At 38.8% G+C, this 243,793-nt stretch overlaps 2 protein-coding genes across 8 annotated transcripts; one reads left to right on the top strand and one right to left on the bottom strand.

Annotated features, from left to right (window-relative positions):
- The first annotated feature begins 1,209 nt into the window (after positions 1 to 1,209).
- On the top strand, positions 1,210 to 140,140 carry RIC1 (RIC1 homolog, RAB6A GEF complex partner 1). 6 transcript variants are annotated; one of them, XM_019934812.3, is made up of 26 exons: positions 1,210 to 1,585; positions 38,892 to 38,999; positions 61,892 to 61,971; positions 82,876 to 82,983; positions 87,543 to 87,685; positions 87,999 to 88,132; positions 93,196 to 93,287; positions 100,804 to 100,892; positions 106,028 to 106,172; positions 106,855 to 106,903; positions 108,534 to 108,686; positions 110,361 to 110,564; positions 115,458 to 115,496; positions 115,816 to 115,926; positions 116,773 to 116,862; positions 117,484 to 117,644; positions 118,598 to 118,733; positions 123,146 to 123,262; positions 123,754 to 124,482; positions 130,232 to 130,390; positions 130,473 to 130,609; positions 132,418 to 132,704; positions 133,571 to 133,762; positions 136,166 to 136,343; positions 136,498 to 136,686; positions 137,526 to 140,140. In XM_019934812.3, the coding sequence occupies exons 1-26, from the start codon at positions 1,442 to 1,444 to the stop codon at positions 137,812 to 137,814; spliced, it is 4,263 nt and encodes a 1,420-aa protein (XP_019790371.2). In that variant the 5' UTR covers positions 1,210 to 1,441; the 3' UTR covers positions 137,815 to 140,140. The 6 variants fall into 6 exon arrangements, with proteins under 6 accessions (XP_019790371.2, XP_019790372.2, XP_019790370.2 ...); XM_019934813.3 differs by having other exon boundaries at positions 87,996 to 88,132; positions 93,199 to 93,287; XM_019934811.3 differs by having other exon boundaries at positions 87,996 to 88,132.
- A 3,361-nt stretch (positions 140,141 to 143,501) lies between these two features.
- On the bottom strand, positions 143,502 to 195,889 carry ERMP1 (endoplasmic reticulum metallopeptidase 1). 2 transcript variants are annotated; one of them, XR_012332504.1, is made up of 16 exons: positions 195,486 to 195,889; positions 193,845 to 194,146; positions 189,921 to 190,048; positions 189,174 to 189,279; positions 177,969 to 178,115; positions 177,213 to 177,305; positions 174,579 to 174,791; positions 173,511 to 173,731; positions 170,354 to 170,528; positions 169,758 to 169,948; positions 165,825 to 165,977; positions 163,521 to 163,723; positions 162,827 to 162,942; positions 146,200 to 146,363; positions 143,950 to 146,073; positions 143,502 to 143,893 (listed from the first exon to the last, which is right to left on the bottom strand). XR_012332504.1 is itself a non-coding variant. In XM_019934817.3 (15 exons), the coding sequence occupies exons 1-15, from the start codon at positions 195,827 to 195,829 to the stop codon at positions 145,909 to 145,911; spliced, it is 2,721 nt and encodes a 906-aa protein (XP_019790376.1). In that variant the 5' UTR covers positions 195,830 to 195,889; the 3' UTR covers positions 143,502 to 145,908. The 2 variants fall into 2 exon arrangements, 1 of the variants encoding a protein (XP_019790376.1); XM_019934817.3 differs by having other exon boundaries at positions 143,502 to 146,073.
- Between the last annotated feature and the right edge of the window lie 47,904 nt (positions 195,890 to 243,793).

Raw genomic sequence — 243,793 nt, 5'->3', positions numbered from 1 at the left:
GATTAAGTTACTTTGTTTCCTCTTTTGCTGTTTATCTTGCTACTTTTTCATGTGAGCTAACATTTTTTTTTAAAACCTGGGCTAACTTAAAAATCCTTTAATTGAAAAAGTAATAGAAACACGTGGAAAAATTCAGACGGTACAAAAAAGTAGATAATGAGAAGCAAGTCTTTTAATCCAGACGCCCCCCCCCTTCCCCTACTCCGCATTCCCTCGCCACTCCTGCCATCCTATTCAGAGGTAGAGTCAACACTTAAGAAAACCCTCTTATTGTTAAGGTGATCCCTGGGTCCAAAAAGTTAAACATTGAACTACAGAATCTCTAAAGTCTGTTCCAGCTCTAAAATTAAATCTTATACCCTACTGAGAGTGCAAAAGAGAAAGCCTCGCCTTGTTTAACATTATGGTTGGTAAAGGGACAGAAAAATGCAAACTGAATTCAAAAATATACACTACATTTAGAATTCCTGAACGACAGAGAACAGGATTCAGGCACTTCCATGGTGGTTTATTTACGAATTGAAATAAAGGGCTCCTCTAGGGTGTAAACTCCATGAGGGCAGGAAGTTCACCAGCAGGTTTCACCGCAGACCTTGTCACACAAGAAAGGCTCACTGGGCGAGGGACACGACAACCCAGCACAGAGATCACGGCCCAGAAGCCAGGACCGGAACTAGAGCACGGAGCGTCACGTGACTCGTCCTCCTCTGCAATTTCCCCCACCCCCACCCCCGCTCGGCGATGCAGCTCCGGGACCGCCTCCATCAGAGGCCGCACCAATCCGCGAGGGAAGTCAAATTTGGCTAGGCCAGGCAACGGGCGGCTCCAGCTCGTAGTCGCCTTGTAGCTGCGTCTCGCTGGCTCGGCCCACTTGTCGCCGAGTCTCAGGCGGTAGTCCCGCCTTCCAGCCCAGACTACACGCTCTACATTGCAAGTGGGAGGTGCAAAGGAGCAAGGGGAGGGTGGGGGGGCACAGGCGCATGCGTGTTGAAATGAAGCCCAAGGCGAAGCTTCAGAAAGCAGAGGGAGGGGGAGGGGAGAAGTCTCCAGTACGCGCGCGTGCTCAGCAGCCCTCCCTGGCCAGACACACGCGGCGCGGCGTGGTGACGCCAGGGCGGCCCGAGGAAGGGGCGGGGCCGGGGCGGGCCTTCCCAGCTTTTCCAGCTCCTCCAGCTCCTCCCGCCCCCTCCCGGCCCCGACTCGCTCTCCCCCTCCCTACCCTACACTGGGCCCCGTCTGCGCCGGGGTGCCTTAGTCGCTTAGCTTCGCGTCGGCCCGGCCCGGCCCGGCCAACGGGCAAATGCCCTGAGCTGCCACCCCCGCCGCCGCCGACTCGGCCGGTGGCGGTGTGGGAGACGGGCGTCCGGCCCCGGGCCGCTGAGTGTGACGGACGGGGCCGGGGGCCGCCGGGCGCCGCGGCGTCGGCGGCTCCGCGCGGACCATGTATTTCCTGAGCGGCTGGCCCAAGAGGCTGCTCTGCCCTTTGGGGAGCCCGGCCGAGGCGCCTTTCCACGTTCAGTCCGACCCCCAGAGGACTTTCTTCGCCGTGCTGGCCCCGGCCCGCCTCAGCATCTGGTACAGCCGAGTAAGTAGAGCCGCCCGCCGTCTCTCGCCTCTCCCTCCCCGGCGTCCCGGCACCGTCTCGCCCCCAACTTCCCCCCAGAGTCTGGGACCCCTGCCCCTTCGCGCCGGACCCACTCGTCTTCGCCGTCGGCGTCCCTGTTCCACCTACTCGGCCACACGAACCCCCGGGTCCTAACACGTCCTCCGGCCAGGGCTCCAGGGTGGATGTCGTCGCTGCTGCCCCAAATCCCAGCGCCTCCCTGCGTTGGACCGACTGCCGCGCACAGTGCGGACCCCAAGCGCTCCGTCGGCAGAGCCCAGACTTTCCCTCCTCTCCTTTCCCCCATTCGCTGAGGAACAAATTTGTTTAAACTTTCCACAGTTAGGAATCTGGCCGCTGTTTTGTTCCTAGCCCTTCCTTGCCCTAAAGGCCATTGTTTTGAAGTTAGGGAAAGCCTGTTGGGCTTTACCCAGTGTCAGACTTTACATGCTGTGATAACTTATTTCTGGCAACTACAGCCAGAGTTATTTTTTACTGAAGTTTTGATAATCCAACTCCTCGCCTCACCCCAACATCTCCTTTTCACTTTCAGGCCAGTTCTTTTTTCTGCTGCTCTTGGACTCTTCTGTAGAGAATTGTAGGGGGTTAGTAGGAGCGGAAGTAGAGCTCAAATCTGTTCGCGCTGCTCCTGGTATTCACACCTGGAAGTAATAAGATTTGGGAAGAGCGTGAACCGGCGTTCTGTTTTTGCTTTCTGTGAATCTTGCTTTTTTATTTCTTGTATCTAATTACTGAGTAGATAACTTCAAAAATAAGTGGTGGATAGGATACTCCTTATTTTCCGTAACGGTTCTGTTTATAAAGCAACAAAATAGAGTATAAAAATGCCCCCCCCGAAGGCCGTACTAATCGATGTCAGAGTAAAGTCGTTCTCTTTTCAAAGCTAATTTTACCAAGTGGAAATAGGTCGTGACCTTAGCTTTGTTAGATCTGTGTGAAATACTGGCTTTAGTTAAATTAGCTAAAACTGTCACATCTGTGTATCTGACCATTTGAATGCCTGTGAGGCCCTTAACTACCCTCACACACAACCCTGGTAAAAGTGATGATGAGATTTAGATATTTCTGGTATCTCTTATGACTATCATAGTTAGTGTTTAAATCAGACTATTTGCCATTAAGTTTTAGCTGATTTAATTTTTATATATCAGAACAAAATAGGCTGTTATAAAACAACAGTGTGACTCTTCTGTCTGGTGCTTGATGGCATTTTTTGAATATATGTATTGCATATCATTTGGTTCTTAAATGAGATACTAATTCATTTACAGCGTGTATGCCAATTGAATAATATTTTATTTGGTTGTATATAGCTATTATACTTAAAGCATATAAAGAAAAAAATAATTAGAACTTGAATTTCAAATTGCCTTCTGAATTTAGTACATAATTTCACTCTAATTTAACAAATTGTTTGTAAAGCCTAAAATTTAACTTTCCTTATCTCTATAAAGGGCAGACCTGACTTAATTTTAGGCGGAACTAAACTTAATTTGTAGGAGGAAGAGACCAGAAGCCTGTAGGCTACTATTCCTCTGTAGAAGAAACAAAAATGCACCTTGACAGGGATATTGTGACTATTAAGAATATCAGTTTTTTTTTTTGCTTTTGGACTTAGATACTAAGTAAATCAAAGGCAGTCCTGGAATGTAAAACTACTCATACTTCTTTCCTTCAGATTCCTACCGTGCACACAGATAGCTACTTCCTACAGAAGTGCTGGGGCCACTACCATTAAGATCCACTGTGCAAAAAGTTAGTTTGTACAGAATCTGTGGGCTCAGAAGTATGTGAAATGAGATGCAGGAAAACCTTAGAGGAGGCTCCATGGTACTGTAGGTTTACGAATGATTAACTTTGATCTCTGGCATCACTGTCACTTTAAAGATCAAGTATTGGACCAGGTGAATTTAAGGTCTATAACTGGGTGAATGGGGGAACAGGTGCCAGACCCCAGTTTCTATTTTGATTTTTTAATTTCTAAACTTAAATTTATTTTAACTTACATAATTTAGGTCAACAGACTTCTTTTAGAAGTGAAAACACCTCTAGCTAAATTGAGTAGCTATCAGTTATTTCTATATAATTTAGAGTGAATTGGTTTAAAATGTTTGCGTGAGAACATGAAAGCTTTGATTTTGGAGACATTGTATATGCAAGTAATTTTACAGAATAAAGTGAATTTTGAAGATCTGAAGAAGGGTTTTATGGAGTTTGAGGTCTTAAAAGCAGCTTGAGGGCATTTGGAGACAGGGAGAAACATGCTCAAAGAGAGAGGATATAACACGATTGGCTTACTTGAAATTTTGTTAGGGCTCTCTTAGTAAGTTAAACTCACTTAGGAGGAATGCATTTTTAAAAAGAAAAAAACTAGCTTTGTGGGAGGATCGCGCATTTGATAGTCTAGCTGTTTTTTGTTTTTTAATGTCTAAAAGAATTGCTGTCTGGAAAATGTTGATTAGACATGAGACAATGGAAACATTAAAATAAAATCTCTAAGGATAACTTGGGTACATTTTATTGGTCTTCTAGTGAGCTTGTATTTATCAATACCTCTTATAGCTACTATTATAAACTCTAAGTAGCTATTTGGAATCCCAGTGTTATAGAATCGTATCTCTTCAAAATTCTTTCCTGACTCCAAGTTTGAGAAATGTAGTATAGTGCTTTTCAGATGTGTTAATAAACAAAAGAGTTTCTGTAGATACTCACTTTGCTTTTTGATTTCATTTTTAGTGTGAGGATGTGACTTGTTTTCATTGTAACATGTTGATGTAAATTGCTTTCTCTACTTTGTGATTCTACTTAGGAGTTTTAAAAACTACTTGAGCTTACAACAGGGATCATCCATATATTTTGGAACCCAAAAAAGGTTTGGTATGTATGTTAGATTGGGATGCTAGAGGTGGGACTTACTTGATGGAGCAGTTGCTGATGTATTTCTGCCAAGGGTATTGTAAAAGGACTAGTTTCAGCTTTGAGGATGAAGCTGCTGTTTAAAGCACATTATGATTTATGATTAACATGTGTGTTGTGTGAGATGAATTGTGTTTTGTATTGTATCAGAGAGCCTAGAATTATTCCTTTAATATACTGCTTAACTGTGAGTACAGAAAGTCTACATATGTGAACCACAAAATGATACCTTAGAATGCTCTAATTCTAAATTAGTCTTATCTCAGTTTTCAGGTCATTGATTATTTCAAATACATGAACACCTCCTGTGAAAAAGGTAGTATAAATAGGCAGTATATGAAAGGGATTAAGAGGCACATTGTATGAAAAAAACATTCTATCCAAAGATATTAGTGTGTTAATATAAATGAAAATTTTGTGAGTTATCACTACTAATAAAAAGCTGAAATAGATAAATAATTACTGGCCTTATGAAATAAATTGTCTTTGAGTAACCCTGAATAGAAACTTATCCTCTTGTTGCTGTATACTAATAATGGAAAACAATGAGATAGACGTTCAAAGAATCAGGTGTATGGTTAAATGTGTGACCTTAGGAAAGTAACTTAATTGGGATGGTACCTGTATTTTTCCAGCTCTCCCATTTCTCACCTTTTAAACCCTATTCTGTTAATGCCTCCAAAGAGCCTTCCTTATAAACTCACTGGTTGGAAGTCATTTAGGGTTCACTGTTGGTTAAAGAATGAAGTTCAAACTCCTTAGTTTGATAACAGAGACACTCCCCACTTGGAGTGCTCTCTTGCCCCATCTCTGCCTATCAGAATATTATTCAAACTTTAGCTACTGTTGAAATCCTGCTCTGAGTCATTCTTTATTTACTGTAATTAGAAGTGTTCGTTTTTTTGATGAACTACTGTTTGTACTGTAGTTTTGCACACATGCTTTATTTCTCCAACTACATTGTAAGTTTCTGGAGTGCAGAAGTGGTCTTATTTATTTATTTAATTGAAGTGTAATTGAGTTACAACATTGTGTTATTTTAGAAGTGATCTTATTTTGTATTATCCATAACACTTTGCACAAAGCACATGCTTAATAAGTATTTAAAATAAATTAATGAATTTAGGGTATCTGTCCTATGCGTAGCACAGAATTTTTTCAAGTTTTAATAATTGGAAGATTTTTAAATGTTGACATGTAACTTAAAAAATGTGGTAATACTAAATTACAACTTAAAATCAGAAAAATTTGATTAGGGAGGGTTATATAAGTGAAGGTGAATTAAATACTTTTTTATTACACACAGTCCAAATTATATTAGAAAAGTGGTACATGTTATTCACAATAGCCAAGATGTGGAAGTAACCTAAGTATCTGTCAATGCATGAATGGATAAAGGAGATGTGGTACATATACACAGTGGAATATTATTCAGCCATGAGAAGGAAGGACATCTTAAACCATTTGCGGCGACATGGCAGGACCTTGAGGGCATTATGCTAAGTGGAATAAGTCAGAGACAATTCATGTATGATATCATTTACATATATGGAATCTGAAAAAGCTGAATGCATAGAAACATTCTAGAATGGTGGATATGAGGGGCTGGGAAGGGTGGAAAAAGGGAGATGTTGGTCCAAGAGCATAGACTTCCAGCTGTAAGGTGAGTAAATTCATGTACAGCATGGTGATTATAGTTGATAATACTGTATTATATACTTGAAAGTTGCTTAGATGAGAGTAGATTTTCAATGTGTTCACGACAAAAAAGAAATGGTAATTATGTGACATGATGCAAGTGTTAGCTAAGACTATGGTGGTAATCATTTTGCAATATATAAGTGTATCAAATCAACATGTACATCTTATACAGTGTTATATGTCAGTCATATCTCATTAAAGCTGTGGGAAAAAGTGGTACGTGATAAAGGGTCCTTCTTTAATTATTAGATAATCTGCTGTTTGCCAAAACTTAAACTACTGTGTAGTATTACAGCTAGTTGAAATCCTGGTTCCTAGTATGTGTTTATATTGATGTGATCTATGGAAAAAGAAGGTCACACACACAAAAGAAGCAGAATAAGAACATTAAAGACATTTTGCTTATCTTCAGGTGCTTGTGAATTATCGAAGTGATCCATTTTACTCATGAACATTCATTCTGAGTTTACTGCGGACTGTGTGCTTTACAACATGGGAATCAAAGTTTCCTGAATTTAGGTTCTTAACATACCTCACTCATGATTTTTGCTCTGTCCTCATAGTACCTATCCAGTCTAACTTTTAGACTTGAAGTTCTCTTTCAAAATAAATTTATATCTTTATTACAAATGGAAAACTATCACCACTTGTATGAATAGAGGGTTACTGCATGAGGGAATACAATGAAAAGAATGTTATGAAAATCTAGTTTCCTGCCAAAGGCTGTTACCTTTTTCTTTAAAAGGGCAGTTTGCAGATTACATGAGAGGTATTTAGAAGTAAACTGGCCCCTCATGCAGATTTCCTCTGTACCTAAATCAAAAGGATTGAAGACTTGAAAAAAATTATTTTCTCACATATGATTAAATATTTAATACAGAGTTTATATGTTACCTAAAATAGTATAGAAAATATTGCCTTAAAGCATTCTATTTACTGCTAAATAAAGCATTTATTATGCAGTTTCAGGTTAGAAAAGATAAATTTACAATTTAAGCATTTAAAAATGTTCTAGAATTCAGACTTGCTACAGAGTGAGACAATTGCTTAATTTTCTTGTTTTTTTAAAAAACTGACCAGCAAACATCAATTGTTTGAAATCAAGGTATCTTACTTTTCTTTTAAGTTCATTATAATTGCTTTGCTTTGAGTTGCTATCACAAACCTGTCTCCCCAAGTGATTGCCTTATTTCAATCATAAATCATACCTAAATTTTCATACGAAATTTTGGATATTATTGTAAATATACAGTAGAATTTGCTGTGGTTTAATTTTCAAACAGCTTTATTGAGGTGTATAAAATACATCTATTGTAAGTGTATAGTGATTTTTAGTAAATTAATAGCATTGTGAAGTCATCATTACAGTCTAGTTTTAGAACATTGATAGCAACCTCAAAAGTATTATGCCCATTTGCAGTCAACCTCTGCTCCCACTCCGGCCCCAGGAAATCATTGGCTGGCTTTTTGTCCCTTTGGATTTGGCGGTACTCCTTTTTATTGCTGAATATTATTCCATTATATGGATATACCATATATTTTTTTTAGTTCATTCACCAGTTGATGGGTATTTCGATTGTTTCTAATTTCGGACCATTATGAATAATGCTACTGTAGACATCTGTGTATACTTTTTTGTGTGTGAGATTATATATTATCATTTCTCTTGGGGAGATACCTAAGAATGGAAGTGCTAGGTAGTATGGTAAGTTTGTTTTTAGCTTTTTAGGAAACTGCCAAAATGTTCAAAGTAGCTGTCACATTTTGCATCCGCACCAGCAGTGTATGAAGGTTTCTGTTTCTCCACATCCTGTTAACACTTGTTGTTGTCAAGCTTCTGTCAATCTTCTTTATTATAGCCATTTAGTGGGTTTTTAGTGGTATCTCATTGTAGCTTTAATTTGTATATTCCTAATGACTAAACATGTTTAACATCTTTTCATGTGCTTATTAGCCATTTGTGTACCTTATTTGGTGAAATATCTATTCAAATCCTTTGCCCCCTTTTTTTTTAAAATTGGAGTGTTTGTCTCATTGAGTTGTAAGAGTTCTTTATATATTCTAGATACAAATTCTTTATCAGATATATGACTTGCATATGTTTTATCAGTCTTTGGTTTGTCTTTTCAGTTTCTTAATGTGACCTTTTGAAGAACAAAAGTTTAGTTTTGATGAAGTCTGGATTATCATTTCTTTCTTTTATGAATCATGCTTTTTGGGTCTTATCTAAGGAACCTTTGGCTGGTCCAAGGTCACAGACATGTTCTGTATTTTCTTTTGTAAGTTTTATCATCTGAACTCTTATACATAGGTCTGTCACATGTTTTGAGTTGATTTTTATGCATGGTTTGAGGTAAAGGTCTAAGTTCGGTTTGTTTTTTACATGTAGATCCAGTTGTTTTAGCATTATTTGTTGGAAAGACTCTTTTCACTATTGAATTGCATTGGTACCTTTGTCAAAAATCAGTTGACCATAAATGTAAGGGTTTATTTCTGTATTTTCTATTCTGTTCTGTTAATCAATATGTCTATCATCAGGCAGACATCACACTATAGCTTTTATGGCAAGGTGGTGAAACTCCTACTTTTTGATTTCAAAATTATTTTGCTATTCTAGATCCTTTGCATTTCTATATCAATTTTTAAGATCATCTTGTCAATTTCTACCAAAAAGAAAAAAGAAAAAAAAAAAAAACCTTGCTGGTATTTTCAGGAAATGGCACTAAATCAGACACACATAAACATGAGTGTTTCTCCTTTTATTTAGACTGTAAAAAGTTTCTGTTGTTAATCGGCTATACTTCAGTATAAAATAAACAAAACCAAAGTTTCTGTTGACAGTATTTTTTCGTTTTCAGTGTACAGGTCTCTCACTTTTGTTAAACTTATTTCTAAGTATCTTATTTATCTTTTATGATGCTGTTTTGAATGTAATTTCATTTTCAGATTGTTACTGGTATATAGATATAAAATTGATTTTTGTATATTGTTCTGCAACCTTGCCAAAGCTTGTTTACTTCACTAGTTTTTTTTGTAGTTAGAACTAATAAATTCAGCAAAATTACAGGACATAAAATCAAGACGCAAAATTCGGTTGCATTTTTATACAAAAACTATGAGCATCCAGAAATGAAATTAAGAAAAAAGTTCCATTTACAGTAACATCAAAAAGAATAAAATACAGGCTGTGGGGGGAGTTTGAGGTTAACATATACACACTACTATGTATAAAGTAGATAAAAAACAAGGATCTACTCTGTAGCAAAGGGAACTATATTCAATGTCTTGTAATAACCTATAATGGAAAAGAATCTGAAAAAAAAGTGTGTGTGTGTATCTGATATAACTGAGTCACTTTTCTGTATACCTGAAGCTAACACAACATTGTCAATTAACTAAAAATGGTTAATTTAAAAAATGGTTGTTGGGAAAAAAAAGAGTAAAATACTTAGGATTAAACTTAACTAAGGAGGCGAAAGACATAGTCTAACAACTACAAAGCATTGCTGAAAGAAAGAAGATGGAAATAAGTGGAAAGACGTCTCATCTTTACAGGTTGGAAAACAATATTGTTAAGATGCCAGTAGTACACAAAGCAGTCTACAGATTCAGTGCAATCCCAACAGTGTTTTTTTGCAGAAATACGAAAATCACTCTAAAATTGACACGGAATCACAAGGGACTCCCCACATCAGTCTAGCTAAAATTTTATCAATTTTTTAGATCTTTACAGAGAACCAGCGTTTGGATTTACTGATCTTAGTCTATTAATTTTGTTTTCTATTTTATTGATTTCTGCATTGAATTTTCTTAAAAAATTATTTTCTTCAGCTTGCTTTGGGTTTAATTGTATAAAGCAAATTAAAAGTAAAGTAGGGCTTCCCTGGTGGCGCAGTGGTTGAGAGTCCGCCTGCCGATGCAGGGGACACGGGTTCGTGCCCCGGACCGGGAAGATCCCACGTGCCGCAGAGCGGCTAGGCCCGTGAGCCATGGCCACTGAGCCTGCGCGTCCGGAGCCTGTGCTCCGCAACGGGAGAGGCCATAACAGTGAGAGGCCCGCGTACCCCCCCCCCCCACACACACACACAAAAGTAAAGTAAATTTTGCTAGGTTGAAAACAGGTTATTAATTAGAGGCATTTCTTTTTTTAAAATAGGCATTTTAAGCTCTAAGTTTTCTTCTAAGTACTGTATTAGCTGTATTCCATAACTTTTTTCTTGTTTTTGAGCAGTTTCAGGTTTACAGTAAAATTGAGAGGAAGGTACATAGATTTCCCATATCCCCCCTCTTTACACATGCACAGCCTCCCCCATTATCAACATCAGTCATCAGAATGGTACATTTTTTTTTTAAACCAAGGATAAACCTACAATGACACATCGTGCTTACCCAAAGTTCATAGTTTACCTAAGAGTTTACTCTTGGTATGTGTGTTCATTTTGGTTGGACAGATGTCTGATGACATATCCATCGTTGTAATATCATACAGAGTATTTTTCCCTCCCTAAAAATTCTGTGTTCTGCCCATTCATCGCCTGCCCCACCATAACTTTGATACGTTCCAATTTTGTTTTCATTTAGTTCAGTTTTAAAAATTTAACCAATTTCTGTGAATCATGGATTATTTAGAAGTGTTGTGGTTTAATTTCTAAATATTTGAGGATTTCCCAAATTCTTTCTGTTATGATTTCTAACGTAATTCCATTGTGGTTAGGGAATATATATTTTGGGTGATTTTATTCTTTTAAGGTTATTAAGACTTGTTTTATGGGTTAACATATGGTTTGTGTAAGTGAATGTTCAGTGTGCACTTGTAAAGAATGTGTTCTGCTGTTGGCAGAGTGTTCTCTAAATATTAGGTTAAATTGGTTGACATGGTTGTTAAGTGTTCTGTAGCCTTGCTAATGTTAAGTCTAGTTCTGTCAGTTATTGAAAGTGAAGATTGAAGGCTCCAGCTCTGTTGTTGAATTGCCGGTTTCTTCTTTGAGTTCTGTCAGTTTTTGCTTCATGTGTTTTTGGGCTGTGTTGTTAGATTTGTATACATTTATAATTGTTTTATCTTCCCTTTGTATTAACTGATTTATCATTATGAAATTCCTTCTCTCTACTAATGTTCCCTTTCTTGAAGTGTATTTTGTTTTGCCTTAACATTGCCACTACAGTTCTCTTAATATTACCACTTGTGTGACATATCTTTTTCCACCCTTTTACTTTCAAACTGCTTATGTCCTTCAGTCTGAATGGTGTCTTGTATAGGTATCACATACTTAGATCTTGCTTTTTTGCTATTGTTTCAAAAATCCAGTCTGATAATTCCTGCATTTTGATTGGACTGTTCAGTCCGTTCACATATAATGTGATTACTGATGTGGTTGGATTTACATTACCTATTTTGCTATTGCTTTTCTACACCTCACATGTTTTTTGTTTACCCGTTATTCCTTTAATTGCTTTGATTTCTTAATCATATTTTCTGAGTTATATTAATGGTTGCTCTAGCAATTAAAAAATGAATCTTATTACAGTATACTTCAAGTTAATACTGAATTAATTCCAGTAAAATATAGCAAATTTTTCATCCCTTCTTTTTACTTTTATGTTTTTAAAGTGATGAAATGTACATAAAATTTACCGTTTTAATAATTTTTAAATATACAGTTTTGTGACGTTAAGTGCGTTCACATTTGTGCAGCCATCACCACCATCCATTTTCAGAACTTTTTTCATCTTCCCATATTGAAACTCCCTTCCTGGTAAACAGTAACTCCCCATTTCCCCTCCTCCCAGCCCCTGACAACCACTACTTTACTTTCTTTCCTTATGAATTTCCACTAGTGTGGAAACACAATATTTGATCTTAAGTGATAGACTTAATTCACTTAGAATGTCTTCAGGGTTCTTCCATGTTATAGCATGTACCAAAATTTGCTTTTTAAGGCTGAATAATATTTCATTGTAGGTGTATATTATAGTTTGTTTATCCATTCATATGTTCGTGGACACTTGGGTTGCATCCACTCTTTGGGTTGCTTTCACTTACTGTGAATGGTCCTGCTGTGAACATTAGTGTGCAAATATCTGTTTGTGTCCCTACTTTTGATTCTTTTGCATATATACCCCAAAGTGGAATCGCTGGATCATATGGTAGTTCTGTGTTTAATATTTTGAGAAATTGCTTTTTTTTTGATTGCTGTACTGTTTTTCACAGTAGCTGCACCATTTTACATTCCCATCAGCAATGTACAGGGATTTCGATTTTCCCACATCTGTGCCAACACTTTCTTTTTTTTGTTTGTTTTTTGATTATAGCCATCCTGAAACGTGCAAAGTGGTATCTCGTGGTGGTTTTTTTTTTAACATCTTTATTGGAGTATAATTGCTTTACAGTGTTGTGTTTCTGCTGTATAACTAAGTGAATCAGCTATATGCATATGTATATGCCCATATCCCCTCCCTCTTGCATCTCCATCCCACCCTCCTTATCCCAGTCCTCTAAGTGGTTGCAAGGCACCCACCTGATCTCCCTGTTCCAAGCAGCTGCTTCCCTCTAGCTATCTGTTTTACATTTGGTAGTGTGTATATGTCAGTGTTACTCTCTCATTTCGTCCCAGCTTACCCTTCCCCCTCCCCGTGTACTCAAGCCCATTCTCCATATCTTTGTCTTTACTCCTGTCCAGCGCCTAGGTTCATCAGGACCTTTTTTTTTTTTTTTGATTCCATATATATGTGTTAGCATACAGTATTTGGTTTTCTCTTTCTGATTTACTTCACTCTGTGTGACAGACTCTTGATCCATCCACCTCACTACAAATAACTCAATTTCATTTCTTTTTATGGCTGAGTAATATTCCATCGTATATATGCGCCACATCTTCTTTATCCGTTCATCTGTCAGTGGACACTTAGGTTGCTTCCAAGTCCTGGTTATTGTAAATAGTGCTGCTATGAACATTGTAGTACATGCCTCTTTTTGAATTATGGTTTTCTCAGGGTATATGCCCAGTAGTGGGATTGCTAGGTTGTATGGTAGTTCTATTTTTAGTTTTTTAAGGAACCTCCATACTGTTCTCCATAGTGGCTGTATCAGTTTACATTCCCACCAACAGTGCAAGAGGTTTCCCTTTTCTCCACATCCTCTCGAGCATTTATTGTTTGTAGATTTTTTCATGATGGCCATTCTGACCTGTGTGAGGTGATACCTCATTGTAGTTTTGATTCACATTTCTCTAATGATTAGTGATTTTGAGCATCTTTTCATGTGTTTCTTGGCAATTTGTGTATCTTCTTTGGAGAGATGTCTCTTTAGGTCTTCTGCCCATTTTTGGATTGGGTTGTTTGTTTTTTTGATACTGAGCTGCTTGTAAATTTTGGAGATTAATCCTTTGTCAGTTGCTTCGTTTGCAAATATTCTCTCCCATTCTGAGGGTTGTATTTTCGTCTTGTTTATGGTTTCCTTTGCTGTGCAAAAGCTTTTAAGTTTCATTAGGTCCCATTTGTTTATTTTTGTTTTTATTTCCATTTCTCTAGAAGGTGGGTCAAAAAGGATCTTCCTGTGATTGATGTCATAGAGTGTTCTGCCTATGTTTTCCTCTAAGAGTTTTATAGTGTCTGGCCTTACATTTAGGTCTTTAATCCATTTTGAGGTTATTTTTGTATATGGTGTTGGGAAGAGTTCTAGTTTCATTCTTTTACATGTAGCTGTCCAGTTTTCCCAGCACCACTTATTGAAGAGGCTGTCTTTTTTCATTGTATACTCTTGCCTCCTTTATCAAAGGTGACCATATGTGTGTGGGTTTATCTTTGGGGCTTTCTAACCTGTTCCATTGATCTGTATTTGTGTTTTTGTGTCAGTACCATACTGTCTTGATTACTGTAGGTTTGTACTGTAGTCTGAAGTTGGAAGCCTGATTCCTCCAGCTCCGTTTTTCTTCCCTCAAGACTGCTTTGGCTGTTTGGGGTCTTTTGTGTTTTCATACAAATTGTTAAATATTTTGTTCTAGTTCTGTGAAAAATGCCAGTGGTAGTTTGATAGGGATTGCATTGAATCTGTAGATTGCTTTGGGTAGTATAGTCATTTTCCCAATGTTGATTTTTCCAATCCAAGAACATGGTATATCTATCCATCTGTTTTTATTGTCTTTAATGTCTTTCATCAGTGTGATAGTTTTCTGCATACAGGTTTTTTGTTTCCTTAGGTAGGTTTATTTCTAAGTATTTTATTTTTTCTGTTGTGGTGGTGAATGGGAGTGTTTCCTTAATTTCTCTTTCAAATTTTTCATCGTTAGTGTATAGGAATGCAAGAGATTTCTGTGCATTAATTTTGTATCCTGCTACTCTACCAAATCCATTGATTAGCTCTAGTAGTTTTCTGGTAGCATCTTTAGGATTCTCTGTAGTATCATGTAATCTGCAAGCAGTGACTGTTACTTCCTTTCCGATTTTATTGGATTTTTAAAATTTCTTTTTCTTCTCTGATTGCTGTGGCTAAAACTTCCAAAACTATGTTGAATAATAGTGGTGAGAGTAGGCAACCTTGTCTTGTTCCTGATCTCACAGGAAATGGTTTCAGTTTTTCACCATTGAGAAGGATGTTGGCTGTGGTTTTGTCATATATGGCCTTTATTATGTTGAGGTAGGTTCCCTCTACGCCTACTTTCTGGAGAGCTTTTTATCATAAATGGGTGTTGAATTTTGTCAAAAGCTTTTTCTGAAGCTATTGAGATGATCATATGGTTTTTCTCCTTCAATTTGTTAATATGGTGTATCACATTCTTTTGTGTATATTGAAGAATCCTTGCATTCCTGGGATAAACCCCACTTGATCATGGTGTATGATCCTTTTAATGTGCTGTTGGATTCTGTTTGCTAGTATTTTGTTGAGGGTTTTTGCATCTCTGTTCATCAGTAGTTTTCTCTTTTTGTGACATCTTTGTCTGGTTTTGGTATCAGGGTGATGGTGGCCTCGTAGAATGAGTTTGGGAGTGTTCTTCCCTCTGCTGTATTTTGGAAGAGTTTAAGAAGGATAGGTGTTAGCTCTTTTCTAAATGTTTGATAGAATTCGCCTGTGAAGCTGTCTGGTCCTGGGCTTTTTTTTGTTGGAAGATTTTAAATCACAGTTTCAATTGCAGTGCTTGTGATTGGTCTGTTCATATTTGCTCTTTGTTCCTCGTTCAGTCTCAGAAAGTTGTGCATTTCTAAGAATTTGTCCATTTCTACCAGGTTGCCCATTTTATTGGCATATAGTTGCTTGTAGTAATCTCATGATTCTTTGTATTTCTGCAGTGTCAGTTGTTACGTCTCCTTTTTCATTTCTAATTCTGTTGGTTTGAGTCTTCTCCCTTTTTTCTTGATGAGTCTGGCTATTGGTTTGTCAATTTTGTATATATTCTCAAAGAACCAGCTTTTGGTTTTATTGATCTTTGCGGTCGTTTCCTTCAGTTCTTTTTCATTTATTTCTGATCTGATCTTTATGATTTCTTTCTTTGTGCTAACTTCGGGGGTTTTTTTGTTCTTCTTTCTCTAATTGCTTTAGGTGTAAGGTTAGGTTGTTCATTTGAGATTTTTCTTGTTTCTTGAGGTAGGATTGTATTGCTATAAACTTCCCTCTTAGGGCTTCCCTGGTGGCGCAGAGGTTGAGAGTCCGCCTGCCGATGCAGGGGACACGGATTCGTGCCCCGGTCCGGGAAGATCCCACATGCCACGGAGTGGCTGGGCCCGTGAGCCATGGCTGCTGAGCCTGCGCGTCCGGAGCCTGTGCTCTGCAACGGGAGAGGCCACAACAGTGAGAGGCCCACGTACCGCAAAACAAAAAACAAAAACCAAACTTCCCTCTTAGAAACGCTTTTGCTGCATCCCATAGGCTTTGGGTCATCGTATTTTCATTGTCATTTATTTCTAGCTGTTTTTTTGATTTCCTCTTTGATTTTTTTCAGTGATCTCTTGGTTATTTAGTAGTGTATTGTTTAGTCTCCATGTGTTTGTATTTTTTATAGTTGTTTTTCCTGGGATTGATATCTAGCCTCATAGCATTGTGGTTGGCAAAGATACTTGATACAATTTCAATTTTCTTAAATTTACAAAAGCTTAATTTGTGACCCAGGATCTGATCTATCCTGGAGAATGTCCCATGAGTATTTGAGAAGTGTATACTGTTGTTTTGGGATGGAATGTCCTATAAATATCAGTTGAGTCCATGTAGTCTAATGTATCATTTAAAGCTTCTGTGTCCTTATTTATTTTCATTTTGGATCATCTGTCTGTTGGTGAAAGTGAGGTGTTAAAGTCCCCTATTATTATTATTATTATTATTTTTTTGTGGTACGTGGGCCTCTCACTGTTGTGGCCTCTGCCGTTGCGGAGCACAGGCTCCGGACGCGCAGGCTCAGCGGCCATGCCTCACGGGCCCAGCTGCTCCGTGGCATGTGGGATCTTCCCGGACCAGGGCACGAACCCACATCCCCTGCATTGGCAGGCGGATTCTCAACCACTGCACCACCAGGGAAGCCCAAAGTCCCCTATTATTATTGTGTTGCTGTTGCTTTCCTCTCTTATGGCTGTCAGTATTTGTGTTATGTATTGAGGAGCTCCTGTGTTGGGTGCATAAATATTTACAATTGTTATATCTTCTTCTTGGATTGATTCCTTAATCATTCTGTAGTGTCATTCTTTGTGTCTTGTGATAGTCTTTATTTTAAAGTCTATTTTGTTGGATATGAGAATTGCTACTCCATCTTTCTTTTGATTTCCATTTGCATGGAATACCTTTTTCCATCCCTTCACTTTCAGTCTGTATGTGTCCCTAGGTCTGAAGTGGGTCTCCTGTAGACAGCATATATATGGGTCTTGTTTTTGTATCCATTCAGCTGGTCTGTGCCTTTTGGTTGGAGTAATTAATCCATTTACGTTTAAGGAAATTATCGATATGTATGTTCCTATTACCATTTTCTTAATTGTTTGGAGTTTGTTATCGTAGGTCTTTTCCTTTTGGTGTGTGTTTTGCCTAGAGAAGTTTCTTTAGCGTTTGTTGTAAAGCTGGTTTGGTGGTGCTGAATTCTCTTAGCTTTTGCTTGTAAGTAAAGGTTTTCATTGCTCTGTCCAATGTGAATGAGATCCTTGCTGGGTAATCTTGGTTGTAAGTTTTTTCTTTTTATCACTTTAAATATGTCCTGCCACTTCCTTCTAGCTTGCAGAGTTTCTGCTGAAAGGTCAGCTGTTGACCTTATGGGGATTCCCTTGTATGTTATTTGTTGCGTTTCCCTTGCAGTTTTTAATATTTTTTCTTTGTATTTAATTTTTGATAGTTTGATATATGTCTTGGCGTGTTTGTCTTTGGGTTTATCCTTTATGGGATTCTCTGCGCTTCCTGGATTTCATTGACTCTTTCCTTTCCCATCTTAGGGAAGTTTTAAACTATAATTTCTTCATACATTTTCTCAGACCCTTTCTTTTTCTCTTTTTTCTTCCGGGACCCCTATAATTCGAATGATCATGCGTTTAATATCCCAGAGGTCTCTGAGACTGTCCTCAATTCTTTTCATTCTTTTTTCTTTATTCTCCCTGCCAGTTATTTCCACCATTTTATCTTCTAGGTCACTTACCCGTTCTTCTGTCTCAGTTATTCTGCTATTGATTCTTTCTAGAGTATTTTTAATTTCAGTAATTGTGTTGTTCATCACTGTTTGTTTGCTCTTTAGTTCTTCTAGATCCTTGTTAAATGTTTCTTCATTTTGCTTTGAGATTTTGGGTCATCTTTACTATCATTACTCTGAATTCTTTTTCAGGTAGGTTCCCTATCTTGTCTTCATTTATTTGGTCTTACAGGTTTTTACTGTGCTCCTTCATCTGTAACATATTTTTTTGTTGTTTCATTTTTCTTTTTTTTGATGGGTGGTACTGTATTCCTGTCTTACCGGTTGTTTGGTCTGAAACGTCCAGCAGTGGAGTTTGCAGGCAGTTGTATAGAGCCTTGGTGCTGAGATGAGTACCTCTGGGAGGCCTCACTCCGATTGATATTCCTTGGGGTCTGAGGTTCTCTGTTAGTCCAGTGTTTTGGACTTGGAGCTCCCCCCACAGGAGCTTGGGCCCAACCTCTGGCCTGGGAACCAAGGTCCCACAAGCTTTGTGGCATGGTGTTTAAAAAAAAAGAAAGGAGCAGTATGATATCAAAGAATAAAAAAGAAAATAAAATTAGAAAGATAAAAAATATATTAGGAAAAATTAAACTATAATTGAAACAATTGCAATTAGCTAAAATAAAGCTGCAACAGGAAAAAGAATGGAAAAAAAATGGGGGGTGGGAGAAGCCAAAAGGAAAGAATAATAACAAAGTATAAAGAATAAAATGAAATTAGAAAAATGAAAGATTTATTAGGAAAAATAAGAATATAAAAGAATCAACAACTGTGAACCAAAAAGGTAAAACAGAACCCCAATCTAAAGGAAGAAAAAGGAAAAAAAAAATGCCTTGGCTATAGGAGCAGAGTTTAGGCAGGGGTGGAACTTAGGCAGGGGAGGGGTTTAGCATGGGGTGGGACCTAGGCGGGTGGGGGGTGACGTTTGAGTGTGGGGCGGGGCCTCTGCTTAGGACCTGTGTGGAAGGGAAGAGGCAGCCTTCCACGAAAGAAGGGCCTCTGGAGTGTGGAGTTACAGTGTTTAGAAGTAGGGCCCTGAGTGAGGGTGCGTGGGTGGGGTTTAGGCCCATTGCGTTGGAGGGGGTCTCTGAGTGTAGAGGTAGGGCCCTGGGTGGGGGTATAGTGGCGGGGTTTGTGTTCTGCACAACAGGGGGGAGGCTCTGAGGGCAGAGGATTAGGCCTGGGAGTCTAACAGGCTCCCCAGTGCCTAAGTGGACAGGAAAGCACTGGCCGTGTTCCCTTCTGTTCCTTCGTGCCCCTCCCCCACCATCTCCCCCAGGGTCTCCCCCATCGCCGCTGGACCCCTTACAGTGGTTGGGTCCCTCTGGGTGTAGGAACTCCTCCCCTCCCCTCCCTCAGCTACCCCTCAGGGGTGCTGGTTCCGGAGGTCTGGCCTTTGTTTTTGCTCCACTTCCCTCCCTCCCACACCCTCAGGACCCGCACGGCTGGAGGGGACCTAGGTGGGCAGAGGATCTGTCCTGGGATCTCAGCAGGTTCCTGGGGGCCCATGTGAGCAGGGGAAACCTGGCCACACTCCCTTTTGATCCGCTGTCCCCAGTGGTTCCCCTTTTCCCCCTTTGGGCATGGGAACTCTTCCCCTCCCCCAGCCACCTCTCAGGGGTGCCAGTCCTGTCTTGCCTCCACTTCTTCTCCCCCTTCACTCCCCTCCAACACCCCACGTCCTACCCAGTCGCTGGGGGTTCCTCCCGTCTCCTTAGGTGTCCGTGGTCCCCCACCAGTGCCTGGTAGGTGCCCTAGTTGTGAGGAGACACAAATTCTGCATTCTCCTAGTACGCTGTCTTGACTCTGTCCTCCTCAGTGTGGTTTTGATTTGCATCTCTAATGACAAATGATGTTGAGTACCTTTTAATGTATTTATTGGCGGTTCATGTATCTTTTTTGGAGAAACATCTGTTCCAATTCTTTGCCCATTTTAAAATAGGGTCATTTTTCTTTTTGTTGTTGGCCTGTAGGAGTTCTGTATGTACAGTTGACCCTTGAACGTCACGGGTTTGACCTGCATGGATCCACTTACATGTGAACGTTTTTCAGTAGTAGATACTATAGTACTACATTCTATGTGGTTGCTTGAATTCTCAGATGTGGAGCTGCAGTTATGGAGGGCCAACTGTTAAGTTATACTCAGATTTTTGACAGATGGTCAATTCCTGCATTGCAAGGGTCAACTGTATTCTGAATATCAATTTCTTATCATATATATGATTTGCAAATATTTTCTCCTATCATGTGGGTTGCCATTGTACTCTGTTGATAGTGCCCTTTGATGTCCAAAAGCTTTTACTTTTGATGAAGTCCAACTTAACTAATTTTTCTTTTGTTGCCTGTGCTTTTGGTGTCATATGCAAGAAATCATTGCAAATCCAAAGTCATGAAGTTTTTGCCCTTTTTTTCTTTGATAAATTTATATTATTTTAGGCTGTGTTGGGTCTTCATTGCTACACGTGGGCTTTCTGTAGTTGCGGAGAGTGGGGGTTACTCTTCATTGTGGTGCGCGGGCTTCTCATTGCAGTGGCTTCTCTTGTTGTGGAGCATGGGCTGTAGGCGTGTGGGCTTCAGTAATTATGGCACGTGGGTATAGTTGTTCCGTGGCATGTGAGATCTTCCTGGATCAGGGCTCGAACCCGTGTCCCGTACTTTGGCAGATGGATTCTTAACCACTGTGCCACTAGGGAAGCCCCACCTTTTGTTTTTCTTCTAAGAATTTTATAGTTTTAGCTTATATGTAGGAATGTGATCCATTTTGAGTTGATTTTTGTATGTGTTGTGAGATAAGGATCAAATTTAATTTTTTTCCATGTGGGTTTTCATGTTTCCTGGTGCTGTTTGGTTATTTTTTTTTTTTTTTTTTTTGCGGTACGCGGGCCTCTCACTGTTGTGGCCTCTCCCGCTGCGGAGCACAGGCTCCGGACGCGCAGGCCCAGCGGCCATGGCTCACGGGCCCAGCCGCTCCGCGGCACGTAGGATCCTCCCGGACCGGGGCACGAACCCGCATCCCCTGGACCGGCAGGCGGACCCTCAACCACTGCGCCACCAGGGAAGCCCCCTGGTGCAGTTTGTTAAACACTGTCCTTTTCCCCCATTGAATGGTTTTGGCACCCTTGTTGAAAATCATTTAGCCATATATATGAGGGTTTATTCCTGGGCTCTGTTGTATTCTGTTGTTGGGTATGTCAGTCTTTATGCCAGTGTGGTACTATTTTGATTACCATAGCTTTGTAGTAAGTTTTGAAATCAGAAAGTGTGACACCTTCAACTTTCTTTTTTTTCAAGTTTTGGCTATTTGGGGTCCCTTGAGATTCCATATTTTAGGATGAATTTTCATATTTTTGCAAAAAACTGGTGTTGTGATTTTGATAGGGCCTGCATTGAATCTGTACATTGGTGGTTTGGGTAGTACCGACATCTTAGCATTAGTTTTTACCCCATGAACATGAGGTGTCTGTCTTTTTTTTTTTTTTTTTTGCGGTACACGGGCCTTTCACTGCTGTGGTCTCTCCTGTTGTGGAGCACAGGCTCCAGACGCGCAGGCCCAGCGGCCATGGCTCACGGGCCCAGCCGCTCCGCAGCATACGGGATCCTCCCAGACCGGGGCACAAACCCACGTCCCCTGAACTAGCAGGTGGGCTCTCAGCCACTGCACCACCAGGGAAGCCCATGAGGTGTCTTTTTATTTATATGCATCTTCTTTATTTCAGCAACATTTCCTAGATTTCAGCATACATGTCTCTCACTTCCTTGGTTAAGCTTAACTCTAAGTATTTTATTCTTTTCTATATTTACTTATTTATTTTCTGTATATTCTTTTTATTTTCCACTATAAATGGAGTGATTTTCTTAATTTTATTTTTAGATGTTCATTACATAAAAATGGAATTGATTTTTGTGTGTTGATATTGCATCCTGCAACTGTGCTAACTGCTTAATCAATTCTAACAGTTTTATGTGGAATCTATAGGGTTTTCTACATAAAAGATCATGTTTTCAGAGAACAGAGATAATTCTATTTCTCTTCTAGTTTAGATGCCTTTTATTTCATATTCTTGCTAATTGCCCTGGCCAGGACTTACAGTACTGTTTTGAAGGGAAGTAGTGAAAGTGAACATCCTTGTCTTATTCCTCACCTTAGGGAAAATGTTTTCAGTTTTTTACCATCAAGTATGATGTTGACTAATTTTTTTATGTATTGGTTTTACTACATTGAGGTAGTTCCCTCTATTCCTAATTTGTTGAATGTTCTTGTTATGAAAGGGTGTTGAGTTTTGTCAAATGCTTTTTTACTGAGATGGTCATGTGGTGTTTTTCTTTCATTCTGTTAATGTGGTGTACTACATTGATTTTTCTTGTGTTGAACCATCCTTGCATTCCAGGAATAAATCTCACTGGTTTATAATTCTTTTCATACTGCTGTTAAATTTGGTTCGCTAGTATCTTGTTGAGGATTTTTGCATATGTATTCTTCAGGGATATTGACCTGTAGTTTTCTTTTCTTGTGAGTCTTTGTCTGGCTTTAGTATCAGGGTAATGCTGGGCTCATAGGATGAGTTACTAAGTGGTCCTGTTTCAGTTTTTTTAAAGAGTTTGAGGAGAATTGGTGTTTATTTCAATTGTTTGATAGAATTCACTAGTGAAACCGTATGGACTTTTCTTTCTTTGATTACTGATTTAATCTTATACATGTATTCAGATTTTCTATTTCTTCAACATTCAGTTGTGGAATTTGTCCGTTTTATCTCAGTTTTCTGATTGGTCAGGATACAGTTCAGAGTACTCTCTTATATAATCATTTTTATTTTTGTAAAATCAGTAGTAATGTTTCCCCTTTCACTTCTGAGTTTAGTTAATTGAGTCTTTTTTTCCTTAGTCAGTCTACCTAAGGGTTTCTCAGTTTTGTTGATCTTTTAGAAGAACCAACTCCTGGTTTCTTTGATTTTTCTCTATTTTGCTCTTTTTCACTTTATTTCTGTCTGCTCTAATCTTTATTATTTCATTCTTCTAGGTTTGGGTTAATTCATTCTTCGTGTATTTCCATAAGATGTAAAGTAAAGTTGGTTTGAGATCTTTTTCTTTTAATGTAAGCATTAGTTGTAAGCTTCCCGCTTTGCACTGCTTTTGTTGCATCCCATGTGTTGTAGTGTGTTGTGTTTTCATTTTCATTTGTCTCAGGATATTTTCTGATTTCCTTTGTGATTTTTTCTTTTCCATGGATTGTTTAAGAGTGGGTTAATTCCCACGTTTGTGAGTTTTTTGTTTTTCCTTTTGCTGTTGATCTTCACTTTCATTCCACTGTGATCAGAAAAAAATACTTTGGATTGTTTCAGTCTTTTAAAGTTTATTAAGACTTGTTTTGTAGCCTAAGCTATAATCTGTCTTGGAGAATATTCCATGTGCATTTGACAAAAATGTGTGTTTTTCTGTTGTATGGAGTGATCTGTGTATTTCTTGTAAGTCAAATTAGTCTGTAGTGTTGTTCAAATTCTCTTTTTGATTTTTTTGGTCTGGTTCTGTTCTCAGGTGCTTTCTTTGAGGTATTACTGTCATGTATGTTGCATGTTATAAGCCCAATAGTGCAGTGTATTTTGTTTTTAAGTTATTGTCTTATAAAGGCTGATATATTTTAGAGAAATTAGAAGGAGGAAAGATAAAAATACATTTATTCAGTCTTTTACCTTTATCCATTTACCATATCTTGTGCTCTTTGTTTCTTCCTTTGGATTTGAGTTACCATCTTTCTCAGTAGTCCCCTAAATTACCCCCGGTTCAGTGATTTGCTAGGAAGACTCACAGTACACAGCATATAGTCACATTCATGACTGTGATTCATTACAACAAAAGGATACAAAGCAAATTTGCCAAAGGGAAAAAGTTTAGTGGGCAAAATCTGGAGGAACCAGCTGCCAGCTTCAAATAGTCCTCTTTCAGTGCACTCATATAGGATGTGCTTATTTTCTCCATTAAATTGTGACAACATTTGTACAATGTTGAATACCAGGGAAGCTTGTTATAGACCTAGTCCCCAAGGTTTTTTACTGGGGACTTTCTGCCTAGCACATACTGAATTTCACATTCTCTGAAAGAAAACAGGTGTTTCAGCATAAGCTGTTTGATTTGTATAAACAGTTTAGATACAGTCATCACTCTAATTAGTTTTGGAATGGTGGGAACCCTCCCAAAATCCAAGTTCCCAGATGCCAGCTCAGGACCAACCTTGCAGGCAGGCGGGTTTTTTTTTTGTTTGTTTTTTAGTACAGCAGTCTTAAGCCAGTTAACTCTTTTCTGCATACCTTTTGATGTCCTTTCCTTTTTTCCTGAGGGATTTCTTTTAGTATTTCTCATAAGGCAGGTTCAGTAAGAACAAATATTTTAATCTCTGTTTATCTGGGAATGTCTTTGTCTGTAGTTCCAAAAGATAGTTTTGCTGGATATAGAATTCATGGTTGACAGTTTTTCTGTTTCAGCATTTAAATATGTCCTTTCAGTGTCTTTTTGGTTTCCATTGTTTCTGACAAGAAGTGAGCCATTAATTGTATTTTTGTTGTCTTGTGTGCGATCACTTGTTTTACCTATATTCTTTTAACATTTTCTTTTTGTTGAGTTTAAGTAGTTTTGTGTATGATGTATGTGTGCATGTGTTTATCCCACTGGGATTTTGTCAAGCATTCTGAATCTGGGGCTTAATGTCTATCATAAAACTTGGGACATTTGCAGTCATTATTTATTCAAATTTTTTTTTATCCCATGTACTATCTCCTGGAACTTCCCATTATACGTGCGTTAGTGCACTTGATGTCTTAGGGGTCTCTGAGGCTCTCTTCACTTCAGTCTTTCTTTTCTGTTTTTTATATTACTTAATTTTATTGAAGTGTTTTCATGTTTTTTGATCTGCCATCTCAAATCTGCCGCTGAGTCTGTATATAATGTTTTCATTTCAGTTATTGTATTGGGTCGGCCAAAAAGTTTGTTCAGATTTTTCCATAAGATGTTATGGAAAAACCTGTGTGAACTTTTTGGCCAACCCAATACTTCTAAACTGTAGAGTTTCTAGAATTGGTTCTGTTTTATTGATTTTACTTCTTTTTCGAGATTCCCCACTTGTTTAGGTGTCATCATATTTTTTTTTCATTATTTAAACATACTTTCCTTTATTCTTTTAATATGTTTTTCATGACTGATTTGAATTATTTGCCTGCCATTCTGGGCCCGCTCACAGGTAGTTTCTTCTTCCTTCAGTCTGGGTCACTCATTGTATATCTTCAAACTTTTTTTGTTGATGATTGGACATTTTGGATAATTTATTATAATAACTCTAGAGTTTGTTTTTTTTTTGTTTTTTGTTTTGTTTGTTTCCTGAGGGTCATTGTTGCTGATACTTGTTTTAGTATTGTTTTTTAGTAAGTTTCCTGGACTTAATCTGCAAAATTGATCTCCCCTGCAATGTGCAGCTACTGACTAATGTCTCTGCTTATTTTTTCTTATTTTTATTTTTACAATGGCTTTCTAGGGGTTGCCTCCATATCTGCATAGTGTTTAGATGTTCAAACATCTTGAGCCAGTAAGGCATCTGTTCTCTGTTGATTGTGGGATGATGTGTGGGTTTGGGAGTACAGGCAAAGTTCAGGATGTTTTAATGTCTGCCCCAGCTTTTACTTCCTGCCAGGCCTTTCTGGAACTTCCTTGCAAACAGCTTCCCAGTGAGCTAGTGATGTGTGGGGAGCTTGGCCTTTCAAGTGCCCTTAGCTTTGCATGTACACAGCCTCCCTGACAGATAGGGATGAGTGGAGAGCTTGGGTGCTTCAGCGTTTTTCCCTTTTATAAGTCTGCCTCCCGTTGAACCAAGGATGTGTGGCAAGCTTATCTGTCCCCTCTTTGACTCTCTGGTTTCCAGGATTTTCCTGTTAAATTTCTTGCTGGTTGAGGGATGTGCTGCTTGCCCAAAGCAGGTCTGCAAACTCTGGCTAGCAACACTGTTAGCTTTTTCTGTTTGTTCTCTAAGAATTTGCCACTTTAACAGTGCTGCAGGCTGTATTGCACTCTGCTCCCTGTCAAGGCAGCAGCAAAGCTGCTGGTTTTTCACCAACAGCCCTACCCTGGTGGCACTACTGCCTACCAGAGTTTGGTGAGGGGATGGGAACAGTCCTGGCAAGAACATCATTTATTGCCACTGTTCTTATCTGAGGTTCAGAAGTTTCCCATGCATAAAATGTTCTTAATTTGTATGCCATCACTTTTCAAATACAGTACAGTTGACCCTTGAATAACACAGGGGTTATGGGCCCTGACCCTCTGTGTGGTCAAAAATCTGCGTATAACTTTACAGTCAACCCACTGTTTCCCTAAGTCTTAATGGGGTAAAACTGAGCAAATTGGCTCTTTGTGTCATAATTCTCAGTCATTAGAAGAAATAATTCCTTAATTTTTCTCTTTAAGCACATGTAATTGTTGATGTAATTTCTGCTTTCTTCTTAAAGCAAGACTGAGCTGTTTTGAGTGTGTGTTTGTGTGTGTGTGTGTGAGAGAGAAGTGGTAGGAAGAGAATATGTTTGAAGCTTGGTTATTTACAGTACAGTATTCAGTAGCTTTGGGGTCTCATTTGTCTTACATTACCATTATTGTTATCACTTTCTTTAAAAACCAGATCCACTACCATCAGCTCTGCTGCCATCGTCAGTATCACTTGTTTTTGAAGCAGAAGAGTGATAGAATTTTTGTTAATTTTTTTTCGCTGTCAGTCACATGAAATATATATCCACTGACCTTAAAACTAAAAACCTAAAAGAGAACAAATATAAACTAACAAGTATTGAGTGCATATTGTATGTCAGTCTCTATTTAAGTTTATTATGTATATTATTTCATGAAATCCTTACAGTAATTTTGGGAGATTGGTCTTAGTTCTGTTTTCCAGATAGGGAAACTGAGGCTCAAATAAAGTAATTGTGTGACCTAGAGGAAATTATTTAATAAATGGCAGAGCTGAGATTCAAACCCACGCTTAATGCCAAAGCTGATTTCGTGGGGATTGTCCCGTGCTGCTTCTCCTATAAAGTAAGAACAATAACAGTTGAGACAATCTGTTTGAAAGATATCTTAGCAACAACTCAAGTAAAACCATATTCAAATAGTTCTGTTCAGACTTAAAGATTGTTTAATAAATGCCCACTAAATTTCAAGCACGGTGTCTAATAATCTTTTGGTATATTCTGTTTAAATGAAATGATACTGTGAAGTAGAATGGATTTCTTTCCATTTTAGGCCTTTTCGTAAGCCTGGGTTCCACCAATTCTGAGGTTGAACTAAAGGAAGATTATGAAACTCAGCTGGAAAGATGGCGTATAGGAAGAAGAAAAGTCTTAAAACATGGATGTATATTTCAAACCAGAAAACTATATTGTTTAGTGTATTTTAAAATGTTTACTATTTTTCTGGAATAGGGGAATTAGGTAGTCTCCCTAAGTCTATTTTCCAGATAACTGATTCTATTTCTTTAAGTCCAACTTATAAATCTTAGTTAATTATTTTTTCTAAACTCTTTCTGAAGTTCTGTTATTTGTTTTTTCTTTATCTGGCATGTAAGTAGTATGTAATAGTGAAGACTCTTAAGTCAAATAGTACATAAGACTTCTAGAGTCTCTGTTGTTGATATCATGGTGTGCTGTTGAGGTATGTTGGTCTGTGACCCACAGTTTGCTCTTAACTATATGCTAGGAAATGGAGATAAATTATACAGATTGCATACCTTCAGCTCTGTACAGTTTGTTTCTAGAAATTTCCACCTCTAATTATGTCCAATTGTGTATACACATAGGACTAAACTGGTGCTTCTTTAGAGGGACTAGTGTGGTTTCCTTAATTCATGAGATTTAAGTATTGTTTCCCAATTTAAGAATACAACCAACTCCTTATTTTCTTTATAAAGTTTTATAAAAGTTTTAAAACATACAGAACACCTGGATACTCACCACCTAGAATCAGCAATTGTCAACATTTTCTTTCTCATTTATTTGCTTGGGTGTATATATGTATATGTCTGTGCGTGAAGTTGGAGACATCAAGACACTACACTAATACCTAATTACTTGGTGTTCATCTTCTAAAAGTGACTTAAATATACATAGCCATAATATGAAAATTAATAATTCCCTAATCTGTTATGGAGTTTGACTTGAAAATTTCCCCAGTATTCCCCAAATTACTTGCATAGCCTTTTTCTTATTTTAAAACAGATCTACTCAAGGATCACACATTCCATTGGATTGTTGTATCTTAGAAATTGTTATCGCTTAACCTAGGATAGTCTTCCTTCCTTCTCTTACTTTCAGTTATTCAATATGTAGATTTATTTTGTTTTTAATAGATTAGGTCACTTTTCTTGAAAGATCACCCTCACACTCTGGATTTGCTTAGTTGTTAATGTTTTCCTTGAATCCGCTATATTTCTTGTAAACTGAAAGTTACGTTTAAAGGTTTGATTAGATTAAAGTTAAGCATATCTAGTGTGAATACTTTATGCGTGATTTTTGTATTCATGAAATTAATTTTAAAAGTGTTTCCATTCAAGAGTACTTGTTAATTGAGGTAATATTGCACAGGCTAAAGAATAGTAACATGGTAGGAGGTAAACAGTCTGGTTTCAGGAGCTTGAAAGTGGGAATCAGGTATTTCTCAAGTATTACTCATTTCGTAAAGGAAAGAAAGAAAATAACCAAAGTTTATTGGCTGTCCTTTTCCTGTACATGAAGGTGATCATCTCAGTTTAATGCCATGAGTATTGGTGTTGAGCTTGAGTCATCAGTCACAGTCATTAGCTGCTACCCTTAAGGAAAATTGCACTTTGGAATTCGAGGAATGTTTGAAGCATGGAGTTAATTACTTATCACTACTGACATGGTATCAGTAGAAGAAAGTGCATGTTACTGATAGAAGTGACCTGTGTACGCTGAAAATAATACCTAATGGACTGTCAACAATTAACCAGAAAACCTTTTTTGAAAATCATCTTAAACATATTAGTAATGTTTCCTGTGTTTGTAAATAGTATTCAGTATACTTAAATGATGGCTTATTTATTTATTTACTTTTAGACTTTTGTTTTTTAATGTACAGTGATGTGTTGTTCTTAAGTGGATATTGACAGGCGTATATACTAATGTAATGACTATTCCAATCAGGATTCAGAATATTTTCATCACTCCAGAAAGTTCCCTGTGTCTACTTCTGGTCAGCCTGGTTCTTCTCCCCATTCAGGTATCTGGTGGTCCAAGCCCTATACTGCCAGAGAGTTGGGCTGATCTTGTCATTGCTTAAGCTGTAGCAGAAAGCAATATGTTACTGGTGTCTTAAGTAGGAATTTCAAATACATTATCTCAAGGAAGCAGTTGGGAGTTTTGTTCTGTAGTATTTTTAATAATGTGATCCTGGGACATTAAAATAATAAAACAGCAACAAATAATATCTACAGCACTTGCTGAGCTCTAAGCACTCTGCCAAGTGCTGTTATTTATTTATTGAATTTTTGCAGAACCTACCAGTCAGGTAGGTTCTATTGTTAGATTTATTTTAAAGATGCAGAAACTGAAGCATAGGAGAAATTAGTTTGTTCAAGCTCACAAAGCTATTAAATGGCAGAGCAAGTATTTGAACCTTGCATTCAGACTTCAGAGCTTGTATTATTAATCACTGTATTATATTCCCTGTTAGTATATGTGGGCTTAGGAGACCTTCTTGAGCTGGTCAGGGAATCTAATCACCATTTATAGTGAATTTTCCTATATGAACAAAAGAACCCCAGTAATCAACTTAAAAAGACAGATATTGGAACAGTACCTCTTTGAAAGTTGGTGATCCCAGTTAAAAAAATAGGCAATGGATTTGAATAGGTATTTCTCCAGAGACGATGTAAGATAGCCACATGAAAAGATGCTCAACGTGATTTATTCATTAGGGAAATGTAAATAAACCGTAAGATACTACCACACTCACTAGAATGGCTACCATTAAAAAGACAGTAGCAAGTGTTGGCAAGGAGGTGAAAAAATTAGAACTCTCATGAACTGCTGGTGGGAATGTATAATAAAATAGTGCAGTCACTGTGGAAAACAGTTTGACAGTTCCTCAAAAAGTTAAACACAGAGTTATCATATGACCCAGCAATTCCATTCCTAGATATATAGCCAAAAGAATTGATAACAGGTGTTGCAACAGAAACTTGTGCATGAACATTCATAGCAGCATTTTTCACAATAGCCAAAAGGTGGAAACAACCCAAACATCCATCAACAGATGAATGGATAAACACAATGTTGTATATCGATACAAGGGAATATTATTCAGTCATAACAGGAATGAAGTATTGATACATACTACAACATGGATGAACCTTAAAAGATTATGCTAAGTGAAAGGCCACGTGTCATATGATTCCCTTTATATGAAATCTCCAGAATACGCAAATCCATAGAGTCAGAAAGTAGATTATTGGTTGCTAGGAGCTGGGGGTGGGGGCGGGGGGGAATGGAGAATGACTACTAATAGATACAGAGTGTCGTATTGGAGTGATTTAAAAAATGCTCTGAAATTATATAGGGGTGATGATTGCACAACTCTGAATACACTAAAGCACAGTAAATTAGACACTATAAAAAGTAAAAAGTAGACTTTAAAAGTTGATGACATTTAGTTTATCAGACATAATATACACATATAACTTACTTGAAAAGTGTAGAATAGAATTTCCTGGAGGCTGGTATACAGAACTCTTGATACTGTGTGGTAATCTAGGGAAAGACAAGTTGTTTAATCAAATAAACTTGGGAAATATACGTACTGTATCTATTGAAGATTTACAGTGTACATCAGCCCACTAAAGATTTGGTAAAGCTCTGTGGTAAAGAAACCTGTTCAGTGTTAACACAGGATTTTTGTAACTGAATTGGTCTTCAGCCCTTTAAATGAACAATCACCAGTTCTACAGAACCTACTTCATTATATCCAGCTTGGAAAGCACCGGTCACGTATTATTAAAAATTTTAGTTTATTAAGAATTCAGTAAAATAAAATCATTTCCTTAAACTAGCCACATTTCAAGTGCTCAGTAGTCACATGTGAGTAGTATATACTGTATTGGATAATGCATTTCTCTTGTTGCAGAAAGTTTGTACAGCCTTAGTAGACATACACAGTGAGACATACAGTCATAGGATGTTTTTATTTACTCTTAGTGCCCCACTTCTCAATTATTATAGAGCATTACAGAGAGAATGTTATGGGTTGAATCATGTCTCCCACCAAAAGATATACTGAAGTCCTAACCCCCAGTACCAGAAAGTACTTTTTATGCAGAAAAATTCATGCCTACTTGAATCTTTGTTACCATGTTACAAGTTACAAGGAAATATCTGATAGACTTCTTTAGTTATACATATATTTAGACACAGAGGTAGTTTTGTAAGGAGTAAAATTGCCTCGTAGAAAGTATTTTTTTTAATAGCGTCAACAATTAATTGGGGGCCTTTAAACACGTTGATTTCTGCTATTTACAGAGTCAAAGTAGTACTTATTAACATTTATGCAAAATGTAAGTTACTAGAAGAGAGGTGGGACTGAAGACTGCTGGTTGTCTGCTTTACATAAAAATGTAGCAGTTTCATAAGCCCACGTTATTGTACATTATTCTTTTGATATGGATGCAAGCAGAATAACAATATCAGGTTTGATATGCTTTCTGACTCCCAAATTAGGGAAGTCATTCATTTCGAGAAATGAAAAGTTTATAAGATATATAAATATTGAAATAGTTAGAAATAAGTAAATACTAAAGCATACTATGATTTTAAATTAGTGATTAAATATTGTCACTCTGATTGGCTCTTTTACCTTTATTAATCCAGTTGGCAAATTATCATCATTGCTGATTATAACAATAGAAACCTTTTTAAAAGCCCCTTTTTTGATGGGTTAAGGTTGTCTCCTTTGTCATTAACATTAAAAAACAACCTTTCAAATAGATAAGAGATCCCTAAATCATCAAAAATAAAGATGCAATTTACTGTAACTTGTATCTTGCATGTATGTATTGTAGTTGTGAAACAAATTACAATCAGTTTTTGTTGTTTTTGTCTTCTTTCTGTCCCTCCTACCTTCTGTCATAGTTCAGGTTTCTCTTTTAGGTTTTTGCAACAGATTCTGAGTAGGCCTCTGTAAGTATGTTTTTTTTCCCTTTAATTAGTTCTTCAAAAGACCATCTAAGATAACTTGTTTTTAACTTTTTAAACTTTTTTAGGATATACTTGACATAAATATAAATATAATTGACATACACATAAATTGTACATGTTTACAGTGTAAACTTGATTAAGTTTGATGTGTATGCACCCATTAAACCATCACTATAATCATGATAATGAACATATCCATTACGCCCAGTTGTTTATTCCTGTCTCTTTGTAGTGGCTTCCCACTGCCCTCCATCTCTGGGCACTCATCTGCTTACTTTCTCTCACTGTAGATTAGTTTTCATTTTCTAGAATTTTATATGAATGAAATCAGGCAGTATGTACTTGTTTATTGGTTGTTCTTTTGTGTCTTTCACTTAGCATAATTATAAAGAGGAAATTAACATTGGTACAGTATTATTAAAGTACAGATCTCATTGAAATTTTCCCTAATTTTTCTACTGATGTAGTTGTTATTTCTTAGTCTTTTCCATTCAGTAATAGTTGTTCAATTTTCCTTGTCTTTTATGACCTTGATCCTTTTGAAGAATACTGATCAGTTCATTTATAGAATCTATCAGCTTGGGTTTATTTGATTTTTCTCATGAATGGAATGCGCTTATGTGTTTTTGGCAGAAATTGTCACAAAAATGTCCTACTCAGTATTATATCAAGGAGTTCATGATGTTCATATATCTTACTATTGGTGACCTTTACCTTGATCACTTGGTGTCTGCCAGGTTTCTCTACTATAAACTTTCTTTTTGTAGTTAAAAAGGAACTGGGGGAAGATATTGTGCATATCTTATTTTTCCTGAAACTTGCTCACTGATTTTATGTCCATCACTGGATCTTGTCTGCAGCTAATTATGTGGTGTTTATCTAATGATGATTCTCTACATCCTTCTTCCTTCTCTATTAATTGGAATTCTATGTAAGAAAGAGCTGTCCCTTTGCTTTCATTTATTCAGTTACTTATATCAGTATGTTTTTGTATTTACGTGTTAAATACAATGCTGTAATTATTTTATTTAAATTTTTGCCTATTTTAAAAATTGGATTGTATATATATATATATTTACTGCATTTTAAGAATTCTTCATTTGTTTTGGATACAAGTCATTGATGCAGATACGTGATTTGCAGATATTTTTTTCCAGTTTGTAGCATGTCTTTTATTCTTTTTAGTAGTGTTTTTTGAAGAGAAATATTTGATTTTTATAAGGACCAGTCTGTCAGTTTTAATAATATTTATTTTGTGAGCCATGAAATAAATACTGTGTCTTATCTAAGAACTCTTTGCCTAACCCAGGACCACAAAAGATTTTCTATATTCCTGAACTTTGATGGATCAGGTTTTACATATAGGTCTCTAAATAGGTGAATTAATTAATTAATAGATATTATACATCTATTACTGTATTTATTAGGTTATTTTGATACTTTCGTCTTTTAACTTTTATACTAGGATTAAAAGGAATTTACTTATCATTATAGTATTCTGTATTTGTCTATATATTTACCTGTACCAGTCGGTTTTATACTTTTTTTTATGCTACAGTGTTGCTGTTCTGTGACCTTTCATTTTAACCTGAAGAATTTTAACCTTTAGCATTTCTGGTGAGTAGGTCTAGTGGTGATGAACTCCGTCAGGTTTTGTTTGTTTGGGAAAGTTTTTAATTTTCCTTCTTTTTTGAAGGATAAGTTGCCAGTTATAGTATTCTTGGTTGGTGGCTTTTTTCTTTTAGCACTTAGAATATATCATCCCACTCCTTTCTGGCCTGCAAGGTTTCTGCTGAGAAATTTGCTTATAGTTCTATGGGGGTTCCCTTGTACATGGCAAGTTGCCTTTTTCTTCTGCTTTCAAAATTCTCTCTTTGGTTTGACTTTTGACAATTTAATTTGTCTCATTGGGGATTTCTTTGAGTTCCTCTTTGGGGTTCTTTGGGCTTTTTGTATCAGGGCATCCATTTCCTTCCCCAGATTTGGGAAGTTTTCAGCCATTATTTCTTTGAAAAAGTTTTCTGGTCATTTCTCTTTCTCCTGAGCATACATTGATCTGCTTGTTGGTATCTCACAAGTTCCTTAGGTTGTTTTTTTACTCTTTTTTTCATTTTTTTTTTCTTTTTGTTATTGAATGATTCCTGATGACTTTTCTTAGACCTTTTTTCTTTCTGCCTGATCTAGTCTTCTCTGGAATCCCTCTAGTGAGTTTTTATTTCAGTTATTACATTCTTTAACTTTGTGATTTCTGTTTGGTAGTTTTATATTTATATATAACAAATTATATATATATAATATGTATATAAAATATGTTTATATATTTTTTTTAATTCATTTTATTTATTTTACTTTTGGCTGTGTTGGGTCTTTGCTGCTGCACACGGGCCCTCTCCAGTTGTGGCGAGCAGGGGCCACTCCTTGCTGCAGTGCACAGGCCTCTCACTGTGGTGACCTCTCCCACTGCAGAGCACGGGCTCTAGGCACGCAGGCCTCAGTAGTTGTCGCATGCGGCCTCAGTAGTTGTGGCTTGTGGGCTCTAGAGCACAGGCTCAGCAGCTGTAGCGCATGGGCCCAGCTGCTCCGTGGCATGGGAGATCCCCCTGGACCAGGGCTCGAACCTGTGTCCCCTGCATTGGCAGGCAGATTCCCAACCACTGCGCCACCAGGGAAGCCCCTATTTATGTATGTTTATTTAATAATTATTTATTTAGTATTTTGTCTTTGTTGAAATTCTTACTTTGTTCATGCATCGTTCTCCTGATCTCAGTGAACATCTTTATGATGGTTATTTTGAATTATCTGTCTAGTAAATCATATATCTCTATTTCATTAGGGTCTCTTTCTTTTTTTTTTAAAAATTAATTTATTTTATTTTTGGCTGCATTGGGTTTTTGTTGCTGTGTGCGAGCTTTCTCTAGTTGCGGTGAGCAGGGGCTACTCTTCGTTGCAGTGTGCAGGCTTCTCATTGCAGTGGCTTCTCTTGTTGCGGAGCACAGGCTCTAGGCACATGGGCTTCAGCAGTTGTGGCATGTGGGCTCAGTAGTTGTGGCTCTCGGGCTCCAGAGTGCAGGCTCAGTAGTTGTGGAGCACAGGCTTAGTTCTGCGGCATGTGGGATCTTCCCGGACCAGGGCTCGAACCTGTGTCCCCTTCATTGGCAGGCGGATTCTTAACCACTGTGCCACCAGGGAAGCCCCATTAGGATCTCTTTCTATAGATTTATCTTGTGTCCTTTGGAACATATTTGCCTGTTTCTTCGTCTTCCTTGACCCTCTTTTTTGGTGTTCGTGCATTAGGCAAAGCAGCCACCTCTCCAGTCTTTATGGATTGGCCTCATACAGAAGAAGATCCCTACCAGTCAGCCCAGCCAGAGATTCTGGTGGCATCTCAAAACTATATTCTAGTTCAGCATGCTTACTTTACTCTTTGCAGCCGCCTGGTGTCTAGGTTATTCTACATCCCCTCACAGCATCAAAACAAGTGAGAATGAAGCCATTTCTCAGGCAGCCTCTAAAAAAGTTGGATCATTTGATGGTTTAGCCAATTCTTTCCCTCCCTTGGGAGAAGCTGAGGGCTGCGTTTTTTCATCCACTTGCTCTGTGCTGAGCTGAGGGGAGGAGCTTTGGGAACTGGCAGCCCAAACCTCGGTCTCTATTCTCATTAGCATCTGGTGGCTAAATTATGCCAGGTCTCATTATTGCCCAGTGGAAGGGAAGACAGACCCCACCACCACCCCTTTTTTGGGCAGCCCCCAGAAAAGTTGGGGCATTGGAATTGTGGGCTAATCTTTAGCTCCCCAGGGAGAAGTTGGGGTTGGGTTTTTTATCCACTTGCTCTATACTTAGCCAGGGAGAGGGGCTATGGCAACTGCCTGCCCAAACCTCTGTCTCTGTGCTTACTAGCCCCCAGGCAGCTAGATTTTTCCAGATCCTGTCAGCACTCTGAGGCAGGTAAGTCAGAACCCATTCCTTTGAATAGGCCCCATAGAAACCGGGCTTTTGGACGTGTGGATCAACTCTTTTTTTCCCAGGGAAAAGCTGAGAGCTAGAATTATTTTCTCTGCTAACTCTGCTAAGCTGTGGAGAGGAGCTATTGGTGACTACCAGTCCATGCTGTTGTCTCTGTTCTCCCCCAGGTAGCTAGATTATGCCGGTTCTGACAGTGCTTCAAGACTGACAAGTTAGAAGCCTGTCCTCTGAGGATCCCTGTGGAAAGGTTGGGGCATCTGACACACAGACCACCCCTTTTCCTTTGTAGGGATTAGCTGGGAGTTGGAGGGTTTCATCCTGATTGTATGGCACTATGTTGGTGGTAGGAATTCTGGTGAGAAGGTGTCCTGAATTTCCCTACCAGCTTTGATGAGTGTGATCTCTCATTCATCCAGCATTCAGGTGCTTTTCAATTCATTTCTGTATTTCTCACAAAAGGGGATTTGTCTGCGAATTGTCGTGGGGGGGGTGGTGGAGAAGAGAATCTAGGACTTTTTACTCTGACATTTTGCTAATGTCACTGCCCCCAGGGTATTTGTTTTTAATGTTTAATTGATATTTGAAGTACAGACAACTAATGCCTAGCAGTTTTAATGTGTTTGGAGCTTTGTTAGCTTCTTAGAAACTTTTGTATTTCACTTTCAGAGATTAAAAAAACTTCTAAGGGGATGACCTATGTAACTTTGGAAAATGGCATTGTAACTCGTTATTCTAAGGCTAAAGTAGAAGTTATCCAAAAAAACTGTATTGTATTTGGTAAATTTGTTTTTTTATAGGGGTATAGTTAGCAATTGCAAAATACTATATACATATGGTAAGGTTGAACAAAGAACTAAATTAGTTGTATGAAATGATAGCCAGGTTCTCGCTGTCTGAAGAAAGTTCCAAATAAGTAAGGGAGAAGGCTAGAAAGAACCACATTGTGCTTGATTATAGTCACATATATTTTTGTTTATAAATATATGCATATATTGAAAGAAATATGTAGAGATACGTGTGTATATGTGGGTTATATAGGTTCATATACTTCCTACTGTGTTTGCTGAGAGGACCTACAAGTAATGACACCCCACTAACAGTAAGCATCTTGTTTTCAGGTCTTCTTTTCTAAATACTATCTCTAATAAAAGGGTCAGGAATCCCTGAAAAAATGGCTGATTTTAGGGCAAGGACAGACAGAGTACCAGATGACCTTGTGGAGCTTCTTGTAGTGCCAGAAACTGGATGTCCAGTTGTTCCAGCATCATTTGTTGAAAACTATCTGTTCTCCATTGTGTTGCCTTTGCTTCTTTGTCAAAGGTCAGTTGACTGTATTTATGTGTGTCTGTTTCTGGGCTATTCTTTCATTGATCTGTTTTCTATTCTTTTGCCAATACCACACTCTCTTCATGACTGTATCTTTATAGTAAGTCTTGAAGTTGGGTGGTGTCAGTCTTTCAACTTAGTTCGTTTCCTTCAATATTGTGTTGGTCGTTCTCGGTCTTTTGCCTCTCCATGTAAACCTTAGAACCAGTTTGTCAATATCTATAAAATAACTTGCTGTGATTTTGATTGGGATTGTATTGAATCTGTAGATCAAATTGGGAAGAACTGAACATCTTGACAATACTGGGCTTTTTAATCCATGAATTTGGGATATCTCTCCATTTATTTTTTATTTTATTTTGTTCATTGAAACTTTGTAGTTTTCCTCACATAGATCCTACACATATTTTGAATTTATATCTAAATATTTTTTGTTGAAAATTCCACTTGTTCATTGCTAGTATATAGGAAAGCAGTTGACTTGTATATAATAACATTGTATCCTGCAACCTTGCCATAGTTACTTATTATTTCCACAAGTTTTTTTGTTATTGTTGTTGTTCATTCTTTCTGATTTTCTATATGGGCAGTCATGTCATCTAAGAATAAGTTGTATTTCTTTCTTCTCCATCTGTATATCTTTCATTTCCTTTTCTTGTGTTCTCCCAGTATGATTTTGAAAAGGAAGGGTAAGAGGGAGTATCCTTACTTTGTTCCTGATCTTATCAGGAAAGCTAGTTTCTTCCAGTGAGTATGTTGTTAGCTATAGGTTTTTGTAGATGTTCTTTGTCGGGTTGAAGAAGTTCCCCTCTGTTTCTAGTTTGCTGAGAGTTTTTGTCATGAATGGGTGTTGGATTTTGTCAAATTCTTTCTCTGCATCTATTTATAAGATCATGTGTTTTTTTTCCTTTAGTCTGTTGATATGATGGTGGATTATATTAATTTTCAAATGTTGAACCAATCCTGCAGATCTATAGTAAATCCCACTTGATTATAGTATATGATTCTTTTTATACATTGTTGGATTTGATTTGCTAATATTGTGTTCAGAATTTTTGCATCTATGTGCATGAGAGCTCTTGGTTTGTCATTTTATTTTCTAATAATGTCTTTTCTGGTTTTAGTATTAGGGTAATACTGGCCTCATAGAAGGAGTTAGTATTCTCTGCTTTTATCTTGTGGAAGAGATTGTAGAAAATTTGTATAATTGCTTCCTTAAATGTTTGGTAGAATCCACCAGTGAACCCATCTGGGTTTGGTCCTTTCTGTTTTTGAAGATTATTAATTATCAATTCAATTTCTTTAATGGATATAGGCTTATTCAGATTGTTTGTCTTTATGGTTCTTTTTGATTTGCTTGGACTGTTTAAACTCATTTAATATTGGATTATGTTATCTTTTATTATACTTCTAGAATTATTAAAATACTGTCAGTGTACTTGATGATATCTTTTACTTTTTATGAGATATTAATAAAATAAAACTGTTTTCTTCCAGCCTAGTGTATTAATCATAACCTACAAGGAACCTGCAAAATCATCTTCTCAGTTTGGATCCTACACGCAAGCTGAATGGAGGCCAGATAGTACCATGATAGCTGTGTCAGTAAGTACATTTTTCAACTTTAATGCTGTTTTCTTATGAAATCATTACATCGCATTTAAATTTAATTCTCTTAGATGAGATCCTTTCACTTTTTCACACCCATTAGTATTTACCATCTGTGATAGGAATTGCTGTACCGATTCTTCTATTCAGGTTACTCCTACTATATCGTTTTTCTTGATTCTTCTACTTCCTCCCATCCCTAAACGGTGCCTATATCCTTTTCTTTTTATTCCTCTCACTTTGCTGTTTTGTCCTTGAAGTCTAATCTAGATTTTTTAAGCTTTCATCTGTATTTACATGGTATTCCCGAATTTATATTATAAATCCTGCCCTCTGTTCCCAAGGATGTCTCATAAAAATGATAAACTTTGTGTTTATGTCATACTACATTCTCATATCCATTTGGGTTTATTTCTGCATTTCTCCTCTATTCCATTAATGTGCTTAGGTCTGGTTAATTTTACCTTTTTATTGTCAGCTCTTGGGCTGTCATCATCACCTAATTCGAATTAGCAATAATTCATTTATTGAGAGCACCTTCCATGTAACTATTATTATAACCGCATTAGGTGTATCATGTCTTCTAAGCTTGACACTTCGAAGTAGATACAGTTGTCCTTCGTAGTAGATTAGTGTATTGAGGGTTTGAGAAAGTAAGTTTTATCCAAAGTTACACAGATAGTGTATATTGGAGAGAAGGACTTTAGAATTAGGTACTTAGATTCCATTTACTGTCAAGTACTACACTGATATCTCTCTGCTTTCGGTCCTTTTCCTGTTCATGCTATATAATGCTGACTGGGTTAATCATCTGAAAGTGGCTCCATAAAATAAAAAATATTGAGTAGTTCCTCACATCCTGCAGCAAGGGTTTGCAGACTACCAACCATGTGCCAAATTTACTCTGCTTCCTGTTGTGTGTGGACCATGAACTAAGAATAGTTTTATGTTTTTAAATTATTGGAAAAAATCAAAGAGGAATAGTATTTTTGACAGGTGAAAATTATATGAAATTTAAATTTTATTGTCCATCAATAATGTTGTTTTTGAGTATTAAAATGCTGATTTCTTTGCATGTTGTCTGGCCGCTTTCAAGGGACAACAGCTGAGTTGAGTAATCCTGACAGTGACCATACATGGTGCTTTATCTCTTCACTCTTCTGCTCAGTGCAGTATAAATTATAATAAAGCATTTATAAATTCATTGTTTCAAGTGCCACGCATATTGCTATATTGTGACATGTCATATTATTTTTATTACTAGTGTATACTGATCATGTCAAAGGAATAAAAAGAGAAAAATAGATTTTGAATTTCATGCTTTTAAAGCACATGTGTATTATTTTATTACCGAATTAGATGGCAAAATATTGTGTTTATTATGGAATGACACTATAGTGATGCCAGAAGAATACAGTATAAGTTGAAATTACCCAGCTACGTACTCATCACAGTATTCCCAGCTCACTGAAATTAGTAGTCAGGAAAAATCAGAAAATTTAAAATGGATTATCTCATCACATCAGATTTTTTTCACAAAAATAAAAAATTAAAATGAAGGTGCAATCAAAGTAAGTTTGCTTGGTTCTTATGATGAATTGACAAATGTTAATACTGCTCAGTTTATTTGAATATCAAGACAGAATGTGAAATGACTAAGAATTACTCCCCATGAATAGCATGTGTGGGACAACTTCAGGTGAAAAAAATTTTCAAAGTTGAGAAAACACTAATTCAATACAACCTGAAGTAGAATCCACTAAGGTGTCTTGATTGATGGTGGTAAAAACATGGAGCAGAAAAAGGCTTCAGTTGGACAAATTTACAAAGCTTATGAATATGTAAACATTTAAAACTGATGGTTATTTTAAGTTTTTGTCAGAAATAGAAGCTGAATATCCTGACTTGCCCAAGACCACAGTCTTTTGATGGCTTAGCAGTTAGTGGTAAACATTTATTGTGAATTTTTTGAGCTCATGTGTGAGGTTGAAATTTTTTGAACTTGAGGAACCACTCTTAATCACCTGTGGGGCATTGAATGGCTTTGGAAAATAGCTTTGCTGCAGACTTGATAATGTTTCCTAATGAATTTAAAACTATAAAGCAAAACAGCGCTTATATGTGAAACTTATATGTGGTTAAGCCATTTTGATGACAGCTAATGTTTGAATTACAAGTAAAGTCAGGCTGTCAAAAGTTAACAAGACCATGTCTATTTCCAAGAAAAATTAGCAATAGGTATTTTTTCTAAGGTCAAACCACAGTTCAAGTAGTATTTTTTGGATCTTGATGCAGTTGCAAAAGAAATTTCCATATTCATAATCCATTAATTGTGCAAATGAGGAGTGCTTCCACCTAACCTTCAGTTGGAAGTGATTACAATGTAATGACATGTTAATAGGCAAACATAGAAGAAATCTGGTAGACTTTATAATTGCCTACCAAGTGATGAATGTATTCAATTAAAATCATATGCTCATGGGTTGATATCAGTATTTGACAGTACTGGTTTGAAAACACATTTTCACATATAAATATGTAAAATCACATTACAGACTAGCATTAAGAGGAAACTTTGCAATTGATTTTGATCGTGGGAACACTAACTTTATTTTTAATTGAAATATAGTTGGTTTGCAATGTTGTGTTTCTGGTGTACAGCAAAGTGATTCAGTTATGTACATATATGTTTATATTTATTTATTTATTTTTCATATCATTTTCCATTATGGTTTGTTACAAGATATTGAATATAGTTTCCTGTGCTGTGCAGTAGGACCTTGGTTTTTTTTTTATATATATAGTAATTTGTATTGGCTAATTCCAAGCTCCTAATTTATCCCTCCTCCACCCCCATCCCCGTTTGGTAACCATAAGTTTGTTTTCTGTGTCTGTGACTCTGTTTCTGTTTTATACATAAGTTCATTTGTATCATATTTCAGATTCCACATGTAAGTGATATAATGTGGTATTTGTCTCTTTCTGTCTGCCTACTTCACTTAGTATGATTATCTCTAGGTCCATCCATGTTGCTGCAAATGGGCATTATTTCATTCTTTTTTATGGCTGAGTAGTATTTCGTATATATATACACAACATCTTTATCCATTCATCTGTTGATGGACACTTACGTTGCTTCCATGTCTTGGTGATTGTAAATAGTGCTGCTCTGAACATTGGGGTGTATGTATCTTTTCAAATTAGACTTTTTCTTTTTTCCAGACCATATGCTCAGGAGTGGGCTTGCTGGATCATATGGTAAACTCTGTTTTCCATAGTGGCTGCACCAGTTTACATTTCCACCAACAGTATAGAAGAGTTCCCTTTTCTCCACACCCTCTTTGGCATTTAATATTTGTAGACTTTTTGATAACGGCCATTCTGCCAGTGTGAGGTGATACCTCACTGTAGTTTTTTTTTTTTTTTTTTTTTTTTTTTTGCTGTACGCGGGCCTCTCACTGTTGTGGCCTCTCCCGTTGTGGAGCACAGGATCCGGACGCACAGGCTCAGCGGCCACGGCTCACGGGCCTAGCCGCTCCGTGGCATGTGGGATCTTCCCGGACCGGGGCACGAACCCATGTCCCCTTCATCGGCAGGCGGACTCTCAACCACTGCGCCACCAGGGAAGCCCCTCACTGTAGTTTTGATTTGCATTTCTCTGATCATTAGCGATGTGGAGCATCTTTTCATGTGCCTGTTGGCCATCTGTATGTCTTCTTTGGAGAAATGTCTGTTTAGGTCTTCTGCCCATTTTTTGATTGGGTTGTTTGATTTTTTGTTATTGAGTTGTATGAGCTGTTTGTATATTTTAGAAATTAAGCCCTTGTTGGTCACATCATTTGCAAATATTTTCTCCCATTCCATAGGTTTTCTTTTCATTTTGTTCATGGTTTCCTTTGCTGTGCCAAAGCTTATAAGTCTGAATAGGTCCCATTTTTTAATTTTTGTTTTTATTTCTATTGCCTTAGGAGACTGACCTAAGAAAACACTGCTACAGTTTATGTCAGAGAATGTTTCGCCTATGTTCTCTTCTAGGAGTTTTATGGTGTCCTGTCTTATATTTAAGTCTTTAAGCCACTTAGAGTTTGTTTTTGTGTGTGGCGTGAGAGTGTGTTCTAACTTCACTGATTTACATGCAGCTGTCCAGCTTTCCCAACACTACTTGCTGAAGAGACTTCTTCAGCAAGAAGTAGAAGAAGAAGAGACGACTTCTTGCCTCCTTTGTCAAAGATTGACTGAGTGTGGGTTTATTTCTGGGCTCTCTGTTCCATTTATGCATGTGTCTGTTTTTGTGCCAGTACCATGCCATGCTGTTTTGATTACTGTAGCTTTGTAGCATTTTCTGAAGTCTGGGAGAGTTATGCCTCCTGCTATGTTCTTTTTCCTCAGGATTGCTTTGACACTTCTGGGTCTTTTATGGTTCCATATAAATTTTAGGATTATTTGTTCTAGTTCTGTGAAAAAGGTCATGGGTAATTTTATGCTAGGGATTGCCTTAAATCTGTAGATGCTTTGAGTAGTATGGCCATTTTAACAATATTAATTTTTTCAGTCCAAAAGCATGAAATGTCTTTCCATTTCTTTGAGTTATCTTCAGTTTCCTTTATCAGTGTTTTATAATTCTCAGCATATAAGTCTTTAACCTCCTTGGTCAGTTTTATTCCTAAGTATTTTATTTCAGTTTTTGGATGCAGTTTTAAAGAGATCTTTTTTTTTTTTTAACTTTCTGATATTTCATTGGTAGGGTAAAGAGGTGCAACTGATTTCTGTATGTTAATCTTGTATCCTGCTACGTTGCTGAATTCGTTTATCAGTTCTAGTAGTTTTTGTGTGGAGTTTTTAGGGTTTTCAATATATAGTATCTTGTCATCTGTGTATTATGACAATTTTACCTCTTCCCTTCCAATTTGGCTACCTTTTATTTCCTTTTCTTGTCCGATTGCTTTGGCTAGGACTTCCAATATTATGTTGAATAGAAGTGGTGATAGTGGGCATCCTTGTCTTGTTCTAGATTTTAGCAGGAAGGCTTTCAGCTTCTCCCCATTGAGTATTATGTTGGCAGGGGAACATTAACTTTAAACCTCAATTAAGCAAAAAATATTATCCCCACAAAAAGAATTTCATTCTCTTTAGTGGATATATATTACAAAGAAAAATTGTACTAAATTTTCATCACTGTTATATTTAGAATTTTGTAACAGTAAAATTTATGAAAATTTGTTTTCTCTCTGTAATCTTGTGTTGTTGTTTTTCTGTATTTTGATGCTTTGACGCTGGCCCTGGAGAGACTGCCCCTCTCAGGGCTAGCCAATTTCTAGAGATAGTAAAGGATTACCTGCTAATGTTCCTTTCATGTGCAAACCAAACACTTCACAGCCTGTACCCTCAACCACATCCTTTATGGAGCTCTTTACCTAGGGCCACTATTCCCCACTCCTAATTACCCCAGAGCCAGTTACCAGATAAACTAGAAACAGCCTCTACAGAAACAATTTCACAATAATTTATTAACCTTTGCATATACTAAATATTAAGAAAACAAAGAAGTTAGGAATTATTTCTGTTCTCAAGTTGGGGGTGGGTAAAATACATATGTAAGAGAAGATAACAAACAATTTACTCTTTTTGGCTACTGAAAGTCCAGTTTTTATTTTACCTGGTTATTGCTTATAGTCTTTTTCTAGAAGATACATCTCCATACAACTGGAGATGTCATGATGAACATAAATTTAGCTGTTGTAGTCTGGTTTATGTTAAATAGGCTAAGTAAATGCTGACCTGATTCAAGTGATTTAAGTTAATTCATCTCCGTTTGTATAATTTAAAACATGAATTTATGGTTTAGCTTATATGAATTATAAGTTCATAAATGGACTTTATGAAAAATAGACTTTTTTAGAGCAATTTTAAGTTAACAGCAAAATTGAGAGGAAGGTATAGAGATTTCTTGCATTACTCCCTGCCCCAACACATGCATAGCCTCCCCCCATTATCCTCCACTAGAGTGATACATTTGTTACAATTGGTGAATCTACATTCACCATCATTATCACCCAGAGCCCATAGTTTGCATTACGATGCACTTTTGGTGTTGTACATTGTGTGGGTTTGGATGAATTTATAATGACATGTATCCACCATTATAGTATATAAAGAGTAGTTTCACTGCCCCTCAAACCCTCTGTGCTTTACCTATTTATCCCTTCATATCCCATAACCCCTGGCAGCCACTGATCTGTTTTATTGTCTTCATAGTTTTGCTTTTTCTAGAATGTCATATAATTGGAATCATACAGTATGTAGCCTTTTCAGATTAGCTTCTTTCACTTAGTAGTATGCATTTAACGTTCTTCCATGTCTTTTCATGACTTGATAGCTCATTACTTTTTAGCATGAATATTAAATCATGGGATGTATTACAGTTTACACATTCACCTACTGAAGGACATCTTGGTTGCTTCCAAATTTTAGCAGTTATGAATAAAGCTGGTATAAACATCTATGTGCAGGTTTTTGTATGGACATGTTTTCAACTCCTTTCATGCGCTGAGGTGCGCTTGCTGGGTTGTATGGTAAAACTATGTTTAGTTTTGTAAGAAACTGCCAAACTGTCTTCCAGAGTGGCTGTACCATTTTGTATTCCCATCAGCAATGAATGAGAGTTCCTGTTACTCCACATCTTTGACAGTGTTGTTAGTGTTTTGGATTATGATCATTCTAATAGGTGTATAGTGGTATCTCCTTGTTTTAGTTTGCATTTTTCTCACGACATATGCTCTGGAATATCTTTTCATATGCTTATTTGCCATCCATATATCTTTGGTGAGGTGCATGTTAAGGTCTTTGGCCCATTTTTTAGTTGGGTTGTTTGTTTTCTTATTTTTGAATTTTAAGAGTTTTTTGTTATTTTGGGTAACAGTCCTTTATCAGATATGTCTTTTGCAAATATTTTCTGCCAATCTGTGGCTTCTCTTTTCATTCTTTTGACAGATTTTTTGCAGAGCAGACGTTTGTAATTTTAATGATGTCAAGCTTATCAGTTTATTTCATCGATTGTGCCTCTGGTGTTGTATCTAAAAGTCATCACCAAACCGAGGTCATGTAGATTTTCTGTTATGTTATCTTTTAGGAGTTTTATAGTTTTGAGAATTGGATTTTTAAAAGTTTTAGTTTTTAATAAGGGGGATAAATGTTCGATGAAGAAAATCTGAGAATTGTAGAGATAAACAAGAAAAAATAACTTCACTACTCACAGATAATCATTAATTTTTACTTATGTTCCTATACCTTTTTAACGGTTGTTTGCAGATACACTTATATTTAATAGTACATAGAATTTGAAAGGCTACTGAAGTCTGTTTGTTTTTAAATCCAAAGTGATATTACTATAAGTCACTGTTAATGTCACCTGTTCATGAGGAGCACATTTGATAAATCTGTGAGTTTTCATAGGTAGAGGATTATTGAAAACATATTTTTTTCTTTATAGAAAGCTACTGTACAGCTTTTTTGACATGTTATATCATGAACATTGTCTCACTTCAACATTTTTCTGTAACTTGATTTTGAATGTTTGCATAGGATTCTAACTTACAGATGAGTAGATATTTAAATAGATAAATATAGAAATTTTCATTATTTTCACACAAAATTAACATCTTAATTTACACATTACTCTGCAATTTGATTTTTTTCACTTAGTATATTATGACTACCCTTCTAGATTAATACATACACTCTAACTTATTAGTTTTAGTATTTGTATAATATTCCATAGTGTGGAAGTTTCTTATACTCTTTGCTATTCTTCTCTTAATGGACCTTTGGCAACTATAAACAGTGCTACAGTAAACATCGTTATACATATACCCTTTTGTATTGGCGCATTTATTTCTTTAGGGCACTTTTCCCTATGTAGGATTGCTGGGTCAAAGTGTGTATGTATATTCTTTTTAATGAGTATTGCCAAATCATTTTTTCATAAAATTGTGTCAGTTTCCAGAGTCACTCCTATGTGTTCTTAAGATTCCTGTTTACCTACATTGTGCCTGCATTGGATTGGTGAAAAATGGTCTTGTCATTTTAATTTCCATTTGTTTAATTTCTGTTGCTAGTGAGGTTTGGCATCTTTTCCTATATTTATTGGCCCTTTGCAGTTCCTCTTCTGTAGGTTGCCTGTGTTTGTCCATTTTTCTTTTTTTCTTTAATTTATTTGGTTGCACCGGGTCTTAGTTGTGGCTCGCGGGCTCCTTAGTTGTGGCACACAGGCTCCTTAGTTGTGGCATGTGAACCCTTACTTGCGGCATGCGTGTGGGATTTAGTTCCCTGACCAGGGATCGAACCCAGACCCCCTGCATTGGGAGTGCGGAGTTTTATCCACTGTGCCACCAGGGAAGTCCCTGTCCATTTTTCAAACCCAGAATATTAGTTCCATATCTTTTTGCTTGTTATTTTCATTATAGCTTCAATGCCAAGAGCATTTTCTGCACACAGTGGGCATTCATATATTAAATAATATCTGAACGTACTGTTCTTTAAGCATGGTGAAGGCTATCCTGTCTAGGTACAGGATTCTTAGATTGAGATTCTTTTTTTTTTTTTTTTCCTAGCCATGAGGTAATGTTCTAGTGCCCTCTGGTTTCTAGGGTTATTAGTGAGAAGTCTAGTGTTAATCTGAGTCTTTTCCCTTTTCAGGAAACCTATTCTTTTTCTCTGAAAGATTTTTCTCTTTGTGATTGAAATTAAGTTATTTTTACTTACAAGATTGTATCTTTTTTTTTTTCATTAAATTGTCTCCCTCTGCCTGCCTCCCTCCTTCCCACCCCGGGCCAATCCACCCAAATTAAACCTGAGTCTTAGGCGTTTCAATCTGAAGACTTCAGTCTGTTTCTGCAGCTAGGGATTTTTTTTTCTCTTTTTCCTAAATAAGAGAAGAATAGAACAAGGTTTGTCTTGTTTTCTTCCCTTTTTTTTTTTATTGGAGTATAATTGCTTTACAATGGTGTGTTAGTTTCTGCTTTATAACAAAGTGAATCAGTTATACATATGTTCCCATATCTCTTCCCTCTTGCGTCTCCTTCCCTCCCACCCTCCCTATCCCACCCCTCCAGGCCGTCACAAAGCACCGAACTGATCTCCCTGTGCTATGCGGCTGCTTCCCACTAGCTATCTACCTTACGTTTGGTAGTGTATATATGTCCATGCCTCTCTCTTGCTTTGTCACAGCTTACCCTTCCCCTTCCCCATATCCTCAAGTCCATTCTCTAGTAAGTCTGTGTCTTTATTCCTGTATAACCCCTAGGTTCTTCATGAAATTTTTTTTCTTAAATTCCATATATATGTGTTAGCATACCTGTTTTCTTTCTTTAATTCATTATTTGCAGAGCTCCTGAATTTGTCTTCCAAGTCTCTTACCTTTCAGTAATGATTTTATCGAGAAGGGACAAGCTGTCAAGATGGCAGCATAGAAGGACGTGGAGCTCACCTCCTCCCACAGATACATACAATAATACATCTACAAGTGGAGTAGTTCTCACAGAATACACACTGAAAGCTGGCAGAAGATCTAATACAACCAAAGCTGCAAGAAAGATGCCCACGTAACTGGTTAGGATGAAAGGGGAAATAAAAAGGAATCAGGACAGGACCTGGACCCCTGGGAGGGACCTGTGAAAGAAGAAAGGTTTCCTCACCCTGGGAACCTCCTTCACCAGCTGGGAGGTCCACTGGGACAGATAGGGAGCTTCAGAGACGAATACAGGAGCCAGCTTATAGCCAGGTAGGGTAGAGGGAGACCAGCATAGACGGTCCTTGCACATTGGTGCACTTTCCAGCCCGACATGCAGGCCTGCCGGTATGTGCAGGGGCTGGATGCTGAAACTCGGGCTTCAGTGGACAGACCTGGTGAGGGGACTTGGTTTGGCTGTGCAGAGATAGCCTGAAGGGCCTGAAGTGTGGTCTGGGATGCAACTGGCACGGAGCGCAGGTCTGCCATAGGAGCCCCATTGTCAACACACGAAGGGAAGGGTGTGGGCCCACCATGGCAGCCTCATTGTCAGCATGCTCCCAGCGGGGCATGGCTGCAGCCACTGCGGACTTTAGAAATGTGCACCAGCAAGTTTTGGGAGCGTGCAAGCGCCACCAGAGTGGGTGTGCACATGCAAAGGCAGGGCTGAAATCTGAGCAGATTACCAGCACTCCGATAGTGGGTGCAGGAGTGACTTTGGTGGGTTTTCGCACCAGTGGCGTTGTGAGCATGCACATCCCTGAGAAATGTATGAGTCTGTTGTTTATTGATGCTCCTGTAGCGGAGGCTGATTTGAAGGCAGTGCCAGCAATATTGTACTTTGTGGGCGCACACACCGGGTGGCAGGTGATATCACGGAGTTGCACGTCCTGGTGGACAGCTCCTGGAGAAAAATACACAGAGGCCCCTTTCCTAGTGAGAGCTTTCCAGTCCTGCCTACCTCACACTGTAGCTTAGAACTGGATCTGGGGGCTTCTACTCCAACAATTGGGGAGCAGACCCTGCTCCCAACAGGGCTGTGACAACCACAGAGCAAAGAAGAGGCCCCGCCCAACATCCAGTGCAAGCTCTGGTCACCACAACACAACCCGTCTGTCAAGGGGATAACGGCCAGAACATGGCAGGCATCCATACCAAATACAGGCCTTGCACCAAAAACACTGGACTCACACAGGCTACACAGGGATGCTCCCAAATAAAAAACAGCCCTTTAAGACCACAGTAGATAACTGTTTCTCCTAAATTCAGAGAGAGAAATATGAGTAAAGTGAAAAATTGGAGGAACTACTCCCAATTAAAAGAACAAGAGAAATCCCCTGAAAGAACACAAAATGAAAGAAACCTCTCCATTCTACCAAACACTGAGTTCAAAAAGGAGGTAATAAAAATGCTAAAGAAATTAAGAAAGATTATTGATAGAAATGCAGGTCACTGTAGCAAGGAACTAGAAACTATAAAGAGGAGCCAGTCAAAATTAGTTCAATTGCCAAGATAAAAACTGAGCTAAAGGCAATGAACAGTGGACTAAATAAGGCAGAAGAATGAATAAGTGATCTGGATGATAGAATAACAGAAATCACCCAATCAGAACAGCAGACAGAAAGACAAGTGAAAAAAAAAATTGAAAGCAGCATACGAGATCTATGGGGTAATGTTAAGCCTTCCAATCTACGCATAATAGAGATCCCAGGAGAAGAAAGAGAAAAGAGGATTGAAAGTGTATTTGAAGAAATTATGGCTGAAAACTCCCCAAATCTAAAGAAGGAAACATATCTAGGTACAGGAAGCACAGAGGGTTGCAAACAAAATGAACTAAAACAGACCTACACTGAGACGTGTTATAATCAAAATGTCAGAATTTAAAGATGAAGAGAGGATTCTTAAGGCATCAAGAGAAAAACAGTCAGTTACAAGGGAACCCCCATACGGCTATCAGCTGATTTCTCTACAGAAACTTTGCAAGCCAGAAGGGAGTGGCAAGATATATTCAAAGTCATGAAAGGGAAAAATCTGCAACCTAGGATACTGTACCCAGCAAAATTATCATTTAGAGTAGAAGGGGAGATAAAGAATTTCCCAGACAAGCAAAAACTAAAAGAATACAGCAATACTAAACCTATCCTAAAAGAAATATTGAAAGGTCTTTTCTAAATAGAAAAGAAGCAAGACTCTATAAGAAAGAGAAATCACAATAGGAAAGGCAAGTACGTAAAGGGATTGTTTGATCACCTAAGGAAGCCAGTACATAGATTTTTTAAAAAATCAAAAAATTTTGTGAAAGTGATTATAATTACAATGAACAGCAAGAGGATAACATGAAGATGTAAAATAGGACATCAGAGTCACAAAATGTAGGGGAGGGGAGTAAGAAAATATAGATCTTTTAGAATGTGTTTGAACTTATATGACTACCTGTCTAAAGCAAGGTGATATAGTAATGGGTTAACATATTTGAAAATCAGGGTAACCACGAATCAAAAACACACAATAGATTACAAAAAATAAAAAGAAAAGAACTCAAGGATAATACAAAAGAAAACTGTCAACCCACAAAAGGAAAACAAAAAGAAGAAAGGAACAAAAGACAAATACAAAATCAACTGGAAAACAAGGTTTAAAATGGCAATAAAGACATACCTACTTATCAGTAATTACTTTAAATGTCAATGGACTAAATGCTCTGATCAAAAGACAGAGTGGCAGACTGGATAACAAAACAAGAACCTATAGCATGCTGCCTACAAGAGACCCACTTTAGGGTAAAAGGAACACATAGACTGAAAATGAGGGGATGGAAAAAGATACTTCATGCAAATCGACATGACAGGAAAGTGGGGGTAGCAATACTCGTATCAGACAAAATAGACTTCAAAGCAAAGGCCATAAAGAAAGACAGAAAAGGACACTATACAATGATAAAAGGATTAATATAAGAAGAGGATAGCATATGTTAACATGTATGCACCCATATAGGAACACCTGAATACATAAAACAAACACTCCTCTAAAGGTAGGTAATTTTATTGCTTCCACCATATAGTAGAGCTAACTATGGTAGACAGGTTAAAGCACCTGCCCCAGATTACATAAATACTATGTGCCTAAGATCACATCACTGATAATGGAATTCTAACCCATGAAGGCTGGTTCTAGAATTTGAAAGTCTTAATAATTTTGCCTTGCTGCCTTTCTCTGTTAGCATGGTTGTTTAATCTTACTAGCTATTATGGAATAAAGCTGAATCTAGGAGATGCTTTGAAATTTGCTTCTACAAAAAAAATCATTGATCGACTGTGTGAGAAGGATATACAGTTGTATGACCTATAGAGCAATACAGCATCACTCTCTGCACATTAAGTCAAAGCCAAAGCAGTCATCCCCATTTAATTTTCTTATGGCCTTCCTGCTGATCCCCAGGTATAGTCATTGTATGCTCTGACATGTCAGTTATATTAAAAATTCTAGTACGGTATCATCAACAGAACCACAGTCACCTCCTTATCAACTTGTACCTTAGAAAGAAATCTCACTGACACTGTTTTTTAATGGGGTGTGAGAAAGAAAATCCTTTACCATTTTAAGAATTGGCCCATAGCTTTTGGGAGTGTGCATTCTCTGAGCATCAGAAGTAGAATATCATTTTTGTAGACATGTTACCAGACCATAAATATCCTTACAGTTTTCCTCAGTTTTAGACAATTGATCTATATCCATGCGCAAGGAACATTAAAATGAATTTGAAGTACTGTCTCATTTCTAGGACTGTGTCTGGCAAATAGTAGCACCAGCATATTTAGGCATATGCGTAAGTATTTTTATTGAGGCTTTGCTTATAATAGGAAAAAACCTGGAGTCCCTTGGTTCTGTGTTCCCATCCAATCACCAGTATTTTGCTAAGTCCTGTCTCTAGTTTACTGCCATCCTCTTCTCTTTATTCTCATTGTCATTGCCTTAGCACAGGCTTTTAGTATCTTTTGTAGATTGCCTAGAACTCAAAACTTTCAGTTACATTTTTTTGTCTACTTGAAATGCATCTAAATTATGCATAGCTATTTCTGAATCACAGCTTTTATTTTTTAAAATATTTATTTATTTATTTGGCTGTGCCGGGTCTTAGTTGTGGCACGCGGGATATTGGTTGCAGCATGTGGGATCTTTAGTTGCAGCATGCGGGGTCTTTAGTTGAGGCATGCGAACTCTTAGTTGCGGCATGTGGAATCTAGTTCCCTGACCAGGGATCGAACCCGGGCCCTCTGCACTGGGAGCTTGGAGTCTTAGCCACTGGACCACCAAGGAAGCCCACTTATATTATTCTTACTTTAAACCTTTTGGTGGCTTCCCATTGCATTCAAAATGTGTTCCAAACTTCTTAGCCTAGTATTCAGAGCATCTTGTGATCTGGCCTCTACCTGCCATTCCAACTCTATTTCTCATTGCTACTCTTAATATTCTCTTTCACACCCAGCTAAATGGAAATGTAGATTGTTTTGCCACAACATGAGTTACTGTGACATGAATTAGAATATAACTTATTTATAAATAAGGGAAAGACATCAGTTTAATTTAGAATTCCTGTTGTTTCATTGTGATTTTTTTTCCCGTTCCCAGCATGTTAATGTATTGAGTCACCAAATAACAGCTGAAAGCAAAGTATTATAAGAGAGTGGAATACAGCAAATTGTAGAGGAGTACAGTGTTCTAAATAGTACCCATTCATCTCTCTTTTTTTTTTTTCTTTTTTTTTCCCATCTTGGTGTGACCAGACACTGTTTTGGAAGTGATTACTCTGCTATTCTCCTGGATCTCTTTGAATTTTGCTCTTGTCTCCATAACTTGGTGTCTTTAAATCATACTATTTATACTTCCTTAAATTATACTATTTTTGTTAGGGTTGTTATTTTTCACAGTTAACCATTATCTTCAAAATGGTGGCTCAAAACAGCCATTTGTTTACTCTCATTCTGTGATTTGCACTGGGTTTGGTCAAATGGTTCTCCTGATCTCACCTCTAGTACTGATGTGGCTACAGTCATTTGACAGCTCCACTGATGCTGGATAGCCCCTTAGTTACATATCTGGTAGTTGACTGTAGCTGTCTGTTCTGGTTTTCTTTGTGACCTCTTATTTTCCAGTAGGCTAGATAAGGCCTTTCTTGTGATGGTAGGAGCTTTTCAAGAAGCAGAAGTTTCTAAGTCGAACCATCACTTCCATTCCTCTTTTCTAAATAGCTTTATTGAAGTACTGTTGATATACAATAAATTGCACATGTTTGAAATGTACAATTAGATAAATTTTGAAACCATAACTACAGTCAAGATAGTGAACAGATCCATCACAGGTTTCCTTGTACCCTTTTGTAATTCCTCCATCCTGCCATGATTCACCTCCCTCTAAAACCAATTACTGATTTGCTTTCTGTCACTACAGATTACTAGAGTTTTAAACAAATGGAATCATACAGTATGTGCTATGACATTTTTCTAATTTCTTTTACTCAGCATAATTTTGAGATTCATGCATGTTGTCATGGATCAGTAGTTAATGCTGAGTATCTTATTGAATATAACACAGTTGGTTTATCCATTTATCTGTTGATGGGCATTTGAGTTGTTTATAGTTTTGGGCTATTTTAAATAAAAGTGCTATGAACATTCATGTACAAATCTTTATATGGGCATATATTTCCTTTTATCTTGGGTAAATAGCCATGAATGGAACAGCTAGATCGTAAGGTAGGTCCCTTATGTTTAACTTTTTAAGGACACGCTAAACTTTTTACGAAGCAGTTGTACCATTTTACATTCCTACCAGCAGGGTACAAGAGTTCTCATTCCTCTTTGCCAACCTAAGGTGTGCCTTTTTAATTTTAGCTATTCTAATGGCTGTGTGGTGGTATCCCATTATAGTTTTAATTTACATTTCTCTAATAACTAATGATGTTGAACATCTTTTCATTTGTTTATTTGCCATGTGTGTTTTCTGTGGTAAAGTGTCTTTTCAGATCATTCGCCCATTTTATCTATTGGGTTCTTTGCTTTCTTATTGTTGAGTTTCTAGAGTTCTTAGTGTATTTTGGATTCAAGTCCTTTATTACACATATGCTTTACGAAGAATTTCTCCTAGTATGTTACTTGTCTTTTCATTCTCTTAACACTATTTTTTGAATGCGTGAAGTACTTAATTTTGATGATGTCTGGTTCATTAGTTTATTTTTTAATGGCTCTTATCTTCTTCCTATGCTTTCTTCTAGAAGTCTTATGATTTAGGTTTTATATTTAGGTCTCTGATATATGTTGAGTTAATTTTTATATATGGTGCAGGATATGGATCTAAGTTAATTATTTGCATATTGATATTCAGTTGTTCCAGCACCGTTTGTTGAAAAGGTTATCCTTTCTATATTGCATTTCTTTTGCATCTGTGTCATAAATCTGTTGTCCACATGTATGTGGGGTTTTGTCTGTGTTCTCTATTCAGTTCCATGATATATTTGTCTGTGTTAATACAGTATTACTTTTGATTACTCTAGCTTTGTAATAATTTTTGAAATCACAGTGTGTTACTTTTTCAACTTTGTTTTCAAAGTTGTTTTCAGTGTTTTAGGACCTTTTGTTTCTGTATGAATTTTAGCATCAGCTTGTCGGTTTCTATGAAAATACCTGCTGAGATTTTGACTGGCATTGCATTGGATATGTGGATCCATTTGGGGGGAGTTGTCATCTTAGCAGTATTGAATCTTCTGACCTATGAACAACATATATCTCTTCCTTTATTTAGATATTTTTAACTTTGTCAATGTGTTTTGTTATCAGTGTACAAGTATTTCACATCTTTTGCCAGGTTTATCCCAAAGTATTTTATATTTTTTGATGTTTTTGAAAACAGTATTTTAATTTGCTGATTGTTCACTGATAGTATATAGAAATGCAGTTGATTTTTCTATTGATCTTGTATCTTGCAACCATGCTAAACTCAGTTATTCTAGTACTGTTTTTGTAGATTCCGCCAGATTTTCTGTATAGACAGTGACGTCAAAAAACAGTTTTACGTTTTTCCTTTCCAATCTGGATCCTTTTATTTCTTTTTCTTGCCTGATTTTATTGGTTAGACTGTCCAGTACAATTTTGAATAGGAGGAAAGCATTTAGTCTTTTACTATTAAGAATCATGTTATAGGGGCTTTCCTGGTGGCGCAGTGGTTAAGAATCCACCTGCCAATGCAGGGAGCACAGGTTCAAGCCCTGGCCCGGGAAGATCCCACATGCTGCAGAGCAACTGAGCCCGTGTGCCACAACTACTGAACCTGTGCTCTGGAGCCCACAAGCTACAGCGACTGAGCCCGCGTGCCACAACTACTGAAGCCCGCGTGCCTAGAACCTGTGCTCCTCAACAAGAGAAGCCACCGCAATGAGAAGCCTGCACACTGCAATGAAGAGAAGCCCCCGCTCGCCGCAACTGGAGAAAGCCCATGCACAGCAACAGAGACCCAGTGCAGCCAAAGATAAATAAATAAATAAATATTAAAAAAAGAAGAAGAATCATGTTATAGATATTTTGTAAATCCCCTTTATCAAGTTGTGGAAATTAACCCTCTCATTAATTTGCTGAAAATTTTTAATTAGTAATGTTATATTGGATTTTTTCTAATGTCTTTCCTGCATTTATTGAGACTATCATACTATTTTTCTTTTTTAGTTTGTTAATATGGTAACTTACATTTATAGATTCTTGAATGTTAAACCAACCCTGCATTCCTGGATAAACCCCATTTACTTATGATGTATTAATACATTGTTAGATTTAATTTGCTAAAACTGTTTATAAATTTTACATCTGTGTTAATAAGCGATATTGGCTGGTAGTTTCTTTTCCTCATAATGTCTTTGTCTTCTTTTAGTATGAGGGTAATGCTGGCCTCATAAAATGTGATCAAAGGTGTTCCCTCTTTGTTGGTTTTCTAGAAGAGTTTGTGTTGAATTGATATCTCTTTTCTAAGTATTTGATAGAATTCACCAGTGATAGCGTGTGGGCCTAGAGTTTTGTTCTGCTTTGTGGAAAGGATTTTAATTGAAATTTCAATTTCTTTAGTAGATATAAGCCTATGTAGGGTACCTCTTTCTTTTCAGTACGATTTAATAGTTTGTGTCTTAAAAGGAACCCATCCATTTCATCCAAGCTGGAAATTTACTGTCATAAAGTTATTCACAGTACTCCCTTGTTATTTTAATATCTGTAGAATATGTAGTGATGTCACCTCTCTCATTTCTGATAGTGGTTATTCTCTTTCTTTTTTTCCTGGACAGTATGACTAGAAGTATATCGATTTTAATGATCTTTAAAAAAAAAACAGATTTTAATTTCATTGATTTTATTTTTGTTTTCTACTTCACTGATTTCTATGCTGATCTGTATTATTTCCTCTATTTTTTTTTTAATTTGTTTACTTTGGGTTTCATTTGCTCATCTGTTTCTTGTTTAAAGTAGAACCCAAGGTCACCGATTTGGCATTTTTCTTTTTTTCTAATACAGGTATTTGAAGCTATAAAATTTCCCTTAAGTACTGCTGTAATAACACCCCACAAATTTTAGTATCCTGTATTTTTCTAAATTTCTGTCTTGATTTCTTCTTTTATTCATGAATTATTTACAAGCATATTATTATTATTTTTTTTTTTCGGTATGCGGGGCTCTCACTGTTGTGGCCTCTCCCGTTGCGGAGCACAGGCTCCGGACGCGCAGGCTCAGCGGCCATGGCTCACGGGCCCAGCCGCTCCGCGGCATGTGGGATCTTCCCGGACCGGGGCACAAACCCATGTCCCCTGCATCAGCAGGCGGACTCTCAACCACTGTGCCACCAGGGAAGCCCTACAAGCATATTATTTAGTTTCCAAATATTTGAGAGTTCTCCAGAAATCTTATGTCATCAATTTCTAGTTTAATTCTGTTGGGGTGAAGGAACATATATTATACATGTTTTATTTTTATATATGGTAAGACCCCACCGTAGATTGCTATTATTCTTGTTTAAAAAGTCAGTTTAGGGCTTCCCTGGTGGCACAGTGGTTGAGAGTCCGCCTGCTGATGCAGGGGACACGGGTTCGTGCCCCGGTCCGGGAAGATCCCACATGCCGCGGAGCGGCTGGGCCCGTGAGCCATGGCCGCTGAGCCTGCGTGTCCGGAGCCTGTGCTCCACAACGGGAGAGGCCACAACAGTGAGAGGCCTGCGTACCCCCCCAAAAAACCACAAAAAAAACCCCAAAAAACAACAAAAAAGTCAATTTACCACAGCCATACCTGAGGACTACCTTCCTGAGCATTCTAATCAATGCCCTGTGCGTTATGAGTTTCCTCAGTCTTGCTGGTGGGACAGGGACTGTTTTCTGGACTGTTGGAGCACCATGCACTGTTCCCTTTACTAATCCTTTTGGTTTCTCTCTGCCTTGGTAGTATCCTCACATGCATGTGCTTATTGGTGCTCTTTGATTCTTTCTCCATGCAGCTCTCTTGACTCTGGTACTCTGTCATATAAATTTTGTTAGTGCCTTGTTCTTCCTGGACTCTCAACATCGTCTTCTCAACTCAGGGAGTCTGCCAGGCTCTGTCTCTATTCCCCTTCTCAGTGCTGTGACCTGGAAACTCAAGAGAGTAAGCTGGAACAATCATAGAACTCACCTGAGTTGTTTTCCATGTGTCAGAGATCACTAGCCTTCATTGCTTGTCAGTGTTTTGAAAACCATTGTTTCATATATTTTGTTTGGTTTTTGGTTGTTCGTTTCAGATGGAAGCACAAATTGACTTCAGCTTAATCCATCTTTGTTGGAAGCAGAAGTGTTTTTTTTTTAAGTATTCTGATATAAAACAATGTGATAGAACTAGTAATAATATAATAATTTTTGATGACTATTTGTATCAAAAGATATTCTTCACCTATCTTTGAGAGAATGTGTTATTTATAACCATTTTTGTTATTTTTCATTTAACTATATTCATAGGTATGAATGTACAAAGTCTGAAAGAGTATACAAAAGTGTTAGATCATTATCTTATTATGCTTTGGGGTGAGTAATTTTATATACTTGAACATGTATAACAAAAAAATAAAGCTAAAAACAGAGAGCATCATTTATAAACCAGTGTAAAGAATTAAAAAATGCTAGTCTGTTATCAGCCTTATTTGAAACCTGATATGACAGTATGTTGGGATAGAAGATACATCTCTAAATCATCGAATCCTTCTCTCTTAAGTTATTACAGAAATCTCTGTGATGCCGTTATTCAAGTCATTGGAGCCAGATGCATAAATCTGTCCTATTCTTTATGGTAAAAATGGTATATGCTGAGGAAGAAATGCACTATGACTTGGAATTCTAAACTATCTGGTGAATTCATGTACAAAAAAGTATTTGGGTTGGTAGAGGAAAGTATTGGGATGCTGCCTACAGGTTAAGCATTAGTTATATATAGCAGTTGATTTGTCTCATGACACGGTTAGATTTAAATTACTCCTGTTTACAGAAGTTTACTATTTGTAATATATATGTCATGCATCAGTCATAAAATAATTTAAAAATACATTTAATTTGGGGTGGCAAGTGAAAACTTCCCAAATGCCCAAACAAAGCAGAATAGAAACAGGCAGTTAATAATAATAATAATAATGATAACCGTATCAACTACCACCACCACCTGTAGAATTCAATCTCTTCTTTTTAAAATGTGGAATTAGGTGAGGTAGTTTGCCTGGTTTTTTAAAAGCTCTGTTACTAGATTTGCAATTGAAATAAATGATGTGAAACTTTAATATTCATACCTCTCTGACTGATAATTTGTTGCATTATTAATATCCTTTTACATTATTGTTTCTAGTTCTTCTGAGTAGCATTAGTAGAGACAAGGCTGTCTCTTCCAGCCTCTATTTAAGTAGTGATTTTCTTTTATCCTCTCAATACCTTTATCCTTATGACCTTATGGCCCTAATTCATGGATAGACAAAAGAAGGGGACATAAAGACTTGTCATATAAGTTGCCTACAGATTGTTGGGCCTCTGTAATTAAAGGCACATAATCCAGTAATATACCTTGGAGAAAGAAAAAAATATTGTTAAGATAGGGATAACAGGAAAGAGAACTTCGAAGTTCTTTATATTGTCTTTTCATTAACTTAGAAAAATTAGTTTTGGGGTGTGTGCGTGTGTTTATGGATGTATACTCAAAGAAGGTATTGGTATTGTTGCCTACAGAGTAAGCAGTAGTTATATACTTTTTTGCAGTATTTTAGGGATAGGAAGAGAAGGGCCATCATAACACTGCATAAAAACAGTTTTGGTATAGATACACAAAGATGCTACTTTTTAAGGATGATCATGTTTTTGCTACCAAAACTTTTTAAGTTGTTCAAAGGCAGGACTGTTCATGAAATTATCACTGATGAATGTCATTGAGATCTGGAAATAAATAGCACTTAATATACATGCAAAGCCATAGAAACTTGGTAAAGATCATTGATACAGAATACCAAAATAGTAAATCAAGCCATTATTTGTAATTTGATCTAGTATACTGTCTATATAAAATTTCTAAATGCTGGTGCAAAGTGATGCTGTGTTTTTCCTGGCATTATAGTCTTCTAAGCACTTGTTAAAATTCTGAGTACATTATTAGCATTTGATATTCTGAAATGTTGAACTTTTGACCTTGAGTTACTGATATTCAGACAGTGGTTGTATGTTATTCATCTAAGTACTAGACCGTATTATTTTACTTTTCTAGCCCCTGTAACAGTAGAGTTTACACATTTTAAACAGTCACTAATCTATATAGGGGTCATGATGTCTGAAACTTTCAATATGGTTTGATTTGAATCCATTTTCTTTTTGATCCCATAGTTTTCACATTAGAAGAATAAAAAATTGCACATGAGTAATTAGAATGATGATCTTTTCTGAAGGATTTTAACCTTTTTTCTTTTGTATCCCAATATGTTGAATTAGAGTTTTGGAATACATTAAAATATTAAAGTTTATAGCTTAGAAACAAAACACCTGGCTTTGCTGAAGAAATTGAGTATTTCCTCTGGCATTCCTTTATGTGAAAAACAGAAAACCAGTACTGGAAAGAAACTTGAAACTTTGAATAATTTTTTCAGTTTCTTTAGTTCTACTTTGGGTAAAAGCCCTCCTGCCTCTAAAATGATAAGAATTCAATGTGAATATAAAGAAGTTTGGGTAAAACATTGCCACTTCACTCTGTTAATGCCTGAAAATGTTTGTTTAGAAAAAGCTAAATATTGTATTTATATAAATGTAAAATGGTTGTTTGAGCTTTACAAGTCAGATATGTGCCATGATCATATGATGGCACTGTTTGTTTTAATATAATTTATATATATATTTTAATTGAAATATAGTTGATTTACAATGTGTGTTAATTTCTGCTGTACAGAAAAGTGATTCTTATACCTATACATACGTTTTTTAATATTCTTTTCCATTATGGTTTATCACAAGATATTGACTATATTTCCCTGTGCTGTACGGTAGGACCTTGTTGTTCATCCATTCTATGCATATCATGTTTGCATCTGCTAATCCCAAACTCACAATCCATCCCCCCCACCCCCCCATCCCCCGGCAGCCACAAGTCTGTTCTCTATGTCTCTGAGTCTGTTTCTGTTTTGTAGATAAGTTCATTTGTGTCATATTTTAGATTACATATATAAGTGATATCATATGGTATTTGTCTTTCTCTTTCTGACTTACTTCACTTAATACAGTTTATATTTTTAAAACATTTTATTAACTTAGAAAAATTAGCTGATGTTCAAATTTTTTAAGTTGGAGGTTTGCTCTGTTTTTACTTCTGTCTTGATATATTTTGTAGTAAATCAGAGGCTAATTGATTGATTTTGAAATGTATAAAATATGTTATTCTGAAGTTACACTATATAAACTTTGAGTAGAGTCAAGAATTTCATCATACTTACTATTTGGTGACATAATTGCTTTAAAAACTCAGAAAAATTATTTGCCGTATTATTCCAGAGTTTAAAACGTTCTGTATATTTTGCAAAATAATCATCTATTATTGAATAATAAAGTTATTTTAGAATATTAATGTCTACAGCATGTTATGAACTATTGATTTCAATTACCTATGAAATATTTTGAAATCTGTAAATCCCTTTCATGAGTTACTTTAAACAAGATGGATTATATTGAAGCAAAGTGATTTTTTTATTTGCATAATTAAGCTATAGCTCTTCAAAAGGGGGTTCTTGAAGTGTTTTCAAAGTAACAATATATAAAATTAAAATTACAGTCATAGCCTTACCCTTTAATTCATGGTAAATAAAATTTATCTTTCAGACGGCAAATGGCTACATCTTGTTTTTTCATATAACATCTACAAGAGGGGACAAGTACCTTTATGAACCAGTGTATCCCAAGTAAGTTTGTTGTCTTTCATTTTTTAAATATTTGATTTGCATACTTTGTATTCACAAAACATTACAGTTTGGGGTTGTCTCAAGTGCTAAGCCAGCATTTCCAAAACACTGTTTTAAAGATTACCAGGTCTTTGAACTGCTGTCACTTGAATAAAGAATTCTATAATTAAATAAGTCTGAAAATCTTGGATGGATGTACTATCTCCAGAATTACTATTAAAATACTCCAGATCTAGCATCCTTTAGTCTTTATTGGGGATGTATGAGCTAAGATCATGAGGGGAAGAGGTGAAGTGTCAGTAAGCTATACGTACTTTTTCCTGTACATTTTAGTATATGCATAGAAAAAATATGTACCCCAAACAGTGGGTTACCTCTTGATTAGAATTTGAGGGAACTTGGACTTTTGATCTTTAATCTGTGTTCTGTATGTTTTGCATTGTTTTTTTTTCCTTTTTTGTTATTTTCCTTACTTGTGAAACAAGAGAACATTTTATTGAAAGACCTTTTGAAATAAAAGAACATGTAATGTAATTTTCAAGTATTTCACCTTTTTAAAAAACGATCAAGCCATTAAAACTGGATGAAAATATAAATGAATTATTTATCACATTTCTAGATGATAGAAGACAGAGGTTATTAGTTATATAAGTAATTAAAGGGAAAATAGATTACATTATATGAAAGTTTAAATTTCTGAAAATTAACAGAAAAAAAAAAGACCAACATTAAAAGGGCAGATAACAAACTGGGGGAAAATTTTGCAGTAAACAAGACCAAGGCTTACTGTTTTTTATATGAAAGGGTCATATAAATTGCTAAGAAACACAAAGATTTCAAAAGATAAATACGTAAAAGCAATCTCATAAGAGGAGATGTCATCCATTTTAATTCTCAATTTAGACATACTCTGAAAGATTTCAAAAGATAAATAGATAAAAGCAATCTCATGAGAGGAACTATCTCCATTTTAATTCTCAATTTAGACACTCTCCTGTAAATAAAAAGCAATAAACAGAATCACCTGTACTTAACTTGATTATTTTTTATACTATTATAGGTGGGCAGGGGACTATTATAGGTGGGCAGGGGAGGGAAATAACATCTCTTGAAACAGTGAAAAATACAATTTTCTTCCATTTGCCAACATGATTTACATATATTTAGAGTGTTTTGGAATAGTATTTTGAGACTCACTTTTTGTTTTCCAGAGGTTTTAAAAAGTTTCTTACCTTTTAATTCTAAGACTCCAGGGGACACTGCTTAACTAAGTAGTAGTCCCAACAATGCATGAGCTATGCTGTGTTTGACTGTATATGTTAAGCTAAAGAACTAAGTAAAGAGCATTATTGTTTTGTTTTGTTTTTAAACTTGGATGTTCTTCCACTGTGTTGAAGAGTTTGAGTTTCAATATGTGGGCTCAATAAAATGTGTATTGCCTTAGAGCAGCATAAATAGAAATTAAGGGGGGATATAGGCTTTGGTGTCAGATAGACCTGGAATTGAATGTCAGTTCTGCTGCTTTTCAGCTGTATGTCTCCTATCAAGTTAAAATACCTCTAAAAACCTGAGTTTCCTCATCTGTAGAATGAGATAACAGTAGTAATTATTTTATAGGATTAAATGAGACCATGCATATTAAATGTTTAGGTAAGTGCCTAGCTTGTGGAAAAATTAATAATGGACAGCTGCTATTATTATTAATATATTTTTTCCCTCATCAAATTTTTACTTTATTTCTAATGTTTTAAGTGATTATATATATAAAGTGATTTTATACATTACATAAATTGTATATATTATATATATTTTTTGTTTTTAACTTGATAATATACTTTTTTCAGAGTTTAACTTCTAGTAACTGTTACATAAAATCAAACAAAATCTCTTATATGGAAACAGTTTCGCAGAGCAGATTAGAATCAGCCTATTATGCATTTGTTTGCTAGACTACTTTCTAGTTCGGCTTTTTAGTCTAGTAAGTTTCTTAGTTTTTCTGTAGAACCTGTTTATAAAATGGGAATAAAAATATTTTCTTCAGTTGTTTGGAGGGTTATGTGAGCTTACGTTTTTAAAACCTGATTTGAGGAGAGTTTTTTTTAAAATTTAGTTTTTATTGGGTATAAGATAAGCTCAAGGATGTATTATACAATATACAATGTAGCCAATATTTTGTAATAACTGTAAATGGAAAGTAAATTGTATAAAAATTTTTAAAAACTAAAAAAATTTAGTTTTGAGAGTGTATCATCATCATCTGTGCCATTGTAAACACTTATGCAATTCAAGACACTATTCTAAGCACTTTTTCAAACTAACTTAATCCCTGTAGCAACCTGATGAGGTAGTTATGTACAGTAACTATACAAACTGCAGCACAGAGATGGCCAAGTAACTCACCCATAGTCATACACTAGTAAGTGACACAGTCAGGATCTAAACTTAAGTGTTGTAGCTTCAAAATCTGTGTATTTAAATTAACCACCAATACTACACTTCAACCCCGTGTGTCCATCTAGCCATCTACTACTTTGGGTTTTATTTGGGGAGTTAGGGAACCAAAAATGGATAAATGATCTGGAGTGGTTTATAGTAGTCCTGAAGAATAGAGACAGCATAGTTGAGGCCAGTGGTTAGTCATCCTCTTCACAGTTTTAGAAACGCTATTGTCTCTTGCTTCTCTTCTCTAAATCTTATAAGTTCCTCCCATGAGTTTTTCTATAGTATCTCAACTTCCTTGTATTATGTGACAGCATCTTAACCTCAGACTGCCTCTTTTCCCATAGTGCTTCATCTTAGAACAGGTCAGATGCCCCCATAATCTTTCAGAGTTTCCACATAGTGTTGTTTCCAACATCCTTCCTGTTGATGGTGGGAGTCAGGCTTCAGCAATGTTTACAGTCTTATATTAAATGACTCTTTATGCCTCAAAGGTCATTTAGGTCATTTATTGTTTGATTAATGAATTTTCCATTTCTTTCATCCTTTGCATCTTTATAAATTCCATTCTATATTAAAATATTCCTTCATATTGGTTACACAGGCCAATGGATGGACTTATCCATTGAAGGGGTCATCTTGATGGCTTTTTCTTTCATGTCTTGTAACTTACAGTGCAATTAATGAAGGAAACTCTGTCAGGGATAAATCAGAAATAATTTGTGTTAAGCTTTAGAATATGTTCATGTGTTTATTTTTAAGTATGAGTTTGGTAGATCTTGAAACTGCAAATCATATTTAATTTCATAATGAAAATAATTTCAACAAACATTTCATCATTATGTATACTACTTTGAGAGCAGAGATTTTTTTCTCCTTATTCTTTCTATCTTTCCACCTTATTGAGACCAGCCTTATTGAGGTTAGTGGTCTTTTAAAAAGAAAAGTTACTGTACTAAAATTCAGTATATTTAATTATCAACTATTAAAGATGAAGATATTATCTTCTTCACTGAAAAAAATCACTCCAAAACAACTATCAAAATTCAGACGTCCCACTCCCTCCCCAAGGCCAATATTTTTACCATCTGTTATGAATTAGTGCTAGGTGGGAAGCAAGAAGAGAATAATTAGTTGAAGTTAGCAATTTCTAACTTCAACACAACTTGCCTTTTCAAAAATCCTGCTTCTTGGGAACTATACTCAATATGTTACAATAACCTATAAGAGAAAAAAATCTGATAAATAACATATATATGATATATATATACACACATATATATTATATATACAACTGAATCACTGCTGTACACCTGAAACTAGCATAGCATTGTAAGTCAATTATACTTCAATAAAATAAAGCTTCTTGCAGGAGAAACCTGCAAGTAAGGGGATATAAACATTTACTCAGTTACATCAAAGAGAATAAAAGAGGTTTGAATTACTTACAGATGTGAAAGATTCCCCTCAACATTTGTTTTTTTCTTTTTGCTAGTAAGTTTTGAGTGTTAGTTTTCTGGAGAATAAACTTTAACTGCTTTTTTCCCCTTAAGCTTCTATAGATTTAGAAAGTTATTTCTAACAATATATCTTGGTCTAAGTTCAGTTTTTGAACTTGACAAAGTGTGTTAGTTATCCTAACATTTTTGATTCCCTTTGATCTTCTCAAAACGTTGCATGTGTAATTTGATATCAATATGTATGTATTCTGTAACAGTACATGTGTAACCTTTAGCTGTTCAACTTTGTGTCTTTTATGTATCCATTAGCTTACATTATAATTGCATGAGCATTTACTAATAAGATTAATTAGCAACGTTATTCTATAAATTCTGGACAGTGAAAACCACTCCCTGTTGGCCACACTTCTAAGACTGGCACCTGAATTCAAAGAATCACAGAATTGTTAAGAAATCTGCCTGATTCAAAGAGCCCTGTGCATTGTTCTTATCGGACTCAAAGCTGTCTGATTTTGTGATAATGTAAATAAAAAGCTTTTTTTTTCTTTTTAAGAAAAATGATATAAAATGCCTGGTGATAAAGAGTACTTATCTCTTTCAGAAAACTCTTCTGAAAAATTGTTGTCATCCATCTGTCCATTTAAGTATTAAATTTTGTCAGGCTCCAGGACCGTTTTAGATACTGGGATGCAGCAGAGGAAAAAGAAAAAAGAAGAAAAACAACAACAACAAGAAACTCTACTCATACAGCCTGCATTCTTGTAATAGATGGTGATAAATAAGTAAAATACATTACAAATTAGGTGATACATTCTATGGAGAAAAATAAAGCCGGGAAAGGGAATGGGAAGTGGGGAAACAACTTGAAATAGAGTGGTCAGGGTCTTTACTGAGAAGATGATGTTTTAAAAGTTCTCAATGAGATGAGGAAACAAAACATACACCCATGGCCAGAGCATTCTGGATTGGTGAGATTTAGAAGGTAAGAAAGTTAATAAGAAGAAATTACTGTGAATAAATCCTAGGTCTTATCTAATAACTTACAGTGAAAAAATCAGAAGGGAGAAATTTTTTATTAAATATAAAAAGAAAAATTACATTCTGCTTTTAAAATAACCTAATCCTGGGAAAGCCTACAGTTTATTCTCTTTTTTTGTAAATGGCACCATCATTTGAGCTTATTTATTCTTACGACTTAATAACTCCAATAGCCAGTCTATATCAAGTCCAGTATATTCTACCTTGTATCCCTCATGTCTTTCCCTTCTTCCTAATTCTCAGCAACACTACTTTAGCTTGGGTTCTGTCATTTTTCTCCTGGATTATTGTAATATCTTATTAATTAATCTTTTGTGGTTTACCCCTAAATGAATTTTTCTAACATAAAATTAACTTGCCATTTTTCTACAGTTTTTCAGTGGCTTTTCTTAGATTTCAGGATTAATCGTGTTGCTTACTTTTTTTGAGTTTTATTTTACAAATCTTAAGAATGGATTTAATATCCACTTCATGAAGATGTCATTAGGTTGTTTTTGTTTGTTTGTTTGTTTGTTTTTTGCGGTACGCGGCCCTCTCAGTGTTGTGGCCTCTCCTGTTGCGGGGCACAGGCTCCGGACACACAGGCTCAGCAGCCATGGCTCACGGGCCCAGCTGCTCCGCGGCATGTGGGATCTTCCCGGACTGGGGCACGAACCCGTGTCCCCTGCATAGGTAGGCGGACTCTCAACCACTGCGCCACCAGGGAAGCCCTGTCATTAGGTTTAAATCAACACCTTAAATTACTCTGTAGAGTACCTAAAATAATGCTTTACTGTTGCCCAGGATTTTGTTATGCGTTCTCTTGTATTCTACATGCTCTTACTGGCTTTAATTATCCAGTATATATGGATGAGGTTCAGACGTTTCTGTAATATAGTACCACTTTCTTAAGCTTCTGGCCCACCTTTCTGGAACAAATCTATTTAGGTGTCTCTAGGCAGCCTCAAACTCATCATGTGTAAACCTAACTCATTTCCTCTCTACCAAGCCAAACATGTTATTGCTTTTCTAAAATTTATTGCCATTACCATGATCTTTTATACAGTGTGTGATGTTGAAAACCTTGGAATCTTTATTTCTTCATTTCTCTTCTTTGTTTGGTAATCAGATTGTATTGATTGATTACAACTCTCTAGTGCCTCTAAAATTTGCTAGTATGTATTTTACTCTCACTTGTCATATTAAGGGCATTCATGGCCTCTCCTTGCCTATTGAAAAGCTTGTTTACTAACTCATTCTTGTCCTCTAGTCTCTTTCTCCTCCATACTGAAATCCATTCTTTGCACTGATAACCAGATTTATTCTTCAAAGCAGAAACTTGATGATGTGATTCTTGTCTCAGAAACTTTTTTTTAAAGTCTGGATTTACTTTGTTCTAAATAATTAACACCTGGATCTAAAGATACAAAAAAGCTAGCATTATACATCAGTACTTCCTGGAATATTATTTCAGAAAGATCATATCAGTAAATTTTTTTATTTCTAATTTTTTTATTGTGGTAAAATACACAATGTAACATTTATCATCATAATGTTTTAAAGTATAGTTATATAGTTGGCCCTTTAACAACACAGGTTTGAACTGTGCAGGTCCACTTATACATGGATTTTTTTCAGTAAATATGTGCTGCAGGATTCTTGGTTGGTTGAATCCAAGGATACAGAGCCACATATATGGAGGGCCAACTGTAAAGTTATGCACAGATTTTCAAGTGCATGGAGGTCTGCATCCCTAACCCACAGGTTGTTCAAGGTTTAACTGTACTTCATATAAGTGAAACCATATGGTATTTATCTTTTGTGACTGACTTATTTCACTTAGCATAATGTCCTCAAGTTTCATTCATTTTGTAGCATATGTTAGACTTTCCTTCCTTTTAAAGGTTGAATAATATTCCACTGTATGTATATACCACATTCTATTGTGAATAATGCTGCTATGAACATGGGTATTCAAATGTCTCTTTGAGACCCTGATTTCAGTTCCTTTGGGTATATACCCCAAAGTAGAATTGCTGTATGTTACGGTAATTCTCTTTTTAATTTTTTTGAGGAACTGCCATACTATTATCCTCAGGGACTGTACCATATTCTGTACTTAGTGCACAAGGACTCTAATTTCTCTACATTTTTGCCAACACTTATTGTTATATATGTATTTTTATAGTAACTTGTAGGTGTGAGGTGGTATCTCACTTTAGTTTTGATTTGTATTTCCCTAATGATTAGTGATGTTAGGTACTCTTCTAATGTGCTTATTGGCCGATTGTGTATCATTGGAGAAATGTCTGTTTTGAGTCCTCTGCCCCTTTTTGAATCAGGTTGTTTTGGTTTTTTGCTGTTGAGTTTTAGGAGTTCTGTATATATTCAGGGTATTAATTCCTTATCTCATAAACTTCTGTTGCTCTCCAGTCCCCACAAAATAAAGTCCAAGAGATCTGACTTGGCATTTAGAACTTACTTTTCCCCTATCTCTAGCACACTGAACCCACACTTCCTATGTATTTTAATTCTGTTCATTTGCTATTTGCTTTACTTAGTATGCCTTCACCGCTATCTTTTTTTATGTAAGAAAGCTATCTCACTTGGTTTTCAAGCTCAGGTCAAATGTTTATAAAGCTTGACCTCAACTCTCCTATCTTCCCTTGTACCCAAGAAATAGCTGATCCCTCATGTATAATCCCATGGCACTTAAAAAAATTTACACTGGTAGTCCATGAATTTATTCTTATAAAAACAAACAAGTACTATGTTGAGGTATGTTCCTGCTGTGCCTGCTTTCTGGAGAGTTTTTATTATAAATGGATGTTGAATTTTATCAAAAGCTTTTTCTGTATCTATTGACATGATCTGTGGTTTTTATTCTTCAGTTCATTAATGTGGTGTATCACATTGATTGATTTGTGGATATTGAAAAATCCTTGCATCTGTGGAATAAATCCCACTTGATCATGTTGTATGATCCTTTTAATGTATTGTTGGATTTGGTTTGCTAGTATTTTGTTGAGGATTTTTGCATCTGTGTTCATCAATGATATTGGCCTGTAATTTTCCTTTCGTGTGATGTCTTTGTCTGGTTTTGGTATCAGGGCGATGGTGGCCTCATAGAGTGCGTTTGGAAGTGTTCCTTCCTCTGCAATTTTTTGGAATAGTTTCAGAAGGATAGGTGTTAACTCTTCTCTAAATGTTTGGTAGAATTCACCTGTGAAGCCATCTGGTCCTGGAATTTCATTTTTGGGGAGTTTTTAAATTACTGATTCAGTTTCAGTACTGGTGATTGGTCTGTTCATATTTTCTATTTCTTCTTGATTCAGTCTTGAGTGATTACACCTTTCTAAGAATTTGGCCATTTTTTCTAGGTTGTCCATTTTATTGGCATATAGTTGTTTGTAGTAGTCTCTTATTATCCTTTGTATTTCTGTGGTGTTGGTTGTAACTTCTCCTTTTTCATTCCTGATTTTATTGATTTGGGACCTATATTACAAACCAACAGCTAATATCATCCTCACCAGTGAAAAAGCTGAAAGCATTTCCTCTAAGACCAGGAACAAGACAAGGGTGCCCACAATTGCCACTTTTATTCAACATAGTATTGGAAGTCCTAGCCACGTCAATCAGAGAGGAAAAAGAAATAAAAGGAATGCAAATTGGAAAAGAAGTAGAGCTGTCACTGTTGGCAGGTGATATGATGCTATACGTAGAAAATCCTAAAGATGCCACCAGAAGACTACCAGAGCTCATCAGTGAGTTTGGTAAGGTTGCAGGACAGAAAAGTAATATACAGAAATCTGTTGCATTTCTATACGCTAACAATGAACTATCAGAGAAATTAAGGAAACAATCTGATTTACTGTCACATCAAAATGAACAAAATACCTAGAAATAAACCTACCTAAGGAGGCAAAAGACCTGTAGTCAGAAAACTGTAAGATACTGATGAAAGAAATCGAAGATGACTCAGATGGAAAGATATACCATGTTCCTGGATTGGAATAATCAATATTGTTAAAATGACCATACTACCCAAGGCAATCTACAGATTCAGTTCAATCCCTATCAGAATACCAATGGCATTTTCCACAAAAGCAGAACAAATAATTTTAAAATTTGTATGGAAACGCAGAAGACTCCAAATAGCTAAAACAATCTAGAGAAGGAAGAACAAAGCTGGAAGAATCCCATTCCCTGTCTTCAGACTATACTACAAAGCTACAGTAATCAAAACAGTATGGTACTGGCACAAAAACAGACACATAGATCAATGGAACAGGATAGAGAGCCCAGAAATAAATCCACACACTTATACTCAATTAACCTGACAAAGGAGGCAAGAATATACAATGGAGAAAAGACATTCTCTTCAGTAAGTGGTGCTGGGTAAGCTGGACAGCTGCATGTTAAAGAATGAAATTAGAACATTCTCCAACACCATATATAAAAATAAACTCAAAATGGATCAAAGACCTAAATGTAAGACTGTATACTATAAAAGTCCTAGAGGAAAACGTAGGCAGAACACTCTGACATAAATCACAGCAATATTTTTTTGGATCCGTTTTCTAAAGCAAAGGAAACAAAAGCAAAAATAAACAAATGGGACCTAATTAAACCTAAAAGCTTCTGCACAGCAAGGTGCAGGAGTAAAGACGTAGACGTAAAGAATGGACTTGAGGACATGGGGAGGGAGAAGGGTAAGCTGGGACGAAGTGAGAGAGTGACATGGACATATATATACTACCAAATGTAAAATAGATAGCTAGTGGGAAGCAGCCACATAGCACAGGGAGATCAGCTCAGTACTTTGTGACCACCTAGACGGGTGGGATAGGGAGGGTGGGAGGGAGATGCAAGAGGGAGGAGATATGGGGATATATGTTTATGTATATCTGATTCACTTTGTTATAAAGCAGAAACTAACACACCGTTGTAAAGCAATTATACTCCAATAAGGATGTTAAAAAAAATAAAAGCTTTCTGCACAGCAAGGGAAACCATTGACAAAACAAAAAGACAACCTACTGAATGGGAGAAAATATTTGCAAGCAATATGACTGATAAGGGATTAATATTCAACATACATTAACAGCTCATATAACTCAACATCAATAAAACAAACAACCCAATTAAAAAATGGGCAGAAGATCTGAATAGACATTTTTCTGAAGAGGAAATGCAGATGGTCAATGGGCACATGTAAAGAGGCTCAACATTGCTAATTATCAGGGAAATGCAAATCAGAACCACAATGAGATATCACCTCACGCCTGTCAGAATGGCCATCCTAAAAAAGAACATGAATAACAAGTCTTGTCAAAGATGTGGAGAAAAGGGAAGTCTCGTGCACTGTTGGTGTGACTGTAAATCAGTGGAGTCACTGTGGAAAACCATATTTTTAGTCAAAAGACTAAAAATAGAACTACCATATGACTTAGCAATTCTACTCCTGGGTATATGTCAAAAAAACCCTAAAAACACTAATTTGAACAGATACATGCACCCCAGTATTCCTAGCAGCATTATTTGCAATTGTCAAGATATGGAAGCAATCTAAGTGTCTATCAACAGATGAATGGATAAAGAAGAAGTGGTGTATATATATATACAATGGAATACTACTCAGCCATAAAAAGGAATGAAATTTTGCCATTTGCAGCACCACGGATGGACTTGGAGGGCATTATGCTAAGTGAAATAAGCCAGACAGAGAAAGACAAATACTGTATATCACTTCTATGTGGAATCTAAAAAATATAACAAACGAGTGAATATAACAAAAGAGAAGTAGACTCACAGATACAGAGAACAAGCCAGTGGTTACCATTGAGGGGAGAGGCAATACAGGGGTGAGAGAGTAGTAGATACAAACTATTGAGTGTAAGATAGGCTGCAAGGATGTATTGTACAACACAGGGGATGTATCCAATATTTTGTAACAACTGTAAATAGAGTGTAACCTTTAAAAATTGTATTAAAAAGCACACAGATAATGAGAGACATACAAAAAGTAAAAAGTGAAATTGGGAACCTTGTCTGCTTTTTCAGATTCCAGTCTCATTTCACTCTCCAGTTAGCTTTATATCTTTTGAGTAAATAAATACCTAAGAGTTGAGTTGCTGGGGCATATCACATGTCTAGTGATTTTAGGTTGGATCATGGGCATTGTATTAGATATCAAATGTCTGATTTTCATTCTTTTGCTTTAAAGAATGTTGAGTTTTGTTTTGGATGGCAGTTAAGTTGGAGAGCTTCTTGATCCTTTTGAAGCTTGTTTATGTATTTTTAGGGTAGGTTCAACCTTTACTGTAGACTAGCTTAGCGCTTCTGAGCTCTCTGCTATTGTCCTGAGTCTTTAATGAGGTCTCTTTTATGTGGTCAGAACTGGAATGTCTCTCAGCCCTATATGAACGGTACAGCTGAAAACTCTGGTAGTTATTCTTTGGCTGACCTTGTGGGGTTTCACCATATATATGCATAGCTTAGTATTCAGCAAGACTTAAGGGGAATCCCTTAAGCTCTAGGTTTCTAGAGCTCTTTCTCTGTATCTCTCACCTGTCTTGTACTCTGTTCCACAAATAGCTGCTTCTGCTTCCCTGAACTTTAATCTTTTTCTCCTCAGCTTAACAAGACTGCCATATTATGCTTGTGTCTTCCCACCATACATGGTAGTCTAGAAAGTGATTTCTATCGGAAAACCTTGTTTGTCTCCCTTCACTCAGGATTATAGTGCTGTTCTGCCTGTTATGCAGTGTCTGAATATGGTTGTTTTATATATTTTGACCAGTTATTTTTTTTATTGTTTCTGGAGGGCTAATTTGGCACCAGTTTGCTGTTAGTATAATAATAACGTGACTGATGACCACCTATGTGTCCATCAGTCAGCTTGAACAATTTTCAGTCTTTTTTCACTGAGTATGTTTTAGCACATTCAAGATATCATCATTTTATTTCATGCCCAAGTACTTTCATTATTGATATTCTGGTAACAATTAGGTTAACTGAAAATGATGAAACAGGAGGTATGGAGTTTGATGAAAGAAACCATCCTGAGCCTTTCCAGAACTATGGTTGGAGAACCAAAGCCTTTTGGTCCAGAATTCACCTAGGATTGCCAGAACTTCCTGGATCAAGCCTAATACATTCCAGAATCATTTTAAAATTTGATAACCTGAGTTGTAAGAGAGTAGATCTTGAAAGTTCTTATCACAAGGGGAAAAAAATTGTAACTGTGAGGTGTTGGATGTTAACTAATCTTATTGTGGTAATCATTTTACAGTGTATACATATTGCAAATCATTTTGTTGTGCACCTTAAACTCATACAGTGTTCTATGTCAATTACACCTCAAGAAACTGGAAAAAAAATGTGAAAATCTGGAATGAGATTTTTTTCCATCATCATCAAACACTTATTGTATGCTTTGCTATCATTTGTAAGGCACTAGCTATTCTGTTGCTGAAAAGGTATAAGATGCTAATGAAGAGAGACATATTTAAAATTAATGGCAATATGCAATGGCAAATGCCAAGTGAATGAACATCCCTAAAGGTGTTAGTAGCATTTCAGGGGAAAATTCTTGAGTTGTCAGGGAAAGGTTTGTAGATAAGGAGATTTGAGCTATACTTGGAAGGAAAGATAGGCCTTAGGGTAAGTAATGTTGCTAGGAAAAACACTGTATAGTTAGCTGTACTTCTGAAATTCCTATCCGATGTCCCTGGGTTGTTTGCTGCCCACCCCACCCCCAGCACCACCAAATCCATCAGGTTATCTGCTATGTTACTGTTTTCTTTAGCTGGCACTTAAAGTATTTGAGATGTCCTGCACACTAGACTTTGTTGAAATCAATGCCTGTTGAATTTAATTGCATAGTGACAGTTTTCTGTATCATCTTGTTTAGCCCTCCAAAGCATACTTGACATATATATTAAAGGCAGTTTTTTCTCTCTCTTTTTTTTTTTTTTTTGCGGTACGCGGGCCTCTCACTGTTGTGGCCTCTCCCATTGCGGAGCCCAGGCTCCGGACGCGCAGGCTCGGCGCCCATGGCTCACGGGCCTAGCCGCTCCGCGACATGTGGGATCTTCCCAGACGGGCGCGAACCTGTGTCCCCTGCATCGGCAGGCGGACTTTCAACCACTGCGCCACCAGGGAAGCCCATTTTTTTCTCTTTTAAGACTTCTTTGTAATTTTTATGATACGTTTTTGAGTACTGTAGTTTGCTTTTTATTTTTATCAATTTAGTGGGAAACTGCTCCCTCCTCAAGGCTATGGGAAGTTTGACTAGTAGTTGACCTACCCCTCATTTCATTTTTCATTGCCCTTTGGGGGCTGTTCATTGACATGAATGCATTGCATTCATTAGAATGGAAAGCTAGGAAACTTTATTTAAAAAATAAATTTATTTTTATTTTTGGCTGTGTTGGGTCTTCATTGCTGTGCGTGGCTTTCTCTACTTAACGGCGAGCGGGGGCTACTACTCTTTGTTGCAGTGCACGGGCTTCTCATTGTGGTGTCTTCTCTTGTTGCAGAGCATGGGCTCTAGGCGCGTGGGCTTCAGTAGTTGTGGCATGCGGGCTCAGTAGTCATGGCTCTCGGGCTCTAGAGCGCAGGCTCAGTAATTGTGGCGCACAGGCTTAGTTGCTCTGCGGCATACGGGATCTTCCCAGACCAGGGCTTGAGCCCGTTCTCCCTCTGTTGGCAGGTGGATTTTTAACCACTGGCACCACCAGGGAAGCCTGGAAACTGCTTTTAATTCATGAAAAATACATCAGTAAAGCAAAACTCTTAAACTGGCTTAATTTCATTTTCCCTACTTTCTTACGATATTGGACTTAATATTACTACCTCTGATAAATATACAGCAGTTTAGAGATGTGGAGAAGAGAATTTGAAGAGCATTTGAAATTAGAGCCACGTGGGTTTCAGTCTGGGCTCTACATTTTATAGGCAATAACTTTGGAAAAGCTGCTTGTTCAGTTACTTTCTGTGTTTTTGTGCATCTATAAAATGAGAACAATGAGTTAGTACGTTCTTAGTAAGTTGCAGTTGTTGTTGTCTAGGTTGCCTTTTGAATTATTAAACATAATCTGCTTCCACTGGATATTTAAGACAATTTGTGTGTGTTCAGGAAAGAAGGAAATTCAAGTTCACTAAATATATGGATTCTCTTATAACCCATTTGTTTCTCTAAGGTCAGTAGTAATGTCCCCCCTTTCATTTCTGATTTTAGTGAGTTGAGTCTTCCTTTCTTTTTTCCTTAGGTTTTTCAATTTTGTTGTTGTTTTCAAAGAACTACCTTTGCTTTGCTTGATTTTCTCTATTGTTTTCCCATTCTCTGTTTTTTGTTCATATCTGCTCCAGTCTTCATTATATCCTTCCTTCTGCTAGTTTTGAGTTAAGTTTGCTCTTTTTCTAGATCCTTTTAAGGTGGAAAGTTAGGTTATGGATTTGAGATTTTTCTTCTTTTTTGGTGCAAGCATTTTAGCTGTAAATTTTCCTCTGATCACTGCATTCACTGCCTCCTATGGTGTTGTGTTTTCATTTTCATTAGTCTCAAAGTATTTTCTAATTTTCCTTTTGGTCTTTTCTTTGACCTATTGGCTGTCTCAGAGGTGTTGTTTAATTTCCACATATTTGTGAATTTTCTAGTTTTCCTTCTGTGATTGCTATCTAGTTTCATTGTGGTCAGAGAAGATAATTTCAATCTTTTTAAATTTATTGAGGCATTTTGGTGGCCTAACATGTTCTATCCTAGAGAATGTTTCATGTACATTTGCGAAGGAATGGGTATTCTGCTGTTACTGGGTAGAGTTTGGTATACATCTTAGGTCTGAGTGGTTTGTAATGTTCAGATTCTCTGTTTCCTTACTAATCTTCTGTGTAGTTGTTCTATGCATTATTGAAAGTGCGGTATTGTCCATTCGTTACTTTAGAACTATTGTCTAGTCGTTACTTTAGAACTTTTTCTCCCTTCAGTTGCTTCAGTATTTGCTTCATGTGTTTTGGGGCTCTGTTGTTACATGTGTTATCTGTTTATAATTGTTATATCTTCTTGCTGGATTGACACTTTCATCAATATATAATGTCCTTTATCTCTTTTAACAATTTTTGATTTAAAGTATTTTGTCAAATATTACTGTAACCACTAAGCTCTTAGTTATACAATTTGCATGGAGTATCATTTTTCATCCTTTCACTTTCAACTTATTTGTTTCTTTTGATCTAAATTGAGTTTCTTATAGAAAACTTAGAAATGGAATCATATGGTTTTTTAATCTATTCTGACAATGTGTCTTTTAATTGAAGTGTTTAATCTATTTACATTTAAAATAATTGCTGATAAGGAAGAACTTCTGCCATTTTGCTATTTGTTCTCTGTGTGTCCTATCTTTTTTGTTCCTCAGTTCCTTCATTACTGTCTTCTTTTGTGTTTAATTTTGATTCCTTTTTCATTTCCTTTTCTCTGTATATTTCAGGTTTCTTTAGTGGTTATCTTGGGATTACGTAGTATCTTACACTTACAACAACCTAGATTGAATTAATAACAACTTGGTTTCAGTAACGAAACTATATTCCTCTACATCTTCATCCTTCCCCTTTTATGTTCTTATTGTCACACATTACATCATTATACATTGTGTGCCCATAATGTAGATTTAGAATTATCTTTTCATTCATTAGTCTTTAAAATCATATAGTTAAAAAGGTGGATTTCCAAATCAAAAATACAATATTGCTGGCTTTATATTCACCTATGTAGTTACCTTTACTGATGTTCTTTATTTTTTTCATATGGCTCTGGATTACTGTATAGTGATCTCTCATTTCAGCCTGAAGGACTCCCTTTAGTGTTTCTTGTAGTTCAGATCTGCTTGTGACAAAATCCCTCAACTTTTGTTTATCTGAAAATCTCTTAATTTCTCCTTTATTTTTGAAGGATAGTTTTTCTAGTTAAAGAATTCTTAGTTAGCTTTGTTTTGTCTTCCAGCATTTGCATTGTCATCCCACTGCCCCTGTCCTCCATGGTTTCTGATGAGAAACTGGCTGCTAATGTTATTGAGGATCCCTTGTATATGATGCGTCACTTCTCTTGTTGCTTTCGAGGTTCTCTTTGTCTTTCAGTAGTTTGAATACGATGTATCTTGTATGGATCTTTTTGAATTTATCCTTCTTGGGAGTTTGCTAAGCTTCTTGGATGGTTAGATTGATGTTTCTGTTAGATTTGGGACATTTTCAACCATTATTTCTTCAAATATTCTTCCTGCCTCTTCCTCTTGCCTTGCCTTTGGGACTCCCATTATATTTATGTTGGTATGTATGGTGGTATCCCACAGTCTCTTAAGCTGTGTTCATTTTTCTTCATTGTTTTTTCTTCCTGCTCCTCAGACTACATAGTTAATAAAATCACTCATGAATAATAATCACAAACTATTAATTTGTTGGGTTTTACTGGACCACAGTCTAACAACTCTCAGTTATTTGATGTGGTATACAGTTGACCCTTGAACAACATGGGTTTGAACTGTGCAGCTCTGCTTATGCACGTTTTTTTTTTTTAGTAAATGCAAATAGTACAACATGATGCACGGTTGGTAGAATCTGAACGCAGAACCACAGATAAAGAGGACTGACTGTGGGACTTGAGCATCAGCGGATTTTGGTATGCATGGTGGGTCCTGAAAACAGTCCCCTGCACACACCAAGGGACAGCTGTACTGTGTAAGTCAGCATAGGCTAAGTCCCTGCGGTAGATAAAAGCAGAGCATTGTGTACCAAGTGTTGGCTCTTTAAAGTCTCTGCCCAGAGATGACCCAAGTCACTTCCCCTTGTGTTTTATAGGCCAAAGTAAGTCACATGGCCATACCTAATTTTAAGTGGTGAGGAAAGCACAGTTCTCTCTGTACCCCAGAATGAAGAATATATTATGTTTCAATAGCTTGAATGACAACCAGGTATGCATACAATGTGATTGTATGTGTCTGTTTCTGAGAAGTCTCTGTTAAGACCGGGAACTATAATTCTCAATATGCTTTTATCATATCCCTTCAGAAAAGATTATGATAAAATTGTCTGAAAAGACATTTCTACTGCCACTGCTAGTAGATGCCTTTGTGTACTCTTATTAACAGTCTCCTAATTAATTTACACACTACTCCCTCCCCACTCTATCACCAGTCCATTCTTTAGCATTCATTGTAATATTTCTTTGTGTACACAAAGGTTATTATTAGTCTCTTTAACTCTACTAGTTTTCAGTTTAACTCCTTCACCTTACTAGCTCTGTGACCATAAACAAAATTCTTAATAAACTGAAGCTTCAGTTTCTTTTCTGGAAAAACACAGATAATAACGCCTGACTCAAAGGATTGTAATCAATCAGTTGACATAATGTGTGCAGAACGTTTTGTACACTCATACTTGGTAACTGCTCAATTTATTGCTTTTTTTCCTCCTGGCATTCAGTTCTCTTCATAGTTTGGCTCTCCCTTCCAAAAATCTGATGCAATACTCTCAAATTACTGTTGAACTATAAGTAATAATATTTTTGATCAGAAAGTTAGATTTTTTTGTTAATGTAATTTTTAACAGTTTACTGCATTTTAGTATGTTTGGAGGAAGGGGTGGAAATTATACTGTGAAGTTTATCTCCTAATTTTATAATGGAAGTCATTGCGAAGTCAGGATTTACTTAAATTTGCTATAAAATTCTTATCATAATACTTTTAGCTCTAATAAATGGTAGTATTTATATAAAGGAAAATAGTTTCCAGTTTCAAGATGGGTAATGAGGTTTCCACCTTTTTCTTGAAAATCACCAACAGAACAAGAAGTTGAAATACTGTTTTCATCTTTAATGAGAGCTGGAGGTATCTCTAACCCATGACCTAAAAATTGGATGAGAAAAAATAAATGACTTAGGAAGAATATCAAACCTGAGAGCCTAACATTACATATATGATATTGATGAAAAGCAAAACCCTAGAACCCTAGAATGTTTGATCTGCAAAACCCTAGAATGGCTCAGGTACTAGTACCACAGAATATAGGAATGAACCAGGGGCCATAAATGGGGATTGTTTGAAAAATCTGAATAAGGAATAGGATTTCTATGTTCTCACCTCACAGGAGACAGGATGTCTGATTAAACCAGAGGGATTCCAGACACAGAGTAGGGCAAGGATGAGATGCTAAACTAAAGATGGGGATTAAGTGAAAGTTGTTGTACTGAACAGTAGGATGTCAAGCTTTCTTCCCCTGCTTGGCTCCAGACTTCTGGCTTCTGTACTTGATTGAGGGATTCTTCCTAGGGAAATTAAATCACTCCCGATGAATGACCCAACAGCCTCTCATATTGGAAGACCTCAAACAAAAATGCCTACCCTGAGGTCCACCAGTTGACAACCCAACTTGAACACATAGAACTTATAATTAGTTTTTTCTCATTAACCTCTTGAACATGAAGAAAGATGTTATCCATCTTAGGAAAGTTTCTAACGTAAAATAGAGACACACAACAGAAAAAAGGAAACTCAGAGGAAATAGGCAATATAGGGAACAAAAACACTTTGGTGAAATGAAAATTAACCACCTTAGACAGGTATTGCCTAATTAAAAAAAAAATTGATGCTATAAGAAAAAAGGGGAGGTGGGTGTGAGAAAGTTCCTGGAATGAAAAGTATGATAGCAGAAATTAAAAATTCAATAAAAGCATTAAAAAAAACATTTGACAGACCCTCCCAGGATATAGAACAGTGGCAGAAGAAATGTCTTCAGACAACTTTATCATAGTCTTTTTTGAAGGGACATTCATTCAAGTGTCATAATAAAATAGAGACATTTCAGACTTGAGAGTTCTAAGTTTACTTCTCATGCACCTTTCCAGAAAGCCCCAAGAATATGTGAACCGAGGAAGATACAGGATCTATAAAATAAAGAGTTCAACATAGGAAAGAAGCAAAGAAATCATAAGGATGATGACAAAGTAAATATCATGTTGATAGTTGTGCATTAGACTTAGTAGGGCAATGGGCATAAAGAGGGATGCCTCCAAGGGCGGGGGTGAAATGGAAATCATAAGCTATATAGCAGGTTTGACCACATAGAAGATTATATTGAGAATTGTTTTGTCAGACCTATTAAGGAGTATGAGATGACTTAGGTATAAGTTTAAAGAAAACCAAGCAGGGCTTCCCTGGTGGCGCAGTGGTTGAGAGTCCGCCTGCCGATGCAGGGGACGTGGGTTCGTGCCCCGGTCTGGGAAGATCCCACATGCCGCGGAGTGGCTAGGCCTGTGAGCCATGGCCGCTGAGCCTGCGCGTCCGGAGCCTGTGCTCCGCAACGGGAGAGGCCACAACAGTGAGAGGCCTGTGTACTGCAAAAAAAAAAAAAAAAGAAGAAGAAGAAAACCAAGCAAATGAAAGCATGTGGAAAATTACCAAGTTATTTAAGGAAAGATTACTGAACACTACTTGACCCAGAAGTGAAAAATATTTATGTAATCATCATAATGAAAACAGTTTGGTATAATTATGTTAGGAGGATGGGAAAAAATGGGTAAATGAGAATAAAAAGCTAATGTCTAAAATTAATGATGTTAAAGCAGTGTAAACACATGGTTTAAAAAATACGCAGGTAAATAGAAGAAGATAACAGCTCAAAGAATTCAAGCTGGTTGCCTCCTCACTGAAAGAAGACTACTTCAGTAGTTATTTTTGTTTGTCATAAGCCTTCTAGCACTGTTTGACTATTTATGTGTATGTATTACTTTGAATAATAACTTTAAAACTAGATGTACATGGAGAACATCTCAGAAAATTCATCACAGTGTCTTGTGTGGTTAGCAATTCAGATATGACTCCTGTAAACTAATAACTCATGATGTCCTTTTAAGGGCTGTCATATCAAACATACTAATTGAACATGAACATGTCTGGTTAAAAATTAGCCAATTTAGCCATTCAGGCACGTAGAAGGAATCAAATATTCCAGGTCATGGCAGTAGCAGAGCAGGATAGTAATAAAGCACCACCAGGTTTCTGTATGGAAAGTAATCTAAAACTAATAAGCATCTAAATAATTTTCTGAGCATCCAGATAATTTTCACAAAGCTAGGAACCTTAACTTGTTAGATTCTTTGCACTTAGTTTTAATAGTATTGACAAATTGGTTTCTAGGATTGTAGGTGATGAGAAGGAAAGATGATGTAGGCAGGCTAATTGTTGCCTAAAGTAAGTGATAGCTGATAGTAAGAGAAGAGACAGATAGCTGTTAAATTCTAGCACAGGCATTGAGAAAGAATGGTCCAATGCCATATGGATATAAAGATTCCAAAACAGCTTTATAGTCCTTTTGAGGGCTTGTATGTGACAGCTCAATTATGTTGGCATTGACCTAGCCACTCTAGTGCAGCCATTTAGTGCCAAGGAGTTTTCGAATTTACCCATTTTGCCACTTAATGTAAAACATCTCCTAATTGCATCCCTGAATCTAACCTTAAGTCTGATACATACCTAAAGGATAGGAATCAAGAATGAGGTGTGGAGCAAGGGAAGATGAAGTGACGATTTGATCGCTTCGGACATGCACTGTATAATAGAATGGTATATAAGTTTCGTAGTTGCTCAACTCAGAAAGGGCTGTCAGTCATTTTAAATGCCTGTTGGTTCCCTTGAGAATTAACTTCTATCTTTACTGTTTTTTTCCCTAAGATTCTTTGCTCCTCTCTCTCTTCTCCCTCCATTCCCATTCCCCCCAATATAAGTTACACTGGTCAGACACATTTATTTCTAATTGATAAATAGATATGTCTGCTATAGTGGAATTTAAGTATGTTTTTCATTTGAGAATCTAAAGGATGAACACCTGATTTTTACGTTTGATTGTGTTACTTTATTTGATTGGCTATTAGTCACAGAGTGGAGGAGAATTCAGTATCTTTCTCTTTAATCCTGTGTATTTGCTTTTTTTTTTTTAGAGGAAGTCCACAAGTGAAGGGGACACCCCATTTTAAGGAAGAACAGTGTGCTCCAGCATTAAATTTAGAGATGAGGAAAATATTGGATTTGCAAGCACCCATCATGAGGTACAGTACTTTGGTTAAATTTAGCATTTTGTGATGACAATATACGGTGTAGTTTGTTAATCGCATGAGCAGTAAGAAAGTTGATTTTATTTCTTTTCATTGAGGATCATTTTTTTTAGTCCTAAAAATTCTTGATTAGCCCTTATAAAAATGTAAAATTTTACAAATGGTACATTATTATACTTAAATTACTGTAATAAAGCCCACAATTTGGGTATACCAACTGTAATTTTATTTAGAAATTTATATTTTTTGATAAGATCTAGAATTGTTTGAATGGTATAACATAGTACATGTTACTTAAAAAGATACTCATATGCATTTGTAAAAACTTTGAGGGCACTTTCTCTTTTCTTTTCTTTTTTTTTTGCGGTACGCGGGCCTCTCACTGTTGTGGCCTCCCCCATTGCGGAGCACAGGCTCCGGACGCGCAGGCTCAGCGGCCATGGCTCATGGGCCTAGCCGCTCCGCCCCATGTGGGATCTTCCCGGACCGGGCACGAACCCGTCCCTTGCATTGACAGGCTGACTCTCAACCACTGGGCCAACATAGAAGCCCGAGGGCACTTTTTCTTGAAAAAACTCCCCAAATACGTTGTTGGGTTAAGAAAAGTGAGGTATACTGTACATAAAAATGCTACTATTTTATTTTAAAGCGAGCTGGTGGTGGTAGTTTATGTGTTGTTCTGGAAGAATACGTAAGAAACTGGGCATGAGAACTGAGTGGCTAGGGGGGACAGTTTTGGAAAAAAGACTTTTTACTATGTAGTCTTATTAAGTGTTGACCTATACAATACGGATACAATACGTGAATATATTAAACTATATGAATGTAATACATATGTTTCTTAAATTCTTCTGATTCACAGTTCTAACTAAAGGCTTCCTTCATCATTTCTCTTGTTAGAATACAGTACAGATACTAGAACATGTTAAATAGAATTGTATACAAGTGGCTGGCTATTGCCTTGTTTAATCTATCTTTTTTTTACTTTAAGTCTCCTCAGAGAAAAAGAATGCCTTTTTGTTGTTGTTTTTATTTGTTTAAATGTGATCAGGGCTACAGGAGATTGAGTTCAGGTTACTCTTTATCTCAGATTTTATTTCAGAATAGAGATCCTTTTCAAGAGTGTAACTTGTGTAAGGAATTTTGAATGTCTGGGTTCCAAGCTGGATGGAACTGTACAAGCATGGCTTTCTATCTCCACCTGGTGGCAAAAACTGTGTGGTTCATGAATATAGGATAGAAAAAGAGCCTTAAAAAAAAGAATTCCTGCTGTCTTGTACAAGTTTAACTTGTCAGGTGCTAGTTTTTAATCTACTAATTTAGATGATTGGAAATCTCTCATTTTCTCTCAGAACTTCAGTAAAATGATCGCATTTCAGAGCAGTGTTATTATTAGCACCTGTAACATGTACCTCCTGGAAATTTGATTGGAGAATTCCTATATACTTTTGAATTGAGTGAGGGGGCATGAAACTTGGCTTTTAAACCAACTGTTTTCCCTCCTACTACCAAAAATTAGTCAAATAAAGTTAGGGACAATGATTATGCTGTTGCTTATAGGCATAAGATTGCAAGAGTCTGCCATCTTTTAATTTTTGATTGAAGAAAGAATTGGATTAATGTTAAGCATCTACACCTTGTTATTAATTGAGGGTAGAGAATATATAGAAAGTTTAAAAGTACTGGGACTTCCTGGTGGTGCAGTGGTTAAGAATTTGCCTCCCAATGCGGAGGATGCAGTTTGATCCCTGGTCAGGGAACTAGGTCCCACGTGCATGCCACAACTAGGAGTTCTCATGCCACAACTAAGGAGCCCGCTGGCTGCAACTAAGACCTGGCACAACCAAAAATTAATTAATTAATTAATTAAAAATTTTTTAAAAAGAACTGATATAATTTATAATTAAAACTCTTAGTCTATTTCTAACTAATACTAATAAATACTACAGTTTATTATCTTCCTTCTTCCCAGGCACTTAGAAAGACCCATGTAGTATATATAGTATTTAATGTTAATTAGGTATTAAACATATTTACATATTTGAGAATCGGTAATTGTGAATTATTCATTTTATATTAAGAATATTTGATTAATCAGATTCCAAAATCCTATTATTCTCCTCCCCAAATCCTATTATTCTACTTCTAAGATCCTAAATTAAACAACAGCAATAACAAACACCTGTGGTATACCACATAGCTGTTAATAAAGCCCATAGAAGTCAGTGATTGTAGAGGGCATAACTATGCCATAACTAGAGGCATAGTTATGCCTCTCTAAGGGCATAACTTAGAGTATCTTTATGTGTATTTTGTGTGTACTTACACGTAGGGGTGATTTTCAATAAAAGTCAGTACAACATATGAAGACATAGGATATAAATTATTGGTACAGGGTCCTAACATCCCCCAGGTGGCAAGAATTAATCCTTTAGTTCTTAAGTCTTTGTGAGAATGGGAATCCGTGGGGAGAGACCCTTGGGTGACTTGAAACAAGGCCTATTTACTAAACTTCATGGAAATATTCAGTACTTTAACATCTGATATCAGCCTTTAATTGAAAGTTTGTTTACTTTCAATTAAACGGGGAGAATCTATCCTTTTTATAGATTGTTTATCATTTTTGTCACAGTTATTTGTTAATTCCAACATCAGAATTGTTTATGAGTCTGTTTACATTGATGGATTTTTCTCGACTCTGGGTCACATTTTCCTGTTTATTCAGACATCTGGTCATTTTTAATCACAGTACTGTGGATGATGATGATGTAGAGATTCTGAATTCTGTTAACTTTGTCAGAGAAGTGTTGAGTTTTGCCTAGAAGGCAATTAAATTACTGGAGGGTAACCTTGATCTTGTTCCTAATCGTCATATGCAGTGATTCTTCCAGGGAGATACAAGCTGGGGAGAGAGAGAATGTGGTTTGAAAAAACCGAGGCTGACTCCTGCTGAATGAAAACCACTGGTAAACCAGTGACTCCTCCACTAAATTGCCTATCTTATATCAGGTCTAAAACAAAGTTTTTATATTCTAGCCACCACATGCTACACATAAATTTTACCACTAAAATATAAATTTGAAATAAAAGAATATAATTTTAAAAGGTGAACTTTCATTAAACTGGGAATTGTAGTTGACTGCAAATGCTCTGAAGTTCAAGAGATGGAGCTCAGTAAGGGGACATGTTATTCTTATCTTTTTTAATATTTTTATAGTTGGGAAGAAAGTACAGTAAATTCTTCATCATCTGAAATATATGGTGGAATAAGTCATTGAACTTAACTTTCCAAAGAATTAAAAGTTAAAGAAAACATTAAAAACGTTCTTTTCACCACTATGGATTAAAATATTTCTGAAATAGACTCTTAACTTCTAAAGTATGAAAGGAAATTTAACAGTACATAATAGAGTATATAAATAGACATTACATTTTTCATTCTTTCTTATACTTAAATTTTCTTTTTTTACAGCATTTGATACTCTTTTGAGTACTCTTTCTTAAGTCCATCTTATTCCCTTGGCTTTCTTGATACCAGTTTCCACTGGTTCTCTTTCCTTCTCTCTGCCATTATCTTTGTAGCCTCACTTTTGGATTCCCCTTCCCTCTTGACCTTCCTCCCACAAACATTTGGTGCCATATGTAACTAACATTGCCCTAGGGACTTGGCATTATAGGAGTAAACAAGTCAGGCATTTATTGCCGTGCAGTTGTAATTGTTAAATCTCTTTGCAAGTATCAATAAGTGCTGAGATCATACTACATAATTACTTTTCACTACTTAGTCAGCTGAGAGGTCTTCTGCAGGGATAAACTGTATTTTATTCACCTCTGAATCTCCAGCCCAGCATAGTGCCTGTCACAGAGCTCAGGCTTAATTAAATGTTTTTTGAATGGATGCACAATGTGAGATTCTTTGATACCCTAGAAATACTGTGGTCTAGAACTATGCTCTCCACTACAGTAGCCATTAGTCAAATGAAGTGATTTAAATGTAAATTACAGATAAAATAAACAGAATTAAAAATTTAGGTCTTCTGTCACACTAGCCATGTTACAAGTGTATAATCACCACATGTGGCTAATGGCTACTGTGTTGGATAGTACAGATACAGAACATTTCCATTACTGGTGAAAATTCTGTTGGATAGGGTTAGAGGATTGTTACCTCTACACTCCGTGTCTCCGGATTGTCATTCTGTCATTAGTTCTTTTCATGGTTTCTCTGTCTCTTTCCTTTCTTGTCAGCTGTCACTTATCCTTCCATCTTCTAATTTGCTGTTTCAGTACGTCTAGTTTTTAAACATAATTCATCAGGTTTGTGGCTACAGCAACGCGTGGTCTTTCATTTTTTTCAGAATTTCTGATTCTAGATTGAATTATACATTGATAAAGCTGATATATAGCTAAATTGTAGATAAATGGCAGTTTTGTTAAGTGGTTTTATGATCTTTGCATGAATATTCTCCAGAGCAGTTATACTCATATTCATTGCTTACCCAATATGCTTTTCTTAAAAGGAAATTGATTCTAAATTGCTTACTTCTCTACAGTTTGCAGTCTGTGCTGGAAGATCTCCTGGTTGCTACTTCTGATGGACTTCTTCATCTTATTCACTGGGAAGGAATGACAAATGGGAGGAAAGCTATTAATCTTTGTACAGTACCCTTTTCAGTAGATCTCCAGTCATCTAGAGGTAGTTACACTTTTTTCATGAGACAGAACCAGATGTTTAATATTTTATATAAACTAGTTAGATATTTCTTATGGATGAACATTGGTTTATCTACTTTGGAATTAATTATGCAAGGGAGGAGGGTGTGTGTGTGTGTGTGTGTGTGTGTGAGAGAGAGAGAGAGAGTAGGAAAGAGTAGTTCAGTTGTTTAGTGTTGTTAGGTCATTATGTTTGCCCTTTTAACTGTCCTTATATGGTTTGCAAGCAAAAATACAAGAGAATTAATTTACTATATTTATATTCATATTTCATGTACTTTTTTTTTCATCAGCAGGTTCATTCCTGGGCTTTGAAGATGTGCACATTAGAGACATGGAATACTGTGCCACACTTGATGGGTTTGCTGTTGTGTTTAATGATGGTAAAGTTGGATTTATCACACCAGTGTCAAGTAGATTTACTGCAGAGGTATGACTTATTTACTTGGAATGTTTATTTTTTAATTTTGCATTTATTAATTTTAGTCTTTATTAAACCCCTCCCCTATTTTCCTTATTTAAGATTTTTTTAATCAAAACTATACATATAAATAGTGTAAGTAGACAATTCTATTGACATGTTAATGAAAAATGATAGTTCCTTTCCTCCTGCTTGTTCTCTTCATGCCGTTTTCATTCTCAGAGGCAACTACTTTTTATTCCTTCACTGGTGATTTTGCTATTTATCTCCACTACTCTGAGTATTTCCTGTAATTTTTAGTTTTTAGGCTGTGTTCATTGACTTCCCATTGTGGAAAATGACCATGTACTTCCCACTTCCCTGTTCCCCCACCCTCTCTGTAAGTTCTTCCCATCTTCCCAATATAGTTATTGTGATTTTGATTATGTTAGTATCCGTTTCATCTTGAATAAATTTCTCTTGGAGCCTTCTGGACGATTGCTTACTATACATACCTATTTAACACAGTTGCATTTTTAGGCTGTCCATCATTATCATCCTGTGGATTTCCTATATTCCTTTATTTTTAGATCCTTTCAGAGTTAATGGTTAATTAATATTTGATTCATTAATATATGAATTTGGTTGCTGTGACAGAGACCCAAAATAAGAATTTGGATTCACTGAAGGCTGTGTGGGCTTTGGTGGGTTTGGTTGACTGTGATCTTCATCATAGGGTGAGCTAACTGGGTTATTTCTTTTCCTCCCCACTCCGTATCCAGTGTCTGTTGGAGAAGAGTCCTGCAGTCTTTCTCAGAGAATATGTACCTGGCTGGCCCAGTATTTTGGGATTTGAGTTATGGAAGAGTTAGACTAGAGGGTCCAAATTCAGGATGTAAACTCCCATGTATCCCTATTTTTGGTGTGGTCTAGAGACCACTGAGATTTTTTTGTTTTTCTCTAAAGAAAAACTCCAGTTTTCTATTGGAGTGGAGGTGGGATATTTCTTAGCTGCTCAGACTGGGAGGTAGGCAGTGCCAGCTACTGATTAAACAGGCTTTAAACCAATCCTACTGCTTTTAGTTCAGCTTTTGAGAGACATTTAAATTCCAAGGCCTTTTGTGTACCTTACAATGTAAGTGTGGCTGTTTTTCAACATCATTACTGCTAGTTAAGGATTCTACTCATCCACTTGCTTCCCAGCATCCAGAATTTTCTGATACCACTTCCTCTCCCATTCTTTGTCCTTGCCAACATATGCATTTTGAAAAAAATCTTTTCTGTTATAAAAGTTGGGGTTTTAAGAGTCAGAGAAGCTAAATATTCATGTTCAGTGTGTTTAATGGAAAGGATTTTAAGTTTTCAAGGGCATATTTTTCTATATGGTATCAGCTTTCTGTCTGATTTATTTCACTCAGCATAATGCCCTCAAGGTCCATCCATGCTGTTGCAAAAGGCAAGATTTCATTCTTCTTTATGGCTAAATAATACAGTTGACCCTTGAACAACATAGGTTTGAACTGTGCAGGTCCACCTACACCTGGGTTTTTTTCAGTAAATACATGCCACAGTACTCTACGATCTGCGATTGATTGAATCCACAGATGCGGAACCAAGGATATGGAGGGACAACTGTAAAGTTGTATGTGCCGGGGGTAGATGCCCCTAACCCCCATGTTGTAAGGGTCACCTGTATATTCCTGTGTGTGTGTACCAAATTTTCTTTATCCATTCATCCATCAGTGGGCCCTTAGATGTTTCCATATTTGGCTATTGTAAATAATGCTGCATTGAACATGGGAGTACAGTTATCTTTTTAAGTTAGTGTTTTCTTCTTCTTCTTCTATTTTTTTTTTTTTTTTTTTGGATAAATACCCAGAAGTGGAATTGCTGGATTATACGGTTGTTCTAACTTTACTTTTTTTTTTTTTTTTTGAGGAAGTTCCATACTGTTTTCTCTAGTGGCATACCAATTTACATTCCCATCAACAGTGCACAAGGGTTCCCTTTTCTCCACATCCTCCCAACACTTATTATTTCTTGTCTTTTTGATAATAGCCATTCTGACAGGTACGAGGTGATACCTCATTGTGGTTTTGATTTGCATTTCCCTGGTGTTAGTGATGCTGAGCATCTTGTCAGGTGCTTTTTGGCTCTCTCTGTGTGTTCTTTGGAGAAATGTCTATGCAGATCATCTGCCCATTTTTTAATCAGAATTTTTTTGCTATTAAATGTGTGAGTTTTTAATATATTTTGGATACAGTCTTTTCTCACATATATGATTTGCAAATATTTTCTCCCATTCAGTAGATTGCCTCTTCATTTTGTTGACATATGTTTGGGATTTAAATGTTTTTACTGAAAACAAAAATATTAGAGCTGGAAAGTGAGTGACTGATTTCTGAATATCAGCTTGTATTAGTATTTGGTTAAAGAAAGTTTTCTAGTAAATTAAGGATTTAAAATAATGAAAAGTAGACGAAACATTATTAAATAAGTTATAAGTAGAAAATATAAATTACAAGAAAACAATACATATCTATTACTGGTAATTGGAAAATACACTAATGCCGTATTTATATCAGACATTATTTAAGTGCTTTATAAAAATCCTGTTTGGCACTGCCTTCTTTTTTTGTTTTTGGCTCTGCCGAGCGGTGATGCGGGATCTTAGTTCCCTGACCAGGGATCAAATCCACGCCCCCTGCAGTGGAAGCGTGGAGTCTTAACCACTGGACTGCCAAGGAAGTCCCCTATTTGGCACTGTTCAATACAGTTAGCAAATGTATTAAAATATGTCAGATTATGCCACTCCTCTGCTCAGAACCCTTCAGTAGGACAAGATATTTAGGACAAAACCTGCTGAGGACAGCTAAAAGAGCTGGAGAAAAAATATTTTTTGAATGTGCTTAACGGCTTTGGAGAGCTAAAAAGACAGTAAAGAGCTAACAAGACTGGTTAGGGGAGGCCAGAGGCCCAGTGAGCTAAAAGCCCAGTGTTTGACATGACAATGAGCATGAACAAACAAGGCTGTATGCAACAACATGGATGAATCTCACAAACATGTTTAGTGGAAGCGGCTAGACACAAAAGAGTACATGCTCTGATTCTATTTTATATAAAATTGAAGGAAAACAAAAAACATAGGCAGCTCTGAATCAGTTCTGTGTGGACGCATGTTTAAGTGTTAATGGTTTAAAGGAAAAGAAGGAAGTGATTACTATGTAAGTCTGGATATTGTTTCTTTTGTGGTAGAGGTGAGGATAATATTGATCAGGAGTGACACTGTTGGGGGACTTGTGGGTACTGGTAATTCCTAGCCTGAGTGGTAATTTCACAAGTGTTTACTTTGTGATATTATTGTGATGTACATTTTTGCTTTTGTATTTTTCTCTAATGTATTATAATTCATAATAGAAAGGGTTAAAAAGAACTAAAGACACTCCAAATGACTCCCCATATATGAATTGGAGAAAAAGCCAAAGTTCTTATGGTGACTTTCAAAGCCCTATAAATCTGGCCCCCTATTTCATCTGTTACCTCATTTATTCCTTCTCCTTCCCCCATTCCACTCCACTCCACTCCATCTGCACAGGCCTCTTTGATGTTCTTTAAACATGCCAGAAATGCTACTGTGACAGGGCCTTTCTACTGCTGTATCTCCGAAAGTACTTTCCTCAAGAGGCACCTTCATAGGGCAGACCTTTTAATATTACATCTTCACCCATATACTCTCTTCTCCTTAATTGTTTTATTATTTTTTTCTGTAACATTTACTAACCTCCCACGTGATACTGTACAGTTTTTTAAACTTGTCAGTCTCTTAACAAACGTAAAGCAGGGATATAGCTAGGGATTTTGGTATGTTTGAATATCTGCAGTATCCTTGGCACCTAGAGCAGTACCTGGTGAATAGTAGGCACCTGGAAAATTTTTGTTATAGGGATGAATAGACGAATTTCAGTCTAGGCAGCAGTCCAAAGAAATAATGCTCAATGCTGTCTTTGCCATTTTTGTTAACTAAAATAATGTCTAGTTTTATTATTAAAATTGAAGAATAAATAAAATTCCTACAAAAAAGCAAATATTCCATATTTAGATAGTAGATTCTATAGTTAGGAATTAAATAAAATCTATAGTATTATATTTCAAACAGTTTAATTATATTGGATCATCTAATTTTACTATCGTGATAATCCAGAAATAAAGTGCTGTATTGTAGTGTGCTGATTTTTTGTGCTTACTGAACAGTCATGATGACCTTTGCCTTAGAAATTTATGATCTAGGATGCCCTTGATTTGACAAATAAAAACAGACAAGGGAGCTGAATCTATTCTGTGTCTGTATTCAGAATTAAGTAGCGTATAAAGCTTAATAATAATGTCATTCATTTATTGAAGCTTAACTTGTTGAATTCCAGGCATTGTATTAAGTGGGTTACTTGTATGTAAGGTCTCATTTAATTTTCAAAACACTCTAAGAGGTAATTTACAGATAAGAAAACTGAAGCTTGGAAAGGTCAAATAATCATTTTAGCAAGTCGGGTAGATCTGAGATGTTATGTCAGGCTGCCAGATACCATGCTACTAACCACTGTACTATAAAGCAAAGGAGTAATAGAGAATAGTCAGCAATTGACAAATCATTAATCACTTCTAAAGGACAGATGAAATAAAATCGACCATTTTCGATTGATCAGAAAAGTTCAACACTATATGCTAGGTGACAAGAATAATAATAGTGAGCAAATTAGATGCAGTTTCTACCATTAAGAGGTTTACATTTTAATAGGAAAGTTGTCTTCATTTAATTTGAATTTACAGGTCAGATATCCATTTTTTAGTGTTTTATGAATAGATTAGCACTGGACTGAGCTCATTTGGGAATATGTATTGAACCAGTTAATGAAATTGAGGTTTTTAAGGGAGAAAATCCAGATGGTAGTTCTGATGGGATGTTTTCCTATCCAGATCAAACCATATAAAGAACCATATAAAGCCTTATAAAACTGTGTTCATTGAAGGAGAATTTTATTGATAAAAGTATATTTGGGGAACATGCTTTAAATCTTAACTATTTTTCTTAATTTTAGCAGCTTCATGGAGTTTGGCCACAAGATGTTGTTGATGGAACTTGTGTAGCAGTAAATAACAAGTATCGACTGATGGCGTTTGGTTGTGCGAGGTAATTGATACAGATGTCTGTATTTTAAGACTTACTGCCAAAAATAATGGGTTTTTTTTAAACCGTAAGATATTCTTAACACACTTATGAACTTTATTGTGCCTTTCATAATTTATGAATCAGCCTTAATATAAAATTTAAAAGCATTTTAATAGATTGAAGCAAACAAATCTAAAGGGCAGATTTTGGAGATTGGGTGTTTAAGTTTGTAAAAGTGAGCTTTTTTTCAGTGGTAGGAAATTGAGTCACAAGTTAAGAAGATTAAATCAGTTAAAATTTAGGTTCTTTATTGTTTAAAAGAAGATCAGGAAGAATGTTTTCCTTTTTTGGAAACAGTCCTTTCTTTTTAAGACATCAGTGTTGACTTGCCTTTGAATTAGTGGGTGTGCCTTAGTTAACAAGCAAATTAAAAGCTTATACATAAAATCAATTTCTTGCTTTAATTCAAATAATTCAAGTTTTAGAAGTAAAATTGAATACAAATTATTCATTCAACAAATATATTTGTGTCTGCCATGTGCCAGGCACAATTCTAAGCACTTGGGATACATTAGAAAACAACAAATATACCTGACTTTTTTGAGCTTTATGTTTTAGCTCAAATAAAAAGATTATATCAGATGCTGAGAGTAATGCCTTAAAATGTGTATAGTGCTTTTTAGTCTTCAAAACTCTTTGTTAAATATAAAATTCCATTTTGACCTCAAAATGTGACTTAGTGGTTCTGTAGAACATAACATCTAATATTGTTTCCAGCTACATCAAGGTAAGTATCAAAGTATTTCTATCAGTATAAGTAATACACTGATAGTGTTATAAATCACTGCCTTCATTATACTGTCAATAATCTGTTTGTGAAGTAGGAAATCCTTATCCTCAACACATTGCTTCTCACTGAGGAGATAAATGTAGAAAGTAAATTTAACTTAGTGTAAGGAGAAAAGGAAAGCGTATTTTTCTTCATCATTATGGATTTGATTTGGTCACATTTTGTTTAGAATTTTTAAATCTATGTTCATGAGTACAGTTTGCTATAGTTTTTTTTTTTTTTCTCTCTCCTGGTTAACCAAGGTTATGCTTGTCTCATAAGACAAGTTGAGGAAGGATTTCTCTCTTTCCCTTCTTTGTTCATCTTTGAATGTGTGGCTGAATTTGTCAGTGAAGCCACCTGAGCCTAGAATTTTCTTGATTACTAATTCAATTCAGTTTTAAAATAGACTGAAGAACATTTAGATTTTTTGTCTCTTAGTCATTTTGGCAGGTTGTGTTTTTCTAGGAATTGGTTTCTTTCATATACACTGTCAAACTTATTGGCATAGAGTTTATAATATCCTTTTTAACTTTCATATTGTAAAATAAAAACAAACAGGAAGGTGCATAATCCAGATATTCACAGTTTTACAAATAATTATAATACAAACATCCATCTTTTCACAACTCAGTCAAGAAATAGAACGTTGCCAGCCAATGTAAGTTTTACTCCTGCCACTTCCTAATCATGACTCCCATCCCCCCCTTAACACTTAAAGGTAACCAATTTTGTCTTTCATGATAATCATTTCCATTTTTTTTTTACAGTTTTACCACTCAAGTATGCATTCCTAAAAAGCATAATTTAGTTTTACCTAATTTTGAACTTTATATGAATAGAATCATATTCTGTGTTTTGTGTCTTGATTCTTTCAGTCAACGTTGTGAATTCGTCCAGCTTATTTGCCAGTAACTGAAATCATTTATTTGGGATTGATTTATAAGTAGTGTTTTGGTGTATGAATATATCATACTTTGTCTGATTTCCTGTTAAAGGACATTTACATTATTTCTTGGTTTCCAAAAAAGGAGACATTCTCTTACATAAATGCATCATCTTTAGTCAAACACATGGGAAAATTAATGATAAATCCCCAATAAGATCTAATATTGAATTCATATTCATACTAACCCAGTTGTCACCAAATTTCCTTCATCTCTTTTGTTTTAATCAGAATCATTCAAAATTCATGAATTATATTTGGTTATTATTTCTCTTTAGTTACCTTTTGCCTATGAAAATCCTTGTATCTTTTTTCTTATTTTTATGACATTAACTTTTTTTTGAGTCTAGGTCAGTTGTTTACAGAATATCCTACATTCTAAATGTGTCTCATCGTTTTCTCATATTGGCATTTAATTAGTTTCTGTAACACCTGTTTGAATCTTGAAGGTGGTTCTTATTGAGCCAGTATAGTCAAATGAGTAGGAAGCTCACATCAGCATTTAGAGGAAACTGACAGAGACGGGAACAGTGGTAGGTGTGCAGTTCTACGTCACCTACATTTAGGACTAGCACCCAGGGGTCTAGCAAGGCCAGATTTTAGAAGCCAGGATTCTAGCCCTTCTTCCAGGATAATGAAGGTGGAATCTTGGCCTTCAGCCTTTTAGTTACCTCAGTTTTCATGAGTTGGGAGAGGATCAGCCCTTCTTATGGCATGATCGTGGGTTGGGGTGAAAGTTTTGTGATTATAGCTATGTGACATAACTGACCTAGTGGCTTCTAGCCCTGATCTGCCAGCACTTACCAGGATTAATTGACTTGAACACCTCATTAGAGTTCTATAAGAAACCAGCTTTCTTTTAGGATGACAGTTTACAGCCTAATTCTTCCCCTTATATTTAAAGGTTTGATTAGATTCTGGTTAAACATTTTTGTCATAGGTGTTTTGTACTTCCTATGGCATCATGCAGCAATAACATTGAGTGGTCTCAGTATTGATGATGCTAAATTTGATTACTTACGGTGGTAATAGCCATATATATCTCTATTATAGAGAGATGTTTTTTGCTTTGAGATTAGTAAGTAGTGTCTTTTTAATGAAATATATTTTTCTTTTATGGTGGGCTTATGAGAAATGGAAAGAAAAATAATTTAAGTAATATAGGCACTATAAATACTTAAAACGTTAATTGTCAGTCTTTTGTAACTATTGACATAGCACCTACTTCTTATATTAGAAATATCTGGACTCCTCACTGACTTGTTAGAGTTCAGCAACCCAGAGTTAGCACTTGACAGTTGTTAGATGCAAAGCAAAAATAAGTAAATACCTGCTAGCCACTTAGTGCTGTCTTTCAGCAAGGTATCTAATTGGGCAGGTAGTCTGGATAGATATCTGTTCCAGGCATTTGGCTTCTAAGTTAGAGTAACAGATCAGATTTTTCTCTCCCACCTAAAATTGCCAAGAAAATGGACAAAAATATGAAACAAGTGTTTTGAATTCAAGACATAGGACAGGACCAGTCCCTCCCATCAAGCCTCTTAGATAGCCTCATCCACCAGAGGGCAGACAGCAGAAGCAAGAAGAACTACAATCCTGCAGCCTGTGGAACAAAAACCACATTCACAGAAAGATAGACAAGCTGAAAAGGCAGAGGGCTATGTACCAGATGAAGGAACAAGATAAAACCCCAGAAAAACAACTAAATGGAGTGGAGATAGGCAACCTTCCAGAAAAAGTATTCAGAATAATGATAGTGAAGATGATCCGGGACCTTGGAAAGAGAATGGAGGCAAAGATCGAGAAGATGCAAGAAATGTTTAACAAAGACCTAGAAGAATTAAAGAACAAACAAACAGAGATGAACAATACAATAACTGAAATGAAAACTACACTAGAAGGAATCAATAGCAGAATAACTGAGGCAGAAGAACAGATAAGTGACCTGGAAGACAGAATGGTGGAATTCACTGCTGAAGAACAGAATAAAGAAAAAAGATTGAAAAGAAATGAAGACAGCCTAAGAGGCCTCTGGGACGACATTAAACACAACAACATTTGCATTATAGGGGTCCCAGAAGGAGAAGAGAGAGAGAAAGGACCAGAGAAAATATTTGAAGAGATTATAGTTGAAAACTTCCCTAATATGGGAAAGGAAATAGTCACCCAAGTCCAGGAAGCACAGCGAGTCCCATACAGGATAAACACAAGGAGAAACATTCTGAGACACATAGTAATCAAATTGGCAAAAATTAAAGACAAAGAAAAATTATTGAAAGCAGCAAGGGAAAAACGACAAATAACATACAAGAGAACCTCCCATAAGGTTAACAGCTGATTTCTCAGCAGAAACTCTATAAGCCAGAAGGGAGTGGAATGATATACTTAAAGTGATGAAAGGGAAGAACCTACAACCAAGATTACTCTACCAAGGATCTCATTCAGATTCGATGGAGAAATCAAAAGCTTTACAGACAAGCAAAAGCTAAGAGAATTCAGCACCACCAAACCAGCTGTACAACAAATGCTAAAGGAACTTCTCTAAATGGGAAACACAAGAGAAGAAAAGGACCTACAAAAAAAAACCCAAACAATTAAGAAAATGCTTATAGGAACATACATATCAATAATTACCTTAAACATGAATGGATTAAATGCTCCAACCAAAAGACACAGGCTTGCTGAATGGATACAAAAACAAGACCCAAATATATGCTGTCTACAAGAGACCCACTTCAAACCTAGGGACACATACAGACTGAAAGTGAGGGGATGGAAAAAGATATTCCATGCAAATGGAAGTCAAACGAAAGCTGGAGCAGCAATACTCATATCAGATAAAATAGACTTTAAAATAAAGAATGTTACAAGAGACAATGAAGGACACTATATAATGATCAAGGGATCAATCCAAGAAGAAGACATAACAATTATAAATATATATATGCACCCAACATAGGAGCACCTCAATACATAAGGCAACTGCCAATAGGTATAAAAGAGGAAATCAACAGTAACACAATAACAGTGGGGGACTTTAACACCTCACTACACCAATGGAAAGATCATCCAAAATGAAAATAAATAAGGAAACAGAAGCTTTAAATAACACAACAGACCAGATAGATTTAATTGATATTTTTAGGACGTTGCATCCAAAAACAGCACATTACACTTCCTTCTCAACTGCGCATGGAACATTCTCCAGGATAGATCACACCTTGGGTCACACATCAAGTCTCAGTAAATTTAAGAAAACTGAAATCATATCAAGCACCTTTTCTGACCACAACGCTATGAGATTAGAAATGAATTACAGGGGAAAAAACGTAAAAAACAAGAACACATGGAGGCTAAGCAATACGTTACTAAATAACCAAGAGATCACTGAAGAAATCAAAGAGGAAATCAAAAAATACCTAGACACAAATGACAAAGAAAACACGATGATCCAAAAACTACGGGATGCAGCAAAAGCAGTTCTAAGAGGTAAGCTTATAGCTATACAAGCCTACCTCAAGAAACAAGAAAAATCTCAAACAATCTAACCTTACACCTAAAGGAACTAGAGAAAGAAGAACAAACAAAACCCAAAGTTAGCAGAAGGAAAGAAATCATAAAGATCAGAGCAGAAATAAATGAAATAGAAACAAAGAAAACAACAGCAACGATCAATAAAACTAAAAGCTGGTTCTTTGAGAGGATAAACAAAATTGATAAACTATTATCCAGACTCATCAAGAAAAAGAGGGAGAGGACTCAAATCAATAAAGTTAGAAATGAAAACGGAGAAGTTACAACAGACACCGCAGAAATACAAAGCATCCTAAGAGACTACTACAAGCAACTCTATGCCAATAAAATGGACAACCTGGAAGAAATGGACAAATTCTTTGAAAGGTATAACCTTGCAAGACTGAACCAGGAAGAAATAGAAAATATGAACAGGCCAACCACAAGTAGAAATTGAAACTGTGATTAAAAATCTTCCAACAAACAAAAGTCCAGGACCAGATGGCTTCACAGGTGAATTCTATCAAACATTTAGAGAAGAGCTAACACCCATCCTTCTCAAACTCTTCTCAAAAAGTACAGAGGAAAGAACACTCCCAAACTCATTCTATGAGGCCACCATCACCTTGATACCAAAACCAGACAAAGATACTACAAGAAAAGAAAATTACAGACCAATATCACTGATGAATATAGATGCAAAAAAAAAAAAAAAAAAAAAAGACATAGGACATAAGGCAACAAAGGATAGTGATCCCTGAAAGATGAGAAACTAAATAAGAAAACTCTTCAACTGCCCCAGCTTCAATTACTTTGAGAGAATCTCCAGCACAAGGAGAGAGAGACAGGGCCTGGCAGATTCCCTGGGTTGAGTGTGTGGAAAGGAAATGAGAGTCTGGGAGACCAAAGCAGCTGGGGCTCACAGGCCAGACATCAGAGGAGAGAGTGGCACAAAGAGAGAACTCCAGAGAGCTGTAGAGGGTTTCTTTTGAGTATTGAACTGAAACATGGAAGACAAAAGACCCAAATCAAACATTACAGAAGAAAAGATTAATAAGCTTGAAGAACACAGCAAGAGAAATGATGCAAAATGAAACACAGAGAGAAAAAAAGAATTTAGAAACAGAGCATCAGTGAGCTGTGGGATAACTTCAAGTGGCCTATTATTGCAGGTATTTTATTTAGTCCCCATCCTGATCCTTGAGAAGAGTGGGGCTGGAAACTGGAAACTGGAAACTGATCAAAGCCGCTGTGAGGAGATCATCTAACTTCTCCTACCTTGAAGGAGTACAGATAAGGGTCAGAACATTCTGGCAGTCATAAGCTAGTATCATCCTGATGTGTGCAAAAGCAGCCTTGGATTTAAATTATTTTTAAAACAACATTTATGTTAAATTTTCGATCTGAGAATGACTCTGTAAGCAGAAATGATATTTTTTGTGATTATTATAATTCAATTTTGAAATATAGCTTAGATGTAATATACAGATTCTTTGTTTTGGTTTCTGGCCCTTTGTAAGTTTGACCCTTGTAAAGATTTTTTAATGGAATAATGATACTTACCATATACATAAGAGTATGTATCATGTGTATACATACAAAAGATAATATAAGGTAAAAAATAACAAAATGAAGATTTCTGAAAGTTTCCAGTACTGCACTGATGTAACCCCCGTTTGTCTCTCTTCTTTAATATTCCCCTTTCTCCACCAGGGCAGTTACTAATCTGGAATCTGTGTACATTAGGTCCTTGTTGTATTTTTACTACAAATGTATTTAACTATGTTTTGAATGTTTTTCACAGTATAGAAACAGAATTATACTATTTATGTAGATATATAGATAGATGGGTGGGTAGATAGATATGCTGTCCATTTTAATGCACATGACAAAAATTCATTTTCAGTGCTATATGGTATACTACTATATAAATATACCACAGTTTCTCTTTCCTTTGTCTTATTGCTGGACATGCAGATTACTTCCATTTCTTTGCACTTATTCCCGGTCCTATAATGAACATTATACATGTCTCAAAGACAAGGATATTTCTGGGGTATATCTGTAGGTGAAATTGCTAGATTACAGAATATGCATTTGTTTAAATTTAAGAGATGACTGCAAATTATTTACAAAATGGTTTTATTCTAGTTTACACTCCTATCAGCAGAACATAATATTTCCCATAGTCATGTTTTTTTATATTTGTATTTGTCTCTTTACACTAAAAGTCTTTTTGATTTTTACAGTGGTTCTGTACAGGTTTATACAATAGATAACACCACTGGAGCCATGCTACTATCTCATAAACTAGAGTTAACAGCAAAACAATATCCTGGTGAGTCCTCTTCTTTTTTTTTTTTTTCCTTCTTAATTAAAGGTAATATGTATAGTGAGGTTTTAAATTAAATGATGGAGGCCAAAGGCCAAATATTGTTAAAATATGTAACAATGTTCTCTCTGACCCAAGGATTTCTGTGTCACTAGAGGCTCCTGGGATATCTCTTCATTTAGTTTTCTCTATCCTCACTTAGTTTTAGCCCCTATATTCCTTGTCTGGGTTTTGCTTTAGACTCTTGCCTGATTTCATCGCCTCTTATTTTATGCCTTCCAATTCCATTTGTTCATTCAATGAGTAATTATTGAGTACATACTGTAGGCCAGACACTGTTCTAAATGCTGGTTACACAGCAGTAAACAAACCAGAAAATCTCTTTCTGAACCCCCTTAGTGACTGTTGATTGAATCCTGTCCACAGATGTAAGTCTAAAGTCTGTATCATTGGAAATGTTTTTGAATGAAACTAACAGAAAACCCAACTTACTATTGCTTAAACAAATAGGATTTATTTTCTGTAATAGCAAGAAATCCAAAGGTAAGCTGCTGTTGGCATTCATTTGGCCTTTCTGTCATGATCACAGGGTAGCTTCTGAGCTCCAAGCATTACTGCTGCATTTGAGTCAAGAGGAAAGGAGGAAAGAAAGCATCTATATGCTTTTTGATCAGGAAAGCAAAAAAGCTAGATTGAATTTGAGTTCTTCCAGAGAAGATTTCTGTTTGTTTCTTCCAATCACCTGGGAAAACTACATCAGTCTGGAACCCTTTGCATTATATTCTCTGTTTGAGATTTTTTTGAATCATACAAGTTACACAAATTACAGATCAGACTGAGGACTGGTTTCTGGTTGCAGATTCTCAGGGGAACTTCTTTATTTTCCATTCAATACCATGGACAAAAACAGGGAAGTGTTCCTTGCTATTTTTTCACCTTCCACGTGGTAGAGTTGATTTCTCATTCTCCCTTGTTCATGGAATCTTTGTAGTCCCAGCTTTACGTGGGTATCTTCTATTAGATTCCCTGCCTTGGCCAAGCTCTGAGCTTTATCTCCTGTTCCTCACATGCTGTGAGTCGTCAGATGTAAAAGTCAGGTCTCTAGGGTTTGGCAGAAAAATTCAGGGCAAGAGCACTTGGTACACTCACTTACCTCCCAGTATTTTTGGATATTTTGATGTGTTTAAGTATTCTGTTTAACATTTTAGTTGTTTCAGTGTGGAGAGTCATTCAAGGTGTCATTTCGCTATACTGCCAGAAACAGAAATTTGCTCCTTAAGTTTTTATCATTCTTACTGCATAGCCTTTAAAGGCTTGCATATATTTTTTTCTAAGGACACTTTTTGCTGCAACTGACAAGAATAGGGTGTTGTGTATTTTGATTGTGTTTTCTAACCCTTTTATCTGTTTAATTTTCTATCCATACTAATGTTGTGATGTGCATTACAGTAGTTACCAGCCACATGTGGCTATTTAAATGAAACTAACTGACATTAAAGAAAATTAAAACTTTTCTCAGTTTCATAGTCATACCTAAATGTTGAATAGCCACATGTAGCTAGTGACTGTCTGTTAGACCAAGCAAATATAGAACATTTATCATCATTTCAGGAAGTTCTCCTCATTGCTTCTATCGATTGATTGACAGCACTGTATTGAATTTTTTAGATTGTTTCCTTTTCTCATGTTCTTGGAATGCCAGTTCTCCCTTTGGTTATCTGCTAACTCTCACTCTTGCAGTTTTTCTTATGGGAGAGTGCTGCCTTCTTGAGTTACATAACTTTAGACTATAAAAACTGCTTAAAATGTCGGGAGACTTGTGCTGTCCTGCATCTTGAACACAGACAAGCTTCTGTGTATTTTTCTGGCTCCACTGGCTGATTTTTACAGGTGGCAGCACTGCAGGAGTCCTTATGTGATAACAGCGGCTTCCATTCTGATTCCCAGACTCACGCCAGCCTGAAACCCCTTTCTTGTCTTTGTATAGGATGTGAGACCCCAACTCCCTAGTCATTGCTAGGTCCCATTCCAACCTTCTGTCCCTATATTTCTAACCTTTTTCACCTCACCACTCCCCACTCTTCACACCTCCGCCCCCTGGGCTGCCTTAATTCAAACACTAACCAAACTCACTTTCAGTTTTCTCCTTTCTTTCTTCAGAGTTCAGCTCTGTAACAGAAAGTCTGTGGATTACGTTTTACATTTTTCTCATGCAGGTTATCACAATCTATGTTTATGGTAGGTTACCAGCTAGATAAATTTTCCATATTCCTACCACTTGAAGATTAGGTTAACTGTCATTAACATTTTATTGTATATCTCTACAACTAGATTTTAATGTGTGTATAATACTTGGAAAATAGATATGCATATTATGTACATATGTATATATATGTTTACTTGGGATTAATAGGAATACTGTTTATAACCATTCTGTAAGCTTTGATTTGAGTTTGTATGTTTCTTCTTGGTTTGGTTTTAAATTTCGCTCTTAAATGTGTAAAGTATACTAATAAGATACGAGGTTTCTTATGCATGTTACCATTTATTTATTTGGTTATTTGTTTTAGTTTCGTCATTTGATATGGCTTTATTGGGCATTTTTTTTTCTATTTTGATAAGAATTTTTTTTTATTGGAGTAGAATTGCTTTACAATGTTGTGTTAGTTTCTCCTGTACAATGAAATGAATCAGCTATATGTATACATACATCCCCCCCACCTTGGTCCTCTCTCTCACCCCCCCATCCCACCCATCTTGGTTGTCACAGAGCACTGAGCTGAGCTCCCTGTGCTATACAGCAGGTTCCCACTAGCTATCTGTTTTACACATGGTAGTGTATTTATGTCAAACCTAATCTCCCAATTTGTCCCACCCTCCCTATCCCCTGCTGTGTCCACATGTCCGTTCTCTACGTCTCTGTCTCTATTCCTGCCCTGCAAATAGGTTCATCTGTACCATTTTTCTAGATTCCACATATATGCATTAATATACGATATTTGTTTTTCTCTCTCTGGTTTACTTCACTCTGTATGACAGACTCTAGGTCCATCCACATCTCTACAAATGATCCAATTTCGTTCCTTTTTATGGCTGAGTAATATGCCATTGTATGTATCTACCACATCTTCTTTATCCATTCATCTGTCATTAGACATTTAGGTTGTTTCCATATCCTGGCTATTGTAAATAGTACTGCAGTGAACATTGGGGTGCATGTGTCCTTTTGAATTATGATTTTCTCAGGGTATATGCCCAATAGTGGGATTGCTGGGTCATATAGTAGTTCTGTTTTTAATTTTTTAAGGAACCTCCATAGTGTTCTCCATAGTGGCTGTATCAATTTACATCCCACCAACAGTGCGAAAGGGTTCCCTTTTCTCCACACCCTCTCCAGCATTTGTTTGTAGATATTTTGATGTTGGCCATTCTGACAGGTGTGAGGTGATACCTCATTGTGGTTTTGATTTGCATTTCTCTAACGATTAGTGATGTTGAGCATCCTTTCATGTGTTTGTTGGCCATCTGTATATCTTCTTCGGAGAAATGTCTATTTAGAGCTTCTGCCCTTTTTTGGATTGGGTTGTTTGTTTTTTTGATATTGATCTGCATGAGCTGCTTATATATTTTGGAGATTAATCCTTTGTCAGTTGCTTGGTTTGCAAATATTTTCTCCCATTCTGAGGGTTGTCTTTTCATCTGGTTTATGGTTTCCTTTGGTGTGCAAAAGCTTTGAAGTTTCATTAGGTCCCATTTATTTATTTTTGTTTTTATTTTCATTACCCTAGGAGGTGGGTCAAAAAAGATCTTGTTGTGGTTTATGTCAAAGAGTATTTTTCCTGTGTTTTCCTCTAAGAGTTTTATAGTGTCTGGTCTTACATTTAGGTCTTTAATCCATTTTGAGTTTATTTTTGTGTATGGTGTTAAGGTAGTGTTCTAATTCCATTCTTTTGCATGTAGCTGTCCAGTTTCCCTGGCACCACTTATTGAAGAGGCTGTCTTTTCTCCATTGTATGTTCTTGCCGCCTTTGTCATAAATTAGGTGACAGTATGTGCATGGGTTTATCTCTGGGCTTTCTGTCCTGTACCATTGATCTATATTTCTGTTTTTGTGCCAGTACCATACTGTCTTGATTACTCTAGCTTTGTAATATAGTTTGAAGTCAGAGAACCTGATTCCTCCAGATCTGTTTTTCTTTCTCAAGATTGCTTTGGCTATTCGGGGTCTTTTGTGTTTCCATACTATTTTTTATATACATAAATAATACAGTTATTCATATATCTGAATTATGGTGGGAAATGCTAATGTGAGGATTCAAACATAGGCAGAGGAAAAAAGTTTTACTTACTCTATTAACAAAGGCTGTCTTCTGTAGGCTAAAATCTGTATACAAGCCCTTTGTGGCAAAGGTACTTATAACAAAAATTTATTAATACTGCAGATGTAAAGAATTTTAATTTTAAAGAGGTGAAAGCTATAGATCTTTTGAATTGCTGATGGGAAATGCTGCTATGTTTCATTTAACTCTGCAGTAAAGAAACTTGGATTTTACTACACAATGAAATTTTCTCCTTTACTAATTATATATGAAGAACTATTATTAGTTAAAAGAAGATATAAGCGCCTATGGTACTGAGGCTGGAGTTTACCTACTTAATCCTAATGTAAGGTTAAGCTTCGATTTATTTTAACTTGGATCTCTTTGATATTGCTGATGGAACATGGAGATCATGGTAAAATATTATTTTACGTTTTAAAACACCCTCATACTTTGCAGAGTAGTTTGACATTCAGTGTTGAATCATTCAAGGGAAATATTATTCCCATCTTACAGAAACTGATTTGCCCAAATCCAAAGCCTTTTTAAGACTACACAGTTATAGTTATTTAAGCTAATAGTGGCCAGAAACGGTTTTTGGTTCATATAAATCACTTGGATACTGACTTTGTTCTGTTTAGATCGGGTCAAGGCTAATGACCATACTGATTTTAAATAGCCCTAAACGAACAGAATTCATCTCATTATTTGAAGCAGGCATGCCTTTCTGCTTGTTTCAACTTGAAGGTATAGGCTGTAAAAAATACTAAGTATTTATGAAGCAATCATTTATTTTTAACTCTTCTCACAATTTCTTAACAGACATTTGGAACAAAACAGGAGCTGTTAAATTGGTCAGATGGTCTCCTGACAATAGTGTTGTAATAGTGACCTGGGAATATGGAGGCCTTTCTTTATGGAGTGTATTTGGAGCTCAGCTGATTTGTACACTTGGAGGAGATTTTGCGTGAGTCAATAAAGAAATTTTAGATGAAATAACTCCATTTTCTCCAAGACAATACACATACACAGAAACTTTGTTATACAGCTACCATTTTGCCTTGACTCTGAACCCAAAACAATTTGTAAGGTTCAGAATTAATGTATTCAGAATGTATTGTTTCCTCATACATCCATCCTCTTTCCATCCTCTTAAAACTGACCATTCAGTGAAAGTTCATTTATTTATTGAACCCCTATTGTGTATATGATAACATGTTAGATTCAAAGCTAAATCAGACATGAATCGGCCTTCAAGTAGCTTATTATCTAATAAGAGTGGTAAGCTATATGCATAAATAACTAGTAGGAAATGAAAAATTACATTATCTCATTGGGTTAATGTAGGTTAACTCAGTGGGTTGATAGAACTGGGTTAATATCTCTGTCCACTTCATATACTACCCTGAACTTCAGTCCTGATATAATGAACACACCTTCCCAAACTGCATGACCCTGTTAAGAAGTTATTTAGTAACCGGAAGACTGTATCTCAGTGATATACCTAGGTGTATTAACCAGGAGTCTCATATTTCATACAGTATTGTGTATTTCTCATTCTAAGGAACAAAATCAGTTTTTTAAAATTAAAGCTAAATATTACATGCAATTAGAAGACTCTTCTTAATTAAGTTTCTATTGTGTTTCAGTTATAGGTCTGATGGTACCAAAAAAGATCCCCTTAAGATCAACTCTATGGTAAGTTCTTTCTATAAAATATTGATACAGTGTGAAAAACTTGGTTTTTTCTTCTTCTTCTCTCATGTTGATCTGATAAAATTACAAAGCTATTCTAGTCTCAGCAGACTCTTATACAGTTCTTGCTTTGATAAAAGTATTATCTTTAAAAATCAGGAGGCTGCCCAGTTTTCAGTATTTGATTTTGGTTTTGTTTAGATGTGTCCAGCAAGCCCTGTCATCTCTGTGAACATAGTAACTGTTCAAATCAGGCCTTTGTTTTTCCAAAGCATACCTACATTTCTTATGTGACTCAATAGCACCCACTTCCCATGGCCTCCTTTCTTTTAACATAATGTGAAATGCTCATTGGGTCTTTTTCCTGGAAGACATGTGCTTGTACGTTATTTGAGCATATTTAAAATTTTTTCCATAGATGTATGTCAAAAGAATTGTAGTCCCTGTTGTAACAATATTTTTACTATCAATTTTCAAGAGTTTCTGTAGAAAGCAGTGAGGTGTAACCCCTGTCTTTACATACAAACATTTTCTTTCTATAGCCCTCTGTGTACCATCTTTGAGGAATTAGTGGCTGTGAGGCTTATCACTACCTTTCTCTGCTGCTCCACAGAGGAAGGCATTTTCTGATCATGGGTTTCTCGAAGAATTAAGACCACCATGGTTGCCTTCAGTAGGGGTTCCCAACCTTTCACCACCAAGGATCCCATTTGATGGCTCTCCTCACCTCCATATTTTAAAATAAGTTTTCAAACACCATTTCTCTGACTGCCAATCAGTGCTTATGAATGCCATGCAGCAACCAGTGTTACCTGCCTCACTAAGTTAATATTTTAATCACAACTAAGAATCTAAGCATTTTAGTTAACTTATGCAACCAAAACTTTTCATGGGAAAGCAAAAGTTCTATTCAACTTCTGAAATTTTGGAACAATTCATGGACCTCTTCTCCCCGCATTAGTATTTTCTTGGCCTTGCAGATTGGGAATTACTAATGTTAAAAAAAATTTTTTTTTTTTTAACTCTCATGGAATCTCGTTAATAGAATATTAAAATGAACTGGGCCTGGAGAATTTATTTGAACCCTCTCATTTTACAGAGGAAGAAACTTATACCCCAAGAAACCAAACAGCTTGGCCAAGGTTGTACAACAAAATGGTAGCCAAGCTGGAGTGCAAAACCCTAGTCTCATAGCCTCCAATCCAGTGTTCTTTGTTCTGTACAAAACTGCATCTGTTTGGGTGCTTCTTTGTAAAGCTTCAGCTATGTAACATGGGTCTTCTCTCTGTAAGGAATTTCTTTGTATTTGAGAGGCAGTTAAATTAATGGCGAAGTTACAGAGAGCAGTAGGCATTTCTTAGGTTTTGGAGCTAAGATTGGTGTGTAGTGTTTTCACTCTTCTAAGTGGAGAGCAGTGATGGTTTCTACTGGAGATCTAAGATGTAGTAGATGTAGGTATAATTCTTGTCTGTGTTGTTTGTCATGGTTTCTCCAGCCTTCAGAAGTCATTAATAATGCTGTTGTTGGTTATTTCAGAATTTGAATATTTCAAACCGGGAAAGAATAACAAACTTTTTATTGCTTTGATTTTCTTTCCCTGACCCCCTTCTTCTTTCCCCCTCCTCTCTCCAAGAGCTGGGGTGCCGAAGGCTATCACCTATGGGTAATCAGTGGATTTGGTTCTCAAAATACTGCAAATGAGTCTGACTCCAAGAGCATAGTTAAACAGCCTAGCATTCTACTGTTTCAGTTTCTCAAGAGTGCACTCACCGTAAACCCTTGTATGGTAAGTTTATTTAATTAAAACTCCGTTAGTTTTTTTTAGTGGCTTTCATATTTGAATATGACTCTTCCTTATGACAATTTTATTTCTGAGCAGGTTTTGCTTTTTTTTGGCCTTGTGGCATGCAGGATCTTAGTTCCCCAACTAGGAATTGAACCTGCGCCCCCTGCAGTGGGAGCGTGGAGTCTTAACCACTGGACCGCCGGGGGAGTCCCATGCTTTTTTTTTCTTTTTTTAATAGGATCACAAGCAATTTGAGGAAAAGCAGTGTTTACAGATTCATTTGAGTAACCTGAATAAAATTTAGTCTTTGTCTGAATAGCATTTCTCAAAGTATGTTCCACCAGGCACTACTTGTGAGAAATATCAAGAGCAATTACGTAGGACAAGAAGAATTTCTGTTGTCTTTTAAGTGTGGAATAAAGGAGTTAAACAAAGCTGTAGAGATTTCTTTAACATAGGACTCGAGTCTTTAATATGCTGATGTGCATCATGAAAGTCCAGGAGTTGGTATATAAAAAGCATTGTTTCCCAAGCTTATTTAACTATGAATTTTTAAGGAATGCCTAGAAGAAAATAAGCCTAGAATCCTGCTTTGGGAAACACTGCCCCAAATTATAACATAAACTCATGTTTTATCAGTCTGAAATAAGATATTAATATGATATATTGTTGATATATAGTAACAGTGATATGTTATATGATGGGGGTGCATATCTTAGTATCTACCACCAATGGGTTTTTAAATATTTGGTGCAACCAATTTCTAATTAAAATTTATAACACATTGAGGAAGAATGAAAATACCCTGGATCTCAGACCTCATTACTATAGCTGAATAATAAGAAAAACAAGAGTAGAGGATTTCTCCTCTGCTCGCACATCCCAAATAAATAATTTAAAAGCACTCCGAGTTTTATATCAAGACAACATTTGGACTACAATGGGAAGGTGAGTGGCTGGAGTGCTGATCTAATTTAAAGAGTGAGTGAATAATCTGCCCACATTTGAAAACACTCGTCTTTAATTAAAAACCAGGGCATAATCACAGAGAGTTGAAACTATATTTTTGTCTAAACATCCTCAGAACCTGGTACACTCCTTGGTACTAATCAGGCTGTCACCAAGCAATTATTGAATTGTTCTGAACCAGGACCACAGATGTAGGCTACTCTTCCTCCTCCCCATGATTTAAAAGGTCCTCCTGTATCCAGTTATCCCGGTTCGTAATCCACTCCCTCTTCTTACCATGTGGGCACACGGATGAGCGTATACACACAAACAGTTTGACCAGACATGTTTTCTTACTACCATTCATGAGGTATCTTATATGAAACTAGTTTGTAAACTGTAGACATTGAATAGTCTTATTCAGTTTTCAGGTGGAAAATCTCTCATAGCACTGCCCTGGGCATGTTTTGGAATCTGTATGATAAAACAGACTTTAAGAAAGATTTTATTTACACTGGGAAGTAATCATTAAAATGTTGTCTGTTAAATATAACAGTGTGTGAGATTATTAGGTAGTCTTGTCCTCTGTGAGGAAAATCAGCATTGAGATGTGTGGTACATTTCCAACAATAAAAGTAAATTAATGTATTACTTACTTTCCCCTACCTTATACTAACTTGTTTTTATTTGCTTCCCTCCCCTCTGCTTCCTTTTCCCCTCATCTAGAGTAACCAAGAGCAAGTGTTGCTTCAGGGGGAAGATCGTTTGTACTTGAACTGTGGAGAGGCCTCACAAACCCAGAATCCCAGGAGTACTTCGGCACACTCTGATCATAAGCCCAGTCAGGAAAAGAGCCCGTTTGCAGATGGCAGTTTAGAGTCTCAGAGTTTAAGCACTTTACTTGGTCATCGGCATTGGCATGTAGTGCAGGTAAGTCTTCAGATGCTGTTGACTGTGGACTTAGTCCTTGGTAAGATAGCACCCTGAAGCACATATTTAAGTATTTCATTTGTTGCTTTAGAAAACTGAGAAACTTTGTAAACTTTTTGACTGTCATGTCTCTCTTCTGCTGTTCTGTGCTCTTGTCCTCTTGTCTTCTCCTTTCTTTCCACCTGATGTAGATTGTATGCCCACCTGCTTTAAGTCCATTAGTAAGTGAATAGTTAAAAAAAACTAGAAGTTTATGCTTTGTCCTCTTATTGTGCAAGACTGTTTATTTTACTTCCAGCCTATTTTTGGTATAAATTTAGCTCTGGATTTGCATAGGCTAAAGTGTAGTAATTTAATGAAAAGTGACAATATTGATTAGTACCTTGTGCAGCTGACCTTGTAGTCCTAATGGGGACACATTGAGGTTAATTGCCTGACTTTGGACCCAAATTGCAGACTTCTGATTAGTCTAGAACCTTAGTGTTAATAATTTTATTATTACTCAATCTTGTACCAGATTATTATTAAATTAGCAGTTTCTTTTAGTAATTCTGATACATTGACATTTAATATAGAAATTAATTCTGAGTTTCGATACCAAATAAAATTAATTTGGGTAAATCAGTAAATTGAAGTTTCTTGAAAGAAACTTTCACACACATTTCAAAGTCCTGAGTGTTTTCTTCCCAGTTTTCATGCCAGAGTGTCTTAGGTACATCAGAGCCTACTCTTGGATTAGTTTCTTTTAGTCATTTTCTATTTCCACAATTCTTTGTCTTACTTCTACATTCTGTACTTTTACCTTACTAGCTTACTTCAGCTCCCATGTTATTTTCGGTTGACTTTGAGAGGAGATAATGAGAGACATAAGAATGGTCATTGTGTGAAAAATTGAAGGAGGAATATCTCCTACATTGACATGTGGTATACACTAAAAGAAAATGTATTTAACTTACATTAAGAAATTCATAAAATCAAAACAATGTGCATACCATTTTATAATTAGTAACAGTTATTAAATAAAACTGCATCAGCTACTTCCTTGACTAAAATTTTCCACTGCTCCCTTCTCTCCTATAGCCATTTCTCTGCTATTTTCATTTCCCCATACTTTGAACTATTCATTCTACACTGACCTAGCATCAATGCCAGTTCTGCCTAGCCAGGTCTGTGTTGCCAGAGAGCCAAGTAGAGCAGAGGATCAAAGAAGGTAGGTCTGGAACTCAAAAATCCATCAGGCAATAACAAAAATTGAATTTCCTTCCAGCTCAAAAATTCAGTGATTCTGTGATTCATAGCCATCTATAAAGTATCCCATATTAGAAGCATATAACACTGATTTTACAACTTCAGGCAAAGTAGATACTAGCAAGATTCTTCTGTCATCCTGTTCTTTAGGTATCTAAAATATTTAGAAAGATAAACTTGTTTAAGTCTAGCTTTACGTAATTTTTTCAGTTTCCTTAAAACTAATAAAAATAATGCTAGAGTTGTACTCCCCCCAAATTAAGTTATAATGGACTCATAGAATTTTTAGAGCTGGAAGGACCTTAGCAATCATGTAGTCCAACTAGGTTTTATACATGAGGAAATTGAGGCTCAGGGAAGTTAGGTGACTTGCCCAAGGTCACACAGCAGAATAGTGGCAGACTCTATCCTTACCATGATATAAATTAAAGTAATAATCAAACCTGTTTTAAAACCTAGGTACTAAATGTTGAAGCATATAATATACTGCTGACCTTGATCTAAAACTGAGAATGTGCCTATTTGACATTCTTTTTACTTGGAGTTGCCCTATGCTTTGTTTGCTGGCACTCCAGCCACAAGAGTCAGTGCAGCATTGTGGTGGTGTTCGTTTGGTAGTGTGGTTTACAGTGTCCATATAATGTTAATGCTTTTAACTTCCAGACATTTTAGCCATTAGTAAGTATTCCCTGAAGAAATGTGGGTGCCTGTTTAATTCCCCCTTCAACATATTCTCTTGTCTAGGATAAGTGCCCGCATCCTCCATCACAATGGCTTTGTTTGTGTGGTTTATACTTTGTATGCTTCTTGTACAGCTTAGAGTTCATCACATGAGCTCCAACTAATTCTGCTCTGTCTGTTCCTCATCTAGACTACTGGATTTTTTTTGTTTGTTTAAGCCTTCTACCTTACACTCGTTAGTTTCCTGGTCAGAAGATTCTGTGTTAACCATGTTTTCTCCTTTAACAAAAATAACACAAATACATACTTGTCGGAAGCAGGGTAATGTATCAGGCACTATGTTAGAGAGGTCAACAAAGAGGATTGTAAAGGCTATTTCATTTATAAATGATTTGCTCTCATTCCTACAACGTGTATCAAATGTTCTGGGTATTTGGCACAGATCATATCTCCTAGGGTGATGGCCCTCACAGTCTCACCAGTTACAGAAGAAAGTAGGCTAGGTAGGAGACATGGTTTTAGCAGAATGACTTCAAGGGAAAAAAGGTAGATTTAGGTTCTCCAAGAGACTGAAAAATCCTAAGATGTTCAGAGTAGAGATTCTGTACCTTAGCACTGAGTTTCCCAGTGGTATGACATGACTTTTGTGCCCTGACTATGCATTCCTAACCTGAGTTTCTTCATTATTCATTAGCCACCTCTTTTCTTACTTCTGCCATTTCCTGTTCTCAGTATTAGGAGTGGAACTCAAAGTTCAGGTAACATATACATCTCCTGGGGCAAAACCAAGTTTTTGTTCTTATTTCATAGCATCTTCAAGACACAAAACCATATGAGAAATAAAGCTTCATTTTAAGTTTTGAAAGTAAACCATTTGTGGCATCTCATATACTTTTGGAGGGTAAAAGAATTTCTTTTCTCCTAGAGATAGTCATCAGAATGTGATCGTATGATAAGTTAACCTTGGTTCCCATGATTAGAAACTCTTCATGTTGGAGTCCACTTTGGCAGTGAGATCTCACTTCCCACTTTACCTGCCCACACATCTCACAAATACTTATGAAACACTAAGGTTTGGGGAAAGTCGGGGGCGGGGTGTTTAGTGTCATGGATGGCTAGCTCAGTTGTGCTCCAGGAACATCCTTCTTCAAGTGACTATTTTTATTTTCTTCATCCAAAAAAAGAATTTCACTTACAGTGTCCTACAAAACTACTTTCAAATTTTACTTCGCCACCTGATCATTACCTCAGATTATCATTATTCTGAACTAATTCCACCCATGATAGTAAATTTTACTGGTTGGCCTGAATAGTACAGCATATCTGTTAAGATACAAGTTAAGCATTCTTCAAGCGTATCTATCCTGACACAGTTATTTTTAATTCTGTAAGGTAGGCTTCCACAAACCAGCACTGGGGTTAAGAACTTCCTAATGTTCTAAAAGCTGTTAATTTACTTAGATTTTAGGTTGACTTACTGGATAATAAGTGAAGTCTAACAAAAATAGTTTTATAAATAAATTTTATCAAGGTTAATACAGATGTTTTCACTTGATTTTTGCTTTGTCTTCACATTACACAAAGAATCTTATTGGATTTGATTGCATTTACTTGGCTTTTTAATTTGACTTTCTCTTTTTAAATATGTAATCATTTTTCTTTGAGTAAACGGAAACTAAATTAAATTGAAGGTTCTCTTATTCCAGGAACAGAAGATTTTTCCTTTATTCTGTTGTTCTGTTAATTTTCCCATTGCATTCACCATGTGCTCATGAAAACTATTTACTCAGCAGGCTAATAGATCACAGTCTCAGTAAAGCTAGACTTAAGCTACATTGATACCTCACAGAGGATTTTTTAAGTTTAAAATTCTCAGAGTGACACAAAGACACTGTGTACAAAGATGTAAGACAGACGACATGGAAAGATATATTTATTGCTTATGTTGCAGATAAAGAGTTAATATCTGTAATATATTAAAAGTACTTGTAGGTGAATAAGTTGAACGCCCCAGTAAAAAGCAGTAGCTTATACACACTTTTATATATATATGGCTGTTTGTTTAGAGATAGCAATGATATAACAGAAGAATTTCACTTTGTATTTTGTGTACTTTTATACTGTTTAAATTTTATAAGCATGCATTGCTTTTTTATTAGAAAATGTAAAAATAATAAAAGAGATTTCTACTAAAAAAACATAAACGAAACTCTTGCTGAGGCTCTGATTTTATTAGATAAGGGTTTTTTGGGATGGTTCATATCAGCGGACCCAAACTGTTCCACCTACACAATTCTTGGCTGCCTTAGTAGATGCTTCTCTAAATATCTTTTGTCATTCTGTATTTATTGAGTGTTCAATATTTAATTTAAATCAAATAAAAACAGTGTAGAGAAAAAAGAGGAAAGCCTGATGTCTAGAAACATATAATGAAATGGTTAAGACAGGAGTTGTGAAATATTGGCTGCTAGTGTAATACTCATTATTTGGGAGCACTTTTTAAAAAACAATTTATTTTATTTTTGGCTGTGTTGGGTCTTCGTTGCTGCGTGCGGGCTTTCTCTAGTTGCAGTGAGTGGGGGCTACTCTTCGTTGCGGTAGGCAGGCTTCTCATTGCGGTGACTTCTCTTGTTGTGGAGCACGGGCTCTAGGCGCGTGGTCTTCAGTAATTGCAGCACGTGGGCTCAGTAGTTGTGGCTCGCAGGCTCTAGAGCACAGGTTCAGTAGTTGTGGCGCACAGGCTTAGTTGTTCCGCGGCATGTGGGATCTTCCCAGACCAGGGCTCAAACCCGTGTCCCCTGCATTGGCAGGCAGATTCTTAACCACTGCGCCACCAGGGAAGCCCTATTTGGGAGCACGTTAAACATTACAAGAAAATTAATCTCATGATGTTAATGCTTTTACGTGCTTTACTTTAAAATATATTTCAGAAGTCTTACCAAACTGATGTGTTATTTTCTATAGATTTCCAGCACCTATCTAGAGAGCAATTGGCCTATACGGGTGAGTTATTTGTTACTTTGTTGGTGTTAACTTTCATTGGATAGCATTTGCTGCAAGAGGTATTCTGGGAATTGAGCCTTTCAGTGGGTGCACTGATAAAAGTAAAATTTCAGTACTTGCTTCCTTGTACATTGTTAGTGTAACTCTATAATTTGGTCAAATGTAACATGTATAAATGTTAAGATTTTTGAATTTAGCATTGTACATTTAATTCTCTTAGCAAATGTTTATTAATAGTCTGCTTGCCTGACATAATCCTCAGCTCTTTACGCCTAATTAAAAAACTCAAGGAAGAGCTCTTAATTTTTTTTTTAATCAGTTTTCAGCTATTGATAAGCTTGGACAGAATATTGCTGTGGTTGGCAAGTTTGGTTTTGCACATTACTCTTTACTCACCAAAAAATGGAAGCTTTTTGGAAACATTACCCAGGTTAGTCTTTTTGAAATTAAAAACCTATTTCTCAAAGTATGAGAGAACTACAATATGAAATAAGTATAAAGTAAACCACTGTTTACTTATTAAAAAGTAAAATCAAATATTAAAAAGTGATACTGGATTATACTAAGGGTCAGTTCTGATAAAGTACTTGATATTTGATAAAAGATTTTGTATTGAGATAGTTGGTTTGTTTTTAATTCTTGTTAAGATCAGACACTATAATCCTGTAACTTGAGGATTTACTCTTACATTCCAGGTAGAGTTCATCAGATATGATCGGAATAAATCTCCACAAAATTTGAGATCATTTCCTGCTTGTCTGTATATGACATAAATATTTGGGTAGCATACAAACATATGCAGTTGGATTTTGCAAGAATCAAATAGGAGGAAAAGAAGGAAGTTAACATTTAATAGGTGCCTACCGTGTACCAGGCACTTCCACATATGTTATCTCATTGTTCTTCATAACAACCCAATGAGAGCACTATTGTTACTCACCATTTTATAAAAGAGAAACTAGGATTCAGAGTCAAGCAGCTGATAAATGATAAACCCAGAATTTAAACCAAGGTCTGTTGAATGTGGAATAATGATGCTACATGGTACCCAGTTATTTTGAATGATGTATTTTATGTCTTACAGAAATATTCTTTCTTTCAAAGTAGGATGTGAATCATTATTAATAAAGGCCCTAGAGTAATACTTATTGTTGAGGGGGGCGGGAAGAGAGTAGAGCAGAAATAATTAGAGCTTTCATTGTCTGATTAGGAATATTTTACAAGTCTGTTACTGGCAGGAATAAATGTAAATATGTTTTTTATATTTTGTTTTAAGGAGCAAAATATGATTGTGACAGGTGGCTTAGCCTGGTGGAATGATTTTATTGTCCTTGCATGCTATAACATAAGTGATCATCAAGAGGAGGTATGTTTTTGTTTTCTCAGAAATAACAAGATTTTTACATTTTAAAGATATTAAGCACAGTTTGGTTTTTATATAAAAATAACCTATTGAAAATGAACAAAACGTTTTACTTTTTAATCAAGAATTTGGCATTTTTAACAAATGGGATTTTCATTTCAGGTTACTTAAAAATTTAAAGGGATAATCAGGATTTCTGTGATAACTTTTTCTAAGGATTTTAGCCATTAGACATTCTCTATAAAGTTTGTAAATAATAAAAAATAGTTAAAAGTTGAGAAGTTTATAAAGATAGCTGTCCTTAGAGATTTATTAACTTACTTATTTCTATATTTATTTTTTGAGAAACTACTGATCTCCCTGTATCAGGTCTAAATGCACAGGTCTAAAAGGAGTATCTCATAATAGTACATCACAGTTTTGATCACTTCATCTTTTAGTTATTTGTAGAATGAGCCTACCCTGTCAAAATATAAACATCCATTTTTTATTAATGCTCAGATTAGTCTTTAACTCCTCTTACTTGAAAAAATCAGTAGATAATAAAACAGCATGTCTAAGGTATTTAGTCATCCATGGTAGGTATCTTGTTTTTACAGTTTTCTTTATTTTTGTTTTCTATAGCTCAGAGTATACTTGAGAACGTCAAATCTGGACAATGCTTTTGCTCATGTCACCAAAACACAAGCAGAAACATTACTGCTTAGTGTCTTCCGGGACATGGTAATAGTATTTAGAGCAGACTGTTCAATATGCCTTTACAGTATTGAAAGGAAATCTGATGGGTAAGTATATAATGTATGACAGGTCACTTTTTGCTCCTATTTATCATGTTTCCTCTGTAGTTTTTATTTCTCAAAACAGTTATTCTAATTTTATATTTAGTTTCCTTTGTTTTAGGAGTTAAAAAAGCAAGGAATTTTAATTAGTGATATTCATATAGTAGTTATTTTTTAGCTACCAAAATAATTAAAGAGCCTGTACCAAGTTCTTCAGCTAATCTTACTGGACTCATTTGAGAAAAATCTAGTTCGGGATGGGGTAAAGCTTTAAATACTAATTTTTTTTTCACAATCTTGAAAACAAGTGGTTACTAACTATCCTGGTGTTCTAGAAACTTGAGGAAATTTGTAGGAGTTTACAGCTTTAAGGCCTTAGGAAGCATGACCTTAGAAGACTCATTAATATTTTAACTGAGCTAGATGGCTGTAGTCTGGGAAAGGAAAAACTGTCAGACCTGTTGGAGCTGCGTGTTGCCTATATTCTTGGCATCTGGCTGGCTTGCGGCATTTAGACCATTCTTCTTGAGTTTTATTTTGTTCTCAAATGGTTTTTGTTTCTTTTTTTAAACAGCTATGAAGTGCATATTTGCTGAAGTAGCTTATAATTGAGGAGTAATATAAAAATAAAAATTAACAAATCTACTAGCCTCGGAACGCATGTCTTTCTCAACCAACTATTTCTCAACTGACTAAGCTATTCCTATAGCTTCTTCCCAGTTTATTTCTTCCTTTCTACATCTTACTCCCTTTTTTTCCCCTCCCTCATTTCCAGATGTGTTCTTGGGTGCCACAACCTTGTTGGTCTGCTGTTTAAAGGATACTTGGGGAGGAGAAAATGATAGGTAGAAGGCATTTGGGCCCATAAACATAAAATCTCATACTATTAGTAGTGGAAAAGGAAAAAACCTCATTAGCATTGTTGTTGAGGTGTATGGGTTTCTTTCTCTTTTTTGCAGTCCAAATACTGCTGGTATTCAAGTTCTTCAGGAAGTCTCCATGTCACGCTACATTCCCCACCCTTTCCTGGTAGTATCTGTCACTCTGACATCAGTGAGTACAGAGAATGGAATCACCTTGAAAATGCCACAGCAGGTACCATTCTGTTATCAGAGCTCTTTAGAGTTTTCATTTCAGTTTTTTGTGTTTTAATTTGATTTTAGGAACTATTAATTGTTCAGCAAATACATACTAACTGTCTAGAATTTGCCTTGCATGAAGCTGCTGGGTTACAGTGGCAAACTAAACAAACATGGTTTCTGCTCATACTGTAAAGAAATAATTACATACATAATTAATTACAATTGTGATGTGTATACCAAAAAGTAATATGGCTTACTGTGTATAACAAAAACCTGGAGTAGTCTAAGCAATCACAGAAGATTTCTAGATCATTTAAATTGAAACCTGAAGAACAAGTGGCAGTTATCTAAGTAAAGAAGGGGAATTTCAGGCAGAGGGAACGGTATTCAAAGGCCCATAGATAAGAGAGAACATGACACCTTCAGGGAATTGGAAGAAATTTCAGAGTGACTGGAACATAGAGTATGAGAGGATGAGAGTCTTATTGATAATACGGACTTTGGAGTTTGTCTTAAAGTCTAAAGTGTTTTAAGCTGGATGTTATTAGATCTAAGCTTTATAATGTTAGAGAAAACATTACAAAGGAGGAAAATGAAACAGAGTGGGACACAACTGGATGTAGGGAGAGCAGCTGAAAGGCCATTGTAATGATCTAGGTGAATGGTGTCTGTGGCCCAAACTTGGGTAGGGAAAAGAAGATGGAAAGAAGTGGAAGGAATATGACATATAGAGGACTCCATGATTAGTTAATTATGAACAAAGAGAAGGGATAATCCCATAGCTTCTGGTTAAAGTAGCTGTGTAGGTAGCAGTGTCACCAGGACCCAGGTATTATAACTTTCTATTCCAAGCCGCCTTCCATTATACCACTGGTTTCCAAACTTCATGTCAATGTGGAACCCATTTTCAAAGGAAAGTTCTGTGTGGATTTATTTGTCATCCCTGTCTGCCCAGTCTGTCTTTTACTTCCTATTAAGGCACTTCCACTGAGTGCCTGTAAAATACAGGTCCCATTTTTCTCTGCAAACTCTATTTCATGTAACAAGATAGTCCTAGTTGATAAGGGGAAGTTATCTTTTACAGAAGAACTCTAGCTAAAAGATATGGAAGGAATGTAAGAATTTAAGAATCACGATTTTGCAGCCCGTGAAGAAATGAGTGATTCAGGCAGTGATCATTGGATGAAACCAATGAAAGGTTGATGGGAAGTTTACAATGAAGGTATCAAGTTGTCATGCCCAAGCCTTATTAATCAATTTTAGCATCACTAAAAGTGGGAGAACCAGATGTGGCATGCTTCCTGGGGTGAAGCAACCTGAAGTTCACGTGAAGAATTACTAGCAAAAACATTGAGCCTGATCTGAATCAAGCTTCTAGAGTCATCTTCTATTCACAGAAAATACAGGGAAAGAGGTTTAGTTTAATAATATTTTATAGGAAAGCTGCAGGTCAATAATGTGGGGGAAAAAAGAAAAGATTCTTCTAAATAAGACTTTCGAGCTATAACAACAAAATGCATGCGTAAGTTCATTTGTATCTTGATTCAAATAGGCTATATATAAAAAGACACTGTTGAAACAATTTGCAGTATTTAAATGTGAACTAAGGAATAGTTGTAAGTTTTATTACATTTAGATGTGATATTGGCGTTGTGATTATATAAGCAAATATCCATATATTTTAGAGATGCCTATTAAATGTATAGGGGTAAAATGGCATGGTATCTTTTAAAATGCTTTGGCAAAATAAGTAGAAAGAAAAGAGGGATAGGTGGAGCAAACCTTGATAGTTGTGAATCTGGATGATGGGAATAAGGGGGCGCTGTTTGTTGTACATTTTACATACTTTTGATCATGTTTGAAGTTGTCATATTAGAAAAAAAAGGACTCCTTGTATATCCTAGATACTACTATTAGGCAATCAGTGGCATCAGTAATACTGGGTGCCCCATTTTAAGAGGGCCCTTTACAAAGAGGAGATACTTAACTTGGTAAAGAGCACATTAAGAAGTAAGTTGAAATACAATAGGAAATAGACTGATTACATCTTGCACAGAGGGAAGACCAAGATTTAAAGCAAAGCAAGTCTTGATTTAACAACAAAAAACTAGCAGTAAGAACTGTTCAACAGTAAGGTGGCCTTCACTCAGGAGAGAGGTGAGCACCTTGTCTCTGAAGCTTCCAATGAAAATTATCTACCAGGGATTTTTCAGGGTAAGAGATGGTATGTTGGGTTCCTTCAAATATAGGATTTTGAGGATACATGTAGTCCCTGCTTGTATGTTACAGTCAGTTTCTGAAAAGTTCATTAAAGTTGCCTGAGAGGGCTGTCGTGGTCACCGGTTCTTACGTATTGTAATATTATCAGTAGAAAATGTTGACTGCATGTAGAGCTGAAGGAAAAAAAAGAATTTTGCTTTTTTAAAAAATGAAGTAGTATAAAATGTAATGGTGAATTTACCATCTTAAAACTTAAAAGTGGTCATTATGAACATTAATCAGATTTTAGTGAACTTCAGTAAATGCTTTTTAGGTCTTTTGAAGTGTTTGAGGAGTTTGTCCCTATGCCAGTCCCCAAGCAGTCATATTGTTTGATTCTTGGCATTGCATATTCATTTTCCTCTACTCTCTAGCGCTTATAATTCCCACATAGCTTTTAAATTCCATTTTTCCTTCTCTTACCTCCAAGTTATTTGCTTTTTCTCGTGTGTTAGGACAGATGTTCAATTTTTAGTTTTCATGTCATTATGTGCTAAGTGGGGAAATGAAGATTTCTTTCCAAATAAAATTCTTGAGTTTTGTGACAGTTGCTTGGAGATTTTGTAGGGTTATTTTTTAAATTCCTACTTTGTAAATTAACAGCAGTTCATATCATGCTTACTACCTACCTGGATATGATCTAAAGCAAAAAAGAATAACAAAGCCTGTGAGTATTCTGTACCCTTTTGCCATTTCTTTATACACAATCCCTTGTGTCTTAGAGCAGTGCAAAAGAGCATTTCATGTATCTGAATATTTTTTGCAAGTAGAATACATAGGGTGACGTTGTTTTCTTTACCAAACCCTAAATGATATCGGCAGCTTAAATTCATCCAGCCAGCAAGAGTCAAAGCTGGGACATAATCCATGTCTTCTGAATAATCATCCTTTCCTTCTTAAAACTCTTTCCTTCTCTGGTCTGTGACATCATGCTTGATTTCTCTTCTTGCCTTCAAAAGCTTAGACGGTGGCCCTCTGCTCTTTTGCCTCCCATATACTTTGCCTCAGAAAACTCATCTGTTTCCTTCAGCTTACCAGGTTTGCCTTTATGGTTATGATTCTGGTATTCATCTCCAGTTAAGTCATCTCTCACAACGTTTTTACTTGAAAGTCTTAAGATTCTTTCTAATTTAAAATGGGCAATAGAAGGAAACTCTTCAGTTTCCCTTCCCTAAACTATTTTCTCCTCCTAACTTGTATCAGTGACAACTGCAACTTCTCTAGCATCTCGCCAAGATTCAGTTCCCTGAAATCATCTTTGATTCAGCTTTCTTTTCCTACCCTTCATGTCTAGAATATAAGTAAGTTTTTGTTTTGTTTTGTTTTAATCAAAATGCTTTTTCCTCTTTACAAGTGAAAATGACTTGATGTCTGAGATTCATTTTAAAACAGTGCTCCTGAAACTTGAAGCTGGGTGATAGGGTTCAGTGAAAATCATTATACTAGGTTCTCTACTTTGGGGTTTGATTGAAATTTTCCTTAATAAAAAGGCAGACTATTTCCTTCATTCTTGAAGTCACCACCCATGATATCTTCCTCTCCTCAGTAATCCATCCTGAATAACTCAGAATTTTTAATAACTCCCTTATTCAAGGACCATACATGGTGGCTTTTTTCCTGCTATATTTTTACCTGACTTTCCAAGCCCTCTTTGAAGGTCTGTTACCATCAGCATTTTTTCTCATAACATCCCTAATTTAGCCAGATTGTTCTCACTTTCCCAGTAGAACTATTTTATCCTACCTCTGTGTCATTTATATTGCATTCTTCAACTAAAGTACCAACGCTTTTTCTCCCACCCGTGTAGGTTAACCTCACCTTTCAAGTCCCACCTCATCCTTTAAGCCCTGTCTAGCTGTGCCGGCCAGGTCACTGAAGCGATGTCTCATTTTTATGAACTTCTGAAGGTCTTTTAGTTTTTCCAGGATAATTCAGCTCTGCCCTCAATTTTATGTTCACTTGCATTGTTCATTAATTACATTGTGTTAAGCTTGTTCTACCCTAGCCAGACAGCTCGTTGTACTTCCGCAGAGCCTAGCAGAATGACTGTACATAGTACACACTCAATATTGTTGTTTGCTTAAACTGTAAACCTTATGCATTGGCGGGGGAAATGCTGAAAACATACCTATTAATTTTTATAAATACAATTTATTTTTCTTTCAGGCTCGTGATGCAGAGAGCATTATGCTAAATCTTGCAGGACAGCTCATCATGATGCAGAGGGACAGATCAGGCCCTCAGATCCGGGAGAAGGACAGTAACACTAACCAAAGGAAACTTGTGAGTAAAGTGCAAGTCATTTAAAACGTTAAGAATGTATGGGAGGAGGATGAAGGAATAAAAGAATTTAAGAGGAGAGTATTATCTTGTGATTTGGAAAGTGAGTAAGTACATAAAATAAGTCTTAAGCCTCTGGGTACAAGACTGTTTGTGAAGAGTGGAAGATGAGATCCTAAAATGATAATAAAATGCTCTGTATGCCGGATGTTACTGCTTAGGCATTATTATTTACAAATTCTAATGGGAAAACAGGATAAATTGGTGAAGTTCCTTGGGGTGGGGGGGTGTTCTTTTGGGGTATTTTTAGATTTAAATACACATACTTTGAAAGTCAGGGTACTGTTATTAACTCTGACTCTAAATAAATTCCCCTAATTTTCCCCAAAATTTATACTGTCATTTTGAAAGATTTGGGAAACTAGTACCTAGGAAAACTTAGGAATCTGCAAATTTAATAGGGGAAAAACTGATTTCTGTCTCTCCTTCTCCAGCTGCCATTCTGTCCTCCTGTTGTACTAGCCCAGTCTGTTGAAAATGTCTGGACCACGTGTCGAGCAAATAAACAAAAGCGTCACCTTTTGGAGGCCCTCTGGCTGAGCTGTGGAGGTTCAGGGATGAAAGTCTGGCTCCCTCTCTTCCCTAGGGATCACCGTAAGCCCCATTCCTTCTTGTCCCAGCGGATCATGCTGCCTTTCCACATAAATATCTACCCCCTGGCTGTTCTGTTTGAAGATGCATTAGTCCTTGGTGCTGTCAATGACACTGTACTGTATGATTCCTTGTATACTCGGAACAGTGCTAGGGAACAGCTGGAGGTGCTCTTCCCTTTCTGTGTTGTGGAGAGAACCTCTCAGATCTACCTCCACCACATTCTACGTCAGCTGCTGGTGAGGAACCTTGGGGAACAAGCCTTGCTCTTAGCCCAGTCCTGTGCCGCGTTACCTTACTTTCCTCACGTGCTGGAGCTCATGCTCCATGAAGTGCTGGAAGAAGAAGCTACCTCACGGGAGCCCATTCCCGACCCTCTGCTTCCCACTGTGGCAAAATTTATCACCGAGTTCCCACTCTTCCTGCAGACAGTTGTTCATTGTGCCAGGAAGACTGAATATGCCCTGTGGAATTACCTTTTTGCAGCTGTTGGAAACCCCAAGGACTTGTTTGAGGAATGTTTGATGGCTCAGGATTTGGATACTGCTGCCTCGTACCTTATTATTTTACAGGTAACAATTCTCTTCTTACAAAGGTATAAGAATTGTTGAGCGTAAACCTAGAGGAAAAGGAAGGCAAATGTCCTGTGTTGGCACTGTGATTGTGTTTAAAGAACTATTACAGTCATGTTTTCTGTTCTTTTTTTTTTTTCCGGTATGCGGGCCTGTCACTGCTGTGGCCTCTCCCGCTGCGGAGGACAGGCTCCGAATGCACAGGCTCAGTGGCCATGGCTCAAGGGCCCAGCCGCTCCGTGGCATGTGGGATCTTCCCGGACTGGGGCATGAACCCGTGTCCCCTGCGTCAGCAGGCGGACTCCCAACCACTGCACCAAGAGGGAAGCCCAACTTTGGGGTTTTTTTGTTCTTCTTTCTCTAATTGCTTGAGGTGCAAGGTTAGGTTGTTTATTTGAGATGTTTCCTGTTTCTTAAGGTAGGATTGTATTGCTATAAACTTCCCTCTTAGGACTGCTTTTGCTGCATCCCATAGGTTTTGGGTCGTCGTGTCTCCGTTGTCATTTGTTTCTAGGTATTTTTTGATTTCCTCTTTGATTTCTTCAGTGATCACTTCGTTCTTAAGTAGTGTATTATTTAGCCTCCATGTGTTTGTATTTTTTACAGATCTTTTCCTGTAATTGATATCTAGTCTCATGGCGTTGTGGTCGGAAAAGGTACTTGATACAATTTCAATTTTCTTAAATTTACCAAGGCTTGATTTGTGCCCCAAGATATGATCTATCCTGGAGAATGTTCCATGAGCACTTGAGAAAAATGTGTATTCTGTTGTTTTTGGATGGAATGTCCTATAAATATCAATTAAGTCCATCTTGTTTAATGTATCATTTAAAGCTTGTGTTTCCTTATTTATTTTCATTTTGGATGATCTGTCCATTGGTGAAAGTGGGGTGTTAAAGTCCCGTACTATGAATGTGTTACTGTCGATTTCCCCTTTTATGGCTGTTAGTATTTGCCTTATGTATTGAGGTGCTCCTATGTTGGGTGCATAAACATTTACAATTGTTATATCTTCTTCTTGGATCGATCTCTTGGTCATTATGTAGTGTCCTTATTTGTCTCTTGCAATAGTCTTTATTTTCAAGTCTATTTTGTCTGATATGAGAATTGCTACTCCAGCTTTCTTTTGGTTTCCACTTGCATGGAATATCTTTTTCCATCCCCTCACTTTTCAGTCTGTATGTGTCCCTACGTCTGAAGTGGGTCTCTTGTAGACAGCATATATATGGGTCTTGTTTTTGTATGCATTCAGCCAGTCTGTGTCTGTTGGTGGGAGCATTTAATCCATTTACATTTAAGGTAATTATCGATATGTATGTTCCTATTCCCATTTTCTTAATTGTTTTGGGTTTGTTATTGTAGGTCTTTTCCTTCTCTTGTGTTTCTTGCCTAGAGAAGTTCCTTTAGCATTTGTTGTAAAGCTGGTTTGGTGGTGCTGAACTCTCTCAGCTTTTGCTTGTCTGTAAAGGTTTTAATTTCTCCATCAAATCTGAATGAGATCCTTGCTGGGTAGAGTAATCTTGGTTGTAGGTTTTTCTCCTTCATCGCTTTAAATATGTCCTGACAGTCCCTTCTTGCTTGCAGAGTTTCTGCTGAAAGATCAGCTGTTAACCTTATGGGGATTCCCTTGTGTGTTATTTGTTGTTTTTCCCTTGCTGCTTTTAATATGTTTTCTTTGTATTTAATTTTTGACAGTTTGATTAATATGTGTCTTGGCATGTTTCTCCTTGGATTTATCCTGTATGGGACTCTCTGTGCTTCCCGGACTTGATTAACAATTTCCTTTCCCATATTAGGGAAGTTTTCAACTATAATCTCTTCAAATATTTTCTCAGTCCCTTTTTCTCTTCTTCTGGGACCCCTATAATTCGAATGTTGGTTCATTTAATGTTGTCCCAGAGGTCTCTGAGACTGTCCTCATTTCTTTTCATTCTTTTTTCTTTATTCTGCTCTGCAGTAGTTATTTCCACTGTTTTATCTTCCATGTCACTTATCCATTCTTGTGCCTCAGTTATTCTGCTATTGATCCCTTCTAGAGCATTTTTAATTTCATTTATTGTGTTGTTCATCGTTGCTTGTTTCCTCTTTAGTTCTTCGAGGTCGTTGTTGAATGTTTCTTGCATTTTCTCTATTCTCTTTCCAAGATTTGGGATCATCTTTACTATCATTATTCTGAATTCTTTTTCAGGTAGACTGCCTGTTTCCTCTTCATTTGTTAGGTCTGGTGGGTTTTTATCTTGCTCCTTCATCTGCTGTGTGTTCTTCTGTCTTCTCAGTTTGCTTATCTTAGTGTGTTTAGGATCTTTTTGCAGGCTGCAGGTTCGTAGTTCCCATTGTTTTTGGTGTCTGTCCCCAGTGGCTAAAGTTGGTTCAGTGGGTTGTGTAGGTTTCCTGGTGGAGGGGACTAGTGCCTGTGTTCTGGTGGATGAGGCTGGATCTTGTCTTTCTGGTGGGCAGGTCCACATCTGGTGGTGTGTTTTGGGGTGTCTGTGGCCTTATTATGATTTTAGGCAGCCTCTCTGCTAATGGGTGGGGTTGTGTTCCTGTCTTGCTAGTTGTTTGGCATAGGGTATCCAGCACTGTAGCTTGCTGGTCGTTGAGTGAAGCTGGGTGTTGGGGTTGAGATGGAGATTTCTGGGAGATTTTCGCCGTTTGATATTACATGGAGCTGGGAGGTCTCTTGTGGACCAGTGTCATGAAGTTGGCTCTCCCACCTCAGAGGCACAGCACTGACTCCTCGCTGCAGCACCAAGAGCCTTTCATCCACACGGCTCAGAATAAAAGGGAGAAAAAGTAGAAAGAAAGAAAGAAAGAAAGAGGATAAAATAAAATAAAGTGAGATAAAATAAATGTTATTAAAATAAAAAATAATTATTAAGAAAAATAATTTTTTTAAGTAGAAAACAAAAAAAACGGGCAGACAGAACCCTAGGACAAATGGTGAAAGCCAAGCTATACAGACAAAATCTCACACAGAAGCATACACATACACACTCACAAAAAGAGGAGAAGGGGAAAAAATAATATATCTTGCTCTCAAAGTCCACCTCCTCAATTTGGGATGATTCGTTGTCTATTCAGGTATTCCACTGATGCAGGGTACATCACGTTGACTGTGGAGATTTAATCTGCTGCCCCTGAAGCTGCTGGGAGAGATTTCCCTTTCTCTTCTTTGTTCGCACAGCTCCCGGGGCTCAACTTTGGATTTGGACCCGCCTCTGCGTGTTGGTCACCGGAGGGCGTCTGTTCTTCGCTCAGACAGGACGGGGTTAAAGAAGGAGCTGCTTCGGGGGCTCTGGCTCACTCAGGCCGGGGGAGGGGGGGAGGGAGGGGCACAGAGTGCAGGGCGAACCTGCGGTGGCAAAGGTCGGCGTGACGTTGCACCAGCCTGAGGCGCGCTGTGCGTTCTCCCGGGGGAGTTTTCCCTGTATCCCGGGACCCTGGCAGTGGCGGGCTGCACAGGCTCCCCGGAAGGGGGCGTGGAGAGTGACCTGTGCTCACACACGGGCTTCTTGGTGGCGGCAGCAGCTGCCTTAGTGTCTCATGCCCATCTCTGCGGTCTGGGCTGATAGCCGCGGCTCGTGCCCGTCTCTGGAGCTCCTTTAAGCAGCGCTCTTAATCCCCTCTCCTCGCACACCAGGAAACAGAGGGAAGAAAAAATTTTTTTCCTCTTTGGCAGCCCCAGACTTTTTCCCGGACTCCCTCCCGGCTAGCCGTGGCGCACTAGCCCCCTTCAGGCTGTGTTCACGCTGCCAACCCCAGTCCTCTCCCTGGGATCCGACCTCCGAAGCCCGAGCCTCAGCTCACAGCCCCGCCCGTCCTGGCGGGTGAGCAGACAATCCTCTCAGGCTGGTGAGTGCGGGTCGGCACCGATCCTCTGTGCGGGAATCGCTCCACTTTGCCCTCCACACCCCTGTTGCTGTGCTCTCCTCCGTGGCTCCAAAGCTTCCCACTTTGCCACCCGCAGTCTCCACCCGCGAAGGGGCTTCCTAGTGTGTGGAAACCTTTCCTCCTTCACAGCTCCCTCCCACTGGTGCAGGTCCCGTCCCTATTCTTTTGCCTCTGTTTTTTCTTTTTTCTTTTGCCCTACCCAGGTACGTGGGGGAGTTTCTTGCCTTTTGGGAGGTCTGAGGTCTTCTGCCAGCGTTCAGTAGGTGCTCTGTAGGAGTTGTTCCACGTGTAGATGTATTTCTGATGTATCTGTGGGGAAGAAGGTGATCTCTGTGTCTTATTCTTCACCATCTTCCCCCTCTCCTCCTCTGTTCAGTTTTTATCTTTCCTTTTGAAGAACTCAGTCTTACCATATGATGGCAGAAAATTTCTTTACTATCATAAAGTAACATTGCAGGGTTGTGTTTTTTTAATCCTGTTTGTCCATAAATAGGCCTAAAACAAATTAATGAGTTTACAGTATTATTTTGAGTAATACTGAAGAAGTGCATGTATACATATATGTATATACATATTATATATCATAGTACATATAATGATATGCACATATTACATAAGATTATTGAAATATGTAAGAAACATAATAATAAAGAATTATTTTGAATATCAGTGGGTTTGTCTGAGCTCTCCACAATAATCTCTTTCCTTATAGTGTGGAATTGCTGAGGGGACTCTGATTAGAATGTGGGTTACAACAGAGTACCTTACGTTAGGCTCCCCATAGCACACAGGGAAGATCCAAACCTGCCGCAGTAATTACACAATTTTTCTCAAAATAATGGGTTCTTTGAGACTCCTGAAAATTTGTTTCATTATACATTTGACAAAAGGGCTTGATAGTTTGCTTTCCTATTAGTCTGATGTGAATTTGATAGGTTACATTTAAAAGTTCTTTAAAATTACTGCAGAGTTGTTTTCATTGATTAAAGAAGCTAACCATAGACCTTGTTTGAAATTCTGCCTGAAGCAGTTTTCCTGTCAGTTTATTTGCTTCATGGCAACTGATTGAAACCAGAGGGGATATTCAGGCAGAAGCTAAGTGGCCCCGAGATTCTGTGATTCCTTGGGTATTCTTAAAAGGCCACACAGTCATAAAAACAAACAATAAATGCAGCTGTGTTTTGTTTTAGGTCACTCCTTAGACTTTCAGTGATCTCCCAAGCAATGGAATTAGAAACTTGATCTGAATTCCTAAGTTGCTGTGGATTGACAGATAATAATTACAGTTGAACTTGCCTGTTAGGCACCTTTCCATGAAGGCCAAGGCAAGCAGCAAGTTTAAATTTGTGAAAAAATTACAGAGAATGCTCTTTGTGTAGCAAGACTACATACTATTGCCTAAAGCAAAGGTTTTTTTTAGTCACATTTTCAGAAAACTCTCTGTCGCAGGAAATAGACCTGAGCTTTTTTGGAGTCAGGGAGACAAATTTATATTCTTTTCTGTTGATCTTTAACAGTTATTTAACTCAGTTTTCTCATCTGTAAAATGAGAATGAAATACATATTTTGAGAGTCACTAGGAGAAATGAAAGAATATGTAAGGTTTATGTAAGATATCTGGCAATAATGGGAGTTCAAGAAATCATAAATTATATTACACCAGCAGAGTATTTGCCTCACTTTTCCTTGTATGGTACTTTTTAATGCTTCTTTTAATTTTACTGTTAAACTATTCCCATTGTTGTAGCTGCATTACTTCTCTGGGTTTAGGGAACCGTGGATATAAAGAATTGCTTATATCTTCCCAAGTCATTTGTTGTATAAAAGGAATTCTTGTCTTCCTTGGTTGTTTTTCTAGAACATGGAAGTACCAGCAGTAAGTAGGCAGCATGCCACCCTTCTGTTCAACACAGCCCTGGAACAAAGCAAGTGGGACCTGTGTCGACACATGATTCGATTTCTTAAAGCCATTGGCTCTGGAGAATCTGAGACACCTCCATCCACACCTACAGCTCAGGTTAGTTGCAGAATTGCACAGCTTCTCTAGGCCATTACACCCACGTGGCATCTTCCTCTAACTGTACGGTGTGTAATCATAGGAACCCAGTTCAAGTGGTGGATTTGAGTTCTTCAGGAATCGAAGCATCAGTTTATCCCAGTCAGCTGAAAATGTACCTGCTAGTAAATTCAGCTTACAGAAAACACTAAGTATGCCGTCTGGCCCTTCTGGAAAAAGGTAAAAGAATGAAGAGCTGTTACTGGTTTTAGGGCATTCTGCGACACATTGCATTTCAGGGTATTTGTAGAATTGCATCTTGGGAAAACAACTATTTGATCCAATTGCAATTCCTTTTTACATTCCCAAAAGGCTTCCCTTTTTTCCTTCTCCAAAGTTCACTTCTTTATTCTTTGTACAGTTTCTGCCCTTTGTACTGGAGTAGATCTCGGTTTGCCCATGCTGAATGCCACTAACTGTAAATTACCTCTGATAATAGAGGACCAGAATAAAAAGGAAGACAGATAAATCTGCAGATAATTCAAAAGCCTTCTTACAGGGCTTCCCTGGTGGCGCAGTGGTTGAGAGTCCGCCTGCCGATGCAGGGCACACGGGTTCGTGCCCCGGTCCGGGAAGATCCCACATGCCGCGGAGTGGCTGGGCCCGTGAGCCGTGGCCGCTGAGCCTGCACGTCCGGAGCCTGTGCTCCGCAACGGGAGAGGCCACAACAGCGAGAGGCCCGCGTACCGCAAAAAAAAACAAAACAAAACAAAACAAAAGCCTTCTTACAGTCAGCAGTTTTACCCTTCTTTCCAACTATACCTCTTGACAAAAAGTAAAATTTAGTTCTCATGTACTTGACTCTCCTGTGACTCTTTTGAGTGGAGAAGTCATTAAACAGTGGAAGCCAAAAAGAAGTGTATCCTGGAGGCTGAAACCTACATTACACATAGATGGGTTATTTCTCCTGAGAGGTAACTATGAACTCATACTGAACATTATAAAATAGAATTTCCTCCGTTTTGTGAGGTCCTTGTATTCCTTCCTGTGTTATTTGGTTCTGTGTGTATTCTTACTACAGTGCCTGACACATAGTGAGAGCTTATTGAACATTTTTTATTGTGATGTTTTACTGCTTTTTCTTATCACAGCCATTAATACAGCCCCATTCCCAGTGTGCACGCACACACACACAAACACACACAGTCATGGACTATAAACAAGTTAAATGCAACCATGGAGGATTGTAAACAATTGCCAGGCAAACAGTAGCTTCTCAGCCATGCCCCTGAATTTAAAAGTGCTGGCTAATATATACTAAGCACTCACTATGTGCTAGGCATGGTTCTAAGCATTTCCATGTGTAGGTCTTTCAGTCCTTACAACAGCTCCATCTGGGTAGATACTGTTCCACATTACACAGGTGAAAAACAGAGGCCCAGAAAAATAAATTTGCTTTATGTTTGTACAACTAATGTGTGGCAGAGCCAAGATCTGAATCTAGGCAGTCCTGCTCCAATACTGCCTCTTGCTGAAAGCACCCCGTCACCCAGTGACCAGACCAGTTATACCATGTCAGTTCATGTGAATAAAGGACAATAGACTATATTTAGCAGTTAATTTTTAAAAATCCGTTTTGATGTGTCTGTAAAACTCACATTAAGAGACTTCATTTCACTGTGCTTCTCTCTCGTTAGTTCCTTTGATCTGATCTTCCCTCTTTTCATTGGTCTTTCCAAATACAGCATTTTTTTGCTCCCTTTCTTTCCTTTATCCAGCTACCATCCTCTTCGTGGTTTGACTTAGTCTCCTGTTCTTTCCTATTCTATATTTTCATTATACAAATATGTTTTAAGAGGCTACTATGATCGAGGTATTGTTTAATAGATTGTGGTATCACATGGAGAAGCCCTAATACTTTAGCTTCAATCAGAATTAGATCTTAGATGTCTTACCTCCTTGTCAGCGTTTTCAGTGTTACTTCATAAAAGTATTTGAAGTCCTCCAGTGAAGATTGTTCTGTAGCTTTCTTGTGTTCCCACTTACAGATGGAGCAAAGACAGTGACTGTGCTGAGAACATGTATATTGATATGATGCTCTGGAGACATGCCCGGCGTCTCTTAGAAGAAGTTCGGCTAAAGGATCTCGGCTGCTTTGCAGCCCAGCTGGGCTTTGAACTAATTAGTTGGCTATGCAAGGAACGTACCCGAGCTGCCCGAGTAGACAACTTTGTGTTAGCCCTGAAGGGACTCCACAAAGATTTCCTGTGGCCACTTCCCATCATCCCAGCTTCTTCTCTCAGTTCTCCTTTCAAAAATGGAAAATACCGAACAGGTAATGTAGGCTTTGTGTTCCTTGTACAGGGAGGATTGTATTTTGCTCCAAATATGTAGACATTTTGCTGTTAGTTGATATTCAAGGAAGTCTTTTCATTCCAAGGTCAGAACAGATAAAAGCTAACTTTTTGTGCATCACTTGGAACATCCACCATTTGACTCAGGATGTAAATAAAGTAGAACATATGTCTCTAGGTCTTATGACCTTTAAGTCTAATTTATGAATCCAACCAATTGTTGTATCAGATGATCAGCAGGTTGAGCATTGACTGAACATAGAAGCTCCCACATTTGTTTTTTGTAGGAAGGACTTATTAATCACAGACCTCAAAATAAGCTAAATTGTGACTTATCTGACAGGACTCATTCCAGAGAAATGGTAAAAATGCATCTTGAGAGCTTGGGCCATCTTCTAAATTAGGAGAGGACAAAGTGAAACTGTATTTTGATAAAAGAAAAAAGTTTTTTAGTTCAGGTCTTTTAAAGAAGACTGTTGTAATTATTATCACTTATGAAAATTCAAACAAAAACCTTTATGATGGCATTTGGAAACTTCATGTCATGTTAAAACCAAGGAAAATCATTTAAAGATGAATGAACAGAATGAAGTTTTGCCTAGTTCTAGTAAGATACATGATGATATAAGATGACTGCTGGGTGGCGTTATATAGTCAGTCCATTCTGTTACAGTCCCACATCCCTGGTTCAGTGGATGGATGATGCAGTGTAGGGACAGTAATTAGCTCTGAACTTTTAGTATTTGGCGTTGGTGAGGGAAGAGAAGCTGAAAGAACTGAATTGGAAATGGCAGTGTGTGCACCTTTGATTCCCATTTTTTTCTTTGTTTTTGGATCTACCTTGCAGTGGGAGAGCAGCTGTTAACATCCCAGTCAGCTGACCCTTTTTTGAACCTTGAGATAGACGCTGGCATCTCTAATGTCCAACGAAGTCGGAGCTGGCTTGGCAACATTGGCCCCACGCATCATGAAATAGACACAGCCTCATCCCATGGACCACAGATGCAAGATGCCTTCCTTTCACCTTTATCTAATAAAGGTAGATATCATTTTAAACCCTAGCTCCTCTTCAGTTCCTGTGGAGGAAAGTTTATATGCTATAGCACTTCAGAGAGAGAGCTTCACTCTTTTCTTTCAAGATATGTCCTTGAGGATTAGCCATTTGTATCTGCTGGAGAGGTGGATAGTTACTAGAACAAGGCCATATTGGCCTTGACTATACTTTGCCATGTTTATTTTAGATAAATGAAATAGGTAAATTCTCATTACAGCTCAGCACTAATAAATGAACCTTTGTAATCAACTTTGATGATACAGAAACACTAACTTGGAACCTCAAGTAAGCAAAATGTTATCCGTGTGTAAAGAATTCCATTCTTCTCATAGGTAGACCCGTATCATAAAATTGTACCCAGTTATCTTCTATTTTTTTATTTCACTGATACAAATTTATGGAAAAAATTTTTTCTCTTATAAATTCCTGCATGATATCCTTAATTTTGCCTCTTAGCCTTCAAAGCCTAAAATATTACTGTCTGACCCTTTATCAAAAAATGTGTGTCAGCTTCTGCAATTATAGTAATGGTTACATTACAGGTTGAAGAAGTTTTAAGGTGATTTATGTTGTTTAGGTTTATATAAGAACTTAAGTAGCAATTGGTCTGATTTTCTGGAGTTTTTTAATGGCCAGGCATTCACCTGATGTTTGATTTTCAGTGTGTCATCACTGTTACCGGAGCTTCTGCTATGTGGAGAGGCATATAGCTGCCATGACTTTCTTTTTAAATTTTGGTAGAATACATGTAAAATTTACTATCTTAACCATTTTAAAGTGTACAGTTCAGTGGTATTAACTACATTTTTATTGTTGTGCAACCAACCTGCAGAACTCTTAATTCTTTTCATCTTGCAAAACCAAAACTCTGTACTCTGAACAATAGCTCCCCATCCCTCTCTCCCCCAACTCCTAGCAACTACCATTCTATTTTCTGTCTCTGTATTTGTCTTTTTGTGTCTGGCTTCTTTCACTTAGCATAATGTTCTCAAAGTTCATCCCTATTGTAACATGCATGGAAATTTCCTTTCTTTTTAAGGCTGAATAATATTCCATTATGTGTTTATAACACATTTTATCCATCCATCAGGGGACATTTGCATTGCTTCCACCTTTTGGTTAATTGTGAGTTATGCTGTAATGAATGTGGGAGTACAGTGAACATGGGAGTTCTCTTCGAGACCCTACTTCCAGTTCTTTTGGGTATATACCCAGAAGTAGGATTGGCAGATCACATGGTAATTCTATTTTCAATTTTTTTCCCATAGCAGCTGCACCATTTTACATTCCTACCAACATTGGCAAGGATTCCAGGTTTGCCACATCCTCACCAACACTTACTCGCTGGTTTTGTTGATAGCAACATCCTAATGGACGTGAGGTGGCATCATTGCTTTTTTTTTTAGAAAACTTTCTAAAGAGGTCACTTCAAACATATTTAAAAAGGAGAAATAATAGTATAATGGACACCCTTCCCCTAGCCCCCACTCCAGTTATTACCAAGTCAGGAACAAATTTGTTTTATCCACTTTCCCCTTCCTGTATTATTGAACTAAATCCGAGACATGATATATTTTATCTGTGAACATTTCAGTATATATTTCTGAAGACTCTTCTTGAAGATAATGATAATTACACCATTAACATCTCTTTAAAAATTTAATAGTAATTCCTTAATACCATCAAATATCCAGTAAATATTCAAATTCCAACTGTTTTATAATGTCATAATTTTTTTATGGTTTGAATCAAGATCCAAATAAGATTCACACACTGTGATTATGTTTTTTAATTTTCTTTTTAGTGATTGTTCCCCCTCCCCATTTCTCTTTTTTTTCCACTTGCAGTTTATTCATTGAATAAACTTGATTCTGTGGATTTTCTCATGATGTGGATTTTAGGTTATTGCATCTTCATGGTTTAGACAGTTTCCTCTGTATTGTAAATTGGTAATTGAATCTAAAAACGTGATCGAGAATTCCCTGGCGGTCCAGTGGTTAGGACTCTGTACTCTCACTGCGAAGGGGGCCCAGGTTTAACCCCTGGTCAGGGAACTAAAATCCCACAAGCCGTGAAGCATGCCCCCAACCGCCGCCCCCCCCCCAAAAAAAAAAAGACAAATTATTGCTAGGGTTTTTTTTTTTTCAGAGGTGGGCAAGACTACTTTTTAGGTAGTATGAAGGCACATAAGGCCTGGTTACCTCCTAATAATTTTTTTTATATCTATTATTATTAATGTAACATGGGAGTTTTAGTAGTGGATTTAATGTTTTGGTCTCAAAATTCTGAAGAGAAATCAACATCTGAGAGACAGTTAACATTTATAATGAAAGGAAAACATATTTTCTACATGAAGCTAGTTTGTAACTTTTGGCAATTCTTCATCAGGTGATGAATGCAGTATTGGTTCAGCCACAGACTTGACTGAAAGTAGCTCCATGGTGGATGGAGACTGGACAATGGTGGATGAAAATTTCTCCACACTCAGTTTAACTCAGTCAGACCTAGAGCACATCTCTATGGAGTTGGCAAGTAAAGGACCTCACAAATCCCAGGTTCAGCTTCGGTGAGTTTCTCAGCATTTTGAAAGCATAGAATGCCTACTCAGGAAATCTGGGCAAATTGGGTACAGAGGCTACTTTCCCGATAATGACTGCCCTTATGTACATCTGTAGATCATTTTTAGCATCAGTCATTTGTGTTTCTGCTTATATATGTAGGTATTTGCTACACATCTTCATGGAGGCAGGATGTCTGGACTGGTGTGCTGTTATAGGCCTGATTCTCAGAGAATCCTCAGTAATCAACCAGATTTTGGTTATTATACAATCTTCAGAGGTAGATGGAGAGATGTTACAGAACATAAAGACAGGGCTGCATGCTGTGGACAGATGGGCCTCTACAGATTGGTAAGTGCTAGTTTCATTAGGTTTGTTATCTTCACGGTCCTTTGGTGAATCCTGTCCTTTCACATTAAGGCTTAGTTCTGGTTCATTTATTTGGAGATTTTTTAGGTTGTTAGAGATAAAAACTCCTTTTGTATATTCACTTTAAAGGCTAGTTTCTTTAGTTACCATTTTATACCAGTTTAGATGAGTAATATCCATTGAGATAGTGTTGGTCAGTGAATACATGTCACTGACTCAAGACTGATGCAGTACAAATGATCTTAGATCTAGGGTGGAACTTGAGATTTTTAGTTCTGTCAAGTAGAAGGTAATAACCTAAAAACATCTGCTTGAGAAGATAAAAATTTAAGGTCTGTGTGAATTTAACATTCCATGGCAATTACTAACAAGCCCAAATTAAGAGTGGTGAATGAAGTTAAAAGAGCCTGGGATTCTACCCCTTTGTCACCAGTTATGTGTGGATTTGGGATTTCCCTTACTTGGGTCTAGTTTTCCTTAATTGGTAGATTCATTCATGTTAAATGTTCTCTGAAGGTCCTGTTTTTCAAGTCTAAAATCCTATCGGTGCTTAGATTATAGAATACGATTTTTAATCGTAATACTGGATAAAGAATATCAGTCTTTGCTCTTTGTGCTCACACTTACATTACGTGCTGCTCCCTCAATGGTGGCCTTGGCACCTAAAAAGCCTTTCCTCCCGACCCTTCTGTGCCTCCTCCCCTCGCCCACAATCTCATTGACCTTACTATATCAGTGCTTAGTAGGAATTCATCCATAACATGCTATGGAGCCTTTTGAATGTGGCAGAGGAGAGCTAATTTCCGTTTTCTTCTACTTAGTCCTGGATATAAGCCATTTTTAAACATCATTAAGCCACAACTGCAGAAGCTCAGTGAGATAACAGAAGAGCAGGTCCAGCCTGAAGCCTTCCAGCCAGTAACTGTGGGTAAGACTCCTGAACAGACAACCCCCCGGGCAGAGGAGAACAGGAGCTCCTCCAGCCACGGGAGCATCCCCCAGGGCGAGGTTGGAGGTAGCAGTCTGGTCAGCCGGAAAGAGGAGGACACAATGCGAGCAGAGGAGGAGGAACCTTTCCAGGATGGGACTTACGACTGTTCTGTGTCCTAACAACATTGGGTGCCGTCACCACGGGCAGTATTAATTAGCAGTAGCATGCAGCTGAGGACACTGTGACCTAGCTGGATGATTTAACCAGGGAGAGAACTCAGCTCTGAGACTCTGGTAAGGTATTACTAAATTTTAACTAACTCTTTCTCCTCTAAGAAATCTCTTTGAGTCCATAAAAATGTGATATCAAAAAAAATCATCTTTCATAAAAAAAATTTTTTAAGCTGCAGTGGAAGTAATAAAGAATATTGTACAGATGTACACGAGAATATTTTGGTTTTATTCTTAAAGGTTGGTAGCTCTTAAACCACAGGGATGGTTTTGCCCCAGATGAGCAAAACACTTTTCACTACTTACAGCTTCCTATGTTTTCTGGTTCAGCGTGTGTTCAGACTGCTTTTTAAAAACAAATGCTAAGGTGCTTGCTATAGCTCATCAAGTACTTGAGCTACCTGTATGCCCCCGTGGATCAAGAGCACTGGCCTCCCTAACTGGGCCTCTGAATAGATGCCTGCCCTAGCATAAGAGGTGCCTGTGTGAAGGAGACATGCTCCTCTTCTAGCCTGTTAAATCCCAGTGCTGAATTGATGGAAGCTATTTAACCTGTGAGTCAGTGTGCCTGCTTTTTAGCAAGCTTGGTTCCTGCTAGGTCAGCGTGGGCTGAGGTCTGAGGAGTTTTTATCAATTATGCTATTAGATACCACTGAACTATTTTGTATCAAAGAATTGTTATCTTTTTGTGAGTACTCTTGTGTAAGTATACTCAAAGGCACTGTTCATATTTTTAGGGCTTGTACTATAATTTGTAAGGTTTTATGCTGGATTCTGCATGGCTATAGATACTCACTCTTGGAACAAAGACAGGGCTTGCTCTTCTTTCCAAATATAAGCAGTCTTCATAGAGGAAGACAGGTTTATTGGCTTGGTCATAAGGTAACAGAAATGGTCACACTGATCATGAAATGAAACAGGTTTTGTGCAAATTAATGTAGTTTCTTATTTATTGCTTTTATAAATGGAATAAAAATGGACTTTTATGTAAATAGACTGCTGAATCCTGTATTATCACAGCTACTAAAAATTAGTATGTAAAGAATGCATTCTTCATTGTAACTTTTTAAATATTTTATGTATTTCTAGAAATAACAAACTTTAGTTTTCATACATTATGAAAACATGACTGCATACTCAATTGCTTTAGACTGAACACATATCCACTGTATGTACATCAATTACCTTATAACAGTATTAATTTAGATAGCTTGTTTGTACTGTGCAATTTGAACAAAGGAATGCAATGTTATTTTTTACAAAAATGAACTTATTTTTATAATAACAATGTATTTGATGTGGACCAAATTCATACCACTATGTAAAACAGCCTCTCTTCTCATAGTGCAATTACAGTTTAGAAATAAAACTTGGTCCTCTATCCTTGCTTTTTAAAGTAAATGGCTAGCTTTAGTTGTCCTAGCCAGGTTTCCTCTGAAGGGAAACCCAAAACCATTTCGAAAATGCTTTGTTCATAACTCATCAAACGGTTTTAAATTATTGAGTTTGGTAATTTACTATCACTTACTTTTCACATTACAAGTGCAATAATTTCACATACAAAAACTCCTGAATGGGTGGAATATGTGATTACTGGTACCTGGTCCTTCTGGTGCTATGTTTATTTAAGCCTTTGTTTTAAACCACCTTTCTCTGAATTTTAAGATAGAAAATGTTTCCCATGTGAGTACATGCAGCCCAGCAGGAAACTAAACTGAAGAATTTCTTCTCCTGTCCTAGTCCATTAGGAGAAGAACTAGCATTACTTTTGTGTTTGGTGTATTTAGTCAATAAAAATGACTTACCATTGTAAACAGCTATGATCTTTTTCAGGTATCCTAATGTGCTGCTGGGTTCATCCTGCACTCTTAAAAGCAGGGCACCAATAAGTTAACTGTATTCCTGTGGTTAATGCCATGAACGAAACTTTTCTTGTATAAACTACTTGTTTTTCAACTAAGAGATATAGGTGGCCCCAAGGCAAAAAAATTGGCAACTTTATAGAAAATTTCTCTTTGGTAATGTGTTACATTAATTTTTTTAATTCATATTTTAATTTTGCCTTGTTTGGATCACATATCGACTGTTTAAGCCATAATTTTAACCAGTGAATTTAAATATTCAATATAACTATTTGAAGTTTAAATTATTTGCTGATACCAAAACAAGAAGTCATTTGGGGGTAGAGTCAACCTTTGCTTGTAATTAAAGTTGCTGCTACTTCTGTAATGTGTATTTTTTTACTTGGTAAAGGGCAATAAAACCATTACGTGAACTTTTGTTTATTCATCATCTCAAGTTAACAGCAAAAAGTATATGTATTGAAAGTCATAAAAATATTCTTTTCATTATATAATTCTATCTCTTAGAATTTTCCTTATGAAATAACTAGAAATTTAGATTTAAAATGTGTATGCAGAATTATTTAGAATAGGAGCATCAAGAGTTGGCAGCATCCTAGATGCCTGGCAATAAATAGGCAATTGGAACAGACGGTCCATATTGATGACATGGAAAATACTCAAAATATAATGAAAAAATGATATAAAAGTACACATACCAGAGGAAACTAGTCATCTCTAATACGTGTGACTAAAATAATAGGTGGAATTTTGACTTTTTCCTATTTTCCTAAATCTGCTTTCTGTCTCTGAATTTGCCTGTTCTGGACATTTCATCTAAATGGACTTATATGTGGCTTTTTCTGTCTGGCTTTCACTTAGCATGAGGTTTTCAACTTTGTATATTAGTAGTTTATTCCTTCTTAAGGCTGAATAATCCATTTTATGGATATATATACTACATGTTTATCCATTCATCAGTTGAGGGACATTTGGGTGGTTTCCACTTTTTGACCATTAATAATGAACATTGATGTACAAGTTTCTGTGTGGACATATGTTTTCAGTTCTCTCTAGCAGTGGAAATGCTGTGTCATGTAACTGGTTAATTTTTTTGAGGCAATGCCTAATTGTATTACCAAGTGCCTGTGCCTTTTTTTTTTTTTTTAACATTTCCACTAGCAGTGGAGGAGGGTTCTGGTTTCTACTATCAGCACATGTTATTGTCTGTATTTTTGGTTATAGCCATCTAAGTTATGTATGAAGTGGTATCTTATGGTTTAGATTTACATTTCCCTGATGGCTAATGTCTTTTCATATCTCAGGAGAAAAATATGTATTCACATCCTTTGCGCATTTCACAAATGGGTCGTTTATTTTATTGTTGGTTTGCAAGAGGTCTTTATATATTCTGGATACTAGATTTACCAGAGATACGATTTGCAAATATTTTCTCATTCTGAGGGCTTTTCACTTTCATGGTACTGTCTTTTGAGGCAAAGAAGTTTTTCATTTTGGTGAAGTCCAGCTTTTTCTTTGGTTGCTTGAGCTTTTGGGTGTCATATCCAAGAAACCATTGCCTAAATCCTAGGTTATGAAGATTTATGCCTGTGTTTTCTAATGAGAGTTTTATATTTTAGCACCTGCATTTAGGTCTTTGATCCATTGAGTTAATTTTTATATATGGTATGAAGTAAGAGGTCTATAACTTTGTTCTTTCGTGTGTGAATGTTCAGTTCCAGCACCATACACAGAAAAGATTTTTTTCCTATTGTCGAAAATCAATTGACTATAAATGTATGGGTTTATTTCTGAAACTGTCAGTTGTATTACGTTGATCTCTGGGGTCTTTCCTTAATGCTGGTACCAGATTGTCTTGATTACTGTTGCTATTTAGTAGGAGATTTTGAATGTGTAAGTAAGTCATAAGTTTGTTTTTTTCAGGACCATTTTAGCTCTTCTGGGTCCTGTGCATTTCCATTTGAAATTTTACAGCCAGCTTGTCAATTTCCGTGCACACCCGCACACACACATAAGGCAGCTAGGATTTTGATAAGGATTGTATTCAGATGAATTTGGAGAATACTGCCGTCTTGATAATATGCCTTCCAGTCCATGAACATGGGTTGTTTTTCCAGTTATTCATGTCTTCAGTTTCTTTCAGTAGTGTTTTATAGGTACTTTTGTTAAGCTTATTAGTATTTTATTCTTCTTGATGCTATTGCAAATAGAATTATCTTTGGATTGTTCTTTATAAAAATACTATGCTGTAATTGGATCCTACAGCACTGCTGAATTCATTTACTATTGGGTTGGCCAAAAAGTTTGTTCAGGTTTTTCGTACGATCTTAAGGAAAAATCCAAAGGAACTTTTTGGCTGACCCAATATAGTTTTTTGTGTGGACTCTTTAGGATTTTCTGTATAGAAGATCATGTCGTCTGCGATTAAAGCCCTGGCCAGCGCCTCCAATACAGTATTCAAGTGGCAATAGTAGATACGCTTGTCCTTCTGACGTTAGGGAGTAAGTAAGTATTGAGTCTTTCATAAATTAGGATGTTTTAGCTGTTGAGTTTTGCATCTGTTGAGATTATACTGTAGTCCTTTATTCTAATAACCTGGTATGTGACATTGGTTTTTTGAGGTGTTAAACCAACATTCCATTCCTGGTATACATCTATTTGGTCATGGTGTACGGCCAAACTTGGAGAAAAATTATCAACATGCTTATTGTATTTTTTACCAATCAATCAATCAAATCAGGAAGTAGTGGTATCAAAAAAAGTACTGATGCACTTCAAAAATGCCCAAGATGTTTTTTCGAACAAAAACAGAGGTAAAGAGGCATAGATGCATTTTGGCTTTACTGGCCCTAAAAGAAGGCAAGGTGTATTTAAGAATAGAAGTTATTCGGAGGGAATTCACTTAGGAAGGGAAGTAACTTGCACAGAGCTCTGGGAGCTCACAAGTGGTACACTGTTTGTTTGGGGACTGGTGGTGACCCTTCCTTGTGTGAAGATTGGAATGTGCAGTGGGTTACTCTCTGGCTGAAAGACCATATTTTCTTCCCTCCCTCCTATCCCTATCAATCACTTAAAGAATGAAAGAATATCATTTATTAGCCCTTCAGTGATTTTCTTTGCCAGTGGCAATGCTAAAACTGCTAAGTATGCTGTAGCTCAATATTTACCAAATGATTGATTGATAGGCCATTGATTTCTGTGAAATTCAGATGCACAATTTCATTCCACAGTAAAATGGATTCCAGTTGAAGCCATGTTGAGTTCTTTGCTCACATGACCCATTAAAATATCAATGATACCACATGAGCCATCTAGGTCTTTTTAAAAGGCTCTATACCCTTCAAATATGGGGGATACAGGAAAACAAAATAAAGATCCATTTCTCTGTTAAAGATACTAACTTGTATGTTAAAAAGTTTATTTCAGTTAAAGTGTAAGGCAATAATTAATCTTAGCAAACAAGTTGAAAGAAAAAGACATAATCATTTTTTTCTATAGCTTCCTGAGTCAGCAGTCTGGCTTCGTAAGTAGTGGCTCCCTCAGTGGTGACATTTTAGGACTCTATAGTGCTTATTTACATCTGCTAAAGTGTGGAAACAGAAAAACTTCATGCAACAATCTTAGGTCAGACACAATGTAAATTTTAAGGATTTCTTCAAAATCGCAACCCTTCACACTTTCCCTGAATGTGCAGTACTGTACATTTTAAATTCTGTAGGAAATGCATTAGATTTTGAAAAGACCCTTTTAGAAATGAGTCATTCAAATCAGATACTCAAGAAACTAACAAGTTCTTTAATCTCAGAGATTGCTGATCTGACGGTGTTCTTAACGGAGCCATGATATTGTATATAATTACTTAACCACTTTTGGCATTAAAATAGTCCCCCAGAATATTAAGCATGCCATGAGACTAGTGAGCATTTGTACGATAATCAGAGCTTTATAATGCCAAAGAAAACCAAAACAAGAGAGAATTGTTCGCATAGGAAAATAACTCAAAGGCAAAAAGAAAACCATGATTATTACTGAAATGGAGTAACAACAGGGAACTATTGGTTTCTCACGTAATGTCCTTCTTCAACACTTGTGATTTTGCTTTTCTTTTTCCTATAAATAATTTCCATTAATCTATTTCATATTAACCACAGGAACAGAAAATATGCCTGTATTTTGAAATTTGTAATCTATTTCATATTAACCACAGGAACAGAAAATATGCCTGTATTTTGAAATTTGTTTAGATGTTTTTTTCTCCACAATTGATGAGTCTATAAAAGCTATAAACACTGCAAACCTTATGTGTATGTACTGCCTGACATGTGAAGCACCCAAGACTAGTGATACAGCTGACCCTTGAACAACATGGGTTTGAACGGTGCAGGTCCAATTATATGCAGATTATAAACGGGTATTACAGTACTACATGATCCGTGGTTGGTTGAATCCATGGCTGTAGAACCTTGGATACAGAGGTATGACTGTAAAGTAATATGCAAATTTTCAACTGCACAGTGGTCAGCACCCCATATCCCCAGGTTGTTCAAGGATCAACTCTATATGGTTCCTACAAAGTCCAGGAAAAGCAATGGTTACAGTGTCCACGCATGTGACAGCATGTTACCATTCAGCTCTGGCTGCAACCCTGCTGTCTGTGTGGGCTCGGTCAGTTTTTAAGGAGTCACAAATGAGGCAGGCAGTATATGAGGAACATGATTCAGAAAGCACACTGTATACATCCCACAAGCAGCTTCAAGAAGTATTTTCTTCGACAGCGCACACTTACTATGTATGCTCCTTCTGTTCAGGCAGATCCGAGTGCCACTTTTTTTGTTTTACTCTGGCTTTTCTTTAAAATGTTTTTTTTGGCCTAGGCTTGCTAAATGCAAAAATTGTCTTTTTACATTTTTAATGGAGAAAAGAAAGCTAGCAGAATTTACCACTGCTCTAATCAAACTCTTCCACTGCTGGAGCCAGGAAGCCAACAGCCATCTTCCTCAACATGAAAAGTACCTCTAAGTCCTAGAGCTGCCATCATGCAGGATCTGAACACCGACAACTCTAAGGACAGTTACAGAAGGACATTCCAGTACAAGCCACAGCCTCAAGTCTCAGGAAAGCCAGCTCTGCTGAACACAGTAAGTTAGTGAGAGGCTAATCTGTTCAACTGGCTGGAAAACAGACAAAAATAAGGACCCAGTGCATCAATAAAATTATGCCCTAAAGGATTAACCTTGGATAACAGAAGACTCCTAAAAAGTGAGAATAAATATAAAACGCCCAGCCACTCCCGACCCCACTCTCCTCCCACCCCAGAATAGCCACCATGGCAACTAGTGCTCTGAAGAAGGAAGTTAACATCATATACTTGCACGAACAATATTCTAAACCAAAAGGGCCTGTGCAACTCAGAGGGAAAGGTAACTAGACAAATACTCTTCTCACAATGGTGAGGTGTGGAGAGGAGGAAAATATATGTTTCAGAGGGAAACAGGCATTGAAAAAGCAACCTCAGAAAAACATTACAATGATGGAGCTCAGTGACCACTTGTCAGAAGGACAGGAGTCCCCAACTCACACAGGTTTCCACATCAGAGGACCGGGGCTTCAGAGATGCAAAGCACACTAAAGGCTGCATGCAGAAGCAGAGCTCTCGGCACAGGCTGGGGCCTCAAAAGCCCAATGGTGCTTCCTCAGTCTTTACCGCAGTTACCTTCTAATGACCTACAGAGTTAGGCCTCAAGGGGAATCATTACTCCTGTGAATGATATTTAACCTACCATCCAATGACACAAAAAAAATGCTCTTGGGCTTTAACTGGAAATGTCATTTGTCTCATTAACAGTGGACTTACAGTACCTTCTGCATCTTTCATGATCCTAAGGGGACAACTATTAAAGTGGTTTGTTGGCTTTCGTCCTTAAGGTCATACAAAATGACCTATGTAGGTAAGTGGCAGTACCCACATGTGCTTAAGTGCCAGAAAACTGGTATTTTCAAGTGTCAGAAGGGCCATGCACACTACCCCACAGCATAACCATTACAGACAGTGCTGGGCCCTGAAGAGTGTTAGACCACAAAGCTCTTTGAACATATGCTCATTAATTCATTGACTTACATACAAACATCCATGAAACACCAGGAGAAACCGTGGGCATGTACTTAGAGCTCATCCACAAGACTAAAACACAAAGAGATGGTAGGTGCACACCCAGGCAGAGGGAAATGTCCAATCTGGGAACTTCTCTTTCAGAGCATCCAGCTGGGAGGATCTCTTGTCTTCCCCAGAAAGATAGTGGGCAGCAATGGCCACAGTGACCGCTCCTTCAGGCTGTTCTTCCGAGACCTGGAGGAGAAAATTAGTTACTTCTCTAGTGCTAGGAAGGCAAGAACACTGACTGATCCCAAGATTCTTGCCAAATACCACCTGGAAACCTGATCAGTAATACCAGCAATACTGGGAAGTTCCCACCTGTACTTCTATCCAGAACTGCCATGCAGAGGCCTGGAGTCCATGGGAATAAAATACAAAGTAGTCCCCTCCTTTACTCGTGACTGGGGTGCCATTGCCAAGAGACCACTGAGAAAGTGTAGACCCTTTGTGGGTTCGGACGTAGAATGACATATGGCTTGGTCCTGTACGATAAGAGGAAGGAAGAATAGTTAAAACAATCTTTGAAAAAGCAACAAGAAAAGAAACCCACCACCCAAAGCAGACTACGAAGTTCAATGCTTTATATCACTTTTAAGACACTCAGTACAAACCTAAAAAAGGTGCCAGGTTGGACGTTCAGTGTGTATCAACAAAGGTAAGTAATGAGGTGCGGCAGAAAAGGCACAGAATTTATAATGAGAAAACCTCGGTTTACATCTTGGTCTGGTCATTTAAACATGGAAGAACCTTACCACTCGTGAGCCCTTCTTCAGAAATCTAGAGAATAAGCTTCATCTAACCCAAGAGATAACTGCAAAAACTATAGCAAAAGAACTGACAGGACTTTAATATATCCACATACATTATTAAGACAAACAAATATTGAGGTGAGGGTGGAAGGCTAATGGGCAAATGTTGCATGTAACAAACACAGAGGGAAAGGGCAAAGCAGATAAACTGTGGTATAAGCTAATAGAGTTAAAGAATACAATTAAACACTGACACACAGATAGTAAAAGGTTAAATAACAGGCAATCAAAACAAAAATATAAACATTATATGCCAGAAACTACCTTTTTCAAGAGCAAGACAGCACATCATAGAAAAAGGAATATAGCAGATAAAACACACGTAATTATAAATATTTTTGAGACCAAAAGTATTATACAGTAAAAATAAATGTGAAAAGACCTAACCCAGCTGCTAAAAGAAAAAAAAGTTTAACTTAGCTTACAAAGCTAGACCTAATCACATACTGTAACATACTTAAAGAGATTCAGAAAGCGTAAAAAACGAAGGTTATTTCAGGCAAGTGGACAGAGTTTTTAAAAAGACAAGAAAGGAAAAACTAGAAATCAATGAAATAGAGAATAGAAGAAACAGACCTAATAATCAAAAATCTGTTATTTTTTTAAATTAACAAGACAACCACTAAGTAACCTGATTGGAAAAGAGACGGAGGGAAAGGAGAGTGGAGCAGAGAAAACAAGTATATACACAAAGAGAAATAAGAAAAATAAGCAGAAGTTGTTTAAAAAATCACACATAACCACTCTGCCGCCCTCTGTAAGTTTGAAAACCCACATGAAATGGCTATTCTGCTAGGAAAATACAGATTATCAAAACTGATAAGAGATAATAAAGCTAGAGCAGAGATAATAAACAGATAATAAAGCTAAAGCAAACCAATTTCCCTAGAAAAATTATTAAGAAACTACCCTAAGGAAAAGCACCAGGCCCAGGTGAGTTTAGAAAGGAATTCAAGCCAACTTTTCAACAAAATAGTTCTAATGCACCATAAACTGTTGCAAGAAAATGAAAACCAACTGTTTTTATGATGTGTAACATTCAATACATTTATGATGTATACCTAAATCTGATAAGGACAGTACCAACCCACCCCCCCAAAAAAAAACCCCAAACAACACAAACCAATATCACTCATGAACACTGATGTGGAATTTCTAAATAATATATTTGCAAACAAATCCAATATCACATTAAGAAAATAATAGCCTATGTGTGACCTGGTAAGATACACCATTTACTTAAAAGACCCAAGGAAGAAAAATCCCATCATCAGTTTTGTAGATGCTAAAAAAGCTTTTCACAAAATTAAAATCTAAAATACATTCCCTAAAAAAAATTCAAGGAATGACAAGTGATGAATGCTTGTTTAACATGATTAAAAAATATATACCTTAGTCCTAACGTCAATATCTTATATAATAGGAAAACACTAGAGACCTTGGTTCTAATATCAAGAACAAGGCAAGGATGCTCACCATCTCCACAACAGTTCTATCCTATGCTAGAAATATTAGCTATTTAGACAGAAATCAATTAGAGGCATAAGAGTTGGTAAAGAAAAATTATCTGCAGATGATATGCAGTAGTAAACAAACTATACACCTGAGGTCTGTATTTGTATGGCTCTCAGGCTAAGCATGGTTTTTACGTTTTTAAAGAGTGGTTAACAAACAAGAATCTATCATGGAAACATATGGCAAAGCCTAAAATATTTACTATCTGGCCCTTTAAATGTTGGCAATTCCTGGTATACCTGGAGAACCCTAGTATCAGTGGTTAACTAAAACAAGATTCAGAAAGGTAGCAAGATACAAAATTGACATACAGACGTCAACTGCCTTCATACATAAAAAATATAGCCAGTTTGAGGACATAATGATAGTAGCAACAAAACCTTTATAGCACTCCTGAAAGACATGAAAGTAGAACTGATCGAACAAATGCAAAGACATTTCCAGGTTCAGGATAGGGTGATTCAACATTGTATGTCAGGGTCTCCTTAATTTATAAATTTATTATGATACTCCCCTAAATACCAATTAGCAATATGTTTTATATTAGATGATACTAAAATTCTAAATACTAAAATTATGGAAAAATAAGCATGCAAAAAATGGCAAGGAAGATACTAAAAAACAAAAACTACAAAGGATCTTAACTCTCCCAATCATTAAATTATAAAGCTTCTGTAATTAAAAGTGTGGTAACTGATGCACAAACAGACCTGCACACGTACCGTCAAAAAATAATTTTTTTACAAAATGATTTCTTGTCATTTGTAATCACAAACACAGGGCAGTAGGTGTACAACCTGCCTGCCAGGAACCTGAATTTTATTGGAATTCTCCAAATGGTGCATAAAGGATAGAGAAAGGTTTGAATTTTTCTGTGCTTCCTTTTTATAGGCTGGCATTTAAATAAAATAAAAAATTACTGGCATGAACAAGAAAACCAATTAGTGCAAAATAAATTTATTTCTAATTAAAATTTTAAAGCCTAGAAAACGGAAGTATTCACCTTCAGAAGTGTCAGCTAAGGCACTTCCTTCCCATAAGTGCTTCATCCCACTGGTTAACTACCAAATATTATTTCACTACTACCATCTTGTGTCCTCCAGCTTCCCTCACTTACAAGATTTTCAAGTCCCTGCTGTGTTAAACTGAATGAAAATACAAAAACCAAACAAACTACTTGTAGAAGAGAAATTTCAGTAAAAAGTGGGCAAAGCTGAGGTATATACAGTCAATTTTGTGTATGGTGTTAGGGAGTGATCTAATTTCATTCTTTTGCATGTAGCTGTCCAGTTTTCCCAGCACCACTTATTGAAGAGGCTGTCTTTTCTCCATTGTATGCTCTTGCCTCCTTTGTCATAAATTAGGTGCCCATATGTGCATGGGTTTATCTCTGGGCTTTCTATCCTGTACCATTCATCTATATTTCTGTTTTTGTGCCAGTACCATACACAGTCAAATAATTTTTGACAACGGCACCAAAGCAATTCTGTGAGCAAAGCCTTTCAACAGATGATGCTAGAACAAAGGAAAAAGGACCTTGACCTCTACCTCACACCATATACAGAAATTAACTCAAGGTGCATCCTAGGCCTAAACGTAAAAGCTTAAGGCTATAAAGTTTCTAAAAGGAAAAGTCTAAATTCATGATCTCTGGGTAGGCAAGCTTTTTTTGGAAGATACATAAAGCATTAATCCTGAAAGAAAAACCTGATAAAATGGACTTCATAAAAATTTAAAACTTCTTCACATCAGAAGACATCATTAAGAAAATGAATGGGCAAGAAATCTTGATAACACCAGTTATCTGATAAAGGATTTTATCTAGAATGTATGAATGTATGTCCTATAAGACAACAAGCTCAGTTTTTAAAAGGGAAAAAGACATGAGAAAACAGGTGAATGGCCAGTAAACACTTATAAAAGTGTTCCACATCTTAATTATCAGAGGAATGCAAGAGGTACTACTACTAAACACCCACAAGAAATGATAAAATGAAAAAAAACAGTAAATTCTGGTGAGAATGTGGAGTAACTGGAACTCTCGTATACTACTGGTGGGAGTGAAAAACTGAAAAAAACAATTTAAAAAAGTTAAACGTAAGTCTGTCCTATGAACCAAACAATTCCACTCCTAGATATTTATCCAAGAAGAGAAGTGGAAGACATATTCCCAAAAAGCTTTGTACAAGAATGTTCATAATAGCTTTATTCATATTAGCCCCAAACTGGAAACTGCCCAGGTGTCCGTCAACAAGAGAATGATAAGCTGTGGTATAGTCATGCACTGAATACTACTCAGCAATGAATAGGAACAAAATACTGATACTCAAAAACAACACAGCTCAATCTCAAACACATTATGCTTAATAACCAGACACAGAATATTACATACTGGATGATTCCGTGTATATGAAGTTCAAGAATGAGCAGGCAAATCGAATCTGTCAATGTAGGAATCAGAAAGTTGCTTCTCCAGGGCAGGGAGACTTTAGTGTAAGGGAACTTTCTGGGGCGATGGAAATGATTTGTGTTTTGATAGTGGTTACATGGGTATATGTATGTTTTTATCAAAACTAAAGGAACTGTACAAGATCTGGATGTGTCAATGTATGTAAATTAGGCCTTAAAAATATACATATATATATGCATGTACATATATATATGAATGAATAAAAATAAACAAGGGGGAAAGTTACGTATGAAGATACCTTTCACTCATAAAATCCTGGGCAACTTTTTTTTTTTTCAATTTATTTTTGGCTGCATCAGGTCTTTGTTGTTGAGCATGGGCTTTCTCTAGTTGTGGTGAGCAGGGGCTATTCTTTGCAATGTGTGGGCTTCTCATTGTGGTGGCTTCTCGTTGCAGAGCATGGGCTCTAGGTGTGCGGGCTTCAGTAGTTGTGGCACACGGCTCAGTACTTGTGGCTCACAGGCTTAGATGCTCCGCAGCATGTGGGCTCTTCCTGGACCAGGGCTCAAACCCATGTCCCCTGCACTGGCAGGTGGATTCTTAACCACTGCACCACCAGGGAAGTACCTCAACCTTTTTTTTTAAACTCAGTAATTAAAGTACAGAGTGAACAGTAGCAGGAACTTTTAAAAATGAACTTCCTGTATTAGGGTTCTCTAGAGAAACAGAATAGGATGTGTAGAGAAAGAGAATTATAGAACTGGCTCATGTAATTGTAGAGGCTGGCAAATCCAAAATCTGCAGTAGGGGCTGGCAGGCTGGAGACTCAGGGACGAGCCGAATTTGAATTCCTAGGCTGTGCTGGCAAGACCCCCCCTCCTTGGAGGAGGAGAGTCTTTTTTTTAAGGCCTTCAACTGATTGGATGAAGCCCACCACATTATGGAGAACAATCTGTACTCAGAATTTACTGATCTAAATTAAATGTCAATCCTATCCACAAAATACCTTCACTGGAAACATCTAGTATGGTGTTTGTTCACATATCTGGGTACCATCTTAAAAATAAAAAAGCTGACTAATTTAATTTAACTCAACACATTTGAGTGCCCATTATGTGTCAGTGATTTCACTGGGCACCAAGAATAGAAGGATAAGAACCCACCATGTCTGCCTCCCTTGACTAAATAATCATGATACAAGGAGGTCAGCGCTACAATCAAGATATGTACAAAGGAAAGAAAAAGGGTAGCAGTTGCTTAGTCTGTTGGAGAAGATGGGAGAGAAAGGTCAGAGTAATCTTGGCATTTTGCCTAGGGGAGAAACACAGAGTTTGGGTGGGAGGTAGTAGCAAGAAAATCTCTCTCTCACCAGGAGTGAGTGTGTGTTTGACTGGACAGAAAGGAGCAGTTGGATGTAGCTAAGGAATGCACCAAGGGAAGTGCTGAAAAAAGTTTAAATGGGTACCTGGGCCAAACTCCCGAAGACCACACATGCTTTGCCAAAGAATTTGGATGTATTCTGCGGCAACAGGAAATCGTTAAAAGTTCTTTAAGTAGGGAAGTGACGTGATCAAATGTATTTTTGAAAAATAATATGAGAGACAAGACTTAGAAGCCAGAACACCAGTTGAGTAGCTCAAGGAGCTAACTACTAGTTTTAAACATAGTAAATATACCAAGAAAGGTAAATAAAGTCACACTGTCTACTAATGCCAGGCCAAATGCTGTTTTGGATCTACCTGACAACTAATATCTGACACTAAAAGTTTTTCAGTAAGGCTCCTTAAAAATTATTATCTGCCTCAGTTTGTTTTTAGAAACACTATAAGCTCTCAAGTTGCTGGTCACGATAATAAATCTGAGGGGAAAAAAGCTCACATGCAACATATTATAAAGTTGAAGAAGTGAAAGAGAAAGAGAAAAAAAAAATGTCTGACTTACCCATTGCTTCAAAGGTCAACTTTACAGAATCCCAGGGAGGGAAGAATTGGGAATATTACATTATAAAGCATCTGTACTACCCATGAAGCAGTACAGTGTTACTTGAAAGTGAACTTATTGAAAGCTCTAAACCACTTAAAATAATTTTTAACAAGTATAATCAAAATGCTAATATATCAGTTTAATCAAACAAGTATAACTGCTATGTGCCTAAAAAGCAGACCAAAATAGGTGAGGCAGAAACTGACAAAATGGAAAGAGAAAAAGACAAATTCACCATTATAGTTGGAGACTTCAACAACCTTTTACAGTAACTGACAAATCCAGCAGGCAGAAAATCAGTGAGGATATATAGCTGAACTAAAACACCACCATCAAAAACATTCATAGAACTTCATCCAACACCAGAATACGCATTCTTTTCAAGCTCACATGGAACATTCACCAAGAGAGACCATATCCTGCACCATAAAACATACCTCAACAAATTTAGAATAGAAATCATATAAAGTATGCTCTCAGACCACAATGAAATTGTAGAAATAAATATTGAAAACCAGCTGGAAAATCCAAAATATTTGAAGATTAAAGAACATACTTCTAAATAACAAATGAGTCAAAGAAGCCTCAAGAGAAATTTTTAAATAAATTGAACTAAAATTGTAAATTTGTGAGATGCAGCCAAAATAGAGCTTAGGGGGGAAAACGTAGCATTGAATGCATACATTAAAAAAGATGATCTAAAGTCAATAATCTAAGCCTCCACTTTAATAAGCTAGAAAAAGAAGAGTATTTAAATCCAAACTAAGCAGGAAAAAAGAAATACTTAAAAATAGGGCAGAAATTAATGAAATTGAAATAGGAAGTCAAGAGAGGAAATCAATAGAACCAAAAACTGGTTCTTTGAAAAGATCAATAAAATTGATAAACCTCTAGCCAAGCTAAGAAAAAAAGAGAGAAGACACAGATTACTAATCTCAGAAATGAAAGAGGTGACATCACTACAGATCCCACGTGCAGTAAAAGGATAATAAAAGAATATTATGAACACTGTAGGCCCCGAAATTTGATAACCCAGATGAAACAGACCAATTCTTTCAAAGACACAATTTGCCAATATACACACAAGAAGAAACAGACAATCTGAAATAGTCCTTTATTTATTAAACAAAATTGAATCAATAATTAATGACTTTCCAAAACAGAAAGAACCAGGCCCAGATGGGTTCGCTAGTGCATGCTACCAAACATTTAAGGAAGAAATTATACCAACTCTCTACAATCTCCTCCAGAAGACAGAAGCAGAAGGAACACTTTCTAACTAATTCTGTGAGGCCAGCATTACTCTAACACCAAAACCACACAAAGACATTACAGGAAAACTTAAAGATTAGGACTCGGGCTTCCCTGGTGGCGTGGTGGTTAAGAATCCGCCTGCCAATGCAGAGGACACAGGTTCGAGCCCTGGTCTGGGAAGATCCCACATGCCGTGGAGCAACTAGCCCCGTGAGTCACAATTACTGAGCCTGCGCGTCTGGAGCCTGTGCTCCGCAATGGGAGAGGCCGCGATAGTGAGAGGCCCGCGCACCACGATGAGGAGTGGCCCCCACTTGCCGCAATTAGAGAAAGCCCTCGCACAGAAATGAAGAGCCAACACAGCCAAAAATAAATAAAATTTAAAAAATAAAAACAAAACAAAACAAAATTTAAAAAAGATTAGGACTCCTTCATGAACACAGACGTAAAAATCCTCAACATAATATTAGAAAATCAAATCCAACAACATATAAGAAGAATTATACACTATGACCAAGTAGAATTTATTCCAGGTATGTGAGATTGGTTCAACATTTGAAAATCAAGTAATGTAATGCATGACATCAACATGCTAAAGAAGAAAAACCACATGATCATATCAAAAGAAAAGTATTTGACATAATCCAACATTCATTCAGAATAAAACTCTTAGCAAACTAAAAATAGATGGGAACTGCCTCAGCCTGATCTGACGAACATCTACAGAAAACCTACAGCTAACATTATACTCAGTTGGTAAGAAAGCTTTCCCATTAAGATCAGGAACAAGGCAAGGATTATCCCTCTTACCACTCATTTTTAAAACCATACTGGAAGTCCTAGCTAATTGCCATGAGATAAGAAAAGGAAATAAAAAGTATAAAGATTGGGAAGGAAGAAATAAAACTGTCCTTGTTTGCAAAGGACATGATCATCTATGTAGAAAATCCAGAAGAATCAACCAAAAAAAGCCTGGAACTAATAAACAATTATAGCAAGGTTGCAGGATACAAGATTAACATACAAAAGTTAGTTGCTTTCCTATATACCAGCAATGAACAATACTATTTACATTAGCACCTCAAAAACGACATACTTAGGTATAAATCTCACAAAGTATGTACAAGATCTATGTGAGCAAAACTGTGAAACTACCAAAAAAAAAATCAAATAAGATACAAATAAATGGAGAGGCATTCCATGTCATGGATAGGAAGAGTCAATAGATGTCATTTTCCCAAACTTGATCCACAGGTTCAATGCAATTCCAATCAAAATCCCAAAAAGTTATTTTGTGGGTATTGACAAACTGATATATAGAAAGACAAAAGACAAGCAATAATCAGTATACTGAAGAGAAAGTTGGAAGACTGATATACCCAACTTCAAGAAATACTATAAAGCTAAAGAGATGAAGACAGCGCAGTAATGGGAAAAGAATAGAGAAATAGATGAGTAGAACAAAATATAGAGTCCAGAAATAGCCCCACGCAAATACAGTCAACTGATCTTTGACAAAGAAAGGCAACTCAGTGGAGACAGGATAGTCTTCAACAAATGGTACTGGAACAACTGGAAATCCACATGCAAAAACATGAATCTAGACACAGAACTTATACCTCTCACAAAAATTAATTCAAAATATATCACACACCTAAGTGTAAAAGGCAGAATTTTAAAACTTCTAGAAGGTAACATCAGAGAAAATCTAGACACCCTGGGTTTGGCAATGATTTTTAGACACACCACCAAAAGCACGTTCCATAAAACAAAAGTGATTAAGTTGGACTTCAATAAATTAAAACACTTAATGCTCTATGAAAAACACTGTTCAGATATGAAAATACAAGCCAAACTGGGAGAAAATATTTGCAAAACACTTACATGATAAAGGACTTATACCCATATATACAAAAATCTCTTAAATCTCAACAATAAGAAAACAAAATTAATAAACAGACAAAAAGATCCAAATAGACACCTTACCAAAGAAGTTATACAGATGGCAAATAAGTATGAAAAGCTGCTCAACATCATATGTCATTAGGGAATTGCAAATTGAAAAACTAATAAGATACCACTACGTAAATATAAGAATGGCTAAAATCCAAGATTGGTTCAAGATGGCGGAGTAGAAGGACATGTTCTCACTCCCTCTTGTGAGAGCACCAGGGTCATGGCTAACTGCTGAACAGTCATCGACAGGAGGACACTGGAACTCACCAAAAAGGACACCCCACATCCAAAGACAAAGGAGAAGCCACAGTGAGACGGTAGGAGGGGCACAATCACAATAAAATCAAATCCCATAACTGCTGGGTGGGTGACTCACAAACTGGAGAACAATTATACCACAGAAGTCCACCCACTGGAGTGAAGGTTCTGAGTCCCACGTCAGGCTTCCCAACTTGGGGGTCCGGCAACAGGAGGAGGAATTCCTAGAGAATCAGACTTTGAAGGCTAGCGAGATTTGACTGCAGGACTTCGACAGGACTGGGGGAAACAGAGACTCCACTCTTGGAGGGCACACACAAAGCAGTATACGCATCGAGACCCAGGGGAAGGAGCAGTGACCCCCACGGGAGACTGAACCAGACCTACCTGATAGTGTTGGAGGGTCTCCTGCAGAGGCGGGGAGTGGCTGTGTCTCACTGTGAGCACAAGGACACTGGCAGCGGAAGTTCTGGGAAGTACTCCTTTGTGTGAGCCCTCCGAGAGTCCACCATTAGCCCCACCAAAGAACCCAGGTAGGCTCCAGTGTTGGGTCACCTCAGGCCAAACAACCAACAGGGAGGGAACCCAGCCCCACCCATCAGCAGTCAACGGATTAAAGTTTTACTGAGCTCTGCCCACCACAGCAACAGTCAGCTCTGCCCACCACCAGTCCCTCCCATCAGGAAACTTGCACAAGCCTCTTAGACAGCTTCATCCACCAGAGGGCAGACAGCAGAAGCAAGAAGAACTACAATTCTGCAGCCTATGGAACAAAAACCACATTCACAGAAAGATACACAAGATGAAAAGGCAGAGGACTACGTACCAGATGAAGGAACAAGATAAAACCCCAGAAAAACAACTAAATGAAGTGGAGATAGGCAAACTTCCAGAAAAAGAATTCAGAATAATGATAGTGAAGATGATCCAGGACCTCAGAAAAAGAATGGAGGCAAAGACCGAGAAGATGCAAGAAATGTTTAACAAAGATCTAGAAGAATTAAAGAACAAACAAACAGAGATGAACAATACAATAACTGAAATGAAAACTACACTAGAAGGAATCAATGGCAGAATAACTGAGAAGAACGGATAAGTGACCTGGAAGACAGAATGGTGGAATTCACTGCTGTGGAACAGAATAAAGAATGAAAATAAATGAAGACAGCCTAAGAAACCTCTGGGACAACATTAAACACAACAATATTCGCATTATAGGGGTCCCAGAAGGAGAACAGAGAGAAATGACCCGAGAAAATATCTGAAGAGATTATAGTTGAAAACTTCCCTAACACGGGAAAGGAAATAGCCACCCAAGTCCGCGAAGTGCAGAGAGTCCCATACAGGATAAACCCAAGGAGAAACATGCCGAGACACATAGTAATCAAACTGGCAAAAATTAAAGACAAAGAAAATTATTGAAAGCAGCAAGGGAAAAACAACAAATAACATACAAGGGAACTCCCATAATGTTAACACCTGATTTCTCAGCAGAAGCTCTACAAGCCAGAAGGGAGTGGCATGACATATTTAAAGTGATGAAAGGAGAGAACCTACAATCAAGATTACTCTACCTAGCAAGGATCTCATTCAGATTTGATGGAGAAATCAAAAGCTTTACAGACAACCAAAAGCTAAGAGAATTCAGCACCACCTAACCAGGTCTACAACAAATGTTAAAGGAACTTATCTAAGTGGGAAACACAAGGGAAGAAAAGGACCTACAAAAACAAACCCAAAACAATTAAGAAAATGGTAATAAGAACATACATATCGATAATTACCTTAAACATGAATGGATTAAATGCTCCAACCAAAAGACACAGGCTTGCTGAATGGATACAAAAACAAGACCCATATAGATGCTGTCTACAAGAGACCTACTTCAGACCTAGGGACATATACAGACTGAAAGTGAGGGGATGGAAAAAGATATTCCATGCAAATGGAAATCAAAAGAAAGCTGGAGTAGCAATACTCATATCAGATAAAACAGACTTTAAAATAATGTTATAAGAGGCAAGGAAGGACACTACAAAATGATCAAGGGAACAATCCAAGAAGAAGATATAACAATTATAAATATCTATGCACCCAACATAGGAGCACCTCAATACATAAGGCAACTGCTAACAGCTCTAAAACAGGAAATCAACAGTAACACAATAATAGTGGGGGACTTTTAACACCTCACTTACACCAATGGACAGATCATCCAAACAGAAAATTAATAAGGAAGCACAAGCTTTAAATGACAGAACAGACCAGAAAGATTTAATTGATATTTATAGAACATTCCATCCAAAAGCAGCAGATCACACTTTCTTCTACAGTGCGCACAGAATATTCTCCAGGATAGATCACATCTTGGGTGCCAAATCAAGCCTAAGTAAATTTAAGGAAATTGAAATCATTTCAAGCATCTTTTCTGACAACAATGCTATGAGATTAGAAATCAATTACAGGGAAAAACATGTAAAAACCACAAACACATGGAGGCTAAACAATATGTTATTAAATAACCAAGATATCACTGAAGAAATCAAAGAGGAAATTGAAAAATACTTAGAGACAAATGACAATGAAAACACAATGATCCAAAACCTATGGGATGCAGCAAAAGCAGTTCTAAGAGGGAAGTTTATAGCAATACAAGCCTACCTCAAGAAACAACAAAAATCTCAAATAAACAATGTAACCTTATACCCAAAGGAACTAGAGAAAGAAGAACAAACAAAACCCAAAGTTTGTAGAAGGAAAGAAATCATAAAGATCAGAGCAGAAATAAATGAAATAGAAACAAAACAGTAGCAAAGATCAATAGAAATAAAAGCTGGTTCTTTGAGAAGATAAACAAAATTGATAAACCATTAGCCAGACTCATCAAGAAAAAGAGGGAGACGACTCAAATCAATAAAATTAGAAATGAAAAAGGAGAAGTTACATCAGACACCGCAGAAATACAAAGCATCCTAAGAGACCACTACAAGCAACTCTATGCCAATAAAATGGACAACCTGGAAGAAATGGACAAATTCTTGGAAAGGTATAACCTTCCAAGACTGAACCAGGAAGAAATGGAAAATATGAACAGATCAGTCACAAGTAATGAAATTGAAACTGTGATTAAAAATCTTCCAACAAACAAAAGTCCAGGACCAGATGGCTTCACAGGTGAATTCTATCAAAAATTGAGAGAAGAGCTAACACCCATCCTTCTCAAACTCTTCCAAAAAATTGCAGAGAAAGGAACACTCCCAAACTCATTCTATGAGGTCACCATCACCCTGATGCCAAAATCAGACAAAGATACTACAAAAAAAGATAATTACAGACCACTATCACTGATGAATATAAATGCAAAAATCCTCAACAAAATACTAGCAAACAGAATCAACAACACATTAAAAGGATCATACACCATGATCAAGTGGGATTTATCCCAGGGATGCAAGGATTCTTCAGTATATGCAAATCAGTCAATGTGATACACCGTATTAACAAACTGAAGAAGAAAAACCATATGATCATCTCAATAGATGCAGACAAAGCTTTTGACAAAATTCAACACCCATTTATGATAAAAACTCTCCAGAAAGTGGGCAAAGATAGAACCTACCTCAATATAAAGGCCATATATGACAAACCCACAACAAACATCATTCTCAATGGTGAAAAACTGAACAGGAAGAAGACAAGGATGTCCACTCTCACAACTATTATTCAACATAGTTTTGGAAGTCCTAGCCACAACAATTAGAGAAGAAAAAGAAATAAAAGGAATACAAATTGGAAAAGAAGTAAAACTGTCATTGTTTGCAGATGACATGATACATACATAGAGAATCCTAAAGATGCCACCAGAAAACTGCTAGAGCTAATCAATGAATTTGGTAAAACTGCAGGATACAAAATTAATGCACAGAAATCTCTGGCATTCCTATGTACTAATGATGAAAAATCTGAAAGAGAAATTAAGGAAACACTCCCATTTACCATTGCAACAAAAAGAATATAATACCTAGGCATAAACCTATGTAGGGAGACAAAAGACCTGTGTGCAGAAAACTATAAGACACTGATGAAAGAAATTAAAGATGATACCAACAGATGGAGAGATATACCATGTTCTTGGATTGGAAGAATCAATATTATGAAAATGACTATACGACCCAAAGTAATTTTTAGATTCAATGCAACCTCCATCAAATTACCAATGGCATTTTTTACAGAACTAGAACAAATAATCTTAAAATTTGTATGGAGACACAAAAGACCCCGAGAAACCAAAGCAGTCTTGAGGGAATAAAACGGAGCTGGAGGAATCAGACTCCGTGACTTCAGACTATACTACAAAGCTACAGTAATGAAGACAATATGGTACTGGCACAAAAACAGAAATACAGATCAATGGAACAGCATAGAAAGCCCAGAGATAAACCCACGCACCTATGGTCAACTACTCTATGACAAAGGAGGCAAGGATACACAGTGGAGAAAAAACAGTCTCTTCAACAAGTGGTGCTGGGAAAACTGGACAGCTACATGTAAAAGAATGAAATTAGAACACTTCCTAACACCATACACAAAAATAAACCCAAAATGGATTAGAGACCTAAATGTGAGACCAGACACACTATAAAACTCTTAGAGGAAAACGTAGGAAGAACACTCTTTGACATAAATCACAGCAAGATCTTTTTTGATCCACCTCCTAGAGTAATGGAAATAAAAACAAAAATAAACAAATGGGACCTAATGAAACTTCAAAGCTTTTGCAAAGCGAAGGAAACTACAAACAAGAGGAAAAGACAACCCTCAGAATAGGAGAAAATATTTGCAAACGAATCAACATACAAAGGATTAATCTCCAACATATATAAACAGCTCATGCAGCTCAATAGTAAAAAAACAAACAACCCAATCCAAAAATGGGCAAATGACCTAAATAGACATTTCTCCAAAGAAGACATACAGATGGCCAAGAAGCACATGAAAAGCTGCTCAACATCACTAATTATTAGAGACATGCAAATCAAAACTACAATGAGGTATCACCTCACACCAGTTAGAATGGGCATCATCAGAAAATCTACAAACAATAAATGCTGGAGAGGGTGTAGAGAAAAGGAACCCTCTTGCACTGTTGGTGGTGGGAATGTAAACTTGATACAGCCACTATGGAGAACAGTATGGAGGTTCCTTAAAAAACTAAAAATAGATTTACCATATGACCCAGCAATCCCACTACTGGGCATATATCCAAATAAAACCATAATTCAAAAAGACACATGCACCCCAATGTTCATTTCAGCACTATTTACAATAGCCAGGTCATGGAAGCAACCTAAATGGCCATGGACAGACGAATGGATAAAGAAGATGTGGAACATATATACCATGGAGTATTACTCAGCCATAAAAAGGAACGAAATTGGGTTATTTGTAGAGACGTGGATGGATCTAGAGACTGTCATACAGAGTGAAGTAAGTCAGAAAGAGAAACAAATATCGTATATTAACGCATATATGTGGAACCTAGAAAAATGGTACAGATGAACCGGTTTGCAGGGCAGAAATTGAGACACAGATGTAGAGAATTAATGTATGGACACCAAGGGGGGAAAGCCGCAAGGGGGTGGGGGTGTGATGAATTGGGAGATTGGGACTGACATGTATACACTGATGTATATAAAATGGATGACTAATAAGAACCTGCTGTATAGAAAAATAAATAAAATTTTAAAATTTTAAAAAAAAGAAGAATGGCTAAAATCCAAAAGGCTGACAGCACCAAATGCTGGTGAGAATGTAGAGCAACAGGAACTCACATTCATTGCTGGTGGGAATTCATACTGCCTTTGGAAGACACTTCGGCAGTTTCTTACGAAGGTAAATATATGCTTACTATACAGTCCAGCAATTGCACTCCTAGATATTTATCCAAATGAGTTGAAAACCTATTCTACACAAAAGGCTGCACACAGATGTGTACAGAAGCTTTATTCATAACTGCCAAAAACTGGAAGCAACCAAGATGTTCCTCAGTAGATCAGAAGATAAACAAACTGTGGTACATTCACAGCAATAAAAAGAAATGAGCTATCACGCCACTAAAAGACATAAAGGCACCTTAAGTGGAAATTACTAAACAAAAGAAGCCAATCCGAAAAAGCTACAAAGTGTAATTCCAGCTATATGGTATTCTGGAAAAGGCAAAACAATGGAGACAGTATAAAGATCAGTGCTTGCCAGAGGGAGGGAGGAGAGAGGGGTGAATAAGTGGAGACAGGGGATTTCAGGGCAGTGAATCTACTCTGTATGATACTGTAATGGTAGATACATGACAATATGCATCTGTCAAAACCCATAGAACTAAACAACACAAGGAGTGAACTAAGTCTAATGTAAACTAAGGACTTTAGTTAATAATAATGTATCAATGTAGGCTCATCAATTAAAAGAAATGTACCACACTTAATGCAAAAGGGATAATAATAAGGGAAGCTGGGGGGTAGAGAGGACAATAGGGAAATCTCTGTACTTTCTGGTCAATTTTTCTGTAAACTTAAAACTACTCTAGAAAATAAAGTCTATTAAATTTTCTTTTAAAAATCATAACCAGCTTCAATTGCTTTTAAAAACACCAAGTTCTTCCTAAGTTGCTGGTCACTATTATACATTTGAGGAAAAAATATACATGCGTATTAAAATTTTTAAGAAATGACAAGAGAGAAGAAAAAACTACCATATGACTTACCTGTTGCTTCAAAGGTCAGCTTTACAGAATCCCAGGGTGTCTGTTCTTTGGATACAAGTCTGAAATGAGCAGGTTCTTTTGGAGAAACTTCTGGGGCAGGAAGATACCAGTTTTTCCTATTTGGAAAGGTAACTTCAATATTCAGGTTGCTTTATTAGTTGATTTTGAACTATAATTCATGGAAGTGCTCAGAATATATAATAAACACATAAACTGATGAATATGATAAACAATGTCAGTTTCTCTGAAGCCCAGGTTATTGTGTAATAAAACCTTCCCAAAGTTAAGAACAAGGATCCTAGGTGATCTTGATTCCACTACCCATCCTATTTCTTCTCATCCATTCCTTCACAGCCAAACCATAAAAACTCCCCAGAAATAAAACAATTTGAAATTGATGCTTAGCTGCTTGCTATCTGTTAGACCAGTTAAGAGGGCTACACTTTCTAACTATTCAGCTTTCTAGAGGAAAGACTTCCTAATTTGAAAAAGCAAAATTTGGGGGAGAATAAAAAACTTCTGAGTGCTTTATCCCACAAAGAAATACAACTTCTGTAGTTATATTAAAAAGAAAAATAGTATAAACAGCACTCAACTTCTATGTTAACCAGTTAAAATAATAAAGTACTGATACAGTGATAGGACTTGAGAACAAACTAACCCCCAACTAAAAGCAGAAAAGTAATGAACCAACCTGATGAGAAAGTGCACTGGAAGATACCAAGGGAAACCACATAGGGGTGCATTCTCCTCACAGTGAGCTCGGATGGTATCGTTGATCTCGGGAATGTGAGGTGTTATGTGAGACATTCCGGTATAATCAAACCCGTTGATCCATATTCCAGAGTCTCGTTTAACTACGTTTCCATCCAAGTCATGAAATGTTCTAGTCATATGCTGAAAAGAACAAGACTAATGAGGAAACTACTGTTTGAACTCCTTCACCCACATCCCCACCCCAGATTAACAAAAATGACTACGTGACAATACCAAGAAATGATGAGGCTACTGAGCAACAGGAACCCACCGCTGGCACAATCACTTTAGGAGACTGCTTAGATTACCTAATAAAGTTAACATGCGCATAACCCTTCAAGTCAGCCACTCCACTGCTGAATATGGACCTTAGAGAAACTCTTGCAAGGTACAAAAGTGTTAGTTCAGCATTGTCCATATTAGCAAAAACTGGAAACAACCCAAATGTCCATTAACAGTAGAATGGGCAAATAAATTGGGGCATCCTCCTATGACAGAAGTCTATTCGGCAATGAAAAATAACGAACTACAGTGACACAGATCAACCTGGAAGACTCTGACATGCTGTTGGGCAATAAGAAGTAAGCCACCAAAGAGTATATGGTATGGCCTTACCTGTAAGAAGCTCAAAAACAGGCAAAACTGTATGTTGTTGTTTAGCGATTAATACATATGTGGTAAAATAATGATTAACTCCAACCTTTAAGATAGTGAGTACTTTGGGGGTGGTAATAAGAGAGAGAGGAGCAAAAGAGTTGGGATCAAGAAGGGAATACTGAGGTTTTCTAAGATACAGCTAATGCTCTTTTAAACTCCATAGATACTCACATGATTACTTTATTATTTCTTACAAATATGTTTCTAAATTTAAATTTCATATAAAAAGTTTCTGAAAACCTACTATTTCAGATATAAAAGACATGAAAACTAGAACTCTTAAAAGTCCTAAAAGGACTTAAATACATTCTAAAAGAAATACACACACATTTCCCTTTCGGGGTGTTACATGCTAATTGATGTGCAGAGAAAAATAGGAATCACAGCTCACCACTGTGCCTAACAGAATTCTCTGAAAAGGCACCATGCTCCATCTGGAATAGCTCTATTAACAACGGAAACCAGCCTGAAGAATATCAAATAGGAAAAGAAAAAGGATTGCAAAGGGCAGGGGTAAACCACAACCCACAGGCCAAATGGCCTGCTGCCATTTTTATAAATAAAGCTTTATTAAAACATGGCCACATTCATCTGCAGGTGTCGTCTATGGCTCCTTTCACTCTGTAGAAACAGAGTAGCTGCAACAGAGACCACATGGCTGGCAGAGCCTAAAATATTTATTTTATGGCCCTTTATAGGAAAAGTTTGTCACCTTCTGGCACTGGGGAAGAAGAGAACCCCAAAACAAATCAGAACAGGAGTTTTTAAAAATAAAAATCTAGCTTTTCCTAATGACTACTGATGTGACTGTAAAATTTGTCACATAAAATGTATCACTGTGTCCTACAGGACTGGAAACAAAAACAAGGAATAGTTGGCTCTTTCTCAAAATCTCCTCTCTCATATTTAAGTTCAAATATATTATTACTACTTAAGTCCTTGAATAATTATCTAGGTTATGACTGTTGGCTTTTCTGTTTGGCCACTCCATTCCCTCTAACAGACAGGAAGACTGGAAATAAGGGGACTTAAAATTCTTTTTCCTGTTTTACACCAGCTCTAAAAAGTTTGCAGAAAAACCTGAAATCTAAGAAAGTTCTAAATCTCATTTTATTAATATCTAAGTTATTATATTTTCACTATCACATTACCTTGAACATTACCTAAAATCAGTCTTACCGCATTTTAAAGAATCTGTTTCATTTTGCCAGTTGACAGGAGGTCATATTTTTACTCAGCCCACAAACAGTTTTACAATCTGTACTTCTGACAGCTCATTATTCCATGATACATATTTGCTCTCGTTTTTCCAAGTAGGTACATTTTTGTAATTTGAACAGTAATAAGAACAACAAGCAGACATTTCTGATTCAGGCTCTTAGGAGAAGTGTTTCTAGCTGATAAGAATGCCTCTTGATGGTCTTTTCCTCACTGCCTTACACAAAATAGTCGAGGTACCAACTAACAGGTCAACAGTAGAAAAGTCACTTATGTGTTTCGAGCTTCACTGTTGACTAGTAAGCTCAAAACACCATAAGCCTTTCCTCTCCAGGATCTCAAATAGCTCACGCAAGATCGCTCTTACCTGAAGAAACACTCTCTTTGGCTTTGGACTGGCAGGGTTGGAGCTGTATGGGAAAAAAGTTCCACTGCAAACAAGGAGGAATGCAATTGCACATACCAAAGTTAAAGTTAGCATAGTTCTTTTTGTGCTTTTGGCAAGGTAGATGAAGTTAATCTAAAACACAAAACACAAAAATAGAAAAATTACCATTGGCAGAAAGGTGGCTTTACTGACTTGACATTGTAACAGGTGTTGTCAGACAGATAATAAAGGACATGTATCAGCATGTGCTACCATACTCCCAACTCCCAGTACACAAAGCACTAATTGTAAGGGATTTCCATCACAAGCCAGAGCCTAAATAAATGAGAGATGCCCCCATCTGCATGATGGTGCCTCTCTGACAGGCAGCCAGACAGTAAGAGGGAAAAAGGCAACTGAGACAGTGTCTCTGCTCAGCCAAGAGACTACTAGAGGATGTACATCCACCATCAGTCAAACCGTGAACTTATTTTATTTCCAATTCTATCAAACCCTGTAAGTTAACTGCACAGCAGACACTATTTAACCGTACCAAACATCATGACATCAGGCTTTTATTAAAGAACCAGAGGTAAGCTTTTAAGCAAGTAAGCAGGCCTATTTCAACAAAACTCAAGTTCTAATAATGCTTTCATAATGTGCCTATGTGCTGGATTCATCTTTTAGATACACCTACAAGACTCTGCCTGTGGACCTGCACATAAGGAAAAACTGCAATAAAAGTAATTCTGCACCTGAGACTCACACAATATTGTAAATCAACTTATAGTTCACTTGGAAAAAAACCAAAAAAACTATGAAAATTGAAACCAGGGGAAAAAAGGTAATTCTGCCCTTGTCACTGCAGAGTTAACCAAGGCCAACACAATCAAAATAACAAACCTGAACTTGGGCAGGAAAAGCAAGTGGCTCTGTCTCAAGATGGGCATCCAGGAAGTCCTAAATATGTTTATATTTTTTAATTGTAGTAAAGTCACTGAATTAAAAATTGCAGGGGACACATGATTATAGAATATGTCCACAGATCCCTTAGGGGTTCTGAAGGAGCCACTTTGAGAAACAATGACCTAGTCCCTGCTCCCCCTTTTGCCTTCTCCCCCTTATTGCCCACCCTCCAGGGTCAATAAGTAGAAAAGTGAAGAACATAAATGTGAAAATATTTTTACTGAGATGAAAATGAAAAATTAAGCAGATATTCATAACCTACCATATACTCTACTATATGAAACTAAGAGATTTTATATCTACAGTGTAATGATATGCCCGCCAGGGTAATCTCCAGCAAAACAGTACTGGTCTTAAGTCGAAGATCTTAATGTTTTTACACTGAAGGACAGAAATAAGAGAGTACCCAAGGATTTATGGCAGTGAGTCAGCAAAACACAATTTGTTACCCTGTCCGTCCCTCTTTCTCCTGACAGTCACAATATTTAAAATGTGGCTCCTTAGAACAGGGTCAAATATCCTGCCAAGTAATAAGTTTCGCCTCCACTGGGAGACTGGTTAAGTTTAGGTATACAGAGTCGTTTGGGTCCAAATAAAACCTCCCTGTCATAATGCTGTGGTTCCTGCCATTCTCAACCCTGTTGCTACCCAAAGTTGTCCTACAACTTCAGGTTAAGCTACAGTTTCCACATCCATATTTTTCTCTTCTCCAGGTCATGAGGCTCATCTTCTGCCTCTTCCACCCACCTTCTGGAAGAGCTTTGGTAATGGTGATAAATGAGAAGGTGATCAGAGAGTGGGAGAGAAGGAAGAAGAGAACGGCCTAGTGACAGTGTGTTTGGATCCCACTGTATCACATTTTACTGTCTTTTGTCTTAAATGTTACATCTGATACCACTCTAGGTTCCGAAATGGGTGTGAAATAAAATGAAGAGAAGCATGAAAAGGGACTATGAAGTGTCCCGTGTGCGCTGGCTCTTTCTCTGTTTCTCTCTGAGAATCTCCTCCTGATCCCGCTCCTACCAGCAGTCTCATTTAATCAGTACAACCATGATGGCCCCAGCACAGGGGAACCCCAGGAAACCTGTTAACCGATCATTTGACAGCAATTTAATTGCTTCCTAGCAAATATATTTAATAAATCCCCAAGGACTAAAAGACAGGCTCTCTGAAGTGTGCATTGTGGTTCAATTCTCCATTACCCAAGGAGAAAAGTCTCACTCTAGTAAAAAGCCACTATCTGTAACACAGCTACACATAAGTAAGAAAATAGCGAAGAGAATGATAACCCACAGCATCAAAGGGCAGCAGAGTTATTTCACATTATAATGAACATTAAAGTATTCCAAGAGCCACTCTCCAAAAGTAATTTAGAAGATAATAAACTTTAATCTGCTTGCTTATGGTTTCCAAGATTTCCATGCTTTTGGGGTCATTTTCAGTTTCCACAGTGAAATTTTCAGGGTTCATTTTGTCCCCTTCCCTATGGAACAGAACTGAAATGCCCCACATTCTGATCATCTTTTATGAGCATCAGTAGCTTTCATTCATTGACTGTGATTTAAATACACTGCAGGGGCGGGGGGGGGGGGGGTCCAGTTCATAACTCAGCTGACTCTAGATTACAACCTAATCTACATGTGATGAAACTACATCTCCTTTAGTCCTCACAACAGCAAACCATCTATTAAGATATACAGAGGATTTAAAGCCTTAATATTAAAACCAAAAGAAGTAAACCCTGAAGGCAACAAAGAACATTTTAGAATTTTCCATCTATCCCTGCAAATACCAGTAAGGACTAAATCATAATATTAAAAGTAAGATGGCTGCAATGCTCAGATTTCTTTCAGAACTAGTACAGCTGATCTCAAACAATAGCGTGCATAAGAATTACTCTACAGGGCTGTATACGCAGTCACACATGCAGCTGTTTATTTGCCATTTAAGGGACTTGCATGGACAGCACTGACGACGCACATGGTACTTGTATCTGCTGTCCCTAGACCCTAGTCCCCACATGAGATGCCCTTTACTATATCAGTGTGAAAAAGCTCACTATTCTCTCCATGAAGGAAAGAGCTATAATAGTCATAGCTACTTTTTCTATTTGGTACCCTAGCCTCAAATCTCAGAGTGTACCTACAGGTATTCAATAAATACTTCTTACTCTTAGGGACTGCAATGAAAAGAGCCACAGAACAGAGCAGCCAGGCCTGAGTCCTGGAGAGTGTCGACACCACGCCAAGGGCAGCACTCTGCCTGGAGCTTGCTCTAACAGAGGGCAGTCTGGTTGTCAACTCTACATCATGTCTTTTCTTCCCTCCGGAGAGTCCCAGGGAGGAGAAGCAGGGATGGCACAGGTAGGACTCGCCCTGTGAGGGCAGAACACTGATACAGTTAAATGACAAGGCCTGTAACATGTATTCATTACTTGGTAAAGGAAGGCGTGTTTGGGTGTTGTAAGTGTATGTCACTCAAGGACACAGACTCGATCAGTGACCTTGGCTGTGCCAGCACCAAGGCAGGTGAACGACAAGGGAAAACTCCTCATGAGAATTAGTCTTCCTTCACTAGCTCTAACAGCACCAATGAAACTACCATGTATTTATTAACATTTGCCTCTAATTAGTAAGTTCAAAACACTCTAAAAATTCACCACCAAGCAATCTCTACCACTTCTCACTTGGTATTCGTTCCACACATTCAAATTCAGGTAGTTTGAAAGCTATTTGAAAAGAAGTGTAATCAGAGGATTTGGGAGGATGAGGAAGCAAAAATAACAACAACCGCCCCCCCTTCTACATTTTATGCCCATACCGAACCCACAATATGCAGAGTCATTCACCATTTCTTTTGCTTAATAGTAGAATCAACACTATTTCACAGGATCTAGCATGGCAAAACTCATCATGTATTTATATATAAAATGAAGAAGGAAATTAAAAAAAAATTTTTTTTCCTTACAAAATAGGATGAGAGAATCATTGTACAACCAGCCAAAATAGAAGCCAGCACGACATCAGGTGGAATTTCCGAACCACTCCTCCCAAGGATAGGGGTAAACATCTCAAATACGGCCCAGATGAGGTACAATGCATAAAGATAAGGAATAAACATCCCCAAAAGGTAAAAGGCAATAAATTTTCCTCCGGCACCTACAGAAAAAGAGAAAGAAAACACATCTCTGAAATTCTCCAGTGAGATAACAGCTTTTCATAGTCCTGGTATACCTACGCACCTAACAGAAATTAGGTTAGCTCTGACTCTTGCCCTTTTGGTACATGTTATCTTAGTGAGATAAAATACTTTGACTTAGGGTAGAATACAAATAAGAAAACAAAGTATGTAATATATTAGCATGTGCTCATTTACGTGAGAATGATGGGGTATGTATAAGGTGTAAGATAAAAATCTGTGTGATCTGAAAGTTAAAAAAAAAACAAACAGCAACAATTTAGAAAGCCTACCCAAAAGGATCAAATATGGAAATAGTTCCTGGAAGCCTTATCTTATGTATTTTAAGGTATTTCCCATTTGTATCACAACCAAAAATACCCTACCATGCCGCTTAAAGTCCTTGTGCACGCAAAGCTTTGTGAGCAACGGGAATGCCACCCAGACAGCGCTAATAAATGCCGAGCAGAGCCCTTGGTAAGTGAGAGCTGTAAGGAACCCACAGTGCACAAACAGAGAGACGTCAAAAAATACTTCTCCCAGATACTGGTCACTGGCATTCTGAAAGAAAGAAAATATACAGGTCGTCTCATTCATGGGCCATTCATAAAGATCTTCTATTGTAGTGTAACTTCCACTGCTCCAAAAAGCTATATTTTGTTTGGAGCAGGGTCTATCCTTTAAACTTTAAAGTAAACACTGACAAAGCTACCTCCTATCATAAAGTAATAAATTCAAATTACTGCACAGGAAAGGGGAATTTAACAAGATGGGGGTAAAAACATCATTACTTGTATATAATCTGTGCTCTCCCTCCACCGGGCTGAAAGACCTTTGGAAATGTTCTAAAATAGAAGAAAGGACTCTCCTAAAAACATTCACCTCTGTAAGCTCTTTTATTCATGCAACTTACAAGGAATGTCAAGCAAACTGGAGAAATGACCTATGTGAAGGCGGCTGCAGCGCCACCAACAGCACAGCTTGAGAACTGCAGGACCTTTAGAGCACACAGCCATGGGGGGTTTTTGCTTGATTCCTGAGTCTTTTCTATCTCCAACTGGTCTTGTAGCACAACTTTGCCCCCATCCTGGATTCCTGGTGGTTTCACGTTATAAAATTTGATCTACATTTTTTGAGCTCTGAAGTCTGAGGATTCCTGTGCAGCACCTTGAGTTCTTCAGAAGAAAGTTGCCATATGAACTTAATACATTTTAACGTCTGCACCAGCGATTCTATTAATGTAAACATGAAAGTTATAATTTTAGTGCAGAAATACCAAAACGGAAATAGATATATTTAAGCTTTTCTCTCTCCTCTGCCTTCTCATTTCTGTATAGTCCAGGGCATGTTTGTTATAAGGGTCCCTAATTCAAGAGCTCAAAAGAGTTTGTCACATGTTTTCAAAACAAGTTAAAGTTCACTTGACAAACCTCCTTTGGACAATGAAAGACAGGCTATCATCGTTAAATAATTAGATGTTCAACACTGTTAATCAAGAGTCATGGTCTTTAAAAAGAATAAAATAATCCTTAGGATTCAATTTGAAGCCAAATTCCACTCAGATATTTAAAAACAAAGATCTCAACAACAAAGACTGTAATAACTGAAAATGTTTTACATTGTTCCCACATTGTACCCAAGTCCAAACATCCCTCAAATCTAGTTCCCCTCTCCCCGTCTCTATTATCCCTCTACCCCTTCCAATCCATTCTGTACACTGTTACCAGTGTGTTCCTACTAAATTACAAATTCTCACGCTCAATATCCTGCTTAGAAATTTTAAATTGTGGCCCCACTGGTTTTTAGGGTCATGCTCCAACTTCACCCTGGCCTGCTTTCTCAGTTATTATCCTATCAACCTCATCTTCACCACACTGAACTTTTTACTGACTGTGAGCCAAATGCATCTTGTACATTCCCACCTTTGCCCATCAACCTGTTCTCTATCTGGCACACTTCTACTCAGGCTTCAGAAACCCAGTTCAAATGTCACCACCTCTTTCATGAAGCCTTCCTGACTTCCACAAACAGAATTCATCTCTCCTGGCCCTATATTCCTACAGCACTGTTAATATATCACTCTACTTCACTTCGTCCCAATGTACTGAAACCCCTGTGGTTTCTCCATCATTTCATCCCCAAATGAAACTGTGAGCTCCTCAAAGAAAAAGACTATGTCCTGAATCTCTGTACCAGACCTTAGCATGGAAGCCCACTAGATACTCAAAGACCATTTGTGAAATGAAAATAAAACACACTATTCTTTACATTGTGCCTTCAGCCCGAAGTTTTGTAATCAGACAACTGAAATCAGTCAAAGTAGAACTTTACTAAGCATTTCTGTCTTACCCTCTACTGCACCCCAATGCCGTATCAATGACAGTCAGCCACGCTCTGACTGATTACATACCATTGCACTAAGAATAAGCATGTGAAATTGAGCCCCATGGTATCATTCTTTTGGAGACAGAAGCCACTAAGATACAAGCATTGGCTCAACCATAAACAGATGGCTAACCTCAAAGAACCTTTCTTCAATAGTGCCCGAAACACAGAAGGGCTCCTCAGATCATATCCCAACATGAACTGAAACTGAGACCAAGGTTCAGGTACCAAAGACATCCTTGTGAAAGGATGCTGTATTATAGTCTTCCATGTCTCCATTCTAATCCCCAAGAGTACAAACTGAAAAAACAGGTGTACACTGGCCGTCTTGAAAATGACGGAACTAAGAAAGATTTTCCCTTTAACTCTCTTAGAAAATCAGAAACCACTGCTTGCTCTCTCACTGTAATTTATTTTTAGTCCTATTATCTCATAACCCTAATACCTAATTTTGTTTTTACCAAACAAAATACAATGGTATACAGTTGAAACCACAACAATATGGCTATATTCTCTAAGTCAGCATAAATCATTTTGGAACCCTATGTACCTCCCCTTATTCTCCTTAGCAATATGTCAGTATAACCCCCAGACCACAGAGGCATGCTGACAGAATCTGCATCAACAACATAAAAGTTAAAAAAAAAAAAGTGAAGGAAACTGAAAACTTTAAGCGCAGTTTTAAGCGCAACGTTCATTCACACAGCAAACACTTACTGTGTGTTAGTGCTGTTTCAGACACTGCCTAAGCACAGGGGACAATGAACAAAACAATCCATGCCCTCAAGGAGCTTACAGTCCAGTGGAAAACAGAGCTATTCAAATATAAATAATTGGGTGATCCCAAGGAAGGCTGGTAGATTAAAGAGCATGGTTACAAAAACCGCAGACTCAGGAGAGGCAAAAGGCTATGCTAACACACCTTGCTGTCACCAACACCCCAAACTGTTTGCAGCTTTATAACCTCATTTGAAGTCTGCTACCTGCAGAATGAGAAGCCTTCCAGAAAGTCAACACAGATCTGGGAGTCAATTATCTATAGCCATGCCAAACAATCTGTGATAGCTCAAAAGGCCAATCACAAGGAACACCCACCTGAGTTTGTCTTCAATCCTAGAAGGCAGCAAAAAGAAATCAATAAATATGCCCAACACTTACCACATAATGAAATCTTTTTGCGAGGGTATGTATGAATATTATTTTGGCAACAGCTGCAGTTCCATACAGACAAACGGAGACGTAGAAGTGGTTATACCATGAGAGAGACTGTCCAATAAGAGAGACGAACACTGCTATAATGAGAACTGTAACCAGGCTAGTAAACCAGCTTATCAGAGTGATGCCAAGTCCACAGAAGAAGTCCTTTGTGTAGGTAGCAGCTAATTGAGAGAAAACAAAAAGTAGAGATCACCGTCTTTATCAAATCAATTTCATAACCAGTTAGTAGAATTAAAGGAGCAAACATTAAAATAAAATTCACCATTGTAATTGAAAATACTGAAATTTCCTAGGGGTAAGGTTTGTTAAACACTACACAGGGAAAGTATCAGTGAATAAGATTCAAGTATTGACATCTACTCAGAGTCCGTGCATACAAAAGACTCAAAGAGATAAGTCTTCAGGAGTAGTTCAGATATATTCCTGGCTAGAAAAGTGGGTCGTCTTAATCTTCATCACCTTTGGGATGCTTTGTGTATTGAAATAACAGCAGAAATGGAAGCTTCTTACTAAAAGAAGCTAACACAGGAATAGAAGTAGCATGAGAAAATAACCAGTGATAAATGAGTATTTAAATTGCTGCTAAATATTTTATCTGATAACAGCACACACCAACTTAGAGTACAAAACATAGTAGAAGGAGACCAATTTAACCAGAAGACGCTCATTTATATTCCAGAACAGTGTGCTATTGGTCTGTAGTGTGGACAAGACTTTTTAATGGGACTCTTCACTAAAAGTCAATCTTTACAAACCATTTTCCACAAGCTTTTGTGGTACTTCTATGAAGTGCATAAGTACGTAAAAATTGCCTGCTTCACCATGACTAAAAGTATAATGAGCATATCAACCTGATATTCATTTACAAATTTCTTACAACAGTATAAATCAAATGTTATTTTTCTTAAGATTTTTAACTTCTTGGAAAGATATAAGCAAAGTGACTAAAAAACTTCAGGCAAATTCCATACCCGTGCCAGTACAGTAGTTTTAAAGGAAAATACTTACTCTTATTTTGGGGCTGCAATAATTTCTTTCCCAGGTATAAAACAACAGCCATTACCACCATGTAGTTAATTATCAAGCCAACACGAGAGGGGTAGGCAATGACAAACAGGCCAAGCACATCAAAGAAGACCATGTTTCCATGTTGATACTTAGAAGAAGAAGCCAACATATCAGATGTAGCTAGATATTTAAGAACTGCTAAAATATTGTCACCTATTAGTAAAAAAAAAAAAAAAAAAGAAAGAAAAGAAAGGTAACAAAGTTGAATAAACCATCCACTGTTAGAGTAAAGAAATACCTAGAAAGACTGTGAACAGAAATAGCTTTCTACCATCCTACTGCTCTCCCCCACTTTTCTTCTAAATATCTCAGATAAGGTCCATGCCCCCTACTCTTGTTTCCTCTCCACTTCAAAGCTCAGTGACCTGGTCTTCATCCTTTCTCTTCTATTTATTACAGCTACTCCCTGATCAGTTCTACCCTCGCTGTTGACAAATCCAGTGGCTGTTTCTTAGTCCTTCTTCATTTAATATATACTTAATGTAGCAGACACCGCTCTAGATACCAAAAATTCAGTGGGGAACCAAGAAACTCATGAAGCTCACAAACACCAAACAAGTTATTACACGTGTGTTAAGAATTAATAAGGAATTTCAATGATATCCCAATTAAAAAAAGAAATAAGAAGGAGAGAGTCCCCTAAAAACATATCACGGGAGACTAATGGAGTTTGAGAAGTCAGGGAAGCACTCGAGGAAGTGAAATTTACAGCTAAAGGATGGACAGGAGCTACATCGGGGGAGAGACTGTCCAGGCTGAGACTGTTCATCTGTGTAGATGAAGGCTCTGAGGAGGGCAAGTTCCAAATACAGGGTGGAAAAAAAGTCCGGAATGAGTAGAGAGAGTATTCAACAATGAAACTGGAGAGCTGGGAGAGCCATTATCAGGGAGAATCTGGCACATCAGATGCCGTCACAAATATCTGTTATATCAATCAATGACTAAACGAGTTTGAACTTAATAATGAAGAATTACAAGGAGACATGAATGGCATTCCTTCCTGCTGCTCATCCCATTGACTTTCTCTTTCCACTGAAGACACCACCTCTGTCTTACTGCGGGATTTCTTTCATTGGCTCCTCTGTCACACCTTAGAATGTGTCTTCCCCAAAGCTCAAGTTTAGTCCTCTACCTTTGCTTCCCTCTTCCAAAAACCATTTCCATTCTCCATACTTCAGTGGTTTTCTCTATGCCTTTAATTTCCAAACCCAGAAATCCAGTTCTGTCATGAGCTCTAACAGTGTATCTATATTTTCATCTGGTCAGTTCAGACACCCTCCGTCTTACATCTGACAGACTTCAGTCTCCTTCCCCTCTTCATGACTGCTCTGGATGGGGGCCTCCTTCCCGTGTTCCCATAATGGTCAATTGCATCATCTCTCCCACAGCCAGCTAGGCCTGAGGCTGCCCCTTGCTGCCCCTTTTATCTAATCTGTCAAGTTCTGTTGAATTTACATTCAAAATATACCTAATTTTCTATCCCCTTGCTTTCATTTCTATCTTTGGTCAACACCCAGTCTAGGTCCCTTACTATTCCACACGAAAATTACTGTTGGAACAGCCCTGACTCTTGGCTCTCTCCCCGTCTCCACCATCCACTCCACACTGCATCACCAGACTGACAGCATTTTAAACCATCATTCATTCGTGTACTCAGGCCTTTAATGAGTCCTTATTCCTACAGTGTCTTCTTGCTGATTTTTAAAGCTTTCTACAATTTTCTCTACCCTATACACTTATGCCTCATTTCCCTCTATTTCTGAAAATGCAACCTCCATTCTCTGACAATCTACTCACCAACAGCCCCTCATACACAAACACACCCTACTCGTGCTGTGCTCTTACTTGGGACATCCTCTCTTTTCCACTGTGCCAAATCCCACCAACTCTTTTTAAGGCTCAGCAACAGACTCACCTCCCCTGACTACTATGGATCTCTCTGGAAAACACTTTAACTCCCTTGCCCCTTGTCCTGACACCTGTCCTATAACCCACTCACTGGCCCTCACCACTCAACCTTGGATCAATGTAACTTTTCCAGACCTCGGCAAGTTGCCCAAAGATGTGCTTGTGCCACCTCCAATGTATAGCTTCCATTTTGGCTACAGGCTCATCACTCAGCAATCCGACCATAACCCTGGGTCACCACCCTTTCAAATTCCTCATAATGAATAGTCTTATGTTCTTAACTGCTAAACTAGATTTCAAGGCTAAAATTCAAAGCCTCATCTAACTCCAAAGCCCCACCTCATTTACACCATACACTGCCTCCCTAATGCACAGGACACAGAATATTTATAGGCTTACAGGTCATCCATTGTATTCCATCTTAATATCAAAAGTCTAAATTAGGCGCTTCCCTGGTGGCGCAGTGGTTGAGAGTCCGCCTGCCGATGCAGGGGACGCGGGTTCGTGCCCCAGTTCGGGAAGATCCCATATGCCGCAGAGCGGCTAGGCCCGTGAACCATGGCCACTGAGCCTGCGCGTCCGGAGCCTGTGCTCCGCAACGGGAGAAGCCACAACAGTGAGAGGCCCGTGTACTGCAAAAAAAAAAGTCTAAATTAGAATACCAACCTGCTCGCTGAATGGAATCTGTTAGAATTCTGTCCGCTGTGTCATACTTGGTGTGATAAATGTATCCATTCTCAATAAAAGCTAAGTCTATTCCTAAGACATACAGAAAAAAAAAAAAAAGTCATTTTAAAGATCAACCTTACTTTAGGCCCATTTGTTTAATGTATTAAATTCCTGAAAGACAAAACATCAAAGCAGTGACATGATTGCTTTGTCACATTCATGAATGCATGATGTAAATTCTCTTCCAAATTCTCACAGAACCAATAGTTATGGTACATAATTCAATACATTATGACTGGGGCATTACAATTCACACAGCAAGGGGTAGGAATATTGAGCACGGGAGGTCATCAAAACTTTGCCATCGACATCCTTACCAGGCCAGAGCCAAATTTTAACTTCAAATAAGCTGTACAAGCCCCCAGGGCAGTTGGCACAGCAAGATAACAATGAAAAAGACCCCTGAAGGATCTATTACCATCTTTTGGGAATGAAGTGCTAACCAGTTCTCCCCTGTTCTGTCACACTGTGGGTCAAGATGACATGTTCTAGAAAAGGGAAGCATTTAACTTAGACTGGAGTTTAAAAGAAAAAGAAACTATCAGGGTCTCTCTTTCAGTAAGTCAAAATATGCAGTTTTCACATAGAGAATTTGCTCTCAGAAAATGCTGCTCACTCACAAACTTCCAAAATGTAAAACTTGTTTTTGATTAATCACTGTCACAAAAAAGCCCGTAACGACTGACAGAATACCTGGAATGTTCCCAAAATCCCTGTAGATACGAAAGTCAGTATCTGAAGGAATGATTCCACTCTGGAAAACCTCCTGAGCCACCACGGAAGCAAAAGGGTGTTTAGCTGCTGAAACATAAGCTTGGACCAACCAAGGATTTTCAGGACCTGAAATGAAACATGACAACATAATACAAGGTTAATCTGGTAAATATTTTTAATATAGTAATTTTTTAAACACACCTGAAATAGTTACTGTGGTGATTTGGGGAGATAGGTCAAGAGTTTGTTTTTTTTAATCCTGTTTTCTGTATTTTCCAACATTTCTTTGATAAATGTGTATGACTTTTTAGAATGAAAAATAACCTTTAAGAAAACAAAATTGCTTTTAATTATAAAATAACAGCACTAGGGCTTCCCTGGTGGCGCAGTGGTTGAGAGTCTGCCTGCCGATGCAGGGGACACAGATTCGGGCCCCGGTCTGGGAAGATCCCACATGCCATGGAGCGGCTGGCCCGTGAGCCATGGCCGCTGAGCCCGTGCGTCCGGAGCCTGTGCTCCGCAATGGGAGACGCCACAACAGTAAGAGGCCCGCATACCGCAAAAAAAAAAAAAAAAAAAATAACAGCACTATAAAAACTTTAAGTTTAAAAATGAAAAACCACTAAGATAACTATCATCATTTTTCTATTTTCTTACAAATGTATGATTGTGTGTACATAGCTGTACTGATAGTGTATATATACTCTCTACATTGCTCTTTCACTTAACAGTGTACTAAATGCATTTTCCTATGTTGCTAGATATTACAATAATCATTTTAAGAACTGCATAATCACTGAATATATCATAAAGTTCCTTACTACTATAAATTTTTATCACTGTTAATAATTCTGCATTGACATCTTCATGTACATACAGCTTTTTTCAAATGTGGGAATTTTTTCTTTAGGATAGCAAGATAAATTGTATTACTGTTCCCAATTATTCACTCCTCCCTCCCATATAACTTATAATGCCTCCCTGGGGAAGTAGCACATACATAAATTGCTTCAGTCAATTGATTGTGAATGGGAGAGAAATGAACTTCAACTGAGAAGACTCTGAAGAACCATCACATGGTCCATCTCTCCCATTAACTTTGGCCCTGAGATTAAAACATCCCTGATGAGGGCTTCTCCTTCAGCCTAGGTCTCAGAATGAATAAGACACATAGAACATAATAACCATGGGATGTAGCTGCAGTTACTCAGGAACCAGATGTAATGCAAGCAACAAATAAGCCTTTGCTATTGTAATCCACTGAGATTCAAGGGTTGTATATTACAACTAAATTTACCAAAAAGTTGTCTGCTGTAGACAGATCAAGTAACTGTATTTCAGGAAATCTAAGAATATTAACATTTTTATAACTTTATAAACAGATAATCAATTTGCTTTCCTACAGAAAAATAACCATAAACGGTGGGGGAGGGAAGGGGTGGAGAAACACTACAGAACCAGACACCCAAGTGACCCAGAGACTGGAGTTACCAGGCATGGATTTTAAAATAAATACTATTAATTATTCAAAAACACAGATGACAGCAAGAATTTCACTAGACAACTACAACCTATTAACAAGAGAGAGTGAGAGACCTAGTCAAATGGAAACCCTGGAACCGAAAAGCATAATAATTGATGTTAAGAATTTTAATACATATATAGTTTAATACAAAGTTAAACACAACAGAAGAAAAAAATATAGATCCAGAGAATTAAAGCACAGAAGGAAATAGGGATGGAAAACATAGAAATGCTTATAATACATATGGGATACAGTGAAAAGGTCTAACATGAGTAACTGGAATCTCAGAGGAAGAGGAGAAAGAATGGAGTAGAAGCAATGTTTAAAGAGGTAAAGGCCAATAATTTCCCAAAACTTAAATACCAAGCTATGAATTCAAAAAGCCCTACAAACCCCAAATAGGATAAATATTTTTTAAAAAAACCTACTCAGCACCAAGATCTTTGCTTCTGAATACAATTATCCACTAAAAGAACCAGTTCTCCCTAGAGACATGCCCAATTCCATATCTGAGCCTAGGAAAATACTGATAAGTGGGATCATCTTGTGCCAGAAAGTAAGAAGGTGCTCAAACAAACATGTCAGAGACATGTCAAAGGGACAGGCACCAGCTGAAGGGGCTGCCACTGGCCTAAACTGGAACAATTCATGCATCAAAATGATTGTAACAGAATATAAAATCCATAAAATAAAACATACATGAAACACTGAAATAAATACACACAAGAGAGAAGAGAAAGCCTTCCTTCTAGCGAACTCCAACTATTAACTACAGACGGAATGACGGACCCAGAAAACAGCATCTGGCTAACATTATAGTAAAAATGCTTTGGGGCAAGAATCATCAATGATTGCTAAAACTAGGATCAAAGTTTCACAAGAAACAGGGTATCTACACAGCCTCAAACTATTTATTACAAAGGTGTAACTTTACAAAGTACAAAAACCTGGCAAATATAATCAAGTGATAGAAGGTTAACACCGTCAGTAATCAGACAGACATTACATGCTTCTGATGTGATGCACTGAGAAGAACACAAATGTAAAAGGAAAAAGAAAAATGATGGTGGGGAAGCAGATTATCAAACCATATCATGTTAAAATATTAAAATATTATTACTATTACAATTAGATATTAATAAAGTTTTATGATTAAAATATTAAAACCACATTGAAAAACAGGTAAAGCTAAACTATAAAGGAAAGAAAGTAATGATCATAAAAATTAGAATAATGGCTAACCTTAGATGAGAGGGAGGGAGTTGTATTTGTGAAGGGGCAGGTGGAAAACTTCTGGGAGGGTGTAGCAAGAGTCTATCCTCGGGATCCCCTGGTGGCGCAGTGGTTGAGAGTCCGCCTGCCGATGCAGGGGACACGGGTTCGTGCCCCGGTCCGGGAAGATCCCACATGCCGCGGAGCGGCTGGGCCCGTGAGCCATGGCCGCTGAGCCTGCACGTCCGGAGCCTGTGCTCTGCAATGGGAGAGGCCACAACAGGGAGAGGCCCACGTACCGCAAAAAAAAAAAAAAAAAAAAGAGTCTATCCTCTTTCACACGTGGGGGTTAGAAGGGTATTCACTTTATAATAATTAAGTTCACACTGATATTTTTTATGTGCGTGTTATATAATGACTGTGATGTATCAAAATACATCTGACATTTGATCCCGGATTGGAACTCAGACTAAAAAACAAAACAAAGGATGTTATCAGAACAATAGAAATCTGAATAGGTACTGTTTATTCACTAACAGTTTTTTTTGGGGGGTTTTTTGGGTTTTTTTTTTTTTTTTCAGTACGCGGGCCTCTCACTGTTGTGGCCTCTCCCTTTGCGGAGCACAGGCTCCGGACGCGCAGGCCCAGCGGCCATGGCTCACGGGCCCAGCCGCTTCGCGGTATGTGGGATCTTCCCGGATCAGGGCACGAACCCGTATCCCCTGCATCGGCAGGTGGACTCTCAACCACTGTGCCACCAGGGAAGCCCTAACAGTTTTATATTAATGTCAAACTTTTTGAGTGTGATAAATGTACTGTTATTGAAGGAACATATCCTTGCTCTTTATCTACTGAGATGATTATGCTGAGATTATCAATTGAGATGGTTTTTCTCCCTTACTCTGATAATGTGGTGAACTACATGGAGTGACTCAAATATTAAGCCATCTTCATTTACCATTAGTAAAACTGCAGGATGTAAAATCATTCCACAAAATCATTTGCATTTCTATACACTAATAATGAACTATCAGAAAGAGAAATTAAGAAAATAATCCCATATCCAATTGCATCAAAAAGCATAAAATACCAAGGAATAAATTTAACTAAGGAGGTGAAAGAAATGTACACTGAAAACTTTAAGACACTGATGAAAGAAATTGAAGATAACACAAATAAATGGAAGAAACTGTGTGCTCACAGACTGGAAAAATTAATATTGTTAAAATGTCTGTGCCACACAAAGCATCTAGAGATTCAATGCAATCCCTACCAAAATTCCAATGGCATTTTTCACAGAAATAGAACAAACAATCCTAAAATTTGTATGAAACCACAAAAGACCCCAAATAGCCAAAGCGACTTTAAGCAAGAAGAACAAAGCTAGAGACATCACAGTTCCTGATTGCAAACTATATTACAAAGCGCTAGTAATGAAAACAGTATAATACTGGCATAAAAAAAGAAACATAGATCAATGGAACAGAATAGAGTTCAGAAGTAAACTCACATATATATGGTCAACTAATTTACAACAAAAGAGCCAAGAATACACAATTGGTGAGGGACAGTCTTTTCAAATAAATGATATTGGGAAAACTGAACTGCCACAAGCAAAATAATGGAAAGGGACCACTATCTTACACCATACACAAAAATTAACTCAAAATGGGTTGAAGATTTGAACATATAAGACTGAAATCAGGGACTTCCCTGGCGGTCCAGTAGTTAAGACTCCAAGCTTCCAATGCAGGGGTGGCGGGTTTGATCCCTGGTTGGGGAACTAAGATCCCGCAAGCCATGTGGCCAGAATAAATAAATAAATAAACTTTAAAAGACTGAAATCATATAATTCCAAGGAGAAACCATAGGCAGTAAGCTCCTTGACACTGGTCCTGGTGATGATTCTTTGGTTTTGACACCAAAAGCAAAGGCAACAAAAGCAAAAAACAAACAAATGGGACTACTTCAAACTAAAAAGCCTCTGCGCAGCAAAGGAAACCATCAACAAAATAAAAAAGGCAGTGTACTGAATGAGAGAAAATATTTTCAAATCACATTTCTGATAAGGGGTTAATATCTAAAATATAAAGAATTCATACAAATCAAGAGCAAAAAACCCCCCAAACAATCTGATTGAAACATGGACAGACAACCTGAATAGACATTTTTTCCAAAGACGACAAACAGATGGCCAAGAGGTCCCTGAAAGGTGCTCAACATCACTAATCATCAGGGATATGCAAATCAAAACCACAGTGAGATATCATCTCATACCTGTCAGAATGGCTATTACCAAAAAGACAAGAAGTAAGTGTTGGTGAGGACGTGGAAAAAAGGCAACCCTTGTGAATTTGGTGGGAAAGTAAATTGGTGCAGCCACTATGAAAAACAGTACTGATGTTCCTCAAAAAATTTAAAAATAGACCTACTGTATGATTCCACTTGTAGGTATTTATCCAAAAAAAATCTAACTCAGAAAGATATCTGCACCCCCATGTTCACTGCAGCATTATTTACAATAGCCAAGACATGGAAGCAACCGTGTCATCAATGGATGAACGGATAAAGAAAATGTGTGTGTGTGTGTGTGTATACACACACGCACACAATGGAATATTATTCAGCCTATCCTAAGTGAAATAAGCCAGACAGAGATAGAAAAATACCATACAATCTCACTTATATGTGGAATCTTGACCCAAAAAAAAAAAAAAGAGGACTTCATAGATACAGAGAACAGGTTGGTGGTTGCCAGAGATGGGGAGGTTGGGAGATGGGTGAAATGGGTGAAGGTGGTCAAAAAGTACAAACTTCCAGTTATAAAATAAATAAGTCATGGGGATGTAGTGTATGTACAGCATGGTAATTAAGTTAATAATACTGTCTTGTATACTTGAAAGTTGCTAAGAGAACAGGTCTTAAAAGTTCTCAGCATAAGAAAAAAAATTTGCAACTTTATGGTGATGAGTGTTAACAAGACTTACTGATGATCATTTTGCAATATATACAAATACTGAGTCACTATGTTGTACACCTGAAACTTAAAAAATCTTGTATTCCTGAAATAAGCTCAACTTGGTTGGAAAGCATTATCTTTTTTGTATGTACATATATGTACACATATACACATACACATAACTACACATATATTGCTGGATTCAGGACCAGTATTAATAATATTTTATTTAGGATTTTTGCATCCAAGTATGGCATATATCTACAAAAAGTTATCTACCAAAGCTGAAATTACACACACCTTATGACTCAGTAGTTCCACTCAGAAACGTGCATACACAAACATGTGTGCTGAAGACACTCATAAGAATGTTCCTAAAACCAATCATAAGAGCCAAAGCCTAGAAGCAACCTAACATCACTAGTAGAATGGATATCCTTGTCAATGGAATATTATTCAGCAATGAAAAAGAATGAACTAAACACAACATAGAGGAATCTTACAGACATAATACTGAGTGAAAAAAAGCCATACACAAAAGAAAACATAGCGTATGAGTCAATTTACAGAAAGTTCAAACACAAGCAAGATTAAATCTATCAAGGCATAAGTTAGAATGGGGTAATCTTGGGGAAAGAAGACTGAGAAGGGACACAGAGGAGGCTTCAGGCTTCTGGAGTACTCTCAATACTCTCAATCTTGAGCTGGGTTCTAGTTACATGACTTAGTCTGTAAAAATTCATTAAGCTGAGCACTCTCAGAGCTGTGTACTTTTCTTAGTTTATAATAAAAGATGAAATAAAGACACCTAAGGATATCATCAAGTTTAAGTTCACTTTATGCATTGTACCATAAAAAATATTTGAGAAAAACGTAAGATCCATCAGTAGGAAAGGGTTTTGAATAGCCACTACCTGGCCTTTGACCCCTTTCAGATCACACTGCTGCACAGTAGTGCTCCAGCCCTACTCCATCCTCTCACTGATTGTCCACTGAGGCCTACAGGTCACAGACAGGTCAAGTGTTGGTGAAAAAGGGAAGACTAGGGAGACTGGGATGGGGAAGGCAGATGAACTACTGAGTAAGATACTCTCTGTGATATAAACAGGGCAAAGGCAGCTCTTAAACAAGAAATTACAGACTTGAGGATTCTACGCACTGGTTATTAATCCTATATTATCCCAGTTTTACTGATGAGGAGCTGAAGCATGGAGCTCCAAGGTTGCAATGCTACAGCTGAGATTCGAACTTGGGTCAGCAGAACACAGAGGCTGTGCTCTTAATCACCACCTATCCTGCCTCCCCCAGAAAGCTCTTATCTTAATTATCTCACAGAGGAAGGTGGGAGGCACACACAGAAATATTTTCACCTTATAGTCTTTCTCCTGCCATCATCTAAATCCCATGATGCTTCCAGTTTCTTGTGTACCCATTTCTTCTTCAAGAATGCATCCCATCTTTCTTAAAGCAAAGGGCATGAGCATGTGTGATATTGAGGGGAGGCAGATTGCAATGTCAACAATGAAAAGTCAAAGTTCCCTGGAAGTCCAGAACCAACTCACACCAAGCATCATTCCCTCTGCTCTGCTTTCTTCTAACTTTAGTTGGTAGCATCAATGCCCAGAATAAACAAAAAAAGGAGGAACTAAAAAAGGAGACTGAGAGCAGAGAATATTATTATGGAAGCCAAGTAAGATGTTTATTAACTCAACACTAATATAACCAGTCCCTTATGCATGGACGTGGAAGGTGTTTTCAGTTTTTCATTCTTACTAAAAAAAAGCTGAGAAGATTATGCAGTACTTAGACCTATGTGTCTATGTGCAACTATTTCTACAGGATAAATTCCTGCAAGTGGACCTGCTGGACAGAAGGGTCTGTACGTTTTTTAAAGTGATACATATGGCCAAACTGCCCCAAAACTGCACCAATCTATACTTCCACCAATAGTGTTTGAAAATGCCTGTTCCTCTGTATTCATCAGAACTGGGCATTATCATTCTACTTACTTTTTGAAAATCTAGTATTAAAAAAATTCTGTTATCTGAATTTACATTTCTTCTAAAATAAAACTTATTTGGTTTAGCAGTTTCTTAAAAAGTTAAAACATAAATTTACCATATGACCCAGGAATTCCATTCTTAGGAATCCACCCAAAAGAAATTAAACTATATGTCCACACAAAGACTTACACACAAATGCTCATAGTGGCATTATTCATAATAGCCTAAAAGTGGAAACAATCCAGATGTCCATCAGCTGATGAATGGATCAATGAAATGCAGGATATCCATACAATGTAATATAATCTAGCCATAAAAAAGAATGAAGTACTTGGGAATCCCTGGCGGTTCAGTGATCAGGACTCTGCGCTTCCACTGCCAAGGGCTCGGGTTCAATTCCTGGGGGGAACTAAGATCCCGCAAGCCACGTGGTGGGAAAAAAAAAAAAAAGAAAAAGAATGAAGTACCGATACATGCTACAACATGGATGAACCTCAAAAAATACTCTAAGGGGCTTCCCTAGTGGCGCAGTGGTTGAGAATCCGCCTGCCAATGCAGGGGACACGGGTTCGAGCCCAGGCCCGGGAAGATCCCACATGCCGCGGAGCAACTAAACCTGTGCGCCACAGCTACTGAGCCTGCGCTCTAGAGCCCGCGAGCCACAACTACTGAGCCCATGTGCCACAACTACTGAAACCCGCGTGCCTAGAACCCGCGCTCCGCAACAAGAGAAGCCACCGCGATGAGAAGCCCGTGCACCACAATGAAGAGTAGCCCCCAGTCGCGGCATCTAAAGAAAGCCCACATGCAGCAACGAAGACCCAATGCAGCCGAAAATAAATAAATAAAACAAATTTTTTTAAAAATTAGGTAGTAATGATTATTCTAGTCACTAAAAACTCCCCAAACGAATGTCTCTCTGAAGTGACAATGGAGCACTAGAGAGGACAAACTGTTTTTAACGGAAACGTTCCCAGGGCAGGACAAGCGCTACTGTGTAGGATAAAAGCGCCTGTTGCAGAAGCTGAGGACAGGGTGGTCTGGCAGAGCTCCCCAGGACTCCAGACCCAGGAGGCCTCATCCTCCCTCTTCAGACATGGAAGCAACACTAACTAGCTTTCTGAAAGCAATCCCCACAAGAAAGCTAGTTTTTTGTAGGAAGGGCATCTGGAAGTGAGGGAAATACTGGGAAAGGTATTAGACTGTCAGAAAGTGCCCAGAAAGCTTTCAGGTATACAGTTTAGCCACAAGAATAAGCTACCAAAACCTAGAGGGAAAACAGCATACAAAGACTCAAAGAAAGGGGAGAAACATTCTTTACAAATATTTGTAGGATGCCCCTCTAGAAAAAACTTAATTTTGAAATACGAGGATTTTAGAATGAGTAAAACATTTAAATTGTATATATATTGCTAAGTAGTAACAAGTCTGTTTTTATTATTAAAGTAATCATATGAAATACAAAAAATTTAAACAATACAGAAAACTATAAAGAGTATCAGTAAAGCTGTAATGGCAATTCTGATTGTAAGTTTATGAAGCAGTGGAGAGTTCAAATTGGCTTTTCACATTTTGCCCCATCCTCCACTCTAGTCACACCCACCACAGCTCTGACAGCAATGCCCACCATCCAGTAGTGACTGTTATTAACAGTTTGTTTATATCCTTCCAAATAATGCAATTATATCTAAAATGTAAACTGTAGAATTTTTATGTCTAACTGTCCGCATTTAGTAAAAAGAGCAGGGACTGTAAATTAGACCTAGCATAAACGAGTACTCAATAAATGTAAATAAATAAATTAAATGACTTGGGTCTAGCCCTTGCTAACCCTAGGTAAGTATTTTTTTTTAAATGCAATTTTTAAAGGTTACTTTCCATTTAAAGTTATTACAAAATATTGGCTATATTCCCCATGTTGCACAACACATCCTTGACCCTGTCTTACACCCAATAGTTTGTACCTCCTACTCCCCTACCCCTATAGTGCCCCTCCCCTCCTCCCTGGTAACCACTAGTTTGTGCTCTATATCTGTGAGTCTGCCTCTTTTTTGTTATATTTACTAGTCTGTTGTATTTTTTAGATTCCACATATAAGTGATATACAGTATTTGTCTTTCTCTGACTGATTTCACTTAGCATAATGCCCTCCAAGTCCATTCACATTGCTGCAAATGGCAAAATTTCATTCTTTTTCATGGCTGAGGAGTGTTCCATTGTGTACACACACACACTATCCATTCACCTGTCGATGGACACTTAGGTTGCTTCCATATCTTGGCAATTGTAAATAATGCTGCTAGGAACATTGCAGTGCATGTAACTATTCAAATTAATGTCTCTGTCTGTTTTTGTTTTTGAATGTATACCCAGGAGTTAGGTAAATGTGTTTTAACCTCTCTGGATTATATGTACGAAAGATATATTAATATATACACACAGAATATGTATGCATTAATAAATATGCACAGAAAAATTCAGGAAAGGCACACACTAAACCTTAGACTGGTTCTTCTTTGGGTCCTAGAAGTACAGGGGCAGGGTCCAGTGATAACAAATTAAAAAGTATGGATGTGAAGGTACTTAAATTATAGTATGCTTCCAGTAGGGAAAATATACAAAGACACACTCCTGCCCATGTGCAGCCCTAGTATTTTCACCAGAGAAAAGAAAGACACAGTGTCCTCTTTGCTTACAGAATGTTCTCTTGCTGCTTTTTGATCTGGTGGTTGTTATATCAAGTGTTCCTCTTACCCTGACGGACATCCAAGAATTAGAGGAAAATGGATAATAGTGTTGCATCCACCGACCCCTATAGATATTAGGTACCAGCTTCTTCTCATTATTCAGATGAAGAGTAAACAGAAAGGTTTGAGGTGAAAAGAAGGGAGAACCTTGCTTCTGACCTCATAACCTTGAGATGCTCATAGGTTTGGCTGAAGTTAAAATACACATTCATTTTGAGTGGTAAAAGTCTAAAGTAAGTTGGATGGAGAATATTAAAATGTGGTACTGTTTAGGTTATGAAGACATACTTAGCATATCTCTATAACTTAAGCAATATCATGTCTGTGAAGGGTGCTAAAAAATAAAAAACAAGTTCCCATATCACCTTCCTCACTTCCCCTAGCCCACCTAATACCTCAAAATACTCCTCATTATTAAGCTTCTAGCAAATGCTACATCTCTGGCTAAAATACATTACCCAAATTTCTAATAGAGCAGGAAAATGGCATGAAACGACCAACATCAGATTTTAGTATGCCCTAACCAAACAAATCTGAGCTTTGAACTCTGATTCATATTACTGGATTTTTATGACATTAACATTAATATTATTTTGTTAAAAACTTCAAAAAGACAAGCTAAAACTGTCTCATGATTTTAAAAGAATGTTCATTTCATTAGATTATTTACATTCAAAAAACTTCCATTTTATAAAAACAAAAATAGCATTAAAATATACAACGTACAGCCTCACACACCTGTTTGGAATACAAGTTCTTTCCCTCCTACACCTGCGGCCTCCAGGTTAATAAATGCACGAATCAAGCTGGCCCACGGGTGCTGGGTAATAAAACCATGACTGGCCTGAATGAGAAGGAAAGAAAACAGATATCAGTTAAACAATCTTATACTATTAAAGTCTTTATTTTGCTTTTTTTAAGGACGTCTATGTTGATGAGGGGAAGAATAAAAAAAAAAACAATCATATTTTTCAAAGGCAGGATCTAAAGACATCTATCTGTGTGTCTCTCTCTGCCTAATGGCCATGTGCAGTTTGCTCAGCAGAAAGTCACTCTTCACAGAAGGCAGCCTGATTTCCATGAGTGGAGCCAAACAACATCTTTAGTAAGTGTGAGCCTGTGCAAAACAATAGAAGGGAAGGCGCTATCCCTGTGGTTGGGCATTCATGCCGTGTGCCTGCCTCAAAACATCTCTGAAACTCTAGAAAACCTGAGGTGAAAAATTATGCCATCACAGAGCCCTTTTATGAAAAAAACACTGACAAGACGATCTGTTCTAAGTTGAGTTTTCAAATATTAAACATGTATACATAAGTGGCTGTAGATTTTTTTAAAGTACAGCCCAGTACAGTATCTCTTTTGCATGTCATTTTATGATACTACTCGAATGAATAATCAAAATGCATAAATGTTAGCTACTGTTATTATTATTATTCTCATTACCATTATTACTCAAGCCTAGTCTTTAAAACAGTAAAATCTCACTTGCAAGACATTTTCCTCAGCACCATTAAAGAGAAATATGACAGCATGATGTAAGGCTTCTGAAGATGTTGACAAGACACGAAGGACTTCCAGCATCACTGAACAGCTAACTGCATCATCACTGGCACCTTTAAATCAGAAAAACAGATTTGCTTCTCAGATTTTAAAACCTTTACAGTATGAACCATTATGGCAAGAAACAGAGTTTTCTCATCAAGGAAGCATCACAATAGCTGCAAGTAGCATAGCTCTGTCATCATCTGGTGATAACTACACCCACCAGCAGTAAACTCCAGGAGAACAGGAATCTTTGGTTTGCTTGCTGATTTACTCTCAGTATCTGGAACTGTGCCTGGCCCCGCAATAGTTGCTCAATTAATACCTGTTGAATAATCAACCAGAAGGAACCTAAGGCAATATTGAAAACTGGCATTCTCATCACCCAAAGCAATTTTTAAAATTCTTTATCCTTATTCCACGTCCTCTGTAGTATCCTCACTTCTGGTGTTCACGGTTTCCTATGTCATCTCCAACTGCCACCCACTCCCTTCCTGCTAGTTTTCCTGCTAAAAATCATAAGAGGGATCAGTATGGATAGTGTAGCATTTTTTAAAGTTTCTCCAAGGGGATCATGTGATGAAAAAGTACAAAGAAGACACCCAATCTAATAAGATACAGGAAAGGAGACTAATGACCTGAGTAGTAATCTTTGGTCCCAGCACTGATAAAGCAGAGAACCTCATCAAATCACTTAACCTCTTAATTCAGAAACTTTTTTCTGATTTTAGGGCCAAGACTTTTCTTTAAAGTACCATAAGAAGTCATTAAGGAACTGACTGGATATTTGATGATATTAAGGAATTATTGTTAAGTTTTTCATGGTGTTATGAGCATGTCAAAAAAAAAAAAAGAGTCCTTATCTTTCAACAATACAGCCCAAAATACTTACAGAGGAACTGATATAGCTGAGATCTGCTTTAAAATAGTCAAGGTCGGGGTGGGGGGTAGGGCAGTAGAGAAGAAGCAAGATTGAACTGTTGAAGCTGGGTGACTGGTACACTCAGGTTCATTAAACAATTCTCTTTCTGTATATATTTGAAATTTTCCATAATAAAAAGTTCAAAGAATAATCAAAGTAAATAGGCACAGTAACAACCCAGGCAACAGCACTTCTGGGTTTACACGTGGGAGGCAGGGTGCTACAGAGAATAGTGTGGGTTTTAGAGTAAGAAAAGACTTGGATGTAAATTCTAGCTCTGCCCCTTTACTATTTCCTGGTCTAGAGAGCAGATTAATAACATCTATATTTCACAGTTGTGTTGTGAGGATTACAAGGTAATGCACAGTGCCTAGCCTGTGGTAGGCATTCAGTGTTAGCTTTTCCTTCTCTTTGCAAACTTAAGGAAGGCTCTGCAGCCAGCTAAAATGCTTGTTTTGGTGCTGTTAAATTCCAGACCCCATTCCTACTTGAGAGGAAACTACTTATTAGCTATACTTGTCTCAGTAGTGATTACTGGATTGTATTTTAATCGAAGTGAAACAAAGTAATAATTACCTAAGTACTATCAAGGAGGAAGTATAATGTAGCTATCAGTAAAAAGTGCCACCTTTCAAAAACCAAAGGAAACAAATGATTTTTAACTTTGAGACTGTGACTTACTTTAAAATAAAAAGCAGTAAAATTTTTCTTTATTCAAAGGAAGAGAAATGGAAATTTAAAGATATTTATCTCTATAGAGTTGATTAAAAGTTAAACTGTCCTTTTATCTTCCTTTATTTTAATGGTTCTGGTGTCTGAGAATAAACCTAGAGAAGGGTTAGACATCTTTAAGAAAGTGAAGGAAAGTTAGAGGACAGTATCTATAAGGGCTGGATGCTTAACCAACATCCCTTTCCATTTAGAATTAACCCTGAAACTGAAGCCAGCCCCAGAGTAACAACCTGGAACCATGCAGCAAACCCAAGAAGATATTTAAGGCCTTTTTCTGTGGGTAACATTACTCCTAATTGGTATCAGTTCCTAAGTTCCAGATACCTTGCTGAGAAGTACCCTTAAAAAATAACCATGTTTCAGTTTGTTCATCCACTAAAATAATTTAGGTGACAATCTATTTTATGAACGTTTTTAAAACTATTTTTAACAATTTATTAATGACAGAAGTTTCCCTGAGATTGTTGGCATAGGTATCCTTACAAAATTTTAGTTAAAAATGGGTTCCAGGGGCTTCCCTGGTGGCGCAGTGGTTGAGAGTCCACCTGCCGATGCAGGCGACATGGGTTCGTGCCCCGGTCCAGGAAGATCCCACATGCCGCGGAGAGGCTGGGCCCATGAGCCATGGCCGCTGAGCCTGCACATCCAGAGCCTGTGCTCCGCAACAGGAGAGGTCACAACAGTGAGAGGTCCGCGTACCAGGGGGGAAAAAAAAAAAAAAAAAAAATGGGTTCCAGTAACCCACAAAATGCCATCCTTTCATTACTGGACTTCATATATATGATTTCTAACATTTGGTACTGTTTGTTTCTGATACTTGTATAGATGTCTTTCTTATATAATGCTCTTAAATACCCATGATGTTAATTTGTCCCTTCCTAGATTTTAAGCATCAAAATAGTGGGCACAGGGTGATGCGTATTTTATTACCGCTTTGAAATGGACATACAAGACCACTAATTTCCCCAGCACACACAAAGGTATTTCTGACTTTATAAAACAGATGAGTGTATACTAATTTTTGAAAAAGCATGTTACATTCTAAATGCAATTGGCAAGATTCCTAATTAAAGATATCCTAGTATGAATAATTTTATCAAGCACGCAAATTTTAATTTATAGTTTGTATAACTCTAGATGTTCATATTGGGGCTGGTTTAAGTTTAAGCAATCCGCAAGTACTTAATATTAAATAACTACTAATAGCAAAAAAAGGATTTTTCATGCCAGTTGCTATTCTACTATTTTACTCGTATTTAATCCGCATTTAATCCTCTAAGCAATGCCATTAGGAAAGTACTGTTATATCGCCATTTTTCAGATTAGAAACTGAGGAAAGAAGTTAAGTAGTTTGCCAAAGGGAACATTAACTACATCCTAATACTCTCCTTCCTTTCAAATATAGCTAAAAGAACTGACTAGCCAGGAAACCCAGGTCCTGGCCCTGTCTCAGATCAGTGGTGATCAGCTAAGAGTACTCCTGTGTCAAATGAGGGGATTGAACTAGATGCCATCTCATTGCAAATTGCTATTATTTTCTATTCTTCCCTATTTACAATTTCTAGCTACTGAAAACCTTTTTCTGAGGAATCTTACTCTAAAAAATTGAAGTTCAATTTAGGAGATACTGAATTCAACAAATATTTACTGGTCAGGCACTGTCCTAAACATCAAGTACTCTATTCTGCCGAAGTATTTTCAGGGCAAGATTTATGGATTAATGAGGTACTCTACCAGTATGGCATCCCCAATGGACCAACATTCTCACATTATAGGTCGACAGAAACTGCTAGGAGAGTGAGCCTCCAAACCATGTGTCCCTTGAAGGCCAGTACAGTTCCTTCATCCCACAACCCCAAAGCCTAGCACCACACCTAGCTGAGCAAACACTTGAAGTGGCAGGACCTAACTCCATGACTGAAGAACACACACTGGTAACACTGATAAGGCTATTTCAGTCTGCCAGAAATACTCGATGCCCTGTCGCTGGGCTGCTGGCACTAATGTTTAAAAATTAAGTAAACAAAGCACTTGAGAGAATACTGAAAGGTAGACCTTAAACTAAATGATAATTATTCTAACCATCCTATCTTCCATCGCAATGAAAAGAAGATTTGTCTAAGAAAATAGTGCCCACAGTTGCTCAAGCAGCTTGGAGTTAACAAGCTTCCTTGTTGTGAGGATTTCAAAATGACTAAAAAACAGGCACAAACCTGGTGAGTTTGCCACTGAGTCAAAATGACAGTTGGCCAGGACAGCATGCTGGGCTCCATCTCTGGGTTCCAGCTTTACCACAACGTTGGTGATGTTGTCATAGTAGCTTGTAAACCCTCCCAAAAAGTCAATGCTAAAGGAGCCTGTGGGCCGTTGTACATCTACTGAAATTCTGTGAAGGCTGTTGCTCTGAACTTCAATCAGTTTAATCTGTTCCAAAAGGTAACGCACTGTCAGAATTTCATTTTCTGGACTTCCTGTAGTCCTGGGGCCAATGGATGTTATGTGTTCAAGATAATCCCTGGAAGCAACCAGAAGAATCATGATGACAAGGCGTCCTAGGCTTAAGACTAACACTTCGCACAGAGCAACTCTTCCTCCACACTTCCCCTTTCCAAAGAACAAGTTCTCTGACTTCTCACATAAAAGAGGCTGCCTTTAGTATTTCAGGTAACATGTGAAAATCACTTGCAAAGTTCCATCATTTTATTTGGCCTTCCATGAGTTCATCCCTTCAGTTTTCTACACTCACTCCACTCCCAACTTCTCCCAACCCCCATATCGAATCAATACAAAGACAAGGGATTTTATTCAAAACGTATAACTGCTGATGGCTAGACAGAACAGAATACAATTTCATTGTGTCACACTCTGGAGGGTTACTGATGCTGGGTTACTGATTCTAAGTAGCAGAAACCAAGAGCAAAGACAATTAAGTCAAGAGGTTAAATAAGCAAAGAAAAACTTTTGAAGAATGGACTCAGCCCTCCCATTGTGCACACAAGGCCAAGTAACTTCAATTCAGGCCAAAACCAACTCTACCCCTAAAACAAACAAAAAAATTTTTTGTCTTTTCACTGCATTCCAAGTGAGGAAAACAGGGGGTGGGGAGGCGTGTTTCAGAAAGCCTTTAAGAAAATAAGCTTCCAGCACTTTGTACTTAAAAGTTTTCTAAAACACCAAGGCTGTTGAAAAGTCTGCTAGCTTATGATTTTATGAGCTTTGACACATTTAGGTCACAATACCTTTGACTTAATTCACATTTCCTAGTATACGTAAAGGTCTCTTGTGTTTTTTTTAAAGAAAAACCCAAACCTCACACACCAAGGACCCAAGGACAAACTCCAGGAAACTGAGAAGTTCTGAAATAGTAAAATTTTGAATGTGCCGTCTTCCAGGGAGAGCCTCCATAGCTCTCAGGTTTGAGACCTGTGACCCTCAAAGATTTAGACCACTGCATTAGCCCCTTCGGACCCTTCCCAGAAAACCGAACTGGGTCCACAAACCTCACAGCCTTCCATCTCACTTGCAAAGTAGGAGAGCTAGTAAAAAGCCTAAGTTGCTCCGAAAGATGGGCGATTACTAATAACCAAACCATCTGCAGGTGAGGCAAAAAAGGGATGGAAAAGCCGGCGCAATCACCCTGGCCACCCGCACGTGTACCACGAGCTTAATAGGGGGCCGCGCGACCCCCGCGTCCCGCAAATTGGGACTCCAGAAGGGGGACGCGCCAGGCAACCCCACCCCACGTGCAGCCGGGCGGGGGCGGCGAGCCCAGGAGGCCCCGCGGGGTCAGGTGCACACAGGTGCGGCATCCCGCACCGAAAAGGGACGCCCGGGCCCGGCGGAGGCGGCGGTACCTGGCTTGGCGTGCGTCGAACTCTCCGCGGTGCCCAACAGCGGCCCGACGCACCACGAGCTGCTGCAGCGAGAGCTGCACGAGCGCCCGCAGCGCGAGCAGGTAAAGCGCCAGCCCCAGCGCGGCGCGCGCCTCAGACAGTCCGGTCCCCGCGCCCCGGCTCGCGCCGCCGCTCCCCTCCCCGCTCCGCTTCCGCGTCCTCGCGCCGCCGCCGCCGCACGCGTCCGCCGGGGGCTCCTGCGCCAGGGCCTCCCTCTCCAGTTGCGGCGCGGCCGCCGGGCCGTCCCGGCGCTCCCCTCCGATGCGGTACCGCCTCACAGCTCCCGACTCCGAACCCCACTCCATGGCCACGAGCGTCAGCCGCCAGTCCAACCGCCCCGGCCCGCGATAGCCCCGGGAGCCGCCGCGGCGGCCGCAGCGCCTCCTAGTGAGCGGACGGAAACTGCAGAGGGCCAAACTTCTTCTGATTGGCCGGTCCCGCCGCGCCGTGACCCAGGTTCTTCGGGCAGATTGCTGGCGGGCTCCGCGGCAGGGCCAACACCCGGCTGGGCGTGATAGACGTACCTTCTTATTTCAGGGCTTCCCTGCCTGGTGTGGGGACAGAGATTAATAAAGGGAAAGATAAGCATAAACTTAGAAACGTGAGAAAAGAGAGATTGTTTTTAAAAGAATGCACGAGGGGGCTTCCCTGAGGGGGCTTCCCTGAGGGGGCTTCCCTGGTGGCGCGGTGGTTGAGAATCTGCCTGCCAATTCAGGGGACACGGGTTCGAGCCCTGGTCCGGGAAGATCCCACATGCTGCAGAGCAACGAGTAGCCCCCGGCTTGCTGCAACTATAGAAAGCCAACGCGCAGCAATGAAGACCCAAAGCAGCCAAAAATAAATGAATAAATAAATAAATTTAAAAAAAAAGAATGCACGAGGTTCATCATTTACACATCATGAAGAAGGCAATGGCCCAGCTTTCGCAAGGAGCATTAGAATACGCTCTGGAAAAAGTAGGCGCCTGGCTCTTCATATTGGCAACACGACTGCGCAGAGGAGGCCTAGCCTCATGCTTCCACGTACAGTGATCTAATCACAGGTCTTCATAACCATGTGAGGTAACCATTGTCTCCATTTAACAGACTAAGAAAAATAATAGTTGTTATTTCTTGAATACTCTCCATAAGCCAAACACTGTGCTAAGTGCTTTAATACACTCATTTGATTCTCATAAGAATCCTGAAAAGAAAGTATTTTTATGTCCTCTTAATAGCTGAAGAACTTACAGGTAACAGGTGAAGAACTTAAATCTAATTCAGTGGGCTCCCAAAAGAGCATATTGAATATGGCACTCTGGAAAGGAAGATTCAGAAAAGACATTCCTCCCTCCATGTCGCCCTGGGTGGGAAGAAGCAGAGCCTTGGTTTTAGTGTAGACCCTAGTGAGCATCTAGTCTTCTTCCTGCTGATGCAATGAGCCTCTCTGCCTCAAATCTCTGTGTCTCCAGCATGGAATTGCTGCGGTACCCTGTCTATTAACCTAGAGACCAACTGGGAATGTGCACTACCTGACCGGTCTGCCCCTGCCTACTGCTCAGGCCCACCTGAGACCAGGGCACTCCTTATTTCCAACTCTCTAGTCACAGTGACCTCTTTCAAAGTCCTTCCTGCTCACCATCCTTCCTTCTACAGCAGGATCTTATACACTGAGTTGTCTGGAATGTTCTTCCCTCCCCTCATTGCCTAGTTTTAACTCCTGTTTATCATTCAAGTCTCAGCTTAAGTGGAACTTCCTCAAGCAAGAATCTCCTAATCTGATGAAGTCAGTTTCCCCTAATTGTAGGATCTCATAGCACCTTGTATGTGTGTAATTATTTAACATCTTCCTCATTAGACTGTAAGCTCCATGAAGGCAGGAATCATGTCTGGTTTTGCTCACCATTTTATTTCCTTCTCTTACCACAACATGTAGTATGTAATCAATAAATATTTCTTGATTGTGTGAGTGAATGAAATCATAACAGTTTTATGGCAGCAGCATAATTTTAGCTCAGTAAGATCCTTTTTAGTCGTTAAGATCCATGAGACCAACGACAATGTCTATCTTATTTATTCATTACTATGTCCTCAGTGCTTAGTTCTGTGCTTAGCCCGTGGTCACCACTCAATACATATTTATTAAATGAGCAAATGAATATATATTGTCTTTTTATAAGAACCAGCTGTCTTACTGTCTTGTCTCTTTCCAAAAATTCAGCACCTCCACCATCTTTGGAAGGTAAAACCTCAGAAATGACTCTGTCCACTGCAGCATAACAAGTTGTGGAGGTCTCTAGTTCCTAGGGGTAGGGCACAAATGTCTCATGGTCTTTTACACTTTACTTATTTTATGCTGTGACTTGCTAGGCTGGGTGGGTGTCAGAAAACCTAGGAATGAGTTACACTTCTCAGGAGCTGTGTTACTGGTTAAGTCATCTGGGCTCTCTTTTTCTGAATAGATAATGTATGTTAAGCATCTCTGACAATATTCCATGGGAGGCAGTGTACCATAGTAGAAAAAAGACTGGAAAAAAGAAAAAGAAAAAAAGCCTGATCGTTGGAGTCAAAAAGATCTGAGTTCCTGAATCATGTACCTTTAATACACATGGCATTATGCAAGGTAAAGTTTCAGTGTAAATGTCCTTATCTGTGATAATGGAGATAACGGCTGCCTTAAAGAACTTCAGTGAGGATTAATCAGCTAATCCATGTGAAAGATCCTCATACATAAATCTCATTAAATACTATTTTCCAGAATTTTCCTTCTTATACAATCCTTGGCAGAATGGGTTAAAAGCCAGTTTCCTATCATGATACAATCATAGAGTCCTAGGTGGTGAAAGTTGAGCTATTATAGTTGGGGTCTTGGAAGGCAGTCTTTCTCTAGACTTATATAACCTATGCTATTCACATTTGAATATTTTTAAGCTACCAGTTGTTGGCTGTCTACTCTGTGTCAGATGCTGATCAAGGTGGGTAAACATCTAGATGAACAAATCAGTGTTTCTGCCTTCACAGAGCTTACATTCTAGTGGGGAGACAATAAATGAAAGTGTGTGCGTGCGTGTGTGTGTGTGTGTTTCTGTGTGAATAAAATGTCAGATAAACTGTTATGGAGAAAAATAAAGCAGGGAATTGAGAGTGACCGAGGCTGCTCTTTTAAGTAAGGTGATCAAAGAAGACCTCTCTGAGGAGATGACATTTGATCTCTCTCTCTGCATGAAGTCAGGAATAGGGCCATGAAAGCCTGGGGAAAGAATGTTCCCAGCAGAGGGAAATGAACTGGGGTGTTCTGAAGCAACACTGAGCAGGGCATGTGTGGCTAAAGCAGACTGAGCATGGGGGTAGGGAGTAGTGATAGAGATGATCAGAGAAGTGGGCAGGGGCCAGTGCAAGGAGGGCCTCCTGGGTCACAGCAAGGACTCTGGAGTGGTTTTGAGCAGGAAAATGTTATGCTCTAGGTTATGTTTTATGAGATCACTCAGTGTCTCAGTGCCAGGCAGAGCAGCACAATGACCACACCTAGATGACAGAGGCTAATAAAAGACTTTGCTAATTTCTGGCCTTTGAAGTATTTGAGGTCATTTATCTGTAGTTTTAATTGCTGGGAAGTAGACCACAGTCAATTGAAACACACATTCTAGTTCCTACATATCAAATTGCTGATGAGGACGGAATGGGATGTGAGAGTCTTCGGCTGCCCCATCTGGTGAGCTATTGATCAGTGGGGTTGACTCAATTCATCTGGCTTGGCAGATAATTATGTTTTTCTTATGTGTCCCTTTATGACAAAGTGAGAGTTAAACCAACTTGACAGGCATTGAGAGTCCCAAGTCCCTGTTTTGCCATCTCTCCAGTATTTCCTAGTAACCCGGCCAAGGTGAATGGAAAGGCATGCAAGCTGTCAGGATTCAGGTAAATTGCCAGACTCTGTCTTCCACAGAGGTCATCCCACGGCCTACGTGCCTCCTTCCTTGGAAGAGGGGCTACTGGCGCACTTGGTGAAAGTTCTCTGAGACTGACGTTAAAATCAAGGGAGGTGCCAAGCCAAGAGGTGAGAAGAGAATCCAGGGAATTCCCTGGTGGTCCAGTGATTAGGGATCCTCGCTCTCACTGCCAAGGGCCCAGGTTTGATCCCTGGTCAGGTAACTAAGATCCTCCAGGCCGCGTGTGGCACGGCCAAAAAAAAAAAAAAAAAAAAAAAGAGAGAGAGAGAATGCAAACCGGTTGCAAAAGACAGAGGAGATGTCAAAACTTGACAGGCAGAGTGAATCAAAGATCGAGAAATCAAGAACAATGATTCCAAAGGCAAAAAAGATCTTGGATAAATATTGTAGACAGGTCCTGTTGCCTACAGCAACAGGGTTTAATGTACTCACTGAGGTGGTATGAGGATGGGCCGACTCTGTTTAAAGGGCCAGGGATGGAGCTCATGCTCAGGTTCAGGGGACACCATTAGTTTTTTGGTTTTGGGTTTTGTTTTTTCGGGGGGCAGAGGGCAGGTTTAGGTCCCTTCAGTGTTAAGCAAGGGCCTCAGGGTGCCGGTAGACAACTGGTCTTCCTAATTATGGAGCTCTGCAATGGAATATTTGGGAGCTGGTAACAATGGTCAGCTACAGTAAGCACCTGCAATAAGCCAGGCAGTCTGGGAGCTGACAGTGCCGGTGGAAAAGGGCTTTCTAAAGGAAACAGAGGGACTTCCCTGGTGGTTCAGTGGTAAAGAATCTGCCTTACAATGTAGGGGATGAGGGTTCGATCCCTTGTTGGGGAACTAAGATCCTACATGCCGCAGGGTAACGAAAGCCTACGTGCCACAACTACTGAGCTCGCGCGTCTCAACTAGAGCCCGTGTGCCGCAAACTACAGAGCCCTCATGCTCTGGAACCCACGCGCCACAACTACAGAGCCCATGCACCCTGGAGCCTACGTGCCACAACTAGACAAGAGAAAACCTGCAGGCCACAACTAGAGAGAAGCCCGCGCACCACACGATAAAAGATCCCACGTGCGTCAACGAAGATCCCACGTGCCGCAACTAAGACCCGATGCAGCCTAAAATAAGTAAATAATAAATAAATCTTAAAAAAAAAAAGTAAAATAAAAGAGACAGTGCTTTCTAAATAAATAAAGGGCACAGAGGCCAGATCTGTAAATCCCCCTTTTGTTCAGAGCTTTTCTATGCCCATGAGCTGAGCTGTCCTTGGAGCCTAGGGAGAGGGTGACGGTGCACCACTCTTACCACCCCTTCCAACTCCAGGCTGGTCCCTCCTACTCCTTTAGTATCCTTTTGCTGGTGGCCACATAGGAGGTAGAAAACCAGTCCAGTTTCATTACCAGCTGAAGTTACCATGTCTGATAACCCTTTTCCATGGCCAACTGGAAAGGAGATTCTCTGATTTTGGAAGAACCCATATCTGGCTAAAAAGGCCTTCTGAATGGGCAGAAAACCTAAAGAGACATTCCTCCAAAGAAGTTATACAGATGGACAGTAGGCACATGAAAATATGCTTAACATCACTAATTAGAGAAATGCAAATCAAAACTACAATGAGGTACCACCTCACACTGGTCAGAATGGCCATCATTAAAAAAGTCTACAAATAACAAATGTTAGAGAGGGTGTGGAGAAAAGGGAGCACTCTTACACTGTTGGTGGGAATGTAAGTTGGTGCAGTCACTGTGGAAAACAGTATGGAGGTTCCTCAGAAAACTAAAAATAGAATTACCATATGATCAAGCAATCCCACTCCTGGGCATATATCTGGACAAAACTATAACTCAAAAAGATACATGCACCCCTGTGTTCATAGCAGCACTATTCACAAGAGCCAATACATGGAAACAACCTAAATGTCCCTCAACAGGTGAATGGATAAAGAAGATGTGGTACATATATACAATGGAATACTACTTAGTCGTAAAAAAGAATGAAATAATGCCATTTGCAGCAACATGGATGCAACTAGAGATTATCATACTAAGCAAAGTAAGTCAGAAAGAGCAAGACAAGTACCATATGATATACTTACATGTGGAATCTAATATATGACACAATGAACCTATCTATCAAACAGAAACAAAACCAGGGACATAGAGAATAGGCTGGTGGTTGCCAAGGGGGACGGGTAGTAGAGGGTAGGAGTGGGAGTTTGGGATTAGAAGATGCAAACTGGCATATATAAGAATGGATAAACACCAAGGTCCTACTGTATAGCACAGGGAAGTATATTCAATATCCTGTGATAAACTATAATGGAAAAGAATGTGAAAAAGAATGTATATATGTATAACTGAGTCACTTTGCTGTACAGCAGTAATTAACACAATGTTATAATTCAACTATAATTCAATAAAAAAATAAATTTTGTAAAAGGCCTTTTGGAAACAAATGGAGTGACAAAATTGGCTCTTTTGAGGGAAAAAATAAAATTGGAAACTTATGCCATATTACACCCCCCAATCAAGTAGAAATCAGAATTAAATATCATTTAATTATTTTTTAACTGATTAAATAATTTTTAACGGATTAAAAAATAAGGTAAACATAATTAAATAATTATAATAATTAAGATTCGAAATGGCCAAGGACACTTTAATCAAAAAAGAAGTAGAGGAAATCATAAAGTGGAAAATCACATGTTGAACACACAAAATTTAAAACTTCTGTATGTCAAAAACAATCAGCAAAAAAATGAAAAGTCAAATGACAAATTTGAAACATTATTTTCAACAAATTTTTAAAACAGGAGACTAATTATACTCTGTCTCTCATTCTGTCTTGATAAATTTAATGTACATATTTATATTTTATTATATATTATTTTATATTATATAATTTATTATAGTTATATTTAACTTAATATATATATTAACATCAGCAAGAAAAATATCAATGCCTCATTAGAAAAATATGTAAACCATTCACCCTTTGTATCAAAGGAATACATGTGAAAATGTAGGCCATTTTAAACTTATCACATTGAAAAAGGTTTCTGTGTTCTGTTTTTAATTATAATATGCACGCTGGCAAAAGTTTAATTGATAAGCACTTACATGATGCAGATAGAATATACATCTGAATGCCTTTCTGGAAAGCAATTTGGCAAGATGTACCAGGAGCCTTAAAAGAATCTACAATTTTTGATGTAGTATTTTCACATGTCGGAATATGTTGATATGATAAAATTTAAAAAAAAAAAGAAAAATGCAAAAGAATGTTCATCTATAAAAATCAAACATGTGGAAATGACTTCAGCATATAAAAATCAAGGTCAAATAAATTACAGTATATCCGGAGTATGGGACACCGTGTAGTATTAAATACAACATTACCGAAGTCTATTCAATAATGTGGGAGAAATGCTCATGTTGTAAATATTAAAAGGAAGGAAAAAATATACAAAATTGAGCAAAGCATATACTTCTGAATATTAAATATGTGGAAGGAAATACATTGATGCAATGACAGTGGTTCTCTGTGGGTGATTTTTCTCTTCTTTATTCATTTCTCTCCCACCTTTCTTACCATGATCTCAGTGTTCTCTTTAAAGAGCCTCAGGCTGTGAGGTCAGGCTCCTCAACCCTGTGTCTAGGAAGACGCTTAATATCTGCCACATTTTAATCCTTAGGAAGGCAGTTTTTAAATTGATTCCAGCATGGATATGATCCAACAGGGGAATGCAATGTCAAAACCTCATCTCTGACCTGAGCTCAAGTACATTTCTAGACTAAAAGTTTTAGGGTAAAGATTCAGCAATTAATGAATAGCTGAACCAATAAAAAATTTTTTTGGAGAGAATTTTCACTTAATTCTCATTCTTTAAATTCAGTCTGTGACACTAGAGAAGAACTGGTGCTTAGACTTTTAAATGGCTTTGGATTTTGCATTTTCTCTTCCCTCCATCCATAGTACATTCTTTGTATTAGAGGAAAAGAACCCAGGAAGCCAGAAGTCTCCAGGGATTTATTGGTACTTGAGGGCCACATGCCCAGGGTTTTATTTGCCTTCCTTCCGGGGCTGCAGGGGCAGGTGAGCAGGGACAGAGGTGGGTGACTCAGCAGTTTGGGGGTGGGAGAAGCTGACTCCATGCTGAAGCTCAGTTGTTTTAGACAACCAAAAAATTAATGAGCATGGACTTCCCTGGTGGTGCAGTGGTTAAGAACCCACCTGCCAATGCAGGGGACATGGGTTCGAGCCCTGGTCCGGGAAGATCCCGCATGCCGCGGAGCAACTAAGCCCATGTGCCACAACTACTGAGCCTGAGCTCTAGAGCCCGTGAGCCATAACTACTGAGCCCACGTACCACAACTACTGAGCCCTCACGCCACAACTACTGAAGCCTGTGGACCTAGAGCCTGTGCTCCACAGCAAGAGAAGCCACCACAATGAGAAGCCCACACACCACAACAAAGAGTAGCCCCCGCTCACCACACCTAGAGAAAGCCCATGCGCAGCAAAGAAGACCCAACGCGGGCAAAAATAATTAATTAATTAAAAAATAATAATGAGCATGAGTGTTGCCAGGGCTCAGCGCATCTAAGACAGCACACCCAGAGACCCCATCTCTAAGCAGCTACCTCCTCCTGCAGCTGCCTGAACCCCTCTCGCTGGCTCTGTGCTGGGCCTGGTTCACTTGCCCTGTGAGCCTGTGACCTTCATCTGGACCTTACTGGTTGAAAATAGCCTCTGCAACTGTGCTTCTTCAAGACACCCAAAGGAGAAAAGGGACAACAATGGATCTTGGATGAGAGTAACAAATATCTCTCACAGTGTGGTCTGAGGACCACGTGGCATGAGAATCACTTGGAGACCTGCTAAAAAATAGTTTTCCTGTGTCCTACGCACCTACTGCATCTGACTGTCTGCAGGCAAGGCCCTGGAAATTGTGATTCCTACGTACGCCAAAATGGTAAACCACGGTGCAGTCAAGGGTCTTCTGTCTGTGGTCCACAAGCCCAAGATGGCACACGGGCCGACTGTGAGTGGAGCCTGGGCCAGATGGTCCCTCCCTCACCTTTAGGAAGATTGAGTCAGCATTGCTGCTGCCACCTTCTTCCAACCTGCCGTGCCCACCCCACCCGCAATGGCCAGAAGAACAGTGTAGCACTTTGCCACATCTCGTTAGAAAATAGGAATGCCAGAGGCGGAAGGTGCACTGGTTAAGAGCATGGGTTCTGCACTCAAACTGCTTCCATCTGGGCTCTCTACCACCAACATGCTGTGTGACCTCCAGTGAATTACTTAACCTTGCAGTGCCTCAGCTTCTCCAACTGAGAAGTAGGGCTAATAGGGCTGTTTTGAGGGCCTAGACCGGAAGACCTGGCAAGAGCTCAAGGTGTGACAGTTGTTGCTCCTATTCTGTGGTTTGAACCTTATCTGTAGGACATTCGGAAGATGAAGAGATAACATCTCTGCGTCTCTGACTCAGTTTCCAAATTCTCCAATCACTCTTTTGCAGGTGTCTATGTGAGTGAAAGGAAATCAGAGAACTCGGACAGACCCCTTTACAGCAACTTAAAGTTGTGAAAGGCAGTTTGCAACCTTAGCCCGAGGGAAACTTAGCTTCTATCTTTACTGGAAGGGCAACTGCTCTGCTCTCTCCATCCCCTTGAAATACACGCATTCACATCCTTACAAGTACATTCCTCTTTATTCCTACCTTCTTGGTGAGAGGGTTTGTGAAAAACCTGTTTTCTTCTCTTATCTCAAGTCTTGGTCTCCCTTGGTACATAAGAGGTTAATGAGCAAAAAACCAGAAGTATCAAGAATAGGTACTGGGGCTTCCCTGGTGGCGCAGTGGTTGAGAGTCTGCCTGCCGATGCAGGGGACACGGGCTCGTGCCCCGGTCCGGGAGGATCCCACATGCCACGGAGCGGCTGGGCCCGTGAGCCATGGCCGCTGAACCTGTGCGTCCGGAGCCTGTGCTCCGCAACGGGAGAGGCCACAGCGGTGAGAGGCCCGCGTACCGCAAAAAAACAAAACAAAAACAAAAAAACAAACAAAAAAAAGAATAGGTACTTTATTTTTTTAAATAATAAAAACTTATTCACAATATTATTCAGTCACAAAAAGAAATGAAGTGCTGATACACGCTACAATGTTGATGAACAGAGAAAACATTATGCTACATGAAAGAAGCCAGACACAAAAGATGGCATATTGTCTGATTCTGTTCATATAAAATATCCAGAATAGGTGAACTCATACAGACAGAACACAGGTTGGTGATTACCAGGGATAACGGAAGAGGGGGAATGGAATCAACTGCTTTATGGGTACAAGATTTCCTTTTGGGCTGATGAAAATGTTTTGGAACTTGATAGAGGTGGCGTCTTGCACAATATTGTGAATGTACCAAGTGCCACTAAATTGTACACTTTATATTATGTGAATTTTACCTCAATAACAATAATTTAAAGTTTTATTCACTATAAATTATACACTGCTGACTAGATAGTAAGTGGAATTTAAAAAGAATTCTTAGCTCCAGAGACAGATGCCTGCCCAAGTTCAGTTACAGTAAAATGATTTGTGACTCCAGATCTATTGTTATAAATTGTGATGATAATAATGAAGTCCGTGGGTTTCAATAGCTTCTTATTTCCAAGCAACTCAAATTAGGATTTCTGCTCCAAGGTGTTTTGGGTTTTTTTCCCTGAGAAAATCAATGAACAGATCTGTGGCAGAAACGCTGATTCTTTAGAGAAGGCAAAGGAAGGAGCTTAATTCATGGCCTCAAGTTTTTAAAATCATTTCCTCCCAGATTTCTCCATGGTTCTAATTTCACTTAACATAAAGGGCTAGCCAGAGGTAAGGCTAATCTTTAAGGGACTCCTGCAAGATCGGGAGCCCAAGTTGAGAGATTCAGAGATAAAAATCTAAGAGAACTGTGCTATTGTGTCCACAAGGTGGCTTTGACTTATTTGGGGTGACAGAAAAGAGCATTCACCTACCATTTTCTGATATGGGCAGATAAGGTAAGAATAAAACAGTTCAGATTACAGTTGTAGGGGGTGGTAGGAACTGGGGTGAACTGTGACCTCAAGCCCCACCTGAATCTGTAACTATTGCTCTGTGGAATTTGGGGCTCAGCATAGCCAGGTCTTCTAGTTTTTCAAGAAATGACAGAAATTCAGGTATTTATGTGAAACCTTCTGCTGTTAATGTTGAGATCTAATTTTAAAAAGAGATCATTGTACATGCCAAACAAAACAGGTCTGCAAACTGGATCCTGCCCTCCAGCTGCCAGTATGGAACTTCTGAGCCCTCACCTTCAAGGACACACTTGCTAAAGATAAAATGTTTCCCTGAGTGACAATCAGATTATAAACAGAATTCTTAGCTCTCGATTTAGGGTAAAGTTTACAGGGCTAGAGTGGGTCAGATATAGCCAGTATAGCCAGGCCTCTTTCTTTTCTTTTTAGGTGACAGGTGAGTCTTGTCAAATGCATCCCCCTTCTATTCCTCTTCCCCCGACACCCCATCTTTATTTTGCTTTGAACATACTGGAGCATGAAACTGACATGTAGTTACAGCCCTCTTAGATTCTGGACCAAGCTGGGACTATGCAGCTGTTATTTACCCTCCCTGTGTGTCCCGTGGAGAGGAAGGAAGGGAAAAGCAGAGAGCGAGTGGGCCTAGGATAAAGCCCACGACTGTGGGGAACAAGGAGTGTTCCTCCACACAGGGGCCAATACCAGGAGCACTGACTCTTAATTTGAAGTGTAATCCTCTGTGAACTAGGAGGGCATTTCCAGGAGTTGAGACTCAGTCAAACCTACAAATTGGTTCTGATGTTAAGAAAAACACTTTCTTCTTAAAATTAGATACCCTGTCCTGGAAAACACTGGCATCCTAAATCCCGGGACTTCCTTCCTGCACCTTTGAGCTCTTTCCTCCCAGGCTCAGACATAAGTGGCCAAGGAGCCACAGTGACCCAGCAGGAGAGATTAAATTCAACTTTTGTAAGAACTAAAGAGAAACCTCTGCAGTCCACCTTGCCGAAACCTGACAAAAATCTACTTGGGTCAGACGGAAAGGCGCTCCTCTCGAAGAAACCTAGGCAAACTACCTGCACCCCTCCTTTCCCCTGGGGTTTTCAGGTTTATCAGCCTTGCAGGAAACCATAGATTTCCAGTTGACACTCATGCTTTCTGGTTACGTCAACCCCAGTTCTTCCTTCCAGAGACACCGTCCTGGTTGTAGAGAGAAAAATCAACAAATACCACATTCTTTCCAACTGGTTTACCCATAAATTACAATTGGTTTGAGCATGTCAGCCTTCTGGTTTTCTCCAGAGTGTAAGATTGCCCTGGCCTCACTGGTGGCTTAGCTGGGTTTCCTGCTGACACGAACAGGAAAAAATGACACCCTCCACGCTGTCCAGGCCCCTCCCTGGGAACAGCATCAGGCCTTTGAATCTTTTAAAACTTCACTTGCTGAGCCTAAAACCTATATCTTGGTATTTTACTTGTTTCTGTTTTCATCAGGCAACCTTCAGCGCTCCTTCCGTGTTGGCTTAAAAAAAAAAAAAATCATTGTTTACTTTTAAACCTGTAATGCCCCTGACCTGTGACCCTGAGGGGATTTGACAATTATTTGTGCTCTTAAAAAAAAAAAAAAGTTTCTTAAACTGTGGAGGAGCGGGGAGGAGAGAGAAAGCATTAGAGTGAGAGAACAGTTTGTTCAAGTTATTTATCTTCTGTTTTCTGTCTCACAAAACCAATTCCCAATTGACTGATTATCTGTGCTCTTCCCGGCCTGTGGCTTAATTACACGCCCCCCTCATATCTTTCCCCTTCCTTTGCTGCCAAGTGTCTGTTTTTTCTGCTACAGAAGAGGGAAGAAAAAACTCAGATTAGTTCTCTTTGATTACCCAAGAGAGGTTGGTGGGGTCCAGGCCTTATCTTGGTCTCTCTTAAAGCAAACAATGGGGTCAGTGCTCGCCTCTCAGGAGAGCACACCATGCTGAGGGCTCTTTGGGCATTTTATGAGAAAACTTTGAGTGAACTTCTTGCTAGAGTGAGCCAGGACTCCAAGGTGGAAGGGCTTAACAGAAAAAAATATGGGGAATGAACGGGCCTAAGGAGTTCTTTTGAGGCCATAAAGCCATCAACTGGTATGGGGAAAGTTCCAGAAGGAAAGAGGAAATCAGTGAAATTACACTGTTAAAACCCTCGTGGTGCTTGGCTCAGGAAAAAGGGAAAAGGAGGAGCCATTCTGGAATACCAGGTAGGCCTGGATGCAGATGCGGCACAGTAGGGCTTCTTGAACTTGACTGTGCCTAGGAGACACCTAGGATCTGAGTCTGGAGGTCTAGGGTGGCCAAGATTCCGTGTTTCTAGCAGGCTCCCTGATACTGCCCAGTGCTGCTACTTTACCACACTTTTAGAAGCAAAATGGTAGAGTATTTTGGGAACTAGGGACAGCATAAAGGTGAGGTGAGGGGCAGAGGCAGGAGAGAGCAGACAAAGCAGTCTGCAATCACTTCACCATGCAGGCAACAGACGGACAGTCTTACAGTGAGGCAGCCAAGAGGAAAACAAGACTACCAGTGGCTGATCAATCTGGGTTCAAATTCTGGCTCTGCCACTACTCTGCTGTTTGCCCTTAGAGAAGTCATTTCATCCCTTGGTGCCTCAGTTTCCACATCTGTAAAAGCAGGGATAATAAAACCTATGTTGGCCAATTCCCAGGGTTGCCCTGAGGATTACATGAAATAAATATGAGGAAACTCTAGAGGCCAAAGTACTTTGCAAATGTAATCTGTGATTATGCTGACACCGTTGCAAAGTTTCACCCACATATGATTAATAGCCAAATCTAACTGCATTTCTCAGAGCACTGGGTGGAAAGGAGGAACTTCTATCTGTTTCATCATCCTTCAAAGCCTTTGCGACTAGATGTTAATTGGTCTGTGTCCCGGGCCTTTGCTATCCCTCTGGTTCAACATCAATCACCTCACTTGTTTCATTGGATGATTATTCCCATCTGAAAAGATGAAGGAAGTGTTTGTGTTGACCGAAACTCTTCTTTTCTAGCTGGGGCTGTCTCACATTTACAGTCGTGGGCAGAATAGTTGATTTTCCTGTTGGACGTGGAACTAGAGGCCCTTTCTTTAAGAAACTCCAAATGGATAGGCTACAAAGATACATTACAGATGCCTTCTCCTGAAAACGGAGCTCATTTTCCTTCCATTTTTCCAGACAGTGTGATGGTGCCCCTCACAGCAGACTCGGTACATTTCCTACTGCATTCCCTCAGCACCAAGGCAAGGTACCCCCAGGCAGGCCTCAGGGACCATGAATATCCAGGAGAGAGGGGAAGAGACTGGCAAATGGAATTTTCTGTTTAACTTACCATTATATCTGGGAAATATGGAGTTTCCCTCCCAATTCTTACAATTAAAAATTTCTCTAAAACAGTACTCTCCAATTCACTACCTTAATTAGCAGAATATCCCAAACAAGTACTTAAAGTTTTTGAAGATTAGGATTTTGCAGCATCTGAGTCATCATCCTGAATATCATCGCTAATTACACATGATACCAAGATGTAGATGACGGTAGACAAGCTCCAGATTGATTTTTAAACGAAAGCCCTAATTTTTCTCCTTCTCTTATGAATAACACGTAGCAGGCAGGCAGTATGCCATATGCTTAACAAGCTTTACCTTATTTAATCCTCAAAAAACCAAGCAATTAAAACAAAACAAAAACCCTATGAAGTAGATTTGTTATTAACCCACTTTTATTGATGAGGAAACTGAAGCTCAGAGAAAGGATACAATTTAACAAAAGTCACGGGGCTTCCTTGGTGGCGCAGTGGTTAAGAATCCGCCTGCCAATGCAGGGGAAACGGGTTCGAGCCCTGGTCTGGGAAGATCCCACATGCCGCGGAGCAACTAAGCCCGTGTGCCACAACTACTGAGCCTGCGCGCTAGAGCCCACGAGTCACAACTACTGAGCCCACGTGCCACAACTACTGAAGCCCGCGTGCCTACAGCCTGTGCTCCGCAACAAGAGAAGCCACCACAATGAGAAGCCCGCACACTGCAACAAAGAGTAGCGCCCGCTCGCCACAACTAGAGAAAGCCCGCGCACAGCAATGAAGATCCAACACAGCCAAAAATAAATAAATTTATAAAACAAAAAACAAAAGTCACATGAACAGTAAGTGGCCACGGTGGGATCTGAAGGTAAATCTGCAGGTTAGGCAAAATAAGAGCCCACCCCTCCCCTAGCCCCAACTATGTCCACACCCTAATCACAGAACCTGTGAATATATTGCCTTATTTGGCAAAAGGGACTTTGCAGATTGCTTAAATTAAGGACCTTGAGATGGGAGATTATCTGGATGGGCCCAGTATAAACACAAGGGTTCTTATAAGGAAAAGTGGGAGGTGAGAGAGTCAGAGAAGAAGTGAAGACAGAGCACAGGTTGGAGTGATACAGAGCCACAAGCCAAGGAACGCAGACAGCCTCTTGGAGCTAGAAAAGGCAAGGATGTGGATTCTGCCCTAGAACCTCCAGAAGGAACACAGCTCAGCTGAGCCATTTTGGACTTTTGACCTCCAGAACTGTAAGGTAACATATCTGGGTTGTTCTAAGCCACGAAACTTGGAGTAATTTCTTATAGCAGCAATAGGAAACTAATACACATGCAGGCATATCTTGGAGATATTGCAGGTTCAGTTCCAAACCACCACAATAAAACAAATATTTCAGGACTTCCCTGGTGGTCCAGTGGCTAAGACTCCCCGCTCTCAATGCCGGGGGCCTGGGTTTGATCCCTGGTCAGGGAAGTAGATCCCACATGCTGCAACTAAGAGTCTGTATGCCGCAACTAAAAGATCCCACATGCCGCAACAAAGATCCCGCATGCCGCAGCTAAGAACCGGTGCAGCCAAATAAATAAATATTTATAAAACAACTATTGCAATAAAGTGAGTCACACGAATTCTTTTGTTTGCCAGTGCGTAAAGAAGTTAGGTTTACACTATACTGTCATCCATTAAGTGTACAATAGCATTATGTATAAAAGAACAATGTATATACATTAGCTTAAAAATACTTTATTGCTAAAAATCATCTGAGCCTTCAGCGAGTGATCATCTTTTTGCAACAGTAACATCACAGGTCACCAATCACAGATCACCATAACAAATATAATAATAATGATGAATAAGTTTAAAATACTCCAAGAATTACCAAATGTGACACAGAGACACGAAATAAGCAAATGCTTTGGAAAAATGGCACCAAAAGACTTGCTCGACACAGGGTTGCCGCAACCTTCAATTTGTGAAAAATGAACTCTCTGTGAAGTGCAATAAAGTGAAGCACAATAAAATAATATCTGAAAACAAAAAACAAAAAATAAAAACAATATCTGCTTGTACCGATAGGAGGAATAGTGGAAAGAAAAGTCTGGTTTTGTCAATGAGTCATATATACGTTGCTATTAGACATTTCTGGTTTTCCATGTGGATTTAGGGAACTGTAATTATTTTTTAATGCTCAGAGCCTTAACTCTTAACCACAGAATGAGATGGCCTCTCCCTATCTCCACCCCCAAATAAGCCCTTTATTGTTTGAAGGTGGTTGTTTGTAGATAGAATTCTGGTTTAATAGGGATTATTAAAGAAATAACGAATCTAAAGTTTATTTGCATTGGAAATTATTGGTAGACTTCTTGAGTATCACCTTTCCAAAAGAGTGAGTAGTGTGGACTGGGTTACAGGGGTGTCAGTTTGAGTGCAGGTTGAATGCCAGAAAAGGGAAGGAGAGACCCACTTGGTTTACTCTGATCAGATGGGGTGACTCTGACTGAGTAGAGAGAATGAACGGGGAAGCCTTTCCGAGCTGCAGTCTTGCAATCAGATAGTCACAGCCTGTGGGGGACAAAAGGGGCCCTCAAGATTATCATCCAACCTCTTCATTGTACAGATGAGGAAGTTAGTCCCAGGGATGAGAGCCAACTTGCCCAAGGTACACAGTGAGTCCTGGGTCAGGACTAGAGCCCAGACTGGTCCCTGGCCTCAGTCTTTTGCTCTGCCCACTCCCCTGACTTGGCGCTTGGTGCAGTTTTGGTACACTAATTGGGTATTTCACATAAATAAGATCAAAATTTGGGCACTGTTCAGAGGATGGTAGACACTCTCTTTTTTTTTTTTTTTTTTTTTTTTGCGGTACGCAGGCCTCTCACTGTCGCGGCCTCTCCTGTTGCGGAGCACAGGCTCCTGACGCACAGGCCCAGCGGTCATGGCTCACGGGCCTAGCCACTACGCGACATGTGGGATCTTCCCGGACCGGGGCACGAACCCGTGTCCCCTGCATCGGCAGGCGGACTCCCAACCACTGCGCCACCAGGGAAGCCCTGTATACACTCTCTTAAATCACCAAGAAATATTCATACTTCAATAAATTGTCCTGTTATACTTGGCCAATAAAACCCATGCTGTTATAACAGGTTTATTTCAGACCTACATGTGTCACAAAAATAAATTATTCAATTATAGCATATCTTTGGCAAGCTCAGTTCTTGCAGAAGTGCCTATGCCAGCAGCGGCAAACTTCCATCTGCCTATTGTATTACATCTAAATCCACCCAAATTCTGACATAAGATAGACGAAACCAGGCCAAAGTGCACCCCTCCACCCATGTCCCAAACTCACACACAGGCTTAAATGAATGAACCCAGAGACCCAGATTTCCATCGTGGGCTTGTGGATTTCAATCTAGCCCTTTGTACACATAACCCGCCCCCCATACACACACACACCCCCAATAAAAATGCATACCTGGTGGCCACAGACATACTTAATCCTTTTAAAATCTGCTTTCCCAAATAGGAGCACATCTTCAATTTAGTTGAGTGTCTACTCTGTGCCAGGCATTGATCTAGGTTGGGGGGACACAAAAATTAATAGGTCTCAGTCCCTGACTTGGTGGAGCTTGGGAGGTGCAGGTATAGCAGATTATTTCTATAAACATTTTACCAATGAGGAGCAAAACTAGAGTGCTTAATAATAGGCCCAAGGTCACATAGCCTGCTGTTGTCAGAGCAGACCAGACCCCAAGTCTTTCCCCCTTTAAACTTCATGGACTGGTGTGAATCTGTGGATGGCTGCCTCAGATGGCTGCCTAGGGTTCTTGTTAAAAATACAGAATTCCCTGGCCTTCTGCGTCGGAAACTGGGTGGATTAGGAGACAGAATGTGGCTGGGGAATTTTAATGTTTAACAACCTCCCTAGGTGACTGATACATACTCAGGTTTGTAGACCTCCAAGTAGACCCAGTTGTCAGCGGGTCTCTACTCAGCTGGTTGTACATAAACATGAGCTGGAACATTTAAAATCTATATGAATTCCTGGGCCCAATCCTAGAGATCTATATTCAGTTCATTTAAGTGGTGCCCAGGCAATTACCTAATTTTGGAAAGTTGCCCAAATTATTCTAATGTGCAGAGTTTGAAACCCACAGCCCTGTGAGCAGTGATAACAAATGCTTCACCCCAAAGTCAGGGTAACTCCTCAGGTAAATCAACCCTATCCTTCTGGCTGTGTCCTAGCTTGCAGGGTCCCAGAAGGAAGTACACGGCTTAGAGAGACTAGACAAGGAATGAGGAACAAGGTGGAATCCCCTGAGAACGCCGGGGTTTTGGATCAGCAACCTCATCCCCAAATCAGTGAGGAAGGAACTGCCCGAACCCTGAGGTCCTCCCCTAATGGCTTTTCCCCAAAGATTCCCCCAGTGTTCCCTTTTTGCTGGTATCAAGCAAAGCCTCTGGAGTGTTTCCATTTTGTGGATACCGTGAATCTTATAATTGATTTGTTCTTTCCACTCTGAACCTCAGAGCCAAATTGGAAGCTCACTTTCAGCAACTATACAGCACATGTGGCATGCATTGTGTATACTCTCAGCCCTGGGCCACTTCTTATTTTCCTTCCTTGGTTTTTTCATCACTTGTTTCTGCGTTTACCTTTTTTTATTTTGGACAAATGTTCTCAATTTATTTTGACATGCTGTAAGTGAATAAATTACACTATTTAAAGAGTTATCATCAATACATTTTTCTTCTTCTTAGGTCAGAGAGAGAAAAATAAAAGAGCATGCAAATAAGACTGAGAAAGGAAGCACCTGCACAGGTAACTTACAGATGTGGGTGGGGAGAGAGGCTCTGGTGAGAACCTTGCACACAGTGATACTCACCAAGGGTGAGAGTCAATCTGCTCAGAGCCAATTCACAAGGGTTTTTTAAAACTTTCTTTTGTGATCAAACCTTTTAACACTTTCATTCTTATTCATAATCAGGCCACTTGTTACATCAGTGGCAGCAGGAGTTACAATATGAAGGCCTGGCAGTTGGGATACTAGGTATTATGTCTATGAGTCATTTAAAAAAGAATGTGAAAAAAAGAAAGAAAATGAAAGAATGCCTTTGAACCTTCACACACACACACACACACACACACACACACACACACACACACACACGCACGCACACCCCAACATTTATTTTAAAACAAAAAATTAAGAAAAAGTTATAACACTACATCTAAAATAATTTGCAAAGGAATATTTCCTTTACAAAAGGCTTGAAGTAGTCTAGTAACAAATTAGGGATATTTTGATTTCATAGTGAGTCAGCAAGGCATTTTTGTTATTGTCTAAAAAAAAAAACTCATTTCTTTACAGAAACACTTTTTGGTTTTTAATGACCTTGTATACAAAAAAAGCTCCCATTTCAAATAAAAACTAAATCCCAGATCATATTGACATTTACAGCAATTGCATTTATCTAAGTGACATACGTAATCAGTTGTAAGATGTTAACTAAATTTCGGTGACAAGTATGCTTTCTTTTTTAATAACCAAGAACAATAGAGAGAATGCAGCACCTGAAGGATAATTTTGATGTCACCAAGTTTTTCTTAAGTCTTTACTTTAGATGCTGTTACTTCTAGCAGAGGTGACTATCAGAGTCTTTCATATGCTCAAACACTGCTATCATACCAGCAAAGAAGCCAACCATTTTAAGAACGTTTTAAATGAACAATTTACAAACTCCAATGATATCTACTTTTTTTTAGATTTGTATTATGTATATCTTAATAAGTTGCCTCAAATCTTCATTTTGAAATAAGGGAGATTATAGAAAAGTTAATAACAGCAACAGAAGAGATTCCATTCACCACAGAGACATGTTTTTATAAGTGGGATGAAAAATTTTCCTTTTTCAATGACATGCCACATGTCAGTTCTTTCCACTGTAGCAGGCGGGGAGGGGGGGACCTTCTTCACTATTCTCAGTTTAGTCACTGAGACCTGCGAATTAAACTGACAGAAGAAAAGGCAAACAAATTTTATGTGCACAGGGGCTTCACAGAAAAGAGGTGAAAACTCAAAGAAGCAGTTAAGAGTTATATACCATTTTAACAAAGTGATAAGTAGTGGAGAAGTGACTAGACAAAGGAAAGGGGGTTCGGGCTTCTAGGGGCAATAAACTATGTGAAAGGGACTAGGAAATGCATGGGGGAAACTACTAGAAGGTAGAAGATAAGGGTTATATTAGTAAGGTCTGTTTATGCAGACGCAACTTGGTGCCAGCCCTCCATCTACAATGATAAGGGTCACTCTCCCCATCCTAGGACAAGAGGTGAGGTAAATTACTGCCACCTTCAAGAGGGAAATTTATACCCTGCTTTATGAAGGGGGGAGGACAGAGCTCTTCTTGCATTTGCTGTTTCTCAGTTGCCTTCAGCTCAAAATAATCAATATGCCAAAATGGCATCCTTGGCATAGATCATCCTGGGCCCCTTCACCACATCACTTGTCTTCCCTCTTGCCCTGTGGCTGCACTCAGAGATGCCTGAGGTTTCAGGGCTGAGCTACCAGGATTGTTATACTTGTCCTGTTAGGAATCATGCTCTGCCCATTAAGAAACAGCCACCACATGGGGTTCAAATGATTCTGCACCCCAGCTTGTGTGTGTTCTTAAATGTGCCTCAGCCTTGAGAAACAAGGGTTGGGAAGCCTTGGAAAGCCACGTTCTCAAACTTGAGTGTGCGTTAGAATCATCTGGAAGCCTTATTAAATTGCAGATTCCAGGGCCCTGCCCCAATTCTATCCAGCAGGTCTAGGAGGCCCAGCAATTTGCATTTCTAACAAGCTCCCAAGGGATGCTGGTCAGGGGACCACACTGAAGAGCACAGCCCCAGAGTTAGGACTCTCCAGTCAGGCTGACATGGAGAAAGAGGAACTGCTGTGGGTGAAGATCCACTCTGAACTGGAGGGAGGAGAGGGGGCCACGGTCACGTGGGTATCTAGGTTCCAAAAAGAAAACAGCTGGGATTTTCCATAAACTGTCAGTACTGGTTAGGATTCTGGCAGGAAACTGATAGCACACTTAAATGGGAGATGAAGGGAGTTTACTACCGGGATTATTTACAAAGGTGTGGGCAGGATGCAGGGAAGTCAGCAATGGTCCGTGAAGCACCCCGGGGCTAGCTTCAGTGGGGACCTGTTTCCACCCCAGGCACCTAAAGGGACAAGGAGAGGGAGCTGCTACCAGAATTCTAAGACAATAACTATAACTCCAAAGAAGCTGCCCTGATGGGAGCTGTGGCTTTTGACAGATGGATGGAATCAACCTCATGTCAACCCAGGAGGTAGGAAGCTTCCTGGGGAATAAATACAGTTGATTCTCATTATTCAAGGCAGTTATGCTCTATGAAGCTGCAGCTGACTCTGAATTAGTGAGTGCTGACCCATTGCTCCTGAGGCGATCCAGAGTTAGGGTCCTGCAATCTCTGGCCACAACATCTTCATCAACCGATCAATACATATCCTTGCTTCACGTGTGTTTCTTTTAAAGACACATTATTTAATACATATTGTTGATTCATTAACTTTGGACTCATAGTCAAGAGCACCTGAACTCAGCTTATGTAACACACATATTTTTTCCATAAGGAACACTACATAGCACTTCAGCTCTAAGCTTGGGGCCATTTTAAACAGTGAAGTCACCAGCAAAAAACACAAACGTGCAAAAACATGGTGCTCAATGGACGGTAAAAGGGACGATTGTTCACAGTATGAGAACTGAAATAAGAAGGCAGAGCAGTTACCTTGTCTGATCTCAGCTGGGAATGTGCACATCAGGCAACAGAAATTTTTTACCTCTCTGTGCGTGTCTATGAACGACCACAAAAGCACCACGAGCATTGATTTGGGGGTTCCAAATAGATTTTAGCAAGTAGGCAAATTTGCAGCTGCAGAATCTGCAGATAAGGAGGATCAACTCTACCTACACTTCACTCTTCTCCCTCCCTCTAATCTATTGGTGCCTCCAACTGACTGAACCCAACCAGAGGGCACAAGGACCGGTTGATACAGTCTTATAAAGGTCAACTTTCAAGGATACTGAAAAGGATGGGACAAGGTAGAGAGTAGATCTGGGAAGGATCTAGAAAATATTCAGTGCATCACCCCTTATTATTTATAGACTTGGCTGAGACCCTAGGGGTTATGGTTATTTTACAACCCATTCATTCATTCATTCACTCATTCATTCATCAAGCATTTATTGAGCACCTAGCACTAGGCTATGCACTCTCATCTGTATAGGAGAAGGTTGAAAAAGTTAGAAGATACAGTTTTCCACCTGGAACTAACACAATATTGTAAATCAACTATAAATAGGTAGGTAAATAAATAAAAGATACAGTTCCCATTGAGCTATTTGAGCACGCCCTACATTCTAAACCCTGTTTTAGGTGCCCAGGATATAGCAGGACCCAAGAAACATCCCTGCCCTGGCAGAACTTATAGACCAGAGAAGAGGAAAGACAACTGAGTGAAGGACCCTGCTCTGGGATGCTAAGTGGAATAGAGGAGCCTCTACTCGTCAGGGGAATTAGGGCAGATCCAATTAGGGAAGAAAGAATGACTGTGGAATAGTCAGGGAGAGATTTCTAGAGGCAGGAAAGAGTGGCTTGAAGGACTCTGAGTCAGCGCCAGGAGCCCAGAGCAGGGGAAGTTAAGAAAGGCGAGAGGTGAAGCCATGTCTGTGCACAAATGTGATTACATTGTGTCTCCAAATGCTGAGAAGTGCCGATGAGAGGAAGAGATAAAGCACTGCAGGAGCTCACAGCAAGGCAAGGTCACACTGCACTGGCCCTGAAAGGATGAGGCGGACCGTGATAACTTCCTAAAAGCACGGACTCGTCCTCTGTGCTGGCCACACACAGTGCCCACATGGCAGCACTTGATGGCGCTCGTTCTTCTAGCCCGAGGCTCCTTGAATTGCCCAGGGAGGCCCATCGTCTCTCTGGAGCTCAAAAGTCAGAGTCGTAAGCAAAGTTCCCTAAAGGGAGACTCAAAAACTTAAAAGGGGTAAAATTGTGGGGCAGTTGGGATACTGGGGAAATGTTCAAATCACGTCATGCAAAAGGGCCTTCTTCACCCCTATGGTGGCCCTGAGATCAGAGAAACATTCAACAACATTACACGGATTCGCTCTGCTCAGCTTCAAGTGGGTGCACTCAGTAGAAGGAGGAAGGGAGGGAGGGAGGGAGGGAGGAAGGAAGGGAGGGAGGGAGAGATGGAGGGAGGGAGGGAGGGAGGGAAGATGAATGGATAGATGAATGGGAACAAAGTAAAACCTAACATTTTCTACCCTTGTGGCACTCGGCTGGCTCCAAGCTGTGGTTCCTTCTACTCACCAAGGCAGGGAGTTCACCAAGTCCCTCCTGTGTGCCTGTTGCTGAGCTAGGCCCTCTCACAGACATGGACTCACTGCATACTTCCAATAACCCTGAGAGGGAGCTCTGGGTTATTGGAAGGTAACTTTCCCCATTTAATGAGTGAGGAATGTGAGGCCCAGAGAAGCTTAGTAATGTATTCCAACTCCATGCCCTGAAGGAGACAGAACGGAGACCTGAATCTAAGCCTCTGCCTCCAAGTTGTGTCCTTTTTCCTTGTTCCTTTTCCATTTTGCTTCCTCTTCTCCTTTCCTTCTCTGTGTTAGTAAGAAGGAAGTCCTTTTGAAACAGTATCTTCTCTGTTCTAAATAGGAACAGAGCTCTTAATGGAGCTTTGTCACCTGGCAAAGATGCTATTTTTGTTTTTGTGAATTCTGGGAGCTCTTGCTGTCCCCTTGGGAGTGCCTTGCTCTTTTAACCTTTCAGGCACTTTCCCACCCCTCTTACCATTTAAATCTCCTAAGTGCTGTATAGGGTAGTTAGGGGAAGCTATAGTCTCCATTCTACAGATGAGTAAACACATGCTCAGAGGAATTTAATGACTTATCTCAAAGTCATGCATCCTGGGGTTTCCCTAGTGGTGCAGTGGTTAAGAATCCGCCTGCCAATGCAGGGGACACAGGTTTCAGCCCTGGTCCGGGAAGATCCCACATGCCGCAGAGCAACTAAGCCCGTGTGCCACAACTACTGAGCCCACATGCCACAACTACTGAAGCCCACGTGCCTAGAGCCCATGCTCTGCAACAAGAGAAACCACCACAATGAGAAGCCTACACAAAGCAAGGAAGAGTAGCCCCCCACTCGCTGCAACCAGAGAAAAGCCTGCGGGCAGCAACAAAGACCCAATGCAGCCAAAAAAAAGTAAAATAAAATAATACAATAAATAAATTTATATATATATAAAAAAATGTCATACATCCTTACCTTGAGCCAAAATAAGGAAGAACCTCTAGGCTCCTAGTCTCTTTCTCCTAGCCTAGGGATGGGAGTGGCAAATGGGTTATATCTTTGACTGAGAGAAGGATTCTGAGGCCATCTTCAGACTCAATGGGAAAGAGACCTATAATCGATTAGCAATGTTTGCCATGGGAGGAGGAATGAGGTAAATGGAGGCATACGTGCTTAGTATTTGCTATCCCAACTTACCATAACTATTTCTAAGCCTTATGTTCTTTTTTTTAATTAATTAATTTATTTGTTTTTATTTTTGGCTGTGTTGTGTCTTTGTTGCTGTGCACGGGCTTTCTCTAGTTGCGGCGAGTGGGGGCTACTCTTCATTTTGGTGCACAGGTTTCTCATTGTGGTGTCTTCTCTTGTTGCAGAGCACGGGCTCTAGGTGTGTGGGCTTCAGTAATTGTGGCATGTGGGCTCAGTAGCTGTAGCTCGTGGGCTCCAGAGTGCAGGCTCAGTAGTTGTGGCGCATGGGCTTTGTTGCTCCGTGGCATGTGGGATCTTCCCGGGCCAGGGCTCGAACCCGTGTCCCCTGCATTGGCAGGCGGATTCCTAACCACTGCGCCACCAGGGAAGCCCTGTTATTTCTTATTTAATGAAGAATTTTGTTAATTCTCTTAGCCTGACACAAAGTTGATGCTCAGTACAGAGAGGTACTATAATTTATTGAGTGACTACTGGTTATCAGGCACTGAGCCAGGCTACATAGCTACATTTGTAGCCATTCAAGTTGATCATAAACATTCTGATTCAGCTAAATTTAAACATGGTGAGCTGTTTTTACTCCCAATACTTCTAACCAAAGGTGTGGTGTTTTTCCCAAGAGCGACCAATTATGCAGTTCCCTGAACACCAAATGGGTGTCCAACAATTCAATTCAACTCTGACACTAACTACCCAGAATTAGCAGAGGCCCCACAGGTTAAGGGCTCAGCCCCACAACACTGCCTCCCCTTCAGATACTAGTCACAAGCCCCAGGTTACTACCTGTACTTCTGACTGACTGGCTCTAAACTGAGATTCTGGGGACTTCCATGGTGGTCCAGCGGTAAAGAATCCACCTTACAATGCAGGGGACACGGGTTCAATCCCTGGTCAGGGAACTAAGATCCCACATGCAGTGGGGGAACTAAGCCTGTGAGCCACAACTACTGAGCTTGCGTGCCTCAACTAGAGCCGGGGTGCTGCAAACTACAGAGCTCACGCGCCCTGCAGCCTGTGCACCACAACGAGAGAGAAGCCCGTGTACCACAACGAAAGTTCCTGCGTGCCTCAACAAAGATCCCACCTGCCGCAACTAAGACTCAACACAGCCATAAATAAATAAATAAATAAACAATAAACCTTAAAAAAAAATATTGAGATTCTCATGACCCCCTCTTCAGGTTTGGTAATTCACTAGAATGGCTTATACAAGTCAGGAAAACACTTTACGTACATTACTGATTTTTAAAATAAAGGATACAGGGACTTCCCTAGTGGCGCAGTGGTTAAGAATCCACCTGTCAATGCAGGGGACACGGGTTCGAGCCCTGGTCCAGGAAGATCGCACATGCCGCGGAGCAACTAAGCCCATGAGCCACGACTACTGAGCCTGCGTTCTAAAGCTGGCGAGCCACAACTACTGAGCATGCGTGCCACAACTACTGAGCCCGTGTGCTGCAACTACTGAAGCCTGCAGGCCTATGGCCCGTACTCCACAAGAGAAGCCACCAAAATGAGAAACCCGCGCACCACAACGAAGAGTAGCCCCCGCTTGCCGCAACTAGAGAAAGCCTGCACTCAGCAACGAAGACCCAACACAGCCAAAAATAAAACAATAAAAAATAAAAGAAATTAAAAAAGAAAATCATACAAAAATAAAATAAAGGATACAACTCAGGAACAGACAAATGGAAAAGATGCATGGGGCAAGCTATGGGGAAAGGGGGTGGAGCTTCCATGCCCTCTCTAAGAGCCTCCCCCTCCCAGCACCTTGGTGTGTTTACCAACACAGAAGCTCTCCAAACCCCATCATTGACGGGTTTTACGAAGCTTTCATTACATAGTCATGATTGATTAAATTATTGCCCATTGGTGGTTAACTCAATCCCCAGCCCCTCTCCCCATGCCAGTAGTTGGGGGTGGGGTGGAAGTTCCAATACTCTAATCATGCCTTGGTCTTTCTGGAGACCAGTCTCCATCCTGAAGCTATTTAGGGGCCCCCAGCCACCAACCATCTCATTAGCATACAAAAGACTCTTATTGCTCTGGAGATTCCAAGGGTTTTTAGGAGGGGTGTGCCAGGAACCAGGGGAAAAAGACCAAATATGTATTTGTCACACATGGCCTTAGACATAACTTGGAAAAACACATCTCTTTTGTACACTGATGTCAATACCATGATTAAAAGAACCCTAATAAAACTTTCTTAGGCACCAAATAAGCTTACATTAAGTTTATAAAGACAGCACTTACACATGTGATAAATGCGACTGTCAGTATTTTAGGTGTGAAGTTTACTGCCAGTGAGCACAGGGAGTGTTCTATTCATTTATATGTCTCCAATGTCTGGCCAACCCTGGGCACAAACAGAATAAATGAGTGAGTGAGTGAAGCTGAGAGCCATTTGCTGATTTTAACTAGTGACATGTCACATGTCCTCCCTCTAGTGGCCATGAAAGGTTGCCAGGACAATTCCTACACCTTTGATCCACATGTTCTTTCAAAATTCTCTCAATATGGACACTTTGAACATCTAAGACGATGTCACTGGTGATTGCTTTCTGTACTTATGTGTGGATGTGGATGCATGCAAATGTGGTTACAAATACCAAGGAGCAAATAGCCACAAGCAAGGCCCAAAAGTCAAGGTGTCTTCCAGTGTTCAGACCCCCAGTTATTATACAGGAACAACAGCCTCTGCCCCCGGGGAGGGAGAGAGGATGCGGGGCTCTAAGTCTGGCATGCTAAGTCTGGCACTCTAAGGTGTTAAGTGAGGGCAAGAGAAGACCATCCTCCCTGAGATAATGATTCCAAAGCACGAGTCTTGCTTGCTGAGAGCAACAGGAGGAGGACGTCCCCAAATCATGCTTGTGAGAAACCTGGACAACCCTGAACTTTTTCTCCATCCCATTCCATTCTTTCTTCAGCTCTCTGTCTGTGACACTGGGACAACCTGCTTTCCTGGTTTCCTAGATAGAGTGGTGCAGGGTATGTCAGCCCAGACTCGGGAAGCAAGACATGTCATTTGCTTTATTTTTCTGTTTCTCAATTCAATTTCGGTGTCAAGTGCCCAATTCCCAGGAGTACCGGAAAGAAATCTCATTAAATGGGAGCTCTGTCGAGGCCCTGTGATTTGTCTTTGCCAAACCCTGCTGAGATGTTTGAGTTCTTGCCCTCCTGGAACCTTCAGTTAGAGGATATTTCTGCTCCAAGTCTGCCAGCTGGGGGCACAGGGGTCATCCTGCTTTCTTGTGACCTTGGGAAGTCATCAAAGGCCCTTCCTGTCTGAGCCACCTCTGGAGTGGTACCCTCTCTGAGGTCTCGCCAGGGAAGCAGAGGCCAGGGCCCCATCTGGAACCCACCAACTTTATCACTTCCCTTCTGTCGTTCTGACCCCATTTTAGGTCAGGGAATCTTCTAGTCTACGGGAAAGTGGGGAGCTTGATAAGAAGGTGTGCTGTCCGGATGTTTCTGCATTTTCTAAGACAATGAACACACAATAGCCTAGAGGGGTGTGTGTGTGTGTGTGTGTGTGTGTGTGTGTGTGTGTGTGTGTGTGTAAAATCCAAGGAAATATGAACTACGGTGGGGTGAGGGCAAGTTGCGAACTCGAAGTATCATCCCAAGATGTTGTTATTGGCCTGAGGCTGTGCTGGACTTGAGTAAAAAGGGAAAAACATATTCTAGCCTCTTTGTACTCAGGGTACATGACTGAGTTTTCATAATTTGCTTTAACTTCTTTTTGAAGCACTTAGGGAGGAGGAAGCAGGAGCCATGTGTGTCAGTCTTGATTAAAGATCCATTTGTCTGGTTCCAGAGATGGCATTAAATGCAGGTTCATTTCCCCCTAAGGAGTGGACAGTTAACTGGAGACTCAGACCCACAAGGGGGGGCCTCTGGAGACCTGGCAAGAAAAGGCGGAGGAAAGTACTGAGCCAGTGGAGGGAGTCAATGGTATGTTCTCTCCCCAGTGCAGACAGAGCTCACGAGAGTTGACCCTGGAGAAAGGATGAGGGTCCAAGGACCTCGGCAGGTGCAACAGCAGCATCGGGGTGGGACACTGCTCATCCCCTTTTCCTAGGCCACCTGTGGAGATGGCTCCTGGCCCCTCTCTTTTTATGTGACCAGTTGAGTGTAGTTCTTCCTGTTACTAAAAGTGGCCAGAGGTTTAGGGACTGCCTATCCAGACACAAGCCAACCACCTTTAAAAAAACAATCCTTTAAGAAATACAGATGAACAATAGGCACATGAAAAGATGCTCAACATCACTAATTATTAGAGAAATGCAAATCAAAACTACAATGAGGTATCACCTCACACTGGTCAGAATGGCCATCATTAAAAAGTCTACAAATAATAAATGCTGGAGGGGGTGTGGAGAAAAGGGAACCCTCCTACACCACTGGTGGGAATATAAGGTGGTGTAACCACTGTGGAAAACAGTATGGAGGTTCCTCAAACTAAAAATAGAACTACCATATGATCCAGCAATCCCACTCCTGTGCATATATCTGGACAAAGCTATAACTCAAAAAGATACATGCACCCCTATATTCATAGCAGCACTATTCACAATAGCCAAGACATGGAAACAACCTGAATGTCCATCGACAGATGAATGGATAAAGAAGATGTGGTATATATATATATATAATGGAATACTACTCAGCTATAAAAAAGAATGAAATAATGACATTTGCAGCAACATGAATGCAACTAGAGATTATCATACTAAGCAAAGTAAGTCAGAAAAAGACAAAAACCGTATGATATCACTTATATGTGGGATCTTAAATATGACACAAATGAACCTATCTATGAAACAGAAACAGAATCATGGACATAGAGAACAGACTGGTGGTTGCCAAGGGGGGAGGGGGTTGGGGGAGGCATGGAGTGGGAGGTTAGGGTCAGCAGATGTTATGCTTTTATAGAATGGATAAATAACAAGATCCTATTGTATAACACAGAGAACTATATTCAGTATCCTATGATAAACCAAAATGGAAAAGAAGATTAAAAAAAGGATATGTATATATGTATAACTGAATTATCCAGCAGTAATTAACACAACATTGTAAATCAACTATACTTCAACAAAAAAATAAAATAAAATAAAATTCCACCTCCTAAGAGGCAGAGAAGGAAAAAAAAAATCCTTTAAAAACAGAGTTAAAAGACAATCACCCTTTTCATTTCACATACAGCATTCATTGGTGGCTAAACCAAAACTCCTGTCTTACAATCAAGGGTTATTACCTACCTCAACCCTGAAGGCCTACAGCTTTCAGTCTTTCAGAACATGGGCTGACCACCAAAGCAAGTTCTTGTTTTAAAGGGGTATGTACTTGTTGGGGTCATGGGATGGCTCTTGGGCCCTGCGAAGGGATTTGTCCCAGGAACTCCAACCAAGACAGTGTGTGACAATCCAATGAAATGTAATAGGAAAGCCAGAACCTGAGAGTCTCCCTTGAATGTGGGCGAGTTAATGGAGGAGAGGTTGGTGCACCAGAGGAAAAGACTGAAAGAAGAGAAGGAGACTAAAATGTCTGTTTCCTGTAGCACATGGATTCAGAGAAAGACTTTTCTGAGACAATTCCTCCTATGAGTTTGAAAACCCAGCTCCTGGGGCAATGGAAATAGCAGTAGTATCCCATAATTATGGGCGTGGGAAATCCAGTCTCCACAGGGAGAGGACCAAGACAATGCCGTTTTACACTAGTGTCAGTTTAAAGCCCCCATTAGACATATAATGTTAGAAATGTCCCATTTCTGAGACTGGGCAGCTGCAGGGGAGTTTAAAAGCAGTATTTCATAGCAGGAGTTTCTGCAAATGTTGTCATCCAATCACTTAAAAATACACTGGGCCATAAACTGGGACCTGGAAAATTCCAAGGATTGCCTTTCCATCACCACCACTTTTTTATGACCAAACCATTGAAAAGTCAATTTCCCATTTCCACTCCTTACACCAAGACTACTGTTGTTTTAATGAGGTAAAAAAGAAAAAAATGAAAGTGATAAGAATCATGGGGCAAAGCCTGCTCCACCAGCAGTGATAATAATGAGGGTATGCTGAGCTGGAGGGGCGGTGCCCAGATGACCTTCTTCGGGGCTGGCACGTGTTCCCCGCCCTGGCTGGGTGCAGCTGCATGCCAACAAGTCTCACTGTTGGCACATTCTGTGAGGACCAGGGGAAGGTCAAGGGCATGCGTGCCTTTGGAAGCCAAGCAGAGATTCTTGGAGCCTTCAAAAAATAATTTTAAAATATAATTTTCTTATCACAGAAGCCATACTCATTCATCAAAACTTAGCACATTAGTTATATCTTTCCATATATATATATGTTGTTGTTTGTTTGTTTGTTTTTTGTTTTTTTGCGGTACACAGGCCTCTCACTGTTGTGGCCTCTCCCGTTGCGGAGCACAGGCTCCGGACGTGCAGGCTCAGCGGCCATGGCTCACGGGCCCAGCTGCTCCGCGGCATGTGGGACCCTCCCGGACCGGGGCATGAATCTGTGTCCCCTGCATCGGCAGGTGGACTCTCAACCACTGCACCACCAGGGAAGCCCTATAAATGTTTTTTTATAACAAAAATGGGATTATTCTATTCTATAATTTACATCTTTCACTTAACAATACAGTATGGGCATATTTTTGTGTGTTAACAAATACACATCTACATCATTTTTAGTGACTTATAGTCCAGCAATATACCCCAAATACTTGATTTGAATTAATAATGTTTTTAAAGTTTTTTTCCCCACAAATTAGACTGATGATGAGAGTCAGGAGATGAGATGACCAAATGAGGGAAGAGAGGGTGAAAAGAGGCAGAGAGGACATGTGCATGTATTCCTGGGGTATTTCCTCTTTCTTTTCTAAATGTGGGCCTGTAGGCAAAGGTATACAATCTTCCCAACCCTCATCTGTAAAATGGGACTAGTAACAAGAATGGGTTGTTTTGAAGACCAAATGAGTTTATATATATGTGTGTGTGTGTGTGTGTGTGTGTGTGTGTATGTGCAGAGTGTGTTCATTAAGTGATGGGTGTTGTATTTCTTCTCTTTCCCCAAACCAGGAAAGTAGTGCTTTCTCACTTCAGAATAGGGGGCCCAAGTGGGTGGGAACCCCTCCGCCCATCAACTTATCTTAGGGAGTCTGGGCTGCAGGGGGCGGGCTTCTGCCATCCTTGCATAGTTGAAGAGGAAGGAGAAGGGTGGGGCAGGGGTCCCTGGGACAGCTGAAGGGAAGGGAGGGTGGGATTCATCCACTTTGCTGTTTTGCTGGTGAGTCGCTGTGTTTGACTGACCACCTCTGGCCAGGTTTGGAACGAAGGCAGAAAATAGGATGAACAGAATTCACATCACAGAGAGGCAGAAGAGAAGAAAGTTAATGGCCCAGATTTGATGGCCAGTTCAGCGGAGTTTGAATCCCTGTCCCTCCATGCCCTGGCTGTGTGCACTTGGCCTCACTGTGCCTCAGCTTTTCATCTACTAAAAACAGATGATAATGGTGGTGATGATGATGACAATGAAAATGATGATAACTGAATGTACATTTCAGGGTTGTTTTCAAGATGAAATGAGTTAATATGTATGTAGCATTTAGAATTGCGTCTGGTACATGGCAAGGGTTCACTCTCACTATTAGTCGCACTGTATGAAACGAACAGAACAGTTTGGGTCAGGAAAGGTGTCCGAGATTGTGTGTTTCCCCTGCATCATGGTTTGTGCCCGTGGACAGGTGGCAAAGAGCTTCAAACAGAGGCTTGTCCAAGTTCACTTAGTCAGACAGCATAGGGAGGCCAGGAAACTTCACTCGTTGACCCTGGGTCCTTTGTGTTCCTTGTATAAACACACACTTGTGGCTTCGAGCAAAAGTCTGTCCTGGATCTCAGACATGAGCTCCTCAATTGCTGTCACCTTTGTGGGACCCAGGAATCTGTAGGCTCCCTACCTTGGTTGAACAAGAGGTGGAATAAGGCAGGTAGTATCAGCCAAATTACCTGGGGTAGTTTTGGGACTGCAAATAAGCTCATGTGAAAGGCTGGTTACAAGTTTGATTCTAAAAGCTACCAGCCACTAAAGAAACAATCCTGCCCTGGGGGTGGAGTGGCAGGCCCCTCAGCCAGGCAGGCACCGCATTCCAGGGACACAGGTGACCCCAACGGCGTCCTGGAGGGAATCGTATGGCAAAAAGTGGGGCCTCACAGTTCCTGCTGGCCATGTCGCTGTCTGGTAAAGGCTTAGAGCAAACACCAGAGAGAAAAATCTGGTTTTTCTATAGGGAAAACCAAAATAATATGTTAAAGTATAATACCATAATTAAAAAGTAAAACATGCTCATCATAAACAATTTAGAAAACAGAGAAAACATAATGAAGAAATAAAATTATCATTTTTGTGTGGTGCTTTTTTTTTGTTCTTTTATTTATTTTTTGAAAGAAAATTATATTTGTGATGAAATTACTCAGTATTTGCAGTACAGTTTTGAAGTTGTCATCATCATCATCATAACCATCCTGAAAGTTATTTTTTAAGTAACTGAAAGCTATGGTAAATGCTGTAAAAAGAGTTTAAATATAACACCCTAACTCACACTATATAAATGCATTATCAACATAGATACACCTAAGATATATCATCAGCAAAATAAAAATATTAAGCCTATACATGAAAAGACAGTGAAGAATGTACACATTATTGGAAAAAGCAGTTAATGGCATTTTGTGTGGTTCTTTTTGGCGTTTGATTATGTATCCATAGTAGTATGTAATTTGATATAATTGAGATTATAAAGTATATTGAATTTTATATCCTGATTTTCACATATTATATTATGAGCACTTTTGCATGTCATTAGGTATGTTCTTCAAAATATCATTTTTAATAGCTGCAAAGCATCCTAGTAGATGGTTGGACCATAATTCTTTTTTTTTTTTTTTTTTTTTTTTTTTTTTTGCTGTACGCGGGCCTCTCACTGCTGTGGCCTCTCCCATTGCGGGGCACGAGCTCCAAATGCGCAGGCTCAGCGGCCATGGCTCACGGGCCCAGCCGCTCCGCGGCATGTGGGATCCTCCCGGACCGGGGCACGAACCCGTGTCCCCTGCATCGGCAGGCGGACTCTCAACCACTGCACCACCAGGGAAGCCCTGGACCATAATTCTTTTAACCATTATTAGACATTTACGCTATTTCCAATTTTTCCTTTTTTTTTTTTTTTTTTACAGCTATGAGCAATGCAGCCTTAAGCCTTTTACAGTTAAATATGTGTGTATATCCCTGATAATGTCCTGAGGTTAAAATCCTAGACAGGGACTCACTAAGGTTCCGCATTCTCCTACTATTAGGGAGAATGCAAAGCTTCCCTTGCAGGGCCCCTTAGGAAGGTAGAGCAGGAGAGGGACAGCTGACATATATCCAGGCAAAATCCTTATCAGGACTTGGTGCTAAAAGGCAAAGCTCTCAGTGATGACAGATGGGACACTTTGGTGTCCATGTGGGGACTGCTCCATTTAGGCTCTACTTTTGGGGCCTCTGTTCTGTAGGCTCCTGGTCTGCTATATTAGAAATGCATCTGAAATTACTTTAAGCAAAAAGGTAGTCAATTGGAAGAATACTGGAGCATCTCAGGTAATCAAAAGAAGGGCGTGTAACCAAATGGTGGGAAGGGCAGGGACACAGCTGAACCTCACAGGAAACAGGAACCAGGGAGTCAAGTATGTCAGCACTTTCCTTATCAGGTACCTACTCCTGACCGACCAACCAAGCCAGGAGGGTAGGCTCTATAAGGACATGAAAACTCCCAAATACGGGCTTCTCAGAAGAAGGGGTTGCTATGCCATGGAGAGAGGGAAGGGTAATGGCCTTCGGGGTCTCTTTTTTCAAGTTGCGATGACATGATGGACTTGGCACTGCCTCCCACTGGGACCTGGGCCGGGCCCTGGAAGAGTCTAGAAGTGGGTTATCTTTAGCCAGTTTTGCTCAAGGCTTTAGGGAGGAAGATTCTCTTTCTTTTGCGTTTTCTTTCCCCCCCCCCTTTTTTTTTTTTTCCTGCTCTAAGGTGGTGAGTCCTCTAGGACCAAGATTAGGAGGTGGGCCTTGGGGACAAAGGTGAAGGCAGTCAGTTACAGGGTAAGTGTTAGCTCAAAGGTAAAATTAGCACTCTGGCTCCCATAAGCTCCAGCCCAGCTTAGCAGGACTGGAGGGTCCATGCAGGGGTCTGGGACCAAACACTAGCAGCAAATGCCAAGCCCTGGTGTGGAGTGTCCCCAGAGTACATCTCCCTCCTGTACCTATGGCAGCAGAAGCCTGAGGATGTGTAGGCCAGGAGTCCTGGCCAAACAGCTGTCCACTTCTTCATGACAAACAAAAAGGGAAGCACATTTTTAGGGCTTTCGAGACATATTGCCAAATTACCATCCTGAAAATTGCACCAGTTCACACCCTGTCTGGAAGCCAGCAGAGTCCAACCCAGGGGGAGCTCTTGTCAATCCTGTACACAGCACCATCTCAATCAACTACAATTAGCACTCAATGTCTGCACAGGGTAGAGTTTTCCTTAGAACCAATCCATCACATATAATAATCACTGTCATACAATGCCACCTGATAAAATATTGTGTTGGTTCCTTCTGTGCAAAGTTCCTATACCATTTTCCTATGGTTTTTTTTTTTTTTTTTTTAAGATAAATTGCTAGGGGACTATTTTCAAATGGTATAGAATTCAGAAAGGTTTCTTTGGGAAACTTGTTTGGCTGTGCTTTTTTCTCACACTGAAGTTCCTGTCCTGAGCACAGGCATTAGTGTTTGGGTGTAGACTTTCTGCTTTTTTCAGGGCTTGGGATCCATTTTTTGAAGACTGGACAAATGTGGATGGATGCCTCATTGGGAGCGCTGCCTGCCACGACTTCCCTAAGCAAACATGGTGTGATGGCAGTGGGCCACAGGGCATGTGAAGGGCACACGCCAGTACACACAGACTGGTACTAGCTGGCACACCATGCCCTGTTCATAGTTGCACAATTGGATCAAAGCGTGATAGAGCTGCAAGGACCCTTGGAGACCATCTATTCCAACCCTCTCCACCAAATCTACCCACCTTACAGAGGAGGGAAGGGCTAGAAGTGGCTTGTCTGTGGTTACACAGGCAGAATAATCAGTCAAAAATGAGGTCTGGGTCTCCTCATCCCCAAACCAGAGCTCTGGTAAAAGGTAAATATGCATTTAAGGAAGAATTTAAGTTTTGTATTGCTTGTGTCCAAATATTTTAATACACATGGAGAATGATCAAGTAAGTCAAGCCCAATAGAGCCAGGAAAACCTGTGTGCAAATACTTTGCAATTTCAGTACTTCCAGCTCTTAGTGAGGAGAAGTCAAGCTTGAAGGAGATTTCACTACAGACCAATGGTAAATACACAAGTGTAAACACAGCTCTGATTATGGTATTTGTTAATGATTGTCCTTTGTTAGTGGCTTTTGGCCCAAATGCATCCTGTATCAGGTAAGGCTGCTAAATTCGAGGTCACAAGACTGAGTTCAGTGTAATGCTCTACTTCTTTGCTAACTATGTGACCTTTGATAATGACCTCTCTGAATGTCAGTTTTCTTATCTTTAAAGTAGGGATAATGATACTTGCCTCATAGGTCAGAATATAATGTATTTAAATGTATACAGTCTTGTGACCCCCAAAGATACCCTGGTCCTAATCTCTGGACTCTCTGAATGTTACCTTATATGGAAAAAAAGTGTGTTTGTAGATGCGATTAAATTAAGGGACTTGAGACGGGTAGATTATCCTGGATTACCTAGGAAGGCCCTAAATGCTATCATAAATATCCTTATAAGAAGGGGGCAAAGGGAGATTTGACTCCAGATAGAAGACAGAAGGCTGTGTGACCACAGACGTAGACATGAGAGTGATGAAGCTACAAGCCAAGGAAAACCAGCAGCCACCCAAGGCTGGAAGTAGCAAGAAAAAGATTCTCCCCTAGAGCCTCCAAGAGGGAGGGTGGACCTGCCAACACCTTGACCTTGACCCAAAATGGATTCTGGACTTTCAGCCTCCAGACCTGTGAGAGAATAAGTTTCTGTTGTTTTAAGCCACTGAGTCTGTGGTAATTTGTTAGAGCAGCCACAGGAATGTAATATCGATCCCACTGAGATACAAGAGATGGTTAGAGTTACAGGTCCTATGGTTTCTTAGACTTCCCCCAAAGTCCAACAGTTCCATGAAAATGAGAAAAATGTAAATTCTCACGCTCCTGTGCTAGAGAGAAGCAGAGGCAAGATTTAGGAGAAGCCAGGGGCCCTGGTTAACTTCAGGGCTGAGGTGGCTTTATGGGGGCTTGATGGTTCTTCACAGGAGACAAATAAGATGTTTGCAGATACCTTTCAGGCAAAGCATTGCTTCTCTAGTGGCCCTACTACAGCTGGAGAGTGAGGCTCCAGAGGGCTTTAAGGGGTGGGTGGAACTGCCCTGCTTGGAAGAGGGGCAGAATTCTGTTGGTTTTGCCGGGAGTGAGGGGGCAGAATGAGCAAGTTGCCAGAGGCTGAATGTCTATGATGCCTTTCCTTCAACCCCTTCCCTCTTCATTCAAGTTACAAAAATCAAAAAACGCTGGGTATAGTGGATTTTTCCTCAAAGATGTTATTGTGAAAATTTTCATATATAGAGAGAAGTTGAAAAAAATTAAACAGCAACCAGTCGTATACGCACTACCTGGATTTTCCAACTAACATCTTACTACATTTATTCCATATCTACTCATCTATGCATCCTCTAACCACATCAATCCATCTTATTTTTTGACGGGTTTCAAAGTACGTTGCAGACATCAGTACACTTCTAAACATCTCAGCATGCATCTCATTAGCTAGGGTGGCTTGAGTGGATTTTTTTGGTGCAAAGCACAGAAGATGCTTAAGTTTGTTCCTGGACTGACACAGGGAAGAAGCAGGGCACCAGATGTGGACACAAGTGTACGGGGCAGAAGCATGAAGAAGTAAAGCCTGGGAGGGCACTGAAATTTGGGGAGAGGCTGGTTTCCCACAGGCCAGGAGTTGGATTTGGAGATAACATTAACCACGTCCCATCTGATGTCCAAACCGCATTCATACAGGCAAAGGCCCAGTGGTGAGGCTATCCATGCGTGGGCAGAGGAAGCTGAAATGGTGCTTATAAGCCCAACAATCTTTTCTGTGCTGGACACATAGTAAGCTCATCAGTGCAAAAGTTTAAAGGAAAAAGATCTCTGATTTTTATTTTAAAAAATATCACCAGAAGGAGAAGAAAGAAAGAAAGAAATAGGAGAAATACTTGAAGAAATAACGACAGGGAATTTCCTCAAATTAATGTCAGACAGCAAACCACAGATACAGGCAGCTCAGAGAACACCAAGCAGGATAAATGCCAACAAAAGCTACACCTGGCATATCATATTCAAACTACAGAAAATAAGAGTTAAAGGAAAAATCTCTAAAGAAGCCAGAGGGGCAAAACATCTTACCTATAGAGCAGTCAAGATAAAAATTATATCCAACTTCTCCTCGGAAACCATGCACACAAAAGAGAGTGGAGTGAAATATTTCAAGTGTTGAGAGGAAGAAAACCACCAACTTAGAAGTCTGTATCCTGTGAAATTAATTTTCAAAGGTGAAGGAGAAATACAGATTTTCTCAGGCAAACAAAAATTGAATTTGCTGCCAAGAGAACTACCTTGTAAGAAATGTTAAAAGAAGTTCTTCAGAGAGAAGGAAATGGTACAGGGAAGAAATTCAGCTCTAGGAAAGGAAGAATGTTAGAAAAGGAATAAATGAAGGTAAAATTTCACATTCCTGAAGTAAAACACACACACACACACACGTGTGTGCACGTGATCCCCAGGTCTTCTGCTTTTAACTGAGTATCTTGCCTTGAAGGATGGATGACTCTGAGGAAGTCTCCCAGGGAGCAGGAGACATGGGGCACAGTGACTTGGCCCAGACCTGGATGAGGGGTGCTTGCTTCTGCCTGAGCTGGAGGCCTGTACTCTCCTGGGTGGGGGGAGGGGAAAGAGAAGACCCAAACCTGCCCACAAGATGACATCCTGTCCAGCTAGCAGCTGGACGCTTAGCTTTCCAGGTGGCAGTCTTGCTGAAGACCAGAGGAAAGAAAAAAGCCAGGAGGCCACCTGAGGGAGGCCTCTGACCACAGGAAGCAGCAACATCACGAGGCAATGAGCCAGGGGCCACCAGAGATGCCGTGAGAATTGGGGATGATGAAGGTTTCAGACATCCCCAAGATGGCTCCGCATCAAAGCTATGGACCAGGAGCTGCAGACCCAGCCACCTGCCTGAGCTTGCCACCATGTTGGCCTTGCCTGCACCTCTAGCTTGAAGCAGCCTGGGGTAGGAGAGGGAGGAAGAGTATACGAGTCATGGCTTTCCTCCCTGTTTTTGTGCCTTGTTAGCCAAAACAGAGAGATCCCCAGGCTAGAGATTTGAATTTCAAAGTTCTATGCTCAGGAGAACTGAAATGGAGCAAGAGGACACAGGTCGCCATATGAGGCAAAGGCACGGGAAACTGGGAAACGGGAAAGGCCTGCCGGGTTGACCTTCTGGAGACCCACACAACTGCCCTCCCTCAGTGCTGAACATGTTTGCAGAGACAAAGGCAGGCTGGGTACTTCCTACCAGGGACTCTGGTGCCAAAACCCAGTCTCCCTCTGTTTGGTCAGGGCTGCTTAGTTCAGAACCAATATGATGGTTTAGGCATTTGCCTCAAGAAGAGACAGGACCAGCTAACCCAATGCCAGGGACGGAGTTTGCAACAGCAGGGGAAAGGACTTTTGAGTTGGGTCTGGCTCCGCCACAGACCTTTGTGTGACCTGGGTGGGTCATCTCTTCCCTCTGTGTCTCTGCCTCTGCTCTCAGAAGAGACCATTCATCACCTTCAGATCATTCACACCAGCCCACTCTTTCTGTGGAGGGTGCAGAGGGCAGTGAAAGAGAGGAGCAGGCTTATGTCTGGTGGAAGGGTGGGGTTGCCGCTGTCCTTAGAGCTACTATCCCCAGATTGTGGGTAGAGAATGTTCCCAGAAAGGCATGATCGCAGCAGACCAGATGTGGCCCAACATGTGAGGGTGTCAAGAGGCCAGGGTGGAATGGACTGGCCCAAGGCCAGGGAGGGGTGGCCAAAAGGACATCCCTGGCCTCTAAGGAATAGCAGGCCCAGGCCTGGGGGTGCTCAGATGGCCTTCCTGGGAAGCTGTGTGTGGGCTCACCAGCTGGGCTTTTCTCCACCAGCCAGTACTTCTGCCCAGGCCAGAGAACTGAATGGAGCCAGTGGTTCTCAAACTCTGGCTTGTGTTAGAAACACCTGGAGGAGCTGTTAGAACACGGATTGCTGGGCCCCACTCAAGAGTTTCTGATCCAGGATGTCTGGAGTGGGGCCTGAGAATATGTTTTTCTAACCCATCCCCAGGGCCTGTTGCTGCTGTACAGTGTGAGAACAACTGAACCATGGGGAAATGATTATATTTTATGTGACATCATGGTAGATGCTATATGTATATCATCTCATGTAACCCTCACCACGACCCTGCTGGGTAGATGCTGGGCAGTCTGTGAAACTCTCTGTTATGGGTTGAATTGTGTCCCCCCAAAGATACATTGAAGTCCTAACTCCTAGTATGTGACCTCACTTGGAAATAGGGTTGTTGTAGATATAGTTAGTTAAGATGGGGTCCTATCGGTGTAGGGTGAGCCTTTAATCTGACTGGTGTCCCTATAAGAAGACACGGACACAGGGCTTCCCTGGTGGCACAGTGGTTGAGAGTCCGCCTGCTAATGCAGGGGACACGGGTTCGTGCCCCGGTCTGGGAAGATCCCACATGCCGCGGAGCGGCTGGGCCCGTGAGCCATGCGCCGCTGAGCCTGCGCGTCTGGAGCCTGTGCTCCGCAGCGGGAGAGGTCACAACAGTGAGAGGCCTGTGTACCGCAAAAAAAAAAAAAAAAAAAAAAAAAAGACACGGACACAAAGAGAGGGCACAACACCATACGAAGAGAGAGACACAGAGAAGACAGGTGACAGTGAGGCAGAGATGGGAGTGATGCATCTACAAGTTGGGCAGTGCCAAGGATGGCCAGCAAAACCAGAAGTTGGAAGAAGCAAGGAAGTGTCCTCGCCTTCAGGGTTCAGAGGGAGAATGGCCCTCTGATCCTTTGACTTCAGACTTGTAGCCTCCAGAACTGTGGAACCATACATTTCTGTTGTTTAAGCCTCCCAGCTGGTGTTATTCTCTTAGAGCAGCATTAGGAAACTGATAGACGCTGGAGCCAAACTGCGTCCTTACTGTTCCTCAAGGGCCATGACTCTAACTGGCAAGACCAGGGAACCCTTCCTGAGCCAAAGAGAGCTCTGGACATGAGGTGGCCTGCTGTGAAGACATCGCCCAGTGGGGATGCTCCATTCTGGACAATGACCAACCAGCCCCATCAGATCCGTCAGGTAAGGACTGCAAGAGTGATGAGGAGGTAATAAGAAGTATCAGAAGGAGTGGTGGGTACTTTTGCTGACGAGTCACTATAGCCACAGTCACCTCCTTAATGAAAATGGGGCTCTCCCCAGCCTCCATGAAGCAGTGCCAGCTCAGCCTTGGAAAAGTCCTGTCCTTCCTAACACTATACTTCTCCACCTCACCTGAGGCTGCCTATGGGTCTCTCTTTGTAATCTGGAAGAAGCTAAACAAATAAGAATGATCCTAAAAAAAATGATTGTGCCCACCTTACCATTGAGCAAACTGAGACTAAGAAAGGTCAGGTAACTTATCCAAGGCCCCATGGCTAATAAATAGCAAAGATGAGACTTGAACCCCTGGCTTCTATTTTAGCACTGTATTCATTTGTCCCTCATGGGAAAGGCCCAAGCAGAAGCTCTTGGGGTGAGGTAGATTCTAGTGTTAGCATTCCACATTTTAGTCAGTGCCCCCTGAAGAGCACAAAATGGCCACACCATGGGCCCCGGGGAAGGTTATCCAGCAGGTAGTGACCTTGACAAGCTGCTTATAGGTGATCACTCCCTCTCTGGCTTTGGGGCCCAGAATGGGACTCAACCCTGCATGTCTGCATGCATTTCTCTAATAAGCATTTATTAAATACCTTCTGTGTTTCCCAGCCTTTGAATGTTAATTGTCTATGAAATTCTTACATTTGAGGCATTATCCTTCCAACTCTAAACCACTAGCACAGTACCCCTCTCCCCAAGCAAACAATATGATTTATACTATCAAGGAATTCATACAGGAAAGGGGTGTATACCTCATGTTGTCCACGCATAGTATGAGAAGGGCATACTCCTCACGTGTCATATAGCTCTCACATGACGTAAGAGGTTCAGAAAGGGGAAAAGCAACTCCAAAATTTTTGGTGACTACTGAGTTCAGTCCTTGGCATATTGTAGGTGCTCAAGAAATATTTACTGACTAGGTGAAAGAATTTGGGCAGTGTTTCTGTTAGGAAATACTTATCATCAGAATCAGTTGTAAAGCCATCTCTTCATTCATTATTTTATTCATTTATTCAAGAAATAGCTGTATACATCAACTACACGTCAATTAAAAAAAAAAAGAAATAGTTGTGAGCCCTTCCTTTGGGCCAGCAGCTGATAATGCAAAGGTGAATGAGACACAGTCTCTGCCCTTGAGAAGGTCAAGGAATAATCCACATGGAGAGTTCCTGGACACATGTTCTAAGTAAATAACTGACTCTGGGGAAGGGGAGCCGGTCTTATAGCTGTCCTATGCCGGACTGTGTTTAATTCGTGGGCAGTTTTCCTCTGGGGGAATCTCCATGTTTAAGCACGGGGGTTTGGCTATCTCCACTCTGCCAATTACTAACTAGTGACCTTAAGTAAGTTACCCAAACTTCCTGGGCCTCAGTCTCCTCTGTTAAGTGGTGGTAATAATAACACCCACCTGACAGTGCTGTGTGGGGCTTCAGGAGAAAATGAGATAATCCACGTTACTCACTTCATTCACTTTCTGGCACACAATAAGAATACAATACATTTAATATATATTTATGGGCTGAATTCTTTGCGGAAAGGGACTCATTATAGGCTCTTTGTTAAATACTTGAAGGAAAAGGCCAATCACATGAGAAGCTGGACCTATAATGACCCTTCGTGGTGATACAGCCCAAAGGGTGTTCTTGGAGCACCAGGGCCAGTGAGATCTGACTCCACACAAGATGGTTCGAGAAACTCTGCTAGCAATTGCCTTCCCTTGAAGATTCATAATGTGCATTAGCATATTAAGGATGTCAGAAGAGTTGTAGTTAAACAAAAGACATCTGTTTAAGTTTGTTTAGATCAGTGCTTTCCCACCGTATTAGCCCAGTAACATACTCTGGGAAAACCAAAACTCCTGAATTTAGACCTAGAAGGAAACTCTGGGCAGAGAGAGCTGGTTGGGCCCTGAGTGCCTGCCTCTGGGTGTTTTTTCTTTCCCTTTGGGGTCCTCTCACTTTACTACTTTTGCCGCTCATGACTTCCAGGGCTCCGTTAAAACTCTTTGGTTACTCCTGGTAGAGCTGATACTGGCTGAAGTATTACAAAAATTTTACTGAATACCTCTAGAAAAATACAAAGAAACATCAAGAAACACACCAACAGCCTGATCCCACCACAGCCCGATGTGGTCTCCTTCAGACCCTGGCTGAGCTGCCTTCTTTTGATCCCCAAAGGGCTGCACAAACCTGTATGCACAGTAATTGGCAAAAGGAAATCTGCCGTTCTGTTGATCAAATTCAACCGTAAGCTTGAAAGCCAGCAGCACCTGATGCTGGTCCCACATTGGTCTTGGGGACTACCACCGCCTCTTTAAAATGAGGTGTCAAGCTTGGGCCCATGAAGCTCCCCTAAACTAACTGACAAATGGACACTGGGTTGGACCAATTGAATAAGCTCAGGGATAACTCACAGGAAGGAAGCGCAGAGATAAGGCAAACAAATGATTTGACTCACAAGGTCAGTCTAAGTTTCAGCTTGTTTACCAGCAGAATGTCAGAGATGATGGATTTATCCAGTCCATGACTATTATCCTAAAAAAAGTCCACATCTGGGATCTCCCCTTCAGATAACTCAAGTCAACCATCTTATTTTTAACATAAGAAACAAAATCAAAATGCTATGTAGAAACTTCTTTTACAAAGTAAATTGGAGTTGAGTTCTTTAACTCTTAAAAAGTCTGACATAGATAACATATCCCTCCATCGTCTCCACAGACTTGGTAAGAAAGAAATTATACAGCATGGCTCTGACCTTGGGCAATTTCAAGTTCCACCTCTTCCCTTTTTCCCCCAACATTATTCTTAAAATCCCAAGATCTCACTCCAGACGGATGAAACTGCCTAACTCCCCACTGAATTTGTTCTTTTTGCTTCACATACAGAAAACACTCCCTTTGCATGGAGACAGTTGGTGTTTTTATCTGTTTAAGGTCTGTGGGTTATTCAGGCATTTTGGGGGAACAGCAGGAAGACAGAGCTGAGTAGGGCTTATGGGAGAGCCAAATGACCCTCTCTTACTGAAACAGCCCAAAGCCGGTTATAAATGGTCACTGCCCCCAAAATACAAAATCTATGGGAACATCAAAATGTCAGCCCTTAGAAGCCAGAATTTCTCATGGGATTGTAGATATGGTGGCCATAGAAGAAAGTCTGGAAAAAGGCTCTGTGCCAGGCAATGGAGATACAGAGGTAATGTGAACCTTACCCCCTGGAAGCTCAGGAACCCATGGATACATCAGAGATGAACAGATACGTCAACATCACGTAGTAAGGGGTAGGATGGAAGTGCAAACAGGGAGCACCTGGCAGCCTTCCACAGTCTCCTGCAGGACTTTCTCTCACAGTGCTTGTTAGGAAACAGCAAAGACTTAGGGAGACTTCTCAGGGATAAATCCTCAGTTGAGGAGCCCTGTATAACTCGACAGCCACCATTTGCCAAATGCTGTAGAGGTCTATCTTTGTCTCTCTTGCATCCCTTCCTTCTTATTTTCGTAACAAAAAACCAGACTCCCTCTGAACATTTCTCCTTCCCTGTTTCATTCAGCCTTGATGCGGTGTGAAACACTCCCGCCCCCAAGATCACTCCACGCCTAGACAAGGATTTGGTATGAGACCCAAGCAAGATTCTCCAATGAATCTAAATCTCCTAGGCAAACAAGGATGAACATAGTTAGAGCCGATTTCTTCCTGATGGCAACAACCTGAAGGGCCATTCATTAATTAATTCCTTCTACCTGTGTCCACAGAACTGCTCAATTCTATTCCTTCTTAAGGCCTGGTTTGCTCAGTTTTTCCTTTTTAATTCTGTGGGACACTTTTATAACCTCCCATTAATTTCCTTATATCCTTAAGTAGCCAGAGTTGAGTTTCTGTTGCCAGCAATACAGGAACCCTGACTGATGTAAGTGTTCACTGCACACCAGGCACATGAGCCCTCACCTAACAGCCCCCCTGAGAGACAGATACTGTGTTCCCATTCTGAAGATGACCAGACTGGTGCTGAGAGCCTTGCATAGCGGAAGACCACAGCCAGTCCATGCTGAAGCCAGCATTTGACTCAGAACCAGAATCCAAAGCCTAGGCTTTCTCCTATTCATCCCTCCATGTCACCAATACATTGTCCTGACATTTAAGGACAGACTGCTGCTTCTAGATTTCATGTCGATATGATTTAGTTTACAAACTGTTTTCACACACAATGGCATACATAATCCTCACAGCCACCTGGGTGGTAGATGTTTTCATGACACTGGAAAACAGATTGACCCCAAGTCTGGTCAGCCTCAGTTTCTCCCCTGCTTAAAAACTTTCTGTGACGCAACACAGCCTGCAAACTAAGCCCAAAAGCCCCAGCATGGTGTTCACGTGCTCTGAGATTCAGAACCTCAGGTCTGAACTCCTTTTCTGTACTTTGAACTCCAGCCGTACAGGACAAGCAGTTCCCCAAACCTGCCAGGCCGTTCCATGTCTCTGAGCCCTCCCTCCATGTGGATGTCACCTTCCCACCCTCCCCCCAAGTTGTGACTAGTAAATATTTACTTGTCCTCTGCATGGAATGTCCGCTCCCCATCTCATGCCTGGTGACCTCCTGCATACCTTTCCAGACTCAGAGGAAGCTCATCTTCCTCTAAGAAACCTCTCATGTACCTCCTGTCCCCAAGAAGAACCCATACCCCTGCTATTCCCTGGGCAGGAATCTGGGGTGGCGCCCATATGATCTGACATCGTGGTGGGCATTGAGGTTGACCTCAATAGCTTTCCACTCCAAAGGTCATTCTAATCCAGCCCTGCAATTCTATCCTTCTTGGTAGTGACTGGTCAGAAGTGGCCGTGGGGTTATTAAATCCCATTTCTGATTTATTAGTGGTCTTTTCTGCCCACCTTTGCACCCTTAGAAACTGGGCCATTGTTCTCATACTTGAGCCAGCTTCTGTGCACGCATCAGCGCTGACGCTAGCTTACCTGTTGGAGGGGGGAACCAAAGGAGTCCTCCTGACGCCTTCCTGAGAGTCCAGCCTGAGGCTGGCAGAATCCGACTCTTGCTCTCGGGTGCCTGAGGGAGGAGGGGGCTCCTGCTATCCTCCAGCAGCCCCCCAGGCAGCTGGGGCTTCCCTGTTAGGCCCCCCGCGTAGACAGACTTTCATTCTGCTCCCGTCTCGACCTCGGCACTGCCCCTCCACCTTCAGAACTTCTCCATCTGACCGTCTCTTTACTTCACAGGCAATAACTTGTTAGCTCATTAGCACTAAGCAGTCAACAGGCCACAGCTGATCACTATTAGTTCATAGCTTACCTTGCTATCCCGCAGTGTCACAGCTGTTTGCACCTTCACAGGAGATCAAGCTTTAGTAACTTCCAAGGCACTGCACTGGATAATTTTACATATTTAATCTCATTTAAATCTCAGAGCAATTTTGTAATAATTATTTATTCCTATATTGTAGATGAGGTTGCTGAAGCTCAGAGAGGTAAAGAAACTTGCCCAAGGTCACACAGGTAGTAATGGGAGCTGGGATTCAAGGCCATTCAAACTGGGTCCAGGACCCCACTGGGTGTAGGGCTGTCTGCAGCCTGCCTCAATAACTGCAGAGATGTCTACCTGCCTTCTCCACTTTCTGAAAAGCAAGTTCTCTTTGTTCAGCTTCTCCTACAAAAGGGCAGCAGCATCAACCCCCCTTTACAGCACTGCCTTTTATAACATTCTAGCATGTTCTGTTGAGGTGTGTGTAAGAGGGCAAAAGCTCACAGTCTTGTGGGGCACTGAAGAAGGTTCTAATCCCCAAGGAAGATGAGTAAAGAGGATTCTGGCTCCTGAGCAGTGTGAGCAGGAGGGTTTTGAAAAGATCAAAGAGGCATCTCTGCAATCAGTCCCAGTGGCTTATCAGGTGGGCCTGTAGTGCAAGGGGGGCCAAGGCCCACCAGGTGGCAGCAGAGAACCGGGCAGTGGCCAGTAAGGTGTCACCTGGTCCAAGCTCTAACCCTGGGACTGGGGCACAGGAAGGGGTAGCGCCACATCCAAACTCAAAGCAGGTTTGAACTGGGCCAGAGGGGTAGTGGGTGGGGCAGCCTTGTAATAACATTGTTGCTAAACTTACTCTGTTGAGCAAGAGCAAGTTTAGACACTGTGCCAAGCAGGTGGTAATTATCTCCTTTTACTCTCACAACTAATCTAGGAAGTAGATACTATTATTAGCTCTACTTTTTTAGATGCATGCAGTGAGGTTCTAAGAGGTTTATGATTTACCCAAGGTCACACAGATTGAATAGAGGAGGTGCAGGCAGTTCGGACTCTAGAGCCCCGACTGTGAGCCTGGTGGCTGGGTGGCTGGGTGTTACACTGCCGGGGAAGATAGGAAGTCACTAGGAAGGAAGTGTGCAGGGTGAGGGCAGGTGGGGCCTGGCTTGGGCTGGCTCTGAGGCAGAGCCTGAGGCCTAGGCCAGTCCAAGGACAGTGACTAGGAGCCTTAGTCAATGGGAACTTCTGGGGGCACTTCCAGGAAACAGGATGTGTAGGGTTTTCAGGCTGAGGTTCCCTGGGAACTGTTATTTGAAAAAAGCCACCCCAGCTCATCTTGGGTGATTCACCCTAACAGGACTGGGCACCTCAGAGGCTGCAAACCACTCAAAGACCTAAAGAGTTGCCTTTGTAAGATCTGATCAGGGCTCCCTCGCTGAGCTCCAAAAAGCAGATTAGCTGGAAAGGAAGTGACCAGACCGGTCACAGTGTCCCCAGTGTGCTGGGCCTGGTCCTGTAGGCCCCTCTGGGGAAGGCGATGCCAGCTGCCTTGTGGTTTCCACCCTGGAACAGTGTC

This window comes from Tursiops truncatus, chromosome 6 (assembly GCF_011762595.2).
Source record: "Tursiops truncatus isolate mTurTru1 chromosome 6, mTurTru1.mat.Y, whole genome shotgun sequence".
Classification (NCBI taxonomy): domain Eukaryota; kingdom Metazoa; phylum Chordata; class Mammalia; order Artiodactyla; family Delphinidae; genus Tursiops; species Tursiops truncatus.
Note: the sequence above shows the minus strand (reverse complement) of the source record. Positions and strands in the feature narration are given on the sequence as shown.

Coding starts and splice junctions, on each gene's coding strand:
- RIC1 (XM_019934811.3), top strand. CDS start 1,442: ATGTATTTCCTGAGCGGCTGGCCCAAGAGGCTGCTCTGCCCTTTGGGG. Junction 88,133..93,195: donor CAAGTAGATTTACTGCAGAG/GTATGACTTATT, acceptor TCTTAATTTTAG/CAGCTTCATGGAGTTTGGCC. Junction 93,288..100,803: donor ATGGCGTTTGGTTGTGCGAG/GTAATTGATACA, acceptor TGATTTTTACAG/TGGTTCTGTACAGGTTTATA.
- ERMP1 (XM_019934817.3), bottom strand. CDS start 195,829: ATGGAGTGGGGTTCGGAGTCGGGAGCTGTGAGGCGGTACCGCATCGGA. Junction 177,306..177,968: donor GGATTTTGGGAACATTCCAG/GTATTCTGTCAG, acceptor TGTATGTCTTAG/GAATAGACTTAGCTTTTATT. Junction 163,724..165,824: donor CAAAGAGAGTGTTTCTTCAG/GTAAGAGCGATC, acceptor TGTTCTTTTCAG/CATATGACTAGAACATTTCA.